This window comes from Sphaeramia orbicularis, chromosome 8, assembly GCF_902148855.1.
Source record: "Sphaeramia orbicularis chromosome 8, fSphaOr1.1, whole genome shotgun sequence".
Classification (NCBI taxonomy): domain Eukaryota; kingdom Metazoa; phylum Chordata; class Actinopteri; order Kurtiformes; family Apogonidae; genus Sphaeramia; species Sphaeramia orbicularis.
Window position 1 is genome coordinate 49320696 of NC_043964.1, and position 288358 is coordinate 49609053.

At 38.0% G+C, this 288358-nt stretch overlaps 9 protein-coding genes across 13 annotated transcripts in view; 6 read left to right on the forward strand and 3 right to left on the reverse strand.

Annotated features, from left to right (window-relative positions):
- The window catches only part of trpm4a (transient receptor potential cation channel, subfamily M, member 4a), a 47452-nt gene extending 20967 nt beyond the window's left edge, over window positions 1-26485 (forward strand). The window contains exons 11-28 of the mRNA XM_030141507.1: window positions 443-742; window positions 1061-1162; window positions 1306-1434; window positions 1518-1647; window positions 3541-3686; window positions 3889-4001; window positions 5251-5358; window positions 5442-5488; window positions 5720-5952; window positions 9160-9275; window positions 9503-9635; window positions 14879-15053; window positions 18112-18277; window positions 18411-18592; window positions 19486-19618; window positions 20670-20742; window positions 23484-23577; window positions 25968-26485. Of these exons, the coding sequence (XP_029997367.1) occupies window positions 443-742; window positions 1061-1162; window positions 1306-1434; window positions 1518-1647; window positions 3541-3686; window positions 3889-4001; window positions 5251-5358; window positions 5442-5488; window positions 5720-5952; window positions 9160-9275; window positions 9503-9635; window positions 14879-15053; window positions 18112-18277; window positions 18411-18592; window positions 19486-19618; window positions 20670-20742; window positions 23484-23577; window positions 25968-25993 (2406 nt within the window). The 3' untranslated portion in view covers window positions 25994-26485. The remainder of the gene's footprint in view (window positions 1-442; window positions 743-1060; window positions 1163-1305; window positions 1435-1517; window positions 1648-3540; window positions 3687-3888; window positions 4002-5250; window positions 5359-5441; window positions 5489-5719; window positions 5953-9159; window positions 9276-9502; window positions 9636-14878; window positions 15054-18111; window positions 18278-18410; window positions 18593-19485; window positions 19619-20669; window positions 20743-23483; window positions 23578-25967) is intronic.
- A 22788-nt stretch (window positions 26486-49273) lies between these two features.
- LOC115424339 (acidic repeat-containing protein) lies at window positions 49274-57437 on the forward strand. The gene is made up of 6 exons (XM_030141545.1): window positions 49274-50339; window positions 54561-54637; window positions 54910-54978; window positions 55821-55872; window positions 56048-56084; window positions 56168-57437. The coding sequence occupies exons 1-6, from the start codon at window positions 49730-49732 to the stop codon at window positions 56208-56210; spliced, it is 888 nt and encodes a 295-aa protein (XP_029997405.1). The 5' UTR covers window positions 49274-49729; the 3' UTR covers window positions 56211-57437.
- A 9984-nt stretch (window positions 57438-67421) lies between these two features.
- On the forward strand, window positions 67422-83831 carry scaf1 (SR-related CTD-associated factor 1). Its single transcript, XM_030141506.1, has 6 exons — window positions 67422-67595; window positions 72181-75766; window positions 76945-77027; window positions 78935-79246; window positions 79504-79632; window positions 82947-83831. Exons 2-6 carry the CDS (start codon window positions 72295-72297, stop codon window positions 83103-83105), a joined length of 4155 nt encoding a protein of 1384 aa, XP_029997366.1. The 5' UTR covers window positions 67422-67595; window positions 72181-72294; the 3' UTR covers window positions 83106-83831.
- Window positions 83832-85038: 1207 nt separating this feature from the next.
- On the forward strand, window positions 85039-94506 carry snrnp70 (small nuclear ribonucleoprotein 70 (U1)). Of its 2 annotated transcripts, none has more exons than XM_030141535.1 (10): window positions 85039-85239; window positions 85588-85741; window positions 85839-85901; window positions 86270-86324; window positions 86414-86478; window positions 86605-86667; window positions 88495-88576; window positions 92193-92294; window positions 92975-93074; window positions 93159-94506. In XM_030141535.1, exons 2-10 carry the CDS (start codon window positions 85595-85597, stop codon window positions 93901-93903), a joined length of 1422 nt encoding a protein of 473 aa, XP_029997395.1. In that variant the 5' UTR covers window positions 85039-85239; window positions 85588-85594; the 3' UTR covers window positions 93904-94506. The 2 variants fall into 2 exon arrangements, with proteins under 2 accessions (XP_029997395.1, XP_029997394.1); XM_030141534.1 differs by having other exon boundaries at window positions 85040-85245.
- A 1689-nt stretch (window positions 94507-96195) lies between these two features.
- lin7b (lin-7 homolog B (C. elegans)) lies at window positions 96196-107638 on the forward strand. The gene is made up of 6 exons (XM_030141546.1): window positions 96196-96621; window positions 102871-102989; window positions 104522-104593; window positions 104751-104960; window positions 105753-105916; window positions 107042-107638. Exons 1-6 carry the CDS (start codon window positions 96546-96548, stop codon window positions 107061-107063), a joined length of 663 nt encoding a protein of 220 aa, XP_029997406.1. The 5' UTR covers window positions 96196-96545; the 3' UTR covers window positions 107064-107638.
- Window positions 107639-107773: 135 nt separating this feature from the next.
- Window positions 107774-121127, reverse strand: hao1 (hydroxyacid oxidase (glycolate oxidase) 1). Its single transcript, XM_030141548.1, has 8 exons — window positions 120822-121127; window positions 114109-114260; window positions 113445-113715; window positions 113150-113322; window positions 111855-111946; window positions 109507-109665; window positions 109346-109415; window positions 107774-108004 (listed from the first exon to the last, which is right to left on the reverse strand). Exons 1-8 carry the CDS (start codon window positions 121109-121111, stop codon window positions 107937-107939), a joined length of 1275 nt encoding a protein of 424 aa, XP_029997408.1. The 5' UTR covers window positions 121112-121127; the 3' UTR covers window positions 107774-107936.
- A 4407-nt stretch (window positions 121128-125534) lies between these two features.
- smg1 (SMG1 nonsense mediated mRNA decay associated PI3K related kinase) lies at window positions 125535-194371 on the reverse strand. Its single transcript, XM_030141505.1, has 64 exons — window positions 194156-194371; window positions 191446-191594; window positions 189430-189582; window positions 186829-186965; window positions 181330-181388; window positions 180354-180567; window positions 179363-179488; window positions 179165-179237; window positions 178510-178607; window positions 176774-176947; window positions 175936-176157; window positions 175656-175757; window positions 174085-174375; window positions 172864-172994; window positions 171392-171553; window positions 170197-170315; window positions 170001-170088; window positions 169747-169848; window positions 168941-169081; window positions 167117-167343; window positions 165201-165400; window positions 164904-165065; window positions 164514-164668; window positions 163617-163750; window positions 161859-162170; window positions 160462-160603; window positions 159653-159803; window positions 159272-159392; window positions 158342-158602; window positions 157648-157799; window positions 156798-156933; window positions 156448-156592; window positions 156109-156247; window positions 154749-154967; window positions 154461-154641; window positions 153410-153571; window positions 152902-153116; window positions 150088-150242; window positions 149050-149272; window positions 148557-148803; window positions 147018-147247; window positions 146105-146356; window positions 145775-145913; window positions 144714-144823; window positions 144404-144622; window positions 141677-141870; window positions 141353-141525; window positions 140785-141064; window positions 140282-140554; window positions 139469-139703; window positions 139063-139274; window positions 138807-138963; window positions 137566-137755; window positions 136918-137192; window positions 135366-135575; window positions 132977-133114; window positions 131662-131814; window positions 131396-131575; window positions 129823-130050; window positions 128804-129015; window positions 128596-128696; window positions 127616-127792; window positions 127331-127437; window positions 125535-126860 (listed from the first exon to the last, which is right to left on the reverse strand). Exons 1-64 carry the CDS (start codon window positions 194230-194232, stop codon window positions 126783-126785), a joined length of 10980 nt encoding a protein of 3659 aa, XP_029997365.1. The 5' UTR covers window positions 194233-194371; the 3' UTR covers window positions 125535-126782.
- Window positions 194372-213772: 19401 nt separating this feature from the next.
- fbxl16 (F-box and leucine-rich repeat protein 16) lies at window positions 213773-263214 on the forward strand. Of its 3 annotated transcripts, XM_030141530.1 has the most exons (8): window positions 213773-214061; window positions 214156-214226; window positions 235836-236550; window positions 245985-246227; window positions 249400-249665; window positions 253708-253792; window positions 256896-256959; window positions 259365-263214. In XM_030141530.1, exons 3-8 carry the CDS (start codon window positions 235843-235845, stop codon window positions 259511-259513), a joined length of 1515 nt encoding a protein of 504 aa, XP_029997390.1. In that variant the 5' UTR covers window positions 213773-214061; window positions 214156-214226; window positions 235836-235842; the 3' UTR covers window positions 259514-263214. The 3 variants fall into 3 exon arrangements, with proteins under 3 accessions (XP_029997390.1, XP_029997389.1, XP_029997391.1); XM_030141529.1 differs by having other exon boundaries at window positions 213773-214226; XM_030141531.1 differs by lacking the exons at window positions 213773-214061; window positions 214156-214226 and adding an exon at window positions 226693-226806.
- Window positions 263215-268548: 5334 nt separating this feature from the next.
- septin12 (septin 12) overlaps window positions 268549-288358 on the reverse strand; it is a 118682-nt gene continuing 98872 nt past the window's right edge. For both annotated transcript variants that reach the window (XM_030141521.1, XM_030141522.1), the window contains 7 exons: window positions 282442-282523; window positions 281450-281587; window positions 278327-278444; window positions 276459-276554; window positions 274377-274473; window positions 274126-274177; window positions 268549-272216 (listed from right to left, as the gene is read on the reverse strand). In XM_030141521.1, coding sequence (XP_029997381.1) covers window positions 272051-272216; window positions 274126-274177; window positions 274377-274473; window positions 276459-276554; window positions 278327-278444; window positions 281450-281587; window positions 282442-282523 — 749 coding nt within the window. In that variant the 3' untranslated portion in view covers window positions 268549-272050. The remainder of the gene's footprint in view (window positions 272217-274125; window positions 274178-274376; window positions 274474-276458; window positions 276555-278326; window positions 278445-281449; window positions 281588-282441; window positions 282524-288358) is intronic.

Below are 288358 nucleotides of genomic sequence, written 5' to 3' on the forward strand. Positions count from 1 at the left end.
TTCTAGTATTGCATACTGAATTATATTCTACTATTTACCTTATTCTCCAAGTCACTGCTGTATGATTATGAGTCCAGCTTCCTGTGAGCTAGGAGAAAAAGCTGTAGGCAGCTTAGTTTACTACATCTGCCCTTATACATGCACATATGTAGTCTCTAAGAATGTGACTACAAACATAGCCTTTTTCCTACAAAGTGGCTGCTTCAAGAAACACACGTGATACCAATCCACTGTTTACAACTAACATACATACCAGCCACTATGTACCAAATCTTCTGCCAGATCATCTTTGTGCCTCATCTGCCCTATTTTGTTTGGACATTTTGGGGTTCCTGTGGACCTTGGCCAAATCCCACTTCCTACATGTTATTCTTTGTATGTGTGTGTAATCATGAATTAATGCTGATGAGTGTGTAATGATTCTTTGATGATATTGTCCCAGTATGAAGACCTGGAAGACTCCATGACTGACGCACTGGTCAACGACAAACCTCAGTTTGTGCGCCTCTTCTGCGAGAATGGCCTTAATATCCTGGATTACCTGACACATCGGCGCTTGGAGGACCTTTACCGCTCACTGCCCGACAGCTCACTTGCCTACCTCCTTCTTCAGAGGCGTCTGAGTGAGAGGCAGAGCCTCACTGGAACTTCACCAAACCAGGATGCTGGCTCTCCAGTACTGAAGAGTACACAGAGTGCACTAAATGGACCTGCATCTGCAAAAGAACTAAGCCTGTATGAGGTAAGATATATAAAGAGGAGGTGACAGTGGCAGAGTAAAAAGAAAAATATAAGACAGAGTTTTAGCTGGCTTATTTAGTATACATTTACGTTCTGCTACCAACTTGGGTATACTAATAAGTACTGGTAAACCTCATGAAATACTTTTGTGGTCTTTATAGTGTAGCATCTCAACCACAACTACAGTACAGGTCTGCCTGTCAGGAGAAAAAATATGTTCCATTAAAAAAAACATAAGGGTCAAAAGTCTCAAGTAATTGTAGAAGTTTGACTTTACACTGTATGTACAGTAGTAGTGAACTATCTGATAACGACGCAGGTATCCCGCTTGCTGTGGGACCTGTTGGGTGATGTGTGTCAGCCATTCTACTATGGACCGCTAGGCCTGGACAGTACAACCAGCACCAGGAGGGCTCTGAAGGTCAGTGAAAATGTCACGTAAAGAAACACGATTACAGTCTACTCCATTTGAGAAAAAATATAGAATAAAAAGCAATTCAGGACCACCATACATAATCTCTGACTTACGTATAAAATGACCAGTAATTCCTGTCTTACCTTCAGCAAGTCAATAAGATGTTGCTGGGGGAGTGTTTGTACCGAGAGCAGCGCTGCCTCTCACCCTGGTCAGCCCTGTTCATCTGGGCTGTCCTTCAGAACCGCTCTGAAATGGCCATTTACTTCTGGGAGATGGTGAGACTTCTTATAGGCAGATACCACATTTGCTTTTATTTGGAATATGGATCACTGATCGGCTGTGTGTGTTTTGTGATAAGGCAGGAGAGTCGGTCCTGAGTGCTCTGGGTGCCTGTAAGATGCTAAGGGAGCTTTCCAAACTTGAGAGTGAGACTGAGAGCAAACTGGCCATGAAAGAACTGGCACAGACGTTTGAGAACCTCGCACATGGTGAGTCAAAAAACAAGCTGCTCTGTTCTTTACATATGTGAAATGCTACTGTCAAGATCAGTCAGTCTTGATGTAGAGTTGTGTGCCATCAGCATAGCCATGGAAAAAGATTCCATGGTGGGAGGATGTAGTGATCCATGGTATCAGAAACTGTGCTTAGGTAAAGGGGAATGAGTAAAGAAGGAGAGCCAGCATCCACTGCCATCAAGAGGTCATTTATTGCCCTGACCAGGTCAGTTTCTGCACTGTGGATGGAGCAGAAACCTGACTGTGTAGTGACAGCGTTTTACCAGCACTTTAGAAAGAAATGGGTAGTTGAAAATGGGTCATCAGTTGGCGGGGACTTCCAGGTCCAAGCTGGGTTTTTGAGAAGTGGTTTGATGGTAGAACTTTTAAGTTTAGATGAAAGAAGGGAAAACAGAAGTGAGTACTTTATTGTTTTTGTACTTACTTTGCCACTTCCGTTATCCAAGTGTGAGTGGTCTCAATGTAGGAGGTACAGGATAGCATCCTCGATGCCAACATCCGCCTGAGAGCCAAACTGCAGTGAGCCCTGAGAATGTTGAATTTTGGTTGTGAGGAGGTGGGGGAAGAGCTGCTCCAGTGTCTTCATCAGGTGTGATGGAGTGTCACTGGTCAGTGGTCATGCAGCTTGCTGGGTCAGTTCTTTTTTGGAGCTGGAACAATGCTGATGTTTTCCAGAAGGTGGGCACTCTTTTTAGATGAAGGCTTAGGTTGAAGATATGTTGTTATGGCTCCCTCACTTCAGCTGTGGGGGTCTTGAGCATCCCTGGACCTGCCTTGTCAGGGCCTGCTGCTGTCCTGTACCACAGCTCCCCCCTGACCTGGCCCACAGTTATTCTGGGAGTTTGCTGTGAGAAGGGTGGGTGGGTTGGGGGTGGGGGGCTCATTTAGGGAAGTGAGAAAGGGAGAGTTGGCTACAGTGAGGGTAGGGGGATTTTAGGCTGGTAAACCAGTAGAATAAATCTGGCCCGGAAGTTGAACATCATGCATCTTATCTGCACAAGTAGTACAGTGGACAGAATGTACACTATGTACAAATTTACAACATTGTCTGTTGTTGTGCCAGTTTACCTCTGGGTTGATGACCTGGTAGCTCGCTATTGACTATTATTGTGGTCTGTCACAATGTAGGTTAATAAGCTGAAAGAGTGCATATTACAACCTACTGAAGTGGAGGCAACATGATTTCAACAATAATTCAATTACAACCTTGTCCCTGTAACCTGGGACAAAGACAACAGTCCCTATAAACAGCTTAGTTAAGCTGCAGTTGTAGCTCAACGAAGCTGTGCATGTAAACGTACTAAGTGTTTCAGCCCCTTATTGCCTTCACCATGTGGAACCATCAGCACATCCCAGGTCATGGCTTCAAAGCAATCTCTCAGGGTGTCCACCATCTCTGGGTACTACTTCTTGAGCATGTTGCAGCAGACTGCTTTTATACTGGGGGGCGGTGTACCGTGGCTGTAGATGGACCTAGTTGTGATCTGACTTCCAAAGTGTGGAGAAGGGGTGACTCTGTATGCATTCCTGGCAGTAACATACAGTAAGTCAATTGCCCTGTTGTTCCTTGTGGGACAGTTCAGGACCTGGTGGAAAGCAGCCAAAGTAGAGTCCAAAGTTGCATGATTAAAATCCCCAGAAGTAATCACGAATGCTTCAGAATGCTGCATCTGCTGCCGTGCTGTGACTGTATGGATTTTCTCAGGCAATTGCTGCGTCAGTGTTCAGCAGGATGTAATCACAGAGTGTAATCAACAGGTTACTTTGTAATAATGATCAACTACCAAACTGTCTAAATGTTGAGACCATTTTCTCCAGAATACTAATATTAATTTAATGATATCAGTGTATATTCTTTGTGTTCAGATGTGTTCAGTGAGTGTTACCAGAACAGTGAGAGTCGCTCCTTCACTCTCCTCATTAGGAGGTCACCAGTATGGGGTGGGGCTACATGTCTGCAGATGGCTACTTCAGCGGATGCTCGTCTGTTCTTCAGCCATGATGGTGTTCAGGTAAACATGCTGTCTTCCTGTTTAAATCTATGGTTAACAGACTGGAAAATGTTTCTTTTAATAGTAGTCCTAGGTCAGACACCTCTCTTTGTGCTCTCATATTGTGGCCAATGGAAACACACTTCAACACTACAGGTTCTTTTTAAATATTTTAATATTCTCTTCGTTTGATAATATGATGGTGCTGTTCTGTTTGTTGTAGTCTTTGTTGTCTCAGATTTGGTGGGGAGACATGGAGAGGTCTACTGAGGTCTGGAAACTGGTTCTTACCTTCTTCCTGCCCCCCCTCGTCTACACAGACCTTATCAGCTTCAGGTTGGCATTGAATTACAGCTATGCTAAGTTTGATTATTATGTCATTGAGCTTGTGTGTTTTCATGTCATTTTCAAAGTTCCCACTGAACTTGTGGAGGTTTGTGGCTTTAGAAAATACATGTTGTATTTATTAATGCCAGGTCGCAGTGATGGGCCGTCAGGGCCAGCAATGCCTTCTCTGCTGGCCTAAACATCATCAGAAACACTGACCTAGATTTACAACCTTAATTCTAATATTTGTTTCATGAAATTGTATTAATTTATTACCAATAGACTATTCTTTTCATTTCTTAGTGTTTCTTTTGGCTGCGCTACTTCTAGTACATGTATGTGGATGTAAGATTGTCCAGTTGTTTCAGTCTCTATGTGTTTCCATGGTTAATCCAAGCTGCCAAAAGTCTTCAAAATCAGTAGTGAAGGCCCATGTAACTTAAACTGTATAGCATCGGAACTGTTTCTTTAATCAATCAAATTTCAATTTAGCCTCATTATGCACAGTGTCATCAGCATTTGTCCATCCTCTGATTGGATGGTGAGAGCAAAACTATTTTTTGATTCATGCCAAGAAAGCTCATTTCAATTAAATTCAATTTAACTATTAATACATTTGAGATGTATGATGTTTTTTAGTAAAAGTTTTTGTTTTTGTCATGTTATTTAATAAATATTGATTCTGAACTGCTCCAGATGATGTACACGGTACAGTTGTTGTAGTGTAGAGGTTCGGAGCTGTCTTAACTGGGTTTCTTGCTTTAGTAATAATGGTATTCACCCTCAATACTCACTCTCACTCTCTCTGTAATACCACACCATGTTATTTTGCTTTTTTTTTGATAGTATTGATGGTTTCTATTATTGTAATGTTGTAGTGGTGATATTAAGAATTGGATTGAGTCGAATAAGTTCCCACTGAAGGCCCAGGTACCAAATGCATGACCCGCCACTGTTAGGCTGTAAGCTCACCTTTGGTTTTCCACCTGAGTTTGAGTCTCATATTTGTGACATATATCCCAATAATCTTTGTTTATTTAGGAAATTCTGAATTTTCTTTTTCCATGTAATGAATTCTCAACAATAGTGTAGTTCCAGACAATATATAGTTCTGTTTTGAAAATCAGTCCAGTGACAGTAGCATAGACAACTCAAGTCTGAACCGATGTATATGCTGATTTGATATTCAAGAAGTAATTTTCCACGTGAGCTCATATCCTTTTCAGTTTTACCAGGAAAAAAACACTATATATTACAGGGAACAAGAGGAAGAGGTAAAGTCCGTGGAGGTTCGTCATCACAGAGACACTGACAGTCTGGAAGGGAATGATACTTCTGTCTTCTCCCTGGCTGACATCATCCAAAAGTAAACACAAAACCTTCTTGAATTTGCAGATTGTGGATGTCTTTTTCCACTTCTAAGAAAATTCTTTGGGTTTTGGGTTACAGTGAAGGTGATGCTGAAGAGTTCAGAGCTTTAAAAGAAAACCTGAAAGGTGAGTTTGAATCCCTGTTCTGTGACCACTACATGCATTTGATCCCTGCAAACTTCAACAGCTGCAAGGATTGACCACAAAATCAGCTGTGTTAACTTTTAAAGGGCTTTGTATTTGAGGGACCTGAATGATTTGTATTTTCTTTGATAAAGTAGCCTTGTGTTATAGTTTGTATTCATGTTTGCTCATATTTTTAAAACATTCCTGTTTTGCTTGCTCTCACTACTTTAGAAACTTCACCACCCCATTCCCAGAGGCCATTTATTGTGTCCCGATGGAGAAAGTTCTGGTTTGCCCCTGTTACCTCATTCCTAGGCAATGTGCTGATGTACTTCCTGTTCCTCTGCCTGTTTGCCTATATTTTGTTGGTGGATTTCAAGCCTGCACCGCCTGATGGCCCCGCAACTCTGGAGTTTGTGCTTTACTTCTGGGTTTTCACCTTAGTATGTGAAGAGATTCGGCAGGTTGGTTTCTCAGACCCTGGCACACACATACATTATTGTCACTGTCTGCTTTGCTGCTGTCTCCTCCCTCACTTTTCCACACCTCGTCAGCCTACTCAGTTCCACCTGTTGCTCCAGCTGTGCCTAATCAGCTGGCCAGTATTTAAACTGCCCCTATTCACTCACTCATTGTCAGATTGTCTTAGCACTATGCCTCACTCTTCAGTCTTTTCTTTTTGCCTGATTTTTTTTGGTTCGGACTTCGTCAGTCAAGTCCCTCCATACCAAGCTCACAGTCAACTTGGCATAGGAAGGGGCCATCCCCAAACTGTTCCCTCAAATGCCACGTTTCCACTTCGTGGAACCAGCTCGACTCGGCTCGACTTGGTATTCCTGGAGACCATTTCCATTACAAGATACTACTGACTTTACAGTACCTGGATGTGGCGCATTACTTCCATGTCGTCTGCTTAGAGAGTTGCTGATAAACTCGCTTGTTGCGTGTTGTCTCGTCTGAATTTTTACGTCGGCCACCAAAGACTGAATCTCCTCGACCGACCATGGTGTAGTTTTGGGCTGTTATCGTGTGGATTAATGTACCGCTATATTTACTGTCAACTTCTGCATCTGTTTTTTGCAAAATGGCGGGTCACAGAGAAAACTGTCTGACCAATCAGTGGTCTGCAGTGTTTACACATCACGTTTTAGTATCTGGTCCCCAGTCTTGGAACCTCAGCAGAGGTGATACCAAAAAAGTAGTACCGGGTACCAGATTCCAGGTCCTTTTTCGTAATGGAAACGCAAAAAAGGCCTAGCCGAGTCGAGTCGAGCCAATACCATGCAGTGGAAACGGGGCAAAAGTTGGCAGCATGAAATGTCCAAAATGTCTTGGTATGCTGAAAAATTAAGTTACTTTCACTGGAACTAAGGGGTCAAGCCCAACCCCTGAAAAACAACCCCACACCATAACCCCCCCCTCCACAAAACTTGACAGTACAGTCAGGCAAGTACTGTTCTCCTTACAATGGCCAAACCCTGACTTGTCTATTGGAATACCAGTGAGAAGTGTGATTCGTCACTCCAAAGTCTCCACTCTCTAAGGCAGTGGTTCCCAATCCGGTCTTCGAGAACCCCTATCCTGCATGTTTTAGATATTTCCCTCTTCCAGCACACCTGGAAACCATTACATCATATTCAGCTGATCATTAGTTGAACCAGATGTGCTGGAAGAGGGAAACATCTAAAACATGCAGGACAGGGGGCCTCGAAGACTGGATTTGAGAACCACTGCTCGAAGGTTCAGTGCAGTGTGCTTCATGCCACTGCATCCGACGCTTTCTTGAAATAATCTGAAGGCCACACTAAATTTGAGGATCTGTAGTCATTGACTCTGCAGAAAGTTGATGATGTCTGCATACTGTGTACCTCAGCATGTGCTGACGCCGCTCTGTGATTTTATGTAGCCTACCAATTCATGGCTGAGCTGCTGTTGTTCCAAATTGCTTCCACTTTGTATTGATACCAATAACAATTGACTGTAGACTATTTAGTAGCAGGGACTTTTCATGAATGGACTTTATGCACAGATGGCATCGTATCACGTTACCATGCTTGAATTCACTGCGCTCCTGAGAGTCGGCCTGTTCTTTCACTAATGTTTGTAGAAGCAGTCTGCATGCCTAGGTCTTTCATTTTTACCCTCTGCCCTCACCACAGGGTATTTTCATTGGTTCATCATCTGTCTGTCCTTCTGTTCGTGCAAAAACTTTGGCGTTCACCAGTAGTTGTCAACCGGTGGGGTGGGGGCAGCAGATAGTCAGTGATAAGGAAACCCTGGTGTGGACTGAAGGCCAAGGGTTTTCAAGTGCGGGCATGTGATGTTATAAACCTGTGGCCACAGAAGTGATCAGAACACATACATTTAATGATTTGGAGAGGTGTCCTAATACTTTGGGCAATACAGTGTCTACATGTTAAAATCTCTGTTTCAAACAGAGCCAAAAATTTAGGTAAACAACCAATAATATATAGACAGAACCTGTCAAACAGTAGTAAGTTCCTAAAGGTGTGGGAGACTTTCATGGCCAATTTTTCATCAAATCTGTAAAACCTCCATCATAGCCTAAGTATCACGAATCTGTAAATCTTTCTGTCATTACTCACCTGAATCTCTTGCATTATGGTGAACAATTTCTAAGTGCCATCCGCCATAAACAAACCATGTGTTTACAAACAGAGCCGGGAGGTAACTCGAGCATCTTCAGAATTTTGTCGCGACGTGCATTGTGGGAAGCGAAGGTTCGCGCAGCCACCTGGCGGCGGGATGAAAAAGCAACAAACACGATGCAGAAACGGCTGAAACGCGCAAGCAGCTGGAGGCATATGCATAGAGGGAAGTGGAGATCCAGCCGTTTCCACGTCATGTTTGTTTCATTTGTATAATATCATATGGTTGCACTGCCGCTGCGCGAACCTCCGTTTCCCACAATACATGTTGTGACAAAATTCCGAAGATGGAAGAATTACTTCCCGGCACTTTTTGTAAACACATAGTTTGTTTACAGAGGATGACACTTTGAAATTGTTCATTGTGAGGGAAGAGATTCAGGTGAGTAATGACAGAAAGACTTACAGATTCATGATACTTAGGCTATGACTGGGGTTTTACAGATTTGACAAAAAATTGGTCACGAAAGTCTCCCACACCTTTAAGGTAAAAGATAAGCAAAGACAGAAGGCATGAAGGCTTGTCAAAAATGCTAAGGCAACTTTGCTATGTCCAAAATCAGGGCCACCTCCTTTAGCGTTTACCTCCAAAGTAGACCGCTGGTCTAGACTATATACAGCTGTTTCACTTTCTTCTCAGAATTTGCCACAGGTTTGAATAATTTGTCTGTTGTCTACTCCACCACCCACAAATACTTCGAATGCATTAATCTGTTCAGTCAGGGGGTATACGCCTCTCAGAATGACATTTATTCTCATGATACACACACACTGCACCAGTACCACACCTGTCCATCTCAATCACCATTAATTACTCAACTATAAACTGGCAATAACCCAACTTTTATTGATTGCATTTATTAATGTTATGCTTGTGTCTCTTTTTAAGGACCGTGCTGGTCAGATGTAGCAGTTTCAGTTTTGTTGTACTACTCATACAGTGACAATGAAGGTGTTCTAGCCCATGTTTTATGTTTTTGGTCTCTTGTCTCTGGTTTGCAGTCATTCTTTGTGGGTGGCATCGTTATGCTCCAGAGGATGAAGAATTACATCCAGGATATGTGGAACAAGTGCGACCTTGTGGCCATTGCTCTCTTTACTCTGGGACTGTGTTGCAGGTGAGTGTTCACACATAACCAGAGGAAACCAGAGGGAACTCACACACACACACACACACACACACACTCACTCTCAAACATAACGAGCCGATTTGTTATCTTGTCTTTCTAAGCCTGTATGTCTGTTTACTGTAACATTGTGTATGTAAACACACATACGTCACACAGCTTTGGGTCATGTATGAAAAGGGATTGACAGTTTTTTTGTTTTTCTAAATATTTTTCAGAATGTTTCCTTGGTCATTTGAGTTTGGCCGGGCAATGATGGCTATTGATTTTATGGTCTTCACCCTGCGTCTCATCCATATCTTTGCTGTTCACAAACAACTTGGGCCCAAAATTATCATTGTCGGAAAAATGGTGAGTTCACACGTTGATCACAAAATATCCATAGAATTTAATGAAAATGCAATGTGAAACAACAGGAACTCTACAGGATTGCCTCAGGATGCAGAGGATAAGTCATTATGACACAGTCTTATGTACTCGTAATAAGATTATAAAAAAAGAAATTATGAAATAACTATATGCATAAATACAAATGATTGCACAATTTCGATTCTCATTATTATGAGGAGATCACTTTTATTTTATTCAGAATATGCTTCTAACATACAGTGTTCCAATTTCCAGTTTTCTTTTTCTTCTTAAAACATACTGCAGCTGCCTTACAAAGTAAGTGCTGTTTCCATGCAGTATGCACACAACTGGGACATAATACCCCATAATATGTTAACAATGCATCTTGAACTTTGACTCTCTCACTTATAACTCGTTTTGGTATGTGAGGTATGTGATTTGTAATACTGTCACAGCTTTACCTCTTTACCTTAACTGACATTAATCTGTGTATATCTGGCAGAGAATTGCGAATAGGACAAGCCAGGAAAGCAAGACAGGCTTCCATACTGCAAAATGTTACTAGATCCTAGAATAGAGTCTATTTATTGGGACATATTAACCCATGAAGACCCAGTGCTACTTTAGTGGCATTCGCAAAAGTGGTTTGTTCTTTCAATTTGGCCTTTAAGTGATTTATCACCATTTATTTCAACATTATCCTCTAGATTTTGTGTTTTTTAAATGAAAATCAGGCATTTTTCTAGATTTAATTTACTGATCATGTATATGTTCATTAAAGCTCAGAGTAAAGTTTATGTATTATGTCAGACCTAGAGAAAACTGAAGAAAAGGGACTTTTGCAGTAAAATCTATCATTAATTGAGCATAAACCCAGTGTGTCCATCCACTGTCACTGATCCAACTCCATGGGTTTTACTGGTGAATCAATGTTATAGAAGATGCTGGTGTTTCCATGTTCACTATGGAGCCAGTGAACATCCAAATAGGTCATATCTGATGACTGTGAAAAGATGACAAAGTGCATTTTACACCAATTATTTACATGTATTGATAGAATTAGTGCAGAAGTGTCAAGCTCATTTTAGTTCAGGGGCCAAATTTTGCCCAATTTATTCTCAAGTGGGCCGGACCTGTAAAATAACATAAATAAAACTATGAACTCTGATTTTTTTCCCCCTCTTTTTTAATGCAATAAAGTAAAATTACATTACCTAAAATTATATTCACAAACTAAATGTGAGTAACCTGAACAACCATGAACAACCTGAAATTTCTTAAGAAAAAATGTTATTTATTTTAACAATACCATGCCTTAGTTTATTGTTTACATATGTGCATTAGAACTCACTGTTCACAGTGGATCAGCAAAGGCCAAAAACATTTAGTGACAGGCATAATATTGTTAAAATGTAAGTTATTTTCAGGTTGTTCATATATGTTAAGGTTAGTTTGTAAATATATACATTTTCATGCAATTTTACTTTTTTACACTAAAAGAAAAACTTGGAGTTATTATTTTTCATGTTTATATGCTATTATTTTACTGGTATGGCCCACTTTGATCCATTTAAACTTAATGTGGTGAGCTCAAATGAGTTTAATTGTTAGTATCTTCGATGTAATTTTTGCACAATTCAACTCACAGGCCGGATTGAACCCGTTGGCGGGCCGGTTTTGGTCCACAGACCGTATGTTTGACACCCCTGGTTTATAGTGGATCAGAAGTTATTAAACATTTTAGATTGGTAGATGTTTTCAGTCACCATTGGCTGTTTGGGTCTTTATGGGTTAAATCCTTTTAAATAATATGGGAGTTGAATGGTAGGTTCAGGTTCTTTTAGTCAGTGAGTTGGATCTGAAAGGAGATCTCACTCACCCTTTGTTATTAATTATTTTTCCATGTAACATGAAAGGTCACACTATTCATTTTTCTGAACCCGCTTTATCTAGTGTACATATAAAGGTAAGGTAAGATAAGATAAGGTAAGATTTTATTGATCCCATCATGGGGAAATTTCACAGTTGACAGCAGCAAATGTAAACATAAAATGTGAGAGAACACTGTTCAGACTTCATACAACAGAAGGTTGGAGGGCCACAGCCACTTGAGGTTGGCTGATACTGTTAATGCATGGTGTGGCTTCTCTTTGGTAAAGGCTGTAAAAACATGTACTGTAAATGCACATTATATGGTGTGGTGGCTTTTAGTGGAGACCACCAGGAAATAATTACCAACAGACAGCTCTCTAAACAACAAACCAGAAAAGGTGTGTGCTCTGCTCCAGCTCAGCATGGGCAAAAAACAATCACACTAATATTTCATTGGACTGCCTTTAGCTTTGATAGCATCGCACATTCACTGTGGCATTATTTCAGTGCCACAATATTTATTTCCATCCATAGTTGCGTTCATTTTACTCCAAATTTTTTGTATTATATTAATGATGGGAGAGCTAGACCACTGTGGAAAGTTTTCTGCAGCACATTCTATAAATTCTCAGTGAGGTTAAGGTTTGGACTTTGGGCTGTCCAGTCCATGTGACTCAGCACATCCACCTGAAGCCTCCTCAGATCATAACACTGCCCCTACAGGCTCATATGGTAGGCACTAGACACGATCACATTATCTTTTCCATTCAGCCAAAGTTCAATCTTTATGTTCTCAAAGCCTTTTTCTGATTAGTCTCAGTGATAAGTGGTTTTCTTAAGGCTACACAGCTGCTTAGTAGGGGTGTTAGAAAATATCGGTTCTGCAATATATCTTGATATTTTGTTTTCATAATACTGTATTGATATTAATAGGTATTGCAATGATATTTTTGAGTATTTATTCAAATGCAGATCTTGCAGAGGTTCATTTTTGTTTTTTGTTTTTCTTTTTTGTTTATATTTGATGTAATGTATGTTTTAGTTATGAACTAATAGAATATGAACATGTGATCAGGAACTTAAACTGTGATGTCTGTAAAACATAATTTAAGTTTTAACAGAGGAATATTTTGTGATATAACATTTAATCCTGTTCTGATCAAATAAAAATGTGTTTAGTATTTGTGCATATTTCTGGTGTAATTCAATTCTTCCAGGAAATAATATTTTACAAAAAGAAACTAAACCGATAAAAAATTGCCTTTCATGTATCATATATCATGATATATCGTGATGTATCATATCGTGATCCTAGTCTTGTGATTTGTATCGTATTGCCAGATTCTTGCCAATACACACCCCTACTTCTCAGTGCCTATCTTACAAACTGATCTCACAAATGTTTAAAATGTCTTCGATCACAATCATTTCAGACATTTACAGACCACATTTTTTCTTTTCTCTGAAGGTAACAGTTCAACCCTATCCTTCCAGGTTTTAGTAATGTATGCACAGTTCTTAACCCAGTTTTAGTAGTCTCAGCTTCATCTCCTCGATAGTTTTCTGTCTTGCATGCTTTCTGTCTGACATCTCTTAAACAGACTTCTATCTTTTCAACAACCCCAGGACATGTCTTCCTACGTGGTTGTTTATAATAAGAAGCTAATCACTGCCAGTTAGGATTACATACGTTGTTACCATTTCAAACATATTTATCACTGCAGTAATTATCCAATGGATGTTAAATCCAGGTGCCATTGTTTTGTTTGTTTTTTGTGTTTTATGCAAAAGCACAGTGTAATTATGAATGTCCTCATTCTTTCCTCACTCTTTCCTCCTCTTACCCACTCCCCTATACCTGCAGTCCTCATGTTTCAGTTTCTGCATTCATGTAGCCTATTTCACAAAGGGAATGACAAAGGAATTCTCTTCAAGTATCAGTGAGAAAACAACACAAAAACCCTTGTATCTGGGTCAGAGGTTATAGCGTAAGCGATTTTTTCCCTTAGGACTCAGTTTTTGTGTCAAACTGGTGTTTCTTTTTGTCTTCATTGGTGGGTGTTCTTGGTCCTGGTGGATATGGAGGATTTGGTGGGGGTGAATGTACTCTAAACATCAGCAGTGTCAATAAAAACCATATCATATAATTCACATGTCAACATCCAAAGACTAGGTCAAATGATTGGGTTAAGTTTAGTGTAATACAAATTAATCATATATTTATTCCGTGCAGATTAAAGATCCAGAGTCTGTTACACTTTGAGTATGCGTTCACAGAAAAGCACTACATAAATCTAATCTATTATTATTATTATTATTATTATTATTATTATTATTATTATTATTATTATTATTATTATTATTATTATTACTTAGTAAAATGACATTCCAGACATGGAAAATAATATATATATATAATTATATCTAATTACATAGAAATATATAATCTATAGAATTAGCACATTTATGTTTAGAAATGTTTATTACATTTCAAAATACAGAATACACACAGGTATTCACACACACATAAAAAAAATAAATAAATCTAACAAAACCCACTTAACCCTCCCAAACCTCTTCCTGTCACTGGATCTATATGTGTATATAATATGGCACTGTAGATATAAATAAAATTTCATATCAGAGTGTTACATACACACATACATCTTAACTTGTTAAGGGCTTTGTACATGCGTCGTAGGATTGTCAAAAAAGGTTAAGAAAGATTTCCACACTTTATGAAACTTCTGTTCAGATCCACGTAATGTATATCAGATTTTTTCCAGTTTAAGATTGGAGATCACTTCTCTGACCCAATGTCCAACAGAGGGGGGGGGGGCAGGTTCATAACATCTAGTAAGAATAAGGCGGTGTGTCAAAGGAGTACTCAAGGCAATCTATTACACTTTGAGTATACGTTCATAGAAAAGCACTATATAAATCTAATCTAATCTATTATTATTATTATTATTATTATTATTTTATTTTGAGTTAGTAGAATGACATTCCAGACACGGAAAATTATATATATATATATATATATATATATATATATATATATATATATATATATATATATATATAAAATTACTCAGAAATATATAATAACCTATTTTTTTTCCATTTTCTGGTCCAGTATGGAGCATTAGTGGCACCTGCATTTATATTTTTAGAGGTCGCTTTAAGAGACGATGAAGCAAATTTTTCACATTTTGCACCTCTGTCATGATATGCCACTACTATTTCCTATACTTAATCACTAATGTGTAATGTAGATGATGACGGTGTAATGTATGGACTAGAAACAGCAGGTATCAATGGCAAACCTCATCATGAGCATCATCTGACCCCTTTTCTGTTTGTCTCCTCAGATGAAGGATGTCTTCTTCTTCCTGTTTTTTCTGGCTGTTTGGCTCATGGCTTATGGTGTCGCCAATCAGGCACTTCTCTACTCATACGATCCCCGCCCTGATTGGATATTCCGGCGAGTTTTCTACAGGCCATACCTGCATATTTTTGGACAAATCCCCATATCTGAAATGGACGGTGAGTGTTTCAGGCTCCCTGTGCAGTGCAAGGGCCTTTTGTTTCACTCTTTGTCTTCTATGTTTAAATAAAATGAGACGTTTTAGTAAAAGTCTTTACAAAATTAAAGCAACCAAAATAACAATTGCAGTACATTAAAAACAGTTTAGTAACATTTAAAGTTTCATAACTTGAATGTCTTTGAAAATGCAATTGCATTAGAGTTGTGCTGTTTGCATTTTTTCGTTTCATGTTAATTTATTTAATTATTCAGTGTTATTTGGTGTGTTTTGAATACACTTATTTTAACAACTGATGTGCATACTTCTAGACACATTACAAAAATCAAAAGAACTCAAAAGAAGTCTCAGAGGATGATCCCAGTCATCCTCTGTATTTCTTTGTCCATTTTAGGGCTACTGTAGAAATGAATCATCAAAAATCAAGAATTTTTTTGAAGGAATCATTAAGGTCTCATTGCAAATTGCAAATAATTAATGGAACATCATTTTACAAATTGATGTTCCATTAATTAAGATTTTAGGGCCAATACAACACCACATCAGATAAAGTTGTGACTATACGGAAATTTAAACTGAAAACAGTGATTAGCAAAATATCTTTGCAACTTGAAGTTTCTGGACGTTATGACTTCTATGATATAATGAACAGTCAAATGAATTGAGCATTATGTTACAATTGCATTATAAAGGGCGACACGGTGGTGCAGTGGTTAGCACTTGTGCCTGACAGCAAGAAGGTCCTAGGTTCAATTCCAGCACCAGTTGATGGAGGGGTGGGGCCCTTCTGTGTGGAGTTTGCATGTTCTCCCCGTGTCTGCGTGGGTTCTCTCCGGGTACTCCAGCTTCCTCCCACCATCCAAACACATGCACTAATAGGTTAATTGGTTAATCTAAATTGCCCATAGGTGTGAATGTGAGAGGGATTGTTTGTCTCTATATGTTCAGCCCTGTGATGAACTGGCGAAATGTCCAGGGTGTACTCTGCCTTCACCCATAAGTAGCTGGGATAGGCTCCAAGCGACCCCTGTGACCCTAGTGAGGATAAAGCGGGTTCAGAAAATGAATGAATGCATTATAAAGTTTTGTTTTTGATGTGCTTTGTGGTAGTAATCTGTGATATTTGTGGAAGTTTGTGGAATATTTTTTATTGACTGAGGTTTTTCTGTTTGAAGTAATAAAAGTAATTGTTTAGATTGGAGACTGAAGTCAGTCAGCTTTACCACTTAGTTTACCTGACAAAGCTGAGCTCCCAATAAAATGTTGAAAAGTTAAGCAATTCTTGTGTATATCATTTAACACTACTGATAACATGGGGGTATAACCTGGCCGGCGGGGGGGGGGGGGGGGGGGGGGGTAATAAATTGGTCCAGGCCAATTTCTACCCAGGGGTATAATCTGGCCTAGGCCACTTTAACCCCAGGTATAATCTGGACAGGGCTATACTTTGGCCTGGTACACCTGGTAAATCTCACCCTGGAACCTCGTCACTGCAGACTTTACTTTGTGACTTAACAGTGACAAGATACGGGTCTGGATCCCATAGACCAATGTTTTTCAACTTTGGGATCAGGAACCCATGTGGGGTCGCCTGGAATTCAAATGGGGTCGTCTGAAATTTCTAGTAATTAATAAAAAAATAAAATAAAAATAAAAACTTATTAATGAAAAATGTATGGTGAGTTGAGAGAGACAATTACAATACTTAAAAGACATGACAAACTGTGAAGCTGAAAGTGAAGCACTGTGGTACTGTTTATCTTTCAAATGTTCATTGTGGTTGGTTTCAGATGCTGCAGCTCTTTCATAATTCATAGTTTGAGTTCTTGTTTGTTCAGTATTAATTGTTAGCCTTGTTAATCCAAGCTGGACTGACTGAACATATCCTGACCAAGGAAAATCAAATTCTCCCTTTGTGCAGTAATCTACACCTGGCTTTACTGCCTCCGTCCATAATAATATACATTATATAGACTAAATGTCCTCTAAAATTAATGTTTATTTGCAACATAGTATAGCAAACTATTACATGATCAAAAACAAATACAATTTAGCAGAAACAAAAAGTCTCAGTTTTGAATGTCTGGGGTTGCCAGAAATTGGTGATGTTAAAATGGGGTCACGAGCAAAACAAGTGTTCAGAGAACACAAACCTCCGCCAAGCACCCCGAACAGTGTGCATGTGTGGATCCACTATTTCTTTTTAAATTAAACTGTTTCAAGGTTGTTCCATACAGCAGAAAAAGTAGAAGCTTGGTACCAGTCATGTGTATGTCAAATTATGTTAAATTCCAATCAATATTTGTTGAGTTATAATGAAAAATGTGTTGTAAATGGGATTTTCAATGTTAAATTGAATGTCCACAGAGTCCATATTCCACAGTGGATGTGGACAATTTTGTGCCAGATACAAGATATTGTTATAAGCTATGGGTGGATCAAATTGGAGGCTAATCAGAGTCGTTTTGAATTTTTTATGAATTTTCGAAAATTGCTCAATGATGAGAGATAGGAAAATTTGAGATTTTGTGACCTGGCTGTGACCTTGAACTTTGGCCTACTCCCCCCAAAATTTAATGGGTTGCTCCCAGGACCTAGGCCTATCTGTGGGTAAAATTTGGTAAAGATGGTTGGAATAGTTTTCCCATAAAGTTGCTAACAAACAAACAAACAAACAAACTCGCAAACAAACAAACACACAAAGCAAAGAGATCACAATCCCTCCTGGCGGAGGTAAAAAGGTTGGGAACCACTGCTTAGACACATCCAGCTCCAGCTCCTTATAGTCCCTCAGGATCAGAAACTCCTAGATTGCAGCCATTGTTGCCTTTGTTGCCTTTGTTGCCTCCTGGTGCCTATCTGTTGAATCCATTGTTTTCCAGCCCAACCAGGGTCAGGAGGCACCCACTTCAACTTGACACCAGTAACTTTTTCTACAAAAAGAAAATGATGTATTCTATTTATTTATTTATTAATTGCTTAAATGATTAATGTTCATTAGCTGTGAATGTGCAGTGGAAATCCTTACATGTGGTCCACCTTTCTCCTCCTTCATCCAGCGGATAAATTGGTGGAGGTAAACTGTACAGACGATCCCCAGAGGATCGAAGCAGGAGAGGAGCCCTGTGTGAGCACCTATGCAAACTGGCTGGTTGTCATTCTCCTTGTGATCTACCTGCTGGTTACCAACATACTACTGGTCAACCTCCTCATTGCAATGTTCAGGTACACTGGTATTTCAAATGATTTTGTTTGTGGTTCATGATGGCTCCACTTATTTCAGATTTCAGAATGTAGTACCTCTCATTGACCAAAAGTTAAGCTGTAGCATAATGCAGTTTCCCTTTACTGTCCACAGCTATACCTTCTCCAAAGTACAGGAGCGTAGTGACACCTACTGGAAGTTTCAGCGTTACAACCTAATCGTGGAGTACCATTCAAGACCCTGCCTGGCCCCACCGTTTATCATAATCTCACATCTGCACCTTTTAATAAAAAGATACATACGCCGTATCCCCTCTGTCAAGAGACAAGACTTTGGTAAGAAATGGTGAAACCGGGACAGATTTTTACAAAAGAATGAGATGAAAGTGTAAAGCAACAACCCACAGAATTGTGCATGGTTTATGAGTTCAGCTTTTTTTTTTTTTTTTTAGTTTAGTTTATTTTAAAAATGCACCAAGTCAAAGTAATCTTACTTAGTCCTTAGAAATAAAACAGGTAGTAAGAACTTATGGAAAAAAAACAAAAACAAAACAAAACAAAACAAAACTTATACATATACATGACTTCATTTGCACATTCAAAAAGTTATTCAATCAAAGTTTAGTTTTACTGTGCAGTTTTGAGTCCATGCATAGATAGATAGATAGATAGATAGATAGATAGATAGATAGATAGATAGATAGATAGATAGATAGATAGATAGACTTTATTGATCCCAAGCTGGGAAATTGTAGATTTTTTTGATAGATACATTGGTATATTTTGATAGATAATATATTAATCACAGTAAAGATAGCACAGTCCAAATGTGTATGCCCCATGACCTGTAGTCTTGAATTCCTCAAAAGTATAATTGTCAAATATAAATAAAATCAATAAAATTTTAATCTTAATGTTTAATGTTTAACTGTTTCATATTCGTATACCTGCCTTTTGCACCTTCTTTTAATCTGTTTTTAATATGTCTGTTTCTGTTTTTATCTGCTGCATGTGAAGTGTCTTTGAATTATATGAAAAGCACTATACAAATAAAATGTATTATTATTATTATTATTATTATTATTATTATTATTATAAAATCAAGGATGGGGACACTGCTACACCACTCCTAAACCACAATTAAATGCATTCCCTACCTATCAAAACTTGTTTTGAGTTTCTGTTCTTCTCTTTATCTAACCAATTAACTGATCCCTTTTTTCCTTCAGTTCGGGACCTGCGGGGCAGAAAGGCCAGCCGCCTCAATACATGGGAGGCTATCCAGAAAGAAAACCGCCTTTCAGCCCAAAATAAGCAGCAAAGGGAGAGTGACACAGCTAGACTAAAATCCACATCAGTCAAGTGAGTCCTTTTGCCTTTGTTACCTGTGTGTCAACATGGATATTGCATTTGGGTCTGTATGTACTGTATGTACTATATGACTATCGGCCCACACATGTTTACACCTCCTAGACAACTGTCTGGATCTCACATGACTGATCAGCTGAAGAGACAGTAAAAATGGGGAGGTGCTTGTATAAAAAAACAAAAAAAAAAAACATGTCAACACATTTGGTGCACATCAGATTGCAGTCAGATGTGTGGCATCTTGTTAGACCTGATTGTTAAAATAAGTAGTTGTACATAGTTTTCTGCATCATAAAAATGTTTCGTTGAACATGTTTGTGCATCATATTTTGACACCAGATTGTTTTGTATATAGTTGTGTATAGTTTTCCTAAAAACACCTGAGACATTGCCTGCATTGTCATGTAAATAGTTGTATATAACTGTATTTGTAAAAATAAATAAATTGGCAGTTTTTAATATAGATGTTCATTCTAAGTTATAAACATGAATCATTCAACATGTTTTTGATGAAAAACATTGAACAATCTAACGTTTTCCTACTTGGATTTTATGTTTTTTTGTGTGATTTTAGGTTCAGTGTGTTAACACAGCATGTCAAATAAAAACAAACTGTAAAGTCACACAGGTGAGGTTGAGCTAAAAAAAAAAAAAGAAAAAGAAGATAAACAAGGCAAGGTAAACAATTTTTAATGAGAAATATAAAGGCAAAAGCAAAAGTATTAAAAGGGGCCAAAATCCACTCAGACTTCTAAGGGTTACCAACCAACTCTGACATGACTAATATGAACTAAGCAGGCCAACAACTGTAATGTAGCAAAACAGAGGAAACAACAGTCATCGAAACACTCTACATGGGCCACATGATACATACATGTGCCACTTTACTATCTGCTGTTAAGCTGCTAAGTGAAAATCTATGTTCACAATAAAATTAATGAGACACCATGAAATAAATGACTACATTAATAAGTAACATTGATAAAATTCATATTTGATATAAAATCTTATTTTGTCATGTGTTTTTGTTTTGTTTTTTTTAAAGGGTGGACAGTGTGCTGAAGCAGATGACTGAGATCCGTGACCACGACCGAAGGCTGCAAGTGCTGGAAACAGAGGTTTACAAACCATACAATACACCTCTTATATATCTGAACATGTTGTCTATGCATGGATATGTTATCGGGATGAGAGTATTCATGTCAGGGGCAAATAAAGTTGAATACATTATGCCATTAGCTATTTTCCATCAAACCTTCCCTGTAAAAGGCATCTTAAAGTTAGTTTCATCCATCTCAGCTTTACTTCCTTTGAACTGAGATGAAGTGTTTGTGTCCCAGGTTTTCATGGTTTAAAATCTGATCTCAGTGCAGGAAACACACTGAGGTATAAACAGCACACATACCTGTTACACACACACACACACACGCACACACACACACACACCTACAGTACAGGCTTTCTGATGGACCACCATTAGACCTAATTAAAAAATTAAAAAATAAATAAAAAAATAATATATATATATATATATATATATATATATATATATATATATATATATATATATATATATATATAAAATTATTATTATTATTTATTTTATTTTTTTTTGGAACTGTCAAGGGATCATTCATTCATTCATTTATTTGTTTTGAGCAGAAGAAAAAATTAAACATTTTTGTGTACAAGGAACTAATGGCCGAGTAAGTACATTAATAAACATAGGTGATCAAGGCAAAGCAGCAGGTGCCATGTGCACCAGTAATAACAAAATAAATTCAATATGTGCTGCTCAAAAAGGAGTGGGAAGAAAACTTATTAAATCCCACCTCCATCTCACATTTATACAACATAACACATTAGTTTTGCTTCCTTAATGATATAATGACATCTGTTTAGAGTCCTATTAATGTAAATAACTGATAGAAAACAGATTAAGAAAACTGATGTATATTACATTTAGTAACTATCTCAGTGATTGTCTGCATAACTTATAATACAATATATTTCAACAATAATCACATACCAACAAAGGTAAGAAAGAGCCAAGCATGGAATGGCCCAGCAATTAACAATAAGCCCCGCCCACTCTGTACTGTGACCAGACCATCCGTTTACAAAGTGCTTTAAAACTGTGGATATTTTGGCATTGATTGTGGTGAAGATCCAGATTGTTCCACAGTTTCACCCCACATACAGATCCTTTAACAATTCATTTACACAAAGTAATGTCATTAGATCCAATGTCCAAACACTGCTAAAAGAAACAGAGCTGATCACATCTTATTAGGCAAAGTAAGGGATGTTCATTGACATTATCTAGCACATCTCATGTACAAAGGCAATTCAGTGTGCTTATAAATGCAAAACCCAGAGGAAAATAAAAAGATAAAACATATCGTTAGCCTCAAGGAATAATTGCCTAACTCATACACTAATGGACAAAAGTATTGGGACATGTTGAATTCAGGTGTTTGTTTTTGAAGAGGGGTCTGGGATACAAAACAATAATGATAAATATAATATAGTTTTATATTAGGATAAATATCATTACATTTCAGAATCAGCTTTATTGGCCAAGTATGTGAACACATACAAGGAATTTGGCTGCGGTTTTTACATTGCTCATGACATACAGTTCCAACATGAACCCAGACAACATGTGGACCTAGACACAACATAGACAAACAGTCCACTAGAGACAGAGACAACAATGGGTTGAGATTTACAGTGGATTTACAATGTAATATGCACAGAGTGCAAATTGAAGTTTTTATACAGTGTGGTGTGTGGTACGGTGTGTCTTCTAAAAATATATATTTCATTGGTTAGTTTGGTTTAAATTGATATCTCTTTATTTATTTATTTTTATTATTATTATTTTGTTTTATCTATGACTATAATTTTAAACGTTCTGCCTCTAAATTTCTAATACATTTTTGTGCTCTGACTAAATAATTTTCTACCACAACTAACCATCTACTTTCTTCACATCTCGCTTTGGAGGAAAAATATCCCATTAAACTTATAAAAATATTGATGTTTTATAAACTATATGGACATAAATATTGGGACACAGCATGGCTGTAAGATATCCTGTTCATGCTGATTTGGCATATAAACAACAAGATTAATAATTAATATGGGATTAATCACAATATAAAACTATATTATGGCATTTCATCTTTCATGTTGATATCATTCACTTGTGAATGTTCCATTTATTTATCTTCAAGCACATTGACTTCCTTTTGTGTATGACTTCATGTAATGTAAATTAACCCGTCTCATCTTGCCTAATAAGAATGCATGATAATTAGGTTTAAATGCTTTTTGCCTTTCTTCTTTGTAGGTTTATTTATGTTTACGTTTATGTTTATGCATTTGGCAGACGCTTTTTTCCAAAGCGACTTACAGTGGAAAAGCAATCAAATCACTCAATCAATCAAATTTTATTTATATAGCACCAGATCACAACAAAAAAGTTCTCATGACACTTTATATATAGAGTTGGTCAAAACCAGACTCTAAGCCAATTTACAGAAACCCAACAGAATTATTTGCAGTTTTGGTTGGCTCTTTTAATTTAGCAGCATTTTTAAAAGACAGTGAAGAGGGCGCAAAAGATCCACAGATGCGTCTTTGAAATTTCCCCAGAAGAGGGACTCTAGGACATTGGAACCGTCCTCAAATCCTGATGACGAAGCTTTTTAAGTAAACCACTCCTTGAAGGATCCTTCCCTGCAACTGAGACCCAGCCTGTATCTGTGAGAGCTGGGCGTGTCTGTTATTCTTGCAGCTGTCTGCTCTGCCTGTTCAGCACTCATCTATTTCTGTCTGTGTATCTTTACCCCAGCTGGAGTACTGCTGCAGCACCCTCTCCTGGATGGCTAATGCTCTGGCTCAAAGTAACCTGATCAACGCCAGCCATCCTCCTCCAGTGCTCAGAGGTAAAAACAAAGTCTCCGGATATATTGAAAAGTCTTTTTACCCCACCCCCCAAAGGGGAGGCAAGTGGTGTTGTTTTTTGGTTTGTTTGTTTGTTTGTTTGTTTGTTAACACTCTAGCAGCAAAACTATTGGTTGAATTCATACCAAATTGGGTTTATAGATTGCAAGTAACCCAGACTAAATCTGATTATATTTTGAGAAAAGTAGGTCAAAGTTCCAATTTTTTATGAATTTTTAAAATCTTTTTTCCCCCCATTTACTTATAATGGGCGAAATTTCAATTGTCTATAAAAACATCAATTTTGTTTCAATTTACTTCAAACTTGGCCCATATATAGAGATAACTGATATGCTGACATCAGCACATGCATAGACATGATGACATCAGATGGATCGATGCCAAAATAAGCTATAATATGTGCGAGGGGCGGGGTTTATTGTGCCTAGCACCACTTTTTTCTGATTTAATTTTTTTTTTTTTTTTTTTTTTTAACCCACCACCACCCCTCTTCGGAGAACAACTTTATTTTTAATTACAGCTTGTGCTTAACAAGTAACAATCTCAAGTTTTACATTCATATTGTCATCCATTCCTTGCTAGTATACATATACGCAGAGGGAGGGCTCATACAGACAAAAGTGTACAGGGACAGGACGTAACAAAGTGACAGACTGACACAAGACAGTGGGATAGAACAGACATAAGACAAGACAGTGGGACAGACCAACTAAGTGGTTGCTATTTAAGATATTGATGCTGATCAGATATATTGTGTTGGCATAAGTGTGTATTTATGTATGTGTGTGTGTGTCTATATATATATATATATATATATATATATATATATATATATATATATATATATAATTATTGGGTCATTCCATATAATTTCATTAAGTGGTCCCCACCTGACCCTCTCAGATTTTTCTAAATTTTACATACTTCTAGTACATTATATATGATGGAAAAATCCAAAATGTCAAGGCTTAATTGTAAATACTTCCAAAGTTATGACCATTTGAAGTAGGTAGGGGGTACCCTAAAATTGCGACCAAAATTGAGACTTGAAATTTTCGGCTATTTTCAGGCTTCTATAACTTCTGAACAACAAGAGCTAGAGGTCTGAAATTTTCAGAATCATTTCACAGGAATCTATAGTCCTAAGAAATGTGAAAATATTTACTTAAAATTTTTAATTGCATGTTACAGAGAATGACAAAGCTGAGATTTTATCCATCACGAACTTCTAAAATGTTACTTTTGGCCACTCATTACACAAAAACTAATCATCATATTTATTAGAAATTTTATGTGCTATATCTTGGCTACTTAAGGAATGGATCTGTGTAAAATGAAGGTCCTATGTTATGTTATGTTATGTTATGTTATGTTATGTTATGTTATGTTATGTTATGTTATGTATGATATATGAACAGCTTAAAATCAAAAATATCTGTCCGACCTTTGGATTCAAAGGTCAATATCTTCTATGTTAAATGTTCAAATTAAATATGGACGTTTTCACCCCCATATTTTAGCCATTTATGACCATTTATGGCTAAAATATGGGATTTATAGAAGCAAGTTGTGCTTGGTGTCAAAATTTAGGGCAATTCCTGTACTTTCACATGGTGTCTTTTATTTTGTGATCCTACCTATCCCACATGCTGATATTGACCTTTGAATCCCAAGGTTGGACAGATATTTTTGATTTTAAGCTGTTCATATATCATGCATAAAATAACATAGGACCTTCATTTTACACATATCCATTCCCTAAGTAGCCAAGATATAGCACATAAAATTTCTAATGAATATGATGATTAGTTTTTGTGTAATGAGTGGCCAAAAGTGGCATTTTAGAAGTTTGTAATGGATAAAATCTCAACTTTGTCATTCTCTGTAACATGCAATTATCAATTTTAAGAAAATATTTTCACATTTCTTAGGACTATAGATTCCTGTGAAATGATTCTGAAAATTTCAGACCTCTAGCTCTTGTTGTTCAGAAGTTATAGAAACCTGAAAATAGCTGAACATTTCAAGTCTTAATTTTGGTCGCAATTTTAGGGTACCTCCTACCTACTTCAAATGTTCTTAACTTTGGAACTATTTACAATTAAGCCTTGAAATTTTGGATTTTCCCATCATATATAATGTTCTATAAGTATGTAAAAATTTAGGAAAATCTGAGAGGGTCAGGTGGGAAATTTTCTTAAAATCTGTTGATTTCATATGGAATGACCCTATTATGTTAATGATAAGTGGGAGTGAGGCGTGGATGTTGAATGCTGAGATAGAAAAGTTGGTGTTGGGGGGGGGGGGGGGGGGGGAGGGGGGGGGGCGAAGGGTGTGTGTTCTGTTCTAATATAATGTGTTTGTTTTGCAGATCTGACCCCATTATCACCAAGGTGACTCTCTGAACTGCACACTGGTGTGGACACGTACATTTCTTTGACCCTTTTTCCCATTCCTTCATAACCTTAACCTCAGCTCCAGACTGTTTATAAATAATCTCTGCAGTAACTGTGGTATCATTTGTGTTATAGGTTGCAAATTTGAGATTTTATGTTTCACAAGTCCTGGGTCTTTTGTTAAAGATATGTTTTGGGCATTTTACCTTTATTAAGTGTACATACGAAGGAGAAAGCCCAGGAGGTGGGGGTGTCCTGGGCTGGACCTGAGCAGCAGGGTTTCTGGGACATGAAGGGTGACTGATATTATATAAAAGGTGATGAACTGCCTTCTCCACTGGTTGAACTTACTCTGAGCTTTACCTGTAAACGAACAAAAATAACAATAGAGATGTGTACCAGACTTTGACTACTTGTTTTGCATCCTCTGTGTATTTTTTCTGCATTGCATGTGTTGATATAAGGAGTAAAAGTGAAACTATGAAGGCTTTTTTTAAAATGGCTGGAAAGTTTGACATGCATCCCAGATTGTTGGAAAACCTGCTGGAAAAATTAATTTTAGTGTCAAGAATTATATACAGAAGACCCAAAGACTTAAACAGGCACTGGCAACCAAAAGCATAACTTCTGAACCACAAATCCTATCAATACATGTAAATAATTCAGGTAAAATGCCGTTCATGATCTTTTCATGGTCATCAGATATGACCCATTTTGACGTTCAGAGGCACTGTCATCTTCTACAACATGGATTCACCAGTAAAAGCCATGGAGTTAGATCAGTGACAGTGGATGGACACACTTGTTTATGTTCAGTTAACCTCCTAAGACCCAGGAAATGTCAGCAAAGTACAAGCTTTTTTTTGTTTTTTATTAAATAAGTGCCTATATTGGAAACATCATGATGCAACAGGTTTTTCAGATGCAGTTTTAAAAATTTTTATGGAATGTCCTTTGTGGTGGACAATTTTCTTTTCTTTTTTTTTTTTTTTTTTGTATACAGTTGTGAAACTCTTGTCCACAAATGTGGACAGAAACCCCATAGCTGGGTCTTAGGAGCTTAAAAATATATTTTACTGAAAAAAATCACTTTTTCTTCAGTTTTCTCTGTTTCTGATGTAATAACATTCAACTTTCATCTGAGCTTTTATGAACAACTACATGAGCAGTGAATTAAATATAGGACTAGAAAAGCACTCAGAGAGCGCAGACGTCCGCCAAGGCAGATCTGCCCCCCCCCCCCCCCCCCCCCCCCCAATCACCACCAAAATTTTATCGTTTGTTCCTTGTCCCAGTATCAACATTTCCTGAAAATTTCCTGAAAATCCATCCATAACTTTTTGAGTTATCTTGCTAACTAACCAACCAACAAACAAACAACCAAACCCTGGCAAAAACTTAACCTCCTTGGCAGAGGTAAAAATACTTGATTTTCACTGAAAAAACACAAAATACAGAGGATAATGTTAGAATAAATAATGATTAGTCATTCAGTAAAGGTTAAATATAGAGAAAAATTCATTTGGGAACTGCTACAATAGTAGCAAGGGGACTTTATGGGTTAAAAAATACATCAAACATCAAAATCCAAACTACTCTATAAAAACCCAAACAACAAGAAGGCTTCAGAGCCTCCATTTATATGAATAAGAACAAATGAATGCACCTACTGAGTGGAATTACTAGCTTGGTAAAGAACATAGACATAGATGACTTTGTTGCTTCTTATTTGACATATTTTTTGTTGATTCATTTGAGCATTTCATTGTTCACAAATGTTGTTTTATCATTGTATTGTGTACTTAATATTTCTTTTGTGTGATCATTGTTTGAATTCAGAACATATATTATAACTTGTTATTTTGAAAACAGAGCTATTTGGCTTGATTAAAGCTGTATTTTGTTTTAAAATATTATTTGTTCTCTTTTTTTGTCAACCAATTCCATGCAGTTGGTTGTAATTTCTAGCAAAAATTTTCTAGTCGTTGAAAGAATTAGACAGCTGATGATTCTACAACATGTTGGACTTCTGCAGCTTTTTCTTTGCATACTTATGATGGTACAGACCCTTTCCATAAAGTGGCTAAACCTTAATACTACATGTCAGCTGGGCCATGGTGTGTGTGTATGGACCTCACACATGCAAAGAATAAGACCTGAAGAAGACGCTACATATACACAAGGCACATGTTGAACAAATGCATTTTGCTAAGTGATAACTGTACACTTATTCACAACACCAATCACTTTGACCTGGAACATAAGACACTGTTGAACAAGGAAAATGGAAAATAAAGATGGAGGACATTGCATCTGCTTACGCTGTTCTTGATGTTTGACTTCATGTTGATGGTGCCAAAAATCTCCTTGCCGATCTTCACATCTTCCAAATAGAGGACCGTCTGCTTCCAGTGGGTGTAGGGAGACTATGGGCCTGACAAAGTATGCTAAGGATATATTAATCAAATTCAATCAAATTTTATTTATCTAGCACTATATCATAACAAAAGCTATCTCATGACACTTCACATTTAGACCAGGTCTAAACCAGACTCTTAAGTAATTCACAGACATCAACAGAATCCTCCAGGAGCAAACAGGAAAAATATAATTTTAACAGGAAACCTGGAGCAGACCAAGGCTTTGAAGGATGGTCGTCTGCCTTGACCAGATGGGGACAAAGAGAGAGGGTTAAAGGAAGAGAGAGCGAGAGATTGGGGGAGGTGGGGAAAAGGGAGGAAATAGGGAAGACACATGGATGCACACTGAGCACTTGTACCCCTTGGCCAAATATAGTGTAAGATTCTGTTGAAAGTTTCTGCCAATTGCAATTTACATTGCAGAAATCTCAATCCATTCTTCAGATAATGTGATTACATAGTTGAATGGACAGACAGACAGACAGATGACAAAACGATTACAATACCCCTTCGGACCGAAGTTGGCTGAGGGGTAAAAACTAGAATTGCTGTTACTAGTATAACTACCAATAACTAGTGCAAATACGCATAACTGCTAATACTACTACTCCAAAAACTAACAGCGGATATACTACTACTGCAACTGTTAGTATCAGTTATAGAAACCTCTACCATTCATGTAATTTTATGATAAACACTTTCACAACTCTATAGATCAATGAATAACGATACTGGAGGCAGGAGAGAAGCAGGACCACAGCAGCAGGTCCAGAGATGATCTATGAACAGTCACTGTTTAAAAAGTTCCACAGAGTGAACAGATTCAGTAGCTGTGAAGTTTGTAAACTACTAATATGCCTCCATGAATCAGTCATGTCTGTTTATCTGTCCATACACATGTAATATGAAATGAAGAATCTTAGGAGATTCAGTAAAAGTGTATTTTTTGGGGGGAAACATAAATGATCACTAGTGTTTTTACACAAGAGTATGGAGTTGAATAATGACCAGATAAAGGCTTATTACACAAAACATGTTTTGTGAGACAATAGTGACCTTTGACCCTCAAAAATCTAATCAGTTCATCCTTGAGCTGCAGAGCCTTTTTCTCTAATCCCTCAGAGATTTAACCACTTACGAGGTTAAGTCAGACATGTGTGTGAGACTGGAAGGACTTGAAACTGTTTAAAAGGACTGGGACAACCCCATTACATTTCACATGACATTACCGTTGCAATGCAGAAGCATCTTGGATACTGTTGTGGGTTGGGGACATATCAACTCACAGCCAATGAAAATGGGATTTGAACCTGTCCTCCACATTAGAGAGGATTCTCTGCAATCTTTTGCTGGGATAATTTGCAAAATATTGCCATAACTTGTTACTAGTAAAATCCAGCTTGATATTAGCTGGAAAATCTTAAGAAAAAGGTAACTTTTTTTTATAGAATATTTTTCTTAAGTAAAAATTTCTTGGCAAGCTTTTTTTCTATTTAGATGAAAAATAAGACAAATGTTCTAGAAATATGGCTTTTTTACTTTCTTAGAAATCCATTTTTGCAGTGTATGGCCGGTCAGCTCTTCTGTCAGCTGGGGAGGCAGTATCAGACTAAAGGATCTACAACGAAAAGCTGATTCTGTTTTCAAGAGAAGCTGGATAAGTGGACTCTGTGGTGGAGAGATGTACAGGGGTTGGACAAAATAATGGAAACACCTTCACCTCAAGATGATAATGCCCCAATCCATACAGCTAGAATTGTTAAAGAATGGCATGAGGAACATTCTAATGAAGTTGAGCATCTCGTATGGCCGGCACAGTCCCCAGACCTCAACATTATTGAGCATTTCTGGTCAGTTTTAGAGATTCAAGTAAGACGTCGATTTCCACCGCCATTGTCTCTAAAAGAGTTGGAGGGTATTCTAACTGAAGAATGGCTTAAAATTCCTTTGGAAACAATTCACAAGTTGTATGAATCAATACCTCGGAGAATTGAGGCTGTAATTGCCGCAAAAGGCGGACCTACACCATATTAAATTATATTTTGTTGATTTTTTAAGGTGTTTCCATTATTTTGTCCAACCCCTGTATACTGAGTCAGGTGGAGGACACACGTCAACCCGATGATTTATGGATTGATGATTGCTCATTTTTGTTTAGTTTTCTGTCTTTCTCTTCTCTTTATTGGGGTGATGAAAAAAATGAATTTCCCCCTGGGGATCAATAAAATTCATCTGTATCTGCATCTGTATGAGGGATTACAGTCATGTGGGTGGATAGTGGAAGCTCTCAACTTTAGCACTAATTTATCTTAAACAGCAAAGTGTCAGTGACAGTGTCCTTAAACATTCAAAGAAACCCAATAAAACTTCAAAGACCATACTGTGGAAAAGGAAAGAGAAAAAATCCTTAATGGGAAAAAAAACTCAGACAGATCTGGGGCTCTGGATGGGTGTCTATCTGTCTTGACTGGTTGGGGTGAGCAGAAAGAGGAAAGAGAAAAGAAAAGGACAGAGAAATGACAACAAAGCCAGACACTGAACAGTTTGGAGGATGCAACCACACATCAGGAAAAAAAAAAGAAATCTGCTGCTCGTCCCTTAAAAAGCGTTATCTCTCTGAGTTGTGGAAAAATATCTTGAACTACCCGATCATCAGCACGCAGAAAGTGCAGGATTCCGAGGCACAAAACAGCATGGGCAAATTCATTGTTCTCATGTGGGGCCATGCGACAGTGGAACACATTACCGACGAAGCTACTAACAATTATAAACTAGCACACATTCTCCGGTACAGTGAAAAAACAGCTACTCTCTAACCAAACCTGTAGCCGTAATGTAAAGTAAACATGCTTAGAATGTGTGTGTGTGTGTGTGTGTGTGTGTGTGTGTGTGTGTGTGTGTGTGTGTGTGTGTGTGTGTGTGTGTGTGTGTGTGTGTATGGGTGTGTGTGTGTGTGTGTGTGACAGACTGCAGTGGGACGAATAAGAGTTGATGGTTGGATGTCAATGAATTTTTTATATAAATGGAGTTATAGAAATGCATTTTATACTGCTTTGTGTATGTTTTAGTTTTTATTAATGTCTGTTTTTTTATGATAACATCAGCCTGCCCAGGGACTACAGGTGGAAATGAGCACTAGTGCTCCAACCTGACACCTGTTTAAGGTTAATGTATGTTGTGCATTGTCCCTGTCTAAATATACTAGTCAACATTCGCTAGGGATCAGTTTTATGTTTGCACAGTAATTGATGTTGTATAATATTTTGGGTGACTTCATATATTATGTGTGTACTTTGGCTAGTCATGTAAAGAAAAATGGACCAAAAGGTAAAAAAACAGAAATTTTTATTGCACTTTCAGGCAAAAGGGTGATACAACCCTAGAAATTAGAGTTCACAACAATTACTCTTCCAATTTTGTTTTCACTGAAACCACTCAGAATGTTCTGAAACACATACGGTGTGATGTCAATAATGTGTATGGCCACCATCCGCATCCGCAGGCTGTACTCCACTGGGAAAATAAACTGTCAAGTTTCCAGAATTACACCCCTGAATATAGCAAAGTTATAGTCCTGATCCCTAGCAAATGTTGACTAGTGTAAATGAATAAAAGGAAAGGGAAATGAATGGAACACACAGTTCAGGATCCAGAGATACCTACAGGCCAAAAAAACACAAACTACAGGTTGAGAGAAGACACAAAGGTGGAATCCTGTGGAACACAATGACTAACCTTAGTTTTTGTATCGGTGAGTGAGCATTAACATTTTCAAAGTCGAGTTTCTCTGAAAAGAATAATGGTAGTTCTGAAAGATCTATAAAAGAGAAGGAGAGTAAGTACTGAAGAGATCTTACAGGTGCTACTGGAGCTACATCTGTGATGGCAGGTGGAGGAATGGTCTGATGTTTTTTTCTCTGTAGTCACCTTTATTTGTGAAAAAGCTGTTGGAGGTGAAGGTTAATGGAATAAAAAGTTCAGCCGAATTGTGACTTTTTGTCTGTCTTGGAAAAGCACAGAAGGGAAACGTAAAATTGTTCTTTTCTTCTATTAAAACAGAATAGTTTGAAGTTTTGGCATTAGGGACATATGTTATGAAACTTTCCAAACTAGGTGAGATTCTACAAAGTTAGATGAGTGTTACTGCAGCTCCAGGTTTTATGACTGTTGTTTTAAGACAACATTGGAACAATTAGAAATTATATCATGGAGCTTGCACCCTATAAGTGATCCCTCGCCCCCTGCCTTGTTTTTCAGAGGGGGATTAGTGTCAAGTATATGCACTGAAACTGTAAAGCTGTCCAACATTATCCAAGTGTGAGTGAAGTAAAGTATACAGTAACTGTCTTTCATTGTATTTGCATATTACACTTGAAGTAAATGATAAAGGAATATTTGTTTTTGTTTTTAATATGGAAATCACATTATCACATAGACATCTGCTATAATTTACTTTCCTGCACTACAAGGTAAATTCAAAAGTGGTAGACAGGAAAAGTTTACAGGGACATAGAAGGGGTCAGTAGTGAGTACATGCCAGATGTTAGGATGAGGTGCTGACACTGTGTTGTCTCCAATGAGGATGTCATCATAACTTCTCAATATCTCAACTTGAAGAAAATCATGTGCCTTATGTGCCTGGATGCACGACTGTATCTACGTAAAAGGTGAGTCTTCAGGGTGCCTGATCCATGTTCAGAGTCAAAAAAGTGTTTGGTTTCTTTCCTATTACAACTCATGTAGTGGGTCCTTCTCTGCAGTGGAGTGGAGACATGGTGGCCAAGAGGGCTGAGAAAGAGGACATTCCTGTAAAGTTTCTCCCTCCTTTATTTTACCTGGAGCCTCCTCAGTAGAAATGCACCTAACATAGATGTGGCTGAAGTTACCCATTTCATCTCATCGGTAAAGGGCAGTCTGTACCATCTCTGTTTAGGATTACACCCAGCATAGGCTATAATGCAACCAAATTACAGCTAGTTAACCTCTTTAGCCAAACTGATTATAGGTTGTAGCTGTCACTGGGTTTAGTTCTGGGCTGTTGGACAGAGCCAGGCCTGACACAAAAACTTAATATCTTACAATTTATAACCATCTCCTACCAAAAAATGTTGCATTTCCAACCCCATTCACAAGATAATTACGTACTTAGTAGTAGTCCCCCAAAAACACAATTCACTTTTTCCCCCCACAATGTATTATACAATTATATTAAATTATATATTATATATTAAGTTATATGTCCTCCCACTCCTTTTCGAATGTGCAAATGAAGTCATGTATATGTATAAGTTTTGTTTTTTTGTTTTCTTCCATGACTTCTTACTACCTTTTTTATTTCCAAGGACTAAGTAAGATTACTTTGTCTTGATGCATATTCAAAATAAACTAAACTTAAAAAAAACAAGTGTTCAGAGAACACAAACCTCCACCAAACACCCCGAACAGTGTGCATGTGTGGATCGACTATTTCTTTTTAAATTAAACAGTTTCAAGGTTGTTCCATACAGCAGAAAAAGTTGAAGCTTGGTACCAGTCATGTGTATGTCAAATTATATTACATTCCAATGAATATTTGTTGAGTTATAATGAAAAATGTGTCGTAAATGGGATTTTCAATGTTAAATTGAAATGTCCACAGTGTCCACATTCCACAGTGGATGTGGACAATTTTTTGCCAAATACAAGATATTGTTATAAGACACAGGTGTATCAAATTGGAGACTAATCTGAGTCATTTTGAATTTTTTTTATGAATTTTGAAAAATTGCTCAATGATGAGAGATAGGAATATTTGAGATTTTGTGACTTTGAACTTTGGCCTACTTGGCCCAAAATTTAATGGGTTGGTCCCAGGACCTAGGCCTATCTGTGGGTAAAATTTGGTAGAGATGGTTGCAATAGTTCTCCCGTAAAGTTGCTAAGAAACAAACACACAAAGCAAAGTGATCACAATACCTCCTGGCAGAGGTAAAAAAAAAAAAAAAAAAAGACACAACCAGCAGTGCATAATGAAGCCTAGTTTTACAGAGCCACTGAGTTAATGTTTAACTTTAGCTCCCATGACCCCTCAAAGACGACTTTGACATCTCACATTCCCATAGCTCCCTCCATTTTGTCCATATATGGTCACATACAGCTCCAAAAAAGCAACATGGTGACAGCAAAATTGAAAACTATTGGCTTCAAAATGGCAGCCAGTACCGCTGGTGGTGATTGAGTCATGAGTAGGTGGTTTGGGAAGTGTTTCTGTCATATACTGTATGTAAGAGAGGATTTTCTTGTGTGCAGTTTTGCTCCTCTGTACAACTTCTTCCTGCTTTCAAGTGTCTCCCTTAGATTAAGGCCTTTTACACTAAAAGGTCCATATTTGGAAGCTGTGAGTGCCAGCTTCAAACCCCAGGGGAAGTCCAGAGCCGCCTACACATACAAACACAAACTGATCCACTGATGGGGAAGGTCTAATAGGATGGTGCTAATAAAACAAAAGCAGTACTCATATGTAAGGTGTTTTCATGTTGTTAAGGGACATACAATTTGTATTTACATTTAATTCTTGGAGATTTGCCTCGTCCTAAAGGGGTTTGGAGCGGTCACCATGACAGACACCAACAGAATTCATGCAGTCACAGCATAAACATGTGACTCTTTTACAGTGCTTCCTTTGCCCCCTCTTCATCCAATAAATTCACCAGCACAAATATTCAATTCAGTTCAATTTTATTCATAGAGCCCAGTATCACAACAAGGTCGCCTCACAGGGCTTTACAGAATTTGCTGAACTGATAAAAAAAACACAATGAAAATAAGCAAACAGTCAAATAATTAGTTAAACAGTCAATGAAGCAAATGGATTCATATCCCCCATCCACTGTCCTTAGACATTCTTTCTCGGAAAGAAAAACTCCAAAAAATGTGGTGGGAAAAAGAGAAACCTCGGTGAGAATCACAGTGAAGGAAAGATCCACTCCCATGGACGGACAGGCTTTAAATGTGACCAGGACTGACGGAGATCCATTTGCTGATGTAGTTCCAGTCTGGATCCATCCATCTATAAGCTACTCCTTTTCATTAATATTCACTACCTATTTTCCCTATTTTATAGAATTATTTAGATTTTTTTTAACTATAAACTCTTTAAAAACATTTATACTAGTAGCACTGCATTATACCTTGTCGAAAAGGTACGGTTGTGGAAAAAACAGTTTTCGGACACCTTTAAAATTTTACACAATCTCTAATTGTGTTTGTAAATATGAAATATGTAGGGCTATGTGTTTGTATGTATCATGAAATATTGGCAGAAAAATATTTTTTGTGTTTCAAAAGGTGTGGCTGCATCAGACTGACACAAACAAATGTAAATGATTTTTATTTATTTATTATTAAGAAAAAAACAACAAAACTAGAATCTGAGAGTGCAGACCTCCACCTAGGCAGATCAGCCTCCCCTCCAATCACCACCAAAATGTAATCATTTGTTCCTTGTGCCAGAATCAACATTTCCTGAAAATTTCATCCAAATCCGTCTGTAACTTTTTGAGTTATCTTACAAACAAACAAACAAACAAACAAACAAACCCCAATGAAAACATAACCTCCTTGGTGGAGGTAACTATATTCTTGACAGTTTTTACATGCGGGCGACACGGTGGTGCAGTGGTTAGCACTCGTGCCTCACAGCAAGAAGGTCCTGGGTTCGATTCCAACACCAGTCGACAGGGGGTGGGACCTTTCTGTGTGGAGTTTGCATGTTCTCCCTGTGTCTGCGTGGGTTCTCTCCGGGTACTCCGGCTTCCTCCCACCATCCAAACACATGCACTGATAGGTTAATTGGTTAATCTAAATTGCCCATAGGTGTGAATGTGAGAGTGATTGTTTGTCTCTATATGTTCAGCCCTGCGATGAACTGGCGACTTGTCCAGGGTGTACCCCGCCTTCGCCCCTATGTAGCTGGGATAGGCTCCAAGCGACCCCCGTGACCCTAGTGAGGATAAAGCGGGTTCAGAAAATGGATGAGTTTTTACATGCCATGCTGTGGATGTGTTTTGAGGGGCATTATCTTCTTTAAACATCCAGTTCTGATCTCGATAGAACAGAGCATGTGCAAATTGTGATATCCACACATATTGAAGCAGCACGGTTTAGAGAGTAAAGTTATGCAGATATCACAATTTGGCCAAAAATATGACCTGAGCCACCATGCCATGAGGCTATATGTAGATTTCTCCCACTAACCTTTTTTTTTCATGGACAATATATTCACACTAGGTAATGGGAACAAGTGGAAACAATGGCCGTTTCCATTCTTGTCTGTTCTTCCGTTCTTGCGATCTTGTGAAATGTCATCAGTAGGGGCCCAAGTACTGTTCTATTTGAAAGTTCGCATAAACTAAGAACACATGGAATACCCGGATGTTGTTCTTGTCTTCTAGCTTAAACCAAGGATGCACTGGTTGGTGACTTGGGTAGACTTGTCTGGGAAAATATCCCAAGATGCACTTTGTGCTACTCTCGAATGCTACGGTGGCTTCTGTCCATCCATCCATCCATCCATCCATCCATCCATCCATTTTCTATCTCTTATCTGGGGCCGGGTTGGGGAGGCAACAGTCTAAGCAGGGATGCCCAGACTTCCCTCTCCCCAGACTCCTCCTCTAGCTCTTCCGGGGGGACCCCGAGGCGTTCCCAGGCCAGCCGAGAGACATAGTCTCTCCAGCGTGTCCTAGGTCTTCCCCGAGGTCTCCTCCTGGCGGGACATGCCTGGGACACCTCCCCAGGGAGGCGTCCAGGAGGCATCCAAAACAGATGCCCGAGCCACCTCAGCTGGCCCCTCTCGATGTGGAGAAGCAGCGGCTCTATTCCAAACTCCTCCCTGGTGACTGAGCTCCTCACCCTGTCCCTAAGGGTGCACCAAGCCACCCTACGGAAGAAACTCATTTCGACCGCTTGTATCCAGGACCTCGTCCTTTTGGTCATGACCCAAAGCTCATGACCATAGGTGAGGGTAGGAAAAGAAAAGTCCTTCCGGCAGAGTGTGTTTAATACTGAATGTCAGTCGACTGTTTGGTCTTGGGGTTTTTTGTTCTCATATTTCCATCCAGAAGGTCAACATGCTGTTCAGCATCTTCCATCCATCAGCACAATTCTTTGAGTGGGAGGGGAGGTAGGAGGAGAGGGAGGGGCGTATAGGAGGTAAAAGCACCAGAACACTTCTGTCCTTGGGGGTTCTGTGTTGGATGTGTTAGGTAGCGCATATACCCTGCCTTTTTTAAATTCTACTTTTCTTTTTAATCTAACTTATTCTTAGCTATTTAAATTCTGTATTTATTGTTGCTGTGGTAGAGCAGTGACCATATTTAGAATTTCCCCTCTGGGATTGATAAAGTAAACCTACCTATCTATCTATCTATCTATCTATCTATCTATCTATCTATCTATCTATCTATCTATCTATCTATCTATCTATCTATCTATCTATCTATCTATCTATCTATCTATCTATCTATCTATCTATCTATCTATCTATCTATCTATCTATCTATCTTTCTTTCTGTCTTTCTTTCTTTCTTTCTTTCTTTCTTTCTTGGTTCTGCTGCCTGTCACTACCGGATCAACTTCCCATTTGTTCATGTGTGACAGTAACTCTACTTGGACAAACTTCCCGAAATGTGTTGGCAGAGATGTTCAGAGTCATTCTGCACTGCAGATGGGTTAATTGTGTGAAAATTTTTAAGCAGATTGATCATGATGATGGATTAATCCCTTTTAACGCATTAATTTTGACAGCCCTAATTATTATTAATTCTTTACTATTTATTTCTACTAGTACTTCTATTGTGCAATGGCCCGTTTGTCACTACTGTTTTTACCTTTGGCCACACAGGGTATTGTCATCAGTTGGTCGTCCATCCGTCCGTCTGTCAGTCCGTCCGTCCGTCCATCTGTCCAAAAACTTTGGCATGCACAGATAAGTCAGGCCACTGGGGGCAGTAGTGCATCTGATAAATCAGGCTGAGGGTTTTCAAGTGTGCGCACGTTATGTTTGTAGTTATTGTTACTACTATTTTATTTCCTTTTGTCTTGTAATATTTCTTATGTGTGCACATTTGCTGTTGTGCTGCTACTGGAACCTCAATTTTCTGAGTGTGCTACCCAAGGGATCAATAAAGTTCTGTCTAATCTAATCTAATCTAATCTAATCTAGACATAGCTGGCCTCTCTGTGGAAAAAGAACACATCCCATGGTGCACTAAAAAAGTCCCAGAGCTTTCCTGGTGCAGACCGAGCCAGAAAAAAAAGGGATCACGAGAGAGCATGAACAGTTCAAGTTAGGCAAAGTATATTTAAGTCATCCCACCGGCACACATAGTTCAGCACTGACACAGGCACCAATACATGATTTTGTGTAAATCCTAATTATACACAACAGTATTAATGTTTGTGACTACTACTTGGCTATTGTGTCATGCCAGTGATTCTTAAATATTTCTTAAATGGCCTTTTTATAAAATCGTGAAACTTGAACTTTAATCACTGTTAGTTTCTTAAAGAATTCAACATTTCCTCATGTATATTGTGCACTTTTAAAAGTTGATGTAATGATGATTGTTTGGAGCCAGTATATCTGAAATTGTCTTTTACTTTATTAGACACATATAAGTCAAAGCCACTTACACAAAAATAAATCATTTAACTTTGAACTCATAGAACTTGATCAGTAAATGTGGAACTGAATATCAAACTAATTATAGTAATGGATTTTATTTTTTAAACTATTATTTTCCCTCAAGGTTTTATTATTAGTATTAACTACTGGCCGTCATAATCTTTTGCTGATACTGTGGTTTGTAAAATGTTCTCCTATAAACACTAATTAATTAACTAAAGTGATTAATTGGCCTATTACATGTAACATGATTATTCATCTATTATGCTGATAGGAAACTAAAGGATAGACTGTCGTGTGAAGGAGTGGGATTAAATAAATTACACTTCCTCCCACTCCTTTTCGAATGTGTAATGAAGTCATACTTTGTTTTCATGTATATGTATATGTTTTTTCATGTTTTCTTGCAATTTGTTTTATTTCTAAGCACTAAGTAGGATTATTTTTGTTTTGTTGCATATTTGAAATAAATTTAACTGAACTGAACATATTACAGATTTAGGTTTTCTCTTAAATCACTGTCAACCCAATCTGCTGCCCAGACCTCATGTCCACTCAACTCAGCAGAGCCACTTCTGTTTGAGTATGAACTGGAGCTGATAGATGAAAGATATTTTTTCTTTATGGTTATTATTTACTAGCCTTTTTATTTCTTTGTAAGCTCACTTAACTTAAATTGTTAGATTCATAGTTATCTTTCTGAATAAAAAAATTACTTTGCACTTTTTTCTGAACTCCTTTCAGACCATGTTTATACCTTCATACAGTCTGTTCGTAATAAAATGTTTGCCATATACTCAAACCTCTTTCAGTGTTACAAAATACATTGCTGCAGTAAAAAAAGTCGATTAAAACGAATGCTTAAAAAGATCAGTGCTTTAAATTAAAGCTCTAGTTCGCTCTCACAGACATGCCTCCGTCCCCTTAGGTAACTAAATCATGGAAAGTGATTTCCTACTTTAGACAGTCCTTACATGGAAAGAGCTTGGGCTGGATGAAGCACTGGATCAGATTCAGGGAGGCAAACGAATCCTGCTGAGGAATGTCAGATCTGGCTGTTGAATGAGTCAATGCAGTGCACTTGCTATCATCTCTTCACCTCACAACACCCCATCTCACACTTTAAATGACATCCATTCTTAAGTATTTCATTTTACCCCAACACACCGGAGCCATTTAGAAGTCATGTATTGAGTTCTTACTCAAGCACTTAGCACACACTTCAAACTCAAACAGACAGGGAAATGTTGGAACAATGTTTCAGACATGTATCAGCTCTTATCCCAATTATATGATAACAGCAAGTTTTATTAAAGTCTCCATAGGAAGAAGGAAATAAATGGACAGCTAGTTATTTAAATGGGTCAAGTGAGTCAACACTGCCAGAGTCCGTCGTCCAAACTAAGAGAGAAGAAATGTCTTTGGCATGTCTGAGCTCATCTCCACTTTCAGCTACTTTGCAGTCTCCATCTTGATCTGATCTCCTCTCTCATTCTGTCCTTTGCTCTTTCAACTCAGCTGTTTCTCACTGCCACTGGTCTATCACCATTAGAAACATCATTACCAAGTTGTCCTCAAATCTTGACGAAAGATTATGCACCAGCCTGAAAATAGTGACTGAAGAGGAGATGGTGTAATTTTAAATACATTAATAGAAGGCTCCTCTAAATTAAATGTACCGGGTGGGGATTTGTTGGCTGTGCAGTTTTCTAGTAAATATTACTATTAATTTGACCTAATGAGAATTAATATCTCCCCAGAGCAACTCCTGTTCTTTACTTTCCTCCTGTCCACATGAGATGCAACAGCAGTAGTTCCAGTACTCATGACATAACTTACCCTTCCAGTTATCATTATATGGTGTTACTGGCCACCCAAAATGTCATTACTTTATATGACAGTAATTATTGAATTAGTATTAATTATTAATATATGTTGTGATATTGAGTTTCAAAGCTTAGATTTTGCAAGACTCATTTAATAGAGGATGGTGCCAGTGATTTATAAGTGATCATTTAACTTGAACTTTTTACACTTTTTCATTAAATTTGGACATTTTACAATATCATCAGTGAAACCAAGCCCTGAACTCACCAAAAGCAATTAAATGAATTTCCCTGACAAATTAACCTATTAAAAGATATGTCAGTACTCTGTTTCAGTGTCAGCTGAAAAATGAAATTATATGAAAGTATCACAATGGATAGAAACATTTTTGGGAACTCTCAGAGCAGTGGAGAGAAATAAGCACAATTCTTGTATTTACTGACTTCCATCTAGTTTGGTGTATGAGGTGTTTGAGAGGTTGCAGCCACTGACCTCTTTCCTCATACGTGTTTAGGTTAGAATTGACAGGGGGTGTGGATTACTGTGCTGGACCCACACAGGCAGAGCCAGCAAGGTTCACATTACACTGACTCCAACAGTGTGTGGTTTTAAATAGTGCGGTTGTCAACTCCTCCCCACACAAATCCATCTATTTTGAGGGCAGTGAGTAGGGGTGGGACAGACGAGTAGATGTGCTACAGATTGGTGTCAAGACTTGGCCTATATGCCTATACACTTTGGCTGCATGGGCAGGATGGCAATACTGGCTGTATAAAACTAGATTTTAATAGCATGCTCTGGGAATGATCCAGTACTTGCAGAACATAAAGTTTATGCATAATTTCACTTTAGTCATTTATTTTTTGTTCTTTTTCAATATTTTATTTATAGATTTTTTTAATTTTCAAGAACAGACATGAGATATATCACAAAAGAGAAAAAGTAAGAAAAAGAAATTCAGCTCCCTCCCGCCTCCCCCCCCCACCCCTAAGCAAATAAAACAGAGGACAACAACAAAAGTGACAATAACAAAAGCACTTTCTGCTCTAATTGGATACCAAAAAAAAGTATAACGGTACAATCAGCACCATTTTGAGTAGACGTCTACAATGATTTTTAGTACAGTATGAAAAAAATAACTGTAACTTTGAGAGTAAATATACAGTACATGGACTTAATACAGTGTGGTAGGCGCAAATACATACATATATTAGAATGTGTTCAGGGTCATTTTGACAGATAAGATAGGAATGGCTGCCACATCACATAGAACACTGTAGATTTGAGAGAAATGGGGAATCAGATCTTCTCCATATGCAGCAAGCTGTTCATTTCAGCCAACCAGGTTTTAAAAACCAGTATGTCTTCACCTGTCCAGTGGGTGAGTAGAATCCTTTTTGTCACAACCAAGCCATATTATATTGCCCTGTGTTTGAAATGGGACAGATTTAATAGACATCTGGTTTCCCCCAGGATGACAGTGTATGAGTCTGGTGTGAGGTCACAGTTGTATACGACAGAAAAACATTTAATAATATCAGACCAGAGCTTATTTAGTTTGGGGCAGGACCAGAAGAGATGGGCCAAAGTGCCCTCTGATGATTTACATTTTGGGCAGATTGATGATATACACTATATTGCCAAAAGTATTCACTCACCCATCCAAATAATCAGAATCAGGTGTTCCAATCACTTCCATGGCCACAGGTGTATAAAATCAAGCCCCTAGGCATGCAGACTGCTTTTACAAACATTTGTGACAGAATGGGTCGCTCTCAGGAGCTCAGTGAATTCCAGCGTGGAACTGTGATAGGATGCCACCTGTGCAACAAATCCAGTCGTGAAATTTCCTCGCTCCTAAATATTCCACAGTCAACTGTCAGCTGTATTATAAGAAAGTGGAAGTGTTTGGGAACGACAGCAACTCAGCCACGAAGTGGTAGGCCACGTAAACTGACAGAGCAGGGTCAGCGGATGCTGAGGCGCATAGTGCGAAGAGGTCGCCAACTTTCTGCAGAGTCAATCACTACAGACCTCCAAACTTCATGTGGCCTTCAGATTAGCTCCAGAACAGTGCACAGAGAGCTTCATGGAATGGGTTTCCATGGCTGAGCAGCTGCATCCAAGCCATACATCACCAAGTGCAATACAAAGCACCGGATACAGTGGTGTAAAGCACGCCACCACTGGACTCTAGAGCAGTAGAGGCGCATTCTCTGGAGTGACCAATCGCGCTTCTCCATCTGGCAATCTGATGGACGGGTCTGGGTTTGGCGGTCGCCAGGAGAACGATACTTGTCGGACCGCATTGTGCCAAGTGTAAAGTTTGGTGGAGGGGGGATTATGGTGTGGGGTTGTTTTTCAGGAGCTGGGCTTGGCCCCTTAGTTCCAGTGAAAGGAACTGGGAATGCTTCAGCACACGAAGACATTTTGGACAATTCCATGCTCCCAACTTTGTGGGAACAGTTTGGAGCTGGCCCCTTCCTCTTCCAACATGACTGTGCACCAGTGCACAAAGCAAGGTCCATAAAGACATGGATGACAGAGTCTGGTGTGGATGAACTTGACTGGCCTGCACAGAGTCCTGACCTCAACCCCATAGAACACCTTTGGGATGAATTAGAGCGGAGACTGAGAGCCAGGCCTTCTGTCCAACATCAGTGTGTGACCTCACAAATGCGCTTCTGGAAGAATGGTCCAAAATTCCCATGAACACACTCCTAAACCTTGCGGACAGCCTTCCCAGAAGAGTTGAAGCTGTTATAGCTGCAAAGGGTGGACCCACGTCATATTGAACCCCATAGACTAGGAATGGGATGGCACTGAAATTCATATGCGAGTCAAGGCAGGTGAGCAAATACTTTTGGCAATATAGTGTAGATGGGTTAAATGAGTGTAATAGGGTATGGCAGCATCAGCATCAGCTACGACCACAAGGCAAGCCCCGCACCCGATGGCTCGACGTCATTGTGGGCGACCTCCAACAACATGGAGTTACCATGGAGGACACAGAGCAGCTGGCACAAGACCGCCAGTGATGGAAAACACTGGTTCACCTGGTCGGCTCAACGCACTGGAACGGGGCACCCACCCCATCGCAGGAGCCCTAGTAATAGGGTATGGGTCTAGTGCAGCCTATGAATCACTTTAAACTGGATGAGTTAGTGTCTAGAGTTTATGGAACAGCTGTTAAGAGCTTTAAGACTTGTTTCCCAACTCTCATTGTCAATTGTCAGACCAAGATCTTCCACCCAAGCTTCTTTTAAGTGTTGTGTGGAGACCGGTTCTTATGTTATAAAAGATTCCACGAATTTCGTAACTAGTTTCTTTGAGTGGGGGGCCTGATTCAGGAGAGTATATAAACTGATTGCTGCAGATGCGATCTCGAAGTTAGGCAAGTTGCAGTGCAGTGCAGACATAATCTCCTATCTGAAGGTAATGGAAAAGTGGGAACCTGGGGGTCAGAACCTTTCCCTCATCTGTGTAAAAGTGGCAAAAGAGTTGTCTATATAAAGATCTGCGATAGTGGTGATACCTTTGTTTTTCCAAATTGTCAATGAGTTATCAGTGAAAGAAGGGGGAAAGTCATGGTTGTGGCAAACAGGGGTGTATACAGAGATGTCAAATAGAGCAAGTGCTTTCCTAACTTGATTCCAAATTTTTAGACAGTTTATAAGAATAAAATTATCACCTGTGATGGTTTTTAGAGGTATGTTTTTAGAGAAGAGAAGAGCAGGGAGAGAGCACTTGGAAAGTTCCTGCTTGATCGCAAGCCATGAAGGGGTGGAGGTTTTGACTGTCTGGGTATGCACCTTGCCAATATAACATCACTATGCAATTGGCAGCCCAGTAGTAAAGCTGAAAGTTGGGTGGGTTTAGAACCCCCATACTCTTGGGTTTGCATAAGGGTCTCTTAGCTATACCATGTATTTTATATCCCCAGACAAACGGAAGGACAATAGAATTGAATAACTTAAAGAAAGACTTAAGTATAAAAATAGGTCGATTCTGGAACAGGTATAGAAACGTGGGGAGAGCCTCCATTTTAACTGCATTAACCCGACCTATCATAGATAAAGGTAGATTTCTCCAGGTCTCAATGTTGGATTTCAGTTTGTCTACCAGATAGTTCCTTTTCTAAATGGGTTTGGGATCTTTAGGGATGACCACTCCAAAATATTTAATTTTATCTGTAGAAATATGGAAGGGCATATTTTTAACAAGTATTGGGTTCAACTCCCCCTTAACCTGCATATATTCAATTTTGTCCCAGTTTATGGTGCAGCCAGAAAGCTCCCTAAATTAAGCTTCAGTAAGGGAGGTAGGGATTCTTCAGGGAGAGAAAGAAACAGAACCACATCATCTGCGTAAAGGGTGATGTGGTGATCTACCTTGCCTAATATCAGTGGGTTATGCAAGGATGATTTTTTATTCTAATAGCAAGGGGCTCCATGGCAAGTGCAAATAATAATGGGCTTGAAGGGTATCCTTGTTGGCAGGAGTGGTGTAAAGAGAAGGCCCGTGATTTCTCACAATTGGAAATAGCTAATGCCTTTGGGCTGCTGTATAACATTTCAACCCAGGACATACAATTCTTGACCAGGCCAAATTCCCTCATCGCTGTTAAAATGTGTCTCCATTCTATCTGATCAAAGGCTTTCTGGGCATCAAGCACTAAAACAGCAATACTTGCATCTTTATAATATTTAGAATACATTATATTCATTAATCATCTGACATTAAAGAGAGAAAGTCTTCCTGGGATAAATGTGGTCTGGTCATAATGGATTATAGTTACTATACACCTATTAAGTCTGTTTGCAAGGATCTTACTAAATATCTTCAGGTCACAGCCAAAGAGGGCAATAGAACGGTATGATGCTGAATTGGACTCATCTTCATCCTTTTTTAATATCAGAGATATGTTAGCTGAATACAAGGATTCAGGGAGTTGTCCTGTTGCAATAGAATGATTGAACATCCATAGGATGATCAGGGCGATTTAGTCTGAGTATGCTTTATAGAACTCTATGCCATCCCGGTCTGGTCCAACAGCTTTCCCATTAGAGAAAGAACAAATTGCCTCTGTGACCTCCTCTAAAGTTATTTCTGAATTTAATTTGGTGTGTGCTGAGGTACACAGTTTGGGCAGGAGCAGGGCACTGAGAAAATCTGAAATCTGAGTTGTATCAGCGGTGATTCGTGAGGAGTAGAGGTTCTCATAAAACTCACAAAAACAGCTGTTAATCTGTTTTGGGTCTGTAGAGACAGAACCTGTTTTTTACATTTTATTTTACCAATTGATCTTTTGGCTTGAGTTGGTGTGCTAATAATTTATCTGGCTTGTCGCTCATTTCATAGTGTTTTTGTTTCATTTTTAGTAACATTTTACTGACTGATCGGAGAGAATAGAGTGTGATTCAAATTTCTTGTTTCATTATGTCACTAAGTGTGGATTGTACTCCTTCTCAAGTGCAGAGTTTAGTGGTGATTTCAGACATTACTTCCTGTTTGTACTTTTTCAGTTTGGCTTTGTAAGCTATAGTATTGGCTTCACATCACTACTTTGAAGGCTTCCCATAAAGTGGAGTCATTTATGTCAGAAGTGTCAATCTCTGTCAAGTAGGCTGTGATTAAACTGCTAATTTGTTTGCTCTTCATGGCTTTGTTTGTTTCAGTCAATTCCTCACATCATTTCTCTAGGGCTGTAATACGGGTCTCATTGTCGGTGGTACACTACTCCAAGTTAGTGATAGTTCTGTGTGGTTGGTGAGAAAAGTTTGGACTGCATTCATTTTAGAGTCCAGCATGGTGAATCTGGTGCTGATATCATCTTCTACCTTCTGGATAGCTGCTAAGATGTTAGCCATAGAGGGCAGAGAGGCCGATGTGCTGGTGCTGGAGTTGTTAGCCATGCTAGTGGTTAACCTAGCATTATTGTCATCAACATCAGATGTAGCTTTACCTTACTTTTCGGGAGACCGTTTTTGATGGGTTTGTATCCCCTTATGAATTTGTCACCTTTTGTTCATTTTGTCAGCAGTGCAAGGGTGTTTTATGGTGTATTTCTGGTGAAGGTTGCACAGCCGCTCAAAAAATCCTCTACCCCATGTGGTGCACAGTAGTGCCTCCCCACTTTTGTCATTTGGTGATAAAAACATGAAACTTATTTCTGTTGCACATAAAGTACTTGGCACCATTCATAGTATTCACGTTAGGAAATTAGGTGATTAGGTGAGCATTTAGCTCTGCTGTTCCCATTATTGGTGACCTCCAGTGGTCCCTTTGCTGCATTGAAGTGCAGGTTTAGATGAGGACACCACAGCTTCACAAGTGGAATGAATTAACAATATTAACAAAGCACATGTGAATCATAGACTGTATATAAAAACTGGAGGAAGCCACAGTCTATAAACCCATAGGTTTCTAGACTGCAGTACTGAAGCCCAAAGTTTGGGACTTTTGGCTTAGATAAGAGGGTGGACCATGGAAAAGAAAAGGGAGGAAAAACTCACAAAGACTAACTTACTGAAACTTAACACAAACACTAGCATTTTCTTTTTTGCCAACTTTCAAAAGGTTGCTTCAAAGTCACTTGACATTTTATTGAAAAGTGACTACTTTCACATTAAATGCCAATGCCAAGTAATTTCAGCTATGTAATCTTAAAACACGGAGCTCAGTTTGACATTTGATAAGAATCTTTCTCTCTTTTTTATCAGTAGGGGTTCACACACATAAACATGCACATGCACTACACACCAAAATTCATCTTCTGCCTTTAACCCCTCACTATGTGCATGCATTACACATCGCATACTAGGAGCAGTGGGCTCGCCATTTCAGGTGCCCAGGGAGCAAATGGGAGGGTTAAGTGCATTGCTCAAGGGCACATCAGCCAACAAATCTCCACCAGTCCAGGGAATCGAACAGGCGACCCTTCGGACACAACTCTCCAGCCAACTCTCCATCCATCTCGGCCGCAGCTGCCTAGATTACCCATTGTGTAAATGTTGCAGTAAGAAGTAGCTCACCTTATTAGCAGGCTAGCAGATAGACAACATTCCTGAATTAATGCTAATTTTTGCTAATGTAGCTAAGTTACACTAATAGGCGGGGTGTTTTTAGTTAAGTACTAGCAAACTTGGCACAACAGAATCCTCTGGTAGTTTTGTCAGTGTAACTTCTCAACCACAACTACTATATAGCTGTTAAATATGTTATTTTCAATAAACAAACGCTCTGAATGTCCATCTCAACAAGTTTATAAAGATCTACCCTGTACAGTTGTTGTGAATTGTGAACTTAGATATAGAGGCCAAACACATTTTTATTTATGGGATGGGCACAAGTCATTTTAACATTGGAGTCTACAGGGCTGACTTCCTTCAGTGCCCGTCAGTGGCCATTCAAAAAACTGCTTGTTTTGGCACTTCCGTGTTGGCATCATCTTTCAGGCTTGGTGGTTGACGCTTGAGCTAACCTCAGTCCACCACACTTGATAAATGTGGCCTGAAGAAAATAAAACAAACAAAAAAAAAAAACAGACTAAAAAAACTGGTGTTTAGTTGTTGTTAAGCACTGGACACACCGTTTTCCAGCTTGGATATATATGAGTTAGAAAAAAAAAATCAAAACCAATAATACTTAAATGTGTCTTTATCTCACGGTAAAATGGTCTTGTCACTTTTTAAAAGTCATTTAACTTTGCATAAATACGTATGAAGAAATTTTGTTGGGGACACCAAAAATAACTCATAACTAGGAATGAGTTGTCCTGACTTGTCCTAGATTGGAAGGTCAGTCAAGGGGAAATGTTGGACTCATGAACCTCTGGAGAAAAGGTCAAGAGGTCACTAAGATCATTAATTATCATTCTCTTGGATCATAAAAGTCTATACCTAATGCCAAATGGAACACTGTCCACTATGTGTTGGGATACCATACTCTGGTCTGTAGAACGAACCAATCTCCCAACTGACCTACATACATAGGTTAAGTGCTCAGCTGTTTACTTCAAGACCAGGACATTATTACACATGGTTAGTACTCAGACCAAATACATGCCCATATCTTTATTACTCTATACCCCCCAAAAATTATTTGCCTTCTTCCTTTCACAATATAAATTTATCATGCCAACACTAATGTCTGCCACGGTCCTCCGTAACTTGAAAGGTTGAGCATTTGTTCTAAAGTTAAACTTGAGCATTTGATGATGATGGAAAAGCTCATTCCTTATATCCCCCTCCAATCACTCCCTTCTCCTCTAAGTATCCTAACTTATGGATAGTGCAGACCTGCCCACCAGCATTTGCCACTGTCAGTCACCCTGACTGCCCCCCTTCTTCTCAGCTTACCCCATAGGTTGGTCTCACTCTTTTTCTGTCGCTCTCATATTAGTCTTGTCTGTGTCTCCACCGTTGACCAGTTACTGGTGGCTCTCCTCTCAGCTTTTTATTGCAGTCTTCACTGATCACACAAGTGCTTCATTGGACTAAAAGTAACCATTGTCTTATTGTGATCCCAGACTGAAAGGGAGGACACCTGCTTTTCCAAAGGATCATTTCTGCCAGGAGTTGGGAACAAGTGTCTGGATCTCTGCTTGGAATATCTCCTCTACACTGGACCTTGCCTTTTGGATACCAATATAACCGGTGTCCATTCCCTACCATAGCAGTCTGTCTGAGTGTGTATACGTGTGAGTGGGGTTGAATCTGTGAGTGTGTGTGTGGGGGACAAAGAGGCAACAAGCTGCAGTCCTGGACTTCTGCAGTGATTCCAGGTTAATTCCTCATTAGTTGGCCCAGTCTTGGCTGTTAATATGGCATCGTTGAGAAGTTTCATTCTTGCGCTTTTGCTGGCGCTGCTTTGCTCCTTCCACACCCCTCTGGCTCCCTCTGTCAAAGCGCAGGATCTGCCATTCCATTCTGAGCATGGCCTGATGGCTGATGATGATGATGATGACGACGACGATGATGATGATGATGGAGATGATGATGATGATGATGACGACGATGATGATGACGACGATGATGATGACGATGACGACGACGACGACGATGATGACGACGATGATGATGACGATGATGATGATGACGATGATGATGATGACGACGATGACGACGATGATGACGATGACGACGACGATGACGACGACGACGACGATGATGACGACGATGATGATGATGACGATGATGATGATGACGACGATGATGATGACGACGACGACGATGATGATGATGACGACGACGACGATGACGACGACGATGATGATGATGACGACGATGATGATGACGATGATGATGATGATGACGACGACGATGACGATGACGACGATGATGATGACGATGATGATGATGATGATGATGATGACGACGACGATGATGATGACGATGATGATGATGATGACGACGACGATGATGATCATGAAGGTCAGTAACTCTAAATGTTTTTGTTATTCGGTTTGTTTACAGTGCCATGTCCTCATATCCATATCTTCCACATATACACACATATGTCTGAAACACACTACGTAGTGCTAAAGAACCACCTAACCGTGATTTCAGAAAATGACATATAGAACCAGAATACCTGTTTTTACCAGGTTGGACTTTCACAAAACCATGTCCAGATAACAGTTTTTATGGCTTCTGCTTTAACATCTGCTTCAGACGCAAATGTGTGCACATAGAGGACAGTGCACGAAAGGGGAGGAGCTAAGTCAAGCATTAGCCACTCCCCTCTCGTTAACATTCTTACAACCTCATCATCTCTGTGTTAGTTCTTTGTCTCAGAGCACATAGGTAATCAGAGTCCCTCCTCCACCCCTTTCCAGCTGTCCTTTTCCCTTGCTGTCTCTGACACTGTGTTCTTTTCCCTGCTTAACTATAGAGTTATGAGCACTCTGGGGAAATTGAACTGGCCCATCTGAAGTCCAACTGTCCGAAGTCCTTCAAACAGTACACTAGATATGAACTTGGGGACTGCAGAAGCACTGATTTGAGGGAGAGAAAGAACAAAAACCGATTTCACACAAACCAAGCTTGACTTGAAAATCAGTCACTGGGGTCAGATCTTTTGATTTGTGTTTCATTTGAAAAGAATGGTTCATCTACAAGGATCTTCCTTTCTCATTTGTTTTGGATCAGACTGACCTGCATATGTGTCTTTATGTGAATTTACAGAGAAAGAAAGAAATAACAAAGAAAGAAAGAAAGAAAGAAAGACAGTGATATGGGGGGGGGGGGGGGTGTAATTAAGATGCAAAATAATTACACAGAGGGACAATAAAGCGTGAGAAGAGGTGCAGGAGGGCCACCAAATTCATTCATTCAAAGACGTAGTGTACCAACAGATGCAAAGTTTCTCTCTTTCTCCATATCTCTCAATCTCTTTCTTTCTCTGTGGAACATTGATGCCGCTATTTGTTGAAATTGTGTAACAGAATTTATTTTCAAGTCTAGTGTGTGCACTTGTAAAATCGCTGACACAGATAAGGTAATAGAATAATTTTCAGTGTATCTATGAACAGTGTAATAATATTGATACCTCGTTTTATTATCTAAACTGCTCATGTTCTGAATCCTTAGAAAAAACAACTTTGATGCAAAACTCAGTAGCTTTCATTAACCATAAACAGTTGTTTTGAGTGTCATGCATTTCCCTGTCTTTTTAATGTTTATTTGGCACTGTAGTCATTGGAAACAGTTATTTGATTCATTTATGAAACTAAGTTGAACTCCTTGTTTATTTTGAAATGTACAACAGTTTATTTGCTGACATCATTTGTCAGCAATTTGTGGAGAGAGTGTTTGGGAAAAGAGAGAAACATCTCTTTCTAATAGAGAAAATTGAAGAGCTAAAGCTCTGTATCAAGAAGTCAAGAGATGAAATGGTTGTCTGCTTTTTCTACTCTTGTTTGACAAAAATGTGACTTAGTGATGACTGTGAACATCTATGTGTGAAAAATGTGACAATCACCACTGTCAATGTCTTTAACCCTACTTTCCTTCATTAAATAAATCAAATGATCTTAAACTGCCTAAATGCAAATCTGTTATGACACACATGACTGTATTAGATGTACCTGAAACAATGGAAAGCATCATCAACAATGATGGAATGTACTTTTATCACAGTTCTGTAACTAAATACAGTTTTTAAGTACAAGATTGTACTTTGAGTGTTTCCATTTTCTGCACTTTTATACTTCCACTTCATTTGTCTGCTTTAGTTCCTTTTCAGATCAAATTTTTCATCCCCTTCCAATCCATGCTATGCTTGAGTGTAAACCATAATTGTCATTGTTGCTAACTCATCATTGAACCAAAAAGACCAGAATGGACTAAACTAGCACTGACTCTAATATGAGACTTTGACGTTTTTAGTGCCTACCGTAAAGGAAGAAGACTGAAGAGGGATTTATTTGGTTGCAATCTGCAACCTCAACACTATGTGGTTAGATTATTTCTAGATTACATTACATTACATTACATTAGATAGAACTTTATTGACCCCTCAGGCAGGGTCTCTTCTCAGTGAAATGAATGGAGTAAGCATTACACACTGAACCTTTTAACTACATGCTATATATGTAAACCCTGTGAGAATCACAAACTTTTTATCACTACATATTATGTGTCTGTGGGACACAGTAGTTAGTAAGTAGTTTTGCATTCACTGAAAAAGTGTAAGAAAACTTTAGTCTTGGCCAAATATGTTCTGAAAATATTCTCTTAAGCGAGTGGAATTAAACTGTATTGAACTGAGATTTAAAATAAATCAACTCAGACATGACTTCCATGGTGTAAGTTCTTGCCTACACATTCTCACTCTCAACTTACACATACTGATACTTGGTCAGAGCATCATTTTTTCGACACATGGAGAAGGTGTCTTTTTTTGTCCGTAGGGTAATCAGATAGACATTCAGACCACGTCATGGTTATAGGTTGAGTAGGTTTAGATATAAAAGCCACTTGGGTAGGGTTATAAAAGGGTTGGTGGAAGGGCTGAAAGAAGAAAGACAAAGAGAAAGCAAAAAATACATCCAGGACATGAACCCAGGCCTACTGTAAGTCTACAGTCTCAGCTTTTGCCTACTTGTCACCAGGCCCGTGTTGTCCTTGGTTTCCATCCCTTCACATCTGAAATTTACATTACAGAGGGACCTTGAGCATTGAAATGACAATGTCATTCATTTCCAGATGATGAAAACACAAACTAGTGAAGCTCGTTGAAATGGAATAAACAAGCTTGCAGCCACACACTGGCTTAAACATTGTGGGTGAACCTGTAAGTGGAATGGTGCAAGTGTGTTCCACCAATCAATGTTCTTCAACACTAAGCTCCACCCCTCAAGAATTTGAGGGAATCTGACAAATCCTACCCCTCTAATTGCCAAGACCAAATGCAATATGTGATGACTTCTAGTAATTATCCTCAACTATACCATTTTCATGGATCTTTTGATACTTAGTACAAGAATGCCGGATCTGAAAACTTTTAACGATATTGCTGGTTTAAATTCAGATGCACACAGAATGTGCACAAAACTGTTCCTGCTCCAACCCCTCCATCTCTGCTCCTCTTTTCCCCTTCCCTTTCCCTTCTCCTTTAGTCTTACAGACATGTATGTAGATAGGTTAAAAGCACTGTAAGGCTTACATTTCTGATTTCAAGTTGAATTTTTGAGTTGTTTTCATATTCATGGTTATAATCTATAAAGGACACTTTGTAGGTGACTTTATAGACATGCACTTTCCTGTCAGTACAATCTAGATTTTCCTCATGTTCCCCTATGGGTTCTGCATTTTGTCTGTTTTTGGATTTTGCCTACCCACCTTGGGCCCTATGCCACCAAACAGGTTTAGCCAACGCAGGATCCTCTTTGATACCTGAATTGACACCATAGTCGTACCCCAGTCGTCCAAAGGGCAGGATGTGAGGACTCAAGTGTGAGAACAGGTTCCCTTCAGGTCTGCTCTATGCTCAAATCGTTGTTCCTATGAACTTCAAGATGTCAGTTGAGACATTCTTTATAAAAAGTGAATTGTGATCAAACAGAAGGCCTTTCTCCACCAATACTCCTTGGAACCTTTATTACCAGGAATTTCTTCTTCTGTGTAAAAGAATTTCTGGTAATTTGCGTCGCTTGCATTTCCTCTGCACCTCAGGGTTCCGAGATATTGAAGTCACTGATATATATATATGTATGTATATATATATATATATATATATATATATATATATATATATATATATATATATATATATATATATATATATATATATATATATATATATATATATGGCTGTTGTGTGTCCTTTTCCTGTGCTTGAGCAACTTACAATTTCAGCATGAAATTACAAACTGCATTTGTCAGCCATTTACCAAAAGTTCATCAATCATTAAAGTCAAGTACACATGTATACTGCGGACAGCAGGCCTCCCACACTTTTGCAGCCAGACCATGTTAGCATTTCATTTTCCACAGACTCCATTTCTCTGTTGTCTGAATTGTGCTATAAATAAAATCCTATAAAGTTGATCATATAATTAATGGTTTAACTGTATTTCAATAAAGTACAAGTCTGAAATTCTGTGTAAATTATTTTAAGAATAATTTTTTAACTATCAATATTACATGTAGATGATGATGATGACGACGATGATGAAGATGATGAATATCACACGGGGTCTCTGTGCTCCCTCTGTGAATTCTGTGAGGTATGTCTTACTAGCAACAATAACAGAATCAAGTATGCAATTAAATATCTTTTTAAATAATTTAGCTAACATTTTGAAACTAAAATCCTATTCACAGTATGAGGATTTTGTCTGTTGGAAAAATGTACCCAACTATTGTAAAGTTCAAACAGCTGGAATGTGTTCCATATTATGTACAGATAGAGTCGTGCACTCTGCTGGTGTTCAGGTTCTGTGGACTTAACTCAGTCTCTGATAATCCGCTGTTCTTTCTTCATAAACTTATCTTTCAGCATTGTGATGAATGTGATAAATGTCCTTGTGATGAAGGAGATAAGTCGGAACACTGTGATGACTGCAACGTGAGTAACTAACTATAACGTGATAACTACGTACAGTATTGAATCCATGTTTCTGTCTTACACACTTTATATTGATGTCATGGACACTATTGTAATTGTGATGCTCTTACAAAAGGCAGTCAAACATTACCTGCATAGGCATGTTTCCATAAATGTTTTTAATGTGCACACAGAAATTTTACAGTGTGAAATATATCTAAAAACAGCTACATTCAAACAAATCTTGTTGAATTTTGCTAAACGTTTTTTTTTTTCCCCCCAAAGACTTAAATGCCCTTTTTTGAATAAGCCAAATTTTCTTCTGGATTTTACATGAACATTTAACTCACATTATTAATTATCCTCTCAGTTTTTTGCTGCATCTTCCCAGATATTCTGATCAAGTGTGCAAACTTGTCTGGTACTGACAGAATTGATGAGGAGAGTGTTTCATCTGTGGAAAATCAAATTTTGATAGAGTGCTTTTGCCCACCTTGGAAAGACAAACACTTCAGACAAATGAATATGTTAATAACATTGCTGTCACATATAATTCTAAGGGTTTCCTATTTGTGCTTTTGCACATGTGACGGTGTACAGTACGTGTAGAGTATGTGGATGCCTCTGTAAGGGATTATCCTTCTAGGTTTGAATAACAAACCAAACACAGACATGCATTTATTGATTGATATTAATATTATTATTTGTTGTTATTGCTATTTGCTTTGCAGTTATCTCATAAAATTTTATAGAGTACTTTTACTGGTAGGAAAAGCATGAACAGTTCAGACAGACAATATCCTAGTAATAGTTTATACATTCTTCATTTCTTTTATAATGTTATATAATTTTTTTGTTTGCAGATGTGCAAGTTCTGCCATGTGTGTCCTGTTTGCGAAACGGTTTGTAAGCCTGGTGAGTAAATGCAGAGCTACCAAAGTGTGACACAAACTCTGTTTTGTGACAAGATTAAATGCAAAGAAACATCTAACCTGCTCAGTTCCATTCTTAAAAAAAAGAAAAAAAAAAGAAGAAAAGAATCCATGCCAGTGTAACTGCAGCTCATATATACATGGTCTCTTTTCTTTAGGAGGTTTTATTGATGAAGTAACAGGTTCAATCTACAAGTAAGTCATACATCAACCGACCTTAAACCTGTTTGTAAGGATGTATATCCCCGTGTGTGAACTGTTTGTCTTTGTACCCACAGGACTGTAGCCGATGTCTTTGATGATGAAGATGACGACAACTAAAACCCAACCATATGTTGCCACCATGTGGCCAAAGTACCTAATGTTTCACCTTCCCTTCAGATTTTCATTGTCATTTTTGTCTTTTTCCTTGAGAATATTGAGAATACATTTGCTCACAGATGATTCAATAGAAATTTTTAAAATAATAACTTAATATATTTGTGTATTGTTATCTGACAACTTGTACTTTTACGGAAAAATATATATTTAAAGTCATATTTGTTCTATTCAAATGCAAAGGGACATGTCAAATAAAAGAAGAGGAGATATTTTCTTTTTTTTTTAATTTATTGATTTGACCCAGCTGCAATTTTACTTTAATATAAATACAGTATTTTATAACTCAATTTCCTTGACACCAACACAAGCAGAAATAATCCAGCAGAGGGTACTACATCTTATCATTAATAACATACGGAACCTTCATATTCAAATATACTGTGACACACCTTAAAGCCGCAGTGGTTTATAGCTTTTTGGCATTATTGGGCAAAAATCTCTAAATGACCTTTCAGAATACTGTTGTTCAAGTGGCCTGAGAGCAAAATGAATTATACTTCTATCTCTGGATTCTGTTCTCAGAATGGAGTTTCCCTGAGTTTGCATGGTTCTCCAGGTATGTCAGCTTCCTCCCACAGTCCACAGACATGCACCACAGTAGGTTAACTGTCAGGTGTGAATGTGAGAGTGAATGAGTGCATTTTATATGTCAAATATGAACTGTAAACTGGCAGTCTGTCTAATGTGTGTCCCAGCGTTGTCAGAACTGGGTAAATCATTGCATTCTGTAAATAAAAACAGAAGGAAGTTGAAGGAGCACCATGCAACTAATTAGGTGCATTGGAAACAGGTCAGTAACATGACTGGGTATAAAAGGAGAATCTTAGACAGAATCTTCTAGAAGTAAAATGGGGAGGTAACCAATCTGCAAAAAAAAAATTGCATCTACAAATTGTGGAACAATTTCAAAATAATGTTCCTCGGCATAAAATTGAAAAGATTTTAAATATCTACTTATGTACAGTACATAGAATAATCAAAAGATATCAAGTATCTGGGGAAACCTGTGTGCAAGGAACAAGATCATGGGCATCAAGTCAGCCTTGGATGACCACACTGCAAAAATCAAAATCTTACCAAGTGTATTTTTCTCATTCCTGGTCAAAATATCTCATCACAGTTAAAATAAGGCATAATCACCTAAAGATTACCTTGTAAGTGAGATATAAGAACTTAATGTTAGACAATAGATCTTGAAAATTTTATGTCAAGATGATTTCCACTTGTTCCATTGGCAGATTTTTTTTTTTTTTGCTTAATTCAAGATTTGTTCTGCTTAATTCAAGCAAAAAAAAAAATCTGCAAATGGAACATGTGAAAATTATCGTGGTAAGATTTATTGATATAAGCTTTTCAAGATCTACTGTCTAAAAGTAAGTTCTTATGTCCCACTGAAAAGTTACTCTTTAGGTGATTATGGCTTATTTTAAGTGTGATGAGATATTTTGACTAGAAATGAGAAAAATACACTTTATAAGATTTTGATTTTTGCAGTGTATAATATTCAGAATTTCAGTAGCACTACTCTAAAACCAGGCATGATACTGTAATAGAAATCACTGCATGGATACAAAATAATTTCCAGAAATCATCTGTGAACAGTTTGGTGAATAGTCCATCCTTACTGCAGGTTAAAGCTCTATCATACAAAGAAGACATAAGTGAATATGACCCAGAAACACTGTCGTCTTCTCTGCGTTCCAAAGCTGATTTAAAATGGACTCAGACGTGGAATACTGCTCTGTTGTCGGACAAATCGAAATTTGAAATTCTTTTTGGAAATCATGGACACTGTGTCCTCTGAACTGAAGAGGAGAGGGACCATCTGGCTTGTTATTATTCAGTTGAAAAGTCTGCATCTCTGATGGTATGAGGTTGCATTTCAGTCTATGAAATGGGCCTCTGGAAGGGGATCGTCAATGCTGAAGTGTATATACATGTCTTAGAGCATCAAATGTCTGCAGTTGTTCCCATTAACTGATGAAAAGGCATTAAATATGAAGCTAAAAACAAGTAATTCATTTTTTCAGACACTCTTAACATTGAATGGGATCAGATATCAGACTGACTCCTATAATAGGGTTTACATATTGGTATACTGGCAGAATTTAGTGGTTGTAAATATTAACCCTTTCATGCATAGTGGTCGCTACACTGGACAGTTGTTCAAAGCTGTTCTCATGTATATTCATGGATTTTCTTGTTTTAGTTCCATATCAGCCAACACAGTAGACGATAATGCATCATCCCATACACTGCAATTCATGCCATTACTGTAACTTTGCTGTTTTTGATAAACCAGTATCGCATTTTAGTGTAAATTAATCAATCAATCAATTAATTGTTATTAGACTGGAATTAAAAGGGTTTTTTTTTAACAAAAATTATTTTTATAAATATGTATTATCTGAAGTCCTGCTAGTAAATGTGGGCCCCATAAAAGGTAAACAGTGTGGGCCCTACATAGAATACAGTACCCGGAGTGTGTGTGTGTGTGTGTGTGTGTGTGTGTGTGTGTGTGTGTGTGTGTGTGTGTGTGTGTGTGTGTGTGGAGGGTATGTACATGGTGTAGAGGTAGGAGGTATATATGTGGGGGTGCATTCCACCATAACTGGCGTGAAACTGAAAGCAAAACTTAACTTTGGATGTCCGACTCTACTGAGCCCCCTGGGAATGCTGGGCCCCATGAATTTGTCATGTTTACCCTCCCTGTACAGCACTCCAGTATATTATCTCCATGAAGTGAGTAATAACTAGCATTAGCATATGTTAAAATGTGAGAAAACATCAGATTAGCACCATTAAAAATGTTTTTATTCCAATGTTTTTATATCACTTTCTGATATTGGGTTTTAAATACATGTTTCTTTGCTTCAAAAATTAAATCCATGGTGTAGCTGAGTGGACATTTCTGTAACTCCATGAACAAAAAAAAAAAAAAAAAAGTCGGTCGCATTGTGTTTTTCATGCCTGAGGAGGAAAAAAACACTCAAGAAAAAATCTTGACTAAGGTTCTCAAAATTCATGCATGAAAGGGTTAAATTATTAAACCCCACAGTTTCAGAATGTTCTTGCATTTCCAGTTTCAATAAAAATATTTATGGCTGTTATGCTCTCATGTCTTAAGTAAAACGGGGTATTCTCACAAACAAGAGGTGTAAAACCTAAACATAAAACAGCCTGTCTTCTATCTGAAATAAGAAATGAAGTATTAATAACTCATTTATTAATGCTAGACAGGCTATGGCTACATTCTAGATCTGTGGTTCGTAAGATGACACAGACACTTGTCAACATTTATCTAAACAATCCTATGAATATGTAGAAAATAAACAGTATGTATTTTAAGGGTTACTGCCACAATGACATCATTACTTCACTGGACACGTGTTCCTACACCATCTTACTCAAACAGTTCAAGACAGTGTAGACTTACATGGACTCCCAAGGCCAGCGTCTTCTCATTCAGTGACCATTCAGAGACAATGCATTCTGAACATTTAGTGATGCCTCATGGTAAGGTTCTCCAAATGAAGACCCTAGTGCTAAAAGTTCTGAAGTCACATTTTTGGACAATTTAAGTTGGGCATATAAACATGTTGTATTCCTTTGGTTTAAGTCCACCTTATAATTATTTTAACAGACTTTTTTTGTGACTTCAGTACTTTTCACATCAGGGTCTTCAAATACTGTACGCTAATATTAGTAAGAAACATTCACTTTTCTTTCTTTCTTTCTTTCTTTCTTTCTTTCTTTCTTTCTATTTATTTTGAGCAGAAGAAAGAAACAAAACTTCTGTGTATACAAGGAACTAATAGCGGAGCAAATAAATTAATAAATAGAGGTGATCAAGACAATATAACAATAGCCATGTACACTTGTAATAACAAAATAAATTCAATAAGTATTGCTCAAAAAGGAGTAGGAAGAAGAAAACTTATTAAATCCTCCACCTCTCATTTATACAACATAACACATGACTTTTGCTTCCTTAATGATATAATAACATCTGTTTAGAGTCCCAATTAAGGAAATAACAGATAGTAAACAGATTAAGAAAACTGATGTGTATTACACTTAGAAACTATTTAATTAATAGTTTGCATAATTCATAATAACATTTTTATTAAAACAAAAATTACATACTAACAATGGTAATGGAAGTGACACATACCAACATGATAAACAACGACTAGCACATACCAACAAAGGTAAGAAAGAGCCAAGGATGGAATGGAACAGCAACTAACAATAAGCCCCGCCCACTCTGTACTGTGACCAGACAACGTTTGTAAAGTGTTTTAAAACTATGAATATTTTGGCATTGCTTGTGATGAAGATCCAGACTGTTCACTAACATGTTCACTGAGATAAGCCTGGCTTCTCTTACCTGTAGACCAGGGGTGTCAAACATAAGGCCTGCAGACCAAAACCGGCACAGCTAATGGTCCAATCCACCCCGTGAAATGAATTTTCAAAGTGCAAAAATATTAGCAGTCAAGGTGGTCAGAATGTGATATCAAGTAAAATAATAGCATGAAACCCTAAAAATAATGACAATTCCAAATTTTCTCCTTGGTTTAATATGAAAAAAAGTAAAATTAGATAATGAAAATATTTACATTTGTAAACTGTCCTGTCACAATAAAATGGACAAATATTAACAACCTGAAATATCTTAAGAAAAATAAAAGCAATTTTAACAATATAATACCTGTTAATAAATGTTTTCTACATTTGTAGATACACTATGATCTGTGAAATTTGTTAATAAGTTAAGATAAAATATTGTTGAAACTGATTTTTTAAAGATATTTCAGGTGGTTAAGGTTTTTCACATTTTCATAATGTGATTTAACTTTCATACTAAAAGAGAAAATAATTGATTATCATTTATAGGTTGTTATTTTGCTGGTCTGGCCCACTTGAGATCACACTGAGCTGAATGTGGCCGCTGATATAAAACGAGTTTGACACCTCTGCAGTAGACTATAGCTAGGTGGTCAGCATAAGTAAACATAAATCCAATTTTAAGATGCCATCACTAACACATACAGTACAAGACATACAAATATGCTCTCTATCAAAAGGGACAGTGTCTGCTTTTTCTTTTCTTTTTTTCTTTTTTTTTTTTTTTTTACAAAGGAGGCACTTCCCTTTGGTGATCAATTAAGTTTATCTGAATCTTCCAATTGTTCTGGAGATGGGGTTGTATTATTCTCAAATTAATTAATGCTGTGATCATTACAAACATTCATTGCATTTCATTTTCCTTCATTCATTTCCTTTGTTTATTTTGAGCATTTACAGAATACATGCAAATTCAAAATCCAAAATAAAATAAAATAAAATAAAATAAATCATTCATCTATACTTGAAAAGGATGGGAAGAAAAACTTATTTAATCCCACCCCCATTCTCATCATCAAATAACTGAACATAATAACATTTTAAATACTCACCCCTGTCCTTTGACTTCAAGCCAGAACAATGGACAAAATAGGCCTATACCAAATTAGAATGAAGTCATTTGACAGCATTTACATTGCATAACCAAAATGTGTGTAGAAAAATAGAAACAAAGTACATTCCTGGTGGTGTTACCACAGGTAACAGTTAACCATCAATTTACATGATGATAATTACATACCAAAAATGGTAAAAACCAAAAACTGCAATACCACAAGTCGTAAAGAACAGCAATAATTACATACCAACAAAAGTTTCAAAAGGTTCCAATGAGGATGGTCAGAATCTGTAGGTATGAATACTGGATGTGACATGTTGGCCCTGATCTCTGAGGATGAACATGTTACAGAAGTTAATGTGAGGACAAGCTGTCTAATCAGTGAACTACAATCAATGGAGAAATTTTATAAAGTCAGGACCAGCTGTGAAGATGGCCGGCCATTGCATCTGGAAGGTAAGAGGGTCAGCCATTAGAGGACAGGAAGATGTGGACTTACACTCCCCAGTTAATTCCAGTTTCACTTTTGAATGATGTGAAAAACGCCTAAATTGCCATATCAAGATCACTTTCCTCCGATGTCCCTCCGATGCCAGCACCATAATCTGTATATATATAATGTAATGGCAGCATTTGATGTGGATGGTAGAGTGGGTGAAACTGTTTTTTTGATCACCCGACAGCAGAATGTAAGATATTAGATCAGGCGTAACAAGCTGCAGCTTCCAGAATCCCGTACCATATGGGATTTATCAAAAATCAATTACTCTCAGATGAGTCCAGGGGTGAAAGGTTGCTCGTTTAGAAATGTTTGAGGACGCTGTTTAAAATGGTTGTTGTAAGTTTATGACAAGTAGTGTCTCAGACCGCCATCTCTCTTCAGGGAAGGTTTTTTTTTCCACTTTTACAAAGATGAAATATTTTGGGCTTCTCTTGCAAATATTCTGACATTGACAAAGCAAGGCAGATATATTTGTGTAGCAAAATTCATACACAGGGCAATTCATAGTGCTTTACACAAAAGGAAACGAGACAAGTTAAAAAGATACAGTTGCAATTAAAACAATCAATAAAACATAAATAATCAATCAAAATAAAGTAAAAGAGGTCAGATAGAACCCTTTCAGTTGTTCTATGCACAGTTGAACTGTGACAAACAGCTGTTTGTCACCATTAAGCATGAATACAGGCACCTTTTTTGACTTAAGCACTTTAACTTGCACATGTAGTTTGACATCACAGCATTTCAAACAAACATATTTGCACAAACAAAATAATTGCATGATTGGTTTTTAAAGTAGTTTATTGATTTTATCGTCTTTCCTTTTCAGTTTTTACATCCAGTGGCCCTTGTATTTTAATTGATGATTGCTTGGCCCTGGAGAAGAAGGAAGACATAAATTAGATCACAAACAGATGGAGTGCAATGGAAATGTGCAATAATTAAGTTTAACTTAGTTTAGTGTCTGTGTGATAGTGGATTTTAAAGTGTTTAGTGAATGGTGTTTGGTGTGTTTGTACTTTCCCTGTCTTTGTGTCCAGGTCCATCAGCAAAAAGTGTCCCTGCATGAACAACAGCCCTTAAGAAGGTTCCGGCCTGGACCAAGGCAGGGAAATGTGTGGGGGAGCCAGGAGGTGTATTTTATTGGTTTATGGGTTTTTATTTATCTTTGATGTCTAGGTTTAGAGTTTTTAGGTATATAGCTTGGGTTTTAGATAGGTTAAGGTTGTGGATTTTAGTTATGGAGGTTTTAGATTAGTTTTAACAATTTATGTAGATTTGTAACTCCCTGTGGTTTTATCCAGTTAGTAGAACAGTATAAAAGACGCCCATTTTCATCAGCAGTGGTTCTGCTGCTGGAGAAGACACTGCTGTGCTGATCTCCATATGCACTTGCACTTTTTAGCATTTGCACTTTGTTAGCACCTGTACTTTTTCTGGAAAAAGGATTATTGAAAATATTTTTAACTAGAAGCACTCGGAGAGCGCAGACCTCCGCCAAGGCTGATCAGTGCCCCCCCCCCGTGGGCCCCCCCACCCCCGATCACCACCAAAATTTAATCATTTCTTCCTTATCCCATTTCCAACAAACCCTGAAAATTTCATCAAAATCCGTCAATAACTTTTTGAGTTATGTTGCACACTAACGGACAGAAAAGCAGACAAACAAACCCTGGCAAAAACATAACCTCCTTGGCGGAGGTAAAAATTGTGGACCATGCCATCTCCTGCCTCTGCCTCATCTCCTTCCTCGTTTCACTTACCTCCAACCACTACACAACCAGCCTACGTCACATCAACAGAACAGTTTTAGCCTGGACTTAAACATTGTCGCAGCAGAGGCCTGTCTCACTGTTCCAGAGTTTAGCTGCATGGAACTGAAACGCAGTTTCACCGTGTTTAGTCCTGACTCTGGTCACCAGTAAAAAAAAAACAGTCCATGAACCTCTCAGAGACCCAAATGGTTCATATGAGACCAACATGTCAGAGATGTACTTTGGTGCTAGACCATGGAGAGACTTATACATGAGCAGAGTTGTTTTAAAGTCTATTCTCTGAGCCACAGGAAGCCAGTGCACAGATCTGAGCACAGGACTAATATGGTCGTACTTCCTGGTTCTAGTCAGGACTCAAGCAGCAGCGTTCTGGATGTATTGCAGCTGTCTTACAGCTCGTTTAGAGAGTCCAGTGAGAAGGCCGTTACAGCGTCCTTTTTCCTCCAGGTGAAGATGGACTGCAGAGTCTTGGCGCACCATACTTCCTCTTCAGTAGTAATATACATAATTGCCCACCCACCATATAGAATCAACGTATTGTGTTGTAAATTGTGAATGTAATATACAATTCAGTTCTGCAGCAGCCTACAAATGTCACTTTTCCATGCATCTCCTTGGCTTCACATGTTGTGCTATCTTCTTTAATTTTCTGAATGAAATGCACCTTTCCAACTCCTGTATTTACCTTTCCTCACAATGCTGATCTAGATTTGCCTTTATGAACAGCCACTTAACCTCAGTTTCAGACCCGGTTACATTCATCCACTATATCCTCCAGTTTTACCTCATAAACCCTCTTCTTCTGTGGCCTCATTGGTCTGTGTTGCAGTTTCCAGACAGAAACACTTACGTGAAGCCTTCAGTTTTTAGGAAATGCAATCTGGCTCCCAATTTGTGCTGGTCATTTCATTGAAATTAACTTGCTGCATCTGTCTTCATGTAACCCTGAAAGTCTCTTAAACAAAAAGTAAAAAGTAGCCACTCCCTTAGGAACTTATTTCTGGATTGCGCCCTCGTTCATTTGCACTGCTTTAGCAAATCTGGGCCTAAATCCTTTTGAAATTCTAGAGATGATGCAAGATCTATTTGGAGCAGCATATTAGCCATTTATTAGTCAAATCAAGCCTGAAACAGTAACAAGCTTCCTTGTGTTTTGTCTTTTTAACCCATAAAGACCTCTGTTTTTGTGATTGTCTTCAAATCAAATGTTCTCTCTATTTAACCCTTCTTAAGTGATTTATTACCATTTATTATAACATTTTCCTCTGTATTTTGTGCTTTTTGGGGGTAAAAATCAAGTATTTTCCTACATTTAATTCACTGATCATGTAAATGTTCATAAAAGATCAGATTAAAGTTGAGGGTTATTATGTTGAAAACAGTGAAAACTGAGGAAACTGTGACTTTTTCAATCAAATCTATCAATAACTGAACATAAACCCAATGTGCCCATCCATTTTCACTGATCAAACTCCATGGGTTTTACTGGTGAATCAATGTTGTAGAAGATGACGGTGTTTCCACGTTCACTGTGGAGCCTCTGAACGTCCAAATGGGTCATATTTGATGACTATGAAAGGATGACAATCTGCATTTTATACCAATTATTTACATGCATTTATAGGATTAGTGGATCAACATGTATTAAACAGTTTATTTCAGTAGATTATTTTGGTCGCCAGTGGATGTTTGAGTCTTTATGGGTTAAAATGATCACATATACATTATTCAACACATTTAAGTCATTGGTAAATTTGCTTAACTTAGGTCTAGCTCTCAACTACATTCAAAATGATCTCAATGCTTCCTACAGATTTAGCTAAATCAGGGGTCTCAAACATGTGGCCCGGGGGCCAAATGCAATCCACCAAAGGTTCCAGTCTGACCCGTGGGATGAATTTGCAAAGTGCTGTCAAACTAATTTTAGATCAGGTTCAACATACAGACCAATATGATCTCAAGTAAAATAATAACATAATAACCTACAAAAATAATGACTCCATGTTTTCTTCTCGATTTGATGTAAAAAAAAAAAAAAAAAAAAACCCATCACATTATGTCTGTAAATAACAACAACTTCAAATGTTTGTCTTTGTTTTAGCGCAAAAAATAAGATTAAATTATGAAAATATTTACATTTACAAACTATTCTGTAACAATAAAATGTGAATAACCTGAACAAATATGAACAACCTGAAATATCTAAAAAAATTAAGCACAGTTTTAATCATTTTCTGCCTGTTATGAAGTATTTAGTGTCTTTGTAGATCCAATCCATAATGCACATGTATAAATGATAAGTTGAGGAATAATATTGTTAAAATCGTACAAAAAGTGTTTTCTTGGGAAATTTCAGTTTTTTCAGGTTATTCACATTTTTTTGTTTTGATAGTTTATAAAAGTAAGAATTTTTGTAACTAATTTTTTTTTTTTTTTACACTAAAACAAAGACAAAAATTTGGAGTTGTCATTATTTATAGGTTATTATGCTATTATTATCTTATTATAATGTATAAAGCTCATGAACATATGCTCCCCTACAGTCTACAGGAGATGTTTGAGCCCAGGCAAAGTAATTATAAGTTAAGGGGAACTGAAATCTACAAGAAAATTGAGTGTAGAGCAAACATAAAAATAAAAAGCCAGTGTATCTCTGTCAGAGGGGTCCATCTGTGGAATAATCTGGAGCAAAACTTAAAAATGTCGTCTTCAATCTGTGCATTTAAAAGGATGTATAAATCCACTATAATAACAAAATATAGAAAATTATAGAAGTACACATAAAATATTATAGTTAATTGGTTATTATGATAAGAAGATACTATCATATTTATTGATCATTGTATTTGGAGTAAATATTTAAAGTGCATATAAATATTATAGTTTATATTAAAAAATGGTTGATTATGCAAATCTGATTGTGTATGAGGTGACTAAAAAAAAGTGTATATGGATGTTTTGTGTTATTGTAAAAAAAAATATACACAGGAAAATGTGTGTTAACAAAGCAAAGGAAGCGGATCTAGTTTGATTATTAGTTTGTAAAAAGGGGGTGGGAGTCAATAAGTTATAATTCTTCCCACTCCTTTTCGAGCACAAAAAAAATGTATTTATTTATTTGTTTTGACCATGTTGTATGATTCTTTGTTATCTGATGACTCTATGTGCTCGAAATAAACTACTACAACTCCTACTCCTACTACTACTACTACTACTACTACTACTATTTTACAGGTTCGACCCACTTAAGATCAAATCGAGCTGAATGTGGGCCCTGTGGGCTAGTTAAAGAAAATGAGTTTGAGACCCCTGAGCTAAATAATGATGAATGGAGAAAGGAGTGAGTCAAACGCTGACCAGGTTTACACGTAAAACTCAATTTCCCATCATCCTTTGTCGTACGCTTTGCAGGGAAGGAAATGGCGGCCGTTGATGGATGGAAGCTGGCTTTACGCTTTGAAAACGAATTAAAATCAGTCAGTGCTTTAAATTTTTTAAATTAGTGTTTGTGTCGTAAAGAACGATTTCGTTGACTGCAGGATCAAGGCATTGCTCTGATACTAGAGAGTACCAGTCTGAAGGTAACTCTTTTGCACACAGTTCTTGCTCCTTCAAGCTAGCTAGGCTAAGCTACACTGTTGCTAAATGAAATTCTGCTGTCGATACATCATTTTAAAGGTGTGATTTATTTGCTCTGTCCAAGTTAATTGTGAGTTATGACATAGCTGGAACACATATAGTTGTAGTTTCTAGAGATGTCCTGGCAAAAAGTCGAATGCCGGTCTGATTCACCCTGAGCCTAAACGTAACGGCTAATGTTGTGTCACAGACGAGAATGTGTAGAAGAGACACCAAGCATTCGTTGTTTTCTATTTAGTAATTTAAAACATAAATAGAACGTAGAATTGTTCAAACGTGGAATAGGAAAAATCTCGAGGATACATAGGCATTAAAAACAATGGACTGTAGATGGATATATATACTGAAGAGCAGCTTTGTATCAGCCTGACCACATATTACCGGCAACCGTTCACGACCAGCTGTAAGAAGCCATGCCCCTCTGTGTTAGAGGAGACAGTCTTGCTGCTGTTTCTGTTATAGAATAAGACACGGACATTTGCCTGTTCCGTCTCTGTGATTAGTGCCGGCTTGAAATTTAGCACCGGATCCTATTCTGAATTCTAAGACTAATGAACCTTAACGAAAATATAAGAGTGTTAAATGGGGTCTTATTTTGCTAAACCCGCTTTTGTTAGTCTTTGGTACATTTATTTGTGTATTTTGGGACCCTAATGGTTCAAAGAGTTTGAATTTGAATCCTCCAGGTGCTGTAAAGCTATCGTTATATTCATTTTTAGCAAAAATGAAGTGGATTTCTACAACCAGTTTTAATTCCTGCTTAATTTATGTCTATAACTAGTTACGTCACGACATTTGCACATATAAGGTCAAGACTTCCGAGGAACATTTCTCCGATTACACCATAATTGTTTGTTAGCAGCAGCGGTTGTAGTCTGTACTGAAAATATGCTCAAACTTAGAGCTGATTACCTAAAATGTTCAGTTGTTGGTTGAACAGGACACAGCAGCACAGTCAACAACCTGGAGGGGGTGGGGAATGAAGTGGCTCATTTGCATTTAAAGGGCCAGCGCTGAAGACCAATCCAACTTTATTTGTAAAGCACTTTGAAACAACTGCATTGGACCAAAGTGCTGTACAGAAGAACAGATAAAACCAAAAGAAAAGAATAAAATGCCAGAATATATAAAAGACATAGAATTGTACAAAAAAAAGAAAACAGTGCTGTACAGAAGAATAAAACCTAAATAAAAGTATAAAATACAAAAATAGATAAAAAAAAAAAAACATAAGAGTTGTACAATTTTAAAAACAACAAAAAATTAGAACAATAAACCAATACCAAATAAAACAATAGAATAAAAATAATACATTCAAACATTTCACATGGTTACAAAATCCAAGGAGAAAAGATGGGTTTTAAGAAGGGATTTAAAAACGACCTTTTCGGTGTCATTAGTCAGAAATAGGGTTGAAGATGGACCTGTGGAGTTTAATTAATAAAGAATTCAGACCCAACCATAGCATTTGCCGTTTATGTAGACCACGTGGAAATGTTTTAAAATGCATAATTCCATAAAAAAACCCAAAATATTACTCCTTTTAGTGTTAACTCAAAATTTTAAGTCTTTATCTTTTTGTCTTTCAGATTTTTTTGTATCTGACTGTATGATTGTTCCTGTATTCAGACTGAAATCTGGTAAACGAACCATACAGACTTTATACAAATCACTACCAACTCGATAAACTGCTACAGTGATTTTTTAAAACTTAATTATAGTTTTTTGGATGGTGATTTAAGGTGTCCTAAACAGGAAAAAGCCAAAAGCTGATTAATCAGCCAAAATCATTCCCAGCTGTCGCCTAAAATGCCTTGAGTGACTATTGCAGCACAATGCATACTGACTAGATCTTGTTCTGACTTGACTTGTTCTAAAGCACAGGTGTCAAACTCCGATCCTCGAGGTCCGGTATCCTGCATGTTTTAGATGTTTCCCTCTTTCATCACTCCTGGAAGGCATTACATCTTTATCAGGCTTGTGCAGAGCATGATGATGCGCTGATCATTAATTGACCCAGGTGTATTGGCAGAGGGAAATATCTAAAACATGCAGGATACTGGCCCTCAAGGACCGGAGTTTGACACCCCTGTTCTAAAGAGATCCAGGCAGCCACAGTTTTTAGAGTCAGATTTCACAGTTACTCAGTACATGATGGTAAATAGCTAGGTGTTTTACAGCAATTTAGCTAAGAGTTTCGGCCAGAGAAACATGTTGTAGAAAGTCTCAGTTTCTATGGATAAGAGTATCAGACCTAAATGTATTGTGGTGAGTGATAGCTGTTCACAGCCAAAAAGGGACAGAAGGTTTATTTGGGAAATTTTGAATAAAGTAATTTTAACAAAGTTCACAAAATATAACAAAGCCTTGGTTTATGTAACATGGCATCTAGGGCTATTTGAAATTTAAGATGATAATTAGTTGTCACACAGATTGCATATAGAATGCAGTTCATTATATTATTGTTTATTGTGTTGCCTTTTTATCACGCTGTATTATATGTCTGTTAATAGACCAATGCCACCTACGTCATCAATACTGGAAGTAAATATGTACGCCGCCGTATTAGAGGGCAAGAGAGGAGGCAAGAGAGTGACAGACTGTGTTTAGCAGCTGCTTTATCAGTGATAGGATATTTTAAATGGGTTATTAGTGACAGTTTATTGTGTATATATGGAAGACTATTTTCAAACTGTGAGTAACTGACTGATAGGTTTGACCCTTAAAAAGACATGTGCTGAGTGGGAGCAGGAACACCTAAAATTTATAACATTTACATTTTTCAGATATATTACTTACCAAAACAATCTTTATTTTAGATGCGTAAACACATCTTTTTTTAACCTTTCTTCATACCGATATCACCACACAAAGTAGACCTACGGTCACCTGTTGTGGCTCTTCAGTCATGGTTCACGACATGGCCCGGATACAGAGGCTAGCCGGTGCCGGTGTTCTGGCTGGACAGGACACTGGACGCAGAGGCCAGCTGGTGCCGGTGCCCTGTCGAGCCAGAACACCAGACACCGGCCAGAGCTGTGCCCCGCACCCAGCCCAGTTTGAGCCCTGGGGCCTGGCACACAGCTCGGGCTCTGCATCCGGCCCCAGCAGGCCCTCATGCCCGAACCGCGACCCAAGAATCACAATATGTACCAAGCCGTGGATAATCTGTACCATTGCATCCCTGTTGTTCACCACTTTTAATGGTTATATGTAATATACAGCAGACAGGTGACTGTAGGTCTACTACCATACTTGGTACTCTGTCTCTGGGTACTGAGTTCCTTATATTTTTCTCCCTGGTTGGTTAAAACAGAGGGGATCCTGTAGAAAGACTTCTCACCATGTCCTGCTTTGTTTGAGCAGGCTATTACTGTGCAAAAGTTAACCATGACTACAAGTATTAAGTACAATTATCTGTCTAACAAGCCTGGCACTCCTCTTTCTAGGTTGTGGGTTGTCTTCCAATATGGCCACGTAAACATAAATCACATGACCCGTGACATCATGTGGCATCGGTCTATAGTTTAATTATGCTTAATATGCAAGTAAGTATACTTGACCTCAAAGGAGAAAAGCATAGGTGAAGTTAAACATTGGAAAATAATGTGAGATAATTAAAACGTTCTTTCTGTTAGTTTTAGTAGTATTGTATTTTTGTGAGACATTTCTGACATACTGCACAGTCCTTATCCAGCTTTGTCCCATCCACACTATAAAAGCCAAAGTGAGTCCACACTTCAGATTTAAATGATGCCTGTGCATCTTTCAGTTTAACTTCACCACTCAAGTCCGCCATATTAGCGCCTTTGTTTGTTTTTTCTTCTTCTGTGACTTCGGCCCAATTTTCAGCCACTTGCGTGAGGAGCGCCCCCTGGATGACATGTAAAATGATGATTCGACTCACTAAGGAGGAATGATGAAAGAAGTGTATAACTGCTGTATTTTAATAATAATTTAAAAAACAATACATGGCAAGAGCGCATCGTTAATCTATCAGAAGATTAAATATCGCGATAGTTCACCATATTGATGTTTTGTCGCACTCCTAATCTTGAGATCTTTTCAACTGGGTTGATTTTTAATTTACACAGGATATGAGCAATTTTGAAAAACATCCCATCACATCACAAAAACATCACATTTGTTCCTCTAATTTTATTTAGGAATGTAGTGATTCACAGTAACAAGTGGAAATTTAGCCATAACTAATGAATTCCCATGATCTCGGATAACAAACACAATATCTTAAACTGTAGTTATGTGGTTATGAGCTACAGAAACTGTTCAGGGAAACATCTGCCTTTTAATTCCTCTTCCCGCCATCATCTTCTTTCCAGGCGGGGTGCAGTAAAACTCAAACAATGCTAGCCAATGTCAAATATGGGCAAAGAGAATTTAGGTTTAAAGAAAAAAAGCAGTGCAAAGGAAAGATTCAACATTACAATCACTTTGACAGCAGCCAGGCATGGACTTTTATAATACTAAATGGCTAACTTGCTTCATATGTCTTTTCTTTTCTTCTAGGTTTCTTTCTTGATTGCATTCCCGCAGTGTGGCCTTACTTTTTGCTATCAACTTTTTGATCCCACTGTCTGATCACTGGTCATCTGACGTGTGTTCAACCAGTCTTCCTGGCCCATGGACTTGACTCCAGCTTCAGATTTCAGAAGGAGGTCAGGTGCCTCTTCATCGCCAGTTGGGATTACAGAGATTGCAAGGAGCTCACCTGCCTGCTCCCCCTCCTTGTCTCCATCTTCTCCTTGCTCTCGAACATCTTCACCTATTTCTACATCTTCCTTCGTGTGTGCCAACTCAACAGTTAATCAAAACCATGTAACAGGACAGACTGAAGAGATAGAGAAGGCCAGGGTGTCCTCCACGTCAGCTTCTCTTACAACAGCATCTTTTTCGGCACCTGCACACGAAGTTGTCTCTTCAGAATCCTTCATCCATACTTCTGTTGCCCTGAGTGAAGATTGTGAAAAAGAGGGCAAGACAAAGGAGATGTATGATCCTTTTCATCCAACTGAGGGTGACAAGGAGGGAAAGATGGAGGAGGAAGAAGAAGGAGATAAGTATGACCCCTTTGACCCCACTGGTTCTCCAGCATCAGACATCAGTGATGAGGGTACCAAATCAAGGGAAATGAAAAGAAACACAGAGAGACAGAATGATGATGAGGAGAAAGAAGAAGTACCTCCAGATTCAACTGACATCTTGACAGACTTACCAACCCCCTCTCTGGCTACCCAGCTCCCTCTGAGAAGGAGAGTAGACTGTAGTTCTTCCAAATCTGGAGAGCAGAGAGACAGTGCTGACTCTGAGCATTCTGAAATAGAGGAGGGAGAAATAGTTGGGGTTACTGACAGAGATGGCCAGGTAAAAGATAAAAGGCCAGGTGGAGAAATCCTCCCCTTGAATTCGCCAAGTGTTTCCTTCTTCGGTTCAAAACCAGAGCGCATTCTCCGGGTGTTAGATGGGGATGGTTTTGTGTCTGTGAGAGCTGAAGGCAACTGGGAGGTGGACAGGGAGCCTGAAGATGAACCTTTAGTAGGAGTGGAAGACCTGAGAAGAAAGCTGGTGAGCAGGCGGAAGGAAAGATACCTCTCTTTTCCTGCCTCTTCCCCTCTCACTCCTCAGCTGCCACCTCCCAGTCATCCCCTAATTTCTCCCCCCTCTTCTCCCCTTGCACTGCCCGTGGAACAAGGAAGCAAGAACCGCAAGTCCTCCAAGAGCTCAAAGGACAGAGACAGACAGAAGAGTAAGGACAGAAAAGCAGGAGAGAAGGAGGAGAGGAGAAAAAAGAGGAGGAAGGACAAAGAGAGTGGACTGGATAAGAGCAAAGAGAAGGAGCGTGGGCAAAAGACTGGAAAAGAGGGTAAAAGTCGGAGGAACAGCAGAAGCAGTAGCCGGAAGAGGAAGAAAAGACGACACAGCAGCCCAGAGACGTCACAATCCCACAATTCTTCAGGAAGAGGAGGTCACACCAGATGCTCCCTCTCCAGCCCATCTGAAGAACGACACAGAGACCAGGAAAGAGAGAAAGACAAGGACAGAAATAGAGAACGACATAGGGACAGAGACAGAGACAAGGACAGAGACAGAGGGAGAGACAGAGACAGAGAAAGAGATCACAATCGAACCAGCAGCCGTAGAAGAGATGATAGAGAGTCTAGCTCAAGAAAAAAGGAAGGAAGAAAGGGAAGACGACGTTCTAGTAGCAGAGAGTGCAGGAGTTCCAAAAGGTCCAAAAGAAGCAGGGAAAAGAGGGATAGTGATAGAGACAGACAGCGTGACAGGGAACGCCGACGTGATGGACGTCCTGTTGTCCCACCGTCTATCCAAGATCTTAATGGCTCTGACCTCTTTGCCATCAAGAGAACCATCACAGTCACCACTACTACAACCACCACTACAGTACCTGGCTCCCCAAGACTCTCTACAACTTCTCCTCATAGGCCAATACAAGACTCTGACAAGTCGCACAGCAGGAAGAAAAAGCGAAAATGGCGTTCTACTCGAGATGACGAAGACCGGGGAAGTTGTCGCAGCCAATCACAGTCTCTGTCACCACCTAGATATCACAGCTACGAGTCAGACCGCTATTCAGACAAACTAGATCTAGATGTATTATCTTTGGATGGTGAAGCTTTGGATTCAGATTACCCATCTTTGGAGGACACACCTCCAACTGCCCCACCTCCTGAGCCAGCTCTACCCAGTCCTAAAACTAAAACCACCCCCAAGACAGGAAGGCACCACCTGAAAAAGAAATCTTGTACAATAAAGAAAATGGGTCAGTCTGAATCCTCTTCATCCTCTTCCACTAGAACCAAAAGCAAATGTCTCTCCTCAATGTCGGTCACTTCAGGCTCTGCCACAGTCTCATCTGGCCTACCTTCAGTGAAGCGAAACAGAAAGATAGTCAAGGACAAAGAGCGGGACAAAGGCAGCAGAAAGGATTTGGGCCGGTCTGGAAAATCTAAGAAGGACAGCGGCACAAATCGGAAGGGAAAGCTTCAGTCCAAAGTGTCTGTGTTGGTGCGAGAGGGTGTCAGCAGCACCACAGGGACTTCAGTGGGCTCTGGGAAACTAGGCATGGACCTCTTAGGGCCAGGAGGGGCAGGAGGGGGCAGTGGAAGTTCTGTAGTGGGCGGCTCAATTGCAGTAGTTTTCTGCAGGGACAATGAGAGTAGATCTCCATTCCTCAAACCGTGTTCTGAGCCATTGTCACTGGGTGGGCGCAGCAAAGATCTGAGCAGTATGGTTAAACGAAGCAGCATGGCAGCTCCACCATCCTCTTTAGCCAGTCCTGCAGAACTGAAATCTAAAAAAACAAAACCCAGCTCCATCACATCCACCTCCTCCTCTGCCTCCCCGCCCTCCTCCTCTCTGGCAACTAAGCGTCGCCGTCGCATGGCCAAGAAGTCAAGAGAAAAAGGAGGAACAGCAGGGCTTAAGGCTGGAGATAGTAGTCAGACAAAACCCACATCTGAGGGTTGGGGCGGAACCTCGTTAGAAGTTCAGTCAGCCTCTGGAGATGGAAGCAAGTCTGTTAGTCCACATACCGGGCAAGCTGGTCCTGCACCCTGTTCTTCCTCCTCTTCTTCTTCCTCGTCTTCCTCCACCAGTGTACTCCCACCATCCTCGTCACCACCACACACTCCTCCCCCCTCTATGGCTCCTCTGAGAGACACCAGGGAGTCCTCGCCAGATTCTCAGACTGTGGACAGCAGCTGTAAAACACCAGAGCCTTCTTTCATGGCTGAGGAATGTCTCACCCAAACCAGTCCAACTCTACCACCGGTCAGTCCATCAGGCGTGTCCACACCCCAGGGCATGAGTCTTGGCATGACCACCAAGCCTCCTCCTCCAGATGACGCACCCAAATCTTTGGCCTCGCCTCCCTGCTCATCGTCTTCAGCCACCTGTGGTCTCACCTCTCTTTCTTTACCTATGTCTTCATCTGACCCTTCGTCCTCCTCTGTGTCCTCCTCATCTGCTAGTAAGCCACCGCCTCCACCTCCTCCTCCTCCTCCTCCAACAGCTCCTGCCCTCCCCTGGAGTCTGCAGACTGGTGTGGACTGCACAACTGGAGGAGTCCTAGCATGTGAGTCCCCCCTAGTATTTATACGTATGACTGGCAATTATTTCACAATGTCCCACAGTTCAAAGTGATGTACTCGTTTTGCTTATACAATATGGCCACAGATTAAATAGCATACGGATATGCAAGATAAAATGTTTTATTTTATATTTGAATTCCCTAAAAGGTGAATTTTAAGCACTTATTGCTGGGTGAAATTGGTGCTGAGTGATATAGCTAAAAAGAAGAGGAGATCCATGATAAAAATTGGGAGTCAGTTAAAAACAAGTTGACACTAACCAACTGGTGACTGTCATATAATGTGATGCCAGCTGAGCACAATGTTCACTTCTACATGTTTAATACATTCAACAATATAATGTAGTTGTGTTCCATATTCTGTTCATCTAGATCACTCATCTGAAGTGTTATTGGAGTAGCATGTTCAGTGAAACATTTGTAGAAACTTACAAGCATAGTTTCAGTTGCAGCATGTTATTTTAAAACGCTGATGTTGGTGCTTAATACAGAAACTGCGGGATTGAAATCTTTGATTTATAAATTTTTCTTTTTCCATTTTAGCCCCAGTTGAGTGAAATAAAAGTTATTATTAACCAGAAGATCTGAAAGAAGTGAAACATGATTGCACAGCTGTACCATTCTTTCCTTTTATTATGCTAAGTTTAAAAAGCACATCTATGGTAGGAAATATTAAAAATATTCAAACAGTGACATTTAAAAAAAAAAAAAATCTTACAGAATGGTGTCACTATTTATTGTACCCAGCCCTATTTTAAATTTTACTAGGATGTTAATTAAGGCATACAGGCTTTAGGTGGAGCAAAAGATTCAGGCCCTGATGAACCAAAAACCTGGGCACCAAGAGTAAAACTGACCTATGGATTAAAGGAGTGCTGAGTAGAGGTTTTTTTTATTAGTGCATTTCCATTTCATACCTCAGTTCTAAACCATTAATTTATCCCATTAAAACAGATGTATGTAAGTAAATATTAAAAACAGGCTTATGTTCAACTTATGTTCCAATTTCACTACAACTGGTGTCACATGCTTACTCTGTCACATTTTTAAATGCATTGTTATTTATTGGAGGGGTGGGTGTTTTATGCTTATTTTTAATCAGTGAATAATATGTTGTGTAGGTTTCTCTTTCTTGAATTAACCATCTACATCATTCTTCTCAGTGACAGCCCTGCTCTTCAAAATGGAGGAAGCCAATATTGCCAGCAGGGCAAAAGCACAAGAGTTCATCCAAGCAACCAGCCAGGTGAGAATGCTACAAATCAACCATTTGTCTTTAGCTTTTATTTAAAGTAAATCTTCAGGGAAGGTGTGAAAATATCACATTTTAGATTTATCACAAATAAAAACATGTCAAGCCTTTTTGGTATTAACATGATAGTTACAGCTTGCAGCTCATGAAAATTAAATAAGAGTATCTCAGAATATTAGAATATCTCATAAGAATAACAAAGGATTAATTACAGACAACTTTGGAAGAATATGTCCATTTATGCAGCATATACTTGGTTGGAACTCCTCACACACAAGTTCAGGGTTCGTATGGGTGCTTGAAATCCTTGAAAATGCTTGAATTTCAATGTTGTATTTTCAAGGTCTGATAAGTGCTTGAATTTTAATTTAAGTGCATGAAAATGCTTACAATTATGACTGTGTGATGTGATTTATTTATTTATTTTTAATATTAATTCTGCCAGGTTAGATGGCAGGCCAAAGCTACTTACAGAGGGGTAATACATTTTGAACTAGAAAAGACCTCCACCAAGGCAGATCAGTCCCCCCCTCTCGATCACCACCAAAATGTAATAATTTTTTCCTTGTGCCAGTATCAACATTTCCTGAAAATTTCATCAAAATCCTTCCACAACTTTTTGAGTTATCTTGCTAACAGACAAAGGAACAAACAACCCCCCCCCCCCCCCCCCCCCCATCATCACCAAAATGTAATCATTTCTTCCTTGCGCCAGTATCAACATTTTCTGAAAATTTCATGAATATCTGTCCATAACTTTTTGAGTTATCTTGCTAACAGACAGACAGACAAACCCCAATGAAAACATAACCTCTGCCGTTACACTTGGTGGAGGTAAAAATAAAACTTCATGTCAAAAAAGAACATTAGCGTGTGCTCTGAGGTCAACTCCAGGTCAATTTTTTATCTTAGTCTTTGGCTTTGTGCGTCTGTGCCTGAAAAACACCAAGTGGCTTCCCTTTTTTTTTTGGGATAAAACTTTGTGTTCTCTAATTTCTAAACATTTTGCTATTATGAAACATAATTTTAGATGTTTATAAGCATAATACAGACTACATCCCTGTGATTAAAAAGTCACCAAAATAATCATGAGTGTATGTATCCCTGTAGATATGTATATGTATTTACCCCAGCAATAAGGTGCTGTGCTGGAAAAAATTGGAGATGACCCTTAAAATGGCTTGAATTTGACCTTGAAAAATGTGTACAAACCCAACAGTGTGGCGCGGAGACAACCAGCCTCTGGCACTGCTGAGGTGTTATAGAAGTCCAGGCTGATTTGATGCTCTCTCAGCTCATCTGTACTGTTGGCTCTGGCATCTCTCATCTTACTTGTGACAGCAGGCCTACCCCATAGATTCTCTCTAATGTTCAGGTCAGGCTAATTGGTTAGCCAGTCAACCACAGTAATATGAAACCGGTACTAAGTATTATTGGCAGTGTGGGCAGGTGCTAAATCCTGCTGGAAAAGGAAATTGGTATCTCCATAGACTTTGTCAAAAAGAAACATGAAATGCTCTAAAATCTCCTGACAATAGCTGAATTTTTAATATTTAAATTTTTTAAAAATGCATCTGTATATGCTGTATTTGCTTGATACATGCCATGCCTGAAAACACCCCCAGTAACTGACCCAGTAGGGAATGCTTTAAGGTTACGTCCCTACAGTTGCCTGGGTGTCTTGGTCTTAGTGGCACTCAAAGTATATCAGCTTCTGCCTTTCAATTCATTGATGTTTCTTAAATGGAATATGGGATTATGTTTGATCTCGTACACGGATACAGTTTGGTGTCCAGTGCCTTAGATCTTGTGGCTGAAGTTGTGGTAAACTGTGAAGAGCAGAGTTTTTTCACCATCGTGCACTTTTTTCATGCAGATGTTTTAATTTGTCTGTTGTGCAGATCCTGTCTCAGGCCAATCAGAATCAGTCCCAGCAGCACGCCGCTCCTTCTTCAGCCTCCTCCTCATCATCCTCACAAATCCCTCCTCCTCCTTCGCTCCCTCCACCTCCTGGTCTCAGCCCAGCTCAGTTCATTCTCCATAGCTCCCTCCCTCTGGTTGGCTGCACCAAAACGCCACCCTCTCACCTTCACCCCTCCATAAGTGGTGGATGTGCACAGACACCTCCTCCTATGCTCCCTGTGGGACTGTCAGGAGTAACTGGGAGTTCAGGGGACACAGGCTGGGATAATGAGAGCAAAGACCCTGATAAGGTAAAGTTTAACGTATGAAAACAACAAGGCAGTTTTTTTTTAGTTTTCCCAATATTATAAAGGAAACAGGGACCAGATTAAACTCTGCTGTTCTCTTCAGTCCTTTATCCTTGTTAAAGTATGTATTATAATGACTCAGACAGGTTTTTGTTAACCAAAAGCATTCATGAAGTCATTGGTTTAGCTGCAGAACAAGAGAATTAAACAAATATATGGATGAATATTATTCTTTATCGTGTGTTTTCTAAACTATTCAGTACCTGAAGAAGCTGCACACCCAAGAGCGTGCAGTGGAGGAAGTGAAGCTTGCCATCAAACCTTACTATCAGCGTAAAGACATCAACAAAGATGAATACAAAGATATCCTGAGGAAAGCTGTGCATAAGGTGAGCTTGAGTATAAGTTTTTAGTGCCACATGAAGCATGCAGTGAAACTAATAGCTTACAACTAATAGCTTTCAAACTTTCAAGCTATGTCGAAATGAATGGGATATTAAGATTTTAGCATCCTATGATGTGTCTGTCCTCACCAAATAGAAAAATCTACCTGAGGTAGGTGTAGTCGTGACAAATTTAGAAAGTCTTGGAATAATCTCAATTTAACCTCACTCCTCAAGCCTGCAAAACTCATGAAAGTAGAAAACCTGGAGTTTTTAGAAAAGAGTACCAACTTTTGGCTCTTTTGAGATCAGTGTCAGTCACCTATGAGACACTCAGGGGTTGCAATACCAGTTGCCAGTTAAAATTGAAATGTCTGTCAGTAAACAACTTCCATATGTTCCACAAAAGTAGAGCATGGATGAACCAGAAATAATAGTGTGATTTCTGATGCAGTGACTCACAAGTCACAAGACTTTAAGCTGTTCACCTATTATTCACCTTTTTGATATCTTTTATACTTTTCAACATATTACAGTTTAAGTTTTTAACTTTTTTTTTCAACTTTTTTCATCTTTGTAATGTGAGTCTATGGGAGGGAATGACTGCATGTTGTCATTCATTCTGGCATTCAGCTGTTGAGCTTCTGAACCCAACACCTTTAACTTCAACAAACTGGACTTCATTAAACAGTTTATACATTAAAAATGTCAAGAAATTTGTGCTTTCAACCAGTGCACTCATTCATATCGTATACTTTTTCAACAATTTCAGCACAAAGGAACAACAGACCCCTTCAGCTCTCCCATTACCTCTAATGTAACTTCAGCTGTCAGACATATTAAGAGACACACTGAGGGGTTTTATAACTCCTCACTTTTCCCTTGTTTTCAACATGACACACCTGCATGTCCAGCAGTCTCCTCTCACTCATAATGTACATGTTTAAAGGTGCCCAGTTCCCCCTTTGACTAAAAAGTCTCTGTTTCATCTGAGGTAAATCTCTGTGAACTAGCAGTTAATGTTATTGTTGGAACTTTGCTGCTTCTCATTGGTCTGTTGCACATTCTACACAAACATTGTTTAGACATTTTGAATTCAGTTTCAACATTCCCTCAGATATTTGACAAATTTTACGTTATAGAGCTTCTCAAGATAAAGAGTTTAAGATTAAGATGTATTCATTACTTTTACTAAATAAGTATTCACACATATATTATAAATTACTGCATTTTTTCAGTCAAGCATTTCAGCAAGATAAAGTTTCTCTTTTGGAACAGTTAAATCAATATAGTTTTGAGTGTTTTTCCCCCCTACCCTGAATAAAAAGATGACAATCTGAGGTCTTAGGCCTTTAAGTTTGTTGTTTTTTGCAGGCTTGTAATGAGCATAATATATTTTTTTCTAAATGTCTTCATATACAACAAGAACATTCAAGAGGCATTGTTTGTGCAAAGTTCTACAGACACAAAATCCAAACTAAATGGCTCCCATAGCCTACAGTCACTATTTTGTGTGACCTATGCTCCCCTGACAAATTAGTGAAAACACTAGAAATAACTTGAATAAATCTCTTTGTTTGAAGAGTTAAAGTTGTAGTCAGCTCAATGGGAGTCTGTAGAAACTGTTTTGTCCTGAAACTTTTGTTCTTAATTCTATTTACGCTGCATGAAAAAAGTATTGGATCAAACCTCAAAATAATGGAATTACTTTGTTTCATTCAGTCCCATTGCCTCAAAATTCTAGCCTTGCAGTCTGCTCTTACTTGTCTTACTACCCTTACTCTTATTTGTCAGAGAAAGGTTCATGTTAGAGTGTACTGAGTTAGAAGGTGATACTGTATTAGCATGCCACCATTGCACCCAGCCAGTTAAATGTCCTCCTTTCTAGATATTCCACAATGAACTGTAAGTGGTATTATTGTAAAGTGGAAGTGTTAAGGAACAACTCAGGCAAACCATGTAAAGTTACAGTGTGGAGTCCCTGTGTACTGAGGCACATACTCTGAAAAAGTTGCCAACACTCTGCAGACCCAATAACTGCAGAGTCCCAAACCTCATCTGGCATTGGCATCAGCACAGAAACTGCATCAAACTTCATGGTGTGGGTCTCCATGGCTAAGCAGCTGCGTGTAAGCCTTAAATCATGCACAGTGCCATATGTTAAATTGTGTTGGATCAAGTGGCGTAAAGAACACCACTGGACTCCTTTTAGCCACGCCTCTCGTCCAACATCCATATTTGACCTCACGAATGCTATTCAGGATGAGGGGGTAAAAAAAATTCCATAGATAAACTACAAAATCTTATAGAAAATCTTCCCAGAATTTTGTAAGCTGTTCTAGCTGCAAATGATGTTCCAACTCCATAGTAATGCCTCTGGATTTAGAATAGGATGTCATCAAAGCTCCTGTAGGTTGCTCAATATTTTTGTCAATACAGTGTCTTAATAAAGATAACACTCCAAGTAGGGGAATTTTGTGGGGTAAGCCTGTCAGATATAAACGATAACCCTTAAGAAAAATATTAAACCTAGGGTTTCTTCAGGTTTGTGGTGGGTGTAGGGGGCAGATGCCGTTGTTTGTTGATGTCTACCTAAAATGCATTTTTCCATATTTTTTAATCTATATTTTATAGTCCTTATAAAATAATTTATTCATTTTTGTAAGTATTTGAAATGAATATGAAATAGATGGCAAGAAAAAAAAAAAGTTCCTGTTTCATTTTTAAAAAGAATAATTAACTGTAGTCCTATGGTATGAATGTTCAGTAGGAGTAAAGACTTCCTGAAAGGATATTTATTTATTTATTTATTTATTTAAAACACAGCTGGAGCAGTAGATAGTCAGCTACCTATGTTCATGGGTTTTCCTGCTTAGGGAACTAGAAATGTTGCAGCACTTTCAGCTCTCAGCAAACCTGATGGGTCTTGATGAAACAACCATATTTCAACAATCACTGAACTCTTGAATTTGTATCATTTGTAGCTAGGTGTTGCGATACAAGATAATCACTAAATCTGTGATTTCAGTACCTTGACCATACGTTACCTAATTTTGCTTTGTGTGATAGAGTAATGATAATGTCATTTGCCTCACTGTTTTAACTTGAAAATTGTTTTGTTTGATCATGTAATTACTAAGACTACTACAACATGCTACTTGTAAAAATCTGGAGCTGTGAAATCACACAAGTATAACCACCTTCACCTTATTTCAAGTCAAAGCAAAATCAGCCTAAGTCTACAATTACACCACGTAAACAAAACTTTAAGGTTCCTTAAATGAAGCAAACCTCTTTAACCAAACTGTGTCTTGTCTTAGATCTGTCATAGCCGCACTGGAGAGATCAACCCGGTCAAAGTCAGCAACCTTGTAAAACTGTATGTCCAACGCTACAAGTACTTTAGGAAGCATGGACGGAAGATGGATGAAGAAGAGAGGGATGACAGGGAATCAGGAACCCTGCATTCCTCTGCCTAATGGGGTGTTGTTTTTTTTTATTATGATTATTATTATTTTTTTTTTAATCTACCCACAAACCCACCCCCCAACATTGCCTTCTGCTAATGATCTGGGACATCCAGGCCATCCACTAATTCTCATGAAATGTTTTTATTGTTTTGATATTCCACCATGTCTTTGCCTTTATGTGATCTTTTACAGGTCTGTTCTTTTCTCCATGATCTCAGTGTAAATATGTCTCACACAAACTTTACCATGTATGCAGATTTCAGAAAGTGAATGCCATCATAAATACCCATGTGACCTAATACTTTAGAACTGTGCAATAAATAGCTCCTTGTGAAGCTTCTTATTTTTAGTCTTCATTTACAGTTTATTTCACAACAGTGATACTATTTGCAAAACTTTTTTCATTGTCCTTGAAGTGTTAATGCTTTTTGTCTACTCCACATGTATCAAGAGCCAAGCTGTGGGGATCTGTAGTACCTGGTTTCATACCAGAATCTGATGTACAAAGTATAAAGAAGCTACATTTCCCCTCTGCAGACTGTATGCAAGTTGACCCTCTGTGAGTTAGACAGCTGAACAATGATGGTTCAAATACATTTGACAATTGACCTCTCACTTTGGTTCTGCTGTATGTGTTTTGTGTGCATGTGTTACTGAGGTTGAGAAAGTTGCTAAAACTCTTTATACTTTATAAAATGACTTGACCAACAAAATATAAATGTTGCTTGAAAACCAGTACACTGAAGAATTTGCTTATTTACTGAGTTGCTTTTTTCTGTTTCCCTTATATGTCTTTTTCTTTCTTTTCTTTTATGCATTTGGCAGACGCTTTTTTCCAAAGCGACTTACAGGGGAAAACCAATCAAATCACTCAATCAAATTTTATTTATATAGCGCCAGATCACAAAAAGTTATCTCATGACACTTTATATATAGAGTTGGTCAAAACCAGACTCTAAGCCAATTTACAGAAACCCAACAGAATCCTCCAGGAGCAAACACTTGTGACTGGTGACAGTGGCGAGGAAAAACTTCCCTTTAACAGCAGAAACCTGGAGCAGACCCAGACTCCTGGAGGATGGCCGTCTGCCTTGACCAAAAGATTGTCATGTCATCCAGTGCTTCTGATAATACTGGAGGATATGAACAATATATGGTCATTAACCACCAGCTGGACTATGCATGACACCGTATGGGCAAACTGTAAAGCACTTTAGCCGGTTAGATAGATAATCACCTAAATGTGTTTTTTTTTTTTTTTTAAATGTAATTAGGTCATTATTTGATGATAAAAACGTGAAAGCTGGCAATTTAGAGTAAATGGCCACATCTAGACCCTTGATATTGAAAAGGAGACAAAAATATTTACGGTACTTTTAAAAAAATATCTGAATTCGCATTGCGATGAGTTGGCGACACGTCCGGGGTGTACTCCGCCATCATCCGCTGGATGCTGGGTTATCCTCCAGCATCCCCGCTAGCCTCCAGAGGGCTAGTGCACGGCTCAGAGGATGGGTGTATCATAGATGACAACATGTAAAGTGTTCCAAAGAACACCTAGTCCAACTGGTGTGTCCTACATAACCATCCCTATCGTGATTATGTAAACACAGGAGTTTTGTGCACGATGAAAGAAACAGCCTAAAGACATTTCTGGTGACATTAAATCTTCACACTAGACGGTGATTTGACAAATTGGATTGAAATAAGATTAATTTCACTGGTTATCTTAAATGTTGCCCCACGTTAACAAGTGGGCAACTGAAGTGAATATTATAACGACCTCGGTTTTTGCTTTTATGCTTACTCAGTATTAACAGTTCACCAATGTGTTGATCCGTGTCGGTTTACTGTCGTGCACCAGTCACACGGTTTAGAAACATCCAATCAAATCAGAAGAAACAAAATCTACGTCGTTTCTTACTCATTGACGGCATCCCGCCATTTTATTATTTGTTAACGCTACCACGGTTGTTCTACACGCGTTCAACTGTTAGCGCATTATTCGGTGGTCTAAGGAGTTTGTTGTGTGGGGTCCATTTCGAGGTATTAGTCGGGTGTGTTACCAGAAAACTGACCAGAGAGCTGCACACATCGTCCCCTTGGTTTGATTCATGGTCTAACTTTTCTCAGGACGTCTGAGGAGCGGGTAAGAAGGCCACTGTAGGCTACTTAGCTAGCTTAGCTAGCATGTAGCTGTCTAATGCTAAGGGTTGAACTTCAAGTTACTTCGTTAGGTCGTATTTTATAGCTGTGGGAAATCCCAGTATTCACATTATTTGTAAGCAGAGATTTATTTTATGTAATATAGTGTCCAGCAATATGTCTATTTAAATCTACGGTACGTGCTGGTGAAGAGGTCGCCATAATAGCAAAGTCTGGCTAACAAACGATTACGCTTTCTGTGATTATTTTGGACTGCCTCATACTTTGTGTTGGTGAAATGTTGGATTGTGTTAAGGATTATTAACTAGTGAATTTGTCGTTTCAGGTGAAAGATGACGCAGTTTTTGCCTCCGAACTTGCTGGCCCTTTTTGCGCCGCGAGACCCTATACCTTTCTTGCCTCAGCTAGAGAAACTTCCCCATGAGAAACATCACAACCAACCTTACAGTGGCATTGCACCTTTTATCAGGCACTTCGAAGTCAGTATTCAATCTCCATCAGTATCTATATGCATGTAGTTATATTTTCTTTCTTAATACTTTGTTTCACGTTCGGATTTGTACCCTCTCTGATCAGGACCCTAGAGATGCTCCTCCACCAACAAGGGCGGAGACCCGAGAGGAGCGACTAGAGAGGAAGGTGAGATGTAAAACACAAACCCTCACCCATGCTTCTAAATGCGGGATTTTGCTGACTTTTTTGCCCTGGGGTTTTAAAGGTACTAGTTCTGGCTCGTGATGCTACTTAAGTGTGTATACAGAATAGTGTGGCTCTGAGTATATGCTCCAGTCAATACAGAACATAAAGGACTTCAGTCTGTCTGTACACATTACCAACTCTTCATGGATGTATGATATATCTCAATTATATCTTAAGTAGGTGTAATGTGTCTATTATTGCAGTGGCAAATGCTAAACCCTAGTATTTTTATCAGTGTTGTCATTCAGAGAACCTTCCTTGAGTGATTTGTTAGTAACTTATTGTCTCTAAATTTTGTGCTTGCACAGAGGCGAGAGAAGATTGAGAGGAGGCAAGCAGTGGTGGAGACGGAAATGAAGCTTTGTAAGTTTTAAGTGTCATACACCATGAGCATTGGTTACTGTGTGTGGATTTGTGGTTTAAGCCAATTCTACATATTTGCATTTTTCCAGGGGACCCTCACAATGACCCTAATGCGCAAGGAGATGCCTTCAAAACATTGTTTGTTGCCCGAGTTGTGAGTATTAAATGGACTTCTCTTATCAGAACTGATCGATGGAATGAATGGAGATCATTTTTCTTAGTTGTGAAGGTGATGTGTAGTGTGTTAGTTTCAATGACCTCTGTGCTGTTTGTCTTCTAGAACTATGATACTACAGAGTCCAAACTTCGTCGTGAGTTTGAAGTTTACGGCCCCATAAAACGGGTAGGCTTTGCTTCTCTTTTTCCTTAACTAGACTTTATGCATGTTTACATTTGGTATACGAAGTGCACTTTGCCCCTACAGGTAAAAACAGTTTGTTAAAACTGTACTTGTTTTGTTATTACTTTATTGAACAAGCCCTTCAAGTGAGCAAAATCAGAGGTGTACATTAAAGCTACAAATGCCACTTTTCCACTGCATGATACCAGCTTGACTCTACACGGTTTGGTATAGTGCCATTGCTTTTCCACTCAAATTGGTATCACTTCAGCACGAATGAGATGGGTATGGTCAGTGAAATCAAAACTGCTGTGACGTCGTTTTTAGTCGACATAGGTCTCACTCGGTATAGTAAACAGTAATGCTGCTGTACTTGTTGCTCGGTCTGTGACTTTTTGTCACAGAAAAGGTGAAACGAGAACCAGAAATGGATGCAAGCAGCGAGATGAAACACGCTGGAAAAGCAAAGGAGAGTTATGAAAGCCATACGGAAGTATGAAGCTGAAGACCAACATGTGTGATGACACTCCCTCTGACTAATGAGTGGCTGGCAGTGAAATTTCAGTGCCGACTCAGCCTTAATAGACCTTCACTGGAAGTGGTATGAAAAAAAAAAAGTACAGTTACCAGTAGGGCTGGGCAATATGAACCAAAAATCATCTCAGTATTTTTTTGTGGAATGGCGATACAATATATATCTTGATATATTATTTTTCCATAAAGTAATATCAAAAAGACAGTTCCAGGTGAAATTCACAGGTGCTAACTGCCATATAGGCACTTTTATTGGTGGAAAGCAGCACAATATGAACATGTACATAAAAAAGATGAAATAAATAAGATGAAAATGTTCCACAACAAAATATGTGGAAAATAAAAAACCTTATCTTAACCAATGTGGTATGCTACAGCCGTAGTTATGTTGCACCACTTGTCACTGTTTCTCTCATAAGGGATGCCACGAATGAGTGAGTTTTATAATATGGCTTGTTTGGGGGCTGGAGCCTGGACTGACTTCAGAGTCTGGGTTGCAGCACGCAGTCTTACAATCTCTTCGTACTGTACTTTATACCGCTGTTGCAAATGGTGAAACAGATTGGTCATATTTGAACCTTTCATAGGAATATGTTTTTGGCATTCCCTGAGTGACCCATTATTCTTTCTCTTGCAAACCAATTCCTCGTTAGTTTCTCCCTTGTTTGTGTCCATTTTCACATTGGTGTAGTGAGCAGAAGGGGGCGGGGTGGGTTGTGCTCTGATACGGAGAGAGGCAGGGTACAATAAAGCAGAGTGAGAGGCAGACAAGGAGAGGAGTAATGTGGGGGGGTTGGGGGAGTGGTGCATTGAGTATAATTTATACCCAAAATAATTTATCTCGATGTAAATGATATAGTCTCTTAGTATATCACATATGAAAAATCTCAATATACTTCAAAATCTTGAGATATTGCCCAGCCCTAGTTACGAGGTACAACCCCCCGTGGAAAAGTGGTAAAACTGTGTAGAGTTGAGCTGAGTCGTGCTGGAAAGGTGCAGTGGAAAAAGGGCAAAAGTGAACTAAGATTGACTGATCTGCAACTTAAATACAGGAACATTTCTATGAAGTCTTGAGGGGGAAAATAACAGCATCAGTGTGGAAATCTTTGGTATCCTACATGGAAATACAGAAGCCTCCATTCTATACTAAATAAGTATCTCTGCACTTTATGAGAAGCATTTTATATATTTTTGTTCAAATTAAATACATGTAATGCATAACTGTAATTGCGCGTGATAGATCTAATAATGAATCCCACAGTCAGTGTACATTTCCATGTTTATCTTTTTCAGATCTACATAGTGTACAACAAGAGGACAGGGAAGCCCCGGGGCTATGCATTCATCGAGTATGAGCATGAGCGAGACATGCACTGTGAGTACCTTTGAAGAGCACTGAGCCAAACAGTTCACCTGTTAACAATGATCTGTGACATGCAGGGTGGTTCTCCTCATGAACTCCCCTTCCTGTACCTTATTCTCAATGCGTGTAGTTTTAGGCGGGTGGCAGCTTTCCCTAACACCTTGGAAAAGTGACTACTACTAAATGATGTTTAGATCATCAAAGACATCAGTTTTCACCTTACAGAAGTGCAATTTGCATGTTGCATTCTGAGTCTGGTTGTGTGTGTGTTTGTGTTTGATGCGTGTCAGCAGTTGACTAATGGTCTGGAAAAGGAGGGGAGCTGCTCTGTTCAGTTGGGCATCATGGGAAAACTGGGAGGACAAGATGTAGAATCTCACTGAACTGTGCCTGTCAAAGGGCAAATTTTCTTTTAACTGTCAGGCGTGGTAGCTCTGTGGAAGAGCAGCTTTCCCGGTTGGACTGTAATGGTAAGCACAAGGTCAGCCAGATCACCAAGCACTGAGTGAGGGATTTACCAAAGTGTCATGGACTTAATGGTAACTCCTCCTTTGTCTGTCTAGGTAATTAGCTTGTTTGTCAAAGTCTTTATTGGTGGTCTTCAACCCTGGTCACGGTGAGATTTGTCTGATTTGTGATGAAGAGTGATTAAAGAAGTCTCATTTGACAAATGAATAGTGCCATCAAACACAGTGGTACTATTCTGATGTTACAGCTATGAGCTCCACAAGACCAGAGTTGCTGAATCACAGTTATGCAGAAACAGCAAGGTGAATTTTGAGGGGGAATGTGGGGCTCTATAGTATATTAACTGTTTGTTGTTCTCATTGCCACTGCAGCCGCCAATCTGTGATGGCTATTGGCCAGAGCTGGCTGGCAGATGATGATGGTTATGATACATCTACACCCTACTACCACAGCTCAGTATATGGTTGGTATAATGGGTTTGTATGATGGGTAAGATTTCTTTCCACCCTCCATCTCCTACATAGGGAAGAGGAGCTACGTTCAATGGGAAAAGCTTCTATTTGCAAGTCTTAATGAGCTTTCAGGGCACTTCCTTCAACTTGGATCATAGGCTTTGACCATTGAACGCACCCCTGACCACTAGTATTTTAAATACTTCCCAATGATTCTGCCCTTTTTGTTAAAGCTACCTCTCGTTGCGACCTTTGCTTTGCAGTGGGACCGGCATACCTGTGTATAGGAATATGGATAGGTAGAGGTGAGCAAGTGAGATTTCCAGGGTTATTAACTCTGTCCCACTAGGAGGTTGTGGCTAAGGAAATAATACCTTACAAAAATATAGAAAAGGGGAGCTTTTTCAAATGTTTGTAGTATAAACTTGGTGCAGTGGTTGCATGAAGGTCAGGAGTGAGAGCAGTTTAAAGAAAATGTACAGTTTTTAAAATGCTTTTTTTTTTTTTTAGTTTTAGTACAATGTGGAATTTCATCTTCAGCTAAATTAAGGATAATTATTATTGATCCCATGTGTAAATAAGAAGTGTGTATATTAATTAGTCAAAAACATGTTGGATCATATGATCTTTGCTAGGCACAGGTGTTCTGCTACATGTCAGGCCAAAAAACAGGCACAGATGTGTCAGTGATGATGCAATAGGCATTAATGTAACTGTTCAAGCAACTACATGGCAATCCGTATTCACTACCTGGCCAAAAAAAGTCCCCACCTGGATGCAACTAAGCATAGATAAGAGCTGGTTGTATTCCAAGATGACAATACCTGGATTCATCAGGCTCATTGAGTTTGGTCGCCATTCCATGTGTAAAAATGTCCTGAATTAGAGTCCAGACCCTACTGAGAATGTTTGGGATGTGATGGCGAAGACTTTACGCTGCAGTCTTTCCTATCGTCAGTAGAAGTTCTTGACAAGAAATTAATGTTGCAACATTGCAGAAGCATTGTGTGGCATAAACAAATCTACAATGTATGCGTCCTGTAATCCAAGTTAAAGGGGGTTCAACAAAATACTGTGACTTTTTGGCCAGGTAGTGTAGTTTGGCTCGTTCATCCAATGAGAAGTGGGCATACCGACAGGCAATGCAGGTTGAAGAGCACATTTAGATTTTTGTAATTTACAGCCCAACTGAATGTTGTAAAGAATTAAGGATGACCTTTAACGGAGTCTGAGCTGGCTTTAATTGAAAAGGGTGATGAGGGGAAAGTTTTTCATAAGTGTTAAATGGGCTCTTCATACACTTTTCCACTACGTAATTATTAAAGTTAGGTGCTAGGGTAGCCTTACAGATTTTTGCATAGTTTAGGTAAATAGATCTTACAGTTTCAGCTTTTACATGTCAGGTAGTAAAGACATTGATTCAGTTTGTTAATTCAGGACACTTTACAGATGAGAATTTCTTTCAGACACAGGTTTAGAGATATAACCAGTGAATTCAAAGTACAAAAAACAGCTACTTTCTTTGAGATACTGAGAAGGCTTCTGTAAGGAAGGAAGTCTTGTTTTTTTGTGTTTTGTTTTTTTTTGTTTGTTTGTTTGTTTTGGTTTTTTCCTTTCCAGTTTTTGGCCAGTTTTTACAGGAATGGTGGGGGTTTGGTAAGGCCCTAAAATGGATTGGAAGTTATTGTCTTCAGGAAGTGGAGGGGTTCTGGTAAGGCCCCTGTTAGGTGCTGTTACAGTATGTGTCCTCTCGGACTGAGTGACGTTGGTAAGGCCCTAAGACTGGAGAAAGGTACTTTAAGGCTCACGATTGGGGGAGTTTGGTAAGGCCCTCAGACTGTGTGCTGAATTGCTGGGAAATGCCCCCTTAGGTGTAAAAGTGTCCTCAGGGGTCACCATCATTACACACCAGTGTAGCAACTCGAGTGATCCATCTGGACCTCAACAAGACCTCCATCATAGAAGATGGATTGAAAGAGTGTTGTGTGCTGTAATGGGATGGTGTGTGGGGGAAACTCTGAATGTTCACAACTTTACATTGAGTTCCTTCCAGTTGGTTGCTGTTGCATCATGAAGCTGGTAAGCTTGGAAAAGGTTTCAGCAGGTGACCACAACATAAGTATTGCATCATTGTAATACTCTTTCCTTTGAATGTATACGTTATCTATGGGTTCAACTCACACATCGGTGCGGGACACTTGAATCACTGACATTAAGTGATGTGTCTTCAGTCAGGACGGTGTCTTGAATATATGTAAGTAACTAGCGGAACACTAAGTATGAGTAATGTTAACAGCAGTTCTCCAATGGAATACAACATTAATCAGATTTGAGTGGTCTTGCCTACTTAATCACAGTCCAATCTGTGAGTAAGCCTTTTTTAAATTATGGATTTATTCAGGCATTGAACTATTAAGGCTGTTCCGCAGAAATACTGATTGTAAATCTTAAATACGTTGCTAATTGGCTTAATATAGCCAATACTAGACCACAAAACTTGGTTGGGCATTAGAAGTACAACATATCGATCACTCTACTCGTGGAAGGAGATCTACTCCCATTATTCTTCGGCTTTTACCCAGAGAGCAGCCCTCTCGGCCTCACCTGCTCCTGGTCAGTATAATGCACCGTTTTTTCCTTGGCCACACTGATGCAGTTATACTCCTTTCTCACCTTTTCCATGCCCTCTCCCCCTTCCTCTCCTCCAGCTGCCTACAAGCATGCAGACGGGAAGAAGATTGATGGCAGGAGGGTGTTGGTGGATGTGGAACGAGGAAGAACTGTCAAAGGATGGCACCCCAGAAGGCTAGGTCAGCTGCCTCTCTTATGAAGCTTAATATGTTTGTGTCAAGCCCTTTGCCCTTACATATGACATTTTATTAATTTGCTGTGCCCAGTTAGACTGTAGTTCATCTGTGTCTGCAAAACATCATGGCAGTCCTTTCACTGGCATTTCATTCTGGAAGCAGAACGCCATGCTGTTTGGCTTTGTGTGTGTGTGTGTGTGTATTAGGGTTGCAACTAATGACTATTTCAGTAGTCCACTGGCATCAACTACTGTAACGTCTAGTTTCTCTTTAAACTAGGAAATAAACTAATTTTTAAAAAAATCTTGCTCTTTTGAGCTGTTTTCCTCTGTCAAGATTAGAAGCCAAATATTAGCTATCAGCACCAACTTCTTAAAACGTCATATCACGCCACTTAATCAGTCAATCTCAATCGACGTACTTACCATCAGTGTTGTCTTGCTATTTTTACTTTGATCTTGCTGACAGACAACCTTAGACTGTAAGTACCTCCTACTACTCGATAAAATCCTAACTAACCCTTCAAAGCAGAGTTGATGGTTCTGTTCCTCTGGATGAGTGAGACTGACAGCAGATACAGATTAACCCGCTATACAAAAATATTGTACAAGCATTCTCAGTACAGTTGTAAGATCAAATATGTATTTTGTCATCACTTAATGGCACCTTCTCCTCTTAACCAGGAGGTGGATTGGGTGGCACTAGAAGAGGCGGAGCTGATGTCAACATCAAGCACTCTGGCCGAGATGACGCCTCCCGTTATGATGATCGCTCACTTGGGGGGTGAGTCCTTCAACTCAAGGCCTTTGGTTGATGTCTTCTGTTTTGTGCAGTGTTAAACAGTATGTTTTTGTTGTTCACTGATAGTGATCGGGATCGTGTTGACCGTAGAGAACGTAGCCGGGAACGTGACAGGGACAAGGACAGAGACCGCCGGAGGTCCAGATCCCGTGAACGACGCCGACGCACCAGATCCCGGGAACGTGAGAGAGAGCGAGACAGGCAAGTTGTGGGAGCGGAGGATGGCGGCGGTGGCGGCCGACGCCGAGAGCGGGAGAGGGATCGCACAGGGGCTGCAGGGGGAGACAGCAGGAGTAGGGAGAGGAGCCGAGACCGAGACAGGAAGAGAAGGAGCAGGAGCCGGGATCGCAAGAGAGACCGGGAAAGAGGCAAGGGGTTAGATGGAGAGGAGGGCAGTCTGGGAGACGGTGTCCCTGAGGGTGGGGAGCGTACCCTGGAGGAACACGAAGGAGAAGTGGGTGAAGGCACAGAAGAGCGTAGAGACAGGGACAGAGAAAGGGACAGGGACCGCAGGCGCAGCCACAGGGACAGAGACCGACGCAGAGGAGACAGAGACCGAGACAGGGAGCACAAGAGGGAGCGAGGGGACCGAGATAGGGGGGAGCGCAGAGAGGAGCGCCACGGCTCCATGAGAGACGACATGGGTCCCCAGGATGACACAGGAAATGAGGATGAGGGAGGAGCTCCACCCCACATGGAGGAGTACAGTCAGGACGGGATAATGATGGACCAGCAATCAGTGCCATCTGCTGAAGGCTATGCTTCTGGTGAGAATGGGTACAAGATGGAGGCAGCAGGAGAGGAGTACTGAAACTTAGGAAAAGAGGTTGCATCGTGGTTCTAATCGGCTGTAATCATTTTACGTGGTCTTCAATTTTCTGCCAAGGTTCACAAAATCGACCTGCTTTCAGGGCTTCCACTGTCCCAAACTGTTTGCTAGCTTTCTGTCTGTAAAATATTTCACTATTGTTTCATTATTTGATTCAGTGGCAGCTTTTCTGCTTTGCCCAGCTGAACATTAGTGTTTCAGGCTAGATTTTTACCCCCTCATCATGGTCCTGGATCCTCCCATGAACTAAAAACACAAGCTCTCTTTGTTTTGGGATTGTTTTTATTATGTAGTCAAAAAAAAAAAAAAACTGTTTGATTTTTCTACTTGTTTCGACTCGGGTTACCAATTATTGCTTAATGTATGTAAAATTGAAGGAAATGTAGAGTTGTGACAATTTGGGTTGGTTTTTGTTTATTCATTCTGGAATAAATTATTAACCTGTCTGTTAATTTTCAGTGGTCATCTTGATGTGTTTTGTGTATTTTTTTATGCAGCATACTACACACCATGTAACTTGACCACTGGCCTTTTTCTGTCTTCATACTTTACAATAAAAGTGTAATGAACTGTTATTTCACAAGATTTGAAACTTGTCATCACTGTTTATCAAGTTTTTATGGGTCAAATCCCAGCTCTATTCCCAAACATGATATCTGTGATTGAGGGTTTGATTCGACCTTTACTATTACTGTTTATCCCATCATTCTGAATGACTGGAAATCTGTTAGAAAACCTAAAATATTACCTCAAAAGCAGCAACATTGTGATCTTAAAAGCTGGGGTAGAAATGGTTCCATGGTGCCAGCGTGACCATAAAAGTCTCATAACTGGGACTAATTACCTCCACCAAGGAGATTATGTTTTTGCTGGCGTTGGTTTGTCTGTCCGTATGCAAGATAATTCAAAAAGTTATGGACGGATTTGGATGAAAATTTCAGGAATTGTTGATACTGGCACAAGGAACAAATGATAAAATTTTGGTGGTGATTGGGCGGGGGGGTGGGGGGGGGCAGGGACACACTGATCTGCCTTGGCGGAGGTCTGCGCTCTGAGTGCTTTTCTAGTTAGATAATTGTAATCAAATCTGACATGTTTACATGCACTTCAGAAATGTGATAATCAAAAAACCTGGGTTTGTGTTCCAGCTCATTATCATATTTCTTTCAGAGAATGTGATGATAGACCCAAACTTCTGTTACTTTCTTCTACCATCACTTCTGTCTTCTATGATGTAATTATTTCTGCACATGCTCCTGTAAAAGAATGAAATAAATCAGATTATCAGATATACATGCACGAAAACTTAGTATCGGGGATAAATCTTGGTGTCTTAATCTGTCATGGATTAGTGCCGTTATGTTATAAAGAATAAACCCTATACTGTTTACATGAAAACTTGAATAATCTGATAACTCCAGAAATAAGATAACATCAGATTTTTGGTGTACATGTACACTGAACAAAAATATAAATGCAACACTTGTTTTTGCTCCCATTTTTCATGAGCTGAACTCAACAATCTAAAACTTTTTCTATGTACACAAAAGGCCTATTTCTCTCAAATATTGTTCATAAATTTTTCTAAATCTGTGTTAGTGAGCACTTCTTCCTTTGCTGAGATAATCCATCCACCTCACAGGTGTGGCATATCAAGATGCTGATTAGACAGCATGATTATTGCACAGGTGTGCCTTAGGCTGGCCACAATAAAAGGCTATTCTAAAATGTACACTTCTACTGAATTGGGGGGTCAGAAAACTGGTCAGTATTTGGTGTGACCATTTTCCTCACACAGTCTTCATGAATTCTCTGAAACACCTTTGGAGATGGCTGATGGTAGAGAAATGAACATTCAATTCACAGGCAAAAGCTCTGGTGGAGATTCCTGAAGTCAGCATGCCAATTGCATATTCCCTCAAAACTTGTGTTATCTGTGGCATTGTGCTGTGTGATAAAACTGCACATTTTAGAGTGGCCTTTTATTGTGGCCAGCCTAAGGCACACCTGTGCAATAATCATGCTGTCTAATCAGCATCTTGATATGCCACACCTGTGAGATGGATGGATTATCTCAACTAAGGAGAAGTGTTCACTAACAAATTTAGACAGATTTGTGAACAATATTGGAGAGAAACCTTGTGTGTACACAGTAAAAGTTTTAGATCTTTTGAGTTCAGCTCATGAAAAATGGGAGCAAAAACAAAAGTATTGCATTTATATTTTTGTTCAGTGTAAATGGACTCAGTGTTCCATGAAATACGGATGTTGGAATGGGTCCTCTGCCAGAGCTGAATCTTGATTTTGTAAGGAATAGCCTACATTTACCCACTTTAACATACCACTTGAAATGGGGGGAAAACTCAGTTACTCCAGTGTTATGAGTATGACAGTGGGAGTATAGCACGCGCGAGAAGCTCAAACCGCTCGTGCCAGTTTGATCCAATCGAAGTCGGAGCTGGAGGCAGCTAGTGCGCGAGGCCGTGCTGTGGTTCGCTCTCTATTGTCGTCTTCACTCAGCTGACCTTGTCATAAGATGCAACACACATTGCTGTGAGCCACAATTTCTGCTCTATCCACGCACTGAGATACACGGAACTATCCTGGAAGCGAAGTAACTGAAAATGATGTCCTCGTACTACCACCCAGGCAAGGAGGCGGACATGGCGGCCATGACGGAACCGCTGTGCCTGGAACGAGGTAACGTTCTTTTACTAGAACCTTCTGAACCTTATTAATCCCGCACTAATTATAAACCTGTAAGATTCACCCAAATGGATGTGAAGAATTCCTTGTAAGGTATTCGTCAATGACTAAATACGTCAATGAGTCAAATATTTAGGGTTGGACAGTGTAGTGTCATTATTCCAGTTGGGTTTCCATTCCTCATTGTCCAGATGTGTTTCCAGTTCTGATAACCGGCCTCAGACGAAAAACAAAACGTCATAGTATGTGATGCTACATGGACAGTCGTGCAGAAAAGGCTACATTCGTGATTTTATTTTTATTTTTGGTGTCTGACGCTTCGGGCTTTATCCTAATCCTTCCCAAATGTAATAACCGTGGTGCTTAAATGTCACATTTAGGGTACCATGTGGCTGACGCAGACACCGGCAAGAGTGAGATAGGTGCGGTCAAGTGATGCTGGAGCCACAGACACATAACGACACAAGGTTATGAGACTGTAGTAACGGCTCTGGAGGTATTAATAAGTCATCCTCTATCGATCAGTTGAGCAAATAATATAATAATAACATCTGCTTTGTAAAACCAGCTCCATATTTCTGCCACTTTAACCCTTAAATGCATTTTTGTCACAACTTCCAAATAATTAGTTTTGCTTGTTTTTCCCAAGTGATTAATTACCATTTATTATAATATTATCCTCTGCGTTTAGTACTGTTCAGTGAATCAGGTATGAATCAGGTATTTTCCTATATTTAATTTTCTCTTTGCATAGATCAGGGGTGTCAGACTCATTTTAGTTCAGGGGCCACATTCAGCCCAATTTGATCTCAAGTGGGCCGAACCAGTAAAATAATAACAGTGAAAAAAGTAAAATTATATTATGATCAGGTTTGCATCTACAAAGTTTCCTTAAAAATCTGAATGACATGAACATCATGAATTGTCTTAAGAAAAACAAGTGCAATTTTAACGATATTATGCCTCAGTTTATCATTTACACATGTGGGTTACAATCACACAAAATATTTAATGACAGGCAGAATATTGGTAAAATTGCATTTACTTTTCTTAAGACATTTCCATTTGTTCAGATTATTCCCATTTTTTGTAAAGGTATAGTTTGGTAATGTAAACATTTTCATGTAATTTTAGTTTTTTACACCAAAAAAACAAAGAGAAAATTTGGGGTTGTCATTATTTATAGATGATTATGACAATATTTTACTGGTCTGACCCACTTAAAATCTAACTGTATTATTGTAACTGTAATTGGACTGTATGTGTCTGTATGTGGAACCTGAATTAAAATGATTTTGACGTGATTGATTGTTAGTATCTTCAGTGTAGTTTTTGCATTTCACAAGTTCATCCCAAGGGCCGGACTGGACCCTTTGGTGGGCCGGATTTGGCCCCTGGGCTGCATGTTTGACACCTGTGGCAAAGATGTTCATGAAAGCTCGAAGTAAATTTAAAGGTTATTAGGTCAAATCATAAAAAATAGGAAAAGATTACCTGTTTTCAACAAAATATATCATTAATTGAACATAAAGTAAGTGTATCCATCCACTGTCTTTTGTCAAACTCCATGGGTTTTACTGGTGAATCAATGTTGTATAAGATGACAGTGTTTCCATGTTTACTACAGAGCCTCTGAACGTCCAAATGGGTCATATCTGATGACCATGAACAGATGACAAACTGCATTTTACTCCAGTTATTTACATGCATTGATAGGATTAGTGAATCAACAGGTTTTAAACAGTTTATATCAGTAGATTATCTTGGTCGCCGGTGGATGTTTGAGTCCTTATGGGTTAAAATTATCACATATACACAAACTGCATTTTACACCAATTATTTACATGTAGGCTATTGATAGAATTAGTGGATCAACAGGTATTGAAAAGTTTAGATCAGTGGATGTTATTGGTCTCTGGTGGTTGTTTTAGGTCTTTATGGGTTAAAAATTGTACGATGGGATGATGAGTGAAGCTTGTAATCTACTTGTGTGGAAAATGAATACATCACTGTAACAACAATGGATCAATCAACTGAAAAAATGATATTCAACAACTATTTTGTTGATATCAGAACTATAGAGCTACTGTATCAATCTGACCAATCAAATGTCAAGTGGAGATCAGTGCATTCTCTGCAGATCTTTATTCTTTCAAATGTAGCCTGATTGTTTATTTGTTTTTGTTTTTTTGGCTGTCCAGGTATCTTTACAAGGGATCACACAGCATTTAGATCCATTGTCCCTATCTCCAATATACTGAGACAATGCCTCACGTTTAGGTGGATTAAAGGCAGGTTGACATCCAAACAATCATACATTTTAATAGAATTTTAATAGAAAATTAATTTTGTAACAAAACATTCTAATATTCAAATGCTGTCCTATATTTGTGCAACAAGTAATTCAGACAATGTGAAATGAAAATTATGTTAATCGAAAGTCCAAAATCATCATTGGAGATGTCTTTCTCTTAACTGATCAATCTTGGTGTTTTTTTTGTTTTGTTTTTTTTAACGACTAGGGCCTAACCAATGATTTTCTTAATGGCTAATTCTATTGTATTAAAGCTTTATATGTAGTTGTTTGCTTATATTAAATATCTACTATGTACTTAGAATCAGCACGTGTTTAATATGGTGTTTGAAGGTTAAATTATGGCATTAAAGATGTAAAAGAAAATCAGGAAATATCCATATTAAATATTAATTTCAGGAGCTGTAAATGTTTCTTGCTGTTCTCAAAGTTGACCACTTTCAGAAAATGCCATCTCTGGGTGAAGGTTCTGCTAGTCTGTACTACTGGTTATAGCCCTCTGACACCTGATTTCTTGCTGACTCTGCTTTCTCACTGTGTCTTTTTTCCCCCATTTGAACTTTTCATTTTGTTACAAGTGTGCACTGAAAATAGGTAAGTTTCCCCTTCAATGTTCAGCTTTAGATAAATGGATAACAAATAGAAACATGGCTTTTTTGAGGGGAAGTGGCTTAGTCTAGGTGATGAATGCATACAAAAAGTTGTCAGGTAACTGTAGGAACCAGATTACATAACAAAGTAAGGTGTGAATTAGCTACTGTGCAGTCAGCATGCCAGAGACGATTGCTTTGAGACAGCAAGGGGTGCTGAACTTCCCCTAACATTTCAGGAAATGAATGGGCAGAACTGCACTGTTGAATTTACAATAAAGATATAAATTACCCTAGTGAGGATAAAGCAGGTTCAGAAAATGAATGATACAAATTACATTTATATTAAAACTGTGCGAGCATGCACTTAATTTTATGGTTATGTTGTTCTGGTCAGCTGTTTATTGTTTGCTTTCTGACATGAATTCCCTGATACATTCTCGTATCAGTACCTACACTGTTGAATTCCCCATTGACCTTGAGCGTCAGTGGGTTGTCTATAAGGCAGCACCCAGCTGTTTTTTTCACTGCAGAGAAGCATGGTGATCATTGGCTAAATCCCTAAAATCATCCCACCCAAAACCCTCCCATGGATGTTCAGTGTCTGTGGGGGTGAATGGGTCAGTAGGCGGGCCAGGACGCTGGACTTTGGACGTTGGATTGGATGAACTGTTTGAAAGAGTAGGTATTAGTCTGAAAGGCTGAACCCATTTTGACTGACAGCGATGTTGAAACATACCGGCATCGCATCGGAGCACGTTGGAGCTCAGTCCCATGTGGATATCAGTGGAAGAGAGGTCGTTTGACAAAGTGCCATGACTACATCAGCTGAAGAGAAAAAGGGTCAAGTCATACACCTGTAAGTGTGTGTTGCTGTGGTTTTATGGTATAGATGAAGCAAAACAGCCTCAGTTAAGCATTCCTTTTATTTTATTTTATTTTGTTTTTTTTAACTTTTTATTTAGATTTTTGCACAGTATAAAACAGAACAAAACATCTGAGACAAGACATAAATAAAAAATAAATAACTAACTAAATAAATAAATTACACCACATAGTATTGTTATTGTTACAAATATTATACTACATCTATAGATACATTGCCAAATATCGAAATATTCATATATTTGTATACATATGCACACATCTATATGAATACAAAACACCTCATGTCAGGGCTTATAAGAGCAATTCTCGTCAACAACCCAAAAAGTTTAATAATACAAATAGTCTTCGACCATGTGCCATCTCCACTTAAAAAGATCCATTTTCATTCGTAATGATGCAGTCATTCTTTCCATAGTGTACACTTGTTTCAGTCTTTGTTTCCATTCTATTACCACTGGTGATTTGACACTCTTACAATTTACTGTTACTATTTTTTTATTTCCTTTTATTTTTAATTGCTTTGTTATAATTCCGCGTCGTGTTTGTTTCATCCATATAATATCATATGGTTGCGCTGTCGCTGCCAGGCGGCGGCGCGAGCCTTCGCTTCCCACAATGCACTCGTGACAAAATTCTGAAGATGCCCGAGTTACCTCCCAGCTCTGATTGTAGACAAATGGTTTGTTTATGGTGGATGGCACTTCGAAATTGTTCACTGTGAGGGAAGTGATTCAGGTGAGTAATCACAGAAAGACTTAAGGATTCGTGATACTTAAGCTATGATTTGATGAAAAATTGGTGACGAAAGTCTCCCGCAGCTTTAAGGTCATCTGCACTTCTGAGATGTAGCATTACCACAAGTATTGTATCAAAAGTATATTGAGATTTTGGAAGAACACATGGTGCCTTCAAGACGAGAACTTCTCCAGGGATTCCTGTGCATATCTCTAAAAGACAGTGTAACTGCACACATTCCAAAGGCCTAGCTGCTGAACTGACGTGATGCAGCCCCCACGTGTCTTTAATAGAGAATGTATGGAGCATTTGGAGACACAACATGTGACAGTGAAGACCCCATACTCTTGCATAACTTAACCCTTTATTGGGGAAGTGACTATTTTTGGTCACTTCCGCAAACATTAAATATGGGGCCAATCCTGTGCCTCGGTGAGGTCAAGATGCATGTTGGTTTTTATAACACTATACAGTGATTCAGAGGGGTTTTATAGAAATGTTGTAATGAATGAGTAATTTTTGTTGGTTTATGAACTTATAAATAATTGTTCTACTGCATGTGTTTACTTTTTAGCAAGTGGTGCTTGGAAATTTTATGGCAAGAGGAGGTAGATGACGATGTCCAATAACAAACTAAGGTTGAAATTTTGAACTTCAGAGAATTTCAATGAGTGCCCTATAAAAAGTTAAGACAGAAATAAGGAGACAATATAATACCTGAAACACTTCATCGCTGGGTGTCTTCAATCCCTGAACATCTTTTAAATGGGATACAGAAATAATAAGATTATGTAGTGGCAAATGCCTTACTGTCCCAACTTTTTATTGAATATGTTGTAGCCTAATTGTAAAAAAACAAAAAAACAAACAAAAAAAAAGAATGTACTGTATATTTCCAAATGACAAAACATGAAATATGTTGTGTTCATACTGTTTTGCAATGAGCCTCTTTACATGACCATAAACGTCTGATAACTGGGAGTAATCAGATAATTGTAATAATCCGATCTGAAGTGTTTACTTCAGAAATGAGATAATCGAAAAACCCTGGTTTAGACGTCTCAGTCCATTATTGCATTTTTTTCCAGAGTACATATGTAGTGTTGGTAGATTTACACTTTCTATTATTCTCTTCCGCTCACATTTGACTACGTCACTTTTGTTTTCTACAATTTTAATTTTTTTACACATACACAGATGTACAAGAAAGAAAGAAACCAGATAAACAGGTAAACATGCACAAAGACATCAGAGTATGGGGGAGAAACCCAGGTGTGTTAATCTGGTTTCTCATAATTATCATAGATATCTGATAAAACATATCAGATTATGCTGTTTACATGATCACTTGAATAATCTGATAACTCCAGAAATCAAATATTGATCGGTGCATTATTGTGCATGTAAACAGGCTCAGTAAGCTACAAGCCCAACTGTATTTAATATCAGTGCTCTTTTTTTATTTGTATTTACCTTACCAGGTTTATACATTTTAGGTACTTGGGATTGCAGTCATCAGCCTTATAATTGCTCGAGTTCCATTTTTTCTGTCATTTTGTAATCAGTTAATTACATTGTTCATATGTTTATTCATAATTCATCAGAATGAAGTAATTTAATTGCAGAGTGAACTGTGGACTTTGGCTGACACTTGAACCCTGTGGATAGACAGTCCGATGTGGCTAATCCACCACATATGTGTGTTTTCTGTGTCAGATGTGAGCAGGGTGATCGAGCTGCTGGACCGGCTGCAGCGGAGCGGTGAACTGCCTCCACCCAAACTGCAGGCCCTGCAGAGAGTCCTGCAAAGCAAATTCTGTGCTGCTATCAGAGAGGTACATATGTCCTATAGCGTTAGTAAATCTGTACAGTCAAGGTAAATGATGCCATGTGGCCTCTGAAGGTATTCCTCTAATTCTTCTTATGTATTGAGGATATGCATCACATAGTACATGTGTTTGCATTGGTAACTCAACATTCAACACGTGACCTGCATGTGTTCACAAACTAAAGGCTACAAGGCCACCTGTCACGGTTTTATAATTGAAAAGAAAAGTTTAACATGTGGAAAAATAACTTGACATAGTCTCCAGCTATTGTTTGTGTTAGGGTAAATATCATCCCACACAGGTACAGTATCTAATCCCTGGTCTAAATCTATGAGTACGGATTTTCATTGCTTGAACCCAGGAGCTGGACAATAACTGTTATTACATAATCATAATATGTTACTTGAAATAATATTTTTTTAGATTATAATAATAATCCTCACCATTAAGCTACTGCGTATCAAAACAGCTGATGAAAGTAACAGAAATGACACTCTGTTAATGACATTATCTTATTGTGCCCCATTCTTCTTCAGTTACAAGTTCAAAGGAGAACTCCAACTCTGTCGATTTATGTTAATTTTGTTACTTGGTTACATATTTTAATAATTATCTTTACATATTTATATTATCATTTGTGTCATCTGCCCAATTTACCTTTGAATTATGACTTTTCCAGCCAGAGTACATGCTTTATTTTGTCACCACCTTGGTTAAATATTTCAGTAATGGGCTTTGTAGACTTTAGTTATGTAATATTGGACATGATCAATTTTAATCAAAGGCAAACAGAATAAGAATAAAATTTATGTTTCAAAATTGTCTTCCAATAAATGTCTCTTGTTCTTTGTAAGGTCTATGTTTATAGTTTTACAATTATTAGACATATCACTGACAGGATAAAGTTTGCAGAATGGACAGTAATATTGCTAATCACAAGTATTTATATGACAATTAATCATCAGCTCAAATTTCAATATTGTGACTGCCCTACTAAGGAGGAGGCAATGTGGTTTGTGTTCAGTGGGCCATACTGCCCTTATGGAGTTAGTGAAGGGCCACAACTGAACTGAAACGTGAAGCATATAGCCTTCATTTGGTAAATGATGCATGATTTTGGTCAGAAAAATGCTTTACAAAAGGCTATCTACTAGCTCAGGAGGATTTTATCCTTGTTTCAAGAAAACACAATTCTTTAGAGTCTTTACAGTGACAATGAAAAACTGATGGTTAAAGGCTGTAGTTTTTGGATAACCCGACATGCTGCCAAATGTCAGATATGCACCATTGGTAACACTTGAACCTACCTCTGTCTGATGCCTGAACAAAATGATTGAATTAATGATTTTAAAAAAAAGTAATGTGAACAGTTACCCTTGTGAACAGGATATGACAATACTGACAGGCAATGAAATGAACAGATTTCTCTGAATTGGAATCCTTTTGGTTAACCTTGCCTAGTCATGAAGTTGTTTGTTGTTTATCTGTGAAATGCTGTACCACTAAGAGAGTAGTAACAAAGTTGTTTCATACTGCAGGTGTATGAGCAGCTGTATGACACACTGGACATTGTTGGAGGCCCAGAGGTGCGAGCACAGGCAACAGCCAAGGTATCATATGGAAACTGAAAAGTGAAGTACTTAAGTACTGCACAAGAAGGTTGTCTGTATTTCTTCACAGATCAGAGCAGCTGTCTGAGTCCAGTCTGTCATGTGAATTTTGAGTGTGAAAGTCGAGTAGACTTCTTTTCTCTATGATTTGTACTAGGCCACAGTAGCAGCCTTTGCAGCCAGTGAAGGCCACGCCCACCCAAGGGTAGTGGAGCTGCCCAAGACAGAAGAGGGCCTCGGCTTCAACATCATGGGGGGTAAAGAGCAGAACTCCCCCATCTACATCTCCAGAGTGATCCCTGGGGGCGTGGCCGACCGCCAAGGGGGGCTGAAGCGAGGGGACCAACTGCTGTCAGTCAATGGAGTGGTAAGATACTTTAAGAGTCAGAAGCAAACATTCCCATAAGATTATGGATCAGAGGAGATGTTGTAAAAGGCACCAAGCTAACTTACTGAAAAAACTGACTGCGCTGCCAACACTGTTTTGTGAAAAGCCAAGTCATTTCAGCCACCTGATAAATGTTAACACATACAGCTGTTTCTTATAACAGTAATATTAATTTCATGTGACATGTAAACACAGTAATTAGCACTAGTTTGTGTAATTGACAGGCTACCTGACAATCCATATAATTAAAAATACCTTTCATGCTAACATTAGCTAAGTTACGCTCACATGCTCCATATTGTAGGTAAACCTGCAGAATGTTAAGTTATCTTCAACCTGGAGTCTGCTAACACCAACAGGCCCTGTGATGAACTGGCACCAAATCCAGGGTGTACCCTGCCCTCACCTGTTGGTAGCTGGGATAGGCTCAGACACCCCTGGGACCCTCAAGGACTAAGTGGTTCAGAACATGAATGAATATTATCAGCAGCAGCCATATACCCCAACTCCAACTTTCCATAAACACATGTGAATAGTGCATATTCTCACACACATTTACAGCTGTACTCTCACAAAACTTAAAATGAACACAAACTCATCAAGAGCAAAATGATGTGCGATGGTCTTGTAGATCTTTGTCCTGTAGGTCTGTGGCCCTCTCTGCTCTCTGTCATGTTTCATGCCAGTTTCTATTTCATGTGACTTCGTTTAACTTGACCCTCTCAGAGTCCCAGATGGTTACTGTGGCTCATGTCCTGTGTGTCCGTGTAGAGCGTTGAGGGGGAGCACCATGAGAAAGCTGTGGAGCTGCTGAAGGCCGCCCAGGGTTCAGTCAAACTGGTGGTCCGCTACACCCCCAAGGTCCTTGAGGAAATGGAAGCTCGCTTTGAGAAGATGAGGAGTGCTCGGAGACGACAACAGCACACCAGCTACTCGTAAGTCTGCTCCTGAATATCTCTTCCTGTAGACATGGGTTAGTTAGTTATGTTCTGTTACTATGTGAGGTTACATGGACCTTAAAGGTCAAAACTGTTGAATCAGTTGTATTTTCATTTTCATCCATCTTTAAAACACTTAAATATGATACTGTTGGCATGTAGACCTTCACGTTCATAAAGGACCTCAGCTCTTCAGTCTGTCACAGGACACCAGGTTCACACTGATAAATGAACAGCATTGATCAACCACTGCAGTGGTAATTACCTCCGCCAAGGAGGTTATGTTTTTGCCAGGGTTTGTTTGTCTGTTTGTCTGTCCGTTAGTGTGCAACATAACTCAAAAAGTTATGGACAGATTTTGATGAAATTTTCAGGGTTGTTGGAAATGGGATAAGGAAGAAATGATTAACTTCTGGGGGTGATCGGGGGTGGGGGGGCCCATGGGGGGGCCCACTGATCAGCCTTGGTGGAGGTCTGCGCTCTCCGAGTGCTTCTAGTTATATAAGTTTTTTTTTTTCTTTGCCAAGGTAAGTGAATGATGACCCTGGTGAAGCCAAAATGTGTTGGTCTAGCTTTAATAAAGTTCTCTACTAGTGCAGCTAGAGTCCTTGTTCTAAGTTGTTTTCCTTCTCCTTATTCTTTGGGTTAGGGTGTGTGGTCTGTCAGCGTAGTTGTTAGGCAGCAAGTGAAGTTTTAGTCTTTGAAGTTACTGTGTTGGAAGTGGCTTAAACACCAAGTGTAGGGATCTGAGTAACTTTTACCAGACTGTAAACTGTGGAGGTGAGACCGGGTCGGTGCATGGTCCTAGTCTGCAGCAGTTACAAACCTGCTCAAAGTGGTCTGAGGAATGACACTCAGATCTCAGTGCATTATTTCCACCTCACCCACCAGCTGTCATAAGGCTCATGGCTCTGGTGTTGTATCAGATCAGAGTGTGTTCTCAGTGTGTCTCATGGTGTTGGTACAATTCAATATGAATGCTTCGACTACTGAACTGAGGAACTTCTTCCAAACAGCTCATAACAGCTTTATAATATTGTGCGTTGCAGACTGAAGGGATTCAACTGGATGAACTCTACTTTATTGTGGTCATGTGGTTTACTCATGTCTTCCTCCCTGCAGGTCTCTGGAGTCCAGGGGCTAGCTGATCCAGCCTTCAGCATCTGATTCATCCACCCTCCTGTCTGCTCCAGTGGGAGGAGGGATCATAGACGAAAAGGAACAAACCAAAGTAGCCTCCAGCTGTTAGCTGAACTTCTTAAGGAAGCTGAAGTCCTCCCCCTCTGCAGACCCCCCCCCCCCCCCCTTCGTGGCTCCCCAATTACCTCCTAGAGAAATGCAGAGTGAGCTTGTTGTCAGAGCATGCCTGTAACTTCCCCTCCCCAGTGTGAGATCTTCAACAGCATCTATTTTATAAGGGTGACAGATTGAGTGTGTGTTTTCACTTGTGCATTGTCATGTGATAAACTGCTCTCCTCCTCAGCTGTGTCCTCTGTGTGCAGTGCTGGACCTCAGTAGCAAGGGAAACACCTACAGCCTTCATCATCATGTCTTCGTCACATGACCCCAGTTAGAGGGCTAATCATAAACAGTATGTTGAACACCACTGATCAGTGGCTGTGTCACAATAGTCTTTAGTTTTCAGACTTTTTAAAAAGAACTGATTTATTTGTTTATTTGCATTATTTATTCATGAAATAAAGTCAAAGTGTAAAGTGATTCCGTCTGCTTTTCTACTGCACGGTAAATTCCTCATCCTTTGGCCGAAATTATGAGAAACTTGGGGGGGGGGGGTCCTCAGTGACTCAGTAAATCTTTATGTATGTGATGATTTGGTTAAAGCTTTCGGTGAAAATATGCAGCAGCTGTATTGGCTGCATTCATGCTCCAGACAACATCTTGTCATCCTGTCATATCTGAGAATGCTTTATTTTCAGTCGAACCATCACATCCTTATGAACAGCACAGAATGTACAACATGTCACAAAATCCTGGTGATTCCTGCAGCTGGTCCTTCTCACATCCTCGATGCAAACTCCACTTGTCTGACCAGAGACCTCTGTACCTCGGAAACAGAACGGCAGCCTACACAAATACACACACACACAAACACTTTTTAAAGGGTCAGTTGGCAGTTTGCGAGGCACCATAAAGAATGGACAATAGCAGGAAACACTGGGCTCAGAGTGGTTCACGGAGCAGGAGACATTATTTTCCTACATGTAGAGGTCACCGAGTCCAGACCTGAACCCCGCTGCAAAGGTTTAGGATGTGCTGGAGAAGACTTCATACAGTGGCCCAACTCCTCCACTGTCAACACAGAATCTTGGCAAAAACTAACTGGACAGAAGTAAGTGTTGTGACATTTACTGTAACGTTGCATAAGCACTGGGTAACATTCACGATGTGTTGTCAAAGCTAAAGACGCTCTGAGGAAATACTGTGGGTGTTTGGTCAGGTTCATCTGAAGAGTTTGTTTTATTAGCAGTCACAGAACAACCATGTGTTTGACCTCCAAGATGTTTTTATCCTGAGTTTTTATTATTAACAAGAGTAAAAAAAAAAAAAACACGTAATGTCTAGTTTGAATAGTAGGAACAATTACAGTTCAACCTGCACCAGATTATCAAGAGTCTGGTCTGGACCAGCTCTGAATGTAGAGTGCCACCAGATAACTTGGTATGATTTGGCGCTATATGAGTAAAAGTTGATTTGATTTCATTAGTGTTTTAAGACACAAGTGTCCAAAGGGTCCCTGGGGTGAATTTGTCAAATGCAAAAGCTGAAGATATTAACAATCAAGGATGTCAAAATTAATTTTAGTTCAGGTTCCACATACAGACCAATATGATCCAACGTGGATCAGACCAGGAAAATGCTATCATAATAACCTGTGAATATTTACAACTGGAAAGTTCTCTCTTTGTTTCAGTGTAAAAAAAAAAAAAAGTAAAATCACATGAAAATGTTCACATTTATAAACTATCTTATATCCCATAAAATGTGTGAATAATTTGAACAAATATGGACAACATGAAATGTCTTAAGAGAAGTAAGTGTAATTTGACCAATATTCTGCCTGTTACTAAATGTCTTATGTGTTTGTAGACCCACTGTGATCTGTAAGGTGTAATGTACATGTGTAAATGACAAACTGAGTCATGATATTAAAATTGCATTTATGTTTCTTGAGAAATTTCAAGTTGTTTGTATTATTCCCATTTTTGAGGAAACTTTGTAGATGCAAACATTTTCATAATGTAATTTTACTCTTTTCACTGTTCTTATTTTACTGGTCCGTCCCACTTCAGATCACACTGGGCTGACTGTGGCCCCTGAAAATGAGTTGGACAGCCCTGTTTTAAGGCATAGTTGAAACACTGTGAAGTGCATAATGAGTGGGGGGGGGGGGGGGGGGGGGGTTACCTGCCAGGGCCATAGCCAGTCGGAGCTCCTCTTTCATCAGCTCCAGAAGCTCAGTGACTCCCTGTTCCCCCTGGAGACACACATACCAGTGGTTTGTTTAGTGCTGTGTCGCATCAGAAGTGTTGTGAGTGATATTTGGAAGTCCAGGACACATGTTCCACCTGACAGGCCAGGCCCCACAGCACAGGTCGTCCGATGAACACAGCTTTGGCTCCCAGTGCCAACGCCTTCAGGACGTCTGTCCCCCGCCTCACCCCTCCATCCAGGAAGACATCACAGCGACCCTGCACCGCCCTCACCACCTCCTCCAACACATCCAGCTACACACACACACACACACACACACACACAGTTCCTTTACAGCACAGGTGTCAAACATGCGGCCCGGGGTCCAAATCCAGCCCGCCAAAGGTTCCACTCCGGCCCGCAGGATGAAAGTGCAAAAATTAACCTGAACAGTCCAGGCTGTCAAAATCATTTTAGTTCAGGTTCCACTTACAGACCAAAGTGATCTCCAGTAAAAATAAGAACACAGTAACCCATAAATAATGACAACTACAAAATTTTCTTAGGGAAAAATTATGTGGAAAAAATTTAAGTGAAAAAAATAACATTACACTATGAAAATATTTACATTTACAAAACTATTCTTTCACAATAAAATGCAAATAAATACATAAATAAAAACAAAGATGAACAACCCAAAATGTGCAATTTTAACAATACTCTGCCTGTTACTAAATGTTTTGTGCATTTATGGATCCACTGTGATCTGGAGTTGTGTTAATAATAAGAGATGGAATATTGTAGAAATTGTTCAAATTTTAGTTCCGAACTCCAAAATTTTAACAATATTATACCTGTTACCAAATGTTTATGGAACATTGTGTGTAATGTACATGTATAAATAAAAAGTTGAGGCATAATATTGTTAAAATTGTAAAAATTTTTCAAATGAAATTTCTGTTTTTTCAGGTTATTCACATATTTTTTGTAAAATATAAATATTTTCATAATTTAATTGGGGATTTTTTTGTACTAAAATAAAAAGAAAAACTTGGATTTGTCATTATTTATAGGTTATTAAGTCATTGTTTTACTGGCTTGGCCCACTTGAGATCAAATTGGGCTAAATATGGCCCCTGACCTAAAATACTTTGTTAATCCCAGGGGAAATTGCTGTGTGTTACAGCTGTTCCATGAAAGTATAATAAAAAGTAGCAGGAAAGAAATTATCAATACTACATATATATACTGATCATATTGATAATATTTGTCTAGTATATTGTACAAATATACATGTTACAAGATAGATAGATAGATAGATAGATAGATAGATAGATAGAAAGAAAGAACAGCAATTTGTACATTACACTAGAGTCTAGTGTAATGTTTGTAATATTTGTCTAGTGACTACACAAATATTATCAACATGGTGAGTAAAATAAACACACCTAACTGAGTGTGCAGACATAATGTTGTGCATTATTATAATTTTGTGGTTACGTGGTGGAATTAAACCGTCTGATGGCCACAGGCAGGAAGGGTTTCCTGTGTGGGTCAGTGGTGTGTTTGGGGGGTATCCTGTGACTGAGCAGCACATCATGGGGTGGGTGAGTGGAAAGAAATCTTTTCCCTCATGTATTATAGAGCTTTTTTCAGGAGACCTACACTACAAACAAAAAGTTAAGGATATTTCTTTCTTTCTTTTTTTTTTTGTCTTTTTTTGTTATTTTTGCCATTTGTAAATAAAACTGTCTGGTCATTAAAAACATGTGCTTCTCTTCAATTCACACACACAAAAGTAAAAAGTGCTGTGTGCAAGAATCCCAACTGAAAAAAATAGCCCAAAAATTAAAAATATCCTTAACTTAATAACATAAAGACCCAGAACTATTTTTTGGGGTGATGTCCAAATGGATTTCTCTCTACATTAAACCATTATCAACATCAATGTTAGAATATTATCCTTTGCATTTTTTTCTGTGAAAATCATGCATTTTCATGTATTTTCATGTTCATATGTACATTTGAGTTATTATTATTATTATTATTATTATTATTATTATTATTATTAGTAGTAGTAGTAGTAGTAGTAGTAGTAGTAGTAGTAGTGTATATATAAACACAGAAAACTGAAGAATACTTGACTGTTTTTTAGCAAAGTATATCTTAATTATACAAAAAAATAAGCGTCTACAACCACTGTCATTTGTCAAACTACATGGGTTTTACTGGTGAACCAATGTTGCAGAAAACAATGTTATTACTATGTTCACTACAGAGACTATGGATCGTCCGAAAATGTTGCTTAAAAATTGACAAACTGCATTTTACCAGAATTAAACACATGTATTGATAAGATTAGTGGCTCAACAGTTATTACACGTTAGATCAGCAGATGCTTTTGGGTCTTTAAGGGTTAATATTATCATTATTTGTGGGTTTTTGTGACACACGTCTCTCAGCCTGTCTCCTGTCACCCTGACAACCAGTCCAGCTGACTGACCGTTGCAGGAACCCCATCCAGCTGTCGAGCTCCGTGATTGGACACAAGGATCCCATCCACCCCATAATTCACAGCCTGGACGGCATCTTCACCTGTGGAGCAGCAGACAGTACAGGGGATAATGTTCACACTGTCACTTTGAACATATGTAGGTTCAAAACCCTTCACTAGAAAAGTTTTTAAAAGGCAATAAATACAAAATTCTGCAATTTGTTAATTCACTTGAATTTCTATTTAACTGACTGAAGTTAAAAGAAAATATTTTCAGTGTTTCACTGACCAACTAAAACTAAAAAAACATTACAGTTTGATGCCGGCCACACACAGGGAAAAAAGGACACTTGTAAAGTAAGTTTATAAAAATATACAAGTAACACTATTCTGTCCGATTGCTCACCCCGAACAGTGTGCATGTGTGGATCGACTATTTCTTTTTAATTTTAACAGTTTCCAGGTTGTTCCATACAGCAGAAAAAGTTGAAGCTTGGTACCAGTCATGTGTTTGTCAAACTATATTAAGTTCCAATCAATATTTGTTGAGTTATCATGAAAAATGTGTGGTAAATGGGATTTTCAATGTTAAATTGAAATGTCCACAGAATCCACATTCCACAGTGGATGTGGACAATTTTGTGCCAGATACAAGATACTGTTGTAAGCTATGGGTGGATCAAATTGGAGGCTAATCAGAGTCGTTTTGAATTTTTTATGAATTTTGGAAAATTGCTCAATGATGCGAGATAGGAACATTGTAGATTTTGTGACCTTGCTGTGACCTTGAACTTTGGCCTACTTGGCCCAAAATTTAATGGGTTGGTCCCAGGGCCTAGGCCTATCTGTGGGGAAGATTTGGTAAAGATGGTTGGAATAGTTTTCCTGTAAAGTTGCTAACAAACAAATCAAAGTGATCACAGAACCTCCTGGCGGAGGTAAATATGACAGGGGTCACCAACCCTGGTCCTGGAGAGCCACTATCCTGCATGTTTTAGATGTACCCCTCTTCCACAACACCTGATCCAAATGATCAGCCTATCATCAAACTCTGCAGAAGTCTGATAACGACCGTCAGGTGTGCTGGAAGTGGGAAACGTCTAAAACATGCAGGACAGTGGACCTCCAGGACCAGGGCTGGTGACCCCGTCATATTATGAAAAGCTTATGGCTGGATCCCAGAGTGTACAGGCCGACGGTGGAAACCCTGTTGAATCTGTGGAATCATACCGTTGAAGGTCCACACACACTGTCATGTCACTGTGATGAAAACTCTCATGTCTAGAAGCTGCATGTGTGTGTACCGTTAAGGATTCCTTTCAGAATCACAGGCAGGCGTGTGTGTTTCTTCAGCCAGGTGATGTCATCCCAGCAGAGGGAGGGGTCTATCGCTTTAGCAACATACACAGCTAATCCACTGTCGTTGCCGTAGTTTCCCTCAGAAAAGGCCAGGGTGGCTGTGGAGAAGTTAGACATGCTGGACACACACACACACACACACACACACACACACACACACACACACACACACATAAGGGTAAAAGGTGGACTCTGGTGGATTTTGGGATGACTGCTGATGTCACTGTACTTAGTGCCTACCTGAGATGTGGGGGCAGTTTAAACTGGTTGCGCATATCATCCCATCTCCTCCCCAGGTAGGGCGTATCCACGGTTAGAAATATGGCCTTGTACCCCGCCTCCTCTGCTCGGCGGACCAATGACAGTGTGAGGTCTCTATCTTTGTAAATATAAAGTTGCATCCACAGCACCCCCCCAGGACTTGCTGATGATGTCATTGCTGACATCACTTCTTCTATGGTGGAGGTGGCCCAGGAGCTGAGCATCATCCCTGTCCCCACTGCTCGGCATGCTGGGAACAGGTGTTTACAGGTGACAGGTTAGTGCAGTGTTTTTCAACCTTGGGGTTGGGACCCCAAGGTTGTATCTTGTTACATTATATGAAACAAAAGTTTCATATAATGTAGTGAAGTGTCGTGTCATGTGAATTTTTTCTCCTTCTGAGATACAGATTGATTATTTTTCTGATCTGGCAGCGATACACTTAGTAGTGTATTATGGAGAGTAAAAATATTATATGAGTAGAATAAATGTGTTTTTGAAGGTATCAGAAATGATTAGAAAAGATCATTATTTTCAAGTACCATGAACTATTTGTGTGTGTGTGTGTGTGTGTGTGTGTGTGTGTGTCCAGCATGTTTAACTTCTCCACAGCCACCCTGGCCTTTTCTGAGGGAAACTGTACCTCTGGCTGTTGCCGTCTCTCCCTCAGGGTGAGCCATCCTCTGCATGGCTGTGGCTGCCACACACAGGGGCATGCTGAGCTTTTGGCCCAGTACGTCCACTGACAGGTCCACTACGGACACATTCCTCAAAACCCGTGGGATCAGATACCACCTGTATACACACACACACAGTTTACATCAGGGGTCTCAAACATGCAGCCAGGGGACCAAATGTGTCCCGCCAAAGGTTCTAATCTGGCCCGTGGGATGTTTTTGCAAAGTGCAAATATTCCACAGTCTTAAATTGAATTAAGCAAAAAAAAAAAAAAAAATTTAGCTTGAATTAAGGAAAAAATGTTGAATTAAGCAAAAAAATAAATAAATCTTCAATTAAGTAAAATAGCCCAGTGGCTTAGCTCCAAAATTGGCGATGTTTGTGCACTTTTGGAAACAAATTTGATATTTGGCACAGTTATACATATGACCATTGCGAATCATTCTGGATATGGAAACACATCGACAGCGCCCCCTGGTGGCAGGTGGTGCCACCTACATATACAAAATTGCCCCTAGTGGCCAGTAGGAATGCTGTGCAGACACGAAACAAACGCCAAAATGTTGGTCTCATCGAGCCCGACAAATCATACATTTACACCCATGAGCTAACTCCAACAGGAAGTAGGCAATCTGCCTCTGAATGTATTCTAAAATCAAAGAATTAACAAGACAAGACTCTTTTCATCATCGCTGCTTATTCAGTTCAAACGTTAATGTCACATTTTATATACTATAATATTCAGGAGACTCTCTGCTTTCCTCTAGTCCAAGAATTTTTGAGATAGGACGTACAGTTATGGATTAATCGCAGGTTGTTTCTCAGGATAGCTGTGTTTTTACAGGGAGGATTTTTCTGTCTTTTTAGCCCAGTGGCTTAGCTGAATGTTTGTGCACTTTTGTCAAACAAATTTGATATTTGGCACAGTTATTCGCAATATGACCATTGCGAATCATTCTGGATATGGAAACACCTCGACAGCGCCCCCTGGTGGCAGGTGGCGCCACCTACATATCCCAATCAGTGGAAATATTTCTTCTATTACTAAAATGGATATAACTTTACTTCTAATCAATATTTTTTCATTCTGTTTCCAGATATTACATCTACAAAACATGTAAGTAATAATAGTAAATTTTGATCATATAGCATTTATGTAAGTGTTAATAATTTTATGATTTATCATTAATATTGTAATCTCGTCAGGGAAATATAGTAGAAAAATTATGTTTAATTTCATCTAATACATAAAATATAATGTTGTCCATGACTAGCTGTTGGTCATAGTGGTCTAAAACATGAATATATTCTATATGACATAATTAATCATATTTTTTTTACTTTAATTAATAATTTTACAGCATCAAATGTCAGATGTGGATAGGACCTTTTTTGCCGCGTTTCCACTGTGTGGTACTGGCTCGACTCGACTTGACTCGGCTCAGCCTTTTTGCTTTTCCATTACGTAAAAGGTCCTGAAATCTGGTACCCGGTACTAGTTTTTTAGGCCACTTTGGGAGTATGTCCCTCCAAGAACTGTGGGTAGCATATGGTGTAGGCAAGCACTTCTGCTATGTACCAGTCCATGAGATTATATCATCACTTGGTGCTGAAGTTTCCATGGCCACGCCCATGTTCCATGCATTCACAGGCTGTGACACAACATCAGTGTTTGCTGGAAGAGGTAAAACATCAGCCTGGAATACATGGAAAACATATCCACAGGTTACAGCAGCCTTCAGTGAACTTGCCAGGTGTCCAGTTGACATTCCGCTGGAATGCAAAGTAATCCTGGAAAGGTTTCTTGTGCTCCTGTATGACAAAACGAGTGAACAGAATGAAGTAAACAGAGCCAGGAGAGAACTATTCGCTCATAAAGGAGAGCTGGAAAACATCCCCCCTACAGAAGGTGCTCTAGACCAACACATTAGAAGAGCTACATATCAGGGAGGTTTTATTTGGGGGCAGGTTTTGGAACCTAACCCTGATTTAACAAGTCCTGGAAACTGGGGTTGGCAAAGATCTGGAAAGAGTTGGGAGCCTCTGTGGACTACATAGCCAGAGGCATCAAAGATCTGCAGAGAGTTAATTTGTTGTGGGTGCAAGAAGGGGTGCAAGTCCTCTTACTGTGGCTGCAAAAAGAAGTCACTTAAATGTGCAGAGTTGTGTTCATGTGCTGGTCAGTGTACATCAACATAAATAATGCATATGTGTATTATCTAAGTTTTGATACAACATATGTTTAGATTCCTATGAACATTGCCTATAGCCACTTCCATTGAAGGACAAATCTTGTACTTAAATTGATCTGTTCTGGGAATGGATGTGTACCAATCTAAAATACACATTATAATATGTATACTGATGCATGTATATGTTATTATTATTATTATTGTTATTATTGTTATTATAAAAACTGTAACTTGTCATTTTCATATTTAGATTTGTGTAAAATGTATTTGTAATTTTGATTATTGTTCACTGAGTTTCTTCTTTAATAAAACCGGAATTTTATCATATTATAGGCTAACAGTTTATGCCAATGTAAAACCCCCTATGAAAGATTGCTGAAGATTGTATGTCTGTATGTGTGAGAGGGCACATATTTTGCATTTTATATTGTTCTCATATGTTATGAATAAATCATACCAAATATGATACATGTTTTCATCTTTTTAAGCCACCTGACTAGAACTTCAACAAATGCTTATGAAGGAAAATACAATGATTGAAAAATTTTGGATATATTGATATTTTTTGGCAATTCTCCTAATATATAGAAATATAATATTAAATTTTTTGGGCAAAATGCTACTTTATCTGTTATAATCTTACTTTAACAATGCTTATATGGTGTAGATTCAAATTGTAGGATCTAGTCCATTTTTATTGGAAACTATATCTGAAAACAGAGTGAAAAAATATTGATTAGAAGCAAAGTTATAGCCATTTTTGTAATAGAAGGAGTATTTCCAGTGGCTGCACTATTTACGTGGTGCCACCTGCCACCAGGGGGCGCTGTCGAGGTGTTTCCATATCCAGAATGATTCGCAATGGTCATATTGCGAATAACTGTGCCAAATATCAAATTTGTTTGACAAAAGTGCACAAACATTCAGCTAAGCCACTGGGCTAAAAAGACACAGACAAATCCTCTCTGTAAAAACACACCTATCCTGAGAAACAACCTGTGATTAATCCATAACTGTACGTCCTATCTCAAAAATTCTTGGACTAGAGGAAAGCAGAGAGTCTCCTGAATATTATAGTATATAAAATGTGACATTAACGTTTGAACTGAATAAGCAGCGATGATGAAAAGAGTCTTGTCTTGTTAATTCTTTGATTTTAGAATACATTCAGAGGCAGATTGCCTACTTCCTGTTGGAGTTAGCTCATGGGTGTAAATGTATGATTTGTCGGGCTCGATGAGACCAACATTTTGGCGTTTGTTTCGTGTCTGCACAGCATTCCTACTGGCCACTAGGGGCAATTTTGTATATGTAGGTGGCGCCACCTGCCACCAGGGGGCGCTGTCGAGGTGTTTCCATATCCAGAATGATTCGCAATGGTCATATGTATAACTGTGCCAAATATCAAATTTGTTTCTAAAAGTGCACAAACATTCAGCTAATCCACTGGGCTAAAAAAAAAAATCTTGAATTAAGACAAAAAAAATCGAATTAAGCAAAAAAAATCTTGAATTTAGCAAAAGGTGTCTTTGTTTTAGTGCAAAAAAACAACAATAAATTATGAAAATATTTACATTTACAAACTATCCTGTAACAATAAAATGTGAATAACCTGAACAAATACGAACAACCTGAAATGTCTAAAGAAAATTAAGCACAATTTTAACAATTTTCTGCCTGTTATTAAGTGTTTAGCATCTTTGTAGATCTGATCCATAATGCACATGTAGAAATGATAAGTTGAGGCATAATATTGTTAAAATTGCACTTATTTTCTTAAGAAATTTAATTTTTTTTAAGGTTATTCACATTTTTTTTGTTTGGATAGTTTATAAACGTAAGTATTTCATAGTTTAATGGGATTTTTTACACTAAAACAAAGACAAAAATTTGCAGTTTTCATTATTTATAGGTTATTACGTATGTTATTATTTTACTGGTCAGGCCCACTGCAGATCAAATTGGGTTGAATGTGGCCCCTGAAAGAAAATGAATTTGAGACCCCTGGTGATCTCCAAACCCCATTTCCATCCCCTTCCTCACCACCTGCTGTCATCAGCCTGAACAATCTCAGTAATAATCAAAGTGCAGACCCTGCTTCCTCCTGAGCGTACATCCAGTGCAGGGGTGTCAAACACAGGACCCGCGGGCCAAAACCAGCCCATCAAAGGGTCCAATCCAGCCTGTGGGATGAATTTGTGAAATGCAAAAATGACACTGATAGACTGAAGATATTTAACTGTCACTGTTGTCACAATCATATGAGTTCAGGTTCCACATACGGACCAATTAGATCATCAAATCAGACCAATTAAATACGATCATAACAACCTATAAATAATGACAACTCCATTTTTTTCTTTGTTTTAGTGTAAAAAAGTAAAATTCCATGAAAATTTACAATCTTTTCTATCACAAAAAATGTGAATAAGCTGAACAAGTACGAACAAAATGAAATGTCTTCAGTGAAGTGAGTGCAATTTTAACTTTACATGTTTTGTGTATTTGTAGATCCACTGTGTGATGGGTAAGTTGTAATGCACATGTTTAAATGATAAACTGAGACATAATATTGTTAAAATTGTACTGATTTTTCTCAAGAAATGTCACGTTCATATTATTCACATTTTTAAAGGACAGAAGATGTAGACTTAAACGTTTTCATAACGTAAGTCTCTTTTTTCACTCTAAAATATAGCAAAGAGTTTAGAGTTGACATTAGTTATAGATCATTATATAATTATTTAACTGCTCTGGCTTATTTCAGATCATATTGGGCTGAATGTGGAACCTGAACTCAATGACTTCGACAGAAAGGACTCCACCTCAACTGTTTTTGCACATAAGACTCAGTCGACTACATTCTTTCATATTCTCACATTAGCTGCTGCACTTTATTAAGATCGGTGGACTATTATAGGATATCTGCTGCTGTTTGGATCCATTATCCACCTTGTAACTGTTACTGTATTTCATTACTGCTGTCATTGTAAACAGACTGATATATACACTTTATAATCTATTACAGTTTATTGTTCATACCCTTTATTCATTCTTATTCTTTTTTTTAATTACATGGCAGTGGATAACAAGGTGAGGGAGGAACTTTATCTCAATTCTCTGTTTGTCCTGTGCATCTAGTGCAGTGTTTTTCAACCTTGGGGTCGGGACCCCACGTGAGGTTGCCTGGAATTCAAATGGGGTCACCTGAAATTTCTAGTCACTGAAAACAACTTACTAATAAAAATATTTGATGAATTGAGAAAGACAATCACAATACATACAAAACATGACAAACTGTGAAGCTGAAACTGAAGCTCTGTGGTTCTGTTTATCTGTCAAATGTTCATTGTGGTCGGTTTCAGATGCTGCAGCTCTTTCATAATTCATAATTTGAGTTCTTGTTTGTTCAGTATTAATTGTCAGCCTTGTAAATCACAGCTGGACTGACCGTACATATCCTGACCAAGGAAAATAAAATTCTCACTTTGTGCAGTAATCTACACCTGGCTTTACTGCCTCTGTCCATAATAATATACATTATATAGACTAAACGTCATCTAACATTAATGTTTATTTGCAACATAGTATAGCAAACTATAACATGATTAAAAACAAATTAATTTTAGCAAAAAAAAAAAAAGTCTGCGTTTTGAATATGTGGGGTCGCCAGAAATTTGTGATTTTAAAAATGGGGTCACGAGGTGGGAACCACTGATCTAGTGAACTGACAATAAAAAAACCTTTGAATCTTGAATCACAAAGATGACAGCATTCACTTGTCAGTGGAATTAATACAAATAGTCACTTTTTTAGTATAACCTCCTGATACCCAGCAATGCATTTTTGCCCTCTGTAGGGGACAAGAGTGTCACAGCTTTACAGAAAAGAAATAAAATAATTAAATAAAAAACAAAAACAAACTATTTTTTGCAAAGGATATTCCATAAAAAAAAAAAAAAATGTATCTGGAAAAAACTGTTGCATCACACACTCAAGGCAATTATTTAATGTAAAAATATGAAAGTGAAAAATGTAGGGAAAAAAAAAAACTTTCCTAGGTCACAGGAGGATATAAAGACTGAACATGAACCAGCAGCCACTTCACCTCAGCCATGACACCTTTACTGTACAGATACTGTCTGACAACAGCAGATAATTAGAGCGATTACCAAATCTAATTTTAAATAACAGTTTGCCACCGTTTCCATGTGCTTGACTCCAAGGTGGATTTCGGTTTGTGAGCGATGGCTCATTTTACCCACTGGTTTGACTTACCCTGTTCTCCCCTATAAATAGAACCTCTTCCAAATTCCAAATGTATGTTTATATGTGTCATGCTGGTCTGTACGTCTGTAGTTAGAGGAGTCAGAGGGCAAAGAGCTGTCTGCAGCCTGCCTGCAACTGTGGAAAATAACACATAGCTCGCATACAGTAGGACTTGTTGGTGTGTATGTGTATGTGTGTGTGTGTGTGTGTGTTGTACCTGTTGAAGGCAGCAGCGTTGTCAGCCAGTGTGCGTTGCTCATCTGCACCTGAACGGTAGTAGTCGTACACAGCTTTAGGGAGAACTCTCCGGGCTTCCTCCTCAAAGTCAGACACACACACACGTTGTCCTGACATTGTTGTCCATCCAAACACACACAAGAACCAGAAGACAAGTGTGGGTTCGTCCCACTCACTGTGACACAGTGACAGAGTGCAGCCGTGATCACCAGAGCTGCTGTAATCATTAACCTTGTGGAGGACTGACTCGTCTTTTTCAGAGGCAATCATGCTCCTCTCAGTGTACACAAGACCAGGTTATGAAGATGATTAATGACCGTCCATTATTACATATTTATACTGTATATAAGCAGCGTGGTGTGGACTGGCCTGGGCTCCAGACTTCATATCCTGTTCAGAGTTTCCAGGTGATCAGAAACAAGCGGCTGCCTCTGATCTTTGAACTTCATGATGGGCTGTGAAGTGTTCCACACACACAAAGCTCCTGATCTAATTGTGTTTCCTTGACAGTAAACACGTCAGTGTCATAAATGTATCAACATGAAGCTGCTCCTTCAGCACCTTTTGAAATCAATCAGCTCGAGTTGAACAGGTTACAGATTACTAGTTCCCAGCTGTTGAGAATGCAGTGTGTATGTAAATATTAACTCTCACAGTCTATATGGGCAGAATATTACCCAGAATTCCATGCATGAGCCAAACTAAACCCTCAACCTGCATCTCAATACATTCTAGAAATCAAGGTTGGGGAAAAAAATTACCCAGATCCTAAAAAGATAAATGATCCAAAATAATGACATGACTTTACTTTTACTGAAACAAATTTCAGTCTTGAAGACCTCTGGTTTCTTAAATATTAACCCATAAAGACCCAAACACCCATCTGTGACCAAAAGCATCTGCTGATGTAAACTGCTCCATACCTGTTGATCCACCAGTCCTATAAATACATGCAAATATTTGTTGTAAAATGCAGTTCATCTTTTCATGGTCATCAGATATGACCCATTTGGACATTCAGAGGCTCTGTAGTGAATGTGAAAACACCGTCATCTTCTACAACATTCATTCACCAGTAAAACCCATGGAGTTGGATCAATGACAGTGGATGGAGACACTGGGTTTATGTTCAGTTAATGATAGATTTGCTGAAATAGTCACTTTTTCTTCCATTTTCTCTGTTTTTGATATAATAATCCTTGACTTTAATCTGAGCTTTAATGAACATCCACATGATCGGTGAAATAAAATATAAGAAAATACCTGATTTTCACTGAAAAAACATAGAATACAGAAGATAAGATTACAATAAATAGCGATAAATCACGCAAGGAGGGTTAAATATAGAGAAAAATTCATTTGGGAACTGCTGTTAAAGTAACACTGGGTCTTTACATGTTAAATAAACAGCAGATGTAGCTTCTGTCATAGCATCAACTTTAAGGATTAAACACTGACTTGCTTTCTAATAAATCCCACTCGTTCAGAGGTGTGTTTGTAATAAAAGGCACTAGTACCACTTTGTCATGTCAGTGGTCAGTTTAATAGCTGATGGGTTCATCAGACCAAGGACTAACAAGAAAAATTTAACTCATAATTATTATTGTCATCAATTCCAGGTTTCTACTTTTATTTGAAATTTCAGGTGAGCTTCTTTCATGAACTTTTTGTTGTTGTCCACTGGTAAAATACATCAGAGAAGAACAAGAATGAAAGAAGCTGAGGACTGCCACTAGGGCCCCTGTTGATTAAAAAAAAAGAGGAAGTAGACGACTAGGACCGAGTGTAAGGAGTCTGGGGGTGGGTGTACATCAGGGATCTGCTCTGAGCCCCCTCTCGTTTGCTGTGATGGATGGGCGGACAGATGAGGTCAGGCAGGAATATTCTGTTGGGTTTCTGTAAATTGGCTTAGAGTCTGGTTTTGACCAACTCTATATGTAAAGTGTCATGAGATAACTTTTTTGTTGTGATCTGGCGCTATATAAATAAAATTTGATTGAGTGATTTGATTGGTTTTCCCATAAGTCGCTTTGGAAAAAAGCGTCTGCCAAATGCATAAACATAAATATTCACAGATTAGGATGTTTGCAGATGACACTGTGATCTGTAGTGAGAGCAGGTGGAAGAACACCAGGACAGGTATGCACTAGGACAGGGGTGTCCACCCCCTGGTCCTGGTGAGCCACTATCCTGCATGTTTCAGATGTATCCTTCTTCTAACACACCTGGTTCAAATGATAAGCCTATCATCAAGCTGTGCAGAAGCCTGATAAAGACCATCAGGTGTGCTGGAAGAAGGAAACATCTAAAACATGCAGGATGGTGGCTCTCCAGGACCAGGGTTGGCCACCCCTACACTGGAGGGAGCAGCCAAAAGGAGTCTGTGTAGACCAGCAGGTTTTATAAGTGCATGTCTGGTCACTACCTCGTCTACATCCTGGTTTATCGTCCTGCCCACCTTGACCAGGAGACTTTGGTGACCTCCTTTTACCGTATAAACCATCCAGACCACTGACATCCTCTGGCACAGGTTTGATCTCTGTCCCCAGAATCAGAACCAAACAGGGAGAAGCAACATTTAGTGCAGGGGTGTCAAACTCATTTTAGTTCAGGGGCCACATTCACCAAAATATGATGACAAGTGGGCCGCACCAGTCAAATAATACCAGTGAAAAAAGTAAAAATACATTATGATAATGTTTATGTCTACATCGTTTGCTTAAAAATCGGAATAACATGAACTTGAAATGTCTTAGGAAAAACAAGTGCAATTTTAACAATATTCTGCATCAGTTTATCATTTACACGTGTATTACAACTTGCATTACAATTACAAATACACAAAACATTTAGTAACAGGTATAATATTGATAAAATTGCATTTACTTCTCTCAAGACATTTCACCTTGTTCATATAGAAGATAAAAGTATAGTTTGTTAATGTAAACACTTTCATGTAATTTAACTTTTTTACAGTAAAACAAAGATAAAATCTGAAGTTGTCATTATTTATAGCTTATTATGGCAGTATTTTTCTGGTCTGACCCAATTGAGATCTAACTGGTTTATATGTGTATGTATGGAACCTGAAATAAAATGATTTTTACACTATTGATTGTTAATATCTTCAGTGTAATTTTTGCATTTCACAGATTCATCCCAGGGACCAGACTGGACCCTTTGGCGGGCTGGATTTGGCCCCCGGGCTGCATGTTTGACACCTGTGGTTTAGTGTTTGTGTTCCACACATCTGGAACAAATGGCCAGAAAACTGCAGGTTCGCTGAAACTCTGTCCTTTTAAATCAAGGTTAAAGACTCATTTCTAAGTTCTAATACATGCACTGCAACTCACAGTTTTAACTGTTTTGATCCATCCATCCATCCATTTTCTACCGCTTATCTGGGGCTGGGTCGTGGAGGCAGCAGTCTTGATTCATTTAACATAAAATTCTTCATTTTAATCAAGACTGTTTTTAGTAGGGCTGCACGATATTGGAAAAAAATGACATCGCAATTTTTTTTAACCCTGCGATATATATTGCGATATGAAAAACTACTCAGGAGGATATAATAGCTGTGAGGTGCCGACGTAAATGGTCAAACAAATTAGTTGCGTTTCCTCTCGTGCCGACAGGTGGAAGGCACTGTCGACACAGAACACGTGTTTCAGTATCATCCTTTTTGTAGCCGAAATAATTCCATTGTTTTTCTTTTTGGCACCAAGTCTTTGTTTTCGGTGATTTTCTCTGGTTCTCTGGAAATTTTCAGGAAATGTTGGTACTGGCACAAGGAAGAAATGATTACATTTTGGTGGTGATCGGGGGCAGATCTGTCTTGGCGAAAGTCTGCGCTCTCCGAGTGCTTTTCTATTTCAATGTAATTACCAGTGGCTCATGCTAAACATATTAAGAATGATTGTGATTGGTGGATCACTGTGTGCAGTGTGTGTCAGGTACCCTTGAAATTAGATGAAAACACTTTTGAGTTCATTTGCCTCCCACATTGCAGGACCTGCGATGTAACTACTGCGCATACAGACATCGCGATATCAATGCTGAAATGACATTGTGCAGCTCTAGTTTTTAGCTTTTGTTTTAACTATCTTATTCTTGTTTTAATTTTTTTTTTTTCTTTTCTCTACTTCCCTTTTGTTTAATGTTTTATTCTGCTATTGCCCCAGTATAAGTCTATGATTTTAATGTAATTTTATGCATTTCTCTGCCTTTGTAAAGCACTTTGAATTTCCTTGTGTATGAATTGTGCTATACAAATACATTTGCCTTTCCTTGGAAAAAAAAAAAAGAGTTTTGATCTCAGTGAGTCTTTCCTGGTTAAGTAGAGGTTAAATAAAAATGAATAAACTAAATATTACACATCTTAATTAGACAATGTTTAATTCAGAAATGTGTCTAATGTAAAAAGCGTATGTTTTGGGATATTCTACATAACACCTTTCAAATTCAAAACACGGAGTAGAATGTGGCCATGCATGTAAATTTAACACACAAGCAACTGAAATGGAAGTAAACACACCGTTCACCTTCCTCGCAAACTTAGCAGAAGTGCTCCTGTTTTGGGGTTAGGGTTTGAGACGGTCGCTGCTCAGTGAGTGTTTGCTGTAGTAATTAATAAAGCTGACCTGGTCCTGGTAGAACCACCGTCACCAAATGAACCAGACCTGACACCACAAAGGCTCATATCCTGAAATGAACATTCACCACTTCAGATCAATGTTTATTTGGCGTCAAACAAAATCCAATAAAAGCATAAGAAATGACATTTTGTACCGTCACCAAAAAACATTTCTCCCACTAAAAATGTAAAACTAGAGGGCAAGATTACTAAAATGCAAGCTTTAGGGCTGGGGAGTGAATACGTGAGGAAAGCAACATCATTGTGTGAAGCAAGTCAAAAAGCCAGAATCTACTGCCACAGTTCAGGTCTGTCTAAAGAAGAGACTGAATATAGTTACGAAGCACAACACAGACTAAAGATCACACCGAAGGAAAATTATCTGGCAGAGGTTCGCCCTCGTCTCAATCACATCACCTTAACGTGTCCGTTCATCAGCCAACAAATGAACCGCCAAATGGTTTCACATGACGCGACATTCAGCTTCATTCAAAAAATAAAGAACTGCTGCTCCACATGCTTCAACATGAGGAATCCTTGGACACCTCAGAGCGTCACAGTGTTTACTGTACTTCACTTCCAGATCATTTTCATCGCCCGATTCTCCTTCCGTTTTCTTTGCTTGGCCTTGCTCTTCAGGCTTCACATTAAGTGTCTGTAGCTTTTCCAATCTTGTTGAACCTTTGTTCACATCATTCCTACCCAAGCATGTCACCCACTGGCCAATCAGAATCACAACGCAATAAAAAAAAAAAAAAAATAGAGGAACAAATTGTGGCCATGGAAATCCCCATCTCGATGTGTCTGAGCCTCTGGCCCTGTGTGAAGTCCCGCCCACAGTGCGTTGGCCGTGTGCTTCAGAGGGACACGGCTCTCACATCCTGCTTCTTCCTGGTGGTGTTTGATTGGCTCAACAGGATGCAGTGATGTTGATGGGTACAACTTGATAGCGGGCTGTGCAGGTGAGGGGGGAAGGTTCTCCAAGTTGAGGGTGAGGAGGCCTATGCCCTCCTTCCCCCCTCCCCCATCTAGAGGAGCTTTGCCTGGTCAATCCCCACCAAAGGAGGGTGGCCCACTAAGCGTCGTGTTAGCCCCATCACCGATGGTTGGGGGAATGTGGTTGCAGCGGTGCTACGAGGATCGCTGCCCCAGTTTGGGTGCCCAGGAGTTTGGGAGCACGGGGTAAGCATCCGCTTCCCATTTCCTCCCCCCACTGTGGCCCGGTGCTGCTGTTCTGACACCCCAGACCCGCTGGACTGGTGGTTCTCCAAGCCTTTGCTGGACCAAAGACATGACGCAGATCAGTGCTCACACCCAGGCGGTCCAGCCCTCATACAGCTGGGCCAGGTTGTCCATGTTGGTGGCCTCTTTGATGACAAAGTCCACCTGAAAGGACACAGCAGGACAGCACCTGAAAACCTGCAGGAGCACACAGCCTGAGCTTCCCCTTCTGGTTCGTCACACCCCACCTGACTATGACTGCAACCAACTGTGTACAATTATTTTCAGCAGCAGAGATATATTTATTTTTGACATTTAAATTTCAGGAAATGACTGTGGTCAAACAGGTAGTGAGCTGAAGTTTATTTGTAGTTGACTTATCACCTGCCTGCATCACACATTCATTTTATATGTAGGAAAAGCATACACTTAATCCACTACTAGTTTACAAGTAGCGGACTCTAGAAACACTAATGGTTGTTCAATCTCTGTTTTTCTTTCTCCTCATGGCTGCATGTCATCACATTTCTACTTTTTTTTTAAACTTTGTTTTGAATAAAATTAGGACACTGCAGAGGCGTCTAAAATTTTCAGACAGGTGCATTGATGATACTGTAAACTGTGGTGTGTGTTACCTGCTCTGTGACACTCATCCTCCTGTTGGGGTCGATGTCTCTGCCCTCTAGCTTGGCTTTCACTCTCTTCCACACACTGACAGCATACGAGTTTCTCTCCTGGACAGCTGCACCACAGCCGTGATGGAACAAGCACAGACACACTTTACATTAGTACGTGTAGTAATACGCTGACCAGCTTTAATATGGACATCTAAGCGGCGTACATACTACAGACATGGAACACGGCCCTTTCTAAAGACAACGGTAAGCAGAAGATGAAGAGCAGAAGGGGATGAGCCATACCTCTTCCTGTTTTGGGGTCTCGTACAGCTCTTTTGGGGCTTGGATTCAGTCCTTTGTTGTTGACCAGCATGGTGCTGGGTGGGGTGTCAGTGGGGGTTCCCAGGTTACGTGTCAGAGGCTTACGTGCATTCTGAGACATGGAGTCTGGCTGGGTCTTTACCACGGAGCATCGGACAGCTGAATGTGGAATGAGTGAGAGGGAAACAGATAAATACAACATGGGGATGAAATCTATGCTCTGTAAATTAACAGCAGCTGTTCCATGGAGCAGCAGCGTTTGACTTCAGTAGAGCTGAAATGATTAGTCAAATTAACTAATTAACCAAACTGAATCAAATAAAAAAAAAAATTTATTCTAATTTTCCTGAATTGAAACTTCATTTCTTTAATTTCACTACCGTTAAACATTGGTTCCATTGTTGTTTCACACGGACGTTTATTGTGATGCACATGACGCCAGGATCAACACACAGTTGGATGTTAGGTACATGTTCAGTTGTTCACAAGTTGGATCCGAATGTGTTGAAGACTGCAGTGCACATTTTGTTTGTAGATGTCACTGGACTTGTTTGTTGTTTATATCTATACATATTTTATATATACTTTGATTTTTATATAGATGTTTTTTGTATATATTTTTTTACTTTTATACTTTTTGTGGCTGTTGTTTCGGTCAGTTCTGGAATAAAGGATAAGTTGCTTGTCATTTTCACATTTTTATTACTTTTTTTCTCCTATTCATATAACCATTTAATCAAAAAAAAAAAAAAAAAAATCAAAACAAAAAACTAATCAATTACATAAATAATGGACAGCTGCAGCTCTAAACAGAATGCTCTCCAGGATACTATGTGTAATAAAACCACAGCGCCAACCCTCTGCCCATCCTAGTTTATTCAGTCCAAAGCAGGTTTTATGGAAACGCAGCCACTGAATGTGACACAGCTGCTGGTGCTTGACCAAAGGACAAAAGTTTCTACCTGCTGCAAAGCTGGTCTGAGCTGCAGAAACAGGACTGACACATTCACTGTCTCTGTCCGTCACCAGGGGAGAAGCAAAGCCCACCAAGCCATTGTAGACACTGGAAACACACAGAAACACAGGGTGAATATAGAATACACAGTACAGAAGTGTGCATTATAGGGTGTGTATGTGTTTGTGTGTGTGTGAGAGAGAGAGAGAGAGGACCTCTGACTCTGTGAGTGCAGCTCCTTCAGGGTGGCAGGGATCTCCTCCAGGAGCTCCATCTGCTCCTGGTTGCGAGGCTGCCCGCTGGCCTGGACCACAGTGAACAAGACCAGTTGGATGTTGTCTTGCCAGGCTTTATACTCCATCAGGAAGTGACGGACGCTGCCCTCATACGCCACCTCTTCACCTTCTGCCAGTGCTGCCTCCTCATCCTCACACACACATGTTAGAACAGAACTATTAGAGTCCATGAAATCTAAGACTCAAACTAACAGTTAAATGAAATGGTTTCCAAGTAAACAAAACGGTAAGTAAGAAATCTAATGAACAATCAAACACCAACTAAAACAGAAGGAACTTGCAGATATTTGCAAATATTTGCAAACACCACATAACATATAATATATTGGAAATAAAAAAGCAATATCCTGAGTGGATCTCCGCTACACTGTGTATATTACACTGGTCAACAACAAATTTATTGTTGAAGTTTTTTGAGCCAATTTAGGATAATTTTGGTGTGCTGAATCCAAAAATCACATTAATTTTGCTCAGTCAGGTCAATTTTCTGAACTATGCTACATATTGGCTTTTTAACATTTTTGCTTACATTTATGGGCATTTTCACATCATATGATTCAAAATTCTTTCATATTTCTTGCAGTAAACGAGTTCTGAAGATTTTACTTTTGCCAATTTATGATTAATGGTTTTTTTTAATATTACAGGTGAATGAAATGGCTTCGACTAGAAGATCTTGCAAAAATAAGCCTGACGTATTCTGCTACATCTGCGGTGAATACACCATTGTACCTAACAGGAATCAAGTAAAAAAAACCTGACCTGATTGAGAAAAACAGATGTCATTTTGGAATTTAGCGGTGCAAAATGGTCCTAATTCAGTTGAAAAAACCTAGACAACTTGCAAAAAACATTTTTTTGTAACCCAGTGTTATATAATAGGTGAAGTGTACAATATTTGTACCATACTCAGTACAATCCACCAGTATAAAATGTACCTTGGCCATGGCTCTGAGCAGGTGCTTAACATCTCCCAGCTGCCGGTTGTGGTTGGACAGAATGGTCTTAATGGAGTCGACCAGGAGCTGCAGCGTCTCCCCACATGACTCAATCTGCTGCTCACGCTCCTCCCGAGTCCTCCGCTCAACACTCAGCTCCTCCTCCAGCTGCCTCTGGGCACAGCTCAGCCAATCAGGACTGCCGATGGGTAGATCCAGCACTGGGCTCTATTGACGTGAACAAAACGTTTAAGAAGACACTCAGTCTGCACAAACTGTCCATACAAGTGAGTTGAATCGCGTTAACTTCAAACACACTGGATCAACTACACAAACAGACATTATTCATCTAGAATTGTTCCTACTTATTAACGACAAACTTACAACCCCATTCACACACATACATACTTTTCATGTTATAAGATTCCTTCTATTTTGTCCTGAATAGACAAACCAGGCCTTTGAAGAGATGTGTAAGTAACTGAATAAATACACTCAACCTGGCCAAAAACAAAGTTCTCATATGGAATTAACTTAGCAAATGGGTATGCACTTTCCACTGAATAAGTACTGTGCTGATGAATAATGTATATAGAGTAAGGTCCATATAGATTTGAACAGTGGCACACATTTTTCTTCAATACACAATCACAGTGGATTGGAAATTAAGTAATCAAGATGTGATTGAAATGTGGACTTTGAGCTTTAACAAAAGTATCACATAAACTGTTTAAGGATTACAGGTCCCTCTGTTTTCAGAGACTACAAAATAATAGTTATAAATGTGAGGATTGTCTCCTCCCTTCTCTCACCCAGCTTTGTCTGTTTATAGTCAAATAAAATTAATCTATGTGCCAAGGAAACAAATATTAATAGCACCTTTTTCTGACTACCTACCTACCTACCTCTCTCTCTCTCTCTCTCTCTCTCTCTACTCACACAGACAGTGGGGAAATAATTATTTGATCCCCTGTAGATTTTGTAAGTTTACCCCCTCACAGAGAAATGGATGATCTATAATTTTTAGGGCAGGTGTATTTTCACAGAGACAGAATATCAACAAAAAATCCTGAAAAACACACATTAAATAAAGATTATAAATTGATTTGCATTTGATCGCTGGAAATAATTATTTGATACCCTCCAACCAGCAAGAGTTCTGACCCCCACAGACCAGTTAAGTGTCCATGGGGCACACAAATTAGTGCTGTCACTTGAAGAAAGTCTTCCAAATCTCAACTCGTTATAAATATAAAACACACAGGTCACAGAATCAGTCTCTTCCATTCCAACCTCTCCAACACCATGCAGAATAATTTCTTTCCTGCTACTTTTCATTACACTTGAATGGAGCAACTGAAACACAGCAATTTTCCCTGGGATTAACATGTGCTCTGATTCTGATGTTTCATTCTGAACTCCATCCTAAATGTTTTATGAAATTTGGTCTGAACCTTGGTGCATTTTTCTTTGTTGATTCAAACAAAATGCCATTCAACTCATCTGTGGCTCATAATCCGGTCTTTGGCACTAAATATTCTAATGCAGTTGTCTGAGTACAGTGAAAACGCACCAGTCTGTGCAGTAGTTGAAGCTCCAGTTGTGACACTGTGCTGCTGAACTGGGCAGAGTAGGAGCAGGTCTGCTGGCAGCGCTTCAGCAGCTCAAACAGCGTTGCATCCATGTTGAGGGCCTCAGGGGTTCGGGTGCGAAGGCCTTCAAAATTCAGGATAGTCGAGCACAAGAAGGTGACCTGGAAAAAGATGAAAATGTGGCTTTTTTTTGTAAAATGTACACAAATCCCCTGAAGACGCAAAGATGTTAGAGCTGGTTTTCTACCTGACTGGTGCGCTGGTTCTCTCGGGCCACCATGGCCCGCCTCTCCCTGATGGTCAGTTCGAAGTCCTGCAGAACAGGGGCCAGAGCTGGGTTGGCTCCACCAGCCCACTTCAGACGCTGTTCGATGCTAGCCTCCAGTGATGCTAGCTTCTCCTAAGGACAGAACAAGACAAATTCACATAAAACAGACGGAAGACATTGTGTTTTCTGTAGTGCTATTATAACTACATACTGATCAACAAAACATTATTTAGTCTGATACATATTCCATCTAACTAGTTTAGTTTATTAGTTTGATCCCCATTAGCTGCTGCATACCCCAGCAGCTACTCTTCCTGAGGTCATCAACAACACAAAAACAAAGCACCAACAATTTCCCACAACTCACTCAACAAATAGGATGTACATACACTCAACACAACAACACAAAACCAAAAATCAGCAACAGCATACAATACAAAACAATTACAATAATAATACCAACAACAACAGAAAAAAGAATAAATAAACCAAAAATCAGAAACAAAAAAAATAAACACATAAAATAAAAATAAAAACAATAAAAACAGCTCCACAACAAACAAAAAAACAAACCATCTAGATGATGTCATTATAGGATATGCAATAGCTCAGACAGTTATTCTTGGGTAAAAATGAAAATTCTCAACCTTTTAGAAAAACTAACTGCTTGAATTTCTGAAATTAAAAATTGTGGCAATGTATTCCATGCCACCATTGCCCTGTATTGCACACTACCCTGTATTTGATTCATCCTACAGGCAGGCAACAGGAAACGTCTGTCCTCTGACTGACGTGTGGAATGTTGATGGATGTCACTGAAGAAAGTCAGTTTACTGTAAAGAAGTTCAGGTGTTTTTGTAATTATGATGTTTCTAATAAATTTAACTACATCTACAGATCCTAAATCTGTCCCTCTAATGAACTTATTTTGCTGAAAAAGTCATATGTCCTTCAATTTTCACTGTTTTGATACAATAATCTGTGAATTTATTAAGCTTTATGTGTTCAGGGAATCAAATATATAAAAATACCTGATTTTCGCTGAAAAAATGCAAAAGATAATATTTTAATAAATGGTGATAAATCACCTGGTAACATTTAAATGTAGAGGAAAAATTCATTTGGACATCACCAAACACCAATAGTTCTGGGTCTTTATGGGTTAAACCCCTCCTCCAAATCCCAAGTTACCACTGTCCCAAACAAGACATTTTATTGGTGGACACCAGTTCAAGGCAATGACACATTAACACCAACACAGACTGGTGGTGGTTTGTTGGCTGGTGACACTGACCTGGATGGTGACAATGGCCCCCTCATCCTGGCTGAGCTTGTACAGTTTCTTTTTCATGTTGCTGAGGATGACAGTGCGAGGAGGTATGCTGACACTCAGTGGCTGGTTACTGGGTCCCAGGACATCTTCATGCTGCCACTGATAGACGGACAAGCATCAGTGTGTTAGACTTTAAGGATATCGCTTCAGATTTCATTCACAACAAGTGGTGCCAGGCACAACAAACCTCACCCCTTGCACGTATAGTAGCTTATTTTGGCATCGATCCAGCTGATGTCTACGTGTGTGCTGATGTCAGCATAGACAGACAGCACAGACAAATTTCAGCCGTTATAAGTAAAAGGGGGAAAAAAAACAAAGATTTTAAAAATTCATCAAAAATTTGAAATTTGACCTACTTTTCCCAAAATATAATCACATCTATTCTGGGTCACTGGTAATCTATAAACCCAATCTGGTATAAATTCAACCAGTAGTTTTGCTGCTGAAGTGTTAAAATATACAAACAAAGAAACACACCGAACCAAAAATAATACCCGTTGCCCCCCCCTTTGGGGGCGGGGTAATTATACACATCTTAAACAACTTTTCCCCCAGACACTATGCTGTACAGGGTGAGTCAGAAAAAACGCTCTTTCCATTTAAAGAAATTGTACTGCTAAAACAGAAACACTGATTTTCCTTTTGACCATACAGTCATATTGATGTGGTTATTGAGCATGTCTGGTGATGTAGTCATAGATTTATTGCATTGCATAAGAGAGAGAAGGTCCATTGTTTATTGGGCACTGAAATACCTGCCAACACAATGTATGCCACAGTGAACAAACTTGAAATTGACAACAATTACAGGAGTCGGGGCTTTGCTTTCACACTCAGGACATAGGCCTACATGACAGTGCCCAGGGAGTTTTCATCATGGCAAGACCACAGTTTATGGATGTGCAGAGAGCTTTCATGGTGACAAAATTCTCCCCGATCCCCAGACTTGACCCCCCTTGATTTTTTCTTGTGGGGGTATCTTAAAAACCGTGTGTATCAGACTGTTCCACAAACTCTTCAGGAACTCCGAAATCGCATCACGGCTGAATTCCAAGCCCTACGACAACACGAATGGCGAGAAGAGCTGTGTTAGAGATGCGACAACAAGCACAGATTTGCATCAATCTGAACGGTAGCCAGGTTGAAGGTCGTGCCGGACGACTTCGTTGAGACAAAACATTTTGATGGCGAGTAAACATGCTGTAATGGTTGACAATTTCAATTTCATTCACGGTGGCATAAACTGTGTTGGCAGATATTTCGGTGCACAATAAACAATGGACATTCCCTCTGTTATGCTATGCCATAAATCAATGATTCAATCGCCAGACATGCTCAATGACCACATCAATATGATTGTATGATCAAAAGAAAAAAATGCATTTCCATTTCAGTGGTACAATTTCTTTAAATGAAAAGAGTGTTTTTTTCTGACTCACCCTGTATAAGGACACCTCCCTGAAATTCATATTCCTTACATTTACAGCATTTCCTTAAATAAAAATGATCCTGAAAGTCATAACATGGAAGTATCTTATTTCAATATATCCTGCCATTGGGTGAGTTAATCTGTGAGTTGTAACTACATCTGAAAATATCAGATAAAGAGCGATATCTTGAAAGAAATACAGACCAACCAAACAAACCAGATGGCTTTGTGTGTAGTGATAGTGTGTTGTTGTCAGATTTCAGTCACTGCATGTGAATGTGTGCAAATATCTCAGCAAATGTGTGGTTTGTAGTAATGTAAAGACTCCACAACAAGGCAAAGTAACGTAGTACTAACTTTGCACTAAAATATGACTAATTCTACTTCTCAACCAGAGATCATTAGAATTGATTTAAAAACAAACATTATCTTCCGCAGCTGATGAGAAGCTATAGAATGGTTCACAGTACATTCCCCCATATTCACATCGATACCAACTTCATGTGCAACTATATTATAATATATAAATAATATGTATGTACAGACCAAGTAATATAAATAGTAGATTCTCTTAGATTTTCATTTTCCATTTTTAAATGGTTCTGCCTATCTTTCTGCACTTTTGTTTTTTGTATTTTGCTGCTGTAAACACTGAAATTTCCCCACAGTGGGCTCAAGAAGATCATCTCTAATCTTATAACAAAATACAGAGTATCATGTGGATTCATTTATTGTACAATTTGATTCACTCATTGTGGAATTCAGAAGCCAATGATTGCTTGCTATTGCAACAGATGTTACCTTAGCACAAGAGGCTCTACAAACTGTACAATATCTATTCAGAGCAGGTCAAGTTAAACATGGGAAGGCTTTGAATAGAACCTCCTTCTGAGACAGGATGTGTGGAGTGTTGTGTACCTGGAACATGGCCATGTGCAGCTGGCTCCTCTGCAGACTGGCCTTGGTGACCTCTAGGTTAGCGTCTAGCCTCCTCAGCAGGTCCACTTTCTTCCAGGCTGTATCATAGGATGACGCCAGCACTGTGGCTCTGTTTAGAAGCAGCTGCGACATCCGTCCTGAAGCCAGACTCTGCTCCACCGCCTTCTTACAGACCTCATCCAGAGACACCTTAAAGGTCACATTGGCAGGGGGTTAGGATCAAGAAAGGGACTAAAATTAAAAGTATCTGTACTGCTATTGGCAGCAAGTAAAAAGACTAGAAAACAGTTAAAGCCTGAAGCACTCACAACAGAAGAATGGATTGACATCGTACAGGACATCTTAATTCTGGAGAAATTGACATTTTGTTTTAAGGGTCAAAGGGAAGCTTTTTTCACTATTTGGTCAAAATGGACAATCTATGTTAAATTTGTAATGGATGTGAATTGAATACATTGGTGATATGAAAACATTTATGATATACATTTCTGTTTAGGTTAATGTAAACATACACACTTCAATGTCTTTCATCTTGTTGATGAAGTAGTGGAGTAAGCCCTCTCCTTAAGCCCGCTTTTTTTTTTTTTTTAATTTATTTGTTCTAAAATCTTGGATTAGCATCCTCTTTCAAATTTGTCATGTGGATATTGAATTGTACACGAAAGGGAAGTTTTGTATAATTTGCTTTTCCAAATAAACAAAGAATGGAAAAAAACAGTATCTGTGCCATTTTCATTATCATGATTTTCTTTTGTTGTTTATTTGTTCAGATTGTCAGTTAAAACACAAAGGGATGAATTTCTTAGCAGCACAAATTACTGGGAGGCTGCAATCTAGAAAAAGTGCAGACAGGCGTGGCCAGTTATGCAGGTAAAACCTACAGAGAATATGCCAATTTATTTTAATACTTTCATGCTTTTTCTGAGTTTCAAAAATATGTTAATATGAAGGATATGACAGATGGCACTGCACAATGGATGTGCACATAGAAGCCACATTTGTAGGTGAATACAGCAAAGACTTTCAGAATCCACAAGACTGGGTTGGTTTTCCTCAGTAGCACACATTTATTACATAGGCTGGTGTTTTTTTAATACCAGTTATTTTGGGGGAAAATGCTGCATGATGCCCATCCAAGCAACAGAACAATGAAGAACATGACACAAAAAGTTTCATGCATTTGATTTCAGGTCATGTAGCTTTACTGTATTCATGTTAAAGAGTTTATGAAATATCTTCTTGAGCCTCCTGGGCATTTAGTAATACTATACACCGCCTGGCCAAAAAAAGGCATCACCTGGATTTAACATAGAAAATAGGAAAGAGCTTTGAATCACTAGTGCAGTGATTAATATTCAATTTGAATGTTTCATTTGGTTTCTACAATTTTCAGTAACAACCAAAATCAGATTTTAAATTTCATATTCAGTCAGAATTGGTAATTCATGATGCTATAATGTGTAATGTCATTTTCCTTTGGTAAAATCTGTGAATGACACCCAGCCCTATTAGTAACACACAGTTGTTGTACCTTGCTGTCTGCGCCAAAGTCTTTAGCCTCGACCTGTGAAACGATATCCAGGCCAAAGGCTGACAGTGTGCTGCAGAGGGCCAGACCCAGGGCTTGGCTGGGGAGGCCCATGAGCATCTGCCGAACAAACTCTGCTGTGAACGCTTTGATGGGACGAGTCATCTGTTCCTCACTGACCACTGCCACTCCTGATCCTGTCACACTGGGCTGACGGTACAGTGGCTTTCCCAAACTCACTGGTCCATTTGAGGGCAGGCGCTCTTCACCTGGGGAACCTGAACACATGAAGCATGTCATACAGCAGGTAGAAGAGCTGATCACAACTTTCATATCTGTGAATATGATCATTCTTCTATTTACAATACCAAGAATTCTTCGATATTTTTGAAAACTGTCTTTAAAAGAAAAGTGATTCCAGTGAATCATTTCTAGAGACAAACATACTGTCTTTATTTAAAAAAAAAATTTTTTTTAAAGGAATGTGTTGTTGAATTATAGCCAGTAAAGAGGTGTAGCAGAACATGATGATGATAAAATCCTGTCACCACTTCAAAAAAAACAAAAAAAAAAACATCAAGGGACATCTGAAATTCACAAAAAACATATTAATACCTAGATGCTGTTCATGCGACAATAAAGAGCTCTTACCAGACAGAGTCTGAGCAAAGGAGGCACACAGCCTAAAAAAATCTGTGATGGTCTGCAGTCTCTTGAGGAAGAACACTTCTTCCATCAGCTGCCGCTGAGTCAGACTTTCAAAGAAATGGAGCTGTGCGGCCCGAGCCTCCCGCAGCACATCCACCTTCCACCAGGCTGGAGGCACTTCTAGAGAACTCAACTGATGACAGTGACAAAGAGGGTGTGTGGTTTTTTTAGACAAATCATGTATGTGTACAATCATGAATTCTTGCGTCCCTGTTTCTAATATTTAGATTGGCGTCTATAGTATGACTTTGGGGAACCTGCTTTTATTTATTTCTGCCAAAAGAATCATTTTGATGAACTCCAAAAAGCACAAGAATACCATTTAGGATTCTTGCTTTACAAAGTTGTTTTGAAATTCTCATGCTAAAAAAATTAATAGTTTAGTATATTACATGAGTAGATAGATAATAAAATACTACAAACTCATTTGTAAAATTCTTCAAGAAGACTTTTTATGCATGTTCACGCTTATCTGATTAGAAGCTCTGTTTAGTCGTAGTATGCTTTTTAAATATGGTCCCAAATTAAATAGTATAGTAGATTAAGCGATAATTTGCAGGAATCATTCAAAATGTGATAAATCATAAAAAAAATGGCACATGGGTACATTTTTTTATGACCTTTCATATAAAAGCAGGACACATGTAATTCAACACCACTGGTGGCAGCCATTTTGATTTTCACTATGGCTCACATTGAAAAGTGAAATAATTAGTATCTCAGCTCCCAGAAAGCATGAATGCATGATCTAAAAGTCTAAACCAATGTTTTCTAACCCAAGGAATTCAATAAATAGAAAGAGAGAAATATCTAAAAACTTTTTAGTTGATATGAATGTAAGATTGTTTTTTTTTACAACTTTAGAAAATTCTATATGCCAACACGAGTCCTAAACTGAGATATTGATAATTTCACTTTTTTATGGCAGCCATCTTGAAAATCAAAATGGCTGCCACCAGAGGTGTCAAATGACATGTTTCCTGCTTTCGTATGAAAGGTCATAAGAAAATGTACCTGTGTGCCAATTTTCATGCTTTATTCACATTTTGAACAATTTTTACTTAATCTACTAAACTAAAACACCAGCAAACAAATGAACTGAAATCAGACATCCAAAAAACACCCAGAAACAGAGCACACACAAACTGTATAGTCTACAAGTTCAAAACTATACTTGGACATACCTTCTCAGTGAGCTGCCCAAAGGCAGTCTCTAATTGGGTGAACATGCCATCAAAGGCTACCAGCAACATTTGGCCTGCTGACATCTTTGGTGTCTCCTGGCTGGTTCCATCCATGTTACGGGGCTGGATTAGCTCAGAGTATTGAGCCCGAAGCATTCTGGGCACACAAAGACATATTTTTCATACTGAATCATGCTTCAAATTTCTTCTGTGTTTAACAAGTAGAATTACATTCATAAAAATGACCGTTTCTAACCTGGTGATGTGAAGGCAGTGATTGTGTCCATCGTGCTCCAGCCCTGTAGTGGCCTGCAGGCTTTCAACCAAACCCTGCAGACCAAGGCCATCAGAGCTCTGCTCCACCAGCTGCTCCAACTCGGCTAACATGGACTCTAGGGTGGGCTCTCCTTTGACCATACAACGCAGTGCCTCTGGAAAGATGATCTGCCGGAAGTTGGTGTTCAGTTCCTACAATTACAGTCAGAAACCACAGATAAAGTATTTATCAGCCGGGACCAAACGTCAGATCTGATTTTATTTATTTATTTTATTAAAAAGGAGAAGTCCATGCTCTACCAGCCAAGTCGACAACTCCATTATATACACAATATTGGAAGCTATAATTCCTCTAACTGGATCAAGGTGTTTGGTGACACAATAACCTGTAAGCAGGTGTACACAGCATTGGCCAGATACACAGCCTGGGTGGTGGCTGAGGGTGATGGAAGCTCCAAGTCATGTGGAAGCATTGGGCAGCGTTGTAGCAGCGTTGTCAGTGCACTGACGTTCCCAAGCATACTGCAGAGCTCTTCCAGAAACCATGCCCCGTCCCGAGATGTCAGGTCCACCAGCTGTTCTCCAGCACTGGCTGCTGCGCTCTCCATCACCAGGTTACGCCTGAAAAGCAAATTAACAGTGTCTTTCTTCAACATACAACTTCTAGCACCACTTATTGGAATTATCAATACTGAATTGGAACCTTAACAATAGGAATTTTAAAGTGTTTGTGATGGCATTGTTCTGTGGAAACATTATCTGTGGAAATATAAAAAGGGACATTTGTGCAAAACAGACAGCATCTGGGACAGATGCTGATTCAGTTTATCGCTGTGTTTGCTAAAACATCACAAGATGCTGAAATGTGCTTTTGAAGTGGTGCACTTGTTCCTCAGGTCAGTACCGACACAGCAATGTAATTTTAGGACAGTCTTCAACTATTCCAAACATAATTTTTCCAGGTGAAAACTTGAAAAAACATTTACCAACTTTCCCAAGAAGTTTAAGGACAAAAACATAACATATGTAACACAGAAAATATGAATCCTGCAAAAAGCTATGAAAACACATCAGTCATTTCCACTGTTACTGTAAAAATCAAGATAACTGCCTCTTTACACATATTCTACCAGTCCGATTTTTAATCAGTTTGTCTCACGCAGAACACAGTGGAAAAAAACAGGAACGTTTTTTTATACCTGCAGAGTGTGCAGAGTGCAGAAGTGATAATTCCAGCCAAGCTAAGGGAGCCTGGTTCTCCATTTTCTCTGAGGAAAACCGCAATGCAGTGCTCAATCTCCTGCAGCTGGTCCTCACAGGCAGCAGCGGTTGTGCCCTCGGCCTTTACTCGCTCTGCTTGGTGCATTACACGTTCATTAGTGTCAGCCACTTGGTGCTGCAAAGCCAACTCCACACTAGACAGGAACTGACACGAGGCCGCAGGAGGCTGGGGTGCAAACAGCACCTCATATCTGTAGAGAGGAAGGGAACAAAGCTTCAAGTCAACCTGTGGTGTACATTTCAGAGTCCTGATTTATATCGTACACTCTTACTACGACAGCTTTACTATGCAATTATTGTACTATATATTGCAGAAGAGGCTCAAAGTGTGTTCATTTCAGCTCAAATTAATTTAGGTTCTTTTTTCTAAATCTGACCATAAGTTTACCATCAGAATGGAAAACCTGGTGCAGTCCCTTACTGTCTATAGATGTGCTGGCAGTGTTCCATCGTCATATCTCTCAGAAGTTCCTCCAACCAAGCCTTCCACTGGTGAACACGATGGCGCAGCAGAGTAACCCGTGGGTACAGCAAAGCCACAGTGGCATAGCTGTGCAGCTGCTCCAGGCAGCCGCGAAGAGCCCCACGACGCTGCTGCAGCAGGGAGCTCAACTCAGCCTCCAAGCTTTCACACTGGCTGATGAGATGGGCCTGACCCGCGTTCTGCAGGAAGGCTGTGGCTGGCACATAACTTGGAGGACCTAAGCAATCAAAACACCATGTGACACAGTTCACACCTCTTTACTTTTAGGTTGTCTGATTTTTGGTAAAAGTAATTAAATGTGGCATTTTAATAATACATACTCCAAAAATGTTAAACACACTACATTTGATATAAACACCCCCTGCAGAATAGTAGTCCCCCTCTACACTTATTTCCTGTCTCCATTCTGATGTACACTTAGATAAATACACAAAGCCAGGATACGCCTTCTAAGCACATGTACACATCCTGCCTCACTATACTCATTTATTATATTGCTACTAACCCAGGTCTATGGCGCTGCTGATGTCCTGCAACAGGCTGGCCAGCTGAGTGGCCTCCAGGTTGGAAAATGCTGCCTGATACTGAGTTATCCACTGGTCCAAGTCGGCAAGCTTACTCTGAATTGCGTCCTGCACAGTCCTCTGTCGTGACTGAAGCTGGGTGTGTTCAGAGTACCTGTGGAAAAAATGGCGGCTTTTACAATGTTGTGATACCATGATTTCATTCAGTGTTTAGTTTAACCTGCCTTCTCTTCCCTGTATGCTGAATGACACCTCAAAACTTTGGGTTGTAATCCCTGTTCCTGTAAGAGCGTGTGCTGTCTGACCTTTGTTCCAGGGTGAGGATGAGGTGGTCTGGATGGTTTTCTGCTCCTTCTAGGAAGGCCATCTCCTCCTGGAGCTTGGACTGCAGTTTTTCTCCCTGGCAGAGAAGCTCTTGTAGGACTAAATACTCCTCGACTGCTTCTTCCATTTGCGGTAACACTGCCAACATCTCATCACGGTTCTTAAACCAGTTCACCTGCACACAATCAATAACATAATAACATAATGACACTTCAAATCCTCAGATGCTTTGCTCCTGCATCAAACATACTTGTAGCTCCTGGTTTTTTATGTAGCTAAAGATTATCAAGTCTTTCATTCCTGCATATAGCAATAGGTATCATTAATGTAGCATGTGCCTGCAGTCTGCATAACTGACCCCTTTTCAGACTTTACATTCACATCCATCCTGGCAAATCAGTTTCACATGCAGACAGCTCTAATTCCAGGGTTCCTACAGGTTTCTGCAAATTAAATTTAAGACTTTTCAAGACATTTTTGAGACTACTTAGAACAGAATTTAATGCCCTTTTCACAGACATACTGGCAAAAATTTGTGACTCCTAGAATTTAGGAAAATGTATTGCAGATTAATGCAGATTAAATATTACATACATACTGTACACAGAAGTGTGTGTATAGTGTGTGAGGGTCTGCTTCACTAAAACGGCTTGATTGAGGAAGTACATACAATGCCATACAATGATGGTCGGGTTCAAACTCTCATGAAACATAAGGACAAAAGGCCCATTGTTCACTTTCGAAAAGAGCTCCATCTTGATGTACACTGATAATCCAGTTTTACCTATGTAAGCCATTTTGGCAGCACCACACAAGGTGCTAGCGATATCTGACTCAGGGAACATGCATTTAAATATCTTGGCAATTCCTTCATTGGCACTGTAGGACATGTGTTTAGCTACAGTATTTAGAGTCCACAAAACCTCTGCTTTTAGGGTCAGGGTAGAACCAAACATCATTCGGAGGTGGATTTTTGTTGCTGCTGCAGCACTTGGCGCACTAGCTGGTGCTGACTGGGTACTCGATGATCCTGGCACAAACGCAAAAACAGAGTTTGTCGTTTGGCTTTTACTTGGGCCATGTGTTTTGAACTTAAGACCAACCATATCAAATTTAATACCTTTTAAAGATCTTTTTAAGGAGTTAAATGCTGATTTGTAAATTCAAGACTTTTTAAAACCCTGCAGGAACCCTGTAATTCAATACCTGAACACTATGTGCAACTGTATTGATCATTCAGGAGGTTTCCAGAGTTGATCTGGGAAGCACATGTCCACATTCGTCTTGCACTCTGTACAGATGTGTGTCCTGGGACAAACTGAAGGACTCCCTACTCAGATGTTAAGCAAGTTTCAAAGACGTCTGAAATTTTGACAATGCTCACAAAGATGAATCATCATTAACATGTAGTCTGAGACTACACTTCCCCTTTGCTGGTATCAACAGTTTACATGATCTAGTACAAATTCATGAGCTTGTTTTAAGAGCTTGAAGATTAAATCATCACTAAGCAACAGCAAATGCTATGCAATAAAGACAAAAACAGAAAGATTGGTCAATTATTTCAACAGTTAGACAAGATTCCTGCTATAGGTGTAATGCTGAGACACACTGGATATGCAGAGAAAAAAAAAGTTAATCTCACAGCATGCTCAAGATGGGAAGCCCCAATTCTGTCACTGAAAATACAATGTCGGTATACTGCTGCGTTCAAGTGTAAACACTGGAAACTGAAAAATTGTTATTTTAACAGCCGACTAGCACCTGAAAACATGCTATATTCCAACGTAAAATAAGCAAAAACCTATTTTCCATTGGATAACAAATCATCGGAAACACAAAAGTGTGCAACAAACTCTTCACTCACTACTAAGGGTGCATTCCTGTTTAATCTAACTCTTGTTTGTTTACAGAAGTGTGAATGCGCAATTGAACTCTGATGCTGATCAAAGAAGGAAACTCTGGTCCGCCCAAAAACGTAGCAACCAAATGCAGGAAGCTAAAACGCAGCTCCATGTTTTGTTTTCATGTGGCAAAAATGGAAGTTCCTTGCATTAACCAATAAATGAGCAAGGTTTCATTTTCACTGATCAACTTGTCTCCTTCAATAATTACTGATGCAGCGCCACCACAGGTGAGGAGGGGAATACGTTATTCAAAAGGTTTAGCTCTAGGTTCCGTTTATTTGACAAGGTACAGTGTGAAAGCAAACTCAGACCAGCTAAATGTTACAACCCCAACTGAACCAAGTCTCCAGCCATACTGAGTCTACCGGACTATTAGGTGTGAAAATGATGTAAAAGACATCAAGACAAATATTAACTTATAATTTGTAATATCACATTATGCAGTGCTATAAATAGGAAGGTTATCTAGAAAGGGGCTTAATGCTCATGTAAGCTAATGGGTAAAAAATATATTGTTTTACATTGAAATATGGCCTGATGTCTCTCAGAATTGTGGCTTTCTATTGGTAATAACTTGTCAGAATGACACTTACCACCAGTATGATATTATCTTTTTGATTACAGCACTAGAGCTTCCAACACTGAGCAGTGACGTCAAATGAAAATAGTCAATCCTTGATATGTTGCAGGTTAGATGATGTTGGATACACTGGAAGATTTATTATCTGGAGGATTATTACCAGGCAGTAGATCAAGTATGTGCAGCGATCAAACAGCAGACTAGTTCTACCACAGGCTCACCTTAATCTCAGCCACTCGGGAGGAGAACAAGGAACGTGTAATGTCTCGTTCCATCTCTCTCTTGCTCTGTTTGCTTTCAGCCTGCTGGCCCCCTCCTCCATACACTGCACCAGCAAAGCCCACTTCCCCACCAGCAGTCCAGTCCACCAGGGGGTCATAAACAAAGGCCTCCAGCAGGGTCAGCAGGGTCTCTCTGCCACGACGCATCATCTGAACCACCTGAAACACATCGGACTTTAGAACCTCCTCATCCACGTGAAGTAAAAAAAAAAAAATGAGTGGAACACCATGAGAGGAGATCATCAGTAACCTGTTCACATGACAGCCTGAAGATGCCTTCAACTCCAGTGACTCCCAGGGCAGTCTCGATATTGTGTGTCATCCTGAATGGAACCTTCTCTGGCACCCGGAGACTCTTTCCTAACACACACACACACAAAAACCCATTTCAAACGCTGTGCAGGGGTTGTCCAACGTTTTGTAGATAAATCATGGATTAAGTCCTATTCCCTTTTTCAGTTTGCTAAAAGTGATTAATATTACACGCTGCACTGATCATTTCTTATTCACTAAAGCACCAGTTGAACTTAAAGCTAAAATAAACGATAAGGAAAAAAAAACAACAGAATTTGAAACTGACACTATCTTGTTGAAGTGTCTTCCCTAAATTGATCGATATGTGTACTGAAGTAATGTATCTGAGGTAAGAGTGGACACTAAATTCAAGTGGTCAGAAGACAGGTCTTTTGCATCTGTTTCTTGTTGCCTGTGTTTTAGCTGTAGAAAATCTATTCCTCGACAATTTTTTAAAAATCACAGGCATTTTCAGAAAGGTAGTGTGATTATGTGAGTGGCTGCTCTACTGTTGGTTAAAGAGACTCCAGATGTGCTATGGATGTGATTCTACTGTTATAGTCTATGTGTCAACACGAAAACTTGCAAAAGTCAGTTTTCTTTACAGTGAAAAATAGCTGCAGAAGGAAGGTGAGTATCTTCAAATTTTGATGTGAAGCATTCAACAATGAAATATGTAAAAACAACTTAATCACTGGTTTAATATCTTATTTACTGTGAAAGAATTACAGATGTGGTGTAACTGCAATGGACAGCAGGAACGTTTTTGTCATTGTTTTAGCAGCAGAAAATGCAGTGTGAATTTATGTCCCATGAAAGTGTCTGAGGGGCTGTCCACATGGAGACAGGTTTAGGTGTATCTGCAAAACCTTTTTCAACACATGGGTGGGTAATATGGGCATCTATTAAATCAGGAAGCCATAACTCATTTTAAATGATATAGTTGTAACCTCAATAACAAATCCCTATCACAGTAGTTTGCTAAATGAGTCAAGTCATTTGTCTCTGGGACTTTACCTTTTTCAAAACACACATTATAGTCAATGTGCACCACTTCTCCAGTTGTCATGTCAATCAGCACGTTGTCAAGATGACGGTCACCAAGGCCAATAATGTATCCCACCATTGACATTACAGCAGTGGATCTTGCATAGGACTGCAAAAATCAGAAAGAAAAAAATGACTTTGAGACAACAGTGGTAAATCAGAATTGTGTTAAACTACTAAATATATAGTGATTATTAAATTTTTTTTTTTTAATACGAAACTAACAAATTGTTGGTTACGGGTGAGGAAAAGACTGTTCTACTGGTAATAAAGATTAAAGAGGCCTAATGACTCCGTTACCTGAGTGACCCTCCACCACTCGCTGGGTGTAGTACATGAACACCACAGCTCTTTGGCCAGAAGGTTGGACGGGGTAGCTTCCATTAATTCTTTCAGCACTTCTTTCATGACACTTAGAGGCCAGTCTCGTCGTGTCACATCCAGACTGAGCCCCACTGCCTTCAGAGCAGGTCCAATACGGCTGTAATAGAGCTCACTGGGTCGGGGAACTGGAGGCACTGGCTGAGGCAACTGCTGCAGGGAGTCTTGGGCCTGGTGTGAGCAAAAAAAAAAAAAAAAAGTATAGTAATAGAGACAATTCCATAACATTCTGATGTTTTCTATATTCTTTCTGCTTCTTCACAGTTTTATAAAATCCCTGCAATGCTTCAACAAATTGAGTACCCCCTTGTTTTTATCAGAGGACATTGTATCCTACATGTCGTTAGCCTCATAGCATAATTTCATGTGTCATATATTTGGTGAAATTGTGATATCTGCATAAAATGAAGCAGCAGTATTAGGAGAGTAAAGTTACGCAGATATCAAAATTTGGCCAAAAATATGACTTAGGCAATTGTGCTAATAGGCTAATGATGTGTAGCATTGAAAAAAGGGAAATACATTGCAGGGATAGAATTTCACATTACTTTGTGTCAGCAGTGGATGATATTGTGAATGTCAATGGACAGAAATTTAAACAGACTTGCTGAGTGAAAGTGTTTTAAAAAATGTATACAACCTGTTTCTTGAACTTTTATTAAGTGACTCAAATGGGTATTGAGGTGCTGATGCTACAGAGCAGATAAATAACATTTCAGTGACCTTCAGCTGCTGCTGTATAGATATAGGCATAGGCAACACATTTCCAAGGATAAATAGAGATTAAAGTTGTGGTGCAAAGGAGAAAACACCCCCGTGAAACAGACATTACCTTCTGGGCCTGCAGCACAGCCTCCCTCTGCTGCCAGCGCTTATAGAGACCAAAGAGTGGTGTGGCTCCATCCACCCACTGAATCAACCCCGACCGGGTTCCCAATGGGGTGACGGAGTAGTGGCGGGCATGAAAGTGCGGCTGCTCCTGCTGGTTAATCTTCGTGAACATAGTGTTGACGATTGACAGGAACTGCATGATGCGTTCATCCAAATGCAAATCTTCCAGACCTGGCAACATTTTAATCCAAGGATTCACATTATACTAGATAGATTTAGATCATTATTGAGACACCAGAAACGTGTTCTTGACAAAGGTGGTATTGTTAAGGTGAGGGATGTCTCAAAGACTGATTAACCCTTAATAGGTAACCTGGGGTCCCAGCAGACCCCACGTTTTTAATTTTTTATGTTTTCACGCAGTAAAGGAGAATTGTACTTCACGCAGTAAAGGAGAATTTATTTGGAAAATAAAGCACAATTTTGTTATATTTTTTTCGTTTCATTGCTATCCTTTCATACTATAAGCAATTAAGTATTGTAACTGACTAAAGAATAACATTTTTAGATGTTTTTATCACCGTAGGTAACCTGGGGTCTAGCTGGACCCCAGGTTACCTGTAGCTGTGGGGGGCACCATGGTTACCTATTAAGGGTTAAATAGAATGTGTGCATTTGTGAAATATTTAGGCATGTACGGTTGTTTAATGTTTGGTCACCCTCTCATTCCATGGATTTTGTTTCTATAGTTTTATACAACACAGATAAATCATGCAGATATTAAAACCATGAAATGATTAGGTCATTATGCTACATGGTCTCTGTTCACACTAGTTTGACAATATAAAAAGAAACATGACTGCAGATGACAGAACATTGCTCAGGTCACTGAATGTAATGACAAAAAAACACCCAAACTTGTTTTAGATGTATTTCTTTCAATAAGATAACCTGGATAAAAAAGTAAGCTTCACCTATTAAGGATGATTTTTCTATGAAAATCTAACCAGTTTTTTCACAATAATGTCCTGTGGAAGTTAAATGAACATCACATTAGTCTACAGAAGAGGTATTAAATCTGTGAGTGACTGCAGAAATGGCAAAATCTGATAATTCAACTTAACCACGACAGGTAGATGAAAAAAATTAACTACAAGCAGTTATGAACATGTCATACATGTGTACTGAACTTTGTAGTGATTGGTGAAAGTCCCTAAAAAGGAACAAACAAATAAAAACAGAGCAGATACAACAGTGCCTTCAACATCAAAGTCTGGGCACCTAATGAGATACAATATGGATGTCGCCTCACAGAAAACTTGCAAAAATATTTTCTGTGCCATCAACTAAAATTCTTAGTCAGTTTTATCAGGAAAAAAATGCATTACAAATGTGTATTTCCTCAATTTCAGATTGGTTGTAATGGAGCTGTAATGTGTGTGGGCCTTTTTTCAAACTGATTAGGATCACAGATAAAGAATCTGACCAACAAGCAGCATAGATAAAGGTACCATTATAAACACAATCTTATTTCTCTTACCTTTGAAAAGGTACGGGTAGTTACGTCCATCTGAGCCCAGGAAGAAAAGCTTCTTTGGCTTGGTCTTGGTTGGGAGGATGGTGATAGTGTTCCCTACACTCTGTATGGTGACAGCGTCTGATGCTGATACCTCCCCTGGCAGGGCCATCTCTGTTGTGGTCATGGATGCCAGTCGAGGGCTGATTTCATCCAAGTGAAGCAAATAACTAGCTCTCTTCTGAGCACGCTGCTGCAGACTTATCATGACCTGGCCAACACATACAACCTCCATCAAAAATAAAACACTGCTAAGCCTTTAAGTCCTTGTATAAACTGTGGGCACACCGAACTGAACTGAATTGGTAAAGTGGCATAATGAGCCTTTTGGAAATAAATGCCTGATAGTTTTTAACTATTTCAATATAAAACACTGTCTGACATCAGTATAGCTAAAAGTACCATAATTGCTTCCAAAACTGAACATGTGTAATTGCCTGTTAACACACACACAGACCTGTTTGAAGGGCAGCCAGCTGCTGGCAGGGTTGGCGGGGTTGTGGGGGTTCCTGAGCCGCTCCAGGGCAGAGGTGATTGCATCACCATAGGTCTGCTGGAACCAGGTCTCATGTGGTGTTTCTGCTGGAGCTGCTGTGATACTGCAGACATGCTCCAGGGCAAAAACCACGGGACGCATCAAAGCAGAGTGTTTCTCACGCATTATGGCAATCTTTTCATCCCTGCACAAAGGGAAATGACCAAGGATTACTGGGGGTAAAGACACATTCAAATTTGTACATCATGTGTTTACATTTCAGTTGTAAAAGCTGCTAATTTAACCCTCCAAGAGCCAAACACCTTCAGGCAACCAAAATCATCCACTGATCTAAAATGTTTAACTTCTGAAATACTAAATCTACCAATATGTTGAAATAATTCAAATAAAAAACAGTTTGTCATCTTTTCATGGTCAGCAGATATGACACATTTGGACGCTCAGAGGCTCTGTGGTGAACATGAAAACGCCATCATTTTCTACAACACTGATTCATCAGTAAAACCCATGAGTTTGATAAACGACAGTGGATGTAGACACTTGTTTTTATGTTCAGTTACTGATATTTTTGCTGAAAAAGTCATTTTTTCTTAAGTTTTCTTTGTTTCTTATATAATAACCCTCAACTTTAATCTGATCTTTTCTGAACATCTACATGATCAGTACATTAAATACAAGAACATACCTGATTTTCAATGAAAAAATGCAAAATATAGAGGATAATAGCACAATAAATGGTGATAAATCACTTAAGAAAGGTTAAATAGATAGAAATATGTATCAATTTGGGAACCGCCAGAAAAGTAGCACTGGGTCTTTATGGGTTAAGGCAGCAAACGAAGCAAGAAGTTCAACTGGATCCAGAGGTGAGGGGTGTGGAAGCTTCTGAGTACAGTAACCGCAACATGGTTCACTTCCATGTTGTGTTAGGCTGCGTCAATACTCCAAGCCTAAAAGTATTTGTCAATGAGGAAGCAGAATCTAAGCTCATGGACTCACCTGCGCAGTGTGTTGTTGTTCTGCACCCTCTTGACTTCATCCTCCAGCTGCTGGATCCTTCGCATTACATGCATGTGTTGCTGCTGTAGCACACCGAGCCACAGTTCATCCCACAATAAGGTCACCCTGCGCAGCTCACTCACCAGCTGCTGGACCTGAGCAGCACACAACACTAGTCAGAAGCTTAACAAAACCAAAGCAGAAGTGTAACATTAGAGGCTCAATATTAACTGGGTAAATGTTGACTGACAGCTCCCTCACTCTATTACAGGGGTGATCTACTATGTTTTCGATGGGCCAGAAAAGGACACTGTAGAGCACAGACTATCAAAAAGAGTCTGGCCGTCAGAAATAGAATTGCTAATTAGTATTGATGCTGGAGGCAGGTTGTGTTGAATACTTGGTAATAATGGACTGACAAACAATAAATGTAAAGCCTTTACATCCACTGCACAAGGTGTGATAGTTGAAAAGACTGTTCTTCCTTTATTTGCAGACAGGGACATAATTGACTGACTGACTTACATAGAAAAAATTCATGAACGTAACACAATATATCTTTTGGCTATTTGACTAGTTACCAACAGCCCATCAAAAGCAAACCTTTGCCTCTTCTCTCTGATCAAATAGGTGTCATGCATTTGCAATAATATCAACGTTTTTCTTTTGATTTTCATCCATTCTCTTCTTTCTACAAGTGGTGTCTAGAAGCTGTCAGGCAGACACTGTTAATAAGAAAAACTAAGATAATCTAAGAAACAAACTTATACTTTTTTGTTTAAATTAAATTCTGTATTGGAAAATTCTGCATTCACCAAAAATCCTTTTGCATCATTTTATTCTCATATATTATTAAATTAATATTTTGCAGGAATGATGAGAGGCTTTGCTAGGTGGGGTATGGCTTTCTTAATGATCACTAATCTAGTAGTATTTTTAAGCTTACATAATATAATATATGTGCAAAAACCTTTAATTGTCTTTTATTAATCTGTTGATTTTTGAACATATTGTAAAATGGGTTCTGCTCTTGTATGAGACAGTCTCCCTTGTCTGGGGTTGTGTAAGGTTTGGGTAATTCTGGTTCACATTTTGATTGCAATTCTGGTTGTTATTCACTAACTATTTTGATTCCAAAAATAATAAAACATTTATCTTGCTTTCAGTAGTATTTATCAGTACCATACAATAAAAAATGTTATCGACACACTTGTGCATTAAAAAAACCCTGAACAAAGATCAATCTATAGCAGTTAGATTGTCACAAATTGTTAGTGCCATTTGTCCTTATATGTATTTTACTAACCACACATGGACTACTTATGTATGTGTTAATTACCTAAGCTGGTACCCAAGTATATTTGGTCCATCACTTGTCTTGCTCATTCATGAACATGACCCTTACACCCCTTTTCCACCAAACAGCTGGTTCGGAGCCAGTGCCTGACTTGGCACCGGTTCTTAATTTCTCCACTGCCAAAGCATCGGCCAAACCGGTTCCAAAGTAGTTCCAAACAGGTTCCAGGCAAGCACCAACCTCGAGCTGGGCTAAACAGGGGCCAGAGCTAAGAGCGCATGGCGCAGCCCCCCTGCATCATTGGAGGGCAGGGGTTACAAACAACAACAGGAACAGCGAAAGCTATGAACCACCATTTTTAAAACTACAACCAGCAGGTTTTTAGCCTGAAAAGTGAAAGAATTATGGACGCTAAAAACAAGCAGCAGTGGACTGAGCAGGAGACTCAGTGCTTTCTGGCACAGTGGTCTTCAACTGAAATCCAAGATAAGTTGGTGGGAGCCTTTTGCACAAAGCTGGTGTTTGAAAAAATACGAAGAGAGATAGCTGCAGCTGGCAACAACCGGACCCTGGACAAGCTTCTGAACAAACTGAAGAAGTTAAAGAAGGACTACAGGGACCAGAAAAGACAGTCACATGATCACATTTAGTGCCGACGTAATGACGTGGCTCAGACTTAGCTCCGCTTGGCTCTTGGCCTATGAAAAGCAAACCGGTTCTTCGGAGGCACCAGGTTGGAGCCAGTTAAGGACTGGCTCTAGCACCAGCACCAAACTAGCAGCAGGTTCTTTTTGGTGGAAAAGGGGTATTAGATAATTAATTCTTCCACTTTTGGAAGTAACTCATCCTCAACTTTGAGAGGGAATGAGAAAGGAGCCACAGGTCTCTGATCAAATCATTTCCCTCTAATACAGATCTTTGTTAATGACCTCTGCTCATTTCCCCTAACACAGCCTTACAATATATGGACCAACTGCCCATTTGATCAAGTGACTTTCACCAGATCCAGGACTCCGATCAACAACTGTGTCTTTTGGTTAAGCTTAGTAATGGCCTGTGGGTCCTGACACCCCTGACCCACCCTTGTAACCTTCCCATTTGACACACAACCCTTGATTTGAATACTGATATCAATTTGCATTTCACACTCAATGGTGTGGTCCTTCCATCCTTTAGTGCACTTCAATAAATATCCCTTCTACAAAATTTTGGGGTTGGATCACATTCTCAGATTTATACTCTGGTCCTGTAATCCCACCATATACCAGTATTTAATAAATAACACCACTGCAGCATACTTTGGAATGGGATACTGCATGTTTCTTCAAAACCTGGGGGCAATTCCACCCTACTCCAACTGAAAGCCACGGTATCAGACTTTAAGTTGCTAATTCTCATCTCAGCTGTCTCACTGAAACTGAATTTCCGTTCCCAAACCTAGTATTAAATGTTTTAAAAATTTATTTTGGAACAGCAAGTATGTCTGTGAATCTGTGCGCTTGCATACATCCTCCTACCTGAAGCACCATGACAGGATTGGCCAAAGACAGCTTCTCCACAATCTTGCTGTAACAGTCCTGCATCATGGCTTGGTCCTGACTGGAGCAGGTTGCTAGCTCTTCTGTAGCTCCTCCTTGGCCTGCACCATCCTGTTGCTCTTCCTCCTCTCCACCCAGACTCTCTCCCTGCATGCTGCCCAAGAAGGTGGGCAAAGCTGATGGCAACTTGCTTCCTGTTGACAGAATTTATTGGCAATGAACAAAATATTAATATTTCACAGATGACCTTTGGCTGGAGAACAGCATCAGAGAGGTTCACCAACTAGAAAACCAAGGATAACAATATAATATATGAAGCACGGAGAAAAAAGTCACATGGTCATTTTTATTACCTAATTAAAGATATACATTTAACTAATTCTAGCAGATACACACTATTCCTGTTCTAATAGTTTAGGCGTGACTGCAATGAATATAGGAAATACATACTATTATCTAGGTTTCAGCCAAGATGTGTAAAAAGTACCTGCAGCCTGGGCCTCTCCTCCCAGAGAGAGGGAACCCACAATGGCGGGGTAGAGGATGAGGTGTGGGGAGTCCTGGGCCACTCGACACAGCAGACTGCAGATGCTCTGTCGGATGTATGCTTCTGGATGGTTAAGGCGGGAGAAGAGCTGGGGGATAATACCTGAAAGGAGACGACATCACCATTATAGAAACTACAGTGGCAGTGGTGCAAGAGATTTGTACTGGACTTCTCCTAGTGTAAAGAACATGTGTGTTAAATTTGAAAAGCATCGGGTGAATAGTGTCCAAGAAATGGGATGGACAAAAATCCCGGCTGGACGAACAGACAGACGGTATAATAAAGTTGATCTGTACTTTACCTTTCTGTAGCCTGCGTAACATTAAAGGGTTGACAGAACTGAAAAGCAGAGCTATTTTTCTGTATTTTACTCCTACCCAATACTTGTCATTTTGTTATCCATTCTAATAGGGAACCAAGAATATGCACCAAACCCTTGTTCCAAAGTTTTAGACTCAAATCATGAAAACACAATGTTTTCACAAGAATAGTTCACAGATTAGTCCTGCAAACAGGCACACTGTGGCAGCACTTAACAAAACTCTGAAGTAACTGGGTCACCACTGTACAAACAGGAGATGATTAGGCTCATCTATGTTGGTTTTAGATGTCTGTATTGTGAATTGTATTTATGAATTTATGTGATGCACGTTCATTGCAAGGCTAGAAAAACAAACTCAAAAACTAAAAATCTAACTAATATTCTGTGGGACCTCCTTTAGCTTTGATTACAACATGCATTCACTAGAGCATCATGTTAATAAGTTTAGCCAATGTCACAACATTTATTTCCATCCAGAGTTACATTAATATTTTCCAACACTGATAAAGGTAAAGTTTGACCTGGTGTTAAGTCTTCTCCAGCACATCCCAAAGATTCTCAACAAGACTGAGGTCTAGTTGGGTCTCATGCCTCTTGAACTACTCACAGTTTGACAAAATAAATAATGTAATCCATCTATCCATTTGATACTGGATGGAAATTACATACCTCTCCAAGGTGCGGTTGGGGTGGAGGCTAAGCCCAATTCAAGTCCCTCCCTTAATTCACCAGCATGTTTCACCAACAGACGGAGAAGGCGCAGAGTTGCCATGACAATAACATCATCATTGCTTTGTTTGCTGTTGTTATTGGCCAGGAGGAGTTTAGGGTGATCTTCATCTATGGGGACCTAAAATGAGACAGTGGCTCAGGATGAAGTCGGCCTCATAGTACGATTAAACCTGTTCCAAATCCACTGCACCCTAGAATTCTGCATCAGCTATCTCCAAATCTCACCTGCCCGGCGTTGAGCTTGAGGAAAGTGAAGTATGCCTGACAGGAGACACGGTAGAGGCCAAAGATGCGATCCACCACCCGCCTCCAGACTAGGATCAGACCGTCTGCAATGGCTTGGCCTGCCTCACTCAGCCACGGGCACGAGGCAGTGAGCTGCCGCCAGATCACATCCACCATGTCATCTTCATCATCCTCCTGCTGTAGAGCCATATCCTCATCCTGAGACACATATAGAACAAAGTGTACCACAAAGCAGTGAGCCATCACTGACAACCCTGGGACATGACACTTCAGGCAAAAAATGATGGAGCCCTATTTATGCACGTCCATAAATATGAGAACATTACCCAAAAAAACACAACGGTCCTATGTGTCTTATTTGCAACATTGTTGACAAGTTGAAAAATCCTCCATCTGTAGCTACTAAACTTCTGTCCAGGAAGTCATGCAATCATCGATTACTGTCAAGATGCATAAGCGTACAAATGGCATCAGTTCTGTCACACACAGAAAAATCTGTATCTATGTGCCCACCTACAAGGTGCTTGCTCTTTTTCCAAATAAAAATTCCAAACTTTTTCAAAACTGCTATCACCCCCCAAGTGTGTGTCTACTTTTTCGGTTGAGATTGTACCTGTAATGTGCAGTAGAAAAGTTCCCTTTTATAAATGTATGAATGAATTAATACATAATTTGCAATAAATTATGTTATACTGACAGAAATGTTTTCAAAACATATGAAAAATCACAAAAGTGCATGGATATCACACAAACAAGTTTCACCAGAATCATTCCACGACCGACTGGTTACTGAAATCATATAAAATTTTTTATATGCTTTCCTCATGTATTTCTTATCTTACAAGATTATGTGCCTTTGACCAAGCTCTAAAATGATATGAGTGAAATATGAGTGAAACTTTTTCCATCCTTTATTGAGACTTTCAAACAAAATTCCAGACTTTCCAAGGTCTGGAAAACAGCGTTTCAAGATTCAATACTTTTTAAGACTTTCAAGACCTGCGCAAACACCCTGACCTAAAAGTAGTTTAAACATTAAAACTATTTGGGACAGGTTGCTTATGACAACTACTGTTTTATGAACTAGAGAGCTCACTGTTAATTACCCACAATAGTACCTCCGATAAACGGAATAGGTACAATCTCATCAAGTTTCATTCACAACCAAAATCAGCATAAAAGAAATAATAATTTGATATTTGAAAAATTAGAACAGACTGATGTTTTCACAGCGAAGACATTTTTGGCCAACAGAATACAATGTGTTTCTGTTATATGCCTATCATTAACACCCCAGTTCAAGCTTAAGCAGGACTAAGAGCTCAGAAATACACTGTACTTGTATGCCAGTTGGCCGACAGATGGCTTGTCCCAGGATGCTGAAGATTGTGTCCTTGTCTTCCTCACTGGTAGTTGCTGGGAGCAGTTCCTCTATCTCCTTCTTTTCTCCAGGCAAAAGAGGCAATCCCTCCCCTTGACTAAAAAGGGGAAACAAAAGGAAAGCAATATTTTTACAGTATTCAGTTTACATGGCATGGTATGACATGACATTAGCTGTGGAAATACAAGACGATATAATACAATAATATAAACTACCAGCCATTTTTTCCACAAATCAACAAGAATGAAAAAAACAATAGATCATCATCACCTTCATTTGATGAGTATGTCCACTAACCTGGCATTATCCACCACCTTCCTGCCCCAGCGGTAGGCCCAGCTGGCCAAGGAGGCCCAGGACTTAGCCACCTCTGGAGCCAGGGTGGTTGAGAGCTGGTAGAGCTGGCCCAACACAAAGTCTGGCTCACCAACCCCCACATTTACTACACAGGGAAGAAAAATGTACCAAGAATTAAACCTTTTACAGAGGAAAGTGAAATTCATACCTTTAATTTAAATGAGCATTTTGTGAGAGAGTTTATTCTATGCTTATTTTCATATATACACTGAAATACGATTATGTTTTTTTTGGATGGGTGAAGATTTGAACAGGTGGCAAGTGTGGATACTTGAAAAATTAAAAGTTACCTGAAGTCTCAGCACTGATGTGTGGAATGCCCTGGTCCTCCAGTGGAAGCTCCAGCAGAGCAGCGATGTTTCGGCTCAGAGGTGACATACTTCCAGCAGCACTGGATGAGTTCACCACACCCGATTTCTTTACCACCTAAATATAGGATTTAAAAAACAAAACTGTTCCAATTGTTTTGCTTTTTTCCCATCAATAACACACCACAGACTGCACACCTTTTGTCAGTCCAGCAGAACTGTTCAATAAGTGTGAAGAGCAGAAAGTGAAGACAACTATAGACAGCTGTTTAGTTAGTCTGCTCATACATGTCATGTGGCTCCAATCCTAACAAACTCATGGCCTGAAGACCAATGGCCAGGACTGAACCCATCACCCCATAAAAAAACAAAACAAAACAAAACAAAAAAAACAAAACAAAACAAAAAAAAACCCCTGGCAGTCCATCATTGGAACTAGTGTTTGTTTTGTCCATTCTAAGCCTTTTCCTTTAAGTTGCAATGCTTGATATTTTTTGGCATGACTGGGCAAAAATCTTTGAGCGTATTGCAATCAAAATAGTCTGACAACAAGAATTTTACTCCATTCACTGAACTCTGTGTAGAAAACCTAGCCTGTGACACAGAAATCTGTTCTGAGCTACATGGCATAACATGCCATAACGTAACACAACAAAGAAAATGTCATTCTGATTTTTTGTGTCTTTATTAATGATCTAAAGAAAATTAAGAATAGTGTCCTCAATCTTCTGCAAATACACCTTCCTAAATCACACCAAACACTGAAGGCTTAAATGAAGGCTCAGCCCTGGCTGAGCTGTAACGATGTATTATATGGTGATTGTGACCATGCCTGTTTGAGCTGAGGTGTCATGTCCTTCCAGTCTGCAAGCAGCCATTTACAGAGTGTCAGCAGTGAGCGGCAGGCAGCACCTTCATTCTTCCCCATATTGCAGTAGGACAGAGCAGCTCTGCTCAGCATTTCCATGGCTGTCATGGACTGGCCTGTAATCAGCAAAACTGCTTAGTGAGGAACCAACGACAGTTGACTGTGAAGATCCATCCACACAGACAAGCATGTGACACAGGTGAACTGCCAGATAAATGTCAAACATTTTAGTATACATTTAATAGAATGAATGGTTTTGGGACTGAACATTTGTATTGCTAGTTATATTTTCAACACCAAACCTTCCATAAAATGACAGAATACAACATTTTACTGAAAGTAAAAAAAAAAAAAAAACTCTGCTAGAAATTATGTAGCTTGTCTATATGTTTTCAATAAAATTATATAAGTAATAAAAAGATCTCTTTACAAAGATGGTTTTCATCAACATTCATTTACATGAAAATGTGCTATTTTTGTGACTGTGGTTGCAACTGTCATTTCAAAAACAATAGGGGCCCAACACTGCTTTTTGAGACCATTTGTAATATACTTAATATAAACCAATCTAACACTATAGGTTGCATTGTCCTATGCTGAGGCTTCTGTGAACAAATACAGTGTAACATACAGTGCAAACATGAGTCCTGTTCCTTACCTGCTGCCCTCAGGACTTTGGCTTTTTCTATCTGCAGTTCTGGGCCCCATTTCTCTGCCAGGGTACCCTCTAGGGTTAGACACCTAAAGGCATGGGTCAGCTCCTCCTGCTGATCCTGCTCCTCCTCCTCTTTTTCTTGTGCCCCATCATTGCACTGGCTAAGCAAACGTGATGCCAAGGCAATATTGCCTTTTTTCCGGGCAAATTTAACAGCAGTAAGACACAGCTCCAATAGATGTCCATCTACAGAAGCAGAAGAGCCTAGATAGAAAGCATAGTGTCAGGGATTCATATTGTGATAACCACCCGATAATGACATTAACGTTGAGTATTATGAAGGGTGCACTGGAGTTCAGATACATAGACAAAACCATTTGTAGGATGAAATAGTCAGGTCCATAATTATTTGGACAGTGACACAATTTTAATTTTGTGTCTGCACACAACCACAGTGATGTGATTGAAGAGTGGAATTTCAGCTTTAATGCCATAGGTATAACAAAATTATTGCTAATTAACTCTTTAAGAATTACAACACCCTCTATTTTCAGAGGTGGCCTGTTCTCTCTTTATTTTTTTGCCAAATTAAACACATAAAAAATATGTTGAATTTGAGAATGAACAGCTACCAAATGCAATGTGTGGTCAAAAAGTATCAATGCAAATGAAAGAGGCCATCATGTGGCTGGAATAAATAAACAAATCTCAGAGAAAGTGAAAACTTGGCAAGTGGCACACAATTTTGTACATTCTTAAAGGGAAGCAATCTGCTGCTAAAGTCAATAAACACTCTCATTCTGAATAAAACACTGGACTAAAAGTCTGACACATGCTGTGGGCTAACACTAAACATTGTTTATTACAATATAAGTTGAAACTGAAAACGTCTTTCACTGAGTGTAATGCAATGTTCCAGTGGCCGATACTCACCTTTGAGTTTCTGGAGAAGCTGCCTCTGGAACATTGTGTATCTGAGAGCCTGAAGGAAAGGCTGAACATCCTGTTGTTTGCAAGAGCTCAAAGCCTCACTGTACAGGGGAATGATACAGTCCTACAAAAGAACACACACATCCACCTTATTTAAGACTTTTATTGAAAAAAGTTTCCTATGATTGTTTTATTCCATATAGTTCCCTAAAACTTACACCGTCTCAGACAAACCAAACCAGAAATTGGAACTTGACAGCTTAGTTTTCAGTAGTTTGTTACAAGTGAATGCACAATTGATAATAAAGCCCTTCAAACATTCTAAAAGAATATTCACTAAATTTAAATAACAAGTGGTACAACTGGCTTAGAGGGGGTACGTACATCCTGTGAGGCGAGTGTGTTTTCCAGGGTGGCAGTGCAGTGCAGCTGCAGCATGGGAAGGGTGGGTAAGGCATCTGACAGAGTGAGTGTGGACAGACGTAGAGGACCCAGGCAGATGCGTCCAGTCTGTTTAAGGCAGCGCACCAGCGTACTGCAACATCACAGGAATTATTAGCATAATGGGAATAAAAAAGCAGAGGACAATTAAAGTCATAGAAAATGGAAGCTGCCAAGTCAGACCCGAGTGGAAAAAAATAACAGGAAGTTTGAGTCTACCATCACTATGTGTGCATGTACTCTGAAAGAAATATGATAATGGACTGGAGCATCTACACCGGGGTTTTCGATTATCACATTTCTGAAGTCCATGTAAATGCATCAGATCTGATTATTACAATTATCTGATTACTCCCAGTTACTGGATTTTTATGGTCATGTAAACAGGCTCGTAAATGTTTTTATCAGTGCATCAGTCTTCACTAATATGACCACTGAGTCAACCTAATATAAAATGGAAAATTTCATGTTTTTACAATTGATGATTCATCTGCACAAATTAGCTTACAAAAGAAAAAAAAAGAAGCTAATTTTGTTTCCTGGATTGGTTTAATAGTGACCATTCTGAATTGGTTCTAAGATGGTAGTACTTTGGTAATACGTCAAAAGTAAGTTTCCCATCTCTCTTTTTATATCTATGGTCAGGATCTGATACACATTTCTGATCATACTCTCACTATACTAATACGATTCATAACCATTACCACCTCTAATACAAATTCACAGATTCAGTCACCATTATGAACACTCACTCAGGATTGGTTGTGGTCTTTTGCTCCTGCTGCTGATTGGCTTTGGTCATGGCACTAACAGCACTGCGGAGGAGCTGTACCTCTATGGCTCTCTGCAGCTCTGTTGGATCTGGACTCATTGAGGGTAGCAGCCTCTTCAGATCTGCACAAACACATGAGGTTCAAAGGACAGAACTAATCATTTCAAATGTAAAGGTTTTGTCCTGCAGGTGTTTTCTGGCACATCACAGGATGATAATGTTGATAAGAAACTGTACCCATAAACCCATTAAGACCCAAACACCCATCAAAGATCAGAATCATCTACTGATCTGAAATGGCAAATAACTCTTGATCCATTAATCCTATCAATACATGTAAATAATTGGCGTAAAATGCAGTTTGTCATCTTTTCATGGTCATCAGATATGACCCATTTGAATGTTCAGAGGCTCCATAGTGAACGTGGAAACACATCACCCTCTACAACATTGATTCACCACTAAAATTCATGAAATTTAAAAAAATAGGACCAATGTCCCTGTATCTCACTGGCATATTCTATCAAGAATCAATGCCAAGTTGAATTTGTGAGGTTGTCAGTTTCTGCCTTTATGTTAGAGTCCTGTGGTGTTGATGCAGAAGATCAATCTCCCAATAGAAGTGAGTGATACTTTCACTGACTATATGACTTCCTATCAGTGCTCAATAGTTACTATATTGATATCGCTAACCATTTACTTGTTATAAGCCATTAAAATATGGCCCATTACAAGTAAAGGCACATTTTTAATATTTAAAAAAATTTGTCAAAAATTCAAAAATCCAAATTTGTCAAAACTGTGAACAAACTTTGTAGATGCTGTCCCAAAATTAGAAATGAATTCGACCAGTAGTTTTGTCAGAGAAGATGTTTGAAGAAATTATTAACTAAGATGAAGACAACGACTATGCCGGACACAGAGCCTTTGTAATAGCTCATGGCTGATCGGCCAGTGAGATTAAAAGGATAGTGGTTCTAGACACTTGTTTTATGGCCAGGTATTGATATATTATCCTGAAAAAAAAAATCACTTATTTTTGAGTTTTCTAGGTTTGAATATAATAACCTTTGAATTCACTCTGAGCTTTTATGAATATCTATAAGATCAATAAATCAAATACAGGAAAATACCTGATTTTCACTGAAAAATACAAAGCGGAGAGGATAATATAATAACAAATGGTTGCAAGTCACTAAGGGAAGACAAAAATAATAATTTGGAAGTTGTTACAAAAATATCTGTGAATCTTGAAGGGTTAATATCAACATCTAGCTTTGCAAAATAAAGATTAAAATCAAAAATACAACTACTGACATATGTTGTGAAATAAATCTAAGTAAACACATATGGTTGTGTGTCTGTATGTGTGCTTACCCAGCTTGTCCTTGCTGGTGGATAGTGAGCTGTAGTCCTCTCCTGGCAGTAAATCCAGCTGGGTCCTGCACTCGGTCAGTTCTCCCTCCTCAAAGCAACTCAGTGCCTGGATGTAGTTGAAGTCAGTCCTCAGACTAATGCTTACTGGATTAGTGGAGTTTTGTTTGAGGTTGAGGATGTTGGCCTGCCACTCCTTAACAGACGCCCAGTCACAGAGTGCAACATAGCACTGACATGCTTTGTTTGCCAGAAAGTTGATCACCTCTAGAGAGCAATCACTGGACTTCAGCAGAACAGTCTTGCGGCTGTCACCTTAAAAAAGGACCAGAAAAAACAAATACATGATCTGATTGTGACAATTGATTTGCATTTTGCTTTTCATTTTATGCCCCAATAATAGTACAAGCATAATAGTTTTTATATATACAGTACATCTAATGAAGAAGGGCCCTTTACTGGCTTTAAGCACTGGAGCACACAAAATAAAAAGTCTAATGAAAATTGTTGTGGAAATAATGATAAAATAAGATTTTTGTGTTAGTATACTTATTTCAGTTTTGTCAAGGTTGTCACAGGCCTACAATGGCAAAGATCAGAATGTCTCTAAGTTTTCTTTATTTTACACTTGGGCCAGATCAAGCGAAAATGAAAATCAGTGTCAAAAATTACAGTTTCACCTATCATTTCTCAAATATACTCATTTTTTAGCTTAAGAACGCTATTTTACGGAACTGTTTACAAAATTTCAGTATCACTTGTAGAAAAAAAGATAGAATCAATACAAAATAGAACCTAAAAAGGACTAAAATACGTAAATGAACCATTAGCTTTAATAATATTTTTTTCTTGCTTGTATAAGAGATAATTTCTGTCTGTGAATCTGTAGGAACTAATTATTCAACAGTACAAGAATATAGAAAGGTTCTGTCCAATCAAATTATTAGTCAAATTTGCTCTGCTATTATCTGTATATATCACTTCAGTTGTAAAATGTATGGTAAGTTTATGATCATATTTGTACTGTTTTAGTTCCAATCAGTCTTTTATTCTGATACTGAACAAAGGTACAAATTGCTGTTCCCGTGTCAAAACATATCTGTGTTCATAAAAACTTATTCAAACATTTTTATCCATTATTGATCACAATTGTAGTTTAACATTACAGCTAAAGCCTCATGTTTCATTTAGTATCAGTTTCTTATGAGAACAGTATGTTTTGTACATTTAAATAAAGTCAAAAGAATTATGTTAATTTCGAGTCCCTGTGTCACAAGTATTTTTACCCCAAAATTTTATTACTGTAAATTGTAATGTGTCATGTGAAAGTACTTACTGAGACCTATTCATACATATATTAAACATGGAGATAATGTATTTAGTTTAGACACAGAGACTACTGAACATGAAATGTGTCCCTGTGTCACCGCTGGATCTGGCTCACTTACACCTGTTGCATTGTACAGAAGTCAACTGGAAAGTCACAAACAACCCAAAAGCTAAACAATAACTGGGTCAACTGGGGGTTTCCATGATGGAACCCTTGCCCTTACTTGGTTGTACCTTCATGTTACCAAATTCTTTCATAAAGGCAGAATGCACATTCACAAATAAGGTGTAAATTCCAATACAATTTGATGAATCGTGAATTGATTTATTACAAATACAGACATATTTAGATTAGGGATTGAAAAACAAAAACATTCGAGAAAAAGTTAATGAGTGCCTTAAACATGTATACTTTAAATATTCGCTGTTTACCATTGCTGGTGTGTTTGGGGCTGTTTGTGCAGCTGGAGAGTTTGAGCAGACAGCATTCAGAAGCTTTGATGCTGCAGTCCATGCCTGTAACTGCAGAGAGCTGGTCCTGATACTCCAGAGCTGCTTTCTCAAACCTAAAAACCCCCAAAATACAGGCACACTTTAGAATACAGTCCAGTACGAACATTTAAATACATACCAGATAGTCAGATTGAATGATTTTTTCCAGTGTGTAGTAAACCCAAGGTCCAACTTACCTCTCCTGCATCTGACCTCACAGATAAGTAATAATTATCTATAAACTAATTTCAGTGAGGTACTGACTGAATAGGCATAGCTGCTTATCGTTACCACCTCCAATTGTTTTTTCATGCTCTTCAATTTAGTGAGTGTGTGAAATGGGTTACTGTACCAGTGAATTGTGGAAGTTTCAATTCACAGATGTACTGATGGATAGTAGCAGCTCTTTCCTGGACTATGAGGAAAGAAACTTGGTGTGAAGTGTCTACCAAGGAGGCATTCTTGAGGTTAAGGAAAAGCATGTTGTGTTACCAGTACCCCCACAGTCTTATCTCCACACCAAAAACACCTGTGATAGGCTTTACCCTTTTATTTTTTTTTAAGTCAATTGTCGGTTTCAATAACAGATAGCCACACCTCTTATTCTGATACAAGTGCATTCTATGTTTAGTGATCGTCTGACACATTAGGTATTCATCATAACAAATATTTTAATGTTTCAGTCAGTTCAGTCTAATATTTTCTTTTTAAATGAGCAGTTCTATGTCTTGTATGTGTAAATGGCACCATAATCCCTGACATTTTCCAGCTTCAGTAAGTCCATGCATCTGACAGTGTTTGTTTCATACATGTATATGTTAAATGGACATATCCTACCGTCCCTCTGCCTGCAAGGCAACTGATGACACCCAGCCCAGGCTCCTGCCGGTGTTGGAGAGGCTCCAAGCTGCTAGACCCTGAATGGCTTCAGGGCAACGGAGCTTGCACAAAGCCTCTACCAGCAGTGTTAATGGAATCTCCATCTCTGGACCCTGACCCGGACACAAAACCATGTTATCGGACCAAATACATACTACTAACAAATAACCATATATAATGTAAAGAGTGATACAAAAGGACCTAATAAAAGATGACACTCACACAGAGATTACAGAGACAAAAGCTGATACCTCTTTTTTTTATAAAGCTGAGCCACTGTTCACTAAAATGTCTGTGTGTCTAGCATTGAAATATTTGGTGAAAACTTGACTGCTGATTTGTACGGACCTGGGTGCTGCTGTTCTTAATCTCTGTAAGCAAGTCAAAGCCATGGCGAATGGTGACAGCTGGCTGTCCAGAAAGAAGCCCGACCCGCATCAGAGCCAAGCGAATCCTTGTTAACCAGTCTTGGCAAGTCTGTCGATTGGTATAAAAGAATGTCCTGATGCCCTGAGACACAGAGAGAAACACATTCAGCATCAGTTTCTGAACATTTTGGAATGAGTAATGTTATTGAAGTGTTTTTGCTCTGGACTCCACTATGGCCCAACCCAGGGCACTGAACCCTGTCCTTAGTTCACTCACCTTTGGTGGGGCAGTGAGCGCATTAGCACAGCCTTCAAAGGCATTGTACATGAGCTTCTCCAGGTTTTCAAGGTACTGAAGAAGCAGAGCAAGGCGGAGTTGATTGGAGTGATGACTGTCCCCATCACCTCCAGCACCAGCCCACGCTCCAACATCCTGCTCTGGATTCAGACTATGGGCAGCCAGACTCCGGATCATACCTGAGACACAAGGACACGCTTACTAAGAATAAACAATGCTTGAAAACACACAGAGGTCTGTAATTTTAATGTACTTGAACCCTCTGATAAAAGCCTTTGATATCTGATGCATTATACTAACAAGACTGCCAAAGGACTTTGGTAACTAAATCCTTCATGATATTTCCTGTTTTACCAATGTGGGTAACACTGCATTTAGAATGAGCCCTTGTACTTTCAAGACTCTGCCCTTTTGTCCAAATATGATCACAGCCAAGTCCTTTCTTTGGAATTTGTTGACACCATCTTCAAGTTCAGTTGATAACAATTTTTTTTTTCTTTTTCACAAATGTGTTAAATTAAAGCTGGTTAGCATACCTATAATACATGACACTCTTTTGTATAAGACATAAAAAATGACCATATTTGTTTCTTGGCTGGTTAAGTGAAACCAGTCTCTCCGCTGTGTGAGCTCAGAGCTATAGTTTATCTCCTCTGTTAGAGGCAAAGTTGTGTAACATGTTTTTGAAATGTTACATACGTTGCCTCTAAACACCCACACAACAGGATGGTAACCATTCTCCAGAGACTGGCATACCCATATCTGTTGTACCATAAACATACAATGGTGCATCACAGCCATGTTGCCTATAGATTTATAACTTAAATGTCACACCATGCAAACAGAAAATTACTGAGCTGTAATTGACAATGAATTTTCGAATAAATATCTAAAAACAATAATAATAAATTACACAATGTAATTAGGAATGTAACTTAACATGTTAACTTTGTATACAATAACCAGTCTTTCACTATTGAGATTACACTGTAGCAATACCACATAGATATGGTAAATATGTACTTACTTTTAGATATTTGCTATTAATACAAGGAAACTGCTGTTATGTTGTTACACACTGTATTGTATTGTATTGTATTGTATATTATTTCACCATATGGACCCGTCCTAATTTTAGGGTAGATTTTATATGGCGGATCCTTATGGAAGTCAAAATCTGTGTGATAATTTCATCTTTATTGTCATCTATTAGTACAAAAACTGTAAAAGGGCAGGACTAACAGCTATAATAGCCTGCCACTGTCACTGGCTTTTATAGTGATTGGCCAAGTTCAGCACAAAAGCAAGATGGCAGCTCCCAAATGTATAATATCATGGTTTTACGTTCACTGCTGTAGATTCAGTGCATAACAATGCAAATGTACAACACTGTAGCACTTCCCAGAAAAATGTGACAGGAGTCTGGTGTGCTAAACGTTTGGAATACATTTGAGAACACACTGCAATCATTTATTCCCTGTTTAACTAGTGCCTTTGTTTCCCTTTTAATATTCCTCTCCTTCCTCCTCTCCCTCACCCTCGTTTTTCACTCATTGCAGGAACTTTATTTAGAGCAGCACCAAACTCACATTTTAATTCCTTATTCTGAAAATAGCCAAAATTTTATCCCATAGACAAACTTTTTTGGAGTGCAATTTAAAACATTATAGCATTTACTGCCCTTTAACTAGTGCCTTTGGGATCTGTTTTAACTCTTCCAGCCAACCTTCAACTTCAACCCAATTTAATAATGTGTCACAGGAAATTTATAACATTCTCAAACCAACAATTTGCTGGGAATTTTATTCAACAGAACCAAACTTGTAATTGACAGACAAACATTTGGAAGATGTCAAAACTAGAAACAGGTTTGTATGGTTCCTACATGTCTTTACCTTCTATGGTCTGGAAAGTGTCCTGTGCTCTGCCAAGAGGTGTTCTGAGCTTTGACAGCACAGTGAACTGTGCAGCTTCCCATACCGCCCACTGCCACAGCACCACTTCAGTTTTCAGCAGAGCCCGGGGCACTGCATCAGGCCCACTGATGTCCACACTACCCCGCCCGTCACGTTTCTCCAGCCGCTGACAGCTGTGATATAGGCGCTCCAGCCATGGGTCTTTTCTGCAGATACACAAATTTGAAGCTTAAAAAGTCTTGTTACACAATCACCATAAGATGCATATGGACATCAACACCCTGTTTCCGTAACAGTGTTATTAATATCATGACATTCTAGTGATTTTTGGATCATTTTGGTTTTGTTTGCATCATTGACTGGAATAATTGATCCATAGTAGCATCAATAAAATAATCTGCATACCTGAGATTGGAAAATCCATTTAATTACTATTACAACAATTAGGCCTAATGTCATTAATTTGCATCATAGCTATTTGCATGTGCTATATTCAAATACATTTTCAAGTCGGATCACTTTGTCTGCCAAATTCAGTGAATAGTCTTCGAGAAATTGGTTGAACAAAAATCTCGGACAGATGAAAGGAAAGACGGACAGAATTTCTGGTATTACTATATACATACATATGAAAAACAATAAAAATATACATCGGGTATAAATATCACGTACCGGTGTTACAGAAAAATAGAACATTTTCATTTGCACCCTGAATCCATAAAATAAAAATAGGATCAATGTCCCTGTATCTCACTGGCATATTCTATCAAGAATCAATAACAAGTTGAATTTGCGAGGTTGTCAGGTTCTGCCACTATGTTAGAGTCCTGTGTTCTAGATGCAGGAGATCAGTCTCCCAGTAGAAGTGGGTGGTACTTTCACTGGAGGATAACTCAACTAATTAAATCCCAAAGTCCACATATGACTTCCTATCAGTGCTCAGTAGTAATTATATTAATATCTGTAACCATTGACATGTTATAAACCATCAAAATACGGACCATTACAAATAAAGGCACATTTTTCACAAATCTGTCAAATTAAAGAATCTAAATTTCTCAAAACTATGAACAAACTTTGCAGACCTTGTCCCGAGTAAGCATAAAAAACTTGAAGTGAATCTGACCAGTAGTTTCATTGGAGAAGATGTTTCAAGAAATTGCTAACAAAGACAATGATGAAGATGACGCCGGACACAGCGCCTTCACGATAGCTCATAATACAGCTAACAGCTAATAAATAAAGAGTCAAACTGTATTTTGAGCTTCCCTCTCTTATCTCTGTATCTCTGCCATGTTTACTTAAACTGGTTTGGATTGAATAAACTAGCTGTATCATGTGGTTAAAAGGCAGTACAGTAGGCTACGATGCACATGGCACTACAGTAGAAGACATAAAGCATTCTGTTACTTTTTTCCACCTAAAATGGTCATGCCACCACCCCCTGACAAATTAGCAAAAAGCAAAGGGAATAATATGTTTGCAAAATGTGGGATTTGTTTTTTGTTTTTTTTAATGTTGCTCTTTCACATTTATCTTCTAATGCTAAAATGTGCATTATATATGTCTATGGAAGTGTATCTAATCACGGAAAATATTTGATTAACACGACCAGTTAAAACAATGCTCTGAAGATGTCATTGGAACAACATGTGGTACAATGAGGCTACATTAAGAACCTCCATGCTAATGAAAGGCACTAATTGATAACTAGCCACCCACAAACACACATTAGTGTTGCACCGTTGATGTCCTGTCCCACTGGTAACTCATTGAATAGATTTTAGACAGAGTGACATGTACCCTCCACGGTGCAGGACTCCATATAGGATGAAACTGATGAGATCACTGAAGTCTTGGGGGTGGAATGTGCTGCTTGGTGCCCGGCTCATGTGATGACGGATAGCAAGTGAGATCTCCCTCATCTCAGGGTGGCTCTGGTTACTGTGTACAAACATACACACAAATTATGACACACAGAAATTAAGTTAATTGTATAATACGTACACCATCTACATTATGTCTATATTGACTATTCCACAACAGACAATAAAACAAAACTGGTACTTTCATCTGGTTCGAGCTTAAAATTAGTTTTACCAGATAACACACAAGATACCAGACACTTATGTGTACAGAACAAGCAGTGTATCCCCTACCATTATATTAGCATTAATAACAATAATAACACAGTTTTTATTACACTGTGCCTTTAATGACGTTAAATATTATTTTAAAATATTTTAAATAAACATACTCTATGTGTAGTTGATAGCACAATTGAGATAGAGATCAAAAGATTACATTCATCTAGTCTGTGTAACAGGAGTAATGACACCTGGGCGTTCATTAACAAAATAATGAGTTCTTCTCTCAAACATAGTGTTTGCTGCAATCAGTAATGAAAAAGGAATAATAAATCAATATTATTATGCTGCTACCAGCAGGCTTAAGAAACAGCATCTAATAAAAAATCCTGTCCAGCTTCACAGAGTAAGTTACCATAACAAATGAAAACACTTAAGAGTAATATCTTTTCTTTAGGCTTATTAATAAACTTGACATGCTTTCTGAAAAATAACCTAAAACCACTGCAAATCAAATCTTACCTCAGAGCAACATCAAGTGGAACTGTCCTTAGCAGCTTGCCATAAGCCTGCCTCACCCTGACGGCTGAATGGACCAACTGGACTCTGCACACATCCACACACCTAATTCACACACACAAAGACACAGTGAGCTTACACAAAGGCAGACATCATCTAAGATCAGTCCTATTTCTATTGCACAGTACAAAACAAGAATTACAGCCACAGTGGGTGTAATGTGTGTTTAAGACAATGCGTGTGTCTGTGTTCTTCACCTCTGCAACAACTCAGTGGACAGAGATGATGAGAGGACCTGTAAGGTGTTGCAGGTTTGAAGGCAGATGCCCTGGTCTTCATTTAGAGCTGCCCAGAAAGGAGCAAGAAAAACACTTCTGTTAGTGAGAAATATATTTATATGTGATTGTTACACAGATTTGTAAGCTGGTGAAATACTGGCTATACTGAGCTTACCATTAGCAAGCAGGCCCCTGCAAAACTTGTTGAATGATGGAAGAGAGAAAAGAGGGCTGTAGGTGTCTGACTTCTTCATTAGCACAGCGATTTCCTGAGCCCAGGTTAGCAGCAGCTTCCTGTCAGGTCAACAACAGCAGTCAGGATGCTTATCGTCCTCAAAACCTTTCACTTTTGCCAACATTAGTTTTTGATTTAACCCTTAAAGACCCACAAATATTTTTGTCACAGCTTTCAAATGCTTTTTTTTTGTCTTTTCCAAGTGATTTACCACCATTTATTACCCCCCCCCCCCCCCCCCCCCCCCCCCCGAAGAGGAGGCAAGGGGTATTGTTTTTGGTTTGTTTGTTTGTTTTTTAACACTCTGGGAGCAAAACTATTAGGTCAATTCATACCAAATTGGGTTTAGAGATTGCCAGTGACCCAGAATAGATGTCATTACATTTTGGGAAAGGTAGGTCAAAGTTAACATTTTTCATGATTTTTTAAAAATCTTCCCATTTACTTGTAATGGGTGAAAAATGTGCAAAGGGTGGGGTTTGTTATGCCTGGCAACCCTTGTTATAAAATTATCCTCTGCATTTTTCAGTGAAAATCAGACATCTTTCATATTTAATCTATTCATCACGCAGATGTTCAAAGTCAATCCAAAGGTTATTATAACAAAGAGAGAAAACTAAAGAAATGGCAACTTTTTCAGTAAAATGCCATATCATTAACTGAACATTAAACAAGTGTTTCCATCCACTGTCATTTATCCAACTCCATGGGTTTTACTAGTGAATCAATGTTGTAGCAGATGACGATGTTTCCACGTTCACTACTGAGCCTCTAAACGTCCAAATAGGTCATATTTGATGACCATGAAAAAATGATAAACTGTATTTTACACCAATTATTTAAATGTATTGATAGGATAAGTGGATCAACAGTTATTAAAAATTTTAGATCAGTAGATAGTTTTGGTCAGCAGTGGATGTTTTGGTATTTATGGGTTAAATTAATGATCAGACATCACCTGTCATTTTGTGCCTTTTCAAACAAAACAAATCTCTACTTAATACTTGCATGTATTCACTTAGATCATAATTATAAGCTTAATTAAGGCATGCATTAGACAGCTTGTAGAATGTAAAACAGAATTCTAGTCTAAACATTCCACAATGAACTCATGAAAAAAGGAGAGAGGTAGAACCTGGCCTCGGGGTAAAGGTGCTCCTTCATCAGTAGACCTCCCAGAAGGCTCAGCAGTGTGCTGAAATGTTTTTTGGTCGCTGTGGTCACAGTACTGATCACAGCGCCATCAAACAGGGAGGGTGACGATGAGGATAGACTGGAGGATATGAAATGGTCATGCCTGGAGAACAACAACAACAAGAAAAGGTCAGTCAGAATAGAAAGCACACTGAACTTCATGTTTTACTTGTTGAGGGCTTACTGTCGTGTGTGTCAAAAAGACTGATCTGAGGTTTTGGTTTGTGTTTTGAAGAGGTTTCATGGATAGAACTGTGGTGACAAAAGTGGTCATGTTCCTTAAATATGAAGATTTAAGTATCATTAGGTCTTGTGTACTTGCGTTACAGCAAATATTTGCAATGCTATTCATCTTTCAAAGGTGCCATATCCCCTGTATTTAAGTTAAAAGGGGTTATATGTTGTACTTCTACTTTCAAAGATTAAAAGAATGACTTAAAATTATCATTACAGTTTTTTAGAATAAAGAGCTCTAAAGTTAATCCAAATGAAAACTAATGTCGTGAGGTGTTATAAAGTGACAAAATAGGAAGAGAACCCCAAAGAAACGAGTCTAAAAAAGGATACAGTGATTAAAGCCAACCCACAGTTTAAACCAAACTGACTGTTCTGGCCTTGTTTGGACAATTTACAACAGATCTTTAGTGCAGCTATTGACAAAACAACCTGCACAGAAAACAGTTGATTTGAGATTTTATTGTGTCTGATTTCTGTCCAAAAAAATTAAGCTAAGCTGACAATTCTATAAAGTACAATAAACTACAGGGTGTTTGCTCTTTATCCAAAGAAAAATTTCAGACTTTTTCAAAACTGATAATTTTTTCCCTAAAACCTTAACTTTATGTTCCTTTATACTTGTGTGCCTACTTTTTTGGTTGAGATTGTACCTGTTGTGTGTAGTAGAAAAGTTAATTTTACAAAAATGAATGAATGCATCATTAGCAGTAAATTGTTTTCCTATCAGAAACATTTTCAAAACATTAAAATCACAAAAGTGCATGGATATCACACAAACAAGTTTCACTAGAATCATTCCAGCACCGACTGGTTAGTGAAATCATAAAGTTTTTTATATGCTTTCCTTGTGTATTTTTTATCTTACAAGATTACATGCCTTTGAACATAAAATTCCAGACTGTTCAAGGTCTGGAAAACAGTGTTTCAAAATTCCAGACTTCTTAAGACTTTCAAGACCTGTGCAAGCACCCTGAGTATTGGATGACAAAGCACAGGAAGATACAGCGTTATTTTGATTAGCTGTCAACATAATCCCCTATAAGTTTTTGTTTGGAGAAGAAAACTTGATGAACCCACAATACAGATTTATGTAAACAATGAGCAATGTTAAAAATATACGTTTGATAGGAATGCATTATATGTGTGGATGAATTAAGCACAGGTGTGCGTTTTTACCTGGTGCAGTGAGAATACAGGGTGTACAGCACAGCGTACTGGATAGCAGGGTAGTAGACCGCTAACTCTGAGTGGACCAGCATCAGGTTTTGACTGAGCAGAGCGAAGACCGTTGGAGACAATGCCCACATCTAAACAAAAATTGTAGATTTCATGATGAGCACACACAACCCAGTAGTTTATCTTGTGTTAATGCAACCATAAACACACCTTGGTCCTTCCGACCACTATGAAAAGCTGTGTACACAATGAACATTTTTGAGATAATACTGGTGCACTGCAAAAAACTATTATTCTGACAAAAATTCTAGTTCCACGATTTCGAACCTCTATTGCTTTAATTTTGATGATTATGCCTTTCAACCCAAAAATGAAATAAATCTAGTGTGTCAAAATATTAGAATAGGATCGATCAGAAAAATGGAAATGTTAATGTGGAATGTTATTTCATTCCTCTTTGAGAGCCACACAGAGCTATGGGATATTATCCAGAACCATTCCCGCATGATTTGTGACATCTGTGGCATGGTGACATCTGAGGAAATGTGACATTTTGAGGTGTCCTTTAATTGTCCCCAGTGTAAGGGGGTCTGAATACTGTTAATGCTGTTTGAGCAGCGTCTGGACATGCTACACCTGTGCTGTGGGTAGAATCACTAGACCACTGAGCAAGTGCTCACTTGCAGAGATGGACACAAAGTTTGTTTATAAGTCAAGAGAATTAACCATGTCTAACAATTATAAGACATCATGAGCTCATTTTGGGCCATGCTTCTTGAGTTACACAAATACTGTACATGGTGCATTTATATTTTTGCTTAGTATATAATCCACACAGGATTGAATTTAGGTCCTTCGTGTTGCGAGGCCAAAGTGCTTACCACTGCACTACCATGCTTTCTCTTTACAGGTCAATGCAGTCAAAGAGGTAAATATGTAATAGAGTATGTAACATACATATTAACTGTTTCACTAAGAACTAAAATGCCTTCCCCAACATATAACTTAATAAATGCTACCGAAATCAGACAAACAAGAGTCACGTGGATTTGAGGGTACAAAATTTGAGTTTTTGTCTGCTTATCATTCTCCGACTACAAACTAAGACTAAAACTAAATGCTGCCCGTGATGAAAGTAAACTGTCTGCCCATCACATCCTCTACAGAAACAATAAACAGTTCTATCAAGGGATGAGAAGCCAGAAAAGCACAGCAGCTCACCCCAATAAGAGAGTTCTTGGTATTTCCAATTGTGGTGAGGGTGCTGAGGTTGAAGATGAGGGTGAACTGGGCCTTCTCCAGAGGTAGGATTAGAGAGGCAAAAGTCGGGTGCTGGATGCTGGGACATGCGCTTTCCTTTGTCGTCTCTCTTCCCGCTGGCTCTAAAGTTCCCATAAGACTTGACAGGGCACATGCCATCTCGCCCAATACCATTTTATATGCCGCTTCCAGTGTTGGAATGTTTTTCAAACCCAGCAGCGCCTGGTACACTCCATGAACAGCTGACATGACCTGTGGAGTGCATGCAGGTGCACACAGGAAACACAGATCTCAGTTAGCCATACTTTGAGGGTACTGCACTGAATTACACTTCAATTTACTTCACACCATAGCTAGGGCTGGGTGATCTTTTTACTAACCACTATTACATCCCTGTCTTAACTTTTGACCTTCTCAGTTTTCAAATACACCATAGAGTTCAGACTAAAGCTTGAGTTTGTCGCAATTACAACACATATCCACTAGAAACAATTCCACTATTAAAATAATGATTAATAAGTGGATTTATTAAAAAAATAAAATAAGATAAAATAAATAAAAATAATAATAATAAAAAAAGTGGATCCTATAATCTACCTACATCATGACAGTGTAGTTTCCCCATTACGATGCAAAAACATATCAAATATATACTGAAACTTATTCACATGGAATAAAGGAAATGGCCGTAATTTTAATATTGCTTCTAAGCTTGCAAATGTATTGACGTTTTTAATGATTAGTTAGAATCTGTTAACACTAACAGTGTTCAACTTTAACCATTTAAGCTGCGACATAATGCATCTTTACTGACACCGATGTGGTGTATGTCTTTGGTTTACCACTGAAAATGTAATGCACTTAAGATATACATTATGTGTTGCTTTTCCACTGCTGGTATCAGGTTGACTTGCCAAGATATGGCATATTTTTTTCAGTGTTTCCATAGTGTGAGAGCAGAGGCCATGAGGAACCAATCAGACAGCATATCTTGTGCCATCTTTGCCAAGGTTCTATGTGAACTAAAGTGATAAAAGTGATGTAAGATCATGCAGTTCAGATAAATCACAAATGAATTCAGTTTTGTCCTCCTCCATTGAGGCCTCACTCATAGCAGCAGTAACACTGAGGATGATGTCACAACAGATAACACTGTCCGTCTGGTTTGACCAGCTGCACTGAGGAAATGCCATACTTTTAGTGGAAATGTAATGAAGCTGTGATCAAACTAAGCAGAGCAGAGTTGAGCCGATTCCAGCAGTGGAAAAAAAAATACTGAATATCACCATTAAAGCAAAATAGGAAGCTATAATTTTTGTCGACATCACCCAGCAAGATCTCTATGACTGCAAGGTTACTGCAGCAAAGCATCTGTGTAAAATCATGATTACTGCACCTCAGACTTTTAGATCCAACAGCAGGTGAACAGGATCTGAACTCATTTTTGTTGTCCTCAGAACATGATTTGGTAGACTTAAAAAAAAAGTTTTTTTTAGCTGAAATGAAATGAAGCAGTATACACAAACACTGACCTCCTTTTCTCGGTGGAAGCGCAGCTCGAGCAGCAGAGAATCAGGTGCCAACAGTTTCTCAACAAAGGTGGCAGGAAGCTTGGTATTGATCTGGTCCACAATCTGAATGCAAAGTCAGGAGATCGTCACCTTCATTATAACTGTTATTTACTTCAAAATAACAACAACCCAAGAACAGACTTCAATTAACAAAGGATTTAGTTATTGTTTTAAGCACATAAATGACAAACAAAACAAGGAGGCACAACCTATTTGACTGTTTGCTAAAAGGTGTACGTACCAGAGTGAGAAGGCTGAGCACTGCCAGACTGTAGTCTGAACCACAGGCCCGGCAGCAGTCCAGCTGGTCCAGACCATATGCCAGGACAGCCTCCATCAACTGGCCACAGGGCTCTACACTCGCCAACAACACACCTACACACTCGTTCCCTGCTGTGAGAACTGTCTCAGAGAACTGAACCTGCTTTGCTGTAGTCACACAAGCCAGGACCCGGTTCAGAACCTGATAAGAAGGCAGAAAGACAGAGGTAAGCACAGTGATGTCCTCCACCCTGACAGGAAGCTTGGCAATCATTATTTCAGAAACAAAATGATTTTAAATTAGCAGGAAAACTGGTGATTTGCTTTGAAACAACTGTAAAGTTCTGCTTAGATTCTATTGAACACAGAAAAATTGCCTGTAATTGATTATCAAATGTCAGTACAAAATGAGTAGATCTTATTTGTGGACATTATGTTAACAGACAACTTCAAATAGTGGTTAGCAAGGCTATCATTAGGAAGCAGTAAACAGTAGTAAAATGACAGTATGTTGTAAAATTAGTTTCAAATTTCATGTGCTATGAAAGTGGTTGGACTATACTCAAATGTAAAGAGGCTGAAAACGAAACTAAAGATGCTAGACTGTGGTGTCATTTTGCTGGATAAAAGAAAAAGTGTCATTGAAAAAGGTAGCAACAAAAGGCAGAAACAGAAATCAAAGATTAGTTCTGAGGACCAGTACTGATATCAAATAGTTTTGAACAATACTTAACTTAGGTGACACCCTAGAGTTAACTCAACTACCAAGTCTTGTTCACAATGAAAACATTGCTTGTTTTCCTGAGTGTAGTTCTTACATCTGTTACGTAGACCTCAGTGATGGGTGGTCCTCTGATGGGGCTAAATCGTTCTCCGATGCTGCGGACCACTGTGCTGAAAACCCGGAGCAGAGCTGCCAGCTTAGGCAGTGATACCGAGGGAGGGGGGATGTCCTCATCTGGCACCTCACCTGACACCACATGGCTCAGATCCTAAAAGAGCACATACTCAGTTATTATGACAATATTTCATCCACTCCATTCAGGCACACTGAAGACTGCTTTGCTTCTTCTGAAAATAAACTGAATGGCCAATTTTGATTTTTAATAATCATGGGCCCAACATTCATATCATACCATCACAATACAGGATCCACAGTTCGAGTACATGATGAATAGACCTACATCTATCATTCACACCAAAACAGCCATTGGAGCGAGTTTAGCAACACTCCAGTCCAGTGAGTGGCAGTAAATCAGAGGTCACTACCACTTTACACCAGGTAAACTCAGACAAGAGAGAGCAAAGATATTCCAGTATAAATACATTGGATGTAGCTTTTAATAGTATCCTAGCATTCTCAGGTTTCCAAACAGACGCACCTTATGATGAGAGCAATCCTGGTATCTGCTGACAACAAACAGTGTGTTGAATTACTGCACGTCCACATAAGTCATTGAAATGAACCTGACAGTGTGTGTTTTTGTCTGAGGCTACATGTTGTCCATAATGACATGTAATAAGATCCTGTCAGATCCAGACAGTGAAGTTTGCAAAACCTTGTGAATGTAGCCCAATTCTGTTCCTTTTAAACATCCATAGAGGCTGTGAAAGTATTCGGTATGTGGCATATCTCATTACCACACTGCTATGCACATATGAAGAGTGGGCTACTAATATTTATAGAGGGACTGGTTTTAATGAATAGTAGCTCCAGTCTGTGTCTTATGGATAGAATAAGACTGATTTTGTGAGTAACCCGATTTTTTAAAATTTAACAAATCAAACAGAGATAACAGCAGCTGGGTGCTTTATCGTGTTCTGTAACAACAGACACTGCAGTTCAGTTGCTTTCAGTAAAGTACTTGTAAATGGTTGTTAAGTGTGTTGTGTCTTGTGTAGCGGTCAACTGTATGTCCATTTGGGTCCAGTCCAATTCATCTACAGATTTAAAGTCCATGTTTAACTTGAAACAGTATCTTCATCATTTGTATTTTATAAAAATGAATATATTTGTTTTCCTATTCTGACATCCAACAGCATGACAAGACATTTTATTCTTTATTTCATGCATATTGACTATTAGTTTTCATTTGTTTCGGCTTCCAGTATGTGCGGTATAGCGTCAAGTAGTAAAAAGTCAATTGCATTACTGTGTGTGAACTGTGACCCAAAAACCAAAGTATGTACCGAACCATGATTTTTTTTTTTTCTACTGTGAAACCCCTATTAATAATAAATTTCTAAATATACAGTTTCCACTGTATGAGCCGTATATTCCATGAGACTGTGGTGATCAGCCTATTTGATGTTAGTGTGCATCCATCTGTTCAAATTTAAGAGGTTGGAATTGGAATCAAAAATCATCTAATCTGTCTCTATCTCTTTCATAAATTTTTGAAGCTTGAAAAATGTGTACCACAGAAACTTTGTGATAAACAGGTCTTACTTTCAGAATACTTTGGAGACTGAGCCTGCATAACTGCAGATGAACATTATCAGTGTAATGCATCATCACATTCCACAAAAATAGTATATATGTGATCAGCTTCACCTCTGCATACGCCTCCATATCCTCCAAGAACTGTCCCAGCAGAGTGGTGGAGAATGTCAAGTCTGCAACCCAGAACTGCTCCAAACTCTGTAACCAACCTATGAAACACATGGATAATGGCAGATGGTAAAACATTAACCTGCTAGAAAATACAACTGATCATTTCTTTCAATCATTATAGTAAACCAAAAAGTACACTGAAATAATTGGCAGGTTTGCCTATTGGCAGAGATGGGTCATGTAGTTAACAGACTTCAGTCATATTATGTTCTATTTCTTATCTGTCAAGAAGTTCAAATGCAAATGTGCCTTGTTGATGTATTTCACATACACTAGCACAGTACATTCGCCCATTCTAAATTGTAACTTCTGTCTCTTGAACAAGTCTGATCCCAGATCAGCAAGAAAATGGCAATACACATGCTGCATGTGTGTGATTGTTTTTCAGAGAAAAATCACAAAAATGTAAAATTGTGTCCCATTTCATAATGGCCAAGAATTCAGATTCATCTTCTACAAGGACCTACCTTGTATGAAATTTTAAAGGTGAAATGTGATTTTGGTTTTTAGTTACAGATGCAGACAGATGGACACAATTGCAGTATAGTTACATGGTGAAAAAACACCATCTTAAGCAGTAACAAGTTCAACTAACCTGACACTTGCTGAGTGAGTGACTGCCTCTGAGTGTGATCTATGTGCCAGCCCACCAAGATATCCACGGTGTCCTGTCAAAAAAAACAAAAGACAAAACACTAAACCAACAGAATATGGAGCAAACAACAGTAACTGCCATATCTTCAATATTACATGTGTCGCCCAGTAACAATACTGATCACACTGAGATTCTTACCCTGAAGTTGGTGCTGAAAACATGTGGGTAGCAGCGAGCTACCTGAAGAATACACTTCACACTTTGACAAAGAAGCTCTGGAGTGTCCACATTTTCTAGGATGGACTGAAGGTTGCTCATCACCAACTGAAAACACACAAAATACTAAGTTCAGGCCAGATTATCTGGTAGCAGCTAGAGTGGTGTAGTAAATTCCCCAACAGATATAATGGGCTAGAAGTAACATATACCCGGATACTGTCAGGCTGTTTTATTCCATTAATAGGCTGAGGAAGTTTAGCAAGTCTCCTAAAAGCCACAACAGTCTGATTTATGTAGAGACTATGTATTTGTCTCTGTATGTCCACAAACATCACTAAACTCATAAGTACATGCTTACTTAGACTTGAAGAGTCATAGTCATTTGAAACTGTGTTGTCAGAAACAAAGCTGAGGAGCTAAAGGAAAATTTATTTATTTATTGGCCTTTATTTAACAAGGAAAAAAAAAGACTCACTGAGATTAAAAATCTTAGTTGTCTTCTGACTTTTGGAACACGTAGATATAACAGGACCAGAGACTGTAATTATTAAAGTCATTCCAACAGATGTAGATCATTAAATATGATGGAAGTAGACCTAAAATACATTTATGAATAAAAGAATACCAGTGTTTCCGCCTGCACATAAAAAGATCTGTGTATTCAACTTGAACATGTAAAACATAGTGATGAGTACGAGCTCTGAGGCCTTTAACAAACCTCAACCTTTAACAAACAACACCATGATATACTGCATCAAGAGCATGTCAACACTGATGACACATTCTTATAAATAATGCCCCCATAATCCAACACAGACATGAAAGTGGCAGCAACAAGTCTCTTTTAGCCTCAAAAGAAAGGCAAGATTTTATCCTGAAAGAGAAACTCAATTACACCTTCAGTCTCCTAAAAATATACTGAATGTGAGGAGTGAAAAGCTGCAAATCATCTGTAAGATTGGGAGGTTACCTGCATGATGTGAGAGAAAGCCTTCCTTTCTCCTGCAGCCTCCAGTGCACGCTGCGCTGCCACCAAGTACAACAACTTCACCTCGTCACGAGTGCTTGAAGTAAACTTGAGGAAGAGCCATTTGAAGATGCGCTCAGCCTCATAGCTTAGCACTGTACAGAGGAGACCGAGGCAGGCTGCTGCATCCTGACGCAGCTCCCACAGGAGCTTACTGCTACATACAGCAATGAAGGGAAAGAACACATGTCAGAGAGCACACATACTGTAACAGTATGTGTGATAACACAGAGAACAAAAAAAGAACACAACCTGAAAATAATAAATAGTTTTGGATGTTTACAGTGCTATCACTAGTGTAAATGAAGAAATGAAGCAGCATGACAAGGACAAACTGAAGGCTCAGTGAAGTAAACCTGTCAGTGAACAGGGAAGCACTACAGAGCAAATTACCACAATTATCGTCTCAGTTATTAGGTTTACTTGAAATTGGGAGGAAAAAGATTTTTTTTTTCCTTTATTTAGGCCCAGTTCAGACAAAAGATTTATGATGAGGTGGTGTCAATTGTTGGAGTAGCCTCACGGTTAAACTAAAGCTGTTTGTGGGAGACTGCTCAAAGATTACAAATGTGTTTGTTTTATTGTTTCAATCCTTCCCATCTGTCAACCAAACACCACTGCACTGCTTTTCATGAAATAGGCTGTCAACAAATTGACAAAGATGAATAAATAACTCACCTGTGTCACCAACCAACATATTAAAACTAAAACCTCCGTTACCTTGTCAATTAAACTAAGCAGTAACTAATTTAACAAAAAATTGTTGGTTTATTTGTGGTTTAATTATACAAGAAGAGCAGAAGCCTGCACTTGCCGAGTGCCTGCCATTTTTTTCAACCTGTAGTGTCAAATGACACTAATCTAGTACAGAATCAGTGTGTTAGATAATGCAACAACAATAATGCAAAATTCTTCTTACCTCTCATTCAGAATGTCATTCAAGGTGCTGAGAATGGTGTCCAGCTGTTTGACCAGGGTCTGTGTGAAGGCAATGAAACTGTTAGGACAGTCAAGTGCTTGGCATTACCTCATAAAACCCAAACAGACATTCACTAGTAACAAAAATCTTTTACTTATCTAAAAGGTTTAATACCTGTTGATCCACTAATCGTATCAATACATGTAAATAATTGCTGTAAAATGCAGTTTGTCATCAGTTGGTCATCAGATATGACCCATGTGGATGTTCAGAGGCTCCGTGGTGAACGCGAAAACACCATCAACTTCTACAACATTGATTCACCAGTAAAACCCATGGAGTTGGATCAATGACAGTGGATGGAGACACTTGGGTTTATCTTCAGTTAATGATATCTTTGCTGAAAAAGTCACTTTGTCTTCAAATTTTTCTGTTTCTGATATGATAACCGTCAACTTTACTCAAATTGTTATAAACATCTACATAATCATTAAATTAAACATAGGAAAATACCTGGTTTTCATTGAAAAAAAGCACAAAATAAAAAGGATAATGCAATAACTGGTGATAAATCACTTAAGAAAGGTTAAATAGAAATAATAATAATAATAATAATAATAGATTAGCGTTATATAACGCTTTTCTATGAATGCATACTCAAAGTGCATACAGAGGATCCATTATTCATTCACTCTCACATTCCCCCTCTGGTGGTGGTAAACTACATTTGTAGCCACAGCTGCCCTGGGGCAGACCGACAGAAGCGTGGCTGCCAATCCGCACCTACAGCCCCTCCAACCACCACCGAACATTCATACGCATTCATGCACCAGTGTGAGTAGTGACACTGGAGGCAAGGAGGGTGAAATGTCTTGCCCGAGGACACAACAGCACATGGACAGAGCAGGATTCGAACCCACCAACCCTTCAGTTATTGGATGACCCACTCCACCATCTGAGCCATGGCTGCCCCCCAGAAAGAAAAAATAATTTGGGAACAGCCACAGAAGTAGCACTGGGTCTTTACGGGATAATTTGGCTTTATTGCAGCATATTTATTCAGTTTTTACAAACCCTCATCTCTACAAATCTTACCCAAGATGATGAAGAAATTTACCATGTTGTGAATACGCTACAGACAATTTCTACAAATCATTTTATTACACATTAAAACAGACTTTCAGGTCTTGGTGGCACCTTTTTCTTTTCTCATTAGTTGTTTTGAACATGTCACTTGGGCTTCACTGTGAATGCTGTCGGTGTCGACTGTTTGAAGGGAACCAAGAGTACAGGGTGGGGAAGTGAGGCAGGGATTGAAAGACAGTGTATGACCAATTAGTTTATTGAAAGTCATGAGAATTTATTTGCCACAAGAAAATTTACATAATAGAAAATGTTTTTATTCTATGTGTCCTCCTTCTTTCTCAATAACTGCCTTCACATGCTTCCTGAAACTTGTTCAAGTGTTCCTCAAATATTCAGGTGACATCTTCTCCCATTCTTCTTTAATAGTATCTTCCAGACTTTCTTGTAATAGTTTTGCTCATAGTCAGTCTCTTCTTTACATTATAAACAGTCTTTATGGACACTCCAACTATTTTTGAAATCGCCTTTGGTGTGACGAGTGCATTCAGCAAATCACACACTCTTTGACGTTTGCTTTCCTGATTACTCATATGGGCAAAAGTTTCTGAAAAGGTATGGATAATAGTGTTAGGTATGATTATGACATCAATATATGTTTGGTTTCAAAACAATTGACGTAGTGCCTGCTGAGAAAAAACAACTAAATGTTCACTGTAAATTTTGCTTCCTCACCCTGTAAATACCAAATCTGAAGTTACTAGTCTGTTTAACTCTTAAAAAATACTCTCTTAAGAGGTCTGTGCTTCCAAAGTATCTGTTTCAATGCCTGAACTTATACTGCCTTCACATGCTATTGGGAAGATGATCCTTTTCACTCATGAACTAAAAAATTACAAGTGCGTTGTATTCAAGTGCATTTGTTGTTGTAGCGAAATGAAAAATGGCTGACATGATTTATTGTGATCTGTTACATGGGTAAACAGTTTTAGACATGTTAATTCATCTGCTACAGTACTTTTTTGCTTCTTTATGCTATAAATGTGCAAAATCATCAGTTAACAGCAGCAGAGCGTAAATAAAAGCATTGTTTATCATTCGACATAAATCCTTCGTTGCTCTCCACCATGTTGAAAAGTTCAAAGGTTATTTTCACCTCGGCAGCTCGCAGATCAAAACTTTTTCCCTGTTCTCCAGTGGAAAAGACAACGTGAGGGGGCATTCACGTGCAATTTTTGAGTTTGTAACTAGTATTTTCCACAATTCCCATGGCACGTGAAGGCAGGATTATACTAGCCTGGCCAGCCATCCGGTTTTCTCAGTGTGTTCAATACTGAGAAAACAGTCTGGAATTGGCCCAGTCGCTGTGAAATATGCACTATATATTCTATACCGACCAATCACAAATCTGGCGGGCAGTCAAAGTCAGTTCCAAGTCCGCAAATCTCTTTACAACTGTTGTTGGTTGTTTACTTGATTCAAAAATAAGCACTGAATTACAGATTACACCCTGTATTCTCATTTCTCTGACAAAAGCCTCACGTCCATCTTATCTGTGATTGGTTTACTCGACACCTGTTAGTCCCACCTTCATATTTGGATTCAACCCCCGTGATTCCAGATGGATTTCTCATTGAGAAAGATGGATGGCTGGCCAGGCTAGGGTTATACGTGGTAATTAATTTTAATATATTAAACTCAATATCATTTATCTGGAATAGTAAAACAGCCATATTTGCAAAAGATTATTTGCAAAGAGCAAAACAGTAAAGTGGAAAAGCTCTCTAAAACTTTTGATTTTATTCCTAAGAAGTCAGTTTGGATTGTATTTTAAATTGGGCATACTACCAATCAGATGAGAACTGCCTCATTTGGGTCAAGTATGAAGCACACCTTAATTTCCTTACTAGCTTTCATTGGCTTGAGTGCAGTTACCATTGAATACATTTAATACCAACCCTGTAGTCAAACAGACTTAGAATGTATTCAAAATTTAGAAAATACATTAATCTGAATGATATATGCCTGTTTAATCCTGTGGCTTTTAACCATATTTTCCTGCCTTCAGTACAAAATACAGCTTTTAATAATTGCCATAGGAGAAGCTTGACATGTTTCAAGTCTTTATAGAAAATTATACACTGAACAAAACTATAAATGCCCCACTTTTGTTTTTGCTCCCATTTTTCATGAGCTGAACTCAAAGATCTAAAACTTTTTCTATGCACACAAAAGGCCTATTTCTCTCAAATATTGTTCATAAATTTGTCTAAATCTGTGTTAGTGAGCACTTCTCCTTTGTCCTTTGCTGAGATAATCCATCCACCTCACAGGTGTGGCATATCAAGATGCTGATTAGACAGCATGATTATTGCACAGGTGTGACTTAGGCTGGCCACAATAAAAGGCCACTCTAAAATGTGCACTTTTACTGTATTGGGTGGTCCAGGGGGGTCAGAAAACCAGTAAGTATTTGGTGTGACCACCATTTTCCTCGCACAGTCTTCTTCATGAATTCTCTGAAACAGCTTTGGAGATGGCTTCTGGTAGAGAAATGAACATTCAATTCACAGGCAAAAGCTCTGGTGGAGATTCCTGAAGTCAGCATGCCAATTGCATATTCCCTCAAAACTTGTGACATCTGTGTTATTGTGCTGTGTGAAAAAACTGCACATTTTGGAGTGGCCTTTTATTGTGGCCAGCCTAAGGCACACCTGTGCAAAAATCATGCTGTCTAATCAGCATCTTGATATGCCACACCTGTGAGGTGGATGGATTATCTCAGCAAAGAAGAAGTGTTCACTAACACAAATTTAGACAGATTTGTGAACAGTATTTGAGAGACATAAACCTTGTGTGTACACAGAAAAAGTTTTAGATCTTTCAGTTCAGCTCATGAAAAATGGGAGCAAAAACAAAAGTGGGGCATTTATATTTTTGTTCAGTGTATATAGAAAAGTTTTCCTCTTTCAGCTGTAAGAAATTTAGGTGGGAATTCCTTTTTAGATATTTACAGATTGGTCACTGGGCCCGTTTACATGACCATGAAAATGATAATTGTAATCAGATCTGACGCGTTTAGATGCACTTCAATTCGATAATCGAAAAGCCTGGTTTAGATGTTTCATTCCATTATCGGATTTCTTTGGGTGTATGTATGTAGATTCAAATTTCCTGTTATTGTCCTTGACTCACGTTTGACTTCGTAACTTCCGTTTTCTATGATTTTAATAGTTTTTACACATGCACAGATGTAAAAGAACAAAATAAATCAGATTGACGTGTATAGATGCAGGAAGACATCAGAGTATTGGGGAGAAATCCAGTTGTGTTAATCTGATTTCTCATAATCAGATTACTGCCGTTATCTGATAAAACATCACATTATGCCATTTATGAGATCACTTGAATAATGTGATCACTCCAGAAATCGGATAATGATCGGGGTATTAGTGAAAACAGGCTCAGTGTTAGAGGTCTTGTTCTGCAGTTGCCTTATAAGCCTCTTAGCAATGTAACAAGCTTCATTATGTCTTCTAATCCTGTAAGGGTGCACATTTTGCAATAGGATCGTTTTTCTCAATAAAGTCGATTTGAAAATTTGCTCAGACAATGTCAGACATTTCCTGCTAGCTTGGGTTGGTGTCCAATGAGATGATGTGGGTTAGAAATCTGGATTGCCCTGACCTGCACAATTTTACGTGATATTTCTTATCACTTTCGCTTGCTCATCTGAGAAATGCACAGTTTGATGTTCAGTGTATAGTTAATTTGCCCTGTTTATGTTATGCACCACTATGCTAGCAACCTGGAGCCAAAATAAAAAACAAAGTTCATGATTTAAAGTGACCCATAGCCCACTGATTGTTTCACTTTGGGTCAGTTCATAAATTGAATCTTTAATGGTCAGCTTTAATGGTCAGAGCATCACCTGATCTGTTCATAGATTCAGAGCAGGAGGATTTAGAGATCAGGAGGATGCTGGTAAACCACCACACTGTCAAAATACCGACAGTGTTGCATTCAGTTTTACACTTACAAATGTTACATGGAAGATCTTTTTTTCCCGCAGAAATAAAAATTATATATGATATTTTTTTACATTACTATTATTTTAAAAAATCTGAATCTATGATAGTGATTGGTTCAAAACTATGTTATTGCAGTTATCTCATAAAGAATATTAATTTCTATACTAATTCTATATCAATCATAAATAGATACGGATGCCTAAGGGTACAAAAACATGGGATAAGTTTTGTGGTTACATTTTGTAAGAGAGAAAATGACCTGTTGCACTTAATGCCATTCTTGTGACTATTATACACATTCATATAAATATGTTGCCCCATACAACTATGCACTCTCAGTGTCTAGTTTTGGGAGAATCTAGTGAGAAAAAACAATGTGACTGACCACTTTACTCTCGCTGTGGCTGATGAATTCCTTCAGCTGTTTAAGAGTAGCTAGCCTGCGGTCGCGATCATCCTCCCTGGAGACTCTGCGCAGGAGGTTGGCCAGCCGAGACTCCTCTGAGTGAGCCATCCCTCTGTCTGCAACAACATCACCAAAGATGAGTACAAACATTAACCTATGCAGCAATTGGTAGGATCAAAATGCACACCAGTTCTCGGCTGGAACAATGCACTGATGGAACAGATTACACCAGTGGTTCTCAATCTTTTTCTATGGGGGGCCCCCTTCGGAGGACGAAAAATCTCCAGGCCCCCCTCAACCCCAACAACATTGTAATAGTTGTGCAATTATAACTTTTATTGAAAGAAACATCAACATTGCAACAATACTTTTTGCGTTTCTTTGAGTAATTTGTTGGGCAAATTAAAAATTACTTCAATTTTTGCTTGAACAATACAAATAAACTCAACCAGACTGCTCCCTGAGACAATATTTTCCCAAAGAAAAATAGGAAATGCGCAATTACCTCACAACAATGACAATAAAGTTATATTTTTTATAACAATAAACAAATTTTGGTAGGAAAGATGAACATTTTAACAATATCAGTGGCTGCAATGAGCATGTTTACATTGCACATCTCAGAAGATTAAAGTGCAAACTGTGCAAAAACAGAAACATTGCACATTTTTCTTTTCCAGTCCAATCCTTGTCCATTGTCCAAACCTAAACTCTTTGTCTAATCTAGTGACAGATCACCATGGCAGTAGATTAGTTTATTGTACGTCCTTAAAATGAGGCCAGGGTGTTCCAAAGCTAAAACTTTAGTTCCGCCTGCTACATGTTCTAAAGTGAAGAAAAAAAAAAAACACCCAGGAGTAATCTCATGCCCCCTTGCCAAGCCTTCATGCCTCCCCTTGGGGGCCTGCCCCACAGTTTGAGAAACACTGGATGACACTAATTCAACAAATATGCTGACTTGCACATGAGGCATTGGATACGTTTATTTTCATCACCAAACAATTTTTTTTTCCCCTCGTACATGTTTTTCAGGATTCTGAATTTTATGAAATATCATAATAGGTCATTTACACTTGATGCTCTGTGGGTGGAGGGCACAGTGTGGTTTTCTCCTGAGAAAACACTGTCAATATACTTCGGGTTGGAGTCAAATTAGCTTTGCTCTAGGTCAACCAGTTTAAGAAATTACTGGGAGCTACTATCAAGTAACTATATTTGCTGTTAAAGAAAGGGACAATGCAAGAAAAGAAACATCGCTCGGTAGCCTTTGTTTCAACTGTACACTTCAGCTGAATGTATAATCATACATTTTAAGAAAACAGCTAAAAGCAACACCACTAACACCTCAACTTAGGCTAACAGATACACAAAAGACATAAATACATGTGAAACTACTTTTAGTGATCAGTCTGTCCATGGTGATCTATAAGATTATTATAACAAATGTTACAATTTGACATCAGTCTGTAAACCTGATACTCAGTTGTACTAGAGATATTTTGGTACATTTTTTATATTACTACATACAGGGGTTGGACAAAATAATGGAAACACCTTCACCTCAAGATGATAATGCCCCAATCCATACAGCTAGAATTGTTAAAGAATGGCATGAGGAACATTCTAATGAAGTTGAGCATCTCGTATGGCCGGCACAGTCCCCAGACCTCAACATTATTTAGCATTTATGGTCAGTTTTAGACATTCAAGTAAGACGTCGATTTCCACCGCCATCGTCTCTAAAAGAGTTGGAGGGTATTCTAACTGAAGAATGGCTTAAAATTCCTTTGGAAACAATTCACAAGTTGTATGAATCAATACCTTGGAGAATTGAGGCTGTAATTGCTGCAAAAGGTGGACCTACACCATATTAAATTATATTTTGTTGATTTTTTAAGGTGTTTCCATTATTTTGTCCAACCCCTGTAGATGCTTTAGAAAATTTTTTACAATATCTCCGACCTGAAATTAAAATTGGGATTGTCTTTGCTATATATTTACTGTCTGATTGTCCATCTTAGCAGACTTGTGGATACATAGCAATCTCTGTTATTAAATTGGTAAAATGAAGCCTATGGTAGCTGTAAAACTGCCCTCCCTCTTCTGCCTTATCACCCCACAGAGATACTTGTTTCATTGGACCACAGAGACTCACTGGTCCAGTAATGTCACGTTAATAACCATAGCGTTAACATGGAGACACGACAGCCTTGAATGTTTATTGCCAAATTAATCCACAGCTGTCATTTGTTGTCAATAGTAACAGTAGCAGTTGCTTCTACAGCCTTGTTAAGTTTCGGTTCGGTTGACAAACAGCTAGTCTTCATACTATAAGGATCATGTCCAACATATGTTACAATTTCCTTTTGGCACTTCCCTCTGTAATATTATCTAAATTAGCACAGCTCATACTTTGCTGTACCTCGTCCATTCTGCTGTTGACCTCTTGTCATCCATCTCAATTTTGTCAGCAGAATCATGAGGTCGCAAAAAGCCTATTATACAATCCTGCAAAGGGCTTACAGTGGCCGCTGCTGTCATGTCATGTCATCTCTAATGTCAGAAAACTGAAGAGCTTACCCTGCGATTTCCTCATATCCTTTGAAGCTAAAGCACGGTTTCCATGCTGAAAAGGGGTAGAATCCGTCGTCACGTCATTGGGCCTCAACTCTTGCCCCAGCGACTTCCAACCAAACGTAGTATCACAGACACTGTAACCAGCTTCATATCCACCTGAGGGACACAAACCAATGTCAAAACATGCGGGTCTCTAGCACATTGTCTAAATGCAGCTGTTCAACTTCTTCAGCTGACTGAAAAGTACACAAATAATTTTCTATATTCCCTAGAAACAAAACACTGAGGTAATGCAGGTCAAATAAACTTCTCTAGTTTCCTGTTAACTGTTTATATACAGTACATAAACAAATAGATATAAAAATGTATGCTAAATACTAGTGAACTACTGAAATTTCTTGAGTTATAACAAAAAAATGTTTTAATTCAACGACCACATAAAGCCTACAATCCTAATGACACAATGTGTTCTTCAGCGATTTTATCATCTGTCCAGATCAGGCGTCCATCAACTGCGGATTATTAAGAGCTGATAGTTTATATCAGGAAAAAGTCAATGGCCCGTTTTTTCTTTGTATTTTTTTTTATCCTTAGCCAAACAAACAGTCATTAAAAATGTATTCCCCCATATAATCATAATGTCTCTAAATCAACACTTCTGACCTTCTGTAAATTTGCAGTGGTGTATTTATCTGCAGAAACCCTGTCTTGTCTGTATTTTTTGCTATTATTTTCTTGTGTTTCTGGGCATCAGCCCTTTGGAAGTGAGTTTATATCTCCTGACAGTAACAGCACGGCACAGAGAGCATGGGTGGACCAATATAAAAAAGTGTGACTGTGTTTAGTGTGCTTTAGAACATGACAACTGCATATGAGGCTTTATGTTTCTGTTTCACTGCCCTTTTTTGCCATCACCGCTCACACTGCCCAGTCAGTCCACCACTGCTGCTCTCTCCCTTGTTGAGTAAAAAGGGACATTTGAATAGTTCTGTTAACAAACACATGCAAGAAATATTTACTTTTAAGTTTGCGTGTTTGCCTTGACATTTCTATAGTCTATATATTGTGACTGTGAAATTGTAAATTGCAATCACAATCCTGCCCCCAATAATCGCAATGATTGAAAAATCAAGTGTATCAAGTTAATCAAGTATTGCCTTTTTCCACTACTACTAAGAAAAAAAAAAGGACCAAGTGTCCTGTAGTCCAAAGGCATCTGTTTCACCCCTCCAGGTCACTCAAGGTCATGGCACCACATGAAAACCCATATGTGACTTCCTATCTATTGCCAATAGTAATTATATCAATATCTTCAACTGTTTTCAAGTTACAGCACTTTGACATTTTTCCCATTATGAGCCAATGGGGATTTTTTCATTTTCAAAAATTCATAAAAAATTCAAAATTCAATATTTCTCAAATCTTTGAACATACTTGGTAGACCTTGCCCCCAAGGAACCTCTACTATGAATTTCAATTGATTCTGGCTGAGAGTTTTGGAGAAGAAGTTTCAAGAAATCTGGACACAGATGACATTGACTTTGAACTTTCAAGGTCACTTAAGGTCAAAGGTCATGGCACCAAATGAAAGCCCATATGTGATTTCCTATTTATTACCAGCAGTAATCATATCAATATCTTCAACTGTTTTCAAGTTACAGCACTTTGAAATGCATCCCATTATAAAACAATGGGGATTTTTCAAATTTCAAAAATTCATAAAAAATTCAAAAATCACTATTTCCCAATTCTTTGAACAAACTTGGTAGACCTTATGCCAAATTTCAGAACAAATATCAAGTCATTCTGAGTGACTGTTTCAGAGAAAAAGATTCTTGAAAAACTGTTTATCCATGACGGACGGAGGGACACCAACTGATGCCAATAGTCCATCGGACCTTTCAGGCCATTGGATTGAAAAGTAAGGCTTACAGTAGAACCTTGCTGAATACACGTTTATAGTATTTCTGCTCCCACAGTCAGAACAAATCAGAAATTGACAGAGCACATAAGTCTCACCCTCTTCCTTGAGTGTATCTGCAGCAGCATAGGCATCGCTGGACACTGCTGGCTCGTCAGGGCAGCTGGGAGGCAACACGTCATATAATGCCGTTGAACCAAGGTCTCTGGACTTTACTCCGTCCTGGCTGGGTGATGCACTGTCAACTCTAAATATAAAGATAAGAGAAAGAGAGAAAGATGCTCATGATGACTGATAAGCAAAGTAAAAGCAGGCTTTCAAACTTGGGATAGGCCTGTGAACGAAGAATCCCATTCTATTCCACACAGTGAGATATTGTTTATGAGTTAAAAACTGGTATCAGATCAGGACAGGCAATACTAAATGCTTTGTATCAGAACTAAAAAAATCTGTGTCAGTGCCTCCCCACTGCATTTCAAACAGCTTCAACACTCATTTTGGGTTTTCTGAATCAACAAAAGGTCAAACTTATGCATAACCATATACTGATCTAAAATGTTTAATAACTTTAGAACAACTAATCCTATAAATACATGTAAAATTTCTGGTATAATACAGTTTGTCATCTTTTCATGGTCATCAGATATGACCCATTTGGATATTCAAAGGCTCTGTAGTGAACGTGGAAACACCATCATCTTTTACAACAATTATTCACCAATAAAACCCATGTACATTGATAAATGACAGTGGCTACAGATGCTTGTTTTCGTGTTGAGTTAATGATATAGTTTGTTGAAAAAGGCACTTTTTCCTCAGCTTTCTCTGTTTTTATATAATAACCTTTAAATTTACTCTGAGCTTTTATAAACATCTACATGACTATTAAATTAAATATAGGAAAATACCAGACTTTCACTGAAAAATGCTAAATGCAGAGGGTAATGTAATAAATGGTGATAAATCACTTGGGAAAAACAAAAGAAAACTCATTTGGAAGTTGTGACAAAAATAGTTGTGGGTCTTAAAGGGTTGATGTAGCTTAACTTGATAAGGCTTGAGTACGCTAAATTCCTGTTCCTGTTACTACACCAGTTAACAATGTAAGAAGAGCTCACTTAGGCAACATACAGTATAATGGGAAAAGTCCAGTGGGTTCAATGCAGATCTGAAAAACAGTCTCAAATTAGGAATGTCTCCTGGAGATTCCACAATCAGCAGTTCAGAATGTTGTACAGAAGAACAAGGTATTGCAAGGTGGAAAACCCTTGACAGCTGGAGCTGAGTGTTAAGTTGTATGGATGGTCCCGAAAGAACAGTTCTACCAAGAACTGAAACCTCACATCTCCACTGTAACTGCCTACTGTCAAGAAGTTTATATTTCCATGTATTCAGAGACCAGTGTCCATTTGTCAGGCCAAAATGACCAGGGGTTTGTTAGGAAGAATCAGTGTACCAGCGGTTCATCACACTGGTGACACCACAATGTTCTGAGGCTCTTCTACCAGTGGAACTGTTTGCATTCCACAGCCTGAATGGGAAAATTAAGAGAGGTCTACCACAAAGATTTTTTTTTTTTATTTTAGCCTTGACCCATATTACAGCTATAACCTGGACCCTCACAGTACATTAAAGATGTATAACCATGTTGGACCAACAAAACTTTCCACTAAATGACTGATAAATTGTTATAATTTTATAATATAAAAATTTTTTGGAGCAACCTCCTAGAAGAGTAAAATATGTGCAATCCAAACCATCACTGCTATAACATGCCACTTTTGGTTTCATTTCTGTTTGAGCTACACACATACTTAAGCCAGAAAACCCAGAGGCAAAAACTGTATATAGCCATTCCTCAGGTCCCCTGGTCCTACCTTATTATAATGTGATAATGTGTGGCTCTGAATTGTTATACCCACTGTATCAATCAAGTATGACATTAACAAGGAAAAATATTTTTCTAGGGAGCACCACCATAAGACAAGGAGGAAAGACTTAAAAGCAGGAGCCATTGTAATACTGTTACCAACGTTTTGAAATCAATACCATGGTGGCAAATGTAACGCAAATATTTAAAGACATGTTCATATGATACATTAACATGTTCACACACGTGAGGCTAATTTTGTACTTTAACGATGGCGTCGACTTTTTCCAGTTACTATCAGATCGAATGGGGTCATGTCCCACTCTGTCACTGATTTATTAATAGCAGTTCAATACAAATATTTCCAGATGTACTAAAGGAAGCCGAGGACGTTGCTGTGGGGTGGTGTCTACCTTCTGTTAGCTGGCTAACCTTGTATACATCGAACAGAATCGTAGTAATGCTAACCATTAAAGCCCATTAAAATGTGTATCACTTTGGGATAGGAAAATCACAATTCATCATTAGATTCAACATTGGAATATTATAAACGCACTTGACTAGCTACATATCTTGTACGACTTAAAATGCCGTTATCGTTATATGAGTTAGCAGCAGGTTGGCAGCACAGAGCTAATCAATGCTGTCTAAACAATCTGAGCTAACATTAGCGCCAGGCTCGTCTCATCAGTCCCCGGTTCAGAAGGGCTAATGAACAGTCTCACTACTTCATAAAATCGTATTGACTTCACGTTGTAGTGTTTGGCAAGGTCGTGATAAAATCACATGCAAATCTAGAACATTCAGAATTACTCATGTAGATGGTAAAGATATCCAGACTATTTCCCATGTGGCCACAACTTAAGAAAGCAACGGAGCGTAGGCCCAAAAAGTCACCGGTCTGTCTTTACCAATGTACACCGAGGCACAACACCAACCTGGGCTGCCAGTCATTCCAGTGTGGCTGCAGTTTGTGGGCGCCGCTGAGCCGAAACCCTGAGGCTTTACGGCTCATTACCTTTTAGAAAAATGCATGACCCGCTGGCAGCGGTAACCTTATCTCTCTTCTATCTACCTTTTCACTACTAGGTTTTGTCAAGTCTCATAAGTCGGTTAGCAACTTCTCGTTGAGGCTAGCATACGCTACTGTTTAGTGGGCCTTCTTCGAGTTTAAAAGAGCAGTGCATTACCGCTCACTTGTTGTTAGCGCCGCCTGTTGACCAACTTTATTATCGTCTTTTTGAGATCAAGGGCTCATGGAGAGAAATAAGAATCTGAACTTCTGCAGAAGAAACCAGTGTCCATAGTATCAAAAGTATTCACATTCATTACTCTGGTAGAAGTATACATACTAGGGTTTAAAAAGACTTCTGTAGAAGTTGAAGTATCAACTCAAGCTTTTTACTCAAGTAAACGTGTAAAAGTACTGGTTTTAAAACTACTTAAAGTATAAATGTAAGGGGAAAAAATGCCATTAGGACAAAGGCTTAGGCGGTGCCACAGGGGCCTATAGCGCACTACCCCACCTCCCCAAAAAACATTTTACTAGAGGCCATAATAACTGTTATATTAAAATGATAATGTTGAAAAATTTGGGATGCACTAGGTTACCTGTTCCGCCTGCATATATGCCCATTGAAAATTAATGCATTTTAGTGCAATGCAAATATATTAAAGAACCATATATGTGCACTACTGAGTAATGACGTGTTTCATGGAGCGGAAGATATAACGACTATAAGTATTGTAATGATGCAAAAAGTCAGGTGTGATGGATTGGGTACAAACCAACAGGGTGTCAGAATGGTATAAGTTTATACTTCTCATCCAACCACAATCAAATTCACAACATCTGGATGGCTGGAATGAAAACAAGCTGAAATGAAATAGGAGTAACAAGGCTATTTTTGAAATGTAAGGAGTAGAAGTAAAGAGTTGGCTGAAAAAGAATTACTCAAGTGAAGTACAGATAACCAAAATGTCTACTTAAGTAAGGCATGGAAGTATTTGTACTTTGTTACTTGACACCTCTGCCAGTATCCGGCATGATAAATAAATATGTTACATAATGCAGAGATTAATTTAAAAACATTTTGTACTGAATAAAAAGCAGCGGAAACTACCTTTTTAAGACACAAAAAAGGCCATAAACATATTTCCACTGTGCACTATAATGTTATTTTTTTCAAAAATTAAATTTTGCTTTGGACATTACAGTTAATAGTTGCACCGTACTTTTTGATATGTATAGTGTGTTAGCTCCTGTATTCTACTTTTATTCTTATATTCTGTTTTTACTGTGTGTCATGCTGCTGCTGCTGCTGCTGCTGCTGCTGCACTACAGTTTCCCAGTTTGGGATCAATAAAGCATATCTATCTATCTATCTATCTATCTATCTATCTATCTATCTATCTATCTATCTATCTATCTATCTATCTATCTATCTATCTATCTATCTATCTATCTATCTATCTATCTATCTATCTATCTATCTATCTATCTATCTATCTATCTATCTATCTATCTATCTATCTATCTATCTATCTATCTATCTATCTATCTATCTATCTATCTATCTATCACCTGTAAACTTTTCTGAGTGCAGAGAGACAACAGGCAGAAAGGTTACCTGGTGAAAACAGAATCATGCAACATTTTGACAGCAACTTGAAGAGTACTTACCCAAATCAGGCAAACTAGAGAACCAACTCATCAAGTGCATTTGTAGAAGGAAGTAGTGAGGGTATAGCTTAAGGCGTGCACTTTTTGGGTGTTTCCAGAATGATAATAGTAGGAATGATAAAATGAAGCACAAAAGTCATCAAAAGTTGGTCTTTTTCTGTTTTTCTTTAGAAAACTATGGAGGATACAGTTAGTTACAATGAAGACCAAATTTACATACAAGCAGCACAGCAACACAAAGAGGACTCCTGCCCATTTATATAGAAAATAATGCTATCAAATAAACTGCATACAGGTACATCTAAAAATGAGTAGGATATTGTGAAAATATAAATATTTTTGTCAGTCATTTCAGAAAATAATATTTTTGAATATAATGTTAAAATTTGACAACCTCATGCAAAATTCCCTCAATGCAAATGATGATGCAGGAGGAATCCTGAAAGCCACACCCACTGGCCTAAAATGTAGGAAAAGCAATATTGCTAAGCTGCAGTGGATTGTTGTTGAGAAGAATATCACCTTCATTGTGTGGAGAAGGAAACTGCCAAACTAAAAGCAGAACAAGAGAATTTGTACCACAAAGATGACAAATTTAAAAAGGATTAAAGTTCTTGAGAGCCAGATGTAACATGATGATGTCCAAATCGGTTTCTCCAACAGTGGCTTCCTCTTTGCAGCTCCTCCATAAGGCTTTGGCTGGTGAAGAATCTGAGTAACAGTTGTATGAACAGACTTGCTCATCTCAGCTGCTGAGGCTTTTAACTCCTCCAGAACAGGAGTCTCGTTGGCCTCCCTCACTTCGTTTGACTCCTTCTTCCTTAATTTATGAGAACACTTTGCTCTGGGCAGATTAAGCCATGTGCCCTTCCACCATTTCAAAAGACAATATTTATATGAAGGTTTTTTTTGTAGTTTTAAATCAGGTATTTGTTTTTATCATAAGCATATCTGAAAGAGTGTTGCAATACTCATGATCAGACAAAACTATAAAGCATGCAACATCATGTAAAGCCTACTCATCTTTCCTGTCATTAGTGGTGTAAGTTACTAAGCTGTTAAAGGTTAATTGCAGGAAGTTACAGGAGATTGTTGTGGTGGGGGTTTCCAAATGTTTGAGGATGGTGTCTATAATGTGTGCTTTAGTATGGTCAACTACTCCATCTTTTTTTAACCCTATAATGACTACCATTATAACAAGCTGCCCAGATTTTTTTATGGGTTTGTTTGTTTTTTTTTTGCAATAGAAGTGTCAGAAAATGTCTTTTTTGCCAATTATTTTGCACCTTTTTTTAGGAAGGACATAACTCTCATTATCTGATCATTAATTATCATTATTATATGTAATAAATGCTTTAAAAAGTGTGTCATAGTAAATATAGTATAGTATCGTAAAAACAGACTTGGATTTTTTTTATCGTATTCACAATGAAAAACAACTGTGAATGTGCATAACAAAATTTTATGAGATTATAGAAACAACTTTCAACTATTTTACATGTGCTCAAACTTTTTTGTTTGTCTAGAGCCCTGGTCCGCATTCTTGGCCCTGGAGAGCCACTATCCTGCATGTTTTAGATGTTTCCCTCTTCCAACACACCTGATCCAAATGATAAGCCTATCATCAAACTCTGCAGAAGCCTGATAACGACTGTCAGGTGTGCTGGAAGAGGGAAACATCTAAAACATGCAGGATAGTGGATCTCGAGGACCAGGAATGAAGACCAGGGGTGTAGAGCATTCTGTGTCCATGGTACAGCTTCTTATTTTCTGTTATTTCTAAGCATTTTTAGCCTGTGACATCCATCTCTGCATCTATCTATCTATCTATCTATCTATCTATCTATCTATCTATCTATCTATCTATCTATCTATCTATCTATCTATCTATCTATCTATCTATCTATCTATCTATCTATCTATCTATCTATCTATCTATCTATCTATCTATCTATCTATATGTGTGTATATACAAATATATATATATATATATATATATATGTGTATATATATATATATATATATATATATATATATATATATATATATATATATATATACCGGTATACACACACACACACACATACATTTATATATTATTTACAACTAAAACACAACCATCAATAAACTATCCCTGGAACCGGAAAAATACAGAAAAAATAGTTAAAAAAAAACAAAAACAAAAAATAACAACAGTGAAACTCAACAAAACATGGCAAAACATACTTTCACTATTTTATGCAATTATTTACAAGAATTCACTGTAAAAACACAGCAAAAAACTTGCAAAAACGCTGCTAAAAGTAATAAAAATCTTCCATCTCACTCTCACAGACTGCACTCTGCTGCTCTCTGCTCCGCTGGTTAAGGAGTTAAGGTAATTTGAATGACGGTGTATGCAAAATTGTGTCACCAGAGACAAAATTGTCCTATAGCCTTCCTTACAACAGATGTAGGAGTAACAGGCCTGCTGTCATTCTGGACACTGTCATTATCCCAGACAGGGATGGGAATTACTGTGGGTTGTTTCTACAGCTGGTACTGGACCAGTGTTGTATAAAGTACTGCAAAGTCACACTTGAGTAGAAGTACAGGTATCCTACCAAAAAATTACTTTGGTAGAAGTTTGTCACCAACTGAAATGCTACTCAAGTTAAAGTCTTTAAGTATCTAGTATTTACTGTACTTAAGTTGATAAGTAATCTACAATTGAATGTACTCACGTAATGAAGTAAAAGTACAAGTATATGTTAATAATAATGAAAGGCAGTCAGAATTTGGAATATTACACTGCTGTTCATATCAACAGATAGCTGACAGGCTGAGTGTGGACTGTCATTTGCACTTGTTCATTACGTCGTTAGGCCCAATGTCAAATGAGCTTCCTGACTTTGTTGCAGTCACCGGTAACCTCAGCGGTGAAAACACCAAATTTTCTTGCTTTATTCATTGTAATGATTAACGATACTGTGCATTAAAAATGTAGCGAAGTAGAACTTTGCAATTGAGTTAGGAAATGTAGTGAAGTAAAAGGGAAAGTAAACAGAATAAAAAATACCAGTAAAGTACAAATTCTCCCAAACATACTTGAGCACAGTAGTGAAGTATTAGTACTTTGTTTCTATACAACACTACTCCAGCCCAGGCAATATGTTACCTTTGGTCAGCTGAACTGCTCTTACCCCATCTGCTGTGTGTGTAGTTGGGGCAGAATCACCTGGTTTGAAAGAGAAGTTGGTTGTTTTTAAATAGATGCTGTTGTAAAACTACTACATCCTGTATCCTGAATATGCTTATGTGTGGTGGAGGCAGTATTCAGAGTTCAGTCAGCTTAACCGTTGTACCTCACAGGGAATATTTTAAGGGTTTTTTTTATTCAAAATTTTGTGATTTGCAAGGATGATATGGAGGATATTTCTGCTTGTAAGAGATTAACAAAAGTAGCCAACAAGCTGATCTTCAGTCAAAGCAATCTGTATTCAGTACAAAAGGGTCTTGCAGTACAAATGCATGTGCGGTCTTATATAGCCACTCAACAATGAGCTTTTTGTCCCTAATGACAGTGTCGTAATCGCCCATTAAGGTCTAATTCATTCACACGAGTCTACAGCAAGGGAGTCAAACATACAGGCCATAGGTCAAAACTGGCCCTCCAGAGGGTCCAATCAGGCCCAGGCCCAGATGATTCAGAATGCACTGTATTGTATTATTGAGAAAAAGATCCACTTTCATGTAAATGGGCTTACTTGTAAACAAACTACATACAAAAATTGAGAATCTTGTGTTGAATTTTTTTTTTTTTGGGGGGGGGGGGGCGTAGAAATGTTGTGTGACATACATTTTGGTTGATATACTGTCAAAAATGATTTTATTTTGTGTACAGCCTGCACATTTTTGCACATGGACAATGCTAGAATATATTTAGGCCTATAACAATGTTAAAACATGATGATTCAATCAGTTCATTTCAATTTGTTCCTCATGTTTTTTTAACAAAGCTACAAGAAGTCATAGAGGGGCTAAAGGGCTACATTTGGCCCTGGAGCCATGGGTTGAATACCCCTGCACTGGAGGAAGTATTCATCACTTTCAGAGTGTCATGCTCAGGCTCCTCCTCTGTTTCAATAATGCTTGTTTGTGTGGTCAGCTGTTGAAATCGTGCCTGTTTAACACATAAAGACCCAAATATTCACCAGTGACCAAAAAGCATCTACTGATGTGAAATATTTAACACATGTTGATCCACTAATCCTATCAATACATGTAAATAATTGGTGTAAAATACGGTTTATCATCTTTTCATGGTCATCAGATATGACCCATTTGGACATTCAGAGGCTCTGTAGTTACCGTGGAGACACTGTCATCTTCTACAACATTGATTCACCAGTAAAACCCATGGAGTTGGATCAATGACAGTGGATGGACACACTTAGTTCATGTTCAGTTAATGATTGATTTAGCTGAAAGTCAGCTTTTCTTCAGTTTTCTGTTTTTGGTGTAAAATGTGGTCTCAGCATCATGATTAAAGTACATGATCATTGAATTAAATATAAGAAAATACCTGATATTCACTGAAAAGATGCAAAGTAGAGAGCATAACATTATGATAAACAGCAATAGATCACTTAAGAATGGTTAAATAGAGAGAAAATTTCATTTGTGAACTGACATTCATTACATTCACAACATTTTTAATCCATATATCTGATTTATCATCCGTCACATTTCACATGACTGTTCTGTAGCACTGGAAAAGTGTGGATGCATCTCAGTTTACAACCACCAGGGGGAATCCTTCAGCAGCAAATGAGAACATGCAGCTCTGCCTTTCCATGAGATGACACCATGAATGAGGAGATAGAAGACCATAGACTGATACACCCACATGAGATTCCATTTTACAAAAGACAGTGACCATTACAATTTCACCTGTTTCCTCTCTACATTTTACAATGAATATAACAGATATCAAGACTAATATACCCTATCTTCGATTACTATCCATACCATGTATTACTATATAGTATAACGATACTGAACTATACTATACTATACTGAACTACACTGAACTACACTATACTCTATTATACTGAACTATACTATACTATACTATACTATACTGTACTATACTATACTATACTATACTATACCATACCATACCATACCATACCATACCGTACCGTACCGTAATGTACTGTACTGTACTGTACTGTACTGTACTATACTATACTAGATTCAAGATTTAAGATCCTTTATTGTTATTCAACATGTGACAGGAAGAATGAAATCACAATCCACAGGATTAACAATGAAGCTAGTTTTTTTTTTTTTTTTTTAAACTGCCACACATTTAACATAGTTAAACAAGATAGAAAGACAGTAAAATCAAAGTGTAGATTATGTAATAATCAATAATGCACATGGAGGAGGAGGAGAATGACTGGAATGTAAACAGGGGACTGACTGAATATTGCGCAGTACCAGCTAATATTCCAGCTTCATCCAGACCTCCTAAATATTAATAGAATGACAAAATACAACAAAAATGACAAAATATTTAGCTGTCAACAAAAGAATTAGGCAATGGACAGATTCATTTGAAAACTTTAAGGGAAATGATGGAAGCTAATGAACAAAAGAATGTTTGCCTGTACATGTCAGCACTACAATGAACTGGCATCATGTCCAAGGTGTACCTCGCCTTCACCTGTTGGTAACTGGGCTCCGGCTCCCCCACAACTGCCACAAGGACTGAGTGTTTCAGAAAATGAAATGTTGAACCTGGTATTACAGTAGATAGTAAGGACCACAGCAGTAGGGAGGACAGGCTTCTTTTGGTGTTCAATGAGACATTTGATGATAATTAGTCTATAAGTTAATGTGCTGTCAGACTACATTCTACTTTGACACACTTCCCACAGTGTCAAGTTCATACTGACAACAGAGTTTTGTCTCTTCCATCAGTCACACACAGACACAGCAAACAGAAACATGAAATAAGGCCACTACAGAGTGGTAGAATATCTACAACAAGGGGCTGTGGACTCTGAATGACTGAAAGAAGTTCATACAAATAGCCACTGAGTGTTTTTTACCCAACAACTTTAATATCCAGGTACAAACATTTTATTCCATAAGAACTGTTCTGGTAATAAATTAAATGTGACACTAACTGATGCCCTTTTATCATTAAATTAACAGATGTTGCCATTCTGTAGTAACAGTAACATGCAGCAGATCACACTGACTTTTACTCATCTTTTTCCAGAGGAAAAAAAGGGGTTATGGGCTTTATGTTATACAATAGAGTGATGATACAAATGATCCGCTACAGTCAGGTATTCTAACTAAAACTGTAGAGCTGATACTGCGGGCAACCCAGAGAACAGGACCAGGAGAGAACAATGTTCAACAATGAACATAAACTAAACCAAAATCAAATTGCATGTAAAATAAGCTTTGTTTTCCTCTTGTGTGAATGATTGATTTACAGAAATAAAATGGTTTTGTATGATATTCAACTGTTAATAAACAATGGTTTGGCAAATCGTATTTGATGTAGTTTTTCATCCATCCATTTTCAGTTGAGGAAAATAATTTGATAAAATCCTGATCAACTATTTTTTATTTTATTTTATTTTTTTTTATTTTTAAGTTGGTCAGGTAGACCGGTGACTCATTTCAAAACTGAGGGCAAATAATACTTACCTAACCCTAACCCTAACCCTAACCCTAACCCAAACCCTTAACTCAGTCCTCAACATTGTGTTAACTTTGATTTTGTCTCCCTAAAGCAAGTTGTTTTTGTGACTACACCCTATAATAATAATAATAATAATAATAATAATAATAATAATAATAATAATAATAATAATAATGTAAACATATTACAGTCAACATTTATGTCTGTCCTTTGAGGTATACTTTATCGCCATGCTGCTCCTTCTACACTACAGTTAAATTGGGTTTACCAAAGTGCTTTACATTTTACCACAAATTAAATCTTTCACATAAATTGTTGTTCGCTGTGTAACTCAGGCTGTTTTTCCTAATACTCAAGAAGAAATTCATGGCATTTTATTCATCAATAAAGCACTTGAAACATCCAAATTATCCCACATCAGTCTGTCGAATGAGTCATTATTTCACGTCAGATATCCCTCTAGCTGTTAGAATTGATTTCATGTTTAATGTTGTTTTTATTTTATTTTTTTAATGATTTTTGTAATTATTTTTTATTCTGCTGTTACAGTATTTGTTTTTCAGTGAGTCTTTGTTGGTGTCACATCTCTCTTCTAAAAGAGACTCTAATCTTGCAGCTGAATAAAGATTCAATTAAAATTCAGGAATAGGGGTGTGCTTCTGTCGAATGAGCTGCTAGAAACCTTGGCTTTTGTTTAGGGTTCATTTATAGCTGACCCAGATACATGCTTTGATAATATGTATTTTTTAATGATTAAATAACAAAGATAAGATTATTTGTAGCTACAACAGTAGAGACCTCTGCCCTATGTTTGATTTAACCCACAACTATTTTTGTCAACTTCCAAATGATTCTCAAGTGATTTATTATCATTTATTACATTATTTTCCTCTGCATTTTGCCTTTTTCAGTGATAAACATATATTTTCCTATATTTAGTTCACTTATCATGTAGATGTTCATTAAATCTCAGAGAAACTTCTACGGTTATTATATCAGAACAGAGAAAACAGAAGAAAAAGTGACTTTTTCAACAAAACATACCATTAAACCGAACATTCAGACAAGTGTCGACAACTGCTGTCATTGATCCAACTCTATGGGTTTTACTGGTGAATCAATGTTGTAGAAAATGACAGTGTTTTCACGTTTACTACAGAGCCTCTGAACGTCCAAATGGGTCATATCTGATGACCATGAAAAGATGACAAACTGTATTTTACAACAATTATTTACATGTATTGATAGGATTAGTGGATCAACAGTGATTTAACATTTTAGATCAGTTGATGCTTTTGGTCAACGGTGGATTTTTGGGTCTTTATGGGTTAACTGTTGATTTTTAAAAATTTTTTTTTTTTTTTATGTTACAGTGTTCTCAATTATCCTCCGGAGTAAACAAATAATAACTCTATGCATCTAAAGCAGTGGAATGCATTCTCATATATAAGCCCTTGTTATGGTGTGATTCTTGGAGACAATGCCGTGACAGTGTTTATTTTACAGTTCATTCAGAAGCGCTCCCCCTCACACTATTCCCTCCCTCCACTCTCCACCCATTCTCTCTGTGTATCTCTCCCTCCACTGGCTAATAATACCTCTCTTCAAGCCCGGGCATACAACTGTATGATGGAGCAGGCCACTCCAGGCTGCTGTGCGTCAGCCCTGACGTCAATGCATTCAAACACACAGGGCTCTCTGTCGAAGAGCAGCCTACTGTGGTCAGCCTAGCTTGTATGGCTATGTATGAATTTAGCATGTTGTGGGTTGTGGAGGACAGGTGGAAAGGGAGACACCAGGACAAAGAGGAAGGAAGATAGGATATGATGACAGCGTCTGCCACTTTTGTCACTGTCTGTGTGTCACCTGCTGTATTCTCCTCATTTCTTAATCATAGATAGAGAGCATAAAGATTGGACTGTGTCTCAACGGTAAAATGTCATGTGGTCTGGTGAGTCCAAACTGACCCTGTTCCAGAGTGATGGGTGGGAGGGTGAGAAGAGCAGCAGATGATGTAACCCACCCATCATGCTTAGTGCCTATCGGTGGAGGCAGTGTTATAATCTGGGTTTGCTGCAGTCGGTCAGGTCTTGGTTCAGCAATGTTATGTATCCAAAAAATTATGCCACAATGAATGCATGTCGTAATAAAACTAAAGATTAAATTAGACAAGGGCTTAATGAAGTTTCTGTTGAGCAATGTTTGTTTGTTGTTAATTAAATCTTCTTCTTCTTCTTCTTCTTCTTCTTCTTCTTCTTCTTCTTCTTCTTCTTCTTCTTCTTCTTCTTCTTCTTCTTCTTCTTCTTCTCCTCCTCCTTCTTCTTCTTACTACTTACATACTTAGACACTTACACTACCAGTCAAAAGTTTGGACTCGCCTGTTTTTTTCTTTATTTTCATGACTATTTACATTGTACATTCTCACTGAAGGCATCAAATCTATGGATGAACACATATGAAATTATATAGTTAAAAAATTTGTGGCATAACTGAAAGCATTTTTTGGATATATTTTTTTTAAATTTTAGATTCTTCCGAATAGCCACATTTTGCTTTTATTACATCTTTGCACATCCTTGGTATTCTCTCAATGAGCTTCATGAGGTAGTCACCTGAACTGTTTTCCAAAAGTGTTGAAGGAGTTCCCAGTGATGCTGAGCACTTGTTGGCCATCTGCAGTCCATCTCATGCCATTTAAATGAGAAGATGTGTTCAAGCTTTTGACTGGTAGTGTATATTATTTATTACTTAGTCATATATCATTGTTTTGTACAGTGGCCCAGAAGTGCAACAGCCCAAAAAATTATCCATTATAAGAAAAAAAAAGAGAACAGCTCAAAAAAATTATGCACTATAGGAAAAAAAAAACAAACATCATCCACTTTTTCAGTTAAGGGGGTGCTGTTTACCCGAAAGGTCTCTTGCTTTAAAATCAAGGCCACCACAACAAATAAAAGCATGGGCTAAACATTTTTATGGCCTTCAGCTAATGTGGCTAGTGCTAAGGAAGTAACCCACCAGAAGTGGAGGTTGGTGTGCTAAAAATGAAGTTATTTAAAAAATAGTGGATAATTTTTTGAGCTGTTCTCTTTTTTTTCTTCTAGTGGATATTTTTGGGGGCTGTTCTCTTTTTTCTCTTAGGGTGGATAATATTTTGGGCTGTTCTCTTTTTGTTCTTACAGTGGATAATGTTTTGGGCTAGTGGATAAATTTTGGGCTGTTCTCTTTTTTTTCTTAAAATGGATAATTTTTTGGGCTAGTGGATATGTTTTTGGGCTGTTCTCTTTTTTTTCTTATAGTGGATAATTTTTGGGTTGTTCTCTTTTTTTCTTATAGTGGATAATTTTTGGGCTAGTGGATAATTTTTTGGGCTGTTGCACCTCTGGGCTGCTGTAGTTTTGACTACTATTATCATGATTTATTTATTATTATAGGGTGAATTGTCCTAATGTGGGACGCTTAAGCCTTACATTATATTATTATTATTATTATTATTATTATTATTATTATTATTATTATTATTATTATTATTATAATATTACCATGTTGGCTTAACATTGTAATATACTACAAAAGTCCGTAATACAAAAAAAAAAGTTCCACATTAGGGCAATCCACCTTAGTTATTATATTTCTGTTATTCATTAATTATTTGAACCCACTTTATCCTCACTAGGGTTGCAGGGGTCACTGGAGCCAATCCCAGCTACATATGGGTGAAGGCGGGGTACACCCTGGACGAGTCACCAGTTCATCGCAGGGCTGACACAGAGACGGACAACCAGCTACTCTCACATTCACACCTATGGGAAATTTAGATAAACCAGTTAACCTATCAGTGCATGTCTTTGGATGGTGGGAGGAGTAGCTGGAGAGAGCTCACGCAGACGGGGGGAGAACATACAAACTCCACACAGAAAGGTCACACCCTATTTCTGTTAGTATAAAATCATATATATTATAATATTATTACTTATTTACTTATTTCTGATGATGATGCCGATTATTATTATTATTATTATTATTATTATTATTATTATTATTATTATTATTATTATTATTATTTATTGCTACTAGTACATCTAATATACAATTGCTTGTTTTTCACTGTTTTGAAGACCCAGTTCTTCAGAGAGTTCATCCTGTCCAAGCACTTTCGAAGATTTCATTTTAAATGCATTATTATGTTTATTCTATTGTTTTATTTGGTATTTTTCTTTTACTGTTTTTAATTGTACAGCTGTTTTTAATGTCTTTTCAATCTATTCTTGTATTTTATTCAATCATTTTGCTTTTTTATTCTTCTGTATGGTACTGTTTTTAATTGTACAGCTTTTTTATGTCTTTATTCTATTCTTGTATTTTATTCTTGTATTTTGATTATATTTATTCGTCTGTACAGCACTTTGGTCAACTGTGGCTGTTTTAAGGTGCTTTACAAAAGAAGTAGAGAGAGAGATTAATTGTTAATCTTCCCCTGTAAGTCGCTTTGGAAAAAAGCGTCTGCCAAATGCATAAATGTAAATGTAAATGCACATTTTAATTTGAGGTTTTATGAACAGCTACATGATCAGTAATTTAATACAGGAAAATACATGATTTTCAAAGAAAAACCCAAAATACAGAGGATAATATAATAATAAATGATGATAAATCACTTAAGAAAGGTTAAAAAGAGAAACAAATAAGAATAACAATGAAGTAGCACTGGGTCAAGATAGTTAATGTAGATGATGGCTTCTGTCTGAAGCTTTTAATTCATATTTGATAGTGATCATTGGTGATTTCCACAGTTTATATAAAACAGAGTCAACATTACATTGAATTTGAACGGTGGTGTTTTGATCCCATTGGGTTGGATACATGAAGCCTCCTCCTGTTATTATTCATTAAGGAAATCTTTGAATCCAGTGAATACCAATTAATGATTTACAGCCCATTTAAACTCATGCTCAGCAAAGTTATGATCGGGCCAAGCATTCCAAATGTCTTCTCCTTCTCCACTTCTTTCATTGACAAGATGGGCTGCACATGGGTTTAGGAAGTAAAGGATGACAAAGCTAGCATCATGGACTTAAGAAGACATTTAATCAACACTGAAGTAGGCTAGTTTAGGCCAAGAATAAGGTGAAAACATTCTGTGTTCAAATAACCATCCATACATTTACATGGTCCTGATTACTGATAAGAGCAACCATACAATATTTACTGTGATGACAAAGAAGCACTACTCAACTTTAATAGCACTTTCAAAGATACCAGCTTTGTTGAACAGTTCTTGAGCACTATTTGTATGGCACTTTAAATAGAATTATGAAATTTTTTTGTATCGTCATTATTTTTATATTTGTTTTACTTGCTGGTTTTATTACCTGTGTTTTAATTGGTAATGGTAACCATTCTGATTTTTGTACTTGTTGCTTTTATCGGGGATTGATTACATCGGACATCTGATTTTATAACACTTTGGATTTTTTGTCATTTGACATTCATGAGAACAACAATGTTTATTCTATTCTATTCTATTCTATTCTATTCTATTCTATTCTATTCTATTCTATTCTATTCTATTCTTGCAATACAGATATAGGGTAAATAGCATGGTCTTGGGAAATTTAAAACATTGGCCTTGGTCTTTGCGTGCAATATTCAAAAGAATTCTGTCCATTGCTTATAAAATTGTTCACTAAATCTAAACACATGATCATATTCTACTGACAGCATTTGACTACTTTGCTGGATACTCTTGTTTTAAAACCATCAACTGTATAGATGAAGGGGATGGAGGAGTTTGCTATCTTACTAATGTGCTACAACAGTGAACTTCATTAAGTGTTTTCATAACAAAGGCATTATTATCCTTGGACATGTAAGTTATTAACCACACCTGCCTTCAGGCTGTCTGTCAAATGTTTAATTCAATAAATAGAAGTGCTAAAAACATGACACTGCACCAAATATATGCCATTTAAATTTAACATTTTAAGAATGTTTAATCATCATTCTCTATTTCTATAAATACCAAATTTCTTATTTTCCTTTATATTTCACTCTTACTTGTGTATTTTTTTTTTTTTTTTTTTTTTTTTTTTTTTTTTTCTATCTGTCTTTCTCTTGCACTGGTGTTGTATGTTGCTGCTGTCAACTGTGAAATTTCCCCATGGTGGGATCAATAAAATCTTATCTTATCTTATCTTATCTTATCTTATCTTATCTTATCTTATCTTATCTTATCTTATCTTACCTTACCTTACCTTACCTTACCTTATCTTATCTTATCTTATCTTATCTTATCTTATCTTATCTTATCTTATCTTACCTGACCTTACCTTATCTTATCTTATCTTATCTTATCTTATCTTATCTTATCTTATCTTATCTTATCTTATCTTATCTTATCTTATCTTATTTTACCTGACCTTACCTGACCTTATCTTATCTTATCTTATCTTATCTTATCTTATCTTATCTTATCTTATCTTATCTTATCTTATCTTATCTTATCTTATCTTACCTTACCTTATCTTATCTTATCTTATCTTATCTTATCTTATCTTATCTTATCTTATCTTATCTTATCTTATCTTATCTTATCTTATCTTACCTGACCTTACCTGACCTTATCTTATCTTATCTTATCTTATCTTATCTTATCTTATCTTATCTTATCTTATCTTATCTTATCTTATCTTATCTTATAAGCTGTCAATCACATGTGACAAAGCCTGACATAGCAGACATCAACCTTCTATTTACTCCAAAATCTTATTAAAGGAACAATTGCTAAAAATGTACCTGAATTATAATTATAATTACAATGTCTTTATTTGTCATTGTAAAATGTATAACAAAATTAAAAGGAAAGCACCGACCTGCTGAAACTATGTTAACATCTTATTCCATTATTCTAACATTATTAAATCCAAATTGAAACAAACTGGTCAGGTCAATTTGAAAAAAAGTTAGAGTTTTAGTAGTTTTAGAGGAAAGTACTAAGTTAATGGGAGCAATTTATGGAAAGCTTTTTGGGGCCAAGTGGTTTTTTAAAGTAATACACAGGTAATACAGGTATTTCCAAACTGACTGACTTAAATTCTACTTTTTGGCATGATACTATTTATTTCATTCACTATGTGGTACTACTTTTTTCTTTGCAGTTTCAAAACGTCCCTATGTCCAGCTACGGCATCAGCTCCCGTCTCTATGTAATATACAGTATACTTTACACAAATTTTGCTGAGATGCTCGTGTGGACAAAAATTTCATTTTAAACTATTTTTACTGCGGATGCATCCCAAACCTAAACATAAAACTGGGAATTAACATTATGTCAAGTGTATTTTTTATAGACAAAACTCAAATCTGCATCAAAGGAATGTACATGCTGTGTATTTGTATGAAACTTCCCCCTTCCCCCCCAAAAAAACCCTTGAAGAAAAAGCAACTGAGGAGGTATCCCTCAATAGCTTACACACATACACACACGCCCACAAACAGGTTCCTTCCTCGGCAACTGCACAGTTACTAAGAGACTGATTGCAAAGAGGCAGTGTTTCCATGACAACGCTAGAGGCTGAGTCATCTCCACTGCAGTGTGCGCTCTTGTATGAGCACACATGTGTCTGTTTGTGTATTGCTGGTTATTCATGTGATTTTCATATAATTTGCTATATGGAAATAAGGATTGCTAAACTTAATATAGAGGTGACTTTTGAGCGTCTCACTGTTGACACCTCGACAGTATCATATCTCAGATGACATGACCCATTTTCATTTTATTTTAGTGTTTAAATTTTCAGGCACTGAGACATTGCCAGGGACACATTCCCGCACTATTAGGAGAAAGAGGTGAGACAACTCAAATTTCACAGTTGAAGGTCTGTAAAACTGTGAGGACATTTATGATATCCGAAGCTTATGGAACTGAAGGAGGGAAACACATAAGTTCACCCTGTCAACTTATTGCTCCTGCTTGTAAGCACCTTCTCATATTAAACTGGAATGCTTTGATGAGAGCCACTGTGTAACTACTGGCAAAACTGAAATGGGAAATTTTACAGTAACATACTTTTAAACACTAGCATACCAAAGCACATTTTACATTTTGTCATCGAATGTAAAATGTAACACATTTACCAGCATAATATTACTCAAAATAGTCACAATTTACAAGCATTATTAGCAAAATACAGAGTCCAGACTCCAGCAGTTGCAATAAAATGTTTTTTGTAGTATCTAAGGGGCAGGTAGACGGAATAAATTAGGTCATTACTACCGCAGAGATCACTACTATTATTATGATTATTACTACAACACACACACAGCGACATTATAGAAGCTGTAAAGGAGAGTGAGCCCCTCCCCCGCATCCAACAGAGGGAATGTTCCTCTTCCTCCACTAAAAATCTCTGCATTATTGATGCCATAGTATGTGAAAACAATATGGGGAAGGTTCGCATTTGACTTAATTAAAGCTCACATTCGTTGTGTGTTGCTGTGCATGTGTGTTTGAATGTGCGTAATTGTGCAGTAGCGTATGTGTTGTTTGGTTGCATATATGCCATCCATGGGTGTTTTGTGTGTATCTGTATGGGTGTAACTCTTTGTGTGGAGGGGGGGGTGGGAGGCTGAACAGGCGTGGAAGATTCTATAAATAGAAAACTCTACAGCTCCCTTCCTCTTTCCTCGCTCCTCTCCTCCTTCCTCTTTCATTCTAGAAAGAAGGAAATGGAAGGAGAGAGAGAGAGAGAGAGAGAGAGAGAGAGAGAGAGAGAGAGAGAGGGAGGGAGGCGATTGTGCTTTTCTTGCCTCAGAGATACAGAACAAGGACAGGAGGAGGCAGTGAGCCATGGCGTCACTTCCTTATTGAGGTGATGCCCATAACAGGACAAGTTTTTTCAAAATAAGCAACACCTTCACATGATTGCCAGGAAGATGGTTTTTTTTCTCTCCTCTTTTTTATTATAAAGACTGAAACTCTGCAATGACAGAATGTGGAAAAAATTAATAAAAAATGAACATAGCCAAGGTAGGGTATGCATTCATCTTACCATTTATTTATTTAACTGTTATTTCACCAGGAAGTCCCTTTGAGATTAGAAATCTCTTTTGCAAGGGAGACCTGGCCAAGGTAGCAGCCATACAAAGTCCAAACAATACAAAACACATACATGATACACAGTCAACAATAAAACACTAACAACTATTCAACCATAACGGCATCAAGAAAAACAGTGACATCCCTCCTTCACTGCATTCTCCATAATATTTTTAAAATCATTAAGTTTGATTATGAGTAAGAGTACACACATAATCCTGCGTGTATTCCTTGATTGATAATACGAGTTTTGCTCTGCATACTCAAATAATGCTCTGCTGCCACACCTTCTCCATTATAATATAAATATGAGAAACATCTATTCCACACAACCCGCATTCGTTAACATATCAGCAACAACAATAATAAGTGACACCCATTAGAAAAAGGAAGTAAGCTTTTATAAAAATATGGACAGAACTGACACCAAAAGAGACTAAGACAGTCAAATGAAGTATAGCAGTAGTAATAAATGACTTATACATCAATAAGAAAAGAAATAGATAACAAGAAAAGAAGGAAAATCATTACTAAGAGAACCAAAATTGGATGAAAATGAGAAGACAAAGGAGCGCTCTCATAATTTACAAACACAAAAGGTAGTTTATATAAACAGAAGGACATTTGTTTTACAGGTGTGCTTTTGTGTTCACATCATGTCATTTCACTACCCTTCAACAGTCTTAGTTTAACAATATTAACAAAAATAGTTACCTTATTGAGGTATTTATAATATATAACTCTCACAAACACTGTTTTAGAACATATTATAGCAATAACTAAAGTGACAAGTGAAACAAAGTGGCTGTCATGAGGGACCACACAGCATGTTGATCCTGTGTCCCATGGATCGCATGTTGAAACCATGTTCCACATGTCTGATATTGAAGAGTAAAACGTTTTCAAATTGATTAAGAATTTGAAGACTGAAAAGTCTTAACAACATACATCTAAACTAAGACTGTGTAGTAATGTTAGATTAGATTAGATTAGATTAATGACATTTTTAAATTTAGTTTAATTAAAATTAAAGAACTGTATTGATCCTTTGGGCAGGTCCCTCAGGAAATTAAGGTTCCAACAGCAGCACAACACCAAATATACACACAAGAAATACTACAAGAAAATAGCAAAACAATAATTCTAAAAAAAAAAAAAGAAAAAAAAAAGAAAAACAGTATTGAAAAAAACAGGCAATCACACATTGTAAACAACTAGCATGGTGGTAACAATAATAATAATAATAATAATAATAATAATAATAATAATAATAATAATAAACAGCTAATTATGTATATATGTATGTGTGTGTGTGTGTATAGTTTAATAATCACAGGATAAAAAGTTGTTGTTACATTATAATAAGGTGATAACAGTAATAATACTAATAATACTACTAATAATAATAATCAGCATAGAGGCCTTCTCTGATTTAACAAGAAAACTATTGTCAATTTAGAACATATTTCATTCAATCAAATAATTATTTATAGAAAAACATCTTCATTGTTTTTTAACTTCTTTATTCTTTTTAGTTTCAGGAGCAGGAAGAGAAAATGCTGTGTAGAGTGTATAACAGATCTGAGGAGACAAAATGCACGGGTGCTTTTGATCAGTGACACACAGTTAATATCATTTTCAAGAACTTTAATGTTCAAAGTTATAGATGAACACTTCCAAAATGATGGTAAATACATTCTGTGATAATTGACTTACTTTTTTTTTCTTTCTTTCTTTCTTTCTTTCTTTCTTTCTTTTTTTTTTTTTTTTTTTTTAAATTAGAATGACATTATATCAAAATGCATGTCTACTCTTGACACTGTCCCACAGAATCCTAGTGTTTACTCTACATTTGTATGAACATGAAACCATCCAAACCTTCCCAGGGGGCTGTTCCAGCACTGCTCAAACTGAAGACATTTGTAGTGTCTGCCCCTGTAACACACACATCAGGCTACATGTGCACAGATAAAGCAGCTACCTGAGGTTCAGTTGCAGTATCAGAGGATCTGGGCTGCAGAGCATTCACAAACTGCTGCTGCTGGAGTTACATAAGAAGCAGGCAGAGCATTTGTGCGCTCAGTGCTGCTCCGGCTACCCTATGCTATCTCTTTAAACCAGACAGAGCTGCCTCGCTGTGCGTGTGTGTGAAGGAGAAATTACGAGACAGAGGGCCACTGTTGTGGAGGAGGACTAAGCAAAAAAAAAAAAAAAAAAAAAAAAAAAGAAAAGAAAAAAAAAAAGCACAACAGAGAAGCTCTTCTGCGGGCATTTAAAGGCTTTGGAAGCTCCGGGTGTTTATTGCGTTGACTGGTTGTGATTTTGGACTCGGATGCTCCTCTTGTATCTATGGGCTCGGTAGGCGCATCTTTCGCCTCCCGATAAAAAAATAACGGGCAGGGCTGCCTTGTAATCATTATTATTCTTTTTTTTCGCACCCTCGGCGCTACAGCGTTGGGAGAAACCTGATCTGGAAGCCGCACTTATCATGGATTAATGCCCGAGTGAATTTTCATCTGAGAGGTAAGGGATGCAGCGAAGAGCGAGGCCGGACGAACGGGGGAAGATGTGGTGGGTGCAAAGTGTTTGTGTTGCGTGTGTGTGTGCGTGTGTGTGCTGCTGATGGATGCCAGGCTGGTGGGTTATGGGAGCAGCATCCGCACCGCAGTCTCCTCCGCGCACACCAGGCGGGGCGCACTGGCCGTGAGGTCCGCGCCGCAGCCGAGGTGCGCCGGGTTTGCTGGGTGCTGGGCTGGGGTCTTTGTGAGGACGGTGGTGGTGGGGCCTTTGGTACACGGAGCTCATCAGCCGCATCGAGCTGCGCATCATTAACAAACACAATGACGTCAGCGTTCGCCAGTGACGTAACCGCCCTGCTTCTCATTTGTGCAGCAGGATGATTTCTTTCTCTTTAGAAGAAGCTGTTGTGCGTGTGTTTTTGTTTCCTTCTTTTTTCCTTTTAGCGGGCCTGATTCCATTCTGTAAGCTTTGTACACTGGTCTACAATTTTATTTGTTTATTTATTTATTTGTTTATTTTTAGAAATTTCTGCTACAGAGATTAAATGGGATTAGCTGATAAAGATTAATTGGAAAACAAATGACAAAAGTGCTGGTTTGCGGATGTTTTCAAGGTGATAAAGTGTTATTACACATTTATATTGCTTTATGTACATTTATACAATAGGTTTATAAATGTTCCACTAGATAGAACCTGTAAAGTGAATGTACTGTCATGTGCAGAAAGTGTTTTGAAGTAGATCTGGTAGCTCTGAGACAAATATTCCTTTGGAGTTAAACCCATTCTCTCATTAATTCTCGAATTTCACATTTTGACCCAAGACTGTACTTGGAAACTTTAGCCAACCAGCATTTTTGACTTGATTTTTCTTTATCAGTGAGTCACACATGGTGAAATTTCCCTCCTTGTATTCTGGAAGCATTTTACTTGTAGACCAGTGATATTAATGTAGGCTATGTGGACTTCCATATAAATCAGGGCTCTCAAACTCAATTTCTTTCAGGGGCCACATTCAGCTTGATTTGATCTCCAGTGGGCCAGACCAGTAAAATAATAGCATAATAACTTACAAATAATGACAACTCCAAATTTTTGTCTTTATTTTAGTGCACAAAAAAAACAATTAATTTATGAAAATACGTACTTTTAGAAACTATCCAAAAAATGTGAATAACCTGAAAAAACTAAAATTTCTTAAGAAAAATAACTGCAATTTTAACAGTATTACACCTCAACTTATCATGTATACATGTGCATTATGGAACTGAACTACAAACACTAAACACTTAGTAATGGGCAGAAAATTGTTAAAATTGTGCTTAATTTTCTTTAGACATTTCAGGTTGTTCATATTTGTTCAGGTTATTCACATTTTATTGTTACAGGATAGCTTGTAAATGTAAATATTTTCATAATTTAATGTTATTTTTTGCACTAAAACAAAGACAAAAATTTGAAGTTTGGATTATTTATAGGTATAATGTAATATTTTTTTCACATCAAACCAAGAAGAAAATATGGAGTCAATATTTTTTGTAGGTTATTATGCTGTTATTTGACTGTAGATCATATTGGTCTGTATGTGGAACCTGAACTAAAATGAGTCCCACAGCCTTGAATTTTTGCACATTACAAATTCATCCCACGGGCCGGACTGGAACCTTTGGCGGGCCACATTTGGCCCCCAGGCCACATGTTTGAGACCCCTGATATAAATGGTATGTAACATACTCACTTCCTCTTAATATCAAAGATCAGTGGCAGATGTATTACTCTGGACTCAGCACACACATCCTGTTGTTTTGAGGAGGAAAATATCAGAATCCTCATTGGCCGATATCAGGAATCTCCTGTGGCCTTCTGTGTATTATCATTACATGGAAGTTATATGGTGTGTGAAAATTCTTCCTGCTTCATCCTGTTTTATCCCAACAGGTGGAACTATCCAGGAAGTGTTTAACTTTCCCCACAACCAGCTGATGACTCTGAGGTGTTTTAGATTTCTGAGTCATGGTGATTTGACCTGTAGTGAAGTAAACTGTGGCAATGTTATGACATGTGGTTAGGGTTAGGGATAAGTATGAAACTTACATAGTGACGTAAATTCGACGTGAACACTGGTCTCCTGTCTTTTTATGTCCACAGTTTGATGTTCTGCCACATCAGTTTCAAACCAGCTCCTTCTATGGATTGACATTTCATGGGGGTCAATGCATGGATCAATGGCATTTACTTTTTTTACATGCTCTTGCTCAGAAAACAGCAAATAATTGCAGAGCAAGTGCAAGATGAGTGTAAACATTGGTCGTTATAAGCCATGTTGTCACTTCCCTGGTGAGATTGAACTGTTTAAAAGCGCTGATATAGACCCGCCCCTCTACTTTACAGCTGGACTGTCAGTTATACATGAAAGGCTACTAAATAAAGACTAGAAAAGCACTCGTACAGCACAGACCTCTGCCGCTCCGCAGATCAGTGCCCCCCCACCCCGATCACCACCAAAATTTAATCATTTGTTCCTTGTGCCAGTATCAACATTTCCTGAAATTTTCATCCAAATCTGTCCATAACTTTTTTGAGTTATCTTGCACACGGACAAACAGACAAACAAACCAATGCCGGTAAAAACATAACCTCCTTGGCGGAGGCAATAACTCAATGATAAATCTCTGCATGAATTGCATAAGATATTATGAAAGAGTTTTCATGGGCTGATCATTACTCATGATGACCATTCACTCAGGACTGAAAACCCTGAAAAATATGCCTGGATGTATACTACAATGGACACATTTCCCAATACTTCACTTGAGCTGTCTGCATGGTAGGCTTTGTTCCACAATGCTCTGCAGCAACCAACTTTTTTCTTCTTCTGTTTAATGCCAGGTATCAACTAGAATTCAAAGCAGCATATGATTTTAATCCCAAGTTTGTTTTTTTTTCAAATTTCTAAAACACCTTTTCATGCTTATGCATCTGAATCACGTCCCTTATGGTGAAAAACTGCAAAGATGACTCCATCAATAACACAATGTTTACATAACAAACCAAATCGTCACTCGGGCCTTTTTGGAAATTTTGTCATGAAGTGCATTGTGGGAATGGCAACCAAGCGAAAGTGGTTTCTCACAGATTCTGCGAGAAAACGAGCCAGATTGCTACAAAGTAAAATTATATAGTACACCAGTGTTGTTTTAAAGAATGAATATAGTCAGTGGATGGAGGTAAAGGCCACATTTGGGTTCAACACTCATGAAGAGACAGCAAAATTGCTGCTGTGTGGAATTACCATTCCCACAATGCACTTTGCAACAAAATTTCTGAAGGCTTTCTCCCCTGATAGAACCTCCCTACATGAGAAAGTCTTCAAAATATATAGTTTTATGTATCGGGACACAAAAAGAAATCAGCTGGTACCTGCCAGAGTCTAAAATGATTTAAATCTGATGTCAAATGTAAAATAATGTACAAGAGTTTCCTCCTTGTCATAATTTATTTAACAAAAATAGAGAAGCAGGAAATTAATAACTAAGTAAACCTCATGGTTCACTAACTTGCAGTTCCAGGTTTAGCAGCAATAACTTTTCTGTATGATTTGATTGGTCTCACTCTTCTTTCCAGTGTACAGAGTTTACACACATGTTTATGCACATTTCTCTTAGTCTTGCCACAGCATTTCAACCAGGTTGAAGTCTGGACTTTGGGCTATTGCAACACCTTTTTGTCTTTTTCTTTTCTTTTTCAGTTATTCTGTTGTAGATTTGCTGGTGTGCTTGAGTTCATTGTCCTGTTTTATGACCTAATTTTGGCGAAGCTTTAGCTATCAGACAGATAGCTTCACATCTGACTTTAGAACACTCTGCTATACAGAGGAGTTCATGGTTGACTCAAGCCCCTTTTCCACTGAAGCAGTTCCATGGCAAGATCATAGCTGGTGCTTAATCTGGAACCTTTTTTTTTTCAGTTACCCCTGCCAAAGAGCTGACTCGGGCCCAGAAAAAAACAGTTCCAGGCTGGCACCAACTCTTTGCTGAGTTACAATGGGTCTTCAATTATGCACCAATATGTCAGGGGCTGGAGATGGGACAATCGATCCCAAAAGACCAATTACAACTTTGCCACTGTTACTGGTCGGTCTGACCTAGCTAAACAAGAGGAAAACAAGAACTTCAGGACACACATGAAGTTGAGGCAACAAGTGTTCAAGCAGAAAAGTCACAAGAACCTTTCAAAAGAACCTGCTGAGATAAAGCTGTTCTCAGAGCAGGACCGAGAGTGCTGATCACTCACTAACACTGACAGTAAATCTCTCAGTAACCACTACTGTTAGCTGCTCACCAGCCAGAGGGAAAACCACCAATGCTTTACTGACTGTCAGGACATGAGACCATGGACGGACGGACGGACGGACGGACGGAGAGACGGATAGACAGATAGATAGATAGATAGATAGATAGATAGATAGATAGATAGATAGATAGATAGATAGATAGATAGATAGATAGATAGATAGATAGATAGATAGATAGATAGATAGATAGATAGATAGATAGATAGAAACAGAGACTAATCTCATGAAACTGCGTTGTATGTCAACTCCAGTTCTTCTGGAATTTGGCATGCTATACGTATGCATTTCTATCCTTTTATGTATTATTCAACCCAATTATATCTCTTATAAATTTACAGCAAGATCTCTGGTTCACATAACCCTAACCCTAACCCCAAACCCTAACCCGTAACTCTAACACTAACCCTAACTCAAACCCAAACCTATGAACATACATGCGGAAAGCTCATAATGGGTGCAGATAACACGCCAATTAATGGCAATTGAAAGTGTAGCGTATATTTACAAGTCTTGATATCACATTGCAAAAACTAGAAAAGCACTCGGAGAGCGCAGAGTTCTGCCAAGGCAGATCTGCCCCTCCCCCCCCGATCACCACCAAAATCTAATCATTTGTTCCTTGTGCCAGTATCAACATTTCCTGAAAATTTCATGAAAATCCATCTGTAACTTTTAGAGTTATCTTGCTAACTAACCAACCAACCAACCAACCAACCAAACAACCAACCCTGGCAAAAACATAACCTCCTTGGTGGAGGTAACAATAGGCACAATAAGGCTGTTCTCATCACAGTAAAATCACATTCTGGGTCTTGTGTGTTGACAGGCAGTGAGGCACACAGGTACATGAGCAGCTAAGGGGACAGGGACATAATGTCAGGATAAGTTTTTAAGTAGGCTCTGTCTCATTAAATTAACTACAGATTTGACACCTACATTTTTGACTGAATAAAAAAGCTTACAAGTAGTGACCCAGCAACAGTGGCAACTATTGAGACAGTTAGAACTTACAGGTATCAAGCCTACATTCCCTTACTCATCTCTTTCCACCAACTGTGAACACGTACAGTGACATAATGATGTTGCACCACGGTGGCTCCTGTCCAGTGGAAAAGCAAACCAGTTTTTAGAAGAAGCACAAGAAGAATCAACGAAGCATCAGCGCCAACATTGGAACAGTTTCAGTCTGCAAAATGCCCAGGTTCTAGACCATACTTGGTCAGTGTCTCTCTAACTGTACTCCCAGTGACTTTATATTTAACATGAGGCATGTAGAGTGGGGTTTCACTATTTCTTAAAGCTTTGCATGGTCTGATCATGGGATGAATTTGCTGGGATTTTCACTCTTGAGAGGAGTGATAACATCTTGAATGTTTTCCACCTGTGAATAATGTTTCTCACCTCAGAATGATGGACTTCAAATACCTGTTTTAAAATGACCTTAGCACTTTCTTCAGATTAATGGTCAACAACAATTGCTTCTCTAAGTTTCTGGCTAACATCTGTCCTCCTTGGCACAGTTAACACACACTGAAATGCTCCAGGCCAGCAAACCACAATATAGGTTGTCACACTTGCTGATGATCATTTAATCAAAGGTATTTGCTGAGCAGCACCTGGCTGCTACGAACCCTCTAAGTTCCTATGGAAGCAGTAGGGTTGCACTTATTATAGCACAGTGGAATATATTCAGTGTTGTTTTAGATTGTGAGATTAATTTCAAATAATTTTAGAACGTAGCAAGGACAAGATGATTTTTATTATGTTCTGATTCATAAATCTGTCCTGGATGTACTTTGTTTTTTTTCATGACTGTATGTACTGAGTCGCAGTGTCACAGTTACAAACTGGTATCACAGTTAATACTTAAAAGTGCAAATAAAAATGGTATGCTCCTGGGTTTAGGTGCTATGTGGGGCTCAAAGGGCTACTACAAACTCTGCATTTTAGCAGAATTTTGGAGCAATATCATCACAATATTAAAAACATTTTTAGAACCTTTTTAAGAGGAAGCAGAGAATTTTCAGCATAGGTTTTTGGTGTTTAGTTTTGCGTGCAGCTAGAGAGACTGGGGGAAAACTGTATTTTAACAAGGGGTTCATTGTTTTTAGTCTGGCTACAAAGACAAATCAGACATTTTAAAATAAACATAATAGGCCATTCTGGGCCATGACCTAGGATATATTACAGATTTTCATTGGTAGTTACTAGTACATGGAAACTACAGGATCAAGGAATTTTATAATCAGTTCTTAAATAAAAAATATCAGACTTGCAGAACTTGCATCAGATATATTTGTGAGACTGTGAAGGTCATGTTATTCTGTTCCATTCTGAAAGAGCCATTGCTTTATCAAACAGTCTGCCTGAAGTCCACCTGTGACACAGTACCTAAGCTTTTTTGGTGTCATACTCACTTACAGAGCTTTTGAACTATGTTGAGCAGCGACTCACTGACTCCAGATGTCTGGTTTTAATTCTCTGTTCATGCAAACATTCCTGTTAAAAGTCTTGCATCTAAGAGGATCACATTTTTTTAATATGTGATAAAATATTTAGAACTACATTTTTAGTACAGCTAAATCACCTAAATAAGAGCCCTTGCCTTTTCACAATCTTTGAATGAATCCACCACGTTGTGCTGCCATGTTTCAACAGTAGCACTGTGCAGACTTCCTCTTTTCCTTTTTTCCATTTTCTGTGGCATTATTACTTTACCATCACACACTACATTTGAGTATGGACTTGATATATTATTCTTCTGATTGAAAAGACCAGCGTGGGCAAACCAAACACTGACTGCAACAAGGCCACAGAAGGGGAGGTGCGCTCAGAATCTACAACTATACCACCCAGTGTCAATAAATATCAGCCAAGTAATGAGCATTTTACAATGCATAACAGTAGTTCAACCAAAGATTCAGGAGGAACTTCTATCAAAAATGTGTGCTAGAAGAGGAAATATATTTAAAAATTGTAGTCTATCAAGATTTCAGAATCAAAATACCATATTTTATTTAACCCATAAAGACCCAGTGCTACATTTGTAGCAGTTCCCAAAAGAGTTTTTATTTATATTTGACAATTTTTTAAGTGATTTATCACCATTTATGATGATAGCATCCTGTGTTTTGCATTTTTCAGTGTAAATCATGTATTTTCCCTGTATTTAAATCACATATGATGTAGATGTTCATAAAAGCTCAGAGTAAATTCAAAAGTTCTTACATCAAAATAGCAAAAAAAAAAAAAAAAAAAAAAAAAAAAGATGAAATAGTGATTTTTTTCAACAAAATACATCATTAACTGAATGTAAAAACAACTGTATCCATCTGCTGTCATTGATCCTACTCCATGGGTTTTACTGGTGAATTAATGTTGTAGAAGATGATAGTGTTTCCACGGTAACTACGGAGCCTCTGAATATCCAAATGGGTCATATCTGATGACCATGAAAAGATGGCAAACTGCATTTTATACCAATTATTTACATGGATTGGTAGAATTGGTGGATCAACAGATATTAAACAGTTTAGATCAGTAGATGGTTCTGGTCGCTGGTGGCTGTTTGGATTTTTATGAGCTAATAGTGACATCTCATGTGACCCAGTGCTAATTCTGTGGCAGTTCCCAAATCAATTTTTCTATTTAACTTTTCTTAAATGATTTGTCACCATTTACTATATCTGTTTTGTATTTTTCACTGTAAATTGTGTATTTTCCTATTTTCACTTTCCTATACTTAATTTAGATGCTCATGAAAACGTAGAGTAAATTCAAAGGTTATTATTATCAAAATGAGAAAACTGAAGAAAAGTGACTTTTTCAGCAAGGACATCAAAAACTGAACATAAAAACAAGTGTGGCCATCCACTGTCATTGATACAAATCCATGGGATTTACTGGTGAATCAATGTTGTAGAAGATGACGGTGTTTCCATGTTCACTACGGAGCCTCTGAACATCCAAATGGGCCATATCTGATGATCGTGAAAAGATGACAAACTGCATTTTACAACAGTTATTTACATGTATTGATAGGGTTAGTGGATCAGCAGGTATTAAACTTGTTACATCAGTGGATGGTTTTGGTCACCAGTGGATGTTTGGGTCTTTATGGGTTAAGTCTGTACTGAAATGAAAGAACAGTTTAATATGTTCATTATTACAGAGTATGTCAAGAGACACCATAACCTCAACCAAAAAACAAAAAAAAATTGTTAACTGCAAAGAGTTTATTGATGGTCTTTTGCTAATCTACTGCAGTTGTATGAATAAATGTAAGTAAAACAGACAGTGATGTCAGTCAGGTGACATTGTACGTGTATCCCCCATCCTGGGCAAACCTTACATGGATGTGGTTAGGAGCAGATGTTTTGGCCTAGTGTCCCACCTGTGTTTAATGTTCATCATGTAGTTTTCTTATTATAGCCCTAATCTTAACCCTTTATAAGACACTCATAGAAATACCCTGATATTTAGAATGTCAACCTCAGTGGGTTATTGGACAACATAACAAGATTTTTTCACTTTTATGGAATTTTTCAAAACTTTTTATTATTATGTAGAAAATGAAGGTCTATGAAGTTAACGTATGTGGTTCCGTACCCATAAGCGGCAAAAGTATATATAAAAAACGCAAGAAAAACACACGTAATGTAAAAAGAAAATGTATTTTAGAACATTAGAATATCACTTATGTAACATTATAACAACATAAGTGCTGATCCAGACACCTATCCACATCCACATTATCCCTTTGAACATCATTCCTTACATTAGTACCATTACTTCATGGTACCTAACAAGCAGGTACACTCACTGTTCATGCAGAGGTGGACCTTATAGACCTTGTAGACCACATTGGACCTGAGACTGTTGACTAACTGGCCTTACTGTAATTGCTGCTGTCACTGTCTTGTAATGTGCGCAGAAATGACCAAAAATAATCACTTGCCCGATAAAAGGTTAATCTTAAACCTAACCAATTTACTTTTGTGCCCAAACTGAACCAAAGCTTTGACAAATCTATAACAATACTATAGCTTAAATGTAATAGTTATACTCTCTTTTAAATGCTTTCAAATATATTTTTGGTTCTTTTGGACTGACTCTTAATCTACCTATGCTCTCTCAGGTATGAGGATGTACTAGAAGAGCTCATATTAATGAAACTTAAAAAAATAAACTTGTGTCCAAAACCACAGACTTTCCATAACTCAAACTCAAATTGCGTATGTTTCTTAATTCTAAATTACTACATTACTTAGGATATCACTGCTGGTCTCCAGTATTTTTAACCTTAAATAAACTTCACGGTAACAACACATACCAGAGTTCAATCCCAAAACAAACTCTTGTCTTCCAAAAAGCACTGCATCTTGTTTTTTTTTTAAAGATGATAGTCCTTAAAATGACTTCAACTTTCACTGAGGACCAAAAAATCTGTCTTTAAACTGGAAAGAAGTTGTGATTTGACAAATATCATGATAATTATTAGACTTTTGACATGATAATATTGCCGACTATCATGTTCAAGCCTAATGTGTAATATACATACCCACTGAGCTAATAGTTCCAATGGGACAGTACAGGCTCAAGACTCCTGGAGGTGATTAATTCAGCTTTATAAACACCATTCCCATGAATCATGAATTCAGATACACTGAGGGAAAATGGAAGTGAGTCATTCATGTGGCTCTGTTTCACAGCATGTGTTGCTGTTACCTCACTGCAGAGGTCTTTCACAGTGAAATCTCAGATTGCAGTTTGTAGTAAGAATGTGTTGGATGAACGTGCTGTTCTGGTCATCTTTAACCCAAGACTCTGAGGAATAAACACAGAGTGAGTGCCTACACATTTATTTATCCCACTGAGAGTGTTTGTGGAAAGGATTTAACAGGAGAACCTTTCTTCGACAGGGGACGGAGTTCTGTTAGCTCATTTATAATATACTATGTTTAAATACTGAAAGGCAGGTTTTAACAAAGGTATTAGCATGGATGAATGTGAGGTCAAATATGGGTGTATGTTCATGACTGCCTCCTTCTACACTTTCACCTTATGGTCTAGGAAGTGTCGATACAAAATTCTGAGCTATAATTAAAAGTTATTTTAGTTCAGGGGCCACATTCAGACCAGTATGATCTGACGTGGGCTGAACCAGTAAAATAATAACATAACATCCTATAAATAATGACTCACCAAACTTTTAGACTGAAAAAAGTAAAAACATCTGCAAAAAATGCAAATAACATGAACAACCATGAACCTGAAATTTCTAAAGAGAAATAAATGCAATTTTAACAATATTGTGCCTCAGTTTATCATTTACACATGTACATTACAATTTACAGATCACAGCAAATCTACAATAAGACATAAAACAGTTAGTAACAGGTATTATATTGTTAAAATTGCACTTACTTCTCTTAAAACATTTCAGGTTGTTTATAATTGTTCGGATTATTCACATTTTTTGTGAAAGGATTTTTTGTAAATGTAAACATTTTCATATAATTTTACATTTTTACACTAAAACAAAAAGAACATTTTGGAGTTGTCATTTATAGGTTTTTCAATTTACCCAAAGCAGAATGTATGAACCCTATTTTCTGAGCTGAAGCTAAATCTACCAGTTACCACAGAATTATATTATATTATCGTAAAACAGACAAAAAAAAAAGTGTACAAAGACACAAAAACTAGACTGACAAAGACAGGACAATTAGACTTCCAGTTGTTGGAGCGACACCTACTGATTTATAAATAAAATCTGGTTTAAATGTCACAAGTCAGGCAGTGATCAGAGAGGAGACCATGGCTTTGTGTACATGGAACTGAGTTTACTAGTTGATCTGGTTTTTATGTCCTATGCAGTAGTAAACATCATGTCCCAATTTCAGAAAACTGGAGAAGCCCTTCTTCCTGTTCAGAGAACATAGATTGCTGTTGGATGGAACCTGTATACTCATCTCCTAATTTCTGAGTTCTTCAGACTAGTGACATAAGAGAGACAAACAATGAGACAACAAAGCACCTCACTTCTGAAGCAATAAATAATAAAATAATAAAATAATGAACAGAAAAGTCTCTCTATTCAGGGCTACTGAACATGTAGTATGGAGAAACAAATTGTATAAACATTTTGGAGTCACTGTTGTTTAAAGTCATTCTTATATTATTGTAACATGGAGCAAGAAAGGGGAAAAATATTCCTTAGAGTTCTAAAAATAAATAAATAAAAAAAATTAATTTAGAAGTGTATACACATCCATAACAGCAATGTGGCATTAACTGTAAAGAAAAAAATTAGCAAGTGAAGAATTTCAGTGAATTTTGGACCGCTATCTCAAATAGGCTATGGGTTAGTGGGACATTAGAATATGCTTTAAGAAGTGTTTAATTAGACAGACAGACTCCAAAAGCACAGGAAAATATGTTGGATAGGTGCAGATAAACCCTGCAATAGTGACACCAGTTTTACACTCACCATGTCATGTGAAACATTTAGATTTTTGAGCTAGATAAAATTATTCTTATTAAATCTATTGAGATACTGTTACAATAATAGGCTGACACAGGCTTATATCATTTTCAAATTTTTATAGGTAATCAGCACGTACCCTTGTGACTCACCACATGTTGCATTAGATGTGAAAATATGACCTAAACATTGCCTTCAGTTCAGATTAAGATAGATAGATAGATAGATAGATAGAGAGAGAGAGAGAGAGAGAGAGAGAGAGAGAGAGAGAGAGAGAGAGATGTTTTAAATATGTATATTTATTATTATATATATTTGTATTTACTTATATACTTTTTATGGTTGTTGTTTCAGCTGGTTCTGGATAAAGGATAAGTCATTTTCGCGCATGTATTTTTTTCATTTTTAGTATATATATATATATATATATATATATATATATATATATATATATACATTTTTTTTTTTTTTTTTTTTTTTTTTTTTAGTGTTAGCTGAGGCTGTGACAGTAGCTCATATTTCTTGAATAGTTTGTGTTTCCTGTGCTGTTTGTCCCTCAGTGGATGGGACACAGTGGAGGCTGGTTGGTTTCGATTTCTGTTGTGAGTGTTTTATTGTGAAGTGCCGGATGTCCTGTTTTTGTTGCCTGTGGTGGATCTGGTTGGGATCAGGATTCGAGCCTGCCTCTGCTTCAGCATCCCTACCTCCTGCCTCTCAGAGACAACACCACCGCTACACGAGGAATGGTAAATATAGATATTTCAGCGTCGACCTGCGTTTATTACAATGTGATGAAGCAGTGTTTATGTAAGCCTATCGAAAACCACTGGGAGCTTATGTATATTTATAGATCCTATCTAGTTCTATATCCATATATGCTGTTCGTTTGTTCGGTCTTTGCCTGTCTCTGCATCCTCCTTTTTTCCTCCTCCTATCCTTCTGTATGTTGAACATGTTGCGCTAACCCTCTGCTGGAACCGATCCGGTTAAAAAAGGCTTTTTATTATTATTATATAAAGGAAGAACGTGATGATGCTACAGGCGAAGCTAGTCCATCTGTTCAGGGACCGACAGCAAATATTCACACGGAAAAACATGTCAGATGTTTTCAGTAGAGGAAAGCATATAGAAGCTGTAGGAGGAAGCAGCTGTATGTGTGTGGATGTTTGGCCGGTGCTGCCTGTGCAGTCCTGCCGGACCCAGGCGGACCCAGGCGGACCCAGGCTGCTGCTGCTGGGGCTCCTGTAGTCTGCGGTTACATAAGCACACGGCCGGAGCCTGGGAGCTGTCCTACTGCTGCTGATACAGTCAGATCACACAGAACAGGCTAGATGAGGCCATGGGCCACAGCATTCACTTACACTATCATGTGTTTTCACTCGGATGCTGAATGCTATGCTGAATGTGCACAATAAAGCAGGAGCAGCTTATTCACAGGCTGCTGCTGGTGCTGGTGGTGGACACAAGGTTTGGGCTCAGTGGACTGTAAAGTGCTTCCCTTTCCATTTAACCTGTGGCTTTTTTGTATGCTGGTGGTTAATCTAGTTCATAGATTGTTTTTTCTTTTTTATTTCATGTATTATTTCACAGTTTTTCAGCCATTTCCAAAAAAGTGGGGACATTCATGTTAATTACACCAGAATTCAATGATTTGCACAACTCACAAACCCATATGGTATTCACAACAGAGGATAATAACATAATCAGGTTAACAGATGGATGGGGCAGAAGTGAGGAGAATTTTATTCATTATTGTTTACTAGCGGCATTGTACCTGTGGTGCCATTGTACGATAGCATGATAAGTAGAATTTGTCTGCCACCACCATCCATTTGTAAAGTATCATTTAATCATGCATTGTGCAGGTAATAATTTGAGCCAACATGCAAGGCATGAAGGGAAGAGCATGTATTTGTTTGGCCTGTCAAGCATGATGAAATTCATACGGTGGTAGTGAACTGCAGCCTTCACATTGTAGCATGGTCTGGTAGGAGTAGAAATTTCATGAACGGCGGCATAACCACCAGTGTTGGGCAAAGTACTTCTAAAAATAATTAGTTATAGTTACTAATTACTTTTCCACAAAAGTATTTGAATTTGTAATGGAATTACTCCTTCATAAATGTAATTAGTTACCAAGGAAGGTATTTATTGTGTTACTTTTTTGAAAAACCTTCAAATATGTAAAAGGAAACAGATTTTTGAGCGTGTTTCACGGCCCGTTGCATAGAGTAGAACAGCAGTCAGGTACTTCATACCGTAACTGTGGTGAGGCTGGGGTCCACCACATGAATGCATATCTGCATTTATAGGAAGAAGATGCTCCTCCAGTTAATCCCACATCTCCACTTTTTTCATTCGCTCCTCCTGGATACAACAGTAAGTGTCTCCAGTCCAGTCAGTCGGACTCTCACTGGTAAATCCTCCCCTAAATTGCTGTGCACGTAGCTGTGTTCAAGTGAATGGGGTGTGCTGCAGACAAGTCAAACTTGGAGATGTCATTAGTTGTTCAGGTGAAGGCAGCATGGACAGGTCAGACTCATGTGGCACACAGGTGAAGCATGAAGGCAATGTGGGCAATTTGAATATAAGAACGGCACGTAAACAAACGGCTCGCAACAAATCGGTTGTTATCGTTCACTTAAAAGAGCCGTTCAAAAGTCTTGACTCATCCGCGAATGTCACATCTCTCGTGCCTGGCTGAGTGAACCAGGACAGATAAAATCACCCAAAATACCTGAGAACATTTGAATACGGAGATAAAATTGTGCCTAGAAGATAGCTGGGTAATGTTTCTATTCATTTGGTGAGTTTGGCCTGTGAAGGCTGAGGAAAACCCGTACAAACGCCCTCCTGTGCTGCAACATCGATCAAACATCGATGGGATGGACACGGGGCAGGGCCAAAACACGCATTATATAGGTAGGATAGGATTTAACAGTACACAATACATATATTGTATCTGATATAGCTAAATGCTAATTTTCATCCAGGATGGGGGTCAGGTGACATGCATCTTATTGTAACATCACAACAGAAAATGAAAACCTTGCATGTTGAGACAAATGCAACACAATAAAATACTGTAGAAAGAGCATAATATAAAACAACAATTACTATCCCAACACCAGAAACATGAATCAGTTCCAACCTCCAACAGGGAACTATTGTAAACCAGCTATAAAGTCAAACAATTCATCCATAAAATGAAGTTGCACCAGATCCTCAGCACCACAGCAGACCACATTCACCGTCTCTGAGTTCAGTGACTACACACAACTGTCCTTCAACCAGTTTTTCAAAGTACTTTTGAAGTGTTTACAACTATTACATTCTCTGATACACAATGGTAAAGAATTCCATATTCCTGTGGCCTGAAGTTGACTGAAACATAACATTCTCCTCTGGTGGATGCTTGTGTCGACCTGGAGGTAACTGCACGGCATGATATCACAAACTGTCTGATAGGTAGTGATCTTATACAGTAAAGTAACAATAGCCATGAAAATGAAGTGTTCAAATGTCACAAGGTTGCAGTTTTTAATTATTATGCAAAGATGATGAAAATTAGAGGTTCTGTCCATTATCTTCAATGCTAGTTTTGTACAAACTATGAAGCGGTGGCACTGACATAATATTTGTCTGAACCCAGGTTGTAATACAATATGAAAAACGTGCCAGTATTATTGAATGCATATATAGTTTTGTGCATTTGTATTCATTTCAAGTCTTATAAGTTTAAACTGGATAGAATTAGAATAATTTTAGAAGTTTCTGCAATGTGTTTTTCAAAAAGGTTTGCACACTATCGATAACCACATTTATCCTACAAACTCTACCCTTGTACAATAATGCCAGGTGGAAGGGAAGTACTTTGATAGACAAAAAACATACTGACAGTTTTGGAAAGATTGAGCATTAGGTATGAATGAGCCATCCAATGTGCAATGTTCTCCATTGTCTCTTTAAGTATAGATGCTGCCTGTTGCTGAAAATTAACATGTACATAAATGTCGGAGTCATCAGCATACATTTGTATGTTAACTTCTGGAAAAATAGATGGCTGGTTATTAAGTTCAAGTAGGGTTGCCAACTCCCTGAAATTAAAATGAGGGACACCTCGTTGGCAGGGCCGGCCGACCCAGTTGCCTTCACCCCTCCTGGGATGGTGAATTTATTTTACCTTTTATGTGTGTGTGAAAAAGTGTGTCCCTTTTCAGCTCAATATGGGATGAGTACTTTTGTTTCTAAATACGGACGATTCCTTTTTTCAAGGGATGGTTGGCAACCCTAGTTTCAAGGGGCATTTTCTTGCTGAAACATCCAGTTTCCACCTCAACGGAACAGAGCATGTGCAGAAGGGAGCATGCGGGTTTGGAGAATGGAACACTTCTTGGCAGAGTTCAGTGACTTAAGAGTGATTCTTAATGCAATATATCACAAATGCATGGGGCGTCCAAAAACCTTTTCCCACCACTGTAGATCTATTTTAGCTGAGTAATCTGAGAAGGTAGAGTTGTGGCATTCCTTCTCGCCAAACAAGAATCTGTATATATCCTCTGCTATTGAATTCTTTAAGCCTTTCAAAATATTTGTACTTCCCTTTTAGAAATCACTGTTAAAGAAACAACAGGGTGTGCCCAGTCTGCTTACATAATAGCAATTTCAATATCAAATACATATTAAAAGACTTTGCAAATTCATTTTCATTTTGTGTTATCTTATCATTAATTTGAATTACTTGATGCTTAGAAAATGTATTGCCTTTTTAGAAAGATTATCACAGTCTTCCATGGTAATCCATTATTTCCTTGATGTTGTGTAATAAAATCAACCAAAAAACTTTATTCACTGCCCTGTTGCGGTGATCCATAAAGAAACACGTATAAATATCATATGTGTATATATATATATATATATATATATATATATATATATATATATATATATATATATATATATATATATATATATCTCAGGGCTGAAACTGTACATATCGAGCTGTTATACAGTTTATATTAGAGCTTTGCAAGATGGCTGACTTTTAGAATTCTACAGTCGTTGGTTGGAGCTGGCTAAAGCATTATGTGGCGGAGCCCGGCTCGAGCCGGAAGCGGAGCACAGCCCTTCTATTTCCAACTACCCTTCTGAATTTTAACATTAGTATCCACATTAGTAAAGACTCCTCTGTTGTCACCATGTTTGTTATTATTGACTGCCTTTTTCGTCTTCTCAAAAAACTGTATTCTTCTTCATGATATTTGGCTAGTTTGGTAATTAAGAGCGGCGCCCTCAGGTGGATTGATTGAGAAATGCTCATTCCAACATACAGGACGCATGGAAGTATGAAGGCAGTGACACATGACAATGTTAGAAATGGATGTACCTATTTTCGTACATAAAGCAAACATAAAGGAGTCTTAAGGCTCATCATCAGTTCCCAGTTATGTTTCGGCGCACAGCCAGCCTCTACATCCGAACCATATCCTACCGTGAACCGTGACTCAAAAACTGCAATTCGTACTGAACCGTGGGCAACCTGCACTGTTGCATCCGTAATCCCAACTGTAGGTACCAAATTGGCCAATTAAAAACATCTCAATTTCTCAGAACTGTGCAGATACACGCACACACACCCACACACACACACACACACACACACACACACACACACACACACATAGATGCTCTGAGACCTTCCAGTATAAAAAATGGATGTACCAAATACCAAATATCCATAATAAAACCACTCTTTTTCAGTTAGACTCAAATAGAACAGCAATTTGAACAATATGAACTAAACAAATAGATATTATCAATATGATAAGTAAAACAAATATGCTCAAATAAGTGTGCAGAAATATGGTTGTGTGTAATTATAATATAATAATATAATATAATTATCTGGTGGAATTAAACAGTCTGATGGCCACAGGCAGGAATGATTTCCTCTGTGGTTCCGTGGTGCATTTGGGTGGTATCAGTCTCTCACTGAACTGAACTGACATTTAGGAGGATTTAGGATGGATTATTTAAATGTGAATTTAGTTTCACTGTGCAGAGAGAGGTATTGTGTAACACTGAACAGTGGATCGTGTACTGAAACCCACAGATTTTGGTATTTGTTAAGTTTATGTATTTCAAGTATATTTTAATAAGTCAGTAGCAAGACAGATTTGGCATCAGGGGCTCATCACTAGGTATAAGTAGAAGGGAGTGACGAATAAAGAACTTCCTGTGAATATCTCAGCTCTCCCTCTATAACCAAGAAATCCAATAAAGATTGCAAATCTCTATTGCTGACACAATTATTGCAATATGACTTGTTTTGGGGGGTTTTTTGTTACCAAGTTGTGTAAGCCTAAGTTTTGTCTTATTATGTTAATTTCTTATAAATAACTGAAAATCAAAAACAATTATCTAGCTTCTTCAACTTTCTCTCAGCAACAAAAATAAGCTTTTAAACTTGGAAAAAGGAATGATTTGACATTTATCAAGGGATTTATCAGTGACTGTTTTTCTCATCAAAACATATTTTGCCATAACTTTGTTATTCATGTCCATAATGCCGCACATTTCCAAACAGAGTATAAGTGAACAGCACTGAATCGTTCCTGCAATGAAATGTAATACTGTGACACACCTTACTTATTCTATAATTCTGATTCAAATTCTGTAAAGCCCTGTGAGGCAACCTTGTTGTGATATAGGGCTCTACAAATAAAACGGAATTGAATTGAATTACTTACCAGATTTCTCATCCATTATCACACATTAACTACTACATACAAACACCCTGTCAATATAAAACTGATCTGTAGACAGTGTTAATTGAGCTTTACCAACAAAAAGTGATGGGGAAATCTGTTTGGTGTGTGAATTCTACTGGAGGGATAAACAGCAGCGTTACCAAAGATATCCTTTCATTTCTTTGTGTTGATGTTGTAGAGGTGGTGAGTCTGTAATTGGTCTGCCCAGAATCTCCTGTATGTTCTGAAACTCTGATTGATATCACTTTCATACTCATTAGATCATTAATTCTTTGTCCCCTATGGGTGGAGGCGTTCCAGAAAGAGACCATACTCATCAGGGTTTTACTTTTATTATTCACCTCTATGTAGTAAACGATGAAAAAACATCAGTGACTAATGTAAGAGTGTGATTTCTGTCTTAGTCATGGGAATGTGTATTTGTGTTTCAAAACCTTTTACCGTTATCCAGTGTTGTATAAAGTACTGCAAAGTCACACTTGGGTACACACAGGTACTTTACCAAAAAATTACTTTGGTAGAAGTTCGTCACCAACTGAAATACTGCTCAAGTTAAAGTCTTTAAGTATCTAGTATTTACTGTACTTTAGTATATCAAGTAATCTGCAATTAAATGTACTCAAGTAATGAAAGTAAAAGTACAAGTAAATGTTAATAACCAAAGGAAGTCAGAATTTTGAATTTAATTGTAATATTAAATGTAATTTAACAGGTTTGGGATAAATAAAGTACATCTATCTATCTATCTATCTATCTATCTATCTATCTATCTATCTATTAGGGCTGCACAATATTGGAAAAAACTGACATTGCTATTTTTTTTAACCCTGCGATATATATTGCGATATGAAAAAAACTACTCAGGAGGATATAATAGCTGTGTGGTAAATGGTCAAACAAATTAGTTGTGTTTCCTCTCATTGTGGCAACACGTGCAAGACACTGACACAGAACACGTGTTTCAATACCATCCTTCTTGCAGCTGAAATAATTCCAGATAACTGACGTTGCTTTCCTTTTTGGCTCCAAGTCTTCATTTTCGGTGATTTTGGGGCAGCCATGGCTCAGATGGTAGCGTGAGTCGTCCAATAACCGAAGGGTTGGCGGTTCGAATCCTGCTCTGTCCTAGTCAGTCCATTGTGTCCTTGGGCAAGACACTTCACCCTCCTTGCCTCCAGTGCCACTCACACTGGTGTATGAATGCGTATGAATGTTTGGTGGTGGTCAGAGGGGCCGTTGGCGCAAATTGGCAGCCACGCTTCTGTCAGTCTGCCCCAGGACAGCTGTGGATACAAATGTAGTTTACCACCACCAGAGGGAGAATGTGAGAGCGAATGAATAATGGGTCAATAATGTAAAGCACTTTGAGTGACCAAAAAAGCGCTATAGAAATCTAATCCATTATTTTCTCGTTTGTTGCTCATTTTTCAGTGTTGTTACCTGACTCACTCCGTGTGCAGGGGCGTGCTCTGCTTTGGCAAACTGATTAAAAATGATTGTGATTGGTGGATCGCTGCTCGCAGTGTGTGTCAGGTAGCCAGGTTGAAATTAGATGAGAACATGTCAAGTTAATTTGCTTCCTACATTGCGGAACCTGCGATGTGACTATTGCACCCACGGATATTACGATGACAATGCTCAAACAATATATGCAGCTCTATCTATCTATCTATCTATCTATCTATCTATCTATCTATCTATCTATCTATCTATCTATCTATCTATCTATCTATCTATCTATCTATCTATCTATCTATCTATCTATCTATCTATCTATCTATCTATCTATCTATCTATCTATCTATCTTTAGCTGAACTGAAGGGTCTCAAACTCATTTTCTTTCAGGTTCCACATTCAGCCTGATTTGATCTCCAGTGGGCCGGGCCAGCAAAATAATAGCAAAATAACTTATAAATAATGACAACTCCAAATTTTTGTCTTTGTTTTAGTGCAAAAAAAAAAAAAACTCCATTAAATTATGAAAATACTTACTTTTATAAAACTGTTCAAACAAAAAAGATGTGAATAACCTGAAAAAACTGAAATTTCATAAGAAAAATAAGCACAATTTCAACAATATTATGCCTCAACTTATCATTTATACATGTGCATTATGGATCAGATCCACAAAGACACAAAACACTTAGTAACAGGCAGAAAATTGTTAAAATTGTGCTTAATTTTCTTTAGACATTTCAGGTTGTTCATATTTGTTCAGGTTATTCACACTTTATTGTTAAAGGATAGTTTGTAAATGTAAATATTTCCATAATTTAATGTTATTTTTTTCCCTAAAACAAAAACAAAAAATTTGAAGTTGTCATTATTTATTGGCATAATGTCATATTATTTTTTTCACATCTTTCACATTTTGTTCATATCTATCTATCTATCTATCTATCTATCTATCTATCTATCTATCTATCTATCTATCTATCTATCTATCTATCTATCTATCTATCTATCTATCTATCTATCTATCTTATATTACACTGCTGCTCACATCAACAGATTGCTGACAGGTTGAGTGTGGACTGTCGTTTTCACTTGCACATTATGTGATTAGGCCCAATGACAAATCAGATTACTGACTTTGCTGCAGTCACTGGTAATCTCAGTGATGAAAACACCAAATTTCCTTCAATTTATTTTTTGCAATGAGTAACGATACTGTGCTTAAAAAATGTATCAGAGTAGAAGTATGTAATTGAGTTAGGAAATGTAGTGAAGTAAAAGTGAAAGTAAACAGAATAAAAAATATTCAGTAAAGTTCAAATTTTCCCAAAACACACTTGAGTTCAATAGTGAAGTATTATTACTTTACTATACAACACTGCCATTATCACAATATTCCTATCAATGGGTTAGACGGCTTTGGTTTGACTTGTTCAAATTCTGATGGTAGAAATGCAGACGTAAAACACTCACTAGTCCTCGATCGCTCCTGTTTCTCTTTTGGCATCTGACATTAACAGTCCACTGCGTGTCTGTCCTCTCTCCTCAGGTTCCCAATGTTGAACATGTCCACCCCCAGCGAGCTGAAGTCTCCCTGCGTGACTCGCAATGGCATGGTGAAGTTACCCCCCAGCCAACCCAATGGCCTGGGCAGCGCCAGCATCACCAAGGGCACGCCTGCTGCCAAAAATCGCCTGTGCCAATCCTCCTCTGTGCCCTCCATCCTGCCCCCTCCCCCCTCCTCTCTCCCCTATCACCACCACCACCACATGGACGGTCCTGGTATGCCTCATTCAGCAGCCTCTCTCTTAGGCCCTGATCTGGAACCTGGAAAGCCTCTGGTGGGACTGAAGCCATCCCTTCATCAGCTGCCCCCCCTAACCCTCCCCAAACCCATACTGCTTGAGCGACAACTTGTTCTGGATGAGAAGCTGCTCAACCGACTCCTCTGGTATTTCACCACAGCTGAAAAGTGTGTGTTGGCGCAGGTTTGCAAGACATGGCGCAAGGTGCTGTACCAGCCCAAATTCTGGGAGGGCGTAACACCCATTTTGCACGCCAAGGAGCTGTATACCCTGCTGCCAAACGGAGAAAAGGAGTTTGTGAGTCTGCAGGCCTTTGCTCTACGTGGCTTCCAGTCTTTCTGCCTTGTGGGTGTGTCAGACCTAGACATTTGTGAGTTCATCGACAACTACCCACTATCCAAGAAGGGAGTCCGCTCTGTCAGTCTCAAGAGGTCGACTATCACAGACGCTGGTTTGGAGGTAAGCCACTTGGATTTAAAACAGTGAGTTTGGCAAATAAGATTTATATTCTTAACCCTTGTCCCTCATTAAGGCTTTTTAAAATCTGATTTATTGATCATTTGGTGATACCACACACTAGTACCAACATTTCAATGCAGTTGTGTCTTTTAACTTTTTAGATTTCAGCCTCATTTCCCATATCAAATCTAAAATATGTGTTTTCAAAATTATACCACCAATTAAACCACATTTTTTAATCCTACCACCATTAAACCATATATCAAGGCATTCTGTTACAAAAGGCTTTCAATCTAGTGTAAGGTCCCAAAATTTTTAGAATTTACTATTTAACCTTTTCATGCATAAATTATCAGAACCTTAGTCAAGATTTTTTTCCTGAATCTATTTATTCCTCTTTAGGCATGAAAAAAACAATGCGATTTAAATTTTTTCATGACCCTATTTTTTTTAAGGAGTTACAAAAATGTCCACTCAGCTGGACGCCATGCTTTAAATTTTTGAAGCAAAAAGACACCATCATCAGAAAGTAATAGTAGTAATTGTAATTCATTCGTCCATTTAACAAAACATGATATATCCATACTTACAGTTTGGATTTCTATATTAAACATGGGTGAAAAGGGGTAGGCTGAAACAACAGCTTATTTATGCTTGTTTACAAGAAGGAAAGCTGCAGAAACAAAACAAGATAACAAGATGTCACTGTTTTAAACAATAATATAATAAAACAAATAAGCAAAATCTTAGATTCATATTAATAAATGGCTTACTTTATCCTAATATTTAATATTTATTGAATACCTCAGCTTAAAACATCTTTTTAAATGTTGTGAGTGATGTGCATGTTTTTAATTCTTTATCAAAATTGATATACTGTGTGCAAACTGTGAAATAAAAATATATTTCATTCAGCTAATCTGATGTTTTCTCACATTTTAACATTCTCTAATACTAGTTATTACTCACTTCATGGAAATAATATACAACAAAAAAAAAGTTTTTGAATAAGAAAACTGTTACAGCCTAATAACAATTAGCAATGGATTTACACTCAAACATGTTACTGCAGATTAGGTTTATCTAGAACAGCAAAGTTACAGTAATGGTATGAATTGCAGTTTGTGGGATGGTGCATAAGCGTCCACTGTGATGGCTGATACAGAACTAAAACAACAAAACCCGTGAATATACAAGAGAACAGCTGTAGAATACCTGTCTACTGTAGTGACCAGTATGCATGAAAGGGTTAAAAAAAAAATCCTTTTGAGTGTCTGACCAATCGGGTAAATACAGGCTATTTTCCTGGTTTTCACAACCCCAACTGCTCCTCTGTTATAGAGGCTTGGATGTCATTGTGTGCAGCTGTAATGGCATATGTGTGTTGATATGGCTGACAGAGGGGAATATGTGTGTAAAGGAAAACTTTAGTGTGTGTGTGTGTGTGTGTGTGTGTGTGTATGCATATGTGTTTACATGTGCAGTTTGATTTATACAAATTGCATTGTGTGAGTTTCTCCGTTTCTGTCTTACTCTCTCTCTTGCACATACACACTGTTTCAGCCTCACACATACACACACTCTGTCACTCAAATGCACACACACATGCATTCACACACACACAGGATCAAACTCACTGAATATCATGTTTTATGCCTCGTAAGTCCATCTTATTTTTGTGTTCAGTAAATGCCATTGAACTTTAAAGACACAAAAATATGAAATTAATGATAAAAATCTGACAGTTTATGAATACTTTCACTTTCATTGAGATTTAACCCGGTGAAAGTGGAAAATCTTGTTATTATTATATACATTTTTATTAGCATTAGATACAGGAACGCTGGTCCTCTATTTTATAATAACTCAGATTTTTTATTTATTTATTTTTTTCAACTGACATTGTAGTAAAAGACCCAGACTCCAATAATCCAAAAAAAAAATCACGTCATTTATTACGTAAAAATAATGCATTTTGGGGTTTTTTTTCCTAAAAAAGGTGATAAAAAACTGTATTATAACCCTTTAAACTGAGATTTGGAGAATTGAAATTATAAAAAAAGTAGTGATGATTGAATAAGTATGATCAGGAGTGAAGTGGATTAGAAGATTTAATAATAATAATACAATGAAATATAATATATTACACTACCAGTCAAAAGTTTGCACATACCTAGTTTTTCTTTATTTTCAGGACTATTTACTTTATAGATTCTCACTGAAGGCGTTAAAACTATAAATGAACACATAATGGAATTAAGTATTTAATAAAAGTGTGACATAACTCAAAGCATGTTTTATATTTTAGATTCTTCTAAATAGCCATCCTTTGCTTTTATTACTGCTTAGCACATTCTTGGCATCGATGAGCTTCATGAGGTAGTCACCTGAAGTGTTTTCCAACAGTCTTGAAGGAGTTCCCAGTGATGCTGAGCACTTGTTGACCATCTGTGGTCCATCTCATGTAATTTAAATGAGAAGGTGTGTTCAAACTTTTGACTGGTAGTGCACACAGTATATAATCTAAATGACAAAGTCAGCAGCTGTGGTGCCATTTTTCATTCAGATATGTTTCCAGTGTTAGAGTCTGCTTCAGTAACTGTTGTTATTCTGTCAGCCTGTAAAAATCCTTTTAAAGTAGGGCCATTATGATTGTGATTAATTGAAAAATAATTAACAAAACAAAATTTACAAAATGAACAGTTTTGTTTTGTCCTGAGGCCAGTTGACTTATTATCAGAGCTGGACAGCGTTACCTGCCGGTTGTGCAAAGGTGTGAGTGTAAACACGGTGAAACAGTAAGAAAATAATGTTTTATTTCTCCTTCACTCCTCTCACAGCGACTTATCTGCTGTTGTGAAATACAGACTGTTTACCGTTTGTTGATTGAAATAAATCAAATTATAAGTAATTTGCATAATTCCACAGCCGCACATCAACATATAAAGCAGCTGAGAGTAATATATGAGGAAGCAGCTTTGTGATCTGATTATGTAACAGACAGGTCTGTGTCCAAAAGTGACTGAATGACAATGTTTTTGAAATCTAAGTTGAATATCGTTTTTTTGTATAGGCCTAATAGTGTATTTTGATATTCAGTTAACTTATGAACTCTGAACATATTTATCGATGACAGTTATTATATTTATGCATTTTTAGCAGCATTAAGAGCCTTGATTGTTTTGAAATTAAACGTGCTGTAATGTAGTGACTTTTGTGCTTATTCAGTGCAAATCAGAAATATGCTTTTGAAGCTGATCATAAGTTTAATGGATTTATTTAAACCTGTTGTTCACAGGAGAAAATCTGTAGTTAAAAAAAAAAAAAAAGGAAAACCAAAAACAATCAGATTTTTACATTTAAATATCAACATGTATGACCTTTAGGCTTAACAAGAAAACAAAATTGGACTTATCATGATTAATTACTGCAAATTGTGTGATTTCATTAGTTATCGTTTTTTTTTTTCCAGATCTCATTTAAAATGTATCAAAATCTATTAAATTTGGTCGACCTTCAGATTGGATATAACCCACCAACATTTTGATTAGTTACTGTAATCTGAAGATTATTTTTTTTACTCATTAACTGTAACTGATTACAGTTACATTCATTTTGTAATTTAATTTCAGAACTCACAGCGCTGTCATGAAGTGCAATAACTGGACTGAAAGCAAGGACATCAATATCCAAAATCCAAGCAAGAATACCAGAGTTAGGCCCAAACACTGACCCAGTTTAGATGCACACTCATTGTCCGATCAATGTATGATTTCTGGAGTAATCAGATTATTCAAGTGATCATGTAAACAGCATAATCTGCTCTGTTTTATCAGATAACTGCAGTAATCTGATTATGAGAAATCAGATTAATGCACCTGGGTTTCTCCTCAATACTTGGATGTCTTTGTGCATATATACAGGTTAATCAGATTTATTTTGTTCTTTTACATCTGGGCATGTGTAAAAAAAAAAAAAAAATCAAGTGGAAAACAGAAGTTATGGAGTCAAACTTGGACGTTAATGCTTTTGCTGCTTCTGTCGTTCACACTAACCCTGTTTGTATGGACAAGACACTGTCAGCACAGAATCATTTCCACAGATCCACGAACATGTACACATGGAAAGATCAGATCATATCACCGCTATTCCTGTGGGCAATTTTCTCTAAGATTTTGGTTTTAAGCGACTGCTATTAAAATCAGGTTTATTTTTCATTTCTATTGTATTCTCTTAGTAATACTATTTAGCAGTAGATTAGTGGTCTAGTAGTTAGACGAGCAATGTTGTATGGTTTAGAGATATATCATCAATATCATTATCAATATAATTATCAATATAGTCAGTGAACTTAGCAACAGTAGTTAAAACTAACCATGTAATTGATTAACTGTTGCAGCTCTACGTGTAAAGAAATCAAAGCCAGTGGCTTTTCTAGATCCACACAGGTGACAATCCAGCAGAACTGTGAATTATTTTTTGTCATCTCTTTTCATAATCTCTTCTTTCATGCTGTCATGTTTTATTTAGTTGATGTATTAGGATACACCTCTTTAGATGTACCGTATTCTTTTGATGCACTCCCAGTATACACATTATATATACACACATATTCAGTGTATCTGACAGTGTGTCTGCAGTCTAAACGCACTCCTTATTCCCTATTGTCTATTATTTTTTTCTGGGTTGATGTGTTGGTTTTGTTATATTAAGTTATTGAATTCATTAAAGCTTTCTTCTTCTTCTTCTTCTTCTTCTTCTTCTTCTTCTTCTTCACTGAGTTAATTTGGAACATTCAGTAACAGAACATATATATATATATATATATATATATATATATATATATATATATATATATATATATATATATATATATATATATATATATATATTACAGATGACATTAACATCTATAGACCAAAGTCACAAATTGTCCTTTAGGCTGTACAGTATGCATAGTATCCAAACCCCCCTTAGGATGGTTAAAATGCAGAGACCGGCAAATTTCTGCATGTGATTACTAAAGTGATTTAACTTTTTAAATTTTAGAAACAGCAAGTATTTCATTTACCATTTGCTGAAATCAATATACTATATGTTCTGCAAGTATTAAATGTATGCTTTATAAATATCCCATTACATTACAAATGACTCCATTGTTGACATTCCGGATGCAGCGTAAAGTAAAAATAAGTATATTATGCTTTTTTCATTCACTCGTTTGTGCATTAGAGCCCTACACAGGCCAAGTAACAGTGAAGAACCAGGTAAAAATCTATATGAAATACTGGGTATACATTAAAATAAACATAAAGATGAAGATGTGTGCAGGCTACTAATAAAAACAAAAATGAATATAGTCATTCTGATTGTTTGTACCATCATATTTTTATTCATTCAAACCACCAATGAATCAATGCTGTGCATCCACAGGCTGTGTAACTCACATCTGTATTATGGTATCATCAAGTTTTCTTCTTCAAACAAAAACACTTGGCAGTTATTTGACAGCCAGCCAAAGTAACGCTGTGTCTTATCATCTTCACATCCCACCGGCGTAAATAAATTCAGTTCATATTTCTACAAACCAATACATTTAATATACAATACAATATGAAGTCAGGTTTTTGTATTCTAAACACTGTAATGATAATTTTAGGGTTTTTTTTTTTTTTTTTTTTAATATTTATCTAAGTATAAATAGTAGTTGATTGGAGTTTGGGGGGATGATTGTGGTTATTTCATTATATAGGTGAACAAAGCCCCCTGAAACCTGTGTAGCATTGGTGGCTGTCTCCACTCTACACACCTGCACTAACTTCCTTTATGTAGATAGTGACAGTAGCCAGAAGGAAAAGATACTTTGAAGGTAGCTTAGTGGATTTAGCTCAAAAACATCTGCTGGTAAGTTTAGATTGTCTATAGGTCAGTCTAGTCTAGGCTTTGAATGTACAAAAGCTCAGATTAAAGTTGAGGATTATTAAATCAGAAACAGAGAAAACTAAAGAAAAAGTGACTTTTTCAGCGAAGTTATCAATAACTGAACAAGTGTCTCCATCCACTGTCTTTTGTCAAACTCCATGGGTTTTACTTGTGAATGAATGTTGTAGAAGATGACTGTGTTTCCTCTGAACGTTCAAATGGGTCATATCTGATGACCATGAAAAGATGACAAACTGCGTTTTACACCAATTATTGACATGGATTGACAGGATTAGTGGATCAACAGATATTAAACATTTTAGATCAGTAGATGCTTTTGGTCACTGGTGGCTGGTTGGGTCTTTATGGATTAAGAATGTTGTCTTGAGCTCTCCAGAAAATTTCCCACAATGCAAAAATCATACCAGCTGATTCAGAGCCACTTTCAAAAATCAAAGACAATACCTGCCAGCTGACTCCCTTAGGACAGGGGTTCCCAAAGTGGGGTATGTGCACCCCCAGGGGTACTTGGAAGAAGCCCAGGGGGAACTTGACTTTTTTTTTTTTGAAAAATACATTAAATAAGTCATCATGTACTGAATACAAATAAATAATGAAAATGAATGCTGAAATATAAAACACAATAAATACATTCATATAATAGTTTTATTATCAATCATCTTGTTTAAGCTGTGGTAAGACTTTAAGAACATTTCTTTTTTATATTAGTCAAAATTAGTTTGAGTAAGCTAAGTAATTATTTTTTGTTGATGAAAGGTTCATTTATTAATTAATGACCAACTTATTTATTTTTCTTATCAATGAAAGAGGGCACTTTTCAGTTTATATTTTGCACACAAAATTTACTTTAAAAATGTGTTATTTTTTATTACAGTTAAATATGTGTTGTTTGTTTACGAAAAATGTTACCTATTTTTTCTTTTTTTATCAAAAACACTGAAGCGTGAGTTGGTGGTACTTTGGTGGCTAACAAAGTATATTTCAGGGGGTACTCCGCTGTAGCTTCCATATTTAATGCCTACAAAGACATACAAATGTTTCAGCACCCAGGATAATCATGCATTGTTTATTGCATAGATGTCATGTCCAAAGCCTGCGTGCTGAAAAATTCCATATATTGACAGAAACAATCAAATTAGACCCATATATTTTGAATATGGTGTACGGACACTACTTGGTGTACGGACTCTACAAGATTGGAATGGAAATCTGGCTTACCACATGGTCGCATCTCTGTTAGATCTGTAAGTCTTCCTGGTACAGGAGTAAATAAACATTTGTGAACAAGTTATAACAATATATCTATAAGGCATATACGCCATATTATTGATGGAAGTATATTGATGTATGGACACTACATGAATTCTGGTGAACAATGTACCATTGAAAACATGCGGTTCAACATAAACATCTGTTTGCCACATTGTTACCAAATTTTCTGCAGCCAGGGAGCATACCAAAATCTGTCTAGTTGTGCATAATTAGTCATAATAATACTTAAATAACAGGTTCCCATTCTATTATTACAATTAAAGGGCTGTAAAAGAAGGGTTTTCAGAACAAAATGGTTGATTGTCTTAATATTGAAAATAAGAATTGATAATCAAACAGCTGTTCAACAAAAACGATCAATAAATGAAAAGCAATGTGATGTGTGTATTTTGTAATAAAAAAGACACAAGAGTTGAGTAGTAATTATTTATTGTGTTACAAAACATGTACAATAATTTTGCTCTATTATAACAATAAAATTGTGCACATGTTTTCACGCTCATTGGGTCGCCATTTTGTCAGTTTTTATCCGATTTTCTTCAAATTTGGAGGATTGCAAGATCTAGTAATAAGATGGCCAAAGAAACATTTTGGGAATGGTTTTGGGGTATCTTTTTGCAATACTGATTAATAACTGATGCAAATATACTTGTACACCTTGATTGTGATCAGGCCATAAGGGAATCAAGAGGCCCTGGAGCAGAGGTTAGGGATTGAGCTCCCATAGTTGGAACTGGGACTCTATTTCCCATGAAAGTTTGTGATGTGACATCAGCAGGAAGCAGGCAGCCTCAGCTATGTGGGCGAACACGTCAGTGACTGGACCTGGGGTGTTTACACTGCCAGCTGTGACATTAGCATTATCTTCTAGTGAATCCATTCAGTCAACAGAGCTGATTTGACTGCAGCAGAGAAGACAGGATGGATGCATCGGCAGAGGGCCCATCCAAAACTGCTTCAGTGTTTCTGACAGCCATCAACAGCAAGTATTTCATTTAGCTGACAGAAAATTGAGCCTTTGACAATGAGGCAAAGGGGAGACCAGGATGTTGCAGGTGTATGCTTTTCTAGGCTGAGGTGCACAAGCTATTTGATGAGCCGTTATCAGTGGCACTGGTGATGTGGGACGTATGATGCATACAGATCTCATTATCCTCGGTTAGACACATGGTGATCTGCACGATCAGATATCAGAGGAAGAAAACAATTACATGAACAATGAAAGCAGAGATCAAATGACTTGATGTGGTTAAAGAACAGACACAATGCCAGTGATACACTTTAAAGAGCTGCCAGCAGTGCTGCATTGCAGCAGCATTGGTTTATCAGAGGGAGAGTTGGGAAATTTTTGCCGTTTAAATAGGCCGCCAAATTGGAGGCTGTGGTTAAAGTGACACGGTGGTGCAGTGGATAGCTCTTGTGCCTCACAGCAAGAAGGTCCTGGGTTTGATTCCAACACCAGTCGACGGGGGGTGGGAACTTTCTGTGTGGAGTTTGCATGTTCTCCCCATGTCTGCGTGGGTTCTCTCCGGGTACTCCGGCTTCCTCCCACAATCCAAACACATGCACTGATAGGTTAATTGGTTAATCTAAATTGCCCATAGGTGTGAATGTGAGAGTGATTGTTTGTCTCTGTATGTTCAGCCCTGCGATGAACTGGCGAAATGTCCAGAGTGAACCCCGCCTTCACCTGTAAGTAGCTGGGATAGGCTCCAAGTGACCCCCGTGACCCTAGTGAGGATAAAGCGGGTTCAGAACATGAATGAATGAATGGTTAAAGTGGGAGAGACACAGGTCAGTGTGGATGTAGCAGTGGAACTGGCTCATAGGCGTCACCTCAGGTTTTCTCCATAATATCTTCCAATGCATACAGAGCTAAATTTAACCAGTAACAAGCAAAATATATCCCAGTGGAGGAAGAGGGTTGTTTTTCATGTCAAGGCGCCAGTGTCAACCCTGGGTACAATATACCATCCACCAGCCTTTTCACTGGTGTTTGCACTGCAACTAATATATCACCCACCGTTCATACACATCTGCTGACTCATACTGCTCAGGGTAGTTCAGTTCACTTCTCTGGAATCCTGCTGCTTTGTCAGGTTCTGTCTTTATAAAACAGTCCTGGATTGAACAACTGGAATACCATACGAAATCAGCAGGTCACAGCCCTAGTATGTTACCACCTAATGTGATTCAACCTGGTGACCTTTGTGTTTCAGGTCATGTTGGAACAAATGCAGGGTCTCATGCATCTTGAACTGTCAGGCTGCAACGACTTCACAGAGGCGGGCCTATGGTCCAGTCTGAACGCCCGGCTAACTTCACTCAGCGTTAGTGACTGCATCAATGTGGCAGACGACGCCATTGCTGCTATCTCCCAGCTTCTGCCGAACCTGTCGGAGCTGAGCCTGCAGGCCTACCACGTCACAGACACAGCCATGGCCTACTTCACAGCCAAACAGGTACCAGATGACTACCTCACTGTCTGCACCTGTACACCTTAAAACAGCACCAAAAACTAAAGACATGTTTTTGAGCTGTAAAATGAATTAAAATTATTACTTTAGACACCACAAATTTCAACTGAATATTTGATGGCACTAAAACACCCTAAATTACTGTTTTTGTGTCTGAAATATAAAAATTTATTAAAGCGTCCCAAACGGTGAAAAAAAAGGTGTATATAGAAGTAGCTCCAGATCAATTTTGCTGAAATTTTAAATTGACTGGTTACATTTTCAATACAATATTTTACACTGTTATATAATATACTATGTATACTAGATATACTATGTCAGTGTTTTTCAGCCTTGGGGTCGGGACTCTATGTGGGGTTGCCTGGAATTCAAATGGGGTCGCCTGAAATTTCCAGTAATTGATAAATTAAAAAAAACAACTTACTAATAAAAAATATGTGGTGCTTTTCGGCCTCTGTCCATAATAATATACATTAAATAGACTAAATATTGTCTAAAATTATTGTTTATTTGCAACATAGTGTAGCAAACTATTACATGATCAAAAACAAATTCATTATAGCAAAAAAATGTCTCCGTTGTGAATGTCTGGGGTCGCCAGAAATCTGTGATGTTAAAATGGGGTCACTTGCCAAAAATGTTGGGAACCACTGTACTATGTGCATGTTCACAGGATATGATATTGTGTGATAGTAGATGCTTTTTCTCCTTAAAGAAGTGGAGTAAAACCTTAAAAACAGCCTCTCTCTATTGTCTGAAAAATTAAGGATTAACCACCCATTTATTAATGTGAGAAAAAGGCTATTTATATATTTAAACTATATCTCAAAATCTGGATAAAATACCCTTAAAATGTGTAACAAACCAACGCTTCATTTGTGAAAACAGATCAATATGTGACTTCCTGTTTTGAGTTTAAGCCTCTTCTTGACGCTGAGGTAGAGTCAGCCATGTAGGATTACTCTATGCCTTGAAGTTTGTGTTATTAACTTAGTTTAATCAATTAATTTAACAGATTCAAAATCACCAGATTCCTTTAAAATACCTGCAGTTGCATGTCCTTTCCTGGAGCCTCAGTAACCTCATTTCTTTAAATCTGAACGAATGTATTAAAACACCAAAGTCATACAGAGGCTCAGTTGCTGGATGGTCGAGGCAGCCACAGTGTTACTACGAGGCCCCCGGTGTTAACATCTGTCCAGACAAATTCAATCACATGTGTTCACCTCTGATGCCAGCTCTAAATTCACATTCAGGACTCATGTCAGGATGCGTTCCTATCTCATGAAGAGAACATTCCCGTTCCAGTCTGAACATGAATGTGTCATTCCTGTTCTGAGACATAGTGAGACCCTGAAGGACTGTGAATTGTTCAGTGTCTCCAACAACATAATATCAAACTGTTTTAAAAGATGTCTGAAATTTTTAAAAACTCACAAAATACAAGCACTTAATGTTTGGTGCTGCCTGAATGCACTTAAGTAATGCACCACTTTTCTTACTTTTAATTTTCTTTGTGAGTAAATAGAATATTGTGCTTAGAAAAAGTATATTTTATGTGTTTTTCCCCTCTTTTATTGTTTTCAAAAATGGAATTGTGGTTAATATAATTTGGCTTTTTGAACAAGAATTTCTACAAAGCAATTAACGTATATGATGTAAAACAAGTGGTTGCATAAATATTCACTCCTTTCATGTCAGCATTTAGTAGATGCACCAGCATTGGTTCTGTGATTGGAGACATTAGAGGGTTCTTACTTGTCATAGACACAAAGTTACTACTAATATTCACATTCACTTACACATAATAATCAGTCTCTACAGTTAAAGGAAAATTGAAAGGCAAACAAAATGACCAAAAATCACAAAACTGTTTTAGCAACTACACCATCTAAATATGAATCTGTAATGACAAATAAGTAGAAATAACTCACATCAGTCATGCATCGGTGTAGTTCTGACATGTAGATCCTTCACATACAGTGTACATGTTCGACTGCCTAACAGAGCAGTGGAGGAGGAAGAGCAGATTTAGATTGACAGACAATTGAGAATTTATTGATGGTCAATAGGTGGGTTTCCATCCAGGGGTAACTTGAATTTTAACCAATTTAGCAAATTTCTGCACATCTCCATGCGCTCTTGTTATACATGCATTGAGAGCTAGTTCTTCATTATTACTGACATCATGGGTTAAAATATACCCATTAGATGTATGTTTTTACACTAACATCTGTTGCCCTATCATCCAGCCCTAAATATGCACTTACCGCTTATCTCCATGAACCACCTCCTAGTATTCACACAGCTATAGTAGATGGAAACACACACATATATATTTACACTCATTTGCTAACTTTTTGAAAATGTTGTTAACCCATAAAGACCCACAACTATTTTTTGTGGTGACGTCCTAATAAATTTCTCTTTACATTTAACCATTACTATTGATTTCTCACCATTTATTACAGTATTATTCTTTTAACTTTTTCAGTGTAAATCATATATTTTCCTATGATTAATTCAGTGATCATATAGATTTAGGAAATTCAAAGGTTATTGTATTTGGACAGAGAAAACTGAAGAAAAGTGACTTTTGATATTAGTTTTTTATTGGATTTTATTTAATTTATTTGCACATCATGAACAGCAAGAGAAAAATTTTAAAAACTATGTTCATGCTAGTAACACCATTGTGCAGGAGAGGGTAGAAGCCAAAAAAGGCTTATGTAAATACCTCCCTGGAGGTAAACAATACACAGGGAAATTTTTTTTTTAAAATAGTTCATCAGTTCTACATAAAACCAAGTGTGTCCATCCACTGTCATTGATCCAACTCCATGGGTTTTACTGGTGAATCAATGTTGTAGAAGATGATGATCCACATTCACTACAGAGCCTCTGAACATCCAAACGGGTCATATCTGATGACCATGAAAAGATGACAAACTGAATTTTACACCAATTATTTACATGGATGGATAGGATTAGTGGATCAACAGGTATGAAACATGCTTTTGGGTCTTTAAGGGTTAAAATGTATACTGGGAACCACATTAAATGGGAACCACATTAAAGATAAAACTGTCCCATGACAATGTTGCAAATGTCTTCTTTTATTCTACAAAAAAAAATTAAAACATCGCTGTTGTCACAGGGCTACACCACCCACACACTGCGGCTTCACTCCTGCTGGGAGATCACCAATCATGGTGTGGTGAACATGGTGCACAGCCTTCCCAACCTAACTGCCCTCAGTCTCTCCGGCTGCTCAAAGATCACTGACGATGGAGTGGAGCTGGTGGCTGAGAATCTGCGCAAGTTACGCAGTCTGGACCTGTCCTGGTGCCCTCGGATTACTGACATGGCCCTAGAGTACATTGCCTGTGATCTGCATAAACTGGAGGAGCTGGTGCTGGACAGGTCAGTATGGGGGCTTCTGTGAAAACTACGTACAGGCAAATAATATATGCTTTTATTTGAGGGTATAGGAGCTAAGAAGTCAGCAGAAGGTCACATACTGGTGCTGATGCTTCCATTCATCCCACTACTCACAAATTAAACTTGTAAATATCAGTCTGTCCCTCATTTAATGCTTGCTCTTTCAGGCTTGATTTTACCACGCTTTAAATGGTCCAATGACAAAAGGAGAAGAGAGATTTGTACTGAAGTTGACCTTGACTTAGATTTTTAATTCTTTAAGCCAAAAAAAGAAAAAAAAAAACATGAAAAAACCCAAAATATTTTTAGCAGTCAGTTGTGTGTAGCTACTGTCTAGCACCCAGACTCAACCAGATTCAAATCTGAGTGAGGACCTTTATTTAAGGGGCTAGGCAGCAGAATGAAACTAGCATACACTCTTTAAACAGTGTTTCCAACTCCTCAGTACGGAAGGTATCTATTGTCTGTCCTGAAAGTTGTTAGAAGTTGTTAAATGACATCATCACCTAATTTGCATAATTGTACATGTACATGTAATTGTAATGAATGATGTAGGAGAGAGGAATAACATTGTGTTGGAGGAAAAAAAGTGAGTAGAAAACAACCCTAAATATGTTTAGAACCACAAATGAACTATACTCTGTCAATTCTGTTTTTTTTATGTCCCAATTCCAACCCTCCTGCTTTATCCGGGCTTGGGGACCGGCTAAAGGGACCCAAAAGAGACACTGTGGAGGAGTTACTTAGGTTAATTATATATTTATGTGCTTGTTTGTTTTCTTCAGTTAGGTTTTTAACTTTACAGTCCACTTAGGAGCCTTCAACACGGCACAGTAAAACATGAACATTTTTAACTGTGACATTTTTAATTTTCAGTCTACATTAACATGGCAATGGGACTGATTTATATTCAGTGCAGTGATTTGTTTTAGACAAATATATATATGTGCTTTCATGTCAAAGTGTCCAGTAACAACAGAAAAAGTTGATAGATTTGTCACTAGTCTATTTTTTGATACAGAGTCTCTAGAGGGGTTTGAAAAATCACTAAATGTACCAACAAAGTGTCTAAGTTGGAAACATTGACTTTTACAGCTACAGACAGAGAAAATCATTTAGTGTCATTTACAGGAAAAATTTCTGTGTTTTAGTGTTTGAGTCACTTTTCAAAAGTTGCTAAAAGTTTGCAAACAAATTTTAAGAATAGCTAAATTTGTTTTTGGAAAAAAAGGTGCTAGTGTAATCTGAAAAGTTGCTAAATCTAGCAACAAAAGTGCTAAGATGGCATCAATGGCTTTGAAGGTAGAGGAAACTGGAAGACACCAGGACCCAGGTGTTACTGATCAAATTAACTGTTGTTCTGTTTTATTTAGTTGTTTTAGGAGGATAATCCAGTGAAACACCATGAACAATTCCAAGACCTTAAACTGATCCACTCATGGATGTTCAAGCAGAGTCAGAATGATCTGTCTGTGTGTGGCAGCTGTAAAACAAACCCAAGAATCTTAATCTGACTTTGAATTCATCATCAAATTTCATAAATTGAGGTTTAATTTTACATTTAAAATAATGGATGCTGTTTCAGTTATACCATTTATGACTGCACCTGGCATTAGATTTTTAGTCTCTGTCTTCTTTTCTAGGCTCATCAATATGAAAATTGAAATAATTATAATCCCTTGTATTTATACAACTTGAACATATCAGTATGACATTATTCTTGTGCTAGCAACATGTTAAGTTTCCCACCCTGAATCAAAGGAAAATTACCACTGTGTGAATATGGTCTACAGAGTGTACAGTCACTGAAAAAAATTATTAGACCATCAAAAGTCATCAAAAACAATGGTTATGCAATCAAGTACTAAGTCCTGTGTGTATCATGTGACTAAAACCAACAGAAAAGAACACATGGAAAAGCCTAAAAGCCTAAAAGCACTGTGTTTGTCAGTGCAATGCCATATATATTGATGGAAGAACTGAAGTGATTTGGGTTATTATCAAGAAAACCATGGAAAATGGATAGATATCAGCTCTGAAATTAAACTACAATGAGCTATTTTTGTTGTTATTATTATATTTGTCCAAACAAATGTACCTTTAGTTTGTACCAGACATTAAAATGAACTAGAAATTGAAGAAAACAAGGGTGGTCTAATAATTTTTTCCATGTCTGTATTTGCCGGGCTTTATTTATGAGTGTTATAAGTTATAAAGTAGTGTGAATCTACTGCAGCAGCCCAGGGGTCACACAGCTACTGACACACTGGAGTTACTAATGCATGTTAAAAATAGACATACGTAGATGTAGTGGGAAACATGAGGCTAAATACGACACAATGCTATCACAGCGTATCTGGTCAACACAGTTTGTAATGATGCGCTTCAGTTGCTGCTGTTAAAACAGTGGACTTGCTCATCAATTGTGCTTTCAACCATTGCATTCTTTAGCAAAAAGGCTACAAGATAAGAGCAAGGTAGAAAAAATACCCATGAATTTGAATTTATATGCTGTTTAGAGTTTCAGAATAGAATTGCACTGATCGTCCATAACACTGTGACCACTGACAGGTGAAGTGGAAATAATGTTGATTATCTCACTGCAGAATCTCATGTCTGTGGGTGGGATATCTTAGGTAATAAGTGAACATTGAGTTCTTGATGTTGATGTGTTGGAAGCAGTAAAATAGATAAATGAGAGGATCTGAGTGACTTCGACAAGGGTATTGATCATTCAGGGATATTGATATATTGATACATGATTGTCCATTTGATGAACTGTCATGTGTTCCAACCAATAATAGCAATAACTGTATTACAATTAAAAATTTAATTTCTGTGGCTGGAGTATAAGTCACTGTATGCTGACATGAATGTTTCAGTTTTGTGTGATTTACAGGAAAAACTATTCTGTACAATTGTATTCAAAAAGCATCTGTGACCTTATGGAGCAAAGTTGTGAGATCATTATTATGTTATTGCAGGTGTCATTTAAAAACTGCACTTATTTTTTAAAACCGGTTGTGCACAGGAATCTTAAAACACATTTTAAGATCTTATATGAATGTGATTATGTTATTTATATTCTTAATGTTTGCACAATAGCAACAATCTTTTCTGTTTTAAAACTAACCTCAGGAAAATCATTAAAATAGTAATATGTATCTTAAAGTAAATAATACAGTAGCAATCAAAATGATAGACAGATAGACAGATACGAGGGCAGTTCAATAACTTCATGGCCTCACCCAGAACAGAACAACACAGACTGATAATTCATATTTGATTTTTCAACATAATCTCCATTTACAGCAATGCACTTGGTCCATCAATGTTCAAGCATCACTATCCCATCACGAAAGAATGTAACATCCTGTATTATAACAACCAGTATTTCTGGGTGAGGCCATGAACTTATTGAACAGCCCTCATAGATAGATAGATAGACAGATAGATAGATAGATAGATAGATAGATAGATAGATAGATAGATAGATAGATAGATAGATAGATAGATAGATAGATAGATAGATAGATAGATAGATAGATAGATAGATAGATAGATAGATAGATAGATAGATAGATAGATAGATAGATAGATAGATAGATAGATAGATAGATAGCAAACACCCTATATATACTAAATTAGACGTATATTAATAGACCTGGATAAAAAACCTGGATAATAAAACTTTAAGGTGCAAAATAAAGTGTAATATTCATTATACGAAGGTGCAAAAATGAAATAAATAAATGCAGTAACACTGAGTATATGTCCAGAGTTTATACATCCGACTCATCAGAGGTGACTTATTGTACTGTCACATGACATCTGTCCACTCCACAGATTCAGGACAAGTCCGATGCTTTTACTTTTTTTGGATTGTAGAGCTTTTTCCTGTATGTGAGTAAAAGTATTAGTTTGTCACAGAATCAGTGTAAAACACTGTGTTTGTAGTTTTGTCTAACTCTAAGTCCAGATGAGGTCTGAACTGATGTGTTGCTGTGGATGTGCTTCCTTTCAGGTGTGTGCGGATCACAGACACTGGCCTCGGCTATTTGTCCACCATGTCGTCTCTAAGGAGTCTCTACCTGCGCTGGTGCTGTCAGGTAGCACAACACACTCCATAAAAACTATGAATGCACATTCAGCTGCTCAGCTTCCACTTCAGGACATTAGGGAAGACTTTACACTAGGGATGTACCGATCCAATATTTTAAGCTCCGATACCAATCTGATACCAGGACTGCCGATACTAATACTGACCGATCTGATACCACTGTTAAATTCACTTTTATTATGCAAGGTGAGAAAGAAACTGGGAATTAAGGCAGTATCAGTCACTTTTCACTCTAAAACCTCAAGTAAGAAACAAGGTTATTATCGTTAATGAAAACGAACGAAATGACGAAAACTAAAATTGAAAAAACATTTTCGTTAACTGAAATAAATAAGAACTCTAATTAAAAGAAAAAAACGATAACTAACTGAAACTGTATTGTGAGCTTACAAAACTAACTAAAACGTATAAAAATTATGGATACAATTCCCTTCGTTTTCATCTTTGTCAATATTGGATTGATATCAAATTGATTTATTTCATTCCAGCAGTTTGAGCCGGTGACACCATACGACACTTCACAGTCTGTCATGTGTGGTCACTGGTGGTTTCCAGTCGTCTTCTGGTCCCCACTCTACCTGGAACATACAGACTAAAGCTGGGACACAGCAGCACAGTCCTGTCTGGGGTTTACTGTAGTGATACATGGGTCGGGTTTTTTTTGTTTTTTTTTTCACACCATGTGTGTGCCTGAGTGACAGAGACAGAGCAGAGCTAAATGACAGAGTCAGACAGGACTAGCATCCAGGTAAAAATTGGAGAGTTTATCACCATGAAAAGGCCTTCCAAGCCTTTAACTGCACAGTTTAGAAGAGGAGAAAAGAGGAGGACGAAAACTAATCCAATTACAGAGGTATGGAACCTGTTTTAATGTTAAAAACGTTTGATGTTACTAGCTATAGCTAGCTGAACTGAAATGAAGCAAAGTTGGCTAATAATGGAACTGGAGATGATTAAGATATGAGAGATCTGCTAAGGTGTGGTTTACTGATGATGAACTGGGTTATATATGTTTATAAGTGGTTTATATATGTTTGTTTGTGGTTTACTACTGGTTAGCTGGTTTATACATGTTTTCTATCTGGTTAAACTGCTGGCTGCTTTGTGCATCTCCTCTCATGCTTTGCACATCTTTGCATTGTTTTCATGTTTGATGAGGAAGATAAAATATATGAAATAACTAAAACTTAACTAAACTAAACTAAAACTAAGCATTCAGAAAAAAACGATAACTAATAAAAACTAACAAACCTGCTCTAAAAACTAATTAAAACTAACTGAATTAGAGAAAAAAAAGTCAAAACTAATTAAAACTAAAGTATAATTAAAAATCCAAAACTATTATAACCTTGGTAAGAAATACCTGGAAAGAGTCTAATTTTTCACTCATTGTTTTAAAAAATGTGTACCAGTCATTGTATCAAAACAGCCAAAACAAAAAGAAATGACAGTGAAAATGTATCTTTTAATTGAGGCACCCAACTGGTCAGGAAATAGAATACCTGTACTTAAGAATATCAAATGAGAAAATGTAAACATACACGTGCGTGTGTGTGTGTGTGTGTGTCTGTAGTAGCAGTAGTAGTAGTAGTAGGAGTAATTTATTCATCCATTTAACAGAACATGATATATACATACATACAGTTCAGATCTCCGTACCAAACATGGGTGAAAAGGTGTAGGCTGAAGCAACAGCTTATTTATGCCTACACTATTTACAAGAAAAAAAGCTGCAGAAACGAAACAAGATAACAAGATGGCACAGTGAATATAATAAAACAAATAATATAATCTAAGCAAAATCTTAGATTCATACTGATAATGGACTTACTTTATCCTAATATTTTATATTTATTGAACACTTTAGTTTTAAACATCCTTTTAAATGTGGTGACTGATGTGCATGTCTTTAATTGTGTGTGTGTGTGTGTGTGTGTAATAGTGTAGAGTCAATCATAAAACCTGTTTACCTTCTCAGTTAACCCTTTGCTGTTAGCTGCCTCCATACTAAATTACTGTTACTTTTTGTTTCCCACTATCAAAGATCTCTGCCACAATGAGTAACTCGCCTGTTGCATTGACAGTGGCGTCACAAAGTGTGCGACAGATCAGCAAAGTAATGCAATGAATAAAATAAGCACTTTGAATCGGTTGTATGGATCAGCGCTTGTTTACCAATACCAATATCGGATCGGTACATCCCTACTTTACAGTGCACACCTTAATCAAACTTTATCTTTGTATTGATATTTCGTAATTTTCATTTTTATTCTCCTTCATCAACCTCAGCTGTGATAGTACCATGGTTTTATTTGACTTGTATTAGAGTCAGGAAGCGTTTCACTTTTCAGCAGGGCTTTCATTGTAGAAATGTTGCTGTGGCATTTGTTATTTTCTATAGATGTGGCTGAAAGTATCAGCAGTGACACAAATTTTGTTTTGTTTTTACTGATTTAATCCTTTTAGACCCCCCCCCCCCCCATACACACACATTTCTGAGGTATAGAACACATATAAGCATATAATAAGTTTCAAAGACTTCACTTGACAAAGAAATCACATTTATGGAAGGAGTCAGTTTGTATCACTTTCCAAACTTTTGACCACAATGGTACAATCCCAGTTCCAAAACAGTTGGTATATTGTGTAAAATTTAAATGATAGCAGAAAGTGATGCACAAACAAATCACAATAGAACATAGAAAACACATCAAATTTAGTCTGGTGAATATGAATACATTTATATAGGTGGTAACAAGAGTTCATACATAGAATAAAAGTCTTGCAAAAATTAATGAAAGAACGTTGTTATTTCAAGTATTTCATAGTGCAGTTTGATTTGAGTCCAAATGCAGCAGATTTGCACATACAATGGTTTACATTTTGTTTGGTTTTGAACTCAAAGAGAAGTGTTTTTTGTTTGTTTGTTTTGTTTTTTAATAGTATCTAAAGGATAGATACTTTGTATGATTTACAAAAGTAGACAAAGTATGAAGAAAGTGTGCAAATAGCTTTAAAATCTCTAATGTAAAACAGATTGAAAGCTGTCATTTTTCATTGGTTCAATGATTCTTTCCTCTGTGTCGATGCAGGTGCAGGATTTTGGACTGCAACATTTGTTTGGAATGAGAAGTCTTCGTCTTCTGTCTCTTGCAGGTATGACCTACACTTTTGTCTGTCCTCATTGGCTTAGGTTCAATGTGACCTCACCTTTTTGTATTGAAGTAGAAGGACAGGGATCTTTGTTTTTCCCGACCAATATCATACGGTCAATTATAAATCTTATTTTCTTTTGAATATAATGAGAATAACCTCATTTGATGGCCTTCTCTACTCATTTTGTGCTATCATAGCCTTATTTAAGCCTCATAAAGCCCTATTACACTGGGGCTTCACAAGAAATGTCCTCTTTATAGACTGGAATCTGTTGAATCTGTGTTCAGCTCTCCTCTTTGCCACTGTGCTGTCTGTAGTGCCATCTTGTGGCCACTCTGCTGATGTACACACGGAGGGCCTAGAAAAGCCATTTAACCTTCTAACAACCATGTTTTTGGGTTTGAGTCGGATTTATATCAGAGGAAGTGTAAAGCCAATGACTTCATTTGGAAGGAAACATAATCATTTTAGTACACAGTTGAATATGCGGCTGAAACAAACCTAAACTACGTGAGTTTAAACATGACTCAGATGTAACCCTAAACCTAACTTTAAACACAGAGGGAGGTTTAAGTCAGCTGTGCACAGAAGCTACATTATGATATGAGAAGCTGACTGAATTTGGAAAGTGTTTTGCTGTTTTACTACACGTCATATGATTCCATATCCATGCTGAATTGTTGCACTGCCCCAGTAGGACACATGTCTGGAAGAATGTAGTTCTGTGGTTGTATATTTACGAACAAATGGAATGAACTGACCAGGTGTTGGGTTCATACTGTCTACAATCAAACACAACATTATCATACATTTTATTATCACTGTTGTCTTTGTACAGGATAAATTGTCCATTTTGCACTCCACTGCTACCGTCAACCAGTTATTGATTATTTTATAATTGATTAATCTGGTCATTCTTCTCTTTGATTTGATTAAATGATTGTTTGAACTGGTGAAAAAAATTGCAAAAATATGAAAAGACAAATGTCGAAAGGTCAAATGACATCTACAAACAATAATAGTCTTCAGCACATTTGGATCCAACTTACTAACAGCTTAAGATGGAACTAAGGCTACATCCAGACGACAACGCTTGTGGTGTTTTTCTTTTGCAGATTCTAAAAGTTTCGCATCCATACATGTATTGTTTCAGGAAATATCTGCATCCAGGTGGAAACTGGAAAACTGGGTTAAAACGGTGTAATACGTATGTGATGCATATATGTGGTGCTGTTCGCAACCACAGACGGAGCCGCAGAATAAGCTAAAATCACAGAAGAATGCAGTGAGCATGTGCATGAGGCTATGTCCGGGGTTTTCTTCTTCTGGTCACGTGGTACTACGGCGTCATCGTTTCCAAAAAGTGGTGTTTACCTATCCATACAGCAATGCGAGGGCAGCGTTGTGAGATTTTTCCGCTCTGTGTCCTGTTCTCCAAAAATACTGTTTCAAGGCACTGATAACGCCGGTGTCATGTGGACAATAAGCTGAAATGATATTAAACTTTTGCGGATTGACATAATTTCGTTGTCGTGTGTAGCATACACCTGAAAAAAGACAAATATTTTCAATGCTCTTGTTAAAAGGGTAAGTGATGGTTCCAGTGTAGAAAAGTGAACATATCGATATTTTCTGCCTTTTTGTCCTCGTCTTTTCTGAACTACGCTACATGTTGTTTGTGTAGATCCTGGTGTCATGTGTATCACAATAAGCGTCCGTGTGAAACACAACAGTGGAACCAATGTTTAACTGGAGCGAAATTAAAGAAACAAAAAGTCAATTCAGGAAAACTGTAATAATTTTTCATTTCATTTTCTTTTATTTGTTCATTCCAATCTAAATGATTGGAAAGGAGCAGGATGAAGAAAACTCATAATAACTGCCCCTTTCTTGAAACATCTGCTTACATCAGATACGTTGCCATTACAGCTATTACAGTAAACAGTTTACATGATAGTCAATGCAAATAAAACAAATCCATAATGCATAAGTAAAATTATTTCATTACATGCTCTTATAAAGCGTCTCTATTCTCTCCTTATATAACCTCTAAACTGAAGTATATTTGTATAGCTCTTCTCTTCCATTGTCAAAGAATTCCACATTCTGACACCCACAACACAAATACACATTTGCTTTACATTAGTCCAAACCCTTTGCTGTTTAAAATTAAACCTCCTTCTGTGTTTTTCATCCTGTGATACTAAAACAAATAATCTCTGCAAATTTGCAAAAGTTCGTTTCTCGCTCTAAACACAATCAACAATGTCCTTAATTCAACTAACTCTTTAAACTTAAACAATCCTGATTTAATAAACAACTCATTTGTATGTTCGGGTCGATTAAGCTGTACTCTCAACTAAACTGTGTAACCATAGTAACCTGTGCTGTGTGCTCCCATCCAGGCTGCCCCCTGCTGACCACCACAGGCCTGTCGGGCCTCATCCAGCTGCAGGAGCTGGAGGAGCTGGAGCTGACCAACTGCCCCGGGGCCACGGCCGAGCTCTTCAAATATTATTCCCAGCACCTGCCCCACTGCATGGTCATTGAGTAAGAGAGGAGCGACCCACCCCACCGACTGATCGACGACCGTCATACTTCAACCTTCCTCCTCTTTTACTCTTCCTCACTCTTTTCCAAATGCCAACCAGGAGACCAAACTGCTCTGACTGCGCAAAGTTGTTCCTCATTACCTGCCCCTCCCCCTTCTCGCCTCGCCCCGTCTTCCTCCACACCCAACCGAACAGACTGACCGATAGGTGGACAGAGAGGCAGGAAGGCAATATGATGGTATATGCCAGACCCAGAGGATGATGGGATGGCGTTTGAGTTGCATTAAAGAAGATGCTGGAGTGAAAAGCTTAGTGTGACATCTTGTTTGACAGCAAGTTTCTTTTTCAGAATCAAGAAGAGGGGTTTGGTTTGAAGGGGAGGATCTCTGAACACTTAAATGAGTTTTTTTTTCTGATTGGATCCTAAAGGGAGTGATATGCACAGACCCAGATGCAGTGTTAAGGAACGAGTGTTTAAGCTGATATGGTGGAACTCACATGTGCTCATGGACTACACTCTTACACATACTGTATATGGTAAGTGAACAAATGAAGTCCTCAAGAACCTGAGTAGTAACATTTCTATTCAGTCCACTCTGTGTAATATAACTGCTGTAATTCTTTACTCATCAAAGGTTCCGTTTTCTCTTGGTTAGAGACACACACATGCCAGCTGGAACTTCTCTTTTCCTCCTTCCTATGTGTCTGGAGGTTGTGTCATGGACTCACAGGTTCTCACCTTTTTGGGATGCCATCACCTTTTTCCATTTCCGTGTCTCATCAGAAATCAAAAAATAAGGAAATCAAAAAATTTTCATAAGACCTGTTTACATTGGTTTTTCAGTATTGGCATTTTACACACTTGATCGATTCATTGTTTTGCATTTTCTCTCCCTTCTCTCTCCTCCCACGTCTTTGCTTTTTTGGATACATGATTTAATTTACAGATCTGAAGTAGAAGCTATCGTAAACTGTGAATGTTGTGTTTTGTAAATGGGAAATGTTCAGCTGAGGTAACACAAACAAGCAGTCAGTCAAATGTAAAGCAGAAGAGTACGTGGAACACATTTGACTTCCATTCTGAGGAGGTTCTACTGAGGACATTTTTGAAATGAGTCATTGAGAGCAGAGGGACTTTTGCTTCATGCATATGGTGTTTTTGTTTTTGGTGAGGCTATCTAATTTTGGAATTCAACTATTTGTTTCTTTTCTTCTTTTAGATGCTGATAAAAACTGTTTAGTGTCTGAATTGGAACTGTAAAGGTTCTGAGGCTGCTAATGCTTTGTATGAGGGATCTACTTCAAAAGTCAGAAAGGAAACTAAAGGGATTTCAGTATTTATTATTAGAATATTAATTACAGTATCCACCACAGGCCAGGATCAGAAGTGAACTGGACCATTTCGTTTGGGTTATTTAAAAAAAAAAAAAAAAAAACAACTTTTTTTTTTTCCCTAATAACCCAAAGTCTGGCCTTTGTCTTTTATATTGTTAAATCTACAGTGTTAAAGTGATGGTTTAACCAAGCTTAGCTCATGGTTGTCGAGGGGATCATGTTACTACTCCTTTTAGAAACAAATACACAGTAATAAACGTCTGGCTTCCAAGAACTGAACTGCAAAACAATGGAATATGTTTGCTTTGCCCCATTTATATCTTTATCATGTTTCTCTCTCTCTCAGTACATATATCCACATTTCAAATCCAGATCAACATCTATTGTGCATACCTCCAAAGAGAACATTTTAATTAAACACAGTATACACTGTACATACACAAAGGATAGCTTTAAATGTTACAGTAAGTCATTTTTATCTTAAATTCAAATTAGTATTCCCGATTCTGTGGATCCATATGAAGACAGAGGTTCAACTCTCTGTCTCAAAGATGCCTTTGTTTTCATTTTATGAATTGTTTTCTATCAACAGCACCGGAGGATCTGATATGTTAGTGAAAATCCGATTTACTCACCAAAGTGAGGGATGAGATCAAAGAATACTACAACAGATCTTGACTGTCATAAGCAGTCAGGACATCAGACAGAACAGGATAGAATAGAAAACAACAGAGGAAAAGTGTCATTCTTAATGAACGCATGGTATGGTCTGTAATCTCCCCTTACCCCTGCGTACCCCACCTCAGACATCCATATAAACTGAGCTAAGCAAGGCTAAACTTAGCAGTCAACAGCCCTACTATGAAAAAAAAAAAGCATCCATACGTCTAGAGGGAGGAAGACATTAAATGTGGAAACACGCTATTGCTGTTCAAAGGTTAAAATGATCTTTCAATGCAAGTAGTTGTGTTTTTTTTCCTACTCTAAATGAAATGGAAGAACCCAGCAGCGACCCCCCCTTTATGCCTACTGCGTGTCCTCAGATGTGCTAAATGCCAACTGAAGGGATTGGGTCAGTCTGTGCAGGTATTAGGTTGTGCCAAATGCATCAGCAGCAGTGCATTAAATGTGGCTGGTTGCCTGTAGCTCATTTCTGACTGAAACAGACTCGGTCTGTACGGATACGGTAGACCATGCATGTTTTTAGTTGGTCTGCCTTTTTCCTTGTGAAGGCTCACTCTACAGGTTGTTCTGCATCTGTTCATTGTACATACATATATTTATTTATCTATTTATTTATTTATTTATTTATTTAAATTGATTTGTGTCTTATTTAAGTGGTTTATTTATTGAAGAGACATTTTTCAAAGGATTGTGTGGAACTTGTTTCAGATTTTATTTTATTTCGATTTTACTTTAGGACACTTTGGATCCCTAAAAGAAATATCTACTTAATAGTCTCTTAAAATACACATTTTTGAGACACCAGTGACAATTAACATCATTAACACTGACTTAAAACTTTTAAGTCTTCATAATGTGCAAGAGTATATTTTCCTCTGTGCAAGTGTGTGTCATCTTTGTATTGCTTGTTAGATTATCATTAGAAATAAGAGGACAAATAGTGGCTCTATTCACTGTACCTGTCCTGAATGTGGCAGCAAAATACGGAGTGTGATATACATAAAACCATTTAAAGCCTAAGATTGACCTATGTCATGGCTAAGGAATGTTTACACTATCCACAATGATGACAAAGGGTACCATGTCTGATTTGATGTGCAAGATGAACAATCTATGGAAGCTTATTAAGGACAAAAGTGTTAAATCCATCAACACTAACATGATCCATAAGCTTTTACATTATACCTGCACTTACTGAGCCTTTAGTTTGGGACAGATACAAACTTAATGGTTCCATGATAGTCTATACGAGGACCTTGTGAGAGCATACACCCATCAGCCCTAACACTGGGACTGCTGACAGGTCAAGTGTTAATGTTGATTCCCTGGTTGCACTATTTGTTCTCAATGGGTGGAATATATTCGGCAAGAAGTAAATATTTAGTCATGGAAGGTGAAATGTTGCTAGCAGGTAAAATGGACAAATGCAAGGAAGCTGTTCGTATCCTCATGCTGCCCATTTTGATGCTCTTGTGAACATATTCCACCAATTGAAAGATGCCATTCTAACAAGATCAATAATATGACCTAGTCACCTATCAGTGGTCACAACACTATGGATGATTTTTGTCTGTAGCTAATTTATGACATCATTGTTTAAAACTTACTTATTTTCAATAATCCATTACACTATTGTGTTAAATCCTCACCTTTCTAAAATAATTGCCAAAGCCTTTTTTTTTTTTTTTTTTTAACAAAATTAATTTTTTGCTTAAGTCAGTCAATTTCTGGTCAAGTTTTTTTTGTTTTGTTTTTGTGTGTCTTTCCTAAAAAAATCTGAAAAAATGACAGACAATAATTTTAGGAAGGTGACGAAATGATACATTGGTTTAAATTAATTAATTATAGAACCATAATAAAGAAAACAGTTGATATTTTTGTTGTCTTTATTTGGGGAATGCTATTTCCTGCAAAACACAAAAAGAGAAAATGCAGGAATCTGGATAGGTAAGCCCACCTACAAATGGAGGAACTATATATAGTGATGTAGACCCTAGACTGACTCCTCTATGTGTTTACAAATTAAATATATTGTCCAGGTGTCATGTAGTGTAAGATGAAAAGCTTAGCTGAAGAAATATGAAGAGGTTTATTAGATGTCTGGGCTACATGTTTCTAAATTACAGAATGTCAGAATGACTTTGGGCCCACAATGATATTAACAAAATATTACAAAAATGATAATAATAATATTCATCCATTGTAGTCATTTATTTCCACGTCTGGTCACGGTGACTCATGTCAGAAATGTCCCATCTGTCCCTTAAACGCTGCTTGCACTATGACTTTTTGGCCAGTCAAAATACTCAGTGCTTAGTTTTAGCAGATGGGTTTTGTTTGGCATACCTAAAAACTAGCATGGCTTATTAATGAGAATTTATTTTCTTGATTTTAATTAGGAAAGAAATTGTTTCACCAATGGAAGCTATCAGATATTCAAATGAACAGTGTCAGATTATATGAAACACCTTTTTCATATGCAACACTCTCATTCACCTCGTTATTAAATAAGTTTGTTAATCAGTTCTGCCCTTACTCTGTCATCATAAACAAATACCTTCAAGAGCATCAATGTCATATCCCAGTTTGTCTTTAAAGAGCTTCCATAGATTGTCAAGTGTAAGTTTACATATCATGACTCTTACATGCACGGTCATGCATTTCTCAGCTACAAACAACTAACAACAAACCTTTTCAAGGTTCATAATTCAAGGTACATTTTCTAAGGTAAATAATTACTGTCACTTCTATTACTGTCTGCAGTCTTTGATCTACATTCTTCACCATTTTGTTACAACCCTTGTACAGCACAACTTTACGTAAGCAGTAAATAAATACTGACAGTTTACTGATAATGTTGAAATTAACACAAGTGTGTGCGCTTTCATTTCTCTGGGTTTTGCCCTGTAGGTTCTTCACTGTTATAGAGCTTTAAAACCTTCAGATGTTCCTGAGTTGGATCAGAGGGGATGAGCAAATAATTGGATTTGTGCTTAAAATGAAAATGGACTTATTAATTTATGAATGAACCGTATGAAAAAGAGCTAACTTTTGATAAGTTATATCTTTTCGCCTACGACGCTCTTGAGGATTAAGCGGTTTCGGAAAATGAATGAATGATAATATATATTCTGACCACATTCGTTCTTAAATCAAATCAAATTATATCATAAAGAAAGTTACTGAATGATGAAGTCAAACTATTGTTTGACTTTGTGGTTCATAGAGATGTTTTAGTTGTTATCATGTGACCTAATTATGAAGATAATAAACTGCCTTTTGAGGCAGGATGGTTTAGGATTCACATGAAACCAGGACAAAAAAGAGACTCATCATACACCAACGCCAAAACATGAAGATGAATACTGAGGAGCCATCCCTTTAGAAAGCCATCTGAGCATTATGTTCATGTAGATTCTATGTCACCCAAGTCATGGTATATCTAGACGCTGCAGGACAGCAAAAGGACTCCATAAGGTTTCTTGGAAAGTCTCACCTGTCATTGAAAAGGTTCTGCAGGTAGTTCTGCTGGACTTTTGGTGAGATGTAAGTATTTAACCTGTAGGAGGATCATTCACATCGAGCAGGGGTCAGCAACCCTGGTCCTAGAGAGCCACTATCCTGCATGTTTTAGATATATCCCTCTTCCAACACACCTGATTCAAATGATAAGCCTATCATCAAGCTCTGCAGAAGCCTGATAATGACCATCAGGTGTGCTGGAAGAGGGTAACATCTAAAACATGCAGGATAGTGGCTCTCTAGGACCAGGGTTGCTGACCCCTGACATAGAGCTTCTTCATGTGAGTCTTTAACCTGCCCTGTCTTTGACCTCTCGGTGAGTCAGTGACACCTTCAGTCCCTGAAACTATCAATATGTTCCACTGTAACTACTGGAGAAAAGGCCAGTGGCACTTTTTTTTTTTTTTTAACAAATTATGCTTTTTGGTCCTAATAGGCTTGTTAAGAGGGGATGTCTATAAATAGTAAGCTAGTCAGATCAGTAAGGTTCCAGCTACTTACCATTTGATCTTGGTAGTAGTGTTAGAATATACTCTACTTAGACAACTAATTACCATTTTGCACTGTCATATAAACTGCAATATGCAGTTATATGAAGTCTTAATTTGTTAACATTTTAGAATGTCAGAGCAAGCTCAATCCCCTCTTTATTTATTTATTAAATATAGTTTACCACCACCAGAGTGTGAATGTGAGTGCGAATGAATACTGGGTCAATAGTGTAAAGCGCTTTGGGTGTCTAGAAAAGTGCTATATAAATCCAATCCATTATTATTATTTATCATTATTATTAGCATTTAATGCAACTAGTGAGCATTTTGGGCCTTAATAATTGAGCAATTAAGTTGAAATACAACAATTACACGTTTGGACCTCACTGGTTAAATAGTCACTGGTTAAGTGGTAAAACATTTTACCATCATTGCTTAACAAGTAAGTTCAAAAAGGCTTTACCTAGTTCCTTGACAAATTGAATAATAAATGCTGAATATGGCTTATAATAGCCCTTAATTACACAGTGTGTGTGTTTGGGGGGGCGTTACTAGACTGGCTGGGGTATCACACATCATCAACAGTGATCCTGAACCTTCCTGGTCAGCTGCTACCTCAACTTACACATTCATAATAGTTGTAGATGTTAAGTGGTGGTAGGTGGAAGTATTTGATTTAATATAAGACACACTGTTGCAAAGTTTATTAATGAATGATGAAGTTTATAAAATCTAATAACTGACTGAAATATAAATCTGATAGAAATCTGTGTAGTCTCATCATAAAAGCACCAACCTTTATCTTGTCATGTCTTTTGTAATTTCCTCGGATGGCATTTGCTTTCAATAATACGTCTTTGTTGAAAGCAGCCAGTTTAACATGTTATGACAGAAAATACTCAGATGTGATGGAAACAATTAGGCTGCATCCTATTTGAGTGCACCAGTTACAGGCCACAAAATGGAACACAGCCATCGTCAATACGATCAGAAAAACCTCTGCTTTTCCTGTCATTACAAGAAAAAATGTCTGCTGTGATAAAATGTTTTGTTTTATTTGTACAGGTCACCTGATAGAGGTCCTAATAAAGGCCACACTGAGGTCATTGAGGTGGTTAAGGCAGAAAGTCAAAGATGGGGGACACAGGACACAAGGGTTCATGTCCCATTTTCATGCTGTTTCTTTTTGTATTTTGCCATTATTTATTTTAGTCCTACGTGTAACCTTTTTCATAACCCTTACCTCAACACTTTTTCTAACACTGACCAAGTTCTTGTTTTGTCTAAAATTGAACCTTCTCTTCTATAAACAGAAACTCTTCTAGAGCCAGCCTCAAATGGAAATTTGAGGGTTTGCCATTTGCTGGCTATCAACCTATGACCTATTAATTACTATGGACTTACATGGTATTATTCAATTATTACCTCTTAAAGATTACACTACATAGCACAGCCAAAAATTCCCAAACTGTAATATTTCATAGGACTCAGCATTATCTTTGAATCATGATGGCGTCGTTCTGATTAACTTACATAATGTCACAACCTTTCTTGCCATCCATAGTTGCATTACGTTTTAGGGATGGTCTTGTAATAATAATAATAATAATGGATTGGATTTATATAGCGCCTTTCTAGACACCCAAAGCGCTTTACATTATTGACCCATTATTCATTCGCTCTCACATTCTCCCTCTGGTGGTGGTAAACTACATCTGTAGCCACAGCTGCCCTGGGGCAGACTGACAGAAGCGTGGCTGCCATTTTGCGCCTCTGACCACCACCAAACATTCATACACTGGTGGCACTGGAAGCAAGGAGGGTGAAGTGTCTTGCCCAAGGACACAACGGACTGACTAGGACAGAGCGGGATTCGAACCGCCAACCCTTCGGTTATTGGACGACCCACTCTACCAACTGAGCCATGGCCGCCCCCATGGCGGTAATGATGATGGTAGGGTTGGAACACTGTGAAGAACAGAACATCTCACTGATTTTTTTATTTATTTATTTTGATTTTAATTTTTTTTTTTTTTTTTTTTTTTTTTTTTAGTGTTTAACCCATAAAGACCCAAACAGCTGTCGGTGACCAAAATCATCTACTGATCTAAAATGTTTAACTGTTGATCCACTAATTTTATCAATATGTCTAAATAATTAATGTAAAATGCAGTTTGTTGTCCTTTCATGCTCATCAGACATAAGCCATTTGGAAGGTCAGAGGCTCCGTAGTTACCGTGGAAACACTGTCATCTTCTAAAACACTGATTCACCAGTAAAACCCATAGAGTTGAATCGATGACAGTGGATGGACACACTGGGTTTATGTTCAGTTATTGATATGTTTACTGAAACTGAACTCCCTTTTTCCTTCAGTTTTTTCTGTTGTAAAATAATCTTTGAATTCACACTGAATTTTCATGAACATTACATGATTAGTAAATGACATATCAGGAAAAGTACATGATTTCCATTGAAAAATACAGAGGGTAATACTATAAAAAATGGTGATAAATCACTTAAGAAAGGTGAAATAGGGAGAAAAATTCATTTGGGAACTGATATAAAAGTAACACTAGGTCTTTATGGGTTAAGGTCTAGACTCTATGATGGTCATTCCATGGATGAAAATGATGTTTCATGCTCCCTGAACCACTTTTTGATAATTTGAGACTAATGAATCCTGGCACTGCCACCTTATTTGCCTGTGTCATCAGGGAAGAATAAAAATCAGTTGATGGAAAAACCAAGTCATGCAGTATATCAAGATTGTCAGATGCATTTTTTTGGACACATAACACTAAAAAACCACTTGCTTAGTTCATTCCAGATGTGGCCTTTTTTTGGACAAGCTGTGCATCATCCACACTATTACTGAAATATACGATGGAACCAAGTGCTTTATGTAGAACATAAAAGTCAGATCTCAGGACATTTGTAGTCATTTCCTCTACCATAGATGCTGTGGGAAAGGTCATATGTGGTAATAACTTCACACTCAAACGTAAAAGTGACAAGTATTTAATTGGAAATCAACAGTGTATCATTACTACTATAAAAGACAAAGGCAATAATCATATGGGAGCTATTAGTACAAGCTGGGTATAAAAAGGGGACCTTGAGCTTCAGAGCAGAACGAGAAGAACAGGTTAACATTAACAGTCTGACATGCGTTATGTAATTGAAATGTAAAAGTGACAGGACGGTTTGGTGTTGTTGTCCAGGAAACTTGAGAGAAAAAATATACATTATGTATAACTGAAAGAAGTCTCTCTAAAATACTTTAATTCTTATTCATCCAGGAAATGAAAGCTAAAACATTCTGGTCTAGCTTTACATTTACAGTAGCTGTAACATTCCATAAGTCATTGTGTATAATATCTGATAGAGCATATTGTATGAAAGTACATTTTGACATCTTGAAATGGCACAGAGGGAAAAGCACAGCTGTGTTCTTGTCTACGCCTAATAACATTAGGCACCTGTGCTTTAGCAAATGAGCAGCCTCACTACTCCAAGCAGTGCAGGTTTCAACAGAACTTTTCCCCTCAGGCTTTGCGTATGCGCTAACTGCTGAGGTTTTTTCAGCGCTGAAATGTGCATACTTGACATAGTGTGACTCATGGATACCTGCTCCAGTATATACTCACCCCATAGAATATATTGTGAACTGCTGCCAATAGCCCACACAAAGTCAAAAATGCAGCATAGTGTTAGTTCAGGCAGGCCACAAAGTCAAGCCCTGTCAACAGTTAGCAAATTTCATCCAAGGTTACACTTGTGCCTCTTAGCCTGGCTAACCTTGCCATTTACTCTGCAAGTCACTTTGCAACCCAGCTCTACTTCAATCAGTGTCATGCTATTGTTATTGATGAATTTGTGGTTCCATAGGTAGGGATTTTCCTGCTGCTTACCATGCCGTAGACTTTTCATGTTAGCAGATGGAAAGGCATCCAAAACAAAACCATATCATGTCTGGGTCACAAGACACTAATCCTGACTGTCAGTTAAGTCGAGTAAGAATTACAGATGCAACATAACACTGAAACTACCCAGGAGCTTTACTTGGAGACTTGAATGAAAGTCATTGTTAATGATACAACTAGTACCTGTGCTTTTTCTATGCTAAAAATTATAAAAATTCATCATATTCAACAAAACAACATAAACCTAGATACGATAATACATGGCAAAATGATCCAAACTGGGTATAGGACTGTGTATCTCCATGGCTTAGTAGTAAGATGTTCTATGGCCCAGTACTGATCTACAGATGGGTCAGAACAACTGAACTGACACACACACAGTTAAACTTTTCCCTGCATCCCAAATGTCCATGATGAAGCATACAATTCAGTTTCTGTTTTCAGTAAGCATGACAGCAATCCTAAGGCACATTCAGTCTATAATGAAATCTCACACTGTACATACAATGTTAAATTGAAGAACAGATGTTAAAGCTCCGGCAGCATTAATGTTAACCAGAAATATGTGATGACAGCTTTCCTTGGATTACAAAGGTTACAAATAGTTTTGCGTATATATAGTTTTTTAGAATGCGTAAATCAATGATACAACATGCACAGTCACTCATATACGAGTAGAACAAGAACCTGTGGTTAGGTGTTAAAACTAATGACAGCAGGCAAAACGTGTCCATTATGTACAACACAAGCAGATCAAACTGAAATATGGAAACAGGAAGTAAAATAAAGTGACAATAATGTATACAGTAGAACATGCCACTGTCACTCAAAACTGTCACCAACTTCATCAGTGTTCCCCCACGGACCGCAAAACTGCTGACAGAACACTTACATCTGTCACATATGCACCCATTCTTTTCAGCTGAAGACAGCAGGCTCCATTTTGGAGTCTGTAACCTCTTTCATATACAGCCACGAGTTAAAACAATAACCAAACATTACAAGTTCCATGTGAAAGGTCCTATGGTAGAAATTCAGCTCTGATGGTGCATTCAGGGTGAAAAGAGGACTTCAGTGCAGGTAGCATGAACAGCTGACTAACACACTGGATTTACACAAGAAAATGTGCTAGAACATTATGCTGTCAGCTACTGACACAATAACTGTTACAGCTGAATACTCTAAACTGTTCTCTGGGTGTTGTCACTAACTGACATAGAGCATCAACAATCACAAACTTGAACTGCCCTTTAAAATATCAAAAGCATCTTCAGCTACCCATACCAGTCTGCATGGAGAATGACTGAATGAAAGCAGAAGCAGGGTGATGGAAAAACTCTACAAAGTGAGTGGTACGATACAACATATCCACCAAAAGCAATGAAACCATTCTGCCTTCACGTGCTATGGGAATTATGGTAAATACTAGTTACCAAGTCAAAAATTCCACATGAGCGCCCCCTCACGTCGTATTTTCCACAGGAGAACTGGGAAAAGCTTTGACAGTTGAGCTGCCAAGATGAAAATTTGAACTTTTCAACATGGCAGAGAGCAATAGGGGATTCATGTCAACTGATAAACAATGCTTTTGTTAACGTTCTGCTGCTGTTAGCTGATGATTTTGCACATATATTGTATACACAATTAGCAAAAACAAAACAAAATGCGTAGCAGATGAATTAACACATCTAAAACTGTTTAGCCAAGTAGCAGGTCATGATAAATTGTGTTTCAGCCATTTTTCATTTCACTACGACAACAAAAGCACTTGAACACGACATGCTTATAATTCCTAATTCACAACTGGAAAGGTTCATCCCCCCGACAGCACGTGAAGGCAGCATCGGTAATGTCATCACTGACCCACGTCAAAATATTCTTACTAACACACTGACAATACAGATTTAAACTGGAAAAGGCAGCCATTTTGTCATGAAAAGTGAATGAAGAAACATGTCCCTCTCCACAGCATGTTGGGAACATGGAGGTTTGTGAACTTCTTCTTCACTTCTGTTCTTCTGACTATGTTCTGCCTACTCATCTCCTTAGGATCACATTTCAATATATTGGATCAAATAAAAAAATGACACATTCCATTGCCAAAAGTATGAGGATGCCTGATGTAAAACCTCAACCAGCTCAAGGTGTGACTGTTATTATAATAGAGTTATATTATATGCGTTATAAGCCCTGAAATCTCCTTCTACAAACAGGAGAGTCAAGTTGTTTTCTTGTTCCAAAGCAACATGAAGCAGTATGAAGCCAGATTTGTTTCTGCCAATGGGAAACAGACAAACACGACCTCATCAAAGCCTGTGGTTTTGACCCATCATGACATACAGTATGCACACGTAGTTGTCCTCTTACTTTTGGCAACACAGTATACCGTTAATGTAGGAGAAAATATTATATTAAATTCCTTTCATTGTGCCATGCTACACTCCATGCTTTCTCCTGCCCTGTATAATGTCACCATCCTTCTATAAAATAGATTTTTCTTTCTCCTATGTCTCATTGAGATTTGACGAGGAGCATGGTCAGTCCTCAAACAGGTACAGAAAGCAGTAAAATGACAGAGGGATCAGAGGTGGCTATCTGATTCACATTTGTCAGCAGTTCCATTCTCCAGTGGTACGGCAGAAAGTCCCAGTTCACTGAAGTTCAGGTTGCTCTCGTTGAGCCGTCGGACGCGGTAGGTCTCATAGTGGATGTTGTGTGTCACATCTTTCAGGTCTTGAAGGTGAGACCTAAAGACAAAACACAAACACAGAGTCAGCTGATATTTACTTTGACACCTTTTTGGATATAACAGTAACTACAGATTCCTCATCAGCTCAGATTGCCCAATAGTCCTTTCTCACAGAGGCCATTTTTGGACGAGTCCCTGATATTTTCTTTTTCAAAGTAGTTCTTTGTACTTCACCTGCCGAAGAACGGATTCCTGATGCCTGGACTTTGCTACTCACTTACATTATGGGCTGGCAGTGGGCTAAACATCACCAACTAGATGAACTAAAACTTTGACAGAAATTAAAATAAATAAAGAAGAGGTGTCAGGCACAACAAACCCCGCCCCTTTTACATATCGTAGTTTATTTTGGCATCGATCCAGCTGATGTCATTATGTCTATGCATGTGCTGATGTCAGCATATCAATTTCCTCTATATGTGTCCCAAATTTGATGTAAATTGAAACAAAATGGGTGTTTTTATAGATATTTCAGTTCTTGCCCATTAAGAGAAAATGGGGAAAAAAAAAGATTTTAAAAATTCCTAAAAAAATTTGAACTTCAACCTACTGTTCCCAAAATGTAATCAGACCTATGCTGGGTCACTGGCAATCTATAAACGCAATTTAGTATGAATTCAACCAATAGTTCTGCTGCTAGAGCGTTAACAAAGAAACAAACAAACCAAACCAAAAACAATACCGCTTGCCTCCCCTTTGGAGGAGTGGGGCAATAAATAAATAAATAAATAAATAAATAACCTGTAGGGACTAGAGATAGCACATAGTTTGGTAAAAAGAAGAAGCAAAACCGGAGGTTCTGTATGGATGTGAAATTGAAACACAACAGATCCATAGAGGAGATGAAGGGAGGGCGGGGGGGGGGGGCATGACACGAAAGCTTTAAAGTCAGCATTAAAATGTGGATTTACAGCCTATTTAATTTTAATGCTCCAAAAGTAATGAAATATGATTTATTTCACTGTTTGTCTTGAAATGCACCTGACTGAATATAAGCCTAGGCTGTAAATTCACACTTTGTTCCTTCAGGTTTAGACTTAGTTTTAATATTAGTTTTAATATTTGTAAATTACTTCTATGTCATCTTATATTCTACCTATTGATTATATTGTATATTGATGTTTATTGTTGATTTGTCAATTGACAATTAAATTAACAGCTGAGACCCCTATTTGATCTCAAAGTGGCTAATTTTACCCAAAGATAGGTAGGAATAAGCTGAATATTTCCCTAAAAATGTAATTTTAAGACTTTTCCAAAAACTTCATAACTTTCCAGGCCTGGTAAATGAGATTTAAAAAAAAACAGGCCAGTATGTAAAACATTACATGTAACATCTGCCAATAAAAAGCATAGGACCAGTGGCCATGTGTCTCACCGGCATGTTCTATCCAGAATCAATACCAAGTTGAATTTGCGAGGTTGTCAGGTTCTGTCTCTATGTTACAGTCCTGTGGCCTCTAACATCAATCTGCCATTAGAAGTGTGTGATGCTTTTACTGGAGGAGAACTCAACTTATTCAATCAAAGTCCACTTTCTATCAGTGATCAATAGTAACTATATTGATATCTCTAACCACTTCCATGTTATAAGCCACCAAAATATGGAACATTATGAGTAAAGGCACATTTTCACTATTTAAAAATAGTAAAAAATTAAAAAATCAAATCCCAAAAATGTGAACAAACATTTGTTGAAGCTACATATAAATTTTGAATTTGGATCCGACCAGTAATTTCCTCAGAGAAGATGTTTGAAGAAATTGCTAACGGAGTTCAAAGTCGATGACGACTGCGACGAAGATGATGACAAAGACAATGATGGACAATGCCTTCACAAAACCTCATGGCCTATCAGCCAGTGAACTAAAAACAAAAAGAACCTCTTAACCTCTTAATATACTGACCTGATGAGCAGATCTCGAAGATTGGCAAACTCACAGTGCGCCACATTTTCAACTGTGGAAAAAAAAAAGATTTACATTCCAATTGATTCTACATCAAATGAAGACAGCAGTGAAATGAACAATATGACCTGTTTAGTGTTTTCTGTTTCCTCTTTTACTTAATTGTTTGTTGTATTGTTTTCTTTAATGTTTTCACCTGTACCTACTCATTGACTCTATCTTCTACAGTTAACTCTTGAACTGAACCTTACCTTCAATAATACCCCACTTGGTTTTACGACCCAACACCTTGTTTCCATTCACCTGGTGCTCCTTGTCAGTTCCAACCACAGCAAAGGGAATGTTTTCCTGGACAAACAATACAAGAATAAGGAATAATTCTCTTATTAGTACCTGATAGACACTTTTTGAGAAGCTCACTGTGTAAACACTGCAGATGCTCATTTCACTGTAGTCAGAAGAAAAGGTGAATGGAGCCAAAATTACAGTGTTTATATTGAGCCTGTTTATATGACCACAAAAGTCAGATATGTGGGAGTAATCGGATAATTGCAATAATCAGATCTACGACATTTACATGCACTTAAGAAATGTGATAATCCAAAAACCATGGTTGAAATGCTCCAGTCCATTATCGGATTTCTTTCGGAGGACATACGAACATAGTTATGGTTGACTTAAACTTCCTGTTGTCTTCTGCTCATTTTTGACTACGTAACTTCTGTTCTCTACCATTTTAATTGTGTTTACACTTACACACAGCGTAAAAGGGCAAAATAAATCAGATTAACCCAGTGGTTCCCAACCTTTTTTGGTTCGTGACCCCATTTTAACTTCACAAATTTCTGGCAACCCCAGACATTCAAAACTGAGACCTTTTTTTTTTTTTTTTTGCTAAAATTAATTTGTTTTTGATTATGTAATAGTTTGCTATACTATGTTGCAAATAAACATTAATTTTAGATGACATTTAGTCTATATGATGTGTATAATTATGGACGGAAGCAGAAAAGCCAGGTTGAAATTACTGCACAAAGTGAGAATTTTATTTTCCTTGGTCAGGATATGTTAGGATATTTGGCTTTTCCTCATTGCTGTCAACGATGCTGGTAAATCCATACTGAAGGAAACTTTGATGTCTTAGATGTCTTAGCCAGGTGGGCAAAGAAATCTTTCCATTCTCTGTGCGGTCCAGTTCTCTGACTGCGAATGTGTCCGGACAGATTGAAGCGTAGTAAAGCACGCGGTCACATGATCGGGTCAATCAACCAATCAAGATATGCCCTCTCAGATATTATATCTGGCATTTTATTTGAACTTGATTTTTATTAGGAAAAGTGTGTGGTGTTTTATTTTTTATGAAATATATATTGAATCATTAAAAAAAATGTTTTTATTGGCATTTTTTTTTTTTTTATAACTACAGTCTACTCTCATTATACCGCCAACTTCTGTTCACGGCCAAATTGGCGGTATAGTGAAAATGGCGTTACAACGGGTTGCGTCCATAATGTGCATGTCTTTACTATATGATGTCTATGCTGCCTCTGTTAACCCGTTCTAATTGCGTTTCTAAATAAATCTTGATTCTGTTATGTTGTAAGGGATCATTTAAAGTGGGGAAACATTTTAAGCATTATTATACCGTGTCGGGAAATGACACCCCATCATCTTGAGGCTTTGGCTTAATCCCACGTCCTCTTCCCGACATCCTGACCTACGGAGTGTTCTGCGATAAATGAACGGTGGCCGTTCCGTAGACCTACTCATAGCTTGTCGCGATCAGCGTCTGGTGCGTTTGTTTCAGTGCATTGTTAAAATTTATGTGTACTCGATGGCAATCATGCTGGCGGTATAACGGTCGGGAAATCAATGGTATAAGTGTTGTTTGTGCATGGAACTGAGCTGGCGGATGGCGATAGGCGGAAATGACGGTAGCTAATGGAATAATGCATTGGGGATTTTTGAGCAATGGTTTTGGTCGGCGGTGAGCGAAAATGGCGGTATAACGGCGGGCGGTTTAACGAGAGTAGACTGTACTAGAAATTTCAGGTGACCTCATTTGAATTCCAGGTGACCCCATGTGGGGTTGTGACCCCTAGTTTGAAAAACACTGGATTAACCTGTATGCATGCAGGAAGACATCGGAGAATTGGGGAGAAATCCAGGTGTTAATCTGAATTCTCATAATCAGATTACTGTTGATATCAGATTATCTTTCTTACATGATCACTGGAATAATCTGATAACTCCAGATATTGATCAGAGTATTGGTGTGCATGTAAACAGGCTCAGTGAGGGGGACCCGTCACATGCCAGCAGTGAAGACTTACCCTGATCCTGTTGTTGAGGATACGCTCCTCTGGATCTTCATCATACTCTCTCTGTGGGTAAACATGAATCCCATTGGCTGCCAAGTCTTGCCTTATCTGTCAAAAAGGTCACAGGTCAAGTACAGATCAAATGCAAGGTTAAGTGTTGGGCTGAGGGTTTTTCTCAAAGTCAAGTAAGGATCCTTGAATGCTTTGTTAATGTAACGCTGCATCATTAGATTTAACTGGAGGATTGTTCAAATACCTATGACTCGACAGAGGACTGAGGCCTTCCTTTGCAGAATTTTCAAGGATGCTTCTGTGGATCCTCTGTGATGTTTAGGCACTTATAATACCTTAAGGGTTCCTACAGGTTTCTACAAGTTCAATTTAAGACTTTTAAAGAGCTTTTTAAGACTACTTAGAACAGAATGTCATAGCCATTTCACAGCTGTTCCCCTCCACTTTTCTGAAACCCGGAATTATTCAATTTGCACTTCCCCATACTTGTGAGCCGTCTCTTAAAGTTCCCAAAGTCAGCTTTCTCGGGCAACGTACGTGTGACTAACGGCTGCACTTGTGTTGGACTGAATGTTCTGTGATCATTTCTCACCTGGGACTGCAAAGTTAGCGATAACTGATGGAACTGAGTCGACTAACGTTACTTTCTTTGCAGCTTACACATTTCCCAGACACATTTAAACACAATACAGCCAGCAAGTTAATGGCAACATAACTTAAGACCTACCATATCAAATTTAATACCTTTTAAAAACTTTTTTAAGGTATGAAATGCAGATTTCTAAATTCAATACCTTTAAGACTTTTTAAGACCCTGCAGGAACCCTGTACCTTGCATGAGTCTTGTAAAAATTATGCTTAATAAAAAAGAGCTCACCAAAACTGCCAAATATGAATCGTCAGTAAAGAATAAGCATGATAAGAATACAAAGAACTTGGAACATCCTAAGAGGAAAACAATGATAAAGATAGATGAAAATGTTGAGAAAAGAAAACATAAAATATGTTGCAGCAGAACAGCTAAATGTTGATTCAAGTTTATTATTGTCCAAATCTACCTTTTCGTTAACAGGAAATCAAATCCTGCTGTCACTGTAAACATGCAATAGTTTTAGTAGGTGGGGTGTTGGCTGAATAGGTGTCAATGTGTGCTGTTGGCTCACATTTAAAAATTGTGTCAAATAAATGTGTAATTGAACCACAGAATTAGGGAATGGATCTTTGTAATGGTGCAACATGTACTGGTCTAGTCATGAATGTACTCATTAGATCAGGGGTCACCAATCCTAGTCCTCGAGGGCTGGAATCCTGCATGTTTTAGATGTATCCCTCTTCCAACACACCTGATTCAAATGCTAAGCCAAATGCTACCTATAGCTTCTGTCAGTCTGCCCCAGGGCAGCTGTGGCTACAGATGTAGTTTACCACCACCAGAGGGAGAATGTGAGAGCGAATGAATAATGGGTCAATAATGTAAAGTGCTTTGGGTGTCTAGAAAGGCGCTATATAAATCCAATCCATTATTATTATTATTATTATTATTATTATCATCAAGCTCTGCAGAAGCCTGATAATGACCGTCACATGTGTTGGAAGAGGGAAACATCTAAAACATGCAGGATACCAGCCCTCGAGGACCAGGAGTGGTGACCCCTGCATTAGATGGAAGGATTTTTGCCTGGACTAAAGAGGAAGTTACTGGGAAAGTAGGATCCTTGATGTTAACTTTGGAAAACAGCTTCTTTGACACAGTGCATGAAAATAGAAAATATGGAAGCCACCACATACAAAGTGTGTATGTGATGTGTTTGTGTTCATACTGCCTAATAAAAACATCTAAAAAGCTTTTCTTGTGTGTGTTCTCTCACCCTCTCCTTGAACTCCTGTCTTTCTTCAATGGTGAGAGTGTCAGCTTTGGCAATGACAGGCACGATGCTTACAATCTTCCCCAACCTCTTCATGAACTCAACATCAATAGGGCGTAACCTGGACACAAAGTCACATCTCCGGTCAGTTTTTACAAATATAGAAACATTATACAGACATTAAATATAACAAATGGACCACCACACCAGTGCAACAGATATAAAAGTATTGGACCCATTTTAGGTTTTTTCTGCATTGGTAATGCAACAAATAAAACATTAAAACATTTTGTGGTGTAATTACATATTAGATGTCAGTTTTAGTCAAGGTCTCTGTCTCATGCTGAGGGTAAGGACAAAATAAGGACACCAAAATATGGCCCATTATTTGTAACATTTTTAATATTTCAGAAATTCGTCAAAAAAATTCAAAAATGTAATCTTTTCAAAACTATGAACAAAATTTGTAGACATTGTCCCAAGGAAGCTATATTATTTTTTTTTCCTACATGAATCTGACCAGGAGTTTCAGAGAAAATTGTTGAAATCTATACATTGGTGACCTCGAGTGTGACCCTTCAAGATCACTTGAGGTCAAAGGTCATGAACCCAAATGAAAATCCATATATCTGTAACCATTTCCATGTTATAAACCATCAAAATAAGGACTATTATAAGTAAAGGGACATTTGTAATATTTCAAAAATTCGTAAAAAATAACCCAACAAAATTCTAAACTCTTAATATCCCAAAACTCTGAACAGATGTAAAAGACTTTGTCCAAGGGAAGCAACAAATAACATTTGAAATGAATCTGAGCAGTAGTTTCTGCTGACTTACTGCAACTATATAATGGCCTTCCCATCATGTGAAAATCAATCAAATTCAATAAAATTGTATTTATTTAGCGCTAAATCATAACAAAAGTTATCTCATGACACTTTGCATATCAAGCCGGTTGAAACCAGACTCTCAAGCCAATTTACAGAAACCCAACAGAATCCTCCAGGAGTAAACACTGGTGACTGGTGACAGTGGAAAGAAAAACCTCCTTTTAACAGCAGAAACCTGGAGCAGACCCAGACTCCTGGAGGATGGGCTTCTGACAGGACCAGTTGGGGTTAAAGAGAGAGGGTAAAGGAGGAGAAAAAGAGAGAGAGATAGAGAGAGACTGGGGGAGAGGGGGAGAAGGGGGGAAGTAGGGGGAGACACATGGATGCAACTGATGCACAGATAACTGAACTAGAACTGTCAAAAGTACACTAGTCAACATTTGCTATGGGATCAGGACTATAACTTTGCTATATTCGGGGGTGTAATTCTGGAAACTTGAAAATGTACTTTCCCAGTGGAGTACAGCCTGCGGATGCAGATGGTGGCCACACACATTATTGACATCATACCGTACGTGTTTCAGAACATTCTGAGTGGTTTCAGTGAAAACAAAATTGGAAGAGAAAGTGCAATAAAAATGTATGTTTTTTTTACCTTTTGGTCCATTTTTCTTTACATGACTAGCCAAAGTACACACATAATATATGAAGTCACCCAAAATATTATATAACATCAATTACTGTGCAAATATAAAACTGATCCCTAGCAAATGTTGACTAGTATAGATCAACTGGTGTTAGTATAATTATTAAAACCAGAACAAAGGTCCATGACTATTAATACTACTACTACATTGTATTGCACATTCAAATGTTGTCTCACTTTCTATTCAGCAGATGTTAAAAACCCGAGCAAAGTAGTAAATGTATTCAAACCAAATATTTAAACAGTCAGATGTACTGTACACAAGGTAAAATAAAATAAGGTAATAATACAGTAAAGGGTGAGAAAATATTCAAATAAAAGGTGGGTTGTGAATGAAATATGACCCTCAGATTATACCAAGCAACACCACTTTTTAGGAGGAAAAACTCATCAGACAGGAGCAGTCATATGTCTAAGCAGCAGGGACTGAGCCCGAAGCACTGAATGAAGACTGAAGTGGACAAATCCTGTGTGACATCACCTACTGGGGTGTGTGGCTTTTGGCTGTTTTGAAGCCTCATGTTTCATGAAACATAAGTGACCATATTTGGATAGAAGAGGAAACTCACTGTGATAATGCTAACTTACTGGTGACAAACACTGCACTGATGAATGAATATTGACGAATACTGAGTTATCATGGCGTCTATCTTAGATTATAGCCTATGACAAAAGGAACATGCTTGTTTCCACTGGTGACTTTAAAGCAGCGTATGACTTTCATCATAAATTTTTTTTCAAATTTGTAAAACCCGACACTAATCCATTAGTCTTTCCGTGGTTACGCACCTGAATCACTTCCCTCAGGGTGAACAACTTTGAAGATGACTGCATCATAAACACAGTCCGCTCGTTTACATAACAAACCAAAACATCACTCAGGCCTTTTTTGGAAATTTTGTCACTAAGTGCATTGTGGGAATGGAAATTCCACACAGCAGCAACAAAGATTATATTATAAAATTATAAGTATTATAACATGACAGTTGATTCACAGTGATTTCTTGTGACTCATTAGCGAACATGCTTCCATTGGTTGTTGTCGCCATGTTTGTTTTGGTCTTCCTCCAAATCTCGCCCTTGTTTTTAAAGATGACGTCACATCTCTACACGGCTTTTTTTGGCTCATAAACAAACAATGAAGACGGCGTGATTTCAAACCATGAAAATTATGTGAGTTTACACCTAAATCGGGTATTTCATTGGATCTTACTGCATTTCTCAGATAAATCAGTACTTGTACTGATGTATTGTGCAAGCAGCTCAAGACACTGTTTTTTAGAAAAGCTTTTGGTTGATGGATTTATCCTTTTTATCTATTTTATGAAATTATTCTTATGTTGTTTTATTGCACCCACTTTATGTACAGCACTTTGTGATTTTTATCTGTGAAAAGCACTTTATAAATAAACTTTACTTTACACATAATAATTTTTTTTGACCAGATGTGTGATGAAAGTCATACGCTGCTTTAACATGAGGGTCTATGAGGACTGACCCACCTTTGGGGCCTCAAGTGGACATTTAAGGAAGTGCTGGTTCTGTGGGCTTCATCTAACAGACAGGAGGTTGGTGTTTGGAACTGACCTGTGACCTGTGGCAGGAATGAAGTAGATGCAGCAGTGGACTCTGGTGTCAGGTATTCTCCTCTTGCGGTTGATGTGCAGCTCCTCTCTCAGGTATTTCTCGTACTGCTCATTGACGTACTTCACTATGGGCTCCCAGCTGCAGGGACACAACATGAGGCAGACAGAACTCATATATTGCTCTAGAGTCCCATGGAAGAGAGAAAGCAGGGGTGTCAGAGTCATTTTAGTTCAGGGGTCACATTCAGCCCAATTTGATCTCAAGTGGCTGGACCAGTAAAATAATAGCATCATAAAGTGTACATAATAACAACTCCAAATATTTATCTTTGTTGTTGTGCAAAAAAGTAAAATTACATTATGAACATGAAATGTGAATAACCTGAACAACCATGAACAATACGAAATATTCTTAAGAACAATATCGTGTCTCAGCTTATTATTTACATGTGTATGTTAACATACAGAGCACACTGAACGTACAAATACACAAAACATTTAGTAACAGGCATGATATTGTTAAAATTGCATTTATTTTTCTTTAGAAATATCAGGTTGTTCATAGGGTTAGCTGCATTTTTTTCTGAAAGGATAGTTTGTTTATGTCATCACTTTTGTAGACACTTCATATATGGCCGGTTAGCTCAGTTGGTTAGAGCGTGGTGTTAAAAATGCCAAAGTCGTGGGTTTGATTCCTGCATGGCCCAAAAGACTTTACAGGCCTAGAAGGGTGGAGAGGTGGCTAGTTCAATATCCTGGTTTCCCCCCCTTATTTGTATATATATTTACACTGATTGTTTCAAGCTGATGGCTGAGAGAATAACAGAGGGAGTATGTGTAGCTGCATATAAAAAATTGGTGGGACACCAATCATATCATTACACATGTGCAAATATTGTTAGAAATCATATCTTCCTTGGAATAAGAACAAAAATATAAATATTTTGTGATGCAACAGCTCTTCTCCGTCTCCATTATGCTGAGACTACTCACCAGTTGTCATTGTTGATCTGATCTCCAAATCCTGGGGTGTCAATCACTGTCAGTTTCATCTTCACCCCCTTCTCCTCAATCACTAGATAGAGGACAGAGGGACAGGGGTTAGGGCTTTGACAGTCAGACAAATGCCTTTGAAACATCACAGCTCTGAGGACATTTTATCCCTTGTCCACAGGTTTAATGACATCAAGAAGGGTGAAACTGAAGCATACAGAGGCATATTAAATATCTGGTGTGTATCAATGGTTTTGTATCAATTCCATATTTCACATGAACTAAGTCCAATTACATTTTTGTTGTTTTCAGCTTCAAGATTAAATATATATTTTTTTTTTAATTTTTGCAGCCTGGTATGTTATTAACAACAACATTGGTTAACATGCACTATTACCCTGTCCCCTGAAGGGGAGGCAAGGGGTATTGTTTTTGGTTCAGTTTGTTTTTTTGTTAACAATCTAGCAGCAAAACTGTTGGTTGAATTCATGCCAAATTGTATTTATAGACTGCCAGTGATGCAGAATAGATGTCATTACATTTTGGGAAAAGTAGGTCAAAGTTAAAATTTTTTTTATGAATTTTTAAAATCTTTTTTTTTCCCCATTTACTTATAATGAGCAAAATTTCAAATGTCTGTAGCAGCAAAACTGTTGGTTGGATTCATACCAAACTGGCTTTATAGATTGCCAGTGACCCAGAATAGATGTGGTTACCTTTTGGGAAAAGTAGGTCAAAGTAAAATTTTGTAATTAATTTTTCAAATCTTTTTTTTTTCCTACGATTTACTTACAATGGGTGAAATTTCAAATGTCTATAAAAACATCAATTTTGTTTCAATTTACTTCAGACTTGGCACATATATTCAGGCAATTGATATGCTGACATCAGCACACACATAGACATGATGACATCAGCTGGATCGATGCCAAAATAATCTACAATACGTACAAGGGGCAGGGTTTGTTGTGCCTGGCACCAAAAATGTTCTAAAAATATTTCCAGTTGTTAGTGTTGGCCTAAATCATCAATGAAATAGAAAATTAAGAGACAACCTCAAGCTTTGTGATCAAACACATTAAAGCATACACAGCATTAAACAACAATGCCATTTTTACACACATCCACACAACTCAATAAGCAGGTTTGACGGTCATTACATTTAAGATGAATTGACTGTGGAAGTGAAAATGGAAGTATATAATCATGAGTATAATATGTACAGTATCTACTGTGTGGGTGAGACGCCTCCTGTATTTTATCTTCACTGAATTAGTGTAAATTTGGAGCTCACGTAGGTGTCCACATGTAACTGTGTGAAGAGAGCTTAGTATCAGGTTTAGACTGTAATTTCAGTCCCATTGTTGAGTAAGCACAGTGGAATCTGTTCTGAGTGGGAGTATGACTGTAAACATATGGAACCTGATCATTAGGGTCTTCACTAACCACCAATAAAGTAGCACATACCTGTCTAGACAAGTCCGCCAGCTATCCCTACTGTAAAGCAACTGGTTTCACTGGTTCACCTTTATGTGGAAAAGCAAGAACTACTTGTGTATTACTGAAGTGGGAAGATGTAGACATACCAAAGAATCATTACGTTCAATGTGTAATTTGTGATATTTCTACTTTAACCCATAAGGACCCAGTGTGACTTTTGTGGCAGTTCCCAAAGGATTTTTTTTTTTCTCTAACCTTTTTTTAAGTGATTTATCACCATTTATTATAATATTATCCTCTGAATTTAGCATTTTTTCCCATTGAAAATCATCTGTTTTCCTATGCTTAATTGACTGATTATGAAGATGTTCATACAAGCTTAAAGTAAAGTCAAAGGTTATTGTATCAAAATAGAGAAAAACTGAAGAAAAGGTGACTTTTTCAGTAAAATATAACATTAACTGGACATAAACCAAGTGTGTCCATCCACTATCACTGATCCAACTCCATGGATTTTACTGGTGAATCAATGTTGTAGAAAATGATGGTGTTTCCACGCTCACTATGGAGCCTCTGAACGTCCAAATGGGTCATATCTGATGACCATGAAGAGATGACAAACTGCATTTTACCCCAACTGTTTACATATATTGATAGGATTAAGGGATCAACAGTTTAGATCAGTAGATGCTTTGGGTCACTGGAGGATGTTTGGGTCTTTATGGGTTAAAACACTAAAGAAAGAGTTAAAATTATCATTGTATGAAAACCACCTGCATGGTGGTGCAGTGGTTAGCACTGTCACCTCACAGCCAAGAGGTCCTGGGTTCAATACTAGCCGACAGGGGTCCTGGTTCAGGTTGGTCAATCTAAATCACTTGTATTTTATCTGTATATGACAGTGTTACATTGAACTGACATCATATTGAGGGTGTAGTTTTGGTGTAACTGGGACAAACTCCAACACCTCTGGCAGAAAACAGATGAATACAAACACACGGAGGATCTGCTAAATCAACTTTTGTGCCTGCTTTCAGGATAATGTGATATATAGTACATTAATGTATACTGCCCAGCCACTAAAAAAAGTTGCACATTCAATATTTGACTGCACTACCTTTGGTTTGAATTACAGGAGACATTCACTGTGACATCTTTTTTGTCCCATCATGCTTATGTAGTGTCGCAATAAGGTTCATAATATTTTTTCTGTCCGTAGTTGCATTAATTTTTGATTATTGATGATAGAGAATTGGACCGCTGCAATGAGTCTTCATCACAACCCATATTATACTCTGGACTTTATGGAGTCTAATCCATGTGTGGAAATTATGTCATTCTCCCTGAACCATTCTGTCACAAACCTGATGATCCTGATCAGACACTGCATTGTCCAATCTGTATGAAGTTTAAGAAATGAGAGGACACTTACTGCATCAGTTAGAGTTCAAAAACCTGTTACAGCTGAAACATTATTAACCACTGCAGTACTAACCCATGGAAGGATCTGAACTATTTGCTTAATTAAATCCGGTAAATGTCTTCTGTTATCAAAACCAAAGGTAGTGCAGTTCAATATTGCATGCCTTTTTTTGGGTGAGCAGTGTATTATAGTGTTATAGTCTGTGTCTGGGTGATAGAAGTGCTTTCAATGGAAGTTCCACATCAGGAGATGCTTTAGTGAAATTAAAACAAGGGTGATGGTGTGTTCAATTCTCAGCAGAAATTCACATATTCAAAAATAAAGAGAGCGTCAGTTTTCACACAGTAAAAATCCTGTAGTGAAATGTTATAGATCATACTCTGAGGAGCTGATGGAAAAATCAAAGAGTAGTTGATATGGAAATGATTCAGAGTTGGTGTAAAAGTCAGGTTTTAGGAAGCAGAACACAGTCTTTTGCAATTAGTTGCAAGTTTCAAATTGTCTCATGATAAATGTCATGTGATTTTTTTTTTCATTATGTGCATTAAAGCAAGAGCACTTGATATTTTTTCGTACAACTGGTCGAACATTCCATGATAACCATTGTTAAATCTACTCCCTCTTAAAAACACAAAATGTAGGGGTTTCTGGTTTTCCACCATTTCAATCAGTTAATTTCTTAATTAGTTATTTTCTTTATTATTTTTGCATCCGTGTTAAAACAACAAATATAGAGAAGAGACAAGCAACTACTGTTAACTGTCCAAGCTGAAATGAAAAACTTTTTGTCAAAGGAGTCTGGAGACTTTGAAGATCACCCCAGGGTGTCAGGCAGGCAAACACACACACACACACACATACACACACACACACACACACACACACACGTACGTATGCATGCACACACACACACACCTACACACACACACACACACACACATACCTTTTATTAGGTTTCTAATGGGCTTTTCAGTTGCTGGACACAGGCCACGGTTGTGCAACTTCCAAGTACGTAAGTACGTACAGGATTTATTGGCAGTGTGATCGGAATGGGCCTTGACAACATACTGAGATTTTAGAAATGGTGAGAAGTGACTAATGATGTCTAATTCTAGTTTTGAAGCTTCAGGGAAGTTTCCACTTCAAGACCTTTGACAGATACATCACTTGGAACTATAAAAGTGTCTAAGTTAGTCTCTTACATAGTGGTGGTACAATGTCAAGTATGAACAAAGTGGCTATAGGCAATAGTCAAAAAGAAAAGATAATTGCTCACGAATACATGAATCATGTAGAGCATTATATAAAATCAAGGAGAGTGGAATAAAGAGATAAACATCAGCCTTGGTTTGGGCCCCTAAGCAGAATCCCAGGTCTAAGATCCAGTTTCACTGTGACAGATATGTCATGTGGAGGCGGCGTTGACGGCTTCACTTCCTCTCACACCACTGTGATTTCATGACCATGCTCCCTGAACAAAAGGAACAGACTGAGGGTCAGTGTGTTCAGTGGACTGTGGTCCAAACAGAGATGGTCCCTATGTGTCTACTGACCCCTGTCCTTTCACCTGAAGGCCACTCTGACGTCAGGATTAAGAGGTCAGAAGCTAACTCAGGGCTTAACCCTGGGTGATTTATTTTTTATCATGGTCACAGCTGAACACCTGAGATGTTCACAACAGTGTTTCAAAACATAAAAACTACTGTAGAAACTACAGTAGTAGTGTCATACTGCATGATATTGAAATGGTATCAGTTTTTAGACTCAGAAAATGTAATACAGTATAATAAGTAAGTAAGTAAGTAAGTAAGTAAGTAAAGCTTTATTTATATAGAACTTTTTAAAACAACATGTTACAAAGTGCTTCACATAAAGGAGAGATAGATCAAATCAAATCAAATTTTAATTATCTAGCGCCAAATCATAACAAAAATTATCTCATGACACTTTACATATAGAGTTGGTCAGAATCAGACTCTAAGCCAATTTACAGAAAATAATAATAATAATAACAACAACAACAACAACAGTAATAACAATAATGATAATAATAATAATAACAATAATTGTATCTGGTGTGTAATGTTTGTTGCTAATTTAGTTTATATTCCTCTTCTTGTTCTTATCTTGTTCTTATCTTGTTCTTGGGAGTAAAGGCTTTTTATGAACTATTACCACCTAAAGTAAGACTCTTTATCGTGGAGGACTGTGTCATAACCTGTAGAGTTGCTAGGAAATGGCATTCAAGCAGAGACAAGCAAACGGAGTGTGGGTGGACATGTGCCACAAACCTGTTGAGTGACCTGTACACATGTGAGAAAGGAATCATTTTACAGACTGACCTTGTGCACAAACAACACTTATGACATCACACATCTAAAACTGATTCAAAATCTTACAGCTCCTCTATCCACAAGTTTTAGCAGTGACATAAATGCATCGGGCATAATCAGAAATTCCACAAATATGATGACTGCAAAACTGTATCATCATTCACTCAGCCTGTTTATGCACATAACATGTTTGCCGTAGTGTAATGTTTGATATGATGTATGTATGTTGAATATGCAGTAAATCACAGATCCTGTTCCTCTAATCCTCTGGATGGTTCAAAAAGTACAAGTAGAGCGAGCAGTGCACCTCTGAATCCTTGACCATATTTAGGTTTCTTACTGCTCTGTTGTCCTATTCTGCAGCACGCTGTGATGGTCACATTTATACACAGAGGGAGATTTCTTGGGGAGTTTTCATATGTTTTAACATGTGTATGGTGTAAATGTGACAAGCATTTGTGTAATGTTTATGAAAGATGTCATGATCTGCAGCTTCACATTCTTCAGGTGACAGATGAAAAAAGGAAAAAAAGTTATTCCTCGAACAAAGAGCACATAAGATAAATCATTTACACACACACACACACATGTGCACACGCACACACACACTTGAGATGAGTACCTGGGAGCATTTTCCTTGCTGAGATGTGATGACAACTTTAATATGAGATTCTCACGACATACATAAGGTATTCTCTCTATAAAAGGTTAAGAATGTCCA

Coding starts and splice junctions, on each gene's coding strand:
- LOC115424339 (XM_030141545.1), top strand. CDS start 49,730: ATGGCATCGTTGAGAAGTTTCATTCTTGCGCTTTTGCTGGCGCTGCTT. Junction 54,638..54,909: donor CCCTCTGTGAATTCTGTGAG/GTATGTCTTACT, acceptor CTTATCTTTCAG/CATTGTGATGAATGTGATAA. Junction 55,873..56,047: donor CGAAACGGTTTGTAAGCCTG/GTGAGTAAATGC, acceptor TCTTTTCTTTAG/GAGGTTTTATTGATGAAGTA.
- scaf1 (XM_030141506.1), top strand. CDS start 72,295: ATGGACTTGACTCCAGCTTCAGATTTCAGAAGGAGGTCAGGTGCCTCT. Junction 75,767..76,944: donor AACTGGAGGAGTCCTAGCAT/GTGAGTCCCCCC, acceptor CATTCTTCTCAG/TGACAGCCCTGCTCTTCAAA. Junction 77,028..78,934: donor TCATCCAAGCAACCAGCCAG/GTGAGAATGCTA, acceptor TCTGTTGTGCAG/ATCCTGTCTCAGGCCAATCA.
- snrnp70 (XM_030141535.1), top strand. CDS start 85,595: ATGACGCAGTTTTTGCCTCCGAACTTGCTGGCCCTTTTTGCGCCGCGA. Junction 86,479..86,604: donor CATTGTTTGTTGCCCGAGTT/GTGAGTATTAAA, acceptor TTTGTCTTCTAG/AACTATGATACTACAGAGTC. Junction 92,295..92,974: donor ATGGCACCCCAGAAGGCTAG/GTCAGCTGCCTC, acceptor CCTCTTAACCAG/GAGGTGGATTGGGTGGCACT.
- lin7b (XM_030141546.1), top strand. CDS start 96,546: ATGATGTCCTCGTACTACCACCCAGGCAAGGAGGCGGACATGGCGGCC. Junction 104,594..104,750: donor GAGCACAGGCAACAGCCAAG/GTATCATATGGA, acceptor GATTTGTACTAG/GCCACAGTAGCAGCCTTTGC. Junction 105,917..107,041: donor CAACAGCACACCAGCTACTC/GTAAGTCTGCTC, acceptor TCCTCCCTGCAG/GTCTCTGGAGTCCAGGGGCT.
- hao1 (XM_030141548.1), bottom strand. CDS start 121,111: ATGATTGCCTCTGAAAAAGACGAGTCAGTCCTCCACAAGGTTAATGAT. Junction 113,716..114,108: donor AGAGACGGCAACAGCCAGAG/GTACAGTTTCCC, acceptor ACCTGTTCCCAG/CATGCCGAGCAGTGGGGACA. Junction 113,323..113,444: donor AAACTGCCCCCACATCTCAG/GTAGGCACTAAG, acceptor GTGTGTGTCCAG/CATGTCTAACTTCTCCACAG.
- smg1 (XM_030141505.1), bottom strand. CDS start 194,232: ATGAGCCGTAAAGCCTCAGGGTTTCGGCTCAGCGGCGCCCACAAACTG. Junction 165,401..167,116: donor CACTTTCCAGACCATAGAAG/GTAAAGACATGT, acceptor CTTGTGTCTCAG/GTATGATCCGGAGTCTGGCT. Junction 127,438..127,615: donor AGACCCCAAAACAGGAAGAG/GTATGGCTCATC, acceptor GCTGTGGTGCAG/CTGTCCAGGAGAGAAACTCG.
- fbxl16 (XM_030141529.1), top strand. CDS start 235,843: ATGTTGAACATGTCCACCCCCAGCGAGCTGAAGTCTCCCTGCGTGACT. Junction 236,551..245,984: donor TCACAGACGCTGGTTTGGAG/GTAAGCCACTTG, acceptor TTTGTGTTTCAG/GTCATGTTGGAACAAATGCA. Junction 246,228..249,399: donor CCTACTTCACAGCCAAACAG/GTACCAGATGAC, acceptor CTGTTGTCACAG/GGCTACACCACCCACACACT.